Source organism: Nyctibius grandis, chromosome 2, assembly GCF_013368605.1.
Source record: "Nyctibius grandis isolate bNycGra1 chromosome 2, bNycGra1.pri, whole genome shotgun sequence".
Taxonomy (NCBI): Eukaryota; Metazoa; Chordata; class Aves; order Nyctibiiformes; family Nyctibiidae; genus Nyctibius; species Nyctibius grandis.
Window position 1 is genome coordinate 6,945,012 of NC_090659.1, and position 288,358 is coordinate 7,233,369.

General features: G+C 37.9%; 1 protein-coding gene across 1 annotated transcript; it reads right to left on the reverse strand.

Annotated features, from left to right (window-relative positions):
- Positions 1–5,737: 5,737 nt before the first annotated feature.
- Positions 5,738–135,886, reverse strand: CADM2 (cell adhesion molecule 2). The gene is made up of 8 exons (XM_068425160.1): positions 135,751–135,886; positions 133,140–133,277; positions 127,085–127,255; positions 104,474–104,564; positions 70,075–70,253; positions 50,338–50,457; positions 7,805–7,930; positions 5,738–6,224 (listed from the first exon to the last, which is right to left on the reverse strand). Exons 1-8 carry the CDS (start codon positions 135,788–135,790, stop codon positions 6,106–6,108), a joined length of 984 nt encoding a protein of 327 aa, XP_068281261.1. The 5' UTR covers positions 135,791–135,886; the 3' UTR covers positions 5,738–6,105.
- Between the last annotated feature and the right edge of the window lie 152,472 nt (positions 135,887–288,358).

The window sequence follows — 288,358 nt, forward strand, 5'->3', positions numbered from 1 at the left end:
CAGAGAATAAATAACTTAAGACACAGAACATGGAGGGCAGATCTACAGTAAACACAGAAGCCACGAAGAATTTTTTTTTTGCCATCTATTGAGAGGCTCTGGAAGCCCCTAGTACTGTAGAGTCATCATATTGGCTCCACGCCATCTTCCGTCTGGTTGGGAGTACATTAAACGTTGCTGAAGAAAGTGAACATGGCTTGGCAACAAGACGATTCCTAGATGCTGGAAGAATTCCCTTATGGGCTGCTGGAAGCACACAAAGCTTGGAGCATCCCGAGAACGTGGAGTGATACGGAAGTGTGCTGTTAAACCATGTTTGTACCCTTATTTCCTCCTGAGTTAAAACAAGTGCAGAGTGCTGGGTTAGATTAATCGATAGCAAGAAGGAACTGTGCTAGCTTCTGTTAATGCCAAGTGGACAGCTCCCGTTTGCTTTAGAGGTACTAGGTCCGGTCTGAAAAACCATGTAGGAAGTCCCACTCTTGATAAAGAGTTTCTACTCTGCTCTGTTGACATCAAAGGCTGCTCTATCCATTTAATTTTCTCATATTGTTTGCAATAGTCCTTCACTGTCCCCCACGCATTGAGTGTTTTTAACGTAAACGTGCCCTGGTAATATTATGTTTAAACAAGTAAGAGACATGTCAGAATATCTCAACAGTACTGGTATTGCATATTTAATTCAAAAGCTTGCATGTGCTTTTAAAAGTTTCTCTTCAAACCTGCACGCCTTACAGGAAAGAACTGCGTCGCAGTTGGATGGCACATCATTATCTAGTGCTGACTAAATATTGATGTGTTATAGCAGTTTATTTTTAAGCTGTTTGGGATGAATCCCCAGCCAGTGTAAATTGGCCCACATTTAAGGCAACAGAGTGAAGCTGATTTATACCAGCTGAGGCTGTGTCCTTATGCCCTGTTAAAAGCTCAAACTATCCCAAAATTAGTGAAGAACAGGGAAAGAATTATGAACCCAGGCAATATTTTTTTTCTATTTTTATCAGAAAAAAAAATTACAGTGATCTCATTTCAAGCCTACACCAAGGATTCAGTAGTATTTTAAAATGTATACAAATATCTCATAGCTAGTATTTAGACTAAGAGGTAGATGTCATATTCTACGAACAGTATAGTGTGGAATGATGCTAATGGCAGTTGCTAAATACATCTATTTGCCTCTTACACAGGACACAAAAGAGGGTTATAGCAATGGCAACCACAAAAAGGCTTACAATATTCTTTTCTTCTTTTGCTATTCTATGTTATCTGTCTTTCAGTGCATTCCTTCTGGAAGGGTGTGATGGAAAAGTGGTAAGAAGTAAAAAGATCAGTAATACAAAACTTGACGTTTACAAAATGTTAGCTTTATCATTAAAGGCATCCTCTGTACTTTGATGGAAGCACTTTGTACTTACAATTTAAGATTACCTGGTGTCACTGAGCAAGTAGTGGAAATTCCAGGTGAGGTGATTCAGCAAAATAGGGGTCAGAAGAATGCAGCTCGCTCTCTCTCTTTCTCTGTTGTTCATGCTAAAAATACCAGGGCATATGGCAGCATATTTCAGCATCTTAACATACTAGGCTCCCTTGAGGACAGAAAAAAAAAAGGAAACTTGTGCTGTTGAGCCAGAAATAGATTACAGAACAGTGTTGCCAGACATACAGAGTGCTGGCAGCAAAGCCATTAGCAGAGTCAGTGTCTTACTTTGCCTAAAGGTGTTTCAGTGATATTTAATGGGCCTCAAAGAAATGGAAAGCAAAGCTAGTGAGAATGAGGAGTGGTATAAGCAGTTTTATAAATTAGCTTTCATTGCGAGTAGAGGAATTACACATATTGCATTAGGACAACCACTGCTTGTATAGGTACCTTCCAGTTTTCCCTTGTGACTGTTAGGGGTCATCCCCCTGCTTGAAATAATCAAAATGCATATTATAATTACACGGTTTTCCAATATCCATACACAGCAAGTACAAGATACTTACATGTAAGTACACTGTATTTACCTATATTTTTGCATAGTTTTTAGTGTGTACTTTGTGCCACTTAATAAAAAGCATTACTCGTATCGTTGTTTCTTTTTCTCTATTAGACAGCTTATTCAATTAAAGTTGAAGTAGCTGGATTTTTGGTATGTTCATCACAAATTACCAGTTCCTAGGAGTGTAGAGATTAGACACTTGGAGGAGTCTGGATAAGCGGTGGGGAAAGCTGCAGTGTGAACATGAAGTTTTAAATCACCTCCTTAATTAAGAAATGCAATATCAGATTTATGGTGCTAATTTAACAAACTTACCTTTAATTTGAATGGAATTGTAAAGGTAAGAACTCCATTTTCCTTTTGGTAACACTTTACAATAAGTGGCACTAAATTACACTATAACTGCTATGTTACAGGGAATTACATGTAACTACACTGTAACTGTTGAAATAGCTACTGTACATGTGCGTACATGGTAACATCGGTGCTGTTACAATCATGAATTACATAATTACAGATGATTCTGTCCTTTCTTTTCATTGAAATAGTTATATATATATATAATACTGTAATGAAAATACACAAGATGTTAACTTTCATGTCTTATTTAGGAAAGTTGGTTTTCTTCATGTATTCCTTTATAGTGGGAGTCTCCGTGCAAGACGAACCATCCTTAAATAATGTGGAAACTTTTAAAGTGTTCTAGCTTAAATTCTGAGCCTCAAGTTAAACACCAGGTTCCTTAAACTGTTTCTTGGTTTGTCAGATGACACTAAAAGAGTGGGAAGATGCACCCCTTGTCTCCTGACGCACCACTTTCTTGTTCAAATCATGAGAATGTTTTTTAAGCATTAAAAAAAATTACAAAAAATCTACATCAAAAATTTTAAAAAAAAAATCAGCAACCGACACTGTAAACAGTACACTGGCAGAAACTAGCTACCTGGTCTTGAGAAAACTACTCTGCAAGTGCGTGTGGGAGAGGATGTCACACACATTTTAGCAAGGGCAGTTCCCATTCAGAGCCTCCATTTTACACGTTCACTGGATGCCTCACACCATAATCAAAGCGGTATTTCAGAATGGGATCTTGGACAAAGGGAACGGACGACTGGCTTTTAGCCTACTGAATGTCATTAGGGTTGAGCCATGGTTCTGCTTACAAAAAAGAGGGATGTCTCTTTACACCCAGTGTAGTAATTTAAACCCGTAAAGACCAGACAGGCCTACAAAAGTGCTATCCAGGCAGAATTCTTGGTGTGGGTTTTTTCACACTTGCCTTGCACAGATGCAAGTGACATCACCAGGTGCAAGATAATGGAAGATCAACTTTGTTAAAAAGGAGAACATGTGAGAAGTTTTAATTGAAAACCAATGAAATAACCTATTTTAACAGTACAATTTATAGCTCTTTTTGCAAAGTTTAAATGCTGTTTCTATGCCACTGGAGAAAATGGTTTGAAATGGTTACCCCAAGGGCAATCCTGCTTTTGAAGGTCCTACCTGAACTTGGTTGGGCAATGGTTCAACTAACAACCCTACTTATTGAAACAAGCTGGAGTTAGGAAGAATGAAAAAAGGCCTAAACACCATGATGGTGGGGAATTCCACTTGAGCAAATAAGGCCCTCGTCCAGGGAAGCACTTATTTTTAAGCATATGGATAGTGCCTTACAGTCCAATGGAACTTCTCCCATGCCTGAAGCTGATCACGTGCTTAAATGTTTAGTTGAACTGGGCCCCAGGTCCTGAAATAAAACCTTGTCATATGTGATACTGTATTGTAGCTAATGTAACCTACTGTTGTGACAAGAACCCATATTTTTGGTATAAAAGTGAATGACTTCCTTTGCCAGCCTCTTACATGTGTATGTTTTGAAAGACATGAATATCTTGTAAACCTATACTAGTTTTCAATGTGTCTAGTAGCACCTACCTGGTTCTCTCAAACTACCATATTATATTAACATATTATTGCATTTTTCCACAGATGGGTATGGAGTGAACTGTAAAAACAAGCATGCAACCACATCAATGCAGACTTATTTCTTTAAAATGTCATACCGTATATGATTTATTATGTTAACACTCAACCACATCATATTATTTATGTCTGTATATTTTGAAAAAAAGTGCTGCTTTGATTGACGTCACCCTTTTTTCTTAGAAATTAACAAGATAAATGTTTCAACAAAAACAATTAAAATACTCTAATATTGTCCTTAAAAGGTTTATACTTTTCTGATAAATAATCTGACACAGCACCTTTCTCTTCCATTTTACCATACTACATGATGTCATATTCCAAACTCTCCCTTCCCCACACAAAAATAAAATCCCAGGAGAAAGTCCTTTACAGCAGACCATCATGCTTTTAGGCTTCACAAGTACAGCAACCAGAGAGAAATACTCTTTTGTGCAAAACTTAGGAGCAAGACAAGCTCCGGCTAGACTAACTTGCGTTCTCCAGTGTAGAATCATTTCCAAGAGCTGTTATAGCAACCTTTTTATTTCATTGGAAGAGGAAATAAGCCGATGGGCTTACAGTGTTTTGTTGTCTTATTTAAGAGCATGTGATTTTTCAGCTGTCAACGACACAAAAAATTTCAGAAATAATCCAAACAGAGACTTTCACTGTGGAGCTTTTAGCATGGCAGGAATTCTCTATCATTCACGGTGACATAAGTTTGTACCTCACAAAATGCATAGACAGGAATTTAATATAAAGAATTAGTCCATTTACTGTATACACAAAACATATATCTTTTGTTTTAACACTTCTATTTTTTTCTTTTTTTTTTTTCTTTTTTCTTTTTTTTTTTTTGGCAAACCAACATAGAGAAGCAGCTCTCGAACTGCCAAATTAAAAATTGAGAATTTTAGCAACTCAATCATATTTTTTAAGGATAGTAGTCAAATGTGGTTGTAATTTAAAACCTGAGGCTGTGCACTGGTTGTTAGCTTAAAACTACCTTTCCATATAACATTGTGCTTCCATTGTATAACAAAGAAAAAAATTAACAAGAACTAGAAAAGTTTGCTGCTGAACAGTGCTAGGACATACAGACAAAAAATACTAATACATGTTATCTACTTAGAATATTGATTTGAGTCATATCTAAAGGGATATAATGGACATTAGAAAATGCTTACTTGTGACTGACTTAGCTACTGCCAAAAAAGTTAAATATGTATCAAATAATGTTTAATTGAATTTATTATATGCACTATATACAGATACTAAAATGCCTTGCAGTTGTGCCCCATGAACACTTCAGATTTGAGTAGGCAGGTGAGTTCATGTGAAGCAAATAAATTATTAACACAGAAATTACTCAGAAAGTTCTCTAATCTTTGCGATCCCAAAAAGCGGTAAAAGGGCAGCACAAATTTGTTTCAAATGAAGCACTATTATCTAACTTTGCAGAATCTGTATAGCTATTCAGCACGTTTTTACCACTGAAACATGGCACTGTTGTCAAGGTACCATTTAAAACATAACAAAACAAAGCAAAACAAAACAAAACATTCAATGGACCGATGATAGTTTTTTTCCATCAAATCCAAGCATACAACAAACTATACTAAAAAGATTTCAGTTTGTGTTTCCTAGGGCATATGCTTCAAAAACAAGTTGCTTTTTGAATTATAGATAGACATGTATAAAACATTCTTTGTAAACCTCTAATCTTAGACTTAACATTTTATGTAAGTAAATTAAGTCCTTACCTAATAGTATTTGTTATGAATATTGTTCTATGACATACTAGTAGGGACATGATAAAAGAAAACTGAAAAAGAAGAAAGCTGCATAACATTTAAAAATGTAGAGAACTCGGATTAAGATGATGATTAACATTGTTAAGGCTGTATATTCAAGCACTGTATGTTAAGAGAGCAGTGGATATGAATTTTAGGCAATAAGAAATGTCCTGCTTTATGCATGATACTGTAATTATAGAATGGTGATGTCAACAGCTGATTGTTGGCATAAACTGGCTACTTATAGCAGGTATGTGAGTTAACAAAGATAGCAGAAGATGGCAGAAATGAATTCTGAGAAATGATAGCCAGTTTTCTCCAGCAGTCAGCCTGATAAGTAAAACTCCAAGATTCTAGCTCTGCATCTAAATGAAATACTCTTTTTTCTCTTCTGCATTGACTTGGCTGCCTTCTGCATTGATAATGGCTGTGTCGGCGTCAGGTGCATCTTCAGCTCCTTTTGCTTCATTTGTTAAATACGTTCCTATAGGAATCAGTACAACAGAAAAAAAAAAAAAGAAAGATCAGGGTTTTTTAGCTTTATGCTGCATTATAGGAAGCGCATTTCTAACAATGCTCCAATTGCTTCATGAATGGACAAATATTTTTACAAAATTTTAGTATACATCATACAGGCATGCGCAACTTTCTCATTTGCCTAAGAAATATTTATAGTATTAAAACTGATAATGCACATACACAAATTCAACTCTGTCCACAATAAATGAAGGAAATATTTTAATAAAAATCCACTTTATCTAACTGCAGTAATACCCAATATATTTTGCAATTACAGAGAAAGTGATAAAATCTTGGTTATTTCAAGGAACAGCTACCCATAAAAACCAAACCAACTTTGAAGACTTAGATATTCACAAATGCTTCTTTTCTTAAAAAATGGCAACTGATTATTTTTATATTTCTATTTTTTCATTATCATATCTATACGTTAATTTTACAGAATTGTATCGAAGTAATTTCCAAGAATTACAAAATTGAGGTTGTTTTATTAACTGAACTCACTCATATTATACTATCACAGATATTTTTATGCTCAGGATATGAATAAAACAAATTGTGTACAATAGTCAACTTTCCCTTTGTGAAAAGCATTATTTATGTTGGCATAAGATGTATATGCGTTCATTCAGGGAAGTAAACCAAAAGAGACACCTTCACTGGCTCATTAAAAAAATCTTGGTTTTCCCCTGCACAGTCTAATCAAATTAAAAAGATGGTTTTATCAGCTTATGGATGCTAGCCATATGATTACCCCATCTAAAATAGGATTTAATGAGTTAATACCAACACTAATCCTCTCTTCACCTTTTTTTTTGTTTGATGGGGACAGGCAATCAACCGAGTTTTAACAGCTGGTCTACAAGCCATTCAGAGGTTAAATCTCCAGAAATGATTTTGGAATTAACTGGGACAAAATAGGATCATAGAGAAGCTTGTCAGAAGTCAGTGTCACTCCATTCCTGTTATTTCTAATGGCAGGGGAGGGGTGGGGGATTGAAAATGAAAGGAGTAGAATTCTTAAGGTGAAATCTCTGAATAAAGTAAAGCTTGGCCCAGGAATGAAACCCATATTCCAGTGGGATCATTGGTAAAAGAGTCACTGATCTGAAAACTCGCCACTGGCTTCTAATAATATCTTTTCAATACATAACTAAAATATTAGCACAATTTATCAAAATGAAAAATCTTGTCCCCTCAATGTATATATATATATTCTACTGAGTTGATATCCTAGTGAAAACTATGAGTTCATGTAACAAGTGTCTAGAGCTAAGGGCTAAACCAAAGGGGCAATCTTATCTCTCAGTCTCTCTAAATCACTGACTCATGATATGACCTTGGGCATGTAACCAGATGTCCTTTGCCTTAGCCAGTCCACTGGAAAACTGGGTAAAATTCAGGGACTTCACTCACTGGACTGTCAACTGAGTTTTCTTGTCCGAATTGTTTAGCAGATGGGGGAAGGCGAAAGGGAAGAGCACTCCCAGGTGAAATCATGCCTTCCTTCCAAAAGTGACTGAGCTTCCACTAAATCTGTCTTACCTTTATGTCTTGCCAGGTATCGACCAAGGAGAATTATAGAACATAACGTTACAAATACAACTACAGCCACTATTCCTCCTATAAGAGCGTGGTCAGGTCCAGTGTGTCCAGTGAAAGCATTTGGATCTAGAGGGAGAAACAAAAAGCAAAAGTGGTCCTACACAGACAAAAATTGACAGGAGAATTCACAACACCAAGTTTTATACCAATCATCCTGAAAATAGGGCATTTCCCTCTTTAATATTCAGCATGGTTATTCCCACTTTTACTACCAGTATCTTATCAACAACATAGTGTTGCTTGTATTCCCAGATTGTTAAAGCCCTGAGGACATCACAGTTATGAAAAATATTACCTTATTCTTCTTTGGCAGAGGTTATTAAATGGGCAAGGTTTCTGGTTTTGTCCTCGTCATTTTATAACTGAAAACCTGGCCATAGCTATTTATAGAAGGAAAAACAAGGAACTGAGAATTGGGGATCAGATAGCATCAGCAGAATAGTGTCTGCATAATACATAATTTATAGAACTGATTCTCAGTGGGGATCCCTTATATATTCTCTTCCTCTCATTCCTATCCTATTGCACCAGAAATAAAAAGGCAGATAAAGTGCAGCCGTGCCAAGATCCTCTGCACATGGCTGAGTCTGCATGAATTTGGTCAGATAAAGGTATCAGGCAACCTGAAAGATCATACATAATTCAGTCTCAAGCATCAGTTTGTGAATTTACTATGAATACTCGATTAACGTCCAACATGAGCAAGCTGTAATAGATATAACAATGTATTAGCAGGCTCATTTTACTAACTCTGTGTGGAGCACTAGGAATACTGCCATATTCAAGCTTTCTGTGATGGTCATTTGCCTGTTCTGTTGCCTGGTGCTTCACAAAAGTTGCAAATCACAGGAAACGGCACTACTTAGAGGTGAATAATTCTTTGGAGCTTTTGAACAATGAACAGTCACAGCAACCTGTGACTGTTGACCCACCTGAAATACGCAAAAGAAGGTAAAAATTCAGTCTAAGGATCATGGTAAGATTCCTATTTTAATGAAAATGCCTCTGGTACAAAGTAATAGTAATTCTCTCAAGATGCTAGTAACATGTACCGTATATTGCAATCAGTTTACTCGCACTGCTTGAAGGGCATTTCCCTTGTAGGAGCTGTTTATATTCTACAAATAGCTTGCAAACAACTTCTTTGCTTTGCAAAACAGAAAGGCAAGAAAAATATTTACACAGAAAAGAGGGCAAGTCTGTAAAGATGATAGAAGGGCCTCTGATAATGCCAAGGAGGTGTGATTCCATGATACCATAATCACATTCTGCTGACCAGGATCATTGTGTAATAGTAAGATGTACAGATATATGTACTTACACACAAGTGTAAATAAATAACTATAACGTTACTTAGATGAAATAAAAGAATTGTGTTTTCCCCTCCTTTCGTAAATGGTCAGGCATACTGAAACCACACTTTCAGGTTTGCTGTGGCACAGAGTGGTATGGCCACTGTTACAGATACAGTTCTGCTCTTAACAGTCACTGAACCCATCAGGCATGGCTTTGTCACTTATTGCTGGGTTTCTGAGCTCCCGCATATTTCTCTTCTGTCTGCTAAGAGGACTTTGGCAAAGCTGGCCACAGCACTTCTGGGGACATGATGGCAAATAGTAGGTATTGGCCTCAAAAAAAGCTAGAAACATCTTATGAAGTCAGCTGTACCTGCCCCCTTCCCTGTCTCCATGAACCTCCTGGCACGGTGCTACTGTTGGTGGCACTGCGCCGAGTACGCACCATCAGTCCAAGGGGACATTGGCACTATTTTGGTGATTAAAAAGGACACAGAGTTCTGTGTGCCAACAGCCTTGCAGGAAAAAGCAAGATGGTTGAAGCCTCGCTTCCCCAAAGCAAGAGCTTGGAGCATGCAGCCATCCTTTCCCACGCCTTGCAGAGGCTCTGTTTTCCGAGGGGAGTAAGGAGGAGGTGACTGCTCACTTGAGAAAATGGAAGGTGACAGCTTGCTGCAGGATTGTCAGCCTGCTTGAGCCATCTAGCAAATTCCTCCTTCTGTGGTGCCTGTAGCAACGTTGCTGTAAACCTTCTCCCAGCAGCAAAAAGGCAGCACCCATTTGGGCACTAAGGAACAGCAAAGTTCCTAAGGGCTGTGTGTGACCTGCAGGAGATGCTCTTCCCCAGCGCCGGGCCAGGAGCAGCATGAACATGCTTTCCCACTAAAAGCTAACTCCTGCTAGTATGCTAGCAGTAAAATTAAAGAATGAAAGGAGATATTTTAAGGGATAATATCCTTTCTGATGCAGAGTATAATCCAGAGAAGGGTTAGCATAGCACTTTATCTTTGAAAAGCTGATTGCAGTGTACAGCCTTAGCTCAATATCCAGATTCACAACGTATCATCTCCTCTGTGAGCTTTAATAAACATTATAGATAAAAATCTTCACAATATACTGAGATGAATACGCCTCTATGTTTTTATCCTCAGGTGATTTCCTATATATAGCTACTCACTCCTCCTCTGACATACCTGATGTGACTACATGAAGTGACCTAAAGCCAGCATAAGTATAAGGTTCCCACCTGTCAGTGTGGATTAATGAGATTCTACTGCTGCTATAGGTTGAAATTTTTAATTTTAAAATTAATTTCGGTGTTCATTGGAATGCATGGGTACTATTGTTTTTCTGCTATAATCTCTTAACCTTGGTATCAAAGCCAGATTGTATTGGTAAGTGCTGCTAGACAAGTTTATCCACAAAAAAACTTGTATATGACCAATTATCATTACATTACCAGTGAACAACTTATTTGTTAAAAAAGAAAAAAGGAAAGGAAGAAGAGGAAGGAAGAGATGGAAGGGAAGGAAATAAAGATCCTTAAAAGTGGTCAACATTTTCTTGAGCAACAAACATTTTTTCATCTCAAAATGAAAATCTGTACAACATAAACAATATTCTGAACAGGAAGTGCACCTCATAGAAATATTATCCTCATAGAAAAATAATGTTAGCATTAAATATAAATATGCTCTACATTATGCATACAAAGTAATGCACCATACTTTTGCCTTCCATGAAATGACCTAAGCCTCATGAGTGAATTATAGATCTGGGGCTATCTATCATATAAATAATTGCTATGTCAAAATGTGCCTGAACAGTACCTGATAGAAATACAGGGGTTTGGAAACTATGTCATTTTCTATTTTAGATTATTTATACAGTGAACATGTATAATTATCCAAGCGTCCTGGGCATTTGTATTAGCAACTCCTATTAAAGTTCCTGAAAGTGCTAAGTTTGTATTTGTGTGCTGACCACTCCACAGTTTGCTTTCAAAAAAATAGAACAGTATTCCGATTATTTTTAGATTCCCATTATAAGCTTCATGGGCTTTACCAGGTAAATCCTACCCAGCCACACACATAACTCCAGCAAATGAAATCTTGAGTATGCAACTGTGCAATATATACTTATAATCCATCTGTTTCCATTAAAAAAAAAATGGATTACTCTGTTCCTGTTTTAAATATAGACTGTTTTTTACTGCATGTACACAGGCAGCTACAGTAGTCATGGTCTGAAACAGTGAAATTATAATTTTGTAATCAGACTAGATCTTCTTCAAAGGTCAATTCTTTTTCTGTTTATTTTATCGTTTGATGAGACTAAGGAAATCTTATAGCAAGATAATGACACAAAAGCTCATAATTCTCTTTTGCTTGTTTTTGTCCTAAATTTAGGAAGCCTCTTCACAATACTGATTGCTGATGCTGTGAATTTGCACCCCTTTTCAATTCCTGGGATTTGCCTGTTTGTTCACAAACCTACAGAAATAACACACTTAAAATGACTAAGAGGAAATAAATGTATCATTCATTAAAAAATGAAACACATCATATAAATTTTAGACCTATTAAATAAGGAGACATGTGCTTTTCATGACTGGAACAGGTTGCCCAGATAAGTTGTGGCTGCCCCCTCCCTGGCAGTGTTCAAGGCCAGGTTGGATGGGGCTTTGAGCAACCTGATCTAGTGGAAAGGTGTCTCTGCCCGTGGCAGGGGTGTTGGACTAGACGATCTTTAAGGTCCCTTCCAACCCAAACCATTCTATGATTCTATGATTTTTATGACCTGCTGACAAAGTTTCAGTGTAGAATATTTTTACATGAATTCACACGTTAGTTAAGCAGAGAAATTTTCAAACAGTTTTTCATGCTTTTGCATAAAGTATATGTTAATTATTCATCTAATTTCATTTTCTTCCTGTGTAAGTTTCCTTCTTATTTATGCATAGTTGACTTGACTGAGCAGACTGCAGGAAAGGGTCAGATAACCCTTTGCTGAGCAAAGGGAGAACATGCACATTTGTGAGTGCTGAAATGGCATATTTTGGGGAATATACACTCAAGTAGCCCCCTTTATTGCAGAACTTTGTTAACGTTTATTTTTGGCTCAGGTGCTGAAATTTTAAAAATCACTCAGAGCATGAGATGTACCCAGGTTTGAGGCATCCAAAATAATAATTTGTTTCAACCATTTCTACTAAAATAAAAATTGGAAATAAAAGTCCAACTTTGCCGTGGAGCTTAAACAGCATTCACAAAGTGAAGGCGTATTAAGCAGATGTATTATTCATAAATTACTGTTCCTTAAGGCTGGGAAAAGAACAAGGATGTCCCATTTCTCATACGAGTACTGAAACCACCAGCCTACAGTCACTTTTACTGATTTCATGAATAATCAATTGTTGAAGCAAAGTAGAACTGCTCCAGCAAGGGATCCTGGGACATGGCTCTATGTTACAATTTATGTAGCAGAAAAATCTCTTCAAGTGACTCCTGCTTCTTTCCCCATATTCAGAGACTTGTTATCACCCTCGGTACAACTTGCCAATAGTTTATACTTGCAACTGTTGAAGGGCTTGGCTCAAAAATCAGATCAGTAAAGCAATGTGCATTTTAGGGTGGGGAAACCCAAAAAGCACAAAAATTAAAGAAATTGCTCTGTCATATTCGAAGGGCTGTCATACTGTTGCAGATGAGGGCAGGGTGAAAATGAGTGGTGGGAGCCAGTGAATGCTTCTGGAATAAATCTAGCAAGGAAGCACAAATCATGAGACATCTAAACCTGCACTACTTTTAAGTGCCTTAGCCAGAGGAGAGCAAACTGCAAAAATGATGGGAAGCAAGTAGTTTTGGGTTTTGTGAAGTCCATCAGTGAATGTAAGTTAAATTAGAAATATTACCGATCGAAATTTCTCTCCATTTCAGCTTAATGTCCTAAGGAGAGAGAGCTTGTGTGATCATGCTCTTTCAGTCTGTCCAAATTACTTAAGAACCATGGATCCATTACAATGAGTTTTAAGAGACAGTAAAGACCTCAAGATTATTGTATTCCTATAACTACCCTGAGAGGACAGATTGCTGCAGGAGCTCAGACCTTGTTAGATATCAGAGAACCTACAGGAAGGATGCCTTTAGAAAAACCCTAACGGAGACAAAAGCTTCAGTCAAAATCTGTGCCCAAGAATCAATTTTTCATTAGAGGTTTCCCTCCATTGCGAGTACTTTGGTGTCCAACACAGCACAGATCCTGTTTGAAGCTTTTCACATGGTTGGGTGGTATTTATAACATTTGAGCCCTTCCCACCTCACCTTTTTTCCTCTTTCCCCCATACCTTCTTTCTGCTTCTCTTCCTTCTTGTCTCATAACAAGTCAGCTCACATTGCAGTATTTGTGTAATTCGGTTAAAAAGGCAGTCAACCATGAGGCACAACCTCATTGGAAACCGGAGAAGATTTCTTTCTGCAGCTTATGGAACAAACTTGGGGTTTAAAATGTATTTAGTCTAATATAATTTGTCAGATTGAACCATAAAGTCCGTATAATTTTTAACTGTCCCACAAATGTAAGCTTTGGGGAAAAAAAAGCGCCCAAAACTAATAAAAACCCCAAAACTCAATGATTTGTCTAATACCAGTAGGAAAAAAGACCAAAATAGGAATTTACTGACATTATGGATAGGAGGTAGGACTGGAGTGACAGCTGACAAGGCATTTGCTTTAGGAAAAGCAGCGGCAGTAGTGGTGTCTGTGATAAGTAAGTAGAATTTACCCATTTTAGCACTTTAATTCAGGCACCCCAGAGTTCAATTTCCCTCACCTGGCCTGGAGTGCTGAAACAGGTACTTTTAATCTCATTTTGTAATATACTGTTAACCACTAAAACACATGTACGTGAAACTTGTGAAAGTATTGTTAAGGGGGAAAAGAAATTTTTTGCACATTCATTTAAATTGCAAAAAGTAGCTGCCCAAAGGGGCTGGTTGTGAAATTTGTTGAAAATGTGTTTTGTTATTAACCAGTTCTGAACTTAAAATATGTGACAAGCTTCTTTTTCCTTCTGTGCCTGAAGCAAAGAAGAACAAAACAGTGTACTAACATACAGCATATATAAACTGCTATTTTAATAGTAGAACACCACCAACTATAGAGAAGACAGGCAGAAAAAAGTTTACTTCTAAACCTTCAAAGGAATTGATAGCCTTTTCTTCCTGTGTTACCGCAATAGCACATTTGGCACATTTTGCCTTTAAGTGTTTTTTTTCACAGTACTGAACTATATATACATTCCTATTAAGAAGAGCCCACATCCCAGAAGGATAAAAGTCCCACACTAATGTTTCAGCAGCTGAACCTACAGGTCCTTTGAGGAGTTCATGTTGTTCCCGTGAATCTAAGATTTCTTTCAGTGGAGAGAAAAACCCAGATGTCTTCTGATGTGTATTTGTAAGTAGGTGGCCCTTGTCAAAGATAAATAAAAACATTACCCATACCTATTTATTTTGTAAATGTATTTTTTGCAATGCTAATAAGAGAGCTGTATATCTACAATGTTAAGATGGAAAGTTTAACGTATTTTTCAGGGTCCTTAGAGCCTCGTTCCAGATTTTGTGCCTTGTGTCATTGACACAGTTTTTTAAAGGTTTTTTTTTCTTTTCTTTTCTTTTTTTTTTTTTTTCCCTTAATGCTGCTTTAAAAGATCCAGCTTCCTGAAGGGAACAGTTCTTCTAATTAGAGCACATAAAAGATTTTTCTTATTGACAACATTATATTTTTGTCCATCAATAAACTCATTAACTGCTTCAGACTTTGCCTTAGGAAAAAAGAACTAAAATCTGTAAATTTTTGCCTTCATCCTATCTTCTGTAGGGGATAATTAAGTCAATTCACGGCTTGAAGAAATACTTGCGTCCTGTCCAGCTATAACTTCTGGCTACTGAAACAGGAGGCTGTAGGGAAAGAGACAACTGGCACAGATGACTAGAATTTCCCTCTTAAGTTTCTGTCCCTGAATGAGTCGTCTGTGGGCTGCAGCAACATGCAGGTTATGCCTTAACTCTGCTTCCAGCATTTTAACTCTCGTCATCTTGTGAAGTTCCAGAATGCTCATTGTAGAAAACAAAAGAAAGCAGATTGAAGTTTGGAAACCTCAGCCTATTAGATACTTAAAAAAAAAAGAAGAACCCATCCCTATCTAGAAAATCAAGATGCATGACTTCCTACTTTGTGAGAAAAAACACATTTCATAAGTGTCATCTTTCCTCTGATGACTTTCCATCAATAAATATAGGAGGATCCTTGCTCTTCTTGGTCTTCTTCATCAAAAAAAAGGACAGGCACCAGCTGGAGTAGGTGTGTGTGTGCACACAACTCCTTTTCCTGTCATCAGAAGTTAATTATCCATACAAACAATAAACCATTCTCTAACTAACACAGAGACTGCAGATACCAGTACACTCTTCTGCTCGCTTCCTTGTAGTACCTTATAGTTGTGGCTTTAGGTCACTTCCTACAGGCTTCGATCTGCTAGAGAGACTATGAGCATGATTGTGTAGGAAGGGAATGTGGAGCGTGTGCTCCACAGAGTTTTCTAAGCGTAGGCATCTATTGCTGCCTGCCATCACTGGGGTTGGGGTCAGGCACTCAGATGGTCTCTGGTAGTCTTATCTTTCACATACCATGAGAAAGCAACACATTATCACCACAATTACACATCATGAACTACGGTGAGACTGCTAAGAGAGTAATTGCTCAAAGCATTTAAGAAAGTTATTCTGCTAACCTTAAGGAATAGCCTTAGCTTAAGCCTACTAGAAAGTAGTAGAAATGTCTCCACTGTGACTTTTTTGCCACTTTGTTTTTATGCTACCTGTTCCACAAACTCCCTCTCAGATTGTTTCTCAAATCTAATCAGTACCACTGCAGAGCTCAAATAATAAATACTACCTCAAGTAAGCAGTGCAAGAAAGACATGCTTTCAGCTGAGAAATGGTATGAAACAAATGGAGACGTTCAGTGGAGTGTAGAGATAGAGACAATGCTGTTCCCAATGGCAGAAGCTAGGGAGGAGAAGGCTTTCTCATCAGTAAAGCAGACCCACAGACATAAAGTTGGCTGAGAACATGTATGGTTGTATATGGATCGGAGAGGCATGAACATATCCACAGTTGCACAGGGTACATTGTACTGAATATGTTCATGAGAGTTTTAAAACCAAGAAGGGCAGCTTTAATCTAATTGAAGAACAGCTCTAATTAAAACTTAGTCTGTGGTGGAAGAAAACCTATTGTTCAAATGAATTCTTTATGCTTGTCATACTCATTTTTTCTTACCAAATCAGATTAGAATAATTATAAGCTTATAATGACATCAAAACACCCCAGTAAACCAGCCACTTACAGCCAGAATCTGACACCTTATTCATGCTGAATAGCAATTTAATATGTCATGGGATTACTCAGTATGAGTAATTGTAACAGAATTTCTTCTTTGGCAGTTAATAGCATATTTTATCTGTCAATATCTAGACTAGCCAGGCATACTTGCGGTTAGGGTAACTGATCCAAAGGAGGCTGTTGACTGACCCAGATCACCTCAGAAACACAAATGTGAGAGACATTAGCAGAGAGAGTCTGTTGTAACACACAAAGTAACAGAAAAAAAGGAGTAAATTATTGATAGTAAGATGAGCACTCCTGTTAATATGTGAGGCATCTTTTATAGCTGTTTTAATCAGAGCATAAAATCTTATGTAAATTCTTTCGGACAATGGCAATATCCATTAGTGAAGTTTCTGTCCAAGCAATAAAACTACCTTCAATTTGTTTGAATTTTTGCCTGTGGTTTAATTGAATGCTATCAATTCTTTATGCCAACTCTGTACTAATGGAAACAACAATATTTTCCCCATTTAATAATGACATGCTTGATGGAATTCAATATCTTAACCAAATTCTCCTCTGGGAACATTAAGACACTGTTGTTTTCAGATGCCTTAAAGTTAAATATCACCCAGCTATTAGTAAGAGACTGTTTGCTCTTAATGCCATTGATTGGTGATGGATTTGCTAAGAATAAGGATGATCTTTGCTTTCCTAAAGGCTTTTTGTATCCATAAAAAAATAAAGCTACATAGTTTTTGCTTTATGGGCATGTTTTTTTTAACTCGACAGCATGCATTCGCTTCCAGCAGCACTCATGATCTCTACTGTCACCACCACCACTAGCTGCAACACATCCGGATTCTACCAAGGGGGTCACATCCACACCAGTTTGTAACTGACAGATTCATTTCCTACCTTCTCTTGAGACAGCAATGAGGACTGAAAAAATCAGAGGTCCACTGTAATTACTATGTATATTTCAGATTAAATAAATGTGATAAAAGCCTCCATCTGGCTGTTGATCAAACATGCAGAGGCAGGCTGATTTTCAGTGACATATTACAATATGTCGCTTGTAACAGTCCCTAATGCCATCCTGTAAATTACTTACATTTGGGATTACTTGACTACGCAGACAGGAATATTACTCACTGTTTAAGTGCTGCCTACTGGGAGTGTGGGAGATGTGGTCTAATCTTAAAGTTGTTAAGCAAGGCATTAAGAAATAATGGGGCCATGTTTATTTTACTAAATGTTGATTGTGCTTGCACTATTTGAAGATGGTAAACCCAATTTAATAGTAGCCTGAGCCTGTTCCTGATGTTGGAAAGCTGTAAAAAGTCTAACGCTGGGGAAATAAGCGGAACTGGTGTGCTGGAACAGTTCTTGAGGAGAACTTTAAAAATCAGAAAAGTCCTGCAAAATACGTCAATGGTTTCAAATTATACTCTATCTGCTGAAAAAAATGCAGGCCTCTCTCTGAATAGAAATTCAGAGATTCAAGGCCTTTCATTAAAGAAAAATCCCAACCAGCTACCCAAAAAAAACCCAATAGAAATTTCAAGGGACAAATAGAAAACGATGCTGCCGTTTCTCCATTTACTTTACACCTCTCCTTGCAGTGGTGGTTGCAATACATGGAAAGTCAAAAATTACTACATTACTGAAGGTCTTTTAAAAACCTTATGGTAAGAAAGAAAGGCTGTGTAAAAATGTGTGTGGGATATTCACAGAGCAACTAATTGTGGTTAGAAGGGCTGTTCTTATGATTTACAGCTCCTTGAGGTTTAAAACTCACAAAACAACAAAAATTTATTCAAAATTGAAAATACCAGAGCTTTTTTTTAAAAAAGACAAATCTCCTCCCCTAGCCAAACTATGGATATTTCTGGTCTACTGTATCACATTTGTACTTCTTGTTGAACGAATGTTCAATTCTGCCCAGAAAGTGTACTAGGATACTCTGTGTAAATCAAGGTGCTGCCCAGCAAGGAGAGCTTTGGCCCTTTAAATTCTTGTTGTAAAGCCCAGCAGAAAGCCTTTTTTGCTCTACAGCTCTTAGAAGGAGAACATCTTTGTACTGCAGTGGTTAAAATTGTTTTCCTTCTAGCCATTGGTCTGGAAAAAGTTCTTGGAAGTATTCATGAGCCTAGGAAACATCTCATGACATTTTTTGCTCTAGAAATATTCTGCTCATCTCCTATTTGATCACTCCAACAAGCAACTTTTCCTTCCTTTCCCTATTCAGTTCTTATTCTGTTTTAACTGCATGAGAATTTCCATATAATCCCTTCACCCTAAATTGCCTCATTAGCCTGCATCACTTGGCATCCACTCTTACTTAACCGAAGTGGTTCATTAAATGACATTTCCTCTTAAAAGGTCTCTAAAAACTTACTCCTCTCTTCAGCAAAGCATGAACGCAAAAGTGAAAGCAAAATAACATTTTCCAAACAAAGCTGGAATCAACACGACTCTTGCAAATGCCACTGCTGAACAACTTTTCTTTATCTCTTTCCTTCTTCCCTTCCTTCCTAATAAGTCTGTTCCCTTTACATTATAGCCATGTAAGGGACACGATGTTTCTCTCTGAAGTAGTCTGTGTGCTTAAACTGATTAAAAACAAAGATGCACTCCAAAAATGTGATTCTGATCATTATGACGTTCTGTTCGATGCAGAAGCTGTTGTTAGCCAGCAAAATTTTAGTTATGACTATCTCATTAACATCTATAACAATACCATTCTCAACATGAAGCTAGTAGATACTACATTTAGCTGAAAAACAGAGATTCTTTCTGAAAGGTTGAGCATGTGAAGCCAAATGTGGATATTTCAAGCTTTCTGGTGTTACAGCCCTTAATTAAGTAAAACAAGTAAGTATGCAACAAGTGGGACTCAAAATAAAATTAAGTGCTTTTGTTGAGTTGGAACTGGAGTCTTAGATTCCAGCTTCAGTTTACAAGACAGTGGCTACCAAGGGAGACACAGATAAACTAAAGAAGGAGCTAGGATTTCTCTAGCTGTGAGAAGCAGTGTTTTTAGCCTTCCTTGCTCTCTGGAAAGCTTTAGCAAGCTGCTCCTCCTCCTGCAGAGGTGAGATTCATGAATTCAGAGCCCACTGCGACAGCTTCTCTCTGACACCAGCATGTCTGGATCTGGTGCCAGAAGCAGCAGCAAGCCCGTGGCGCTGGGCAGTGCATAATCAGAGAGTCCCTCTCGCTGGTAGCAGCCTCTCATCAAAGCGCTGCTCTTGTCACCTGGGCCAAGGAGGCAGCATGTGGCCTGTTCCTGCAGAATCTATTTCAGTACTTAAGGTGGAAAGGCTTTTTTCACACCTTGCAGTCCAGCAAAATTATAAAAATGTACACGTGCTCTGCCTAGTGACTAGTGCCTAGTCTGCTCACAGCAACACGTAAGGCCTAGAGGTTGGTGAGGTGTCCCTCCAGGACACCATGCTGGTGACACCCCTTGAGAGGAAAGTTAGTTTTTCCAGGGATAAGCATGGAAAATCAGGTTTAAATCTTTGCCATGCAACAAATACCTGGATGTGCACTTCAGCAAAGTGTTTTCTTTATCTGTGCCTCAGTTCTCCTAAAATAAATTGAGACCATTGAACAATGAATGATCTTGACCCATAGAATGACTTATAGAACAATGAATGATTTTGAAATACCGTGGTAGTAGGAGCAGTAGGCAGGTACTTCACCTGTCCTGACAAACAATATTCTACATAATAGTACTTAAAAACATTTGAAATGGACTTTTGTGGGTTAAATTTTTACTAAGCTTTTGTTGGATATGTTTTTTGATCTTTGGATAAAAGGAAACTGAGCATCTATTATTGTGTTTGTATAATGAAGAAATTAATAGCTGGATGCCTTTATTTCCGAGAGATGAGACTGAACAAGGTAGCCTTACACAGCTAGATTACTAAAAGTAATTCACATCAGGTAACTGATGAAGATAAAAATAAAGATAAATATGGGAACAAGCCAGAAATAGGATGATTCTGCTTTTACGTTATGGAAACAAAGAGAGACATATTAGGGATGTTGTTAAACATTGTTAAACAGGTCAACATGAACCCTTGGCTTCATAAATAACCTTGAATTTAACAGGAAAAGTTGTTCCATTTTAATAATAGAATCATTGAAGATGTAGGTCAGCTGATACAAGAAGTAGCAGAGAAATAATGTTTTAAAAATGAACAGCTGCAGTCTCCTGGCTTCAGTTTTCTTTTTCTTCCCAGTAATGTCTACTTTCTCATAAGTGCTAATAATTTATGCATTACAATCAAACTTGGAAAATTATAATTAAAACTTCTTTATATTTAGTTACACTAACTTCCTAAAATCTCAGGGGAGCATTTAAAGGTTAGTTCCTTTATCTGTATGTTAATCAAATGCAACAATAGTTTGGAACTTTAAAATTACATGAAGCAAGCAAACCTGCATCTAGCTGTCAAAGTTTCAGTGAATGGTATTACAAGATAATCCTATCATTTTCGATGACAACTGAGCGACAAAAGCAATCACAAAAACCACAACAAAAGAGCCCTTAAATGTTACTGTTTTAAAATAATGTGTGTACAGGTACAGTGATTTCTCTTAATAACTGCAGTAACTGTTCAAGCACATGAACATGTTAGATATTTCAAGACACATTTGTGCCTTTCATTGCTGCCACAGGGTATAAGCGGTTAAATCTTCATGATACTATAAACTGGTATTGTTCCAAAAGTTACCATGGCTCTGCAAATATAAGCCATAATATAATATATTTCATATATGTTAAGCATGACAATCCTGGTGAATGACACACAAAAATAAAACAAAGCATCAAATTCATACCCTGCAGAGGTCAGCTGGTTAGTGGCTGCCCACATGCATAGACAGTAAGGGTCACCAAGGTGGTTGGGGGCTGGAGTGCATAATGGATGAGGAGATGTTGAGATAATTACTTTTTTTCAGTCTTAAGAAGAGAGAGCTAAGGGAGGAAACATTATTGCTATCTTCAGCTACTACATGGGAAGAAGAAGAGATGGTCGAACCAGACTGTTACTAGAGCTGCACAGAGATGACAGGCAATGGACACAAGCTGGAACATTGGAAATTCAAACCAGATATTAAGAAATTCTTTTTCACTCCAAGGATGGTCAAACGCTGGAACAGGTTACCCATAGATGCTGTGGGTTGTCCATCCTTGGACCTATATAAAATTCACCTGAATGAGGCCCTGAGCAACCTGATGTACGGTGGCCCTGCTTTCAGCTGGGCTTGGACCACATGATCTCCAGAGGTCCTTACAACTTATATTATTCTACAAGTCTAGGAAATGGGTCATAAGCTACCAAAATGAAGAATACATGAAAAAAATACATAAAGAGGTATTCCAGATTTCTGCATCTTAAACCGAACAGAGTTAACAATAAAACAGCATCCTGCAAATGGATGCTAAGATCCCACTATTGCTTTAAGATGTACTGTTCTTTCTGTGTTGTCTTACATTGTTGCCATCACCTCTATATCCATACTGTCAAAAATTGAACATGCTCTCCAATTACTTTTCTCCTACCTTCTAGTGATGGACACACTTGAATCAGGGAGCAGAAGTTCACATTAAACCTTAGAAATTATACTGCAGAAAGCAGCGGTATGTTGGCAGAGGAAAAGTTTATATGATATAAAGGGCCTTGTCTTCCTCTAATAATTTATTTTTTCTTGAAATAAGTTTTTTTTCCTTATCTCAAAAACAAGGTCACAGCAGCCATTCTGAAAAAAAAATTCCATACTAGATTATTTCAGATAACGTTTTACAAAACATTATACATAATAAGAATGTCAAAGATCAGCAAATTGTTCCAATGGACTTTCCATCAAATTATGTTTACAATTACTAAGAGGTTAGATTTGCAAAGAAATGAGCTGACATTTCAGCATTCTGTGGCAATTGCAGTTATTTTCAGTCTGAGGATTTCAGTTTTACGGCCAGCTTGATAAAACTATTCTGTTTTTTCTCAGGTATAGCTAGGTTTATTTATAGCAAGGTCAACTCATTTGAAATCTCTTGTATCTCTTTACTCACTAGAGAAATTGTCATGCAAGTAAAACTCTGGATGGTGGTGTTTGTAATAGCAGGGGGTAAGAACCAGCAACCACAGAAATTGCTTCTCTGCCTGTCAGACTTGATATTAAATGCACAAAACATTTTGTAGATAAAAATATACTGCAGCATATCTCCATGTAATAACAGTGAGCATGCACCTTTCAAAGTACACTGCATGCCCCAAACACGGCAGGGGCTCTGAAGGAACTACCACATGGAAGCCCTCATCTAACAATCTGGCAACTAAATGTATGGCCCAAATCTTCTGCACAAACCTGGGGAGATAAAATCCTGCTGCAAAAATTCTGATCTGAAATTTCACTCCATGCCCAAATTCTGTGGGAAAACATTCTGGAGTGCATCAGCCACCTCTCTTTTCCTCCTGCTCTCCCCAATCCCTCCCTCTTTGTTAATTTGACTTCAAGGAGAGGAAAATTTCTCAGCAAATCTGCTAATGATATAGTACCCCAACTATATTTAGGAGTGTGCTTCCATATAGTTTTCTGGGTGTCCTGCCTTCCACAGCTCTAGCACCACCCTTCTTCTATGTTACGTTTTCATGAAAGATGCCCACACAGCTTCCGCACAACTGTCATTTAAAACGACTTCCCCAGTGCCACAAGCATCTGCATGAATCCTGTTATTGCCTTGTTGTTACTTCCTGCTATTGCTTTGGAAATTAAGAAGTTTTTCTTGTCCCAAAAGTAGGTTCCATGAGACCTCTTGCATTTTTTTCTACTCAGTGTTACCGTGTACTCAGGATGAGATCCAAATGAGCATTTAAATATCTTTAATGAATCCTAGGTCAAATTTGAGCAACAAAGTCTTGAAGTGTGTTCACAAAAGCACGGCTTAAGCCGTGTAAAGGACAGTGAGACAAATGTGGCCCTGATGAACACATCCTTGGATAACTAACATGCTGTACTATGCATGCCTAAAGGCAGCACTGTTTTGGCTGAGCTGATCATCTGTGTACCTACCTGGCCCACAAAGTTGTTTTAAATTCACAAAGTAGGTGTCTGTAGCCCTAAGTTGCCTGAGGGCCCAATTGATTTGCTTTACCTGAATGTTAAATACACACTTGAAAACACTGAATTTAAATCAAATTGTACTAGCCACAGACAATTTTATTCAAGATGCAATATGAAGAGGAGCAGAATCGTTATGTCTCACTAGGGGTGTGGAGATTAACAGGGAATATTAAAATAAATACAAATCTGGCATGCATGAAAGAGGGTGAAACCCCCTGAAAATCATAAGGACATCACCACAACAAAATTACATGCCATGGCCATAACCACCTTCACACTATGAGAGAGAAATTAAGTAAAGTCACCAGAAGCCGACAGTCATGTTATCCGAGAGGTAAGGTTTTGTGACCTTAATTTAAGAAAACACCACTTTTGAATGGAACGGGCTTGGAGCATAGGTAAAGTGAACATATGAGTTATTGTACCCAAAGAACAGCTTGAAATGCCTAATTCAGCACTGAACTCCTCTTCTATAGCTGACTGCCTAACATCATGCACTATCAGATTGCCTCTTCTTCGGCCTTGTTCTCTGTTGACTAGGTATCCCTAGAAAGGCAAATTCCTCCTGGGCAAATAACTCAGAAGATGGATGCAGTGACACATCTCTTGTCTCTTCTCCTTTTCACACATGAGCAAGTGTATGCTGACTAACAACGGTATGATTTGGCCTTGGGCATGATCAAAATGTTCCAGCATTCCAGCGTTGCTTTTTTTACAGGATTTATTTTCTAGTTATTAAAAGAAAATCTGTAGAAGTTAAGAAGCACAGTTAAACATATATCACATTGTTTAGTGTTGCTTAAATTTGTTCTTCAAAACATCTGCTTTTCAAGATTTATTTACCTGTCTGGTGATAGTCAGCCAAATTACTGCAAGGCTTTTTTTGCCAGAAGAGATGTTTGCCATTTCAATGAACAGATGCAGGGAGAAGCAGTTGACTTGCCTTTTCCTGAAATATGCTAGAAACAAAACTTGCCCAAACAAAACAAATGCTTTGGTTTTCCATTAGGTCCATGAAGAACTACACCAGCCAAACCTTTAAACACATACTATCATGACTGAGCCTCTCATCAAAGGCTTCACCATGAATAGTTTAACATTGTGTATGCTTAATGCTTGCTTTACTTCAGTATCTTATTGATGCAGTCTTTCTCTCATTTGACTCAATGTACATTTCAAGCTTTTAAATATTTTAAACAACTTAAAACTACTGTTAGGGGTTGTTGGCTGACAGAGACGTTTCTCAGCCAATACAGACCACTTCTGGAACCTTTTTTTGTGTGCAGTATTGTCAAATACATAAGAATACAAAATACATAAGAATACTTAACACAAAGAATACAGAAACCATTCTGAAAAGCACTGAACATGTATTTATCTCATGCGCATATTTATGTCGTGGCCTGGCACGTATTTAAACACAGTATCATCAGGAAGACTTCTTGAACCAGATCTATAATCTTTAATGGAAGTTTGTCACACTATCTCAGAGCAGAGACCAAACTCACAGAATCAACCAAGTTGGATGAGACCTCTGGGATCATCGAGTCCAACCATTGCCCTGACACCACCCTGTCAACTAGACCATGGCACTAAGTGCCATGTCCAGGCTTTTCTTAAACACATCCAGAGATGGTGACTCCACCACCTCCCTGGGCAGACCATTCCAATGGCTAATGACCCCTTCCGAGAAGAAATTCTTCCTAATGTCCAACCTGAACCTCCCCTGGCGAAGCTTGAGGCTGTGTCCTCTTGTCCTATTGCTAGTTGTCTGGAAGAAGAGGTCGACTCCCACTTCACTACAACCTCCCTTCAGGTAGTTGTAGACTGCAATAAGGTCACCTCTGAGCCTCCTCTTCTCCAGGCTAAACAACCTCAGCTCCCTCAGCCGTTCCTCGGAGGTCAGACACTCCAGACCCTTCACCAGCTTGGTCGCCCTCCTCTGGACTCGCTCCAACACCTCAACATCTCTCTTGAAGTGCGGGGCCCAGAACTGGACACAGTACTCAAGGTGCGGCCTCACCAGTGCCGAGTACAGAGGGACGATCACTTCCCTAGACCGGCTGGCTACACTATTCCTAATAGAGGCCAGGATGCCATTGGCCTTCTTGGCCACCTGGGCACACTGCTGGCTCATGTTTAGCCGGCTGTCGATCAGCACCCCCAGGTCTCTTTCCGCCGGGCCGCTCTCTAACCACTCTTCCCCCAGCCTGTAGCGCTGCATGGGGTTGTTGTGGCCGAAGTGTAATTCAAGGAAGTATGTGCAGCCTGGTGGGAAAGAACAACCCCTTGTGCTGGTACACCCCCAGCAGCCGAGCCCAAGCCATAGAATTTCAGGAAGGATAATATTTATAATTTCAAATCACATATTTTGGCATAGTGCTTTTTTATGGACTGGTGGTTTTTTAGAGACCAAACAAGCTTTATAATCAGGTATTGCAGAAATCCTTGTTTAAAATGCTGACATGTGAAGGAAAACATTAAAAAACTAAACCCGCTTAGTCCATAGACTCACATACAGAAACGAATACTGAGGGAAGTGCTAGAGAAACTCTTAACTCTCAGTTCTCAGAATCTGACTTCAAATTATTCCACCTCCTCCTATGACAACAGTGATATGGATAGGATTACTTGAGGAGTAAAATACCACACAGTGTCAGAACTTCAGAGTTCAGTCCTTTAAAGAAGCAACAATGTGTATGGGATCCATGGCACATCGAAAGATCAACATCAAGGGGTTGCTTAAAGAAAACAAAATGAATGTTGTGAAACACTCCAACACTTTGAAATGTCTCATGTGCCTTTTGAGGAAATGTAAAAAAATGGTGTCTGTGATTGCTTTTCAGAGCTGACAACAGCATTTTGATATCAGATCTTCCTTTTTGAGGTAGAACCTGTGTGAAACAAGCAGCTGTGCATCAAAACCAAAATATTCTTCCAAAGAGCTACAAGAAAGACCTAAGTCATAAAAGGACTGATAATTATAACAGCACACATGTAATGAGCTCTGAGTGTAATTGATGGTGAGTTGAACTGTTCTTTCAAATAAAAAAATCAAACTTCATTTTCAACATGTTTAGGAAGAGTTATTCTAGTGCTAACATTTTAATAGTGTTTTTACACCTAAATTGTACAGGAACCTTTTATTCCCAGAACACCCTGAAAACCAGATGACTCATTTCAATAGGTTACGCCTTGTGAAACATTTTAAACAAACTTGAAAATCAATTACAATGAAAGAGATGTTATGCTGGTCGTGGAAATTTTGCAAAAAGCAAAGCCATGCTTTTCTTTACAGCATTATGTGCTTATTAACATCTTTGATACAAGAACAGAAGCAAAATATTTTAAGATACTTTTAAAGACACAGAAGAGACTGGAAAGACTGTGAAAGGGAGAAAAGAATCTGCCCTATGAACACAAACCTCTTTCCTTCCATTTTTCCCATTTAATTAAATTTTGTTCATAAACAATGTTGAGTCATAGAGATGCAGCCACGCTCTCTGATTTGTGGTACTTCCTGTGTGACAGAATGCTCTAAAATTCAGCAGAAGGAGTTACTGTGCCTGTGGATGAAACCAACCAGGACCAAGAAAAAGTACTGGATACATTTGTTCTCTCTATGTGGTAAGGATGGGAAAAGGAAAGGCAGATTTTCAGAGGTTCCTTGAAAGAATAATGAATTAAAACGAGTATGCCCTTCTCTTAGTTATTGCTGTTACTATAAGTAGCAGGAGTAGCAGTACCAGTTTTATGTTACATATGTATTTCTCTCTATCATTCAGGGAAATTAGAATTAGTGTTATGAACTGGTCTTGTGCTTGCTTCCTCCAAATGCTGTCTTTTTACACACCGTTTAAAAGAAACTATCAGGGATTCTTTAAATAGTGATAGGAAATAAGATACATCTTTCCTTGGATTGCACTGTTGCCCATTTCTATCCTTAAAGCATTGAAATACAGAAGCATACCAACAGAGAAATAAAATATATGCTTGTACATCCCTGTGCATCTTTGATTTTCTACATGAACACCACTAAAGGAGAGACTGAGCTTTAGGAGATGCTCCTGTTTCCTTGGTGTGCAACATGCAGCCCACTGGTGCACAGAACTGCTGGATCCCTTCCCCACACTTCGAGAGCTGCCTCCTCCCAGTAGGGAACCAGCTCCGAACTTTGCCCTTTTCATCAGTTTCATCAGTTAAAGCAGCAATGGCACAACCGAGCTCATGGGTTCTGCTTCATATTTTGCGTGTGTTCCGAAGTATTTAACGTTATCAAAAAGGGGGTGCAGACACATGAAATGACATCCCCTTTTGAGAAGAGTAAGGATGGGAATAGCTGCAATGGTGAAACTCAGCCGCTGTTAAGTCAGCAGGAAACTTCAACTAGCAAAACCAGCTTTCAAGCTAGAATACTAGCCAATGCTCTAATCACTGTGGTATGATTAGCAAAAAACAGATGGGCAAACTTTGCCCTTTTTTCCCTTTTCTTTCCCCAATTAGTTGGTTGCTCTGCTGTTGCTAAATTCCTTTTGCTTTAAAAGAATCTCATTTTCTGACCATTGAAGCAAAACTGAAGAAAAGAATTGAGAAAATGATGGGGCAACTAGGCAAGCAAAATCCTTGTAAATCCTACTTCTGAACTGCTTAATATTCTGAATCCCTACTTCAGGGAGATGAAAACCCTGCTGGTGTAGTCTGAGCTGCACTGATGTCTGAGCAGGAAGAGTTTATTGTAGATTTGGAAGCTTGACTTGTTAAAAAAAAGGAAAAAAAAGAGCGAGAAATTAAGATTCCTCTGTTATGCTGGGGTTTTCTACATCACAAGACTCACTGATAAACAGAAATATAAACAAACAGAAATTAGAAGCATTAGAAGTGGCCACAAACCGCTGAAGGTCTCCATTTAATTAGTATTCAAACTACCAGCAAACCATCTAGCTCATTTTGATTCATTATGAAACACTACTGGAGAAAGAGAAAAATAACATAATTCCTAATGATTAAGACTGCCATTATGTATATTTGTATAGGCATCAGATTCTTTTCAAGTTGCTGGGACCAAGCCAGGATTCCAATTTTTGCCTGAAGCAGGCAAGAGACTCTGCTGAAATGAAACTTTAACATCCCTATTGCAAACAAAAGTATGCCTTGAGAGTGTATGCTCAGTTCAATTGCCTGAATATACCCACAGGGGCAGAGTCTTCTCTGTATTGTCTAGTGGAATAGAAGCGCTGTTATATGTTCACTATATATTCTTTAACTTACTTCAATCATCTTATGTATTACTGCAGTTGTAGCACTGTATTAATCTGCGGTATCATTTTTTTTTTTCTTTAGCAAAAGAAGATCTAATTAGGGCATACGTAATGGATGGGCCAGGAATCAACTCTATACTGTCCTCACTCACCCACCCTAACTCCCTCAAACAATCCAACCCTGAATATTTCCTCACATATTCAATGTAACATGCACAATATCTCATACATGGAGTTACTAGGTTAGACTCATAGGGCTTGACACTGTAAGGTACTGTTATTCAACAGCCTTCACTGATGTGTAGCAGCAAGGAGCCTGCTCAGGCTATGGAAAAACAGCTCATTTGGATGAAAATGTCTACACAAATCATTAACTTCTACTTGACGCTTCTCTAGTTGTTTCCAGTTATTCTTCTCTCACTCATAAACGGGTGAGTATTGACAAAGGATAGTAAAATCCAGATGCTTTTAATTTTTCAGGGCTAAAAGTCACTGTTTCTGATTTATGACTGGATGTGAATTAACTGTGCTTTCTCCTGCCTATGTATCAGAGGGAGTAGGGTGGACTGACCAGGCTATGTATCCTCTTAGCAGCCAGACTTTCACAACCAGCATTTCAGTAAAAGTGGAAATTGAAAAAGGTACACTAGTAAGTGACAAGAACTGCAGCAGCTTCATTGCTGGCCTGCAGTGGGGGTACAGCTGGGGACCTAGAGAGCAGCATGCCTCTCCTTGTCTCTGAGGAAAGAACCAGAGCACAGCTTCAGCTGGGTGCCAGTTTCCAGTGCTTACTCTTTCAAGACAATAAGCTATAAGAGCTCTGTTGATGCACCTCAGGTCTGAACAGCATCACCTTCACTGTCTGATCTTCCCAGGCGTGCTCCTGACACGAAAATCAGCCTGAATTTTATGCATATCACCAGAACAAAAAAGGCCAATGAAAAGTCTCTAACTACATAGCTCTTTTTCCCAAAGGGAAAAAAAAAAAAAACCACCACAAAAGCCCACCATATTAATTATTTTCTTTAAGCCACTATATAAGATCCCCATTTTTACGGCTTCATTCATGGATTTTGTAACTTCTGAATACAGAAACCTGGGGATTTTTGGCAGGAAAGACAGTGCATATGTATAAATTATTGACAATGTGCTGCATGCTCATATAAATACACCCTCATTGGTACTACACTCAAATTTAGATTTGTGTAATGATCAGTAACTTACTCTGATTTTGTGAGAATTGTACCAAACGTTTTACCTTTGTTTGCTGCGGTAAATGAATTCTGATATGGCTAGCAGCATATTTACATGGTCTGTACATCAGTAGGGTTTTAACAGTAAATTATACTGCTAGAAGATTTAGTTTAACTACATTGGAATGAGGTAGAGGGTTATTACAGTTGTGATTTAATAATCTTGCAATTTTTACTATTTTTATCTGTGGTTATAAAATCTGAATTTGTATTACCCCTCTATATGCTTTATTTTCCCTATTCCTACCGTTATTATAACATATGGTCTTTAGGTTACCCCTGCTACTTTGGTTAATTGTGAAACTATTACTGCTATTACAACCTTGAGCCACCCATACAATATTTCTTTATGCATACATGGTATTTGAGACTTATAGATTTGTAGTAGTGTTATTGCCAATTAATTTGATAGTCATTTTACCACTGAACTCACACAGTAGTGGCCATGGAGAAACATTATTTTTTTCCCTTATAGCAGTGATAGTCACATTTGATGAGCATTCTCTGTGTTATGGTATCTTTTTTTTCTGATAAAGTAAATTAGATAGCAAATGCCTTTTTCATCTGTAATTTGTATTTGCATTATCGGGAAGGAGGAAAACTCGTAACTTGGTTTTTATGATTTTATAATTTCATTGAAACTGTGGGACTTGGCAATAAAGAGTCTAAATTTGTAATTCATTTTGTTAAGATGTGTTACATCACTATTATTTATGTCAATAATGGGGGAATTAAGATGCACTCTAAAGCATGTCTGTCTCCTTCATGACCATTAAACTTTTATCAGGCTTACTTACAAATAAAATCTTAAATTTAGCAGAAAAACTTGCAAATCTGTAACAGTAAAAGAAAACATACTTTATTGAAAAGTATCCTTCAGGAAAGCACAAAGTACTTTACTGTTATAAGTATATGCATAATAAGTTACCCATTTTATGCTTTCAGGGTTGAGGCCTAATTAAAATACACCGTGGCACCTTTAAAAAACTATTTTCAGTGACAGAGTTCCAGTATTTGCTGTTTTTCACAAGCCTTCAGACTCAGCCCTGTCTTGGTCTTTAAATTCTACACAGGTAGATAAATGTAACTTCGGGAAAATAATCTTTCAAAACATTACAGACTAGTTAAACAATCTAGCTTTACTAGTTTATAGCAAGACAGACTCCAATTGAAACTTTAACTGCTTTTTCTTTTTACCAGACAATGAGAGCAATGGTTTTGGTTTAGAGTTCCAAACAAACTAGGTCCTCAAATCACAGACACATTTTCCAGGTACAGCTAGAGCCACAGCGGGCAGGATGACAAAGATGTTCTCATGTTGCATGAAGACATTTCTCCAGCAGGCTTTGTTTCTCCCTGCTAAACCTCATTTTGCCAAAAAATGATAGGAAGCCTCTTCTAAAACTATCACAAGTCAATACAAATTTCTGAATGGCCAGTTCATGAGAAAAACAGGGACACAGTAGTTCTTGAAAATGTTGACAATTTATGTAATGATCACTGACTTAGTCTGGTTTCGTAAGATTTATATCAAATGATTTTTACCTATGTTTGGTGTGAACTCCGATATGGATAGCAGTATATTTACATTGTTTGTACATCAATAAGGTTTTAGTAGTAAATGACATTGTTAGAAGATTTAGTTTCACTCAATTGGATTAAGGTAGAGGGATATTACGGTTGTGATTTTTAGTATTTTTATCTGTGGTTATTAAACAAATATATTCAAATTTACTTTTCTTAACATTGCAACAAAAATAGCCTTGCAGTCTACAGTTATCTTAGTCAATAACCTAACAGTTATAAAGATCCATTTTGATTTAACAATTTTATTATTTTTAATAATAATAAAAGCTATGATTTGAGGTTGATATGTTTTAATTCATTTAAATCATGATCAATACGAGATTTGCAATTTTCTTCCTGTGCAGAAAAATCTTAACACACAGGAATGTCTGTACTAGATCAGAAAACACCACTATCTAGTCCAATTTTATATACAACCAGATGAAAACTGGAATACGTAAAGTTCCCCTTGCTCACTCACCCATTTTCTGACTTCAGAGTCTAGAAACTTTCTGCATTGGTGACTGTATTCACATCATTCACTTTTTAAATGACATTTCTGATTTAATTACCACCTCTCTTTCCACTTATCTCTTTTGCAAGCTGAAGAGTGCTAGTCTGTTTCATCTTAGCACAGACACAGTTTTCAAACACCAGCCATTCTTCTCAGATTTTTTTTTTTCTCATTTCTATCATATCTATCATATCTTTTTGATGCTGGAAAAACAGAACTTCATGCAGCATTTCCGATGCAGAGGTGCAGTATTAAGCATGTAAGCACCATAGGGTGCACTATTTAAGGTGCACCACAGATTTATGCAATGACACTGCGATGATTTCTATTTGGGTTTCTACTCCTCTCCTGCTGGTGCCTCCACCTCTCCCTGCACAGTGCAATCCAGCTCTCCCTCCTTTCTCTGCTTGGCAGTTGACCTTTCTCTCCTTAGCAAAGAGCAAGAGCGCTGTGGGGTCAAATGGCTGTGTCAATGACACAGTAGGGCCCTATGACTTGTTTCTTGGTAGTGAAATAATTAATACCACTTCAGATAACAAATTAAAGACTTTTGTGCTATTCACAGTCTTGAAATGTCTCAAGTTATTTTACAAGTGGCTCATGAAAATAGCACTGCTGGGCAGGAGAGGTAGGGGGGGATTATTCCCTTAGTATGTGAAGGAAAAATATGCATAATCTCTGGTAGACTTCTATAAATACTGACACTGAAAACTATGAAACTTTCATAATTTTACCATAAAAGTGATTTCAAAGGTTATGTGAATTCCCAGGTAATCATGTATTTTTGTTAAATACTCTGACTACATAAAAGATCTGTGAAATGGGAATGGGGACTGTTCAGCATATGAATACATAATTGTAATTTATTGTAAATTTCTGTCATACAAATAGAGCTGTGCTATTGCTGTCTAGTAGCAGTAATATGTAGTGTTATCTACTATGGTAATGCAGATTTTCAGATATATATTTTGAAAACAAGTAAAAATTTGAAGTACCATTACTTTTTCTCTCTTTGAAGCAGGTTCTGTGGACACTTCAGACGGAAATTGGGTCTTATCTTAATAGTCACACCTTATCAAAGTTGTGAAGTGTTATGTAAAATAAGCAAATAGAGTAAATGCTTGATAAGTGCATAACAATATAAATGCTTTAACCTTATCATGAAAATTATTTATCTATAATAACACAGACTGAGTGCCAAGAAAAAAGAACAAACCAAAAAACTCATTTTGTTCTACTTGTCTCAGTATGCAACAAATAAGTAGGAAAAAAAAAATCAAATTAAAGGAATATTTGGGCATAATTATGTTTCAGTGCATGTTACACAACCTTCCAAATAAACTTTCTTAAAAGAAGCTCAAAGAATGGGGTTTAGCCCTAATGTTAAACATGGTCCTATCCTCCCAGAGACACACATTCATTTGACTTAAAAAACAGATGTAACTTCCCTGATTTCCATGGGATTGCTTATAGAATCATAGAATGGTTTGGGTTGGAAGGGTCCTTAAAGATCATCTAGTTTCAACCCCCCCTGCCACAGGCAGGGACACCTTCCACTAGACCAGGTTGCTCAAAGCCCCATCCAACCTGGCCTTGAACACTGCCAGGGAGGGGGCAGCCACAACTTCTTTGGGTAACCTGTTCCAGTGTCTCACTATCCTCACAGTCAAGAATTTCTTCCTAATATCTAATCTAAATCTCCCCTCTTTCAGTTTAAAACCATTCCCCCTCATCCTGTCACTACTTGCCCTTGTAAAAAGTCCCTCTCCAGCTTTCCTCTAGGCCCCTTCAGGTGCTGGAAGGCTGCTAGAAGGTCTCCCTGGAGCCTTCTCTTCCCCAGGCTGAACAACCCCAACTCTCTCAGCCTGTCTTCATAGGAGAGGTGCTCCAGCCCTCTGATTATCTCCGTGGCCCTCCTCTGGACTAGCTCCAACAGCTCCATGTCCTTCTTATGTTGGGTGCCCCAGAGCTGGATGCACTACTGCAGATGGGGTCTCACAAGGGTGGAGTAGAGGGGCACAAAGTGTGCAGGTAAGCTTTTGCAGGATCTGGCTGGTATCTACAGCCTCATTAACGACATTTGTCCAGAAGATAAGAAATCACAGATCACAGGAAGGCACCTATCGAAGTGCTAATGTTAACAACATACTGCATGATTATATAGTCACAAACTAATTCAATTAACATGTAATTATAATGTATGTTTAATGTCATGTATAATTGATGAAAAGTTCTTAAGATTTCAGTACAGGCCTGACAAAAAGATACCATCTATAAAGTTTAAACTGAATAACACAGTGCTAGATGGCAGGCCCTGTTCTTTCTAACGCTTTTGCCCTACTATGTATGTAAGTAGCGCTTCCAATGCAGCACAGCTCTGCTGCTGATACATCATTTTGGTTTTGATTGCTGAAAGAATAGCTGCGGAATGCAGTCATGATTCATTCACATTCCTGCAACGCTTAGTCGTCATCATGTATTTTATGGCACTTATTGCCACAATCTTAAAAACCCCACTTTTTTCAGTGCTACATACTTCTATGTCTGTTTTTATCTGTATTTTTCTCTCACTACGATACAGTCAATGCAAAGACAGTAATTAATCCTAATGAAATGCCAGAGGATAAAACTGAGATCTTAAAATGTAAGATGTTGATGTAAAGAATAAATTTATTGACAAGGGTCAATTAATTTAAAATTAAACAAAGAACAGGCTTTTTTGACAGAAAAGAAAAAGCATCCACTCTCATGATAATCATCTTGGAAAATTCTAACACATTTACTACATTCACTAATAAATAAATCATCCACAGTTATTTTTGACCAAGATCTGAAGTTAGAAGTTAGGTTTTAGTTGATGTTCAGGACTAATAAAGCTGATTTTTGAAACTTTCAATTAACCAAGACTAACTGTGAGAACATTTGACTGCTATTTTCATTTCTGCCCTTTCCAGAAGACTTCCTTTTAGCATACTGTTAATATAGCAATATGGCTAAAATAACTGCACTTTTCCAACGTTAGTCTTTTGAACATAGTATAAATGATCATCTTCCAACCCTTACAAAGAAAATTAAAATAGCTTTTTGAAGCATTAAATAGCCATATATTAAAGGAATCCAGCAACAGGTGGGGAAACCTATGACTGTAACACTTCTAAACGTTTGCGTGTTGTTTTTAAAAATTACATTATATTCTTTCATAACTTGAATCCTTTGATTATAATTTATTTGGAAGGAAAGATGACCTAGATTTTCATGCGTGATATTAAATGTAAAACTTAGATCTTTTCAGGAACCTATCTCAGCTGGAGGTTTGTGAGTTCTAGTGCAACATCAGGTATCTGCTGTGGCTACCATTATACAAATCTTAATGATTAATTGCATAGAATAGAATAGAATAGAATAGAATAGAATAGAATAGAATAGAATAGAACAGAGTAGAAAAGAATAGTTGAGGTGGAAGGGACCTACAATGATCACCTAGTACAACCGCCTGACTGCTTCAGGGCTGACAAATAGTTAAAGCATGTTATTAAGGGCATTGTCCAAATGACTCTTAAACACTGACAGGCTTGGGGCATCAACAACCTCTCTGGGAGGCCTGTTCCAGTGTTTGACCACCCTCTCAGTAAAGAAACGCTTCCTAAAGTCAAGGCTGAACCTCCCCTGGCACAGCTTTGAACCATTCCCATGCATCCAATCACTGGATCCCAAGGAGAAGAGATCAGCACCTCCCTCTCCACTTCTCCTCCTCAGGAAGCTGTAGAGAGCAACGAGGTCACCCCTCAGCCTCCTTTTCTTCAAACTAGACAAATCCAGAGTCCTTAGCTGCCCCTCAGTTCGATGAATTAATGCCAATTCTAAGACGCTGAATGAACAGAGCAATTTAAATACGGGCATAACTAAAATACTTCCCCAAGTAAATTGCTTCCTTTTTAAAATCAGGTAATCAATAATAAAAGTGATATAAATAAACAAATAATAATAAAAAATGCAATAGAGAAATATAAGGCTGAAATAGACAACTGTAAATAATCAGTAGGGAACTTGGAGAGGCTACTATGCATGGAAGATTTTAATGAATATGAAGCTTCTCTCATTTCTCCAGCTTTGTTTCTCCTGTTGCCTTCCTCAGCCATCGGTTGGCCAAAGACAGACCCATTGCATTTTAGACACCTGTGATTTTAAACACTCATTAAAAGTTTACTCCAGGTTCTCCACTAAAGTTTGTGAAAGCCCAAAGAATTAGCAGCACCATTCTGTAGCCATCAAGTCAAAAGAGAGAGAAGGGTTTAAGTTACGTACAATCCTACAAAACCCTAATCAGATGATCCCCAAGGGAATGACGACTGTATTTTATATGATCTCTGTTTAAAGCACATGCTAGCTGTTAAGCATGTTTCATTTTCATTTACATTTAGATAAAAAATATGATTTAGGCTTGTGCTTGAATACAGAACGAAGCTGAAATGCTGCCATGCATCCACTATAGATTCAAAGAATTCTTCACAAAATGGTTTCATGTGTCAGGATTTTGAAAGTTGTTCAGACAGACTGGAAACTGGGACAGTATAAACAGGGTTAGTATGCTGTAACATAAGACAACTCAGATATATTTTCAACAGTAAAAAAAAAGTAAAAATAAAAAACCTGAAGGTATTTGAGCATCATTAACGTCCAAAACCCTAGAATCCGCTCATTGTGTTCTGTCTTCAGAACAGACAGTTTAACAGTTCATCACTTTTTTTTTTTATAAAACAGACACATTAGAAAATGCATTTTAGGCTGATCCATGTGTTGTTCTTATTATGAATATTATTTATTCTGTTAGTATACACAAGTGCACACAAGCATTGCCTATAAAACCAGGATAAAAAGTTTCCTGCCCTTGAACTTTCCTGATGTTCTTAATTTCTCCATAATACTGCAAATATACCAAGATCAAGATGTTTTACACTGCATACAACCCATCAATTTTATTGTGGTACTGAACGCAACCACACACTACTGTGAATTTCTCTTGTGTATGAATTATTTCCCTGACTGTTTATTTGGTTGAGAAGGATTTAGGATTATGTAAAAATCCTACAGTTCTCTCATATTTCATAATAAACATAGAGAAGCACATTCTGCAAGAGAAATCAAAACTAAAATCTATGAGTGTCATAGTAGCAATTTGCAGTAAATTTTTCCATGGAAATGATTTGGTCAGAATTAGTGGATACTATTCAAAAGCACCAGGAAGTAAAGAAGTCGACATTTCAATCACACAAAAACAATTAGCACACTTCCCCACAGTCATGCCACAATACAGGGACTAGGAATCTATAAAACCACTCATAAATTACTTGGCACAAGTTACTAACTCCAGAAATACTGGGAACAGATGCTTCAGAGACGAACTGGAGGGATAGGGCTCTGAAATTAAGCAACCTTTAAAAACTTAAATAACCCAGGCCTCCTATTGTTTTGTAGAACACACAGCTTATCTAAAAAAAAAAATTACAATCTGACATATGGATGTCCATGTACAATAGCAACCCACCACTCACACTAACAAAAATGCATTGTAGGGAATAAACAAGTTCAGGATTGATGACAGTAATTGCACCAAAGAATCTCAAAGTGTGCCCAAGAATGCAATTCAGCCCAGGAACAGAGTGAATTTCTGCACCGGAGACAGTAATTGAGTCAAACTCAAACCTAAACATTAAAAATGTTCCTCTCAGGTCTGTATTGAAAACTACACAAAAAAAAAAAAGTGGAAAGTTTTTATATATTAACTTTCTATAACGTTCCCTTTCTCTAATGAATTAATATAGTCATAAAAGCTAGCTTCTATCAAGTATGTCCAGGGACCTGGTCCAAAGTCAATGCTAAAGACTGATAAGGCACTTTGAATTCATTAAAAAGAAAGTTGTCTCTTCTCTGTAGGGTGCTGAATGCAGTTCATGACCTGATGTGTATATAGTAGAGACTTGTTAGCCATGAGAAAAGTAGTATATAAAATAAATAGAATGGCTTCCTTAAATTGTCAGACTTGGGGATTTGTCACTCTTGGGGATTTTTCTTTTTTTTTTTTTTTTTCAGTACCCTTAACATATTCCCATAAAGATTTATATTCTGGCCTTTGTTGACCAGGATCTTTGTCTCTTACCCTTTATGCTGGAAAAGGAAATTGTATATTAACGTAAATTGCTACTCCTGATACTTCTTTCCCTTGACTGATGGTTTTCTATTACAGGCTTGCAAGAATTTCAGGCTGGAAGGAAACTCAAGCATCTTGATTGAAAGGATTTGATACATTCTTTTCAAATTCATGCTATCTAAATCACAGCAGGATGACTTGTAATCAAAGTTTTTCAAAAAGAACATAAATTTGGGGAAAAGGAAAAGGCCATTCAGCCCATTGCAAGTCATCTTGGTTAACACAGTTCCTCCAGAATAGTATCTCCCTTCTTCTCTAATGACCCCAGCGCCTTCAATTCCAAACTTGGCTCAGTAGGCTATTGAAAAATTGTATTTCTCTTTGAGTGAAAAGTACTTCCTTGTGTTGGTTCTGAATTTCATTTTTTCAGTCACTTCCATTTGTGCTTTCCTATTCAGTCTTTTATACTCAGCCAAACAGTGAGTCAAGTGTTATTGAATAAGGTTTTTCACCCTGTATTTCTCAGACTAGATGAGTTTGTAATTCTCTCTTTTTCTCAATTTTTATGATGAAAAAAATGAACTCAGCTGTGATTAGGTACAGCCATTTACGATACCATACACTTCAAATCAGACTTCTCTTCCGCTTCTTTCCTCTAAGGCGTGTTTTAAGCTAATCTTTTAAAACATTGTTATTCTTTTTTTTTCACCTTTTTTCACAACAGCTTTGTTGACTCTGCTTTTCTGCACCCAATGTGATGGCCACACTGCAGCAAAATATTAGCCTTTAAAGATTTTTGGGTTAGAGTCTTGAAGTAATAGAACTACAGCAATGCTCTCTTTGTATTCTAGTCTCTTTCCCTCTCTTAGATGTAACAAGGAAACACATTTTAACCCTACTGTCAGAAGCACAATGCAGCTGAAACTCACACCACTGCCGCAGGAGGCCCTACACCTTCCATATTTTGGCACGGTGCGCTGAGATGTGCAAGGCACACGCTCGGCATTCTGCTCCAGAAACACACCTGTGTTGTGCTCTTACTCAACCCGTTCATCATTGTGTATACTGTGCATTGAAAACAACCCACATAAAGTACGACATCCCATATGGGGGCCCCAGGTGGGTCTGAGAGGAGACCCAGGCCAAGTACAAAGTCATACTGACGCTTCTGACGGCACCTGAGGGAGCTACTCCCGTGAAGTGCACACACAAGCCAGCCTCTCCAAGCACCATGGCATCCAGTTTTCTCCATGGCACGGTCTCCAAAATCAGCACAGAACAGACACTCACAATCACTAATGCAGCCAAAAAGGGGGATGGCTAGGCAATTGATTTCGATGCTTTGAAAAATGCTAAAATATTACCTTAAGAAAACCCTTTTTTGTATTCACTATCTGAATAACCTCACATGCAAAAATTAATAGGTCAGATTAAAGAATCTCCAAAGCCACTCTTTGTAGATTTTGCTGTTATTTTATTGTTCTAGGGAATGCTGTAGTATTTTGAGTTTTACCAAGGTCACCTTTCATCTGAAAACCTTAATATAATTAGTATCAATTCTGCATTTTGTGAGGCTCACACTGGAAGTTATTAACTGTATTTCAAGTGGAGTGTCAGAGAAACCAAGGGCAGAGAGAGTAATCTTTTCAGCTTCAAAGGCACAGTTGATGACTTTAGTTCACTGGTTAGTGAGAAAGACGTGCATTTTTTATTAAAGGTATTAACAATAAATTTGAAACTATAAGCATTTTTCTCCCTTTTTCTTTCCTTTCCTTATTTTTAGACCTTGTCAGCACTGTTTCAGTCTATTTTTTTTTAACATCCCACATGGCATTGGAACAGTTGCTTTAGTTGTCCTTGTTATTAACTGTAATCTTACTTAGTTGTATACTTCTGCTTTTAACAGTGAAGCACTTCATTAGCATCCTGACAGCACAGAACTTGCCAAAATCTGCCTTACACAGTAACATCAGAAAAACAGACCTTGGTTTTCACTGGTACTATCTTTAAACACCATAAATATCTCTCTAAATAAAATAAAACTATGTTAGTCTTGCGATTTGATATAAATACAGCAACAATGAAACATATTCAACAGAAATTATTTGCCTAATCTTTCTCATTGTTAAAAGAAAAGTATATTTCCCTTAAAACTCATAATTGAAGATATGTTTAACAACGCCTTTAAAAAAAAACAAATCAACCAAAAGTCTTAATAAGATCGTAAAGATCATAGATTAAATTCTTTCAAATGAAGTCCAACAATAACTTTTGAAGCATATTTACAGAGTCTTCTTTACAATAAATATTCACTTTTGAGAAGAAAATACATCTTGAATAAGAAGCCTTTTTACTGGAGAAAGGTTTAACAAGAACCAATGTATGGTTATCAACCTCAGAGAAATTTAACTGAGAAGCGAGGCTGAAGTTTGTAACAATGAGGACAGTTAACTGCCGAAGAGAAATAGCAAGGGAAATCATGGATTCTCCATTTCCTTAGGTCCTAAATTAAGTGTACATATGTTCTCGTGGATGCTTTTTAATAAAGTAAAGGCTTCTGTTCCTTATTATAAATCTGTGAGAGTGGAGTCTATAAAAGAATTTAGACTAACTGACCCAGTGGGTCCCTCTGGAATTAGCAGATCACAGATTTTATCTACGAATAACATGCTAAACTATATATAGTCCCACCGAAAAATTAAGGAGCTTATGTATATGTAAGGTATTACACAGAAGAAAGGATATTACAGCCTGTTGTCCTGTAGAAGAAATTCTTCACATATCTGCAGGTCATTCTCAAACTTATGGGGCACTGCAGGCAACACTGACAGTACACTAAAAATAGTCTGTCTGGAAAATCTAGATTCATCCAAACCTCAAAACTACCTGTCAGCTAGATGGAATAAACTCATTTAACCAATTTGCAAGCCAAACTGCTTGTAGAGTTGTAAATACTTCATCCCAAAAGTCTCTTGAAATCAGTGGAATTCTGGCTTTTAAAGTAGCAGGTATGAATATCTAAAAATTTTTTTAATTATTTTGAAAGTCACAAGATTATTAAGCATGACTGGAATATGAAGTAACCATGAATAATATAGGTTTAATGTCTTGTCTACATCTGAATGTTAAAAACGACTACACATTAACAAAATGTAGGAAATGTTATAACTAAGGTCACCACTCAACTAGAGGTCAGATGAAAATGGTCAGTATGGTTACAGTCTTCAGTACACACTGACTTTGGTGTCACACACTTTACATAGAGGTGGTGATACTGATTACTTCAGTCCTTCCCACATACTTTTTTGGAAGGCCTGTGTTTCCTTGCTAGTTACATGTGGAGGCTGGGCAGAAGGAGTGCTAAGACCCTACACTCTGTGGCACCTGAAGGAAAGTCCCAGGATAAATTCAGAACAAAGGACATTCTTCTCAGGTGTGTTTCCAGCAGAAGGGACTCTTAATTTGGAAAATCTCTCATACTGCTAGCTTGCAATAGAGACTGTTGGACTGCATAATTCATATGCAGTAGAAAAAATCTGGTGTGATCAGAGCTCAGGTTAGGAATGTTTGAATTCCTGATGCATTGCTGAAGCCTCTCTGGAGCTCAGCTATATAATGGAATCTTTATCAGACCATCAACTAATTGTGATACTTATCTGTACAGCGTTGCATTTTGGGTTAAGTGATAATCCATCAAGGCTGGAAATCTTTGTGTACTTTTTAAGTTGCATACTTCATTACTGCAAGCTGACAGCTGGATGGATTTGTTATCACTAGAAGTATTTGTTCCAGACACAAAGAGCAGGTTCCTAATATATGATATTATGATATTTCCTTTCCTTTCATGTATTCAGCATGCCTGTGTTGTAATCTATGTCTCGTTTATGATGTTAATTTACATGGCAAACTATTCAGAGTATGAAATCTATCTTTATTTGTTTCAGAATGCAATAGCCTCATTTCATGACTAATATGACCAAATAGCATATAATAATGACGACAGTCTTCATCTTACATCATAATAGCTGTTAAGCAGAGAAAGCTGCAATTTTCTAAACTGCATATTTCTTTGCTTTAGCTTGTGAAAGATAAAAATTGAAAAGCACAAGTACATTTCATGGCAATTGAGGTAACCAGCCAGCATGATGTGGGTCATATTGCCAGAATTTTTGTTTGTGGCCAGACTGCTTTAGTGCTGTGCCTGTTGACTTGAGAATTACTCTTGGATTGATATTACAACTGTAAAGCATCTTTTAAAAGTAGTTGAGAACTGGCAATTACACACAGAAACACTTTGTTTTGATTTTGGTCTGATCAAAATATGAACATCAGGATATTTCCATTTTTTTAGCATGTAGTGATAACAGAGTTTCACATTTAGTTTCACACTGCATGAAAAAGTACTTCCTTTCATAACCTCAATCTGATGCTAGTTACTGCCCTGTTGTCCTATTTCCTCCGAGCCACAGGAAGATATCTTCTGTGGATGCAAAAATATCCAAAATTCCTAGCCTTAATTTGAAAAAATATAGATTATTTTCATACTATGTTTGTACAACCTCTTGCTTGGAGCTAGCATGTTTTTTGGTCTGTGGTCATCATGCATGTGAGCATGTTTGTCATGATTCTGATTCTCTGTGGATATACTTAGAAATCTGTAGGAATGTAGCCAGTAAAGTAAGAAACTGCTTGACTGTGGGGGTTTTTGTCTTGTTTGTTTGGTTTGTTTTTTTGTGTGTTTTTTTTTTTGTTTTCTTTTTTTTGTTGTTGTTGTTGTTTTTTTTGTTTGTTTGGTTGGTTTTTTTTGTTTGCATTTTTTTTGGTTGGTTGCTACAACGAGATACCTTATACCATAAGGCTAAAGCATAAGAGGAAAACCTGAGGCCTCCTAATTTTAGTTTTTTTGCATCTATCAAATCTGTGTACATGATGGACTCCACTAACATTCTCAAAAGCCACTTTCATGATATTATAAGAAAGCTTTTCCTCGCTGTGCATCTATCAGACCTAGAACCGAGAGTTCTTTGAGTTAGAACAGATGCTACAATCTCCTGTTATCTTAATTTTGTGAGCTTTGAGAATTCGCAGCATTAATTGTACCACCAAACCTGACTAGTGGGATGAAACCCTAATTAAATGTTGCTTATTGAAATGAACAAATACTCTATTTTCCCTAAAATGGGCACTGTGGACTACTAAGCCTCTTGAAAATATACTTGTCAAACTTTAGAAACTCCAAGTCCTGTTCAACACATGACAAGCCAGAGAAGGCACAGGCACATGAGGATTGGGCAGGTAGACATTAGAAGAATAACGTCTTGAGAAAAAGCTGACAGAATAGACTTAAGCGTTAACATTATAGAGCTTTTTTTTTTGTATCTGTTTTAATCTTATTGATTTTCTCTCTTTCCAGAAACTCTACAAATTAGCAAGAGTCATGCAACTTAAACATCAAGTGAAACCAAGTGAGCTGTATATACCGAAGGACTCAGAAGAAACACTGAGGGATCAACAAAGCAGCAGACAGAACAAAAAACAATTCACCTTCCTTGCTCATGTTGGACAAAAGTATTCTGGATTCCCCTGTGCATGGCATAGTTCTTGTGCATCCTGTAAGTACCACAGAAGAGAGGAGCACAGGTCTGCCTAATCATTTTTTTTTTAAACTCTAGGCTCTAATTTCTTCATATTTCCATAAACATCATGTTTGAATCTCACCACAACAGGTATATTTTGATATAAAAAATTCAACTGTTTGATCCTAAAACAACTACTGTCAAATCTTGCCATCTTGCTCTCCTCTCTGGGTACATTGGTTCTCTGCTTTGGGTTTGTCCTCCCTGTTGCACAGAAGCCCAGGACTTGGCCCAAGGAGCCACATGCCTGCTTATGAGCTGAGGCCACATACAAACAGCTGTGGAGTTTTCCTTCCAATGTTGGAGCCCTTGGTAGCAGACAGCACATGGAAAAGAAGGCAGACAGTGTTACACTCCTGCATCTCTCCTCTGCACCTGTTAGCTAGTAGTGGACTTTGGGAAACTGGGTATCATTTATCTTCCTGGTCTTCTCTATTTAGCCCATACAAGTGCCAAGGAATGGAAGGGCACTTTCTATTCCTGGCTTCTCTATCAGCTGGTTGCAGATGCTGGCTAGGGAAGGTTTCCCAGCTACTACTCAGCTGTAGCTTGTGGATGCTTCACCTGGGTAATAGATAGCTCTGACCAGAGAAAGCCTTGGAGGTTTCAAGACTTAGGGAAAGAGGCTTGTAAAATAGGTTTGGGATTTCATCATGGTCTAACTTAGGTTTACCATGATTTATTAGCACACCTTCTAAACAGCTGGGAAACAAGGAAAATGAAAAACAAAGGTAATGAAAGAAGTCATTATAAAATCAAGAGATGGTAGTTCTTGCAAGATGGGTGCTAAAAGCTTACTTGAATGTCTGGTGGGAAAAAAATAATCTAAAGAACTGTTGGTTTGAACCTCAAATTGTTAGGCCTCCTGGGAAATCTGGAAGTTGGATAAGCCAGTAGGAGACTATTGTAAGAGAAGGGAAGACGAGAAAGAAGAAATAAAACCCAGAAAGTTGTAATTTTCTTACCTGGTTTGAGTAAAACCAGACACAAATTAGATTTTATGTTACTGCTACAGCTATAAAGTAGTATAAAAACCAACTAGCTTTTAGCATGCTGTCATACAAAACTGCTTTTAACATTAGACAATGATAATTTTATTTATGATCAGAATTGAATGCAAGTAAGCATACACAACTATATTAAAGATATAAGTCTACTCTTATCTCCCATGTCCCTCACATATTCTATACCTTTTCCTTGTTTTGTTTCTTTCTCTGTCAATATCTCAAAGTGCCAAGCTACATTAATCAGATTATGTGAAAGAAAATGAAATCAGAAGAAAAGGATTGGTAATGCTTAACATCTTTTTTGATACCAAAAACTGAGGACTACAAGTACTGTCCAAGTAGTTTCTGCATTTAAACTGCCTATAATGAAACAGGTATTCTAGTCTTTGTCTTCCCCCGCCCCCCTTCCCCATAGGCTTCAAGGTAAAAATGGGAGAAAAATGAAGTAATGTAATTTTTTAGCTAAGATGGTTGAAATTTATGCTATTAAATAGAAATATTCACTCTCAAGTTAAATTCACAATAGTTTACAAAATGATCACATCCTCAAACCCTTCCTTAATCCACTGTAAACTCTTCTTCTAAATTTAGCTCCACAGATATCCTTTAAGAAATTTTTCTTTTATAGCAGAGCCAAAAACAATAAAAGCAAAGTGGATTATAATAAAGCAGGGATTTCATTCATATATAAATGTCTACATTCATTGGCTGTGTGGTCACCCTGACTATTAAATAAGCTCTTGAACTTCATTGTGCAGCTGCCTGGGAGCTGCATCATATCTCTGCTATATGCAATGACTTTTGGAGATGTTTTTAGGCATTGCTATATAAAGCTTTGAACAGTCTGGCACAGTCATTATACAAGTGAGTCAGCTGAGACTGAATCACCCTGATACATGCAATTGAACAGAATGGATCCATCTTTTGTGTTTGGCACGCTCTTGCAATGTTACTTTTGTACCTATTTGGGGGGTGGTGGTGAGATTTCAGTCTTCAATAATAAGAATAAGTGAAAATTACCAAGTTTTATAACCTCTCTGACTTTGTTTTTCTTGACAGGAAAAGGATTTAAATGTAAAAAATCACAGGGGGTGTGTGTGGGGGTGATTAACATAATGCCAGCCTGTGGGATGGTTTTATGTACATTTGTGTGCACAAGCCTTTCTCCTCTGTGAATCCAGAAACACAGCTGTTCTGACTTGAGGTGGCTTCTCCTAGACTGTTAATCACACTCCCTCTCCACCTATAGGACTTTGAAGGATTGGCACAGAACCATCTAAATTAACTTTATGCTAACAAAGAATTTCTCCAAGGGACGCATCCCTTGTTTCACTACTAGGGGCAAATCCACAATCCTCTTGTGCCTGTTCTCAGTTGTAAAAGGGAACACTAGCACAGATCCACGCACAGCTTTCATAAATAACATTACATAAATCTGATATAAATGAAATTACTCATACAATGTATAATTATTCTTTCCAAGTCCTCTAGAATTATTTCTCATACACTTTATTCTCATTTTGTCATACATTCCTCATCATGGTTATTAGGCTTTAAGATACCCTTGACAAATATATAAAGGGCAATACCCTTCACTGGCATCAAATTGTGTTTAGATATTTCGAGTTAGTAGGTAATGCACCAGTAAAAGAATAATTAATTCCTGAAGGACTGAGCACAAAAGCGAGCATACGTTTGTCTGAGAAAGTGAAAAGTTTGACTAAACAGGACGTTTATGAATTATCATGCTGTCATCCAACTGGATCAGTAGCTTTTTTTCATGTTGTTTACTAAATACCACGTAAATTAAGACGGAGATGGGTCACACAGTTCCAGAATTAACTGATGATGGTTTGGAGAATTTTTTTCTCCATTAATACAGGCTTTTTGGTAATGATGAGGTACAATCATCATAATGTAAAATGCCTTAGATTTACCAGACTCTCTGGGCTCTTTATATGCTGTATCATACTTCTGTAAAGCCAGTTCTTGTGACTGGATGTGGAGGTGGAGTAACATATCCTCAAGGTGGACTATGTAAAAATCATGCAGAATAGAGGAATGTCTTGTAAAATTTACTTGAGGTGATTCAAAAGTATCAAGTCATAATTTTAGAACAGAATTAGTGAAATCCATCCAGCAAGACTATTATGTCAGCTATTGGAAATCCAGTTCAAAGATATTATTAATTAGTATGTACTACCCTATGACCTGCGGGCAAACTTCTGTTTAAGGCATGATCAAACAAGATCCAATAAAGTAAGATAAAGAGAAATGCTGCTTCCAATGTACCTGGAAGCCAAAACACAACAAAAAAAACCCTGTTTTGAAGGCTGAAAATATATGAATACCTTCTCAACTTTATGTCCTTATATACTCCTTCCTGTCAAAAAATCTTACTAGAATAAGAAGCAGAAGTGTCAAAGGAAAATATGTTTATATGGTACTTTTTCCTCAGCCAAAACCAGATACTACCAAAAAACTGATCCTCTCCAAAATGGCTCTTATGCAGCTTGTACCTCTGGTGTGTAGGTGCTCTGACAATCTAGATAGGGTTCAATCTAGTATTTCAGGATGGCAGAACTCTGCCTTCACAACATTCACTGTAAGTTTGTGAACATTATTTGTTTATGGGTCCAAGAAAGATAGGGGAGGAAGAGACCTAAGGAGAGCATCTTGTCTATTTCCCTCCTCCATGGGAATCAAGCATTTTTAAAGAAAACAAGGATGAAGGAAGTCGCAGAACTCCAATAGCTACATTGCGCCATGGCCTCCCATGCATTTAGAAATTTTCCCCACTAAATGCCTTTGCCACTAATTCAGTGGATTCATTTTCCCCATTGAACTTGCAAAATAACTTTTCCTCAGAGTCATACTGACTTCTCTTTTTTGAAAGCAAAACCAAACAAAATGGTGCCTCCAGCTTCCTTGCAGAGCATATCTTTAAACTTCCAGTCCTTGTTGTTCTTGGATCTGTCTCTATTTGTGGTCACCTTTCAGCATGACAACCCTGTTAGAAACAGCACTCCAGTTGTCATCCATTGCTGGGTAAAAACACCAATTACTTCAGCCTTGTAATAATAATTCAGGAATATGATAACTACATTATTTTTGTCTTTCATTTAATGTATTTCTAAAGCCTTTTGTTTTGTTAAATTTCTCACACCTTGCTAGTTGCAGTTACTTTGCATCTGGTTGTTTCTGATTTTATGCCTGGTTTCCTGTTTCTTCCACACTGATATACTCTATGACTTATGCTTTATAGTAATCTTCTCTTGCTTTCACATTTTTGTGGTTTTTGATTTCTTAGACTGTTAGATAGACAACTTCATTAGTCTATTATGTGTGTCCTATTTTTCCTCTGCATTGGAATAGACTGTCATTTTCCTTTCAATACAAGCTTTTCAAGAAACAGCCTTCCCACACGTCTTTGTTTCTTAGATTATGTGCCCAATAGACCACATCCACCAGTTCCTTGAGGTTGAAGTGGTCTCATCTTCTCAGCCATTTTTCTGCATTCACTTATTTTTCTGGGAAAAGTGAGTACTCATGTTTTAGTGATTAATAACCTTCATCTAGATTTCCTTCTTTCACTTTCTCTTAAAGCAGTATCTCTCTGTTACTCTAGCATCAAATTGCATGCATTCTCGTACATGTCAGAGCTGAAGCTTAGAAGAGGGTTCTCCTTTTCCAGATCTTTCTCTTGATGTCGGGCACACAAATGGTGAAAATAAACAATTCAGAGCAAAGGAAAATGAGGTCCTAAACCACACTTAGGAGGTAACAGAAAGCCTTAATAACATCAGTACACTAAATATACAATCACATCAGCGACATAGTTTAGTTATGACTACATAACAAGAAGAAAACAATTCATTAAGGACAGCAAACACCAACATGGTACACCAAGCACTTTGTCCTTCCAGTATCCGAGCCTTCAGAAAGCTGGGAAGCTTCTGTTCCTTGACTCAAAACACTCTTTTATAAAGACATGATCATTCCTGTCATTCTGTTCCTTTTCAGGAAATGTTCCTCTTGCAACTACTCAGACCTGTGAGCACTGGCCTGTTTTCCATGGTCTATCCTTTTTTTTTTCTGGAGGGAATGGACTCCTATAACACTCTTTTTCACTAAAACAATATTTTTTTTTCACACTGTAAGTAACGTTAAAGCTTAAAAATGTAATTTCAGGTTTGATGTCACTTTATTACTTGATGGCCACAATATTAAAATACCAATGCCCTATGGAGGAAGAAGCTGGGTGATCTGATACTATCACAATCTTTATACAATGGACTTGCATTTAGCCCAGCTTGTTCTTGCAAGTTAGGCAGGTCACTACAACTGACTCATAACAATGCTTCCAGAAAGAAAAGATTTCGTAACTCTGTCTTAACTTTCCTGGGATAATTATACCTCATCATGTGAATACTTGCCGTGTGCTAAGTGAATATTATTTCCTCTCTCCTTGCACAATGAAAGCCTTCAACAGACCACACAGGAACCTTCTGCCATTTCTCTCACCATGAGAGACTATTAGCTACCCAGAAGATGATAATGTGCGAAACCTTAAACACACATCTTCAACGTCTTGAACAGTTATCATCTGATCAGTCACTGAATACAACAGTAAAATTAAGCTTTATATTTTGCTCATAACAAAGCAAACCATTACTGGAAACATTTAAAAAGCTGATAGAGACAAGAATGAAACAGGATGCGGGGCGGGGAGAGGAGAGAGACATTTCAGCTCATTTACTCCAGTTCTGGTAAGATAAAGACACCCCTAAGTTAGGAATACCTTAAATTGTAAAAGATTAACAAGGGTGATGTAATGCGATGCCTCTTTGTTACCAAGGAAGATTGCATCAACAGTAAGTCCAATGCCGAGACACCTATCTTGTTTTAAACATTAGCACCCAAAATAACTCGTCTTAAAAGGTCATGTTTATTTAAAAATAGCTTGCTTGCATTTTACATTAAAGTTAATTTACTAACCTTAAAAAAATTAAATGCAAATGTATACAAATAATTTAAGCATCCTGTCAAAGTTCACATACACACTGCTAGAGGAATGAAAATATTCAAGGTCATACGAAATCTTTCTTAACCATGTAGCATCCTGTGGATTATTCTATTAAATATATACATTGAACTAAAGTGTTTGAACCCTCTCTTTAGCAATTTCTATCCTTCTTAAATATCAAACCTATAATTTCCTATTTATAACGTGTTTTTCAGGCCATAACAAAGAAGTATACTGTACCTCTGGTGCTGATGGCTGTTGCCGATGTGGTTGTGCTGGTTGTTAAGGCTACAGTGGTTGTGACAGTTGCAGTGGTAAGGGAGGGGATGACAGTAGTGGGAAGCAAAGTGTTGAAAACATCTGGTGAGTGGAAAAAAAAATATAAAATAAAATCATATCATGCAAACAAAGGAGAAGCATAATAGTGGTTTAATTTGTAAATACAAGTATGTCGAAATGACTAAATTAAAACATGATTAACATAAATTATTACAGGTACACCAGAGTACCTTTAAATTCTTGACATTATATCACTCTCAATTTTTATAGTCAATCTAGAATACAGAATTTAAAACACTGTTAAAATGACCAAGTTTCAACAGATCTGGAGAGTGACTGTTTAAGTGACAAGAATCCATTTCTTCACTGAGCCATTTTAAATGTCTCATATAGTAGAAACCATACAGGGATGAAACATGCTGTGTCAGAGTGGGAGATGAAAAAAACAACACCATCATGCTAAAATAAACACACACATGTTAACGAGAAATGGCTACATGTTAAACACCCACTTTCAGACAGACTCAATGGAAGGAAAAAGGGGAGAAAATGCTACTAACTATAAGAGTCGCTTTTTTCCGGATTGCTTTTCTTCTTCCCACACATTTGTTTAAGACACAGTTGTCTGCTAAGATCCAGAGCAGAGTATCAAAATCTTTACCCTAATTAGCAGGCACAGTCATCTTTCAGTCATCCTTAACACTTAAAATTTATTGTTAATACACACATCAGTATTCCTCTAAAACAGCTTAGAATTAAAAATCAGGAATGCTAATAAAATTACTATGAAAAACCCTGTGTATACAAGTCAGAAAAAATGCATAGCCCTAATGACAGCACCCTACAAAACCCTTCTGCTTTTGATCAAGTAAGTGCGGTATGCCAGGCTTGGGTATGCCGCTGCTTCACTGCAGAGGAACTAACAATGTCTGTTGCAAAATGCTCCAGTACAGAGCAGCACAAAACCAGATGTACAGATAGAAAATACTTTGATTACACTGCCAAAAGCAATAAGGACCAGTATCACTTTGCTTATAAGGTGATTGCGGGTTTTAAAGAATAAACAAACAAAAGCCCTGAAGAGAACTAGAGAAAAGCACTTCCGTGAGGACATAAAAAGCATCTGACATTTTTCAGATTATTTATACTGGAGGTTTAAAGGGAAAGGACTAGCTTCTCAGCAGTTGATGGTGAGTAACCCATTCCACACTGATTTCAGTGAAAATATTTCTGAAGGGTGCTATTCAATGCAATAAAAGAGTAAAAACCTGACCCATGACCTGTCTTCCCTTGCTGTGGAAGAAATGCAATTGGTCTCTGAGTACCATCAATTCTGACTGAAATCAATGGAAGCTGAAGTAGCTCAGAGCTTTACAGTTTTGGGCCCTACAGAACACATTTCAGACACAGGGTCCTTGAGTTCACTATGGCATAATTACTCTCTTAAGACTTCAAATTAGCGTGCTTACCTTATTTTCATACTGGATGACAGATTATTTTGCCACTTTAAAACTCTCCTTGTCAATTAACATCTGTGAGTCACCTACAATTTTCTGTATTCCTCTGATTTTGATAAACACCAGCACTATTCTCTCTGGAATCTATACTTGGGGGATTTACTAGTTTCGAAGCCATCAGAAAATGGCATGAGATCCCTCTTTCATCTGTTGTACACTGATATTTATCTGTTTCTCAGTACAAAGTATTCCCAAGCCAGAAAAATTAAACCAGCCTTTTAAAAAACCCCACAGTGTAGCCATGTTAATCACCAGGAAAAATGGTAACATTGCCTAGAGTGTGAGTACCACAATAATTAAACAGAGCTAAGTATAACAAGCATTAGAAATAAATTAACATGTTAAAAAGATACATGTCACGTGTACTGATCTATGCAATTGCTTCTCATAAAGGGAAACTCCCTCCCTGATAAGTATCTGCTAAAAATGAAATCAAACAAAAAAACCCACCTAATTCAGAAGGAGAGCAAAGCCTTGTTTATTAGGAAAGCTTTACAAATCAGTCTTGTATGTAAAACCTAATTAGTGTGACTTACAGTTCCATTAATTATCTTTCTTAAATATGCCATTTATTTAAGACTATGCAATGGCAAGTGAACTGAAACTGGCAAATACAGTTATGGTTTTATGACAGTGCTTTCCATTCTGTGAACACACTGTCTACCTATTTTACCACATAATAGCTTAAATGAGTCACTGGTGAATTTAGAAGTTCATTGCTTTCTTGTTTCTCTTCTGAATGAAGTATTTCCAACAAGATTTCTTATTTTAAAGAAAGGCTACCTAGGAAACAGACTAGTTAACAAGAACTAGAATATATCAGTGTTTTAATACAGGTGTGATAGATTAATCTTTTCTGATCAGACCAAGAATAATGAAAACTTGTGCAGAAATTAGTTTCCTGATCAAAGTCACAAACTCTGACGCCAAACATCCAAATGGCAGCTTGTCAGAAACCTCAAAGAAAAACATATGTTCTCAAAGGAAAGGTACATGCAAGCAATAGCATTGGCTTTGTTTCTTTCTTAGCAGAGTAAGGCGAAATTCACCACACAAATGACTGCCATTGGTCTGATTTGCTCACAGCATTACAGTTACCTGCTCTCAAAGACTACAGTACAAGATAGCAACCAGAATCAGCAGCCTGAAGAGCACTGCATTGTCCAAGCAACGAAATCTAAGTCTGCTCTGGACTCTAGAAATGCCTGGTTCATACCTGCTTAGGTTCAAGGCTCTGCCCAGTAGAATCGCTTCTTTAATGACATAAGAGTGTGCAACAGGAATGTACGTGTAAAGTAACAGAATAGCTCACAGCTCTCCAGACAACACATTTTGGAATGCTTGGACCATATCCCATCCTTAAACCCTGTTTTGGACAGCCCAAACCCAAGTATAGGCATTCTGAAAAGCACCCGAGCCCCACATTCAAGAGACTTACGTGTACGGGGCCCCTGGTCCTACTGAGTCTGGCAGAAAGGCTCTTTATCAGTTCTTCCAATAAGATTTACGGATTCTCATGAAAACTTTACTTGTCTTTGCCTTGAATATGCTTTTGCATAATATGCAGAATATGCACTTCAGAAAAAAGTAAGGTGCAGTGCCCTTCATTCTCTCATCGTGCATTGTAGGTGTAGGAGGTAAGCAGGTTTGGTAGTTCCCAAAACCAGACAGACTACAAGTATAAACTGATACTCAACAGCAGCGGCTTCTGTTTAAGGCATATGGATCACTGTGTTTCAAAGAGGGTGTGCTGTTTCATTTGCATGCCAGGAAAGGGAATTACAATTTGACCTGTTTCTAGTCCTGTAGGACTTTTTGATCATTGTTTTTACTGCAGGGCACACCTATCATATACTACTGGTGAGGCACACGTTATGTTACCCAGACCTCCCCATTGGCAGTTGCTCAGAAACACACTACCAAAGGGACTATGTGGATTTGTCCTCTTGAGCGCTCTGTCAGGAAGGATCTTAACAGAATGGATTTGCAGATTTCTGCCCAAGAAACCCGTGTTGGAGTAAAACTTAATTCCATTTTCTGGCCTTGCAATTTCTGAATCCAGTTGTACACAATATGCAGCTGAACAAAATTCTTGTTTATGACTCTCGTGCCACTAAATACCGAGGATCATTATGACCAAGAGACCTTGTAGAGTGGAACTTGATTTAATTCAAGTAGGCATACGCAAATCAACGCACCAGATTGTTGTTTCAATAATACTAAGGTATTAATCTTTAGCCTCCTATGAAGCAGAAAATAGCTATATTTTGCAGATGGGGAACTAAAGAAGATAGAAAAGCCATGCTCAGAGATCTAGAAGTCAAGCAATAATTGTCACCATTAATTTTGAAACCTCACTCCTAAAATTAATGTTTGTTGACAGACAGATATTCAGTCAAAAATTCAATAATGTATTTAACTTGATATTCATTTCGTCACCTTGCTACCTCTGAAATACAAACAATTCACAGAGAACTAATTGTTTCCATGAAAGTTGTTGGAAATAGAAAAGGGGTTAGACTCCATGCCAATGGGAGTTATTGACTCCAGTCTCAACTCTTTTTCACGTATGTTCCCACAGGTTATACAGGTAAGATCTGAACTGGATTTTCAATGAAAGAGACAGGCTCCTAATCTCTCTCTAGTGGCACAGGGGGTTTGAGCTGAGCCGCAAATGCTCAGCCAAGAACCCTCTTTTCAGCAAGGACCTGATGTAATGTCACAGTTCAGTGGATGCAGAGAAAAGTATGAGGAAGGTTTTAGAAAGGCATTCTTCATGGCCACTACTTTCTGTTAGCATGCCATCAAGCTACATGAGCACTGGCAAGGTGAAGGCAGACAGCAGGTAATCTGATGGCTGATTGCGAGCAGACAGTGGAAAAAGGAGGAGCATGCAACGCTTGGCTTGGTCTGGAGGCTGCTCTTTAGCAGAGGCACAGATGTAGTCTGTTTATGAGTGGCAGAATAGTGTTGTACAAGATCGTCTCAAAACACTGTCAAGCCCTGCTTGATCAAAATTTCCTATTCGCCTCTCCTTCTTTCTTGAATTGATGCCGCATCCTTCTTACTAAGGCAGAAGACATCCATCCATTTAAGTGCAGGGAGCCTGGACAATTTACTCTCACTGCCAATTTGGCCCTAAGCATTTTTACTCTCCATTTCCACAGAAATGAGAAATGGTTCTGTTTGGTTTAGCAGGCTTATGTGAAAGATAGATCTGACCTATTGAAAATATTTGACTTGTTTGGTAAAAACACAACCGATATTCTGAAATGACTGAGCACAATTCAGACAACAATAGCTGAAGTTGATAAAAATGTAAAGGCTTTTGTTTCAAGCTTGACAAAGGCTGACAGAAAAATTAAAGGACAAAGTGATAATGATGGATGGCCCTTGCTGTATTTTGACTGAGAATGAAAGAAATTTTAAGTGGTAAACCGAACTGAGTGATGACCTACCTGGGAAACAATCTCGCTCCTCTGTGCAAAATTTAATCAGTCTCTGGTATGTAGTACTAAATAATTTAGCAAGGTTTTAAATTCAAAGGGAGCTGCATTTAGCTTTGCTCCGAGAAAACAGGATTGAACAAAAGGATCATTCAGCTTGAATATCATGTGCCACTAGCTCCTAAGCACTTAGACTGAATGATCATGAAGGCTCACGGACATGAGGTCAAGGGGTTCTTTTTACTAATTGATTCAGATTTACGAAACTCTGAAATGGCAATTATGTGCTTGACATTTTTGCTAGCAAATCAGATGTCATTAAAAAATATCCAAACTCTTTTAACAAAAGCTCCATGTAGATGTAGATCCCTAGTTAAAACCATTAGAGACTTCCGGTGGATGAATTCATAATGCTAGACGTAGAGCTGGGCTAAAATGGCTAGGCAGCTTTGAAAGAAAAGAAAATAAATTCACATAGTCCCATGATTCTAAGACGTTTCATGGACCTGTAGATGATTTTAAATATTAGAAGATGTGGGACAGATCATTAAAGTTTGATGAAACATAGTTTGGTTGCACAGTCAGGACAGAGATTAAAAAAAATCAAATGTTAAGAGATACTAGGATTTTGATCTCATTGCTCTTTTTTTCTGAAGTTAGGAACTGGGAAGAACAATTCTCTTGTAGAAAGTTTGATAGTTTGGTGGGGCTTTTTTTTCCTATTTCTAAAGCAATAGGTTTCAGTAGCAAATGAAGGAGGACAAAGTATTACAAAATTACAGCAAAAAAAAGACAATGTGTCCTTCTGCTTTCAAAGAGCCAAGCAAAAAATTTGGTATCTACACATCCCTGGCCCAAATTCTATCCTGAGAAAGTTAAGACTGGAAAGAACAAAGCCCATTTCAATATTAGTACTTAGTATTCTCAGCATGGTGTCATCCCAAATCACTTAAAAGTTAATGCTTTAAAATGAGGACCTGATATCACACCATGGCTCATTTTACAACACATGCTCTGACCAGAACTGCTTATGACAAAATAAAAAATGTGATGAATATGAAAAAACAAGGTGTAGTAGCAAGTTATTTCTGATTATGCCATCTCATTTGACATTGAAATATGGAGAAAAAGTTAACTGCCTTTAATTGCCTTGAAACAACTCCTCTATTGAACATTTCATTTATTTTGTGCACCAGAGTGACAGCAGGACTCACAAAGACTATGGGTGTGTGAAAGGCTGATTTTCCACCAGTAAAGCCAGGTCAAGCTCAGGACAAGTATGTGAGCTGTCAGAAAACAAGGAGCTGTGTCTCTCAGGCATGTGACAGGAAAGAAGCAATGGGAAAGAAGTGCCTCCATGTGGTAGGAAGGACATGGTAAGGGAGGATAAGTTCTCAGGGCTGAGAGCAGTAACCAGCTCTGTGACTTCCCTCTGCCCCCTCCAGGGTGCAGCTGCCCAGGCTCAGACCAGCTCTCACGCAGTGCTGTGGGGCCCTGGGTCAGGCGGCTGGGGAGGCATATTTAGACAAAACCCACCTCTACCACCCTCCGTGGGGACTCTGACAAGCAGAGCATGCTGAGCAGAGGCAGCCACCACCCTTCCTCTTGAACCTCTCCCCTTGCACAGAAAAGAATTTGGGATTTAGTGGGCACTGGGTCTATGCGTTTTATAATGCTCATGAGTACTTGCTAAAATTCAGAGTAGCAGTAAACACTCAAACAAAGGCATTTTTCATTTTTTTTTCCGGCTAGAAAAACATGACCTTTCTCCACAGCACAGATGTTGTCACAAATATGGCTTTGACACCTGGAGACTAGAGTAGTCTGTTGCACACACAGTTGGTGGAGTTGCACATAGGGACCACAGGAAACCCGAATCAAGTATTTCACAGGAAAGCAGCTAACATGAACATTTAAGTATTGCACTAGTGGTTGATAACTTTCAAAATGCAGGATTTGACCTTTGAAGCCTTTAGTGCTTACTTTAGGGATCATTTTGCTCCCCACACCACTCTGCTGAATCTGTGATCAGCAAAAGCACTCTAGCTGCAGCTCCCTTGAAACACAACGGTAAGTTTGCAATGAAGGCCCTGAGATGCTGGAACACGCTCGCATTTCACTGTCCATCAGACTAATTGTTTGTCACCAGTCCAGCCATTTAAAAAGCTCACTATTCTTTCTCTCAGTGAAGCAGAAGAATAAAAGGTGACATAATGTGGTATCTCACAATACATTTACCTATTGCTGTTTAGGTTTGGTGGGGCAGATTATATGTATTGCAACATTTGTACTGGAGTAAACAAATAGGTTGTAAAGTGATATTTCTTAATTTCTAATTGTGCTAAAAACAGGTAACATAAAGAGAACACAAAAGGATAAAACTGATAATAACTTGTCCTCATACTTAGATATTGAGGATTACATTAGTACAAGGAAAACCAAAATTCTCAAATAGGCAAATTCTTTAATACTGAAGAATCTGTTTTCAAGTGCTCTAAGTTTTACTTTATTAATTGTTACTAGCGTAAGATGTACCTCTAAGGACAAATCAAAACAAGTATTCAACAGAAAGATTAATATTCCAAGTTCTGGAGTTACCTGAATACAAAACATACTTCAGATTACTCCAAAAGTATACCGTAAGATCTATTTTTTCCCAAAGTTATGAGAAGTTTTGCTAGTAGTTTAAAGGAGCCCCTTCCCACTTAATAGTAGTAATATAAATAAATTCTATTGCTTTATTTAAAGGAGTCATTCCATCTTGGATAAAAGCCCATCTTTCTAATTAAGGTTGTTACAAATACTGCACTGAGCAAATCACTGAAGCTTATGCAACTTGTCTGAAAGAAATTAAGTAAAATTTGCAGAGCATGCAATAGGCTTAGACAAAGAATTTTGTAAGTCAACATTTTAAATAAAAAGGTAAAGTTTTAGAGCATTGTTTGAGACTGCAGTCTCAAATGAAGTAGCTTTACTTATAAAAAGGCATCTATACATTTCCTGATTTTGTTCACAACTCAACATTAACAAATATATACACAGCAAAGAATGGATCTCTGCCTTGAGGTTCTGTAAGATCATTAGTTAGACAGTATAGACCAAATATTAGGGAAAAGGAAGTAGCATTATTCCCATTTCAAGGCTGGGGAAATGAACACAGAAGTCTTATGTGAAATGTCTTATACTTTACAGACGTCTCAGCCTGACAGGGGAGTTCAGAACAGATCTCCCAATTCCATTTTAACCCTCTAATAATAAACCAAAACAATCAAAATGATATTTAAAAAAGCAGTTGTCCTTATACCTGAAGTGCCAATTTCACCACGTTCAAGACAAAATGTTACCACAAAAGTCACCAAACATCTTGTATGAATAAAGCCAGCACGATCTGCCCCAGAAGCACAGCATTCTATCATTGTTAATATAGTGTTCTACGCCCATTGCCACTGTTCAAAAACCACATTAAGGCTGTGATGTTCATTTTTATTCTTTTTAAGTAAACAGACAAGCCATATTTCCTTGTTTCTCCAAGCCATAAAATAGGAGTATTGGAAATTAAATGAAATAAAGTACCAGCAGCCAGCCCTTGAAAACTTATAAGGAAAAGCTAATGTACAATACAAATTCAGACACCAGCAGCCTCGAACAAAGATGACAGCTTTCTCAGAATGACACTTGACTCTTTCTGGGCAAAAAAAAATTCAAAAAGCTCAGCCAGCACTGCACTAGGAAGAAGAAAGAGGCCAAGGAGAATTTTCTAAAATTTCCCTATTAAGGAGACAAGTGTTGAAACTAAATGGAGGTAAACAGATTGCTGATCTCTATTTTATTATGGTTGCTACTTTCATTTCTCTGAGAAATTCAGGACAAATCACTGAAATTGCTTAAACAACCCAAAGCTCACTGCAATAATTTTAAGGTTAGTAAAAAGAGATAATAGAGAATGTTATTTATTTTAAGTCACTTTATTTCAAAATAAAATCAAAGGAGTCCAACACCGATCTGAAATGCTTTATCACAGTGGGATAGCTGTATCCCATTGAAAATCACCTTGGGCAAGTTGATGGCATCTTTGCAACCTAAACCATAGTTTATTGCAGTTCTTTGCACTGTCTTTGACTACTACACTTAATTCTCACATTCTTATCACCATAGTACATTACCTGAGAAACCAAGGCCCTGTCTTTTCTAGCTGTCAATCTTTTAAGCTCTGTCTTTTCTTGCTTAAAAGAGTTCTGCACATGTAGTTGAATTCCTCTCATGGCTCTTTGGGTTTGTATAACACACTACTATGAATCATGAGACACATGCAATATAGTCAAGACTTAATTTTATTAAAATTATCCAGCTTCCCTTCAGGCAGGCAGATATTTGGTACCTTTAACCACTAAGCCATCAAATAGGACAGTTCACCAATGGAATATTGTGGTATTTGTTACAGAGAATGCTTGGTCATATCTGCTGATTTATTTTAACCAAAATAATATACAAAGCAGTGCAAAGAGATTTCAGTTCCTGCTTGTGAATGATGAAAGCCATCCAGAGCTCTCCTCAATCAAACAGCAAACTAGCACTTCAGCGTATCAGTCTCCTTCAACTCCTCTCTGCCTTCTACCAATCAAGGATTAGGAAACCCACAGAAAATATAAAACACAGAAACCACAGAGGAAAAACAAATCCACTAGTGCAATGACCCACACCAATATCTAAAGAATAAAAGTTTACACACTCCTACAGTTTTACCCTGCCAAATTTTTTTCTGTCCTTCCTCCTCTCCTTTGGTTCGTTTTTTTCTTCACTTGCCATAAGGATTAATATGGGTAGTTTCAACTGAAAGATATACCCTCCTCAGGCATGAGGTTACCAAGCAAAAGCAATTTTTTTCTTCAAGGGTGTATCTGGGGAGTAAACAAGCCGTGTGGATACCAGTGAAGGAAAAGCAAAGAAAGTGCATGTCAGAGTATGAAGTAGATAAAGAAAAAAAAAAAAGAAATAAAAACTTTAATTCTTCTGTCTTCAGGCCTTCTAACAAAAGAAAAGTAATCCTGACTGAAAATTGCTTGGACCACTCTTGTCACAAATGTCACATCACCTTACACCATCACATGAACTCCATCAGTCATAGCGGATATCTGGAGACCTGTTCACAGGCACCTGCTGGGTAAGTTTCTTCAAAAGGGGTTACAGCTTTTTTTTTTCTAGTGAGGTAATCACAGCCTGGTGAAAGAAGTCAGGGTGTTGTGGGAGTTCCCCATATGGCACCAGCCGTTCCAAACAACTTCATCAACTTTGGTAGATCCATACTCATACTTGGTACCAATGGTTTTTGTGTTTGTTTTTTTTTTTTTCTCCCTGCAACCTGAGAATGGTTTTGAGGTATACCCTTATTGTCCTCCTGGCTAGTTTTTGCTGACTGTTCCCCTTTCCATGGGAGTCATACACAAAGATCGATGCAATGAGCTTTCTTGAAAGCTGTGAAAACATTTGTGAATCCTTGACACAAAATCCAAGCAATTCACAGTAACAAGACAGAGGAAAATTCAGTGCAGAAAGGCTATGATATGATTTGGCAATAAGAAATGTGACTTTAATTATAAAGTAAAGAGAATTTTATTGTATAGGGTCAAGAATTCAAGCAGTAAGAGCTAGAAAAAACAGTTTGTGATTGCAACTTAGAGGTTTCCCTTTTGGAGGAGGGGCTAAAGACGCTTTGGGTCCCATCACAAATTTAGACTGAACCTACGCTGTGAAGAAAGATGTTATGAAGATTTTTAAATTTTGTTCATGGAAATATCAAATTTTTGTCAGTTTGATCTGTTTTTTAGTTGGAAGAATACTGAAAACAAGGGGGAGAAAAACCTTATTTGCTGTAAGTAAAATACTAATAGAATACTATAAGAAATATTTTATTGAATATTTTTTCCTTTATACAATACAGAAATGTAGGCCAAGATAAGCTCCATAAAAAGTTCACAAGTCATTAATTATTAAAATTACAAATAGCAAAACCAGAATAATCAGAACTAATAATTATTAACATCAAATTATGGGTGTTAGAAATATTAATGGTTTGAGATGAACAAATTCCTAAGTGTCTGCTTCCCTCTATGCTTATCTTCACATGTGATCAGAGACCTCAGATACATAACTTCCTAAAACCCTTTAAGAAAGATGTGTTATTTTTACAGATGTGTTCCATACCCCTCTCAGACTCAGGATGCTGTTTGCAGTCTCCCCAAGGCATTTATATCTATTTCCATTTGCTCAGAACTAATGATTTGTGCTACCTTCCCAAGGTTTGTAATCTCAGTCAGAGCAAAACATGGTACTGATGTATCACCAGGCTAGCATCTCCAGTTGACATTTTAAGCAATATCACTACGTAGCATATCATTTTCCTTTCTTGAATTGAGTGAAAAACCGAGCAATGTATTCTCAAGAGAAAGGTAAGTTACAGAAAGAAGCACCATGAGAAAGACTGAGAGAGGACACCCTTATCTACATTCCATATAGCACCTAATGGTGTAGGAAAGTTTTCAATTTAGAAAATTACTAATTGACTTTAAAAGTTTCTTTATGGTTGGGGTTTTGTGAATAATAAATGATCTAAATGGAAACAGAAGATCATTAGCAACTGTTAGACTATAACTTTGTCATCAGTCTCAAGTGAAATAATTCTGTTGACGGTTATATTTTCTTCATGAAGATTGCATATGATGTTCACAGACATGGTAATTTTACAGTCTGATCCCTCAACCAAAAAAGCTCGATTGAAGTAAAGTTCAAGAATGCTAGAGGTATCAGCAATAGCAAAGCTTGAAGTTCAGAAAAATTAGAGAGCAAGCTGTTCTACTACAGCAAATCAGAGTGATTTGCAAATCAACAGCACTATTTTAGAAATATACATCACCTAATATCAGGTAAAACAGTTCTTTTCAAAAGAGCAACAGCAATATATCTAGTATATCTAATTCAAGAAGTACTTTACTGCAGATGCTCTACCCAAATACAAGCATCCGAAATATTAACTCTATGCAATTATTGTGTATGGAGAAAAAATACTCATTATAATTCAAAACCAACACGAAATCTTTTCCTTTTCAGAAATCACACACGGAATCCAAATCAAGAACTATCACATTAGCCAATTATTTATGTCCATAGAAAATTAAATATTTTCAAATGTTCTATGTTATTAAAGACATTATCCAAATCTACAGGTTTTTAGAATAAGTACAACTTCTATTCAAATAGGAATGAGCTATACGTGTTAGAATATGTTGTTAAAGATTGGATCTGGAGAGAGTTTTTGCTGCATCCATTCAGGAGGAAAAAGAAAAAAAAAAGTAAAACTGGGACAAATTCAGATTTAATTCAACTGAAATGCTCTGAATTCAATAATTTCAATGAGTAATCCAGTATGGGAAAATAAATAATTAAGATCTTACATATGTTATCTAACAAATTCACTTTATTTTAAAAGTTTGCTTTCATAAAAAATAGTATTATAATGTAAAAATATAGAATGGTCAAACAGATTCCCCAAAAGTGTTAATGTGGTTTGTAATGTTATTTTCTTGACCTTTCCAAGATAATTTTGAGCTTATCTGAAAAAAAAATTGCATCTTATTTTTCTGAAGTCATCATAAATGAAGAAATATCAGTTCAAACAGCTCAACTATAGACCCCACTATTCAAGTATTTATCAACAAAAAGCAATTTCAAAGTAGCTGCCTTGCAAGTGTTCAGGGATAATAGCTGGACAATTCATCCATAAAATTAAGCCAACAATTCCACCAAAAGTTTCTTGACAAACTTCTAATACCTCAAAATGTCAGCTAAACATTATTCTTCTTTAGTCCAATAACAAAAGCTATATTACACAATGATTTCTTAATTCATCTGATTGTGCAGCATTCATCTGCATTGTGCTTTAAGGTCTGGGCCACCTCTTTTATCACAATCGAGAGTCTTCTTGAGAAAAGATTTAATACTTTAATGTCACTTTAGAACGTTGATGTATACACAAAATGAAAATATTTCAACACAATTTGAAGGGCTGTGCTTTGCAAAATAACACATGAATGACATTCTCTGTGTGTTTACCTTTAAAACAGGGTTATAATGGGGTCGTTACTTAGGCCTGCCACAGTGAAACCTCACTCCTCCACACCTCAGTGTTTGCAAGAAAACCATCCAGCTGTTGTGGATTTCAAAAGATATGAAGATGAAAAAAAGAGGATCCCTTCCTGGATAAACAAACCTCTTTGTTTGTTTTTGTGTCTCTGTGTGCCTGTGTGCCTGCGTGCGTGTGTGTCTGCATGCATGCATGCATAGCGGTGAAGGGAAAGGCAGAAACAGGAAAAAAAAGAGATGGTTTGGGGGGTAGGAAGGCTTTTGAGAAGGGCAAAGTCCTCAAGAGTATTCTTTTATTTATTTATTTTTCAGCTGAAAGCTCAGGCTCCTGTGTCTGTGAGTTGTCTTCTGTACTTTTTTACGTTATTTTTACTTTTTATACGATGACAATAGGAGAGATGTTTCACCTCTGTTTTAAGGACCCAAAACTGAGACACCCTCTTTCTTTTAATTCAAACAAGGATATATAAAAAAAAAAAAATCTCAAAACTAAACAGCGCAGGTATTCACATGCACAGAATTTCAAATGAAGTCCTAAGCAGTCTTCTGAGCTTCATATTCTTGATATGCCTTCATTGCTGTAAGGGCAAGTTGTTTTTTTTACTAAAAACGCCCTTTATTGTAGCTGTACATGCTATTATTGTTCCATCACACCACAGGTCTGCTCAATTCTTTTTTCCCAAAGCCCAAGCTTTGTTCAGTCAAAGAGTAGTAATTTCCCATAGGCAAGGAAAGTCTCTTCTCTGAGATGTGTCTGTAAATGAGATGTTTCAACTCAGAAACTACAAATGAGGAAACGTTAGAAATTGTCCAGCTACCTCAATGTCTAGAGTCTTAACACAAAAATGGAGGGCAACTAGATTACTGATGAGCATGCCACTCCACACAGATTCTGCTTCCTTTCCATCCGTCCCTTCAGTGAATATTTTTAATGTGTTTTTTTGAGATATGTTTATGAGTATAAGGTGTCCAAAAACAGCGCACAAGATTTATCAGAGGCCTGTAGTGAAAATATTTGCAAACCAGGACATCTATTGCCTATCCGATAAGCTCAGTTTCCAAAGAAAACAGAAAAAAATCTCACCTCCTCAGTTTTACTTCAAATTACTATTCTACTCAGCTTTTATTTTCATAGAGTGAGAGACGTGCACAAGTGAGTTATGGAAATAAAGGAAGGAGATGAGCCCCTGTGAGAACACCACAAGAGAAATGAAACATAATAAAAATGTGATAGTGGGCAAATGAACAGACAAAGATAAAGATAACGGAGTTGGTTTCATTTCAGATGTGTTTTGGATTCCACAGAGTTTCTACTCATTTAAAAAGAAACTTGTATAGAAGTAAAAGTGCACATTGCTAGAATTATGGGTGGTCACAGAAGGTGATCTTCTATAAATGTATTTGGAAGCAGGAGTTAATAAACTAATATGTCTGGTGCAAATTTGGCATAGTGCTGTTCCAGATATGGAGAACAGAGATGTACTACTAGATCAAAAATGAAGAAAAGGGTGAAAAAAAGACCATGAAAGAAGAAGAGTGGATACAAGGGACAGGAATCCAGGAAATGCAGAATTTAAGATCATAATTAGTGAGAAATTGAGAGTGAGGTGGAAATACTTGAAAATCTATTGAAGGGAAGCAGCATGAAAATAAACATGCTTTTAACTGCAATGCAGCTATCAGACTGGAAAATGGCAAAATGAAGGTGGAAATGAGAACATTATAGAGAAAACAACTGCGTGACTTAGAAGATGATAGAAGCCACTGGCATAAGTGGGAGAATTTATAACAGGAGTTGTACTGGGGATTTGAAGGAAACTATGGCAGCGATGGTAAGAGGAATGAGACAATGCCATCAGAATGCAAACGTGAACACCCATCACAGAGAGATTTTCCATACTTACAGCACAAACAGCAAGAGGCCAAATTGATTGGAAAGTTGGGAAGTGAAGAGATAAAGCAGCAAGCTTAAACAAACAAAAGAGAATACTTTTCCCTCAGAGCACATAATTCACGTCAGAAACTTGTTGCCACAGGTTATTGTGAAAGCTAAGATGATAAATGTTTTCAAATGGGACTGGACAAGCAGGTAGAAGATAAATACATTATAGCCCAAAGAAAAGGTGCAGTGGGACCTTTGGTCTTACACATTGTAGGAGATCTTCTGTTTGAAAGTACATTTCAAAATATTAAGGAGGATGTAACTCAGTCTTTTATTTGCCTTTATTTGCAAAAAACAGCTTGTCCAAGAAATAAATGTAAAATAATTGATAGGCTGAAGCCAAGGGAATATGTTATGCTGCTTTTTATTCTCCAGAGATACTGAGTTACTGGCTCAATATCTTTCTACTGTATGTCTAATTGTAAGAACTGTCTTGACCATCCACAGGTGCTGATTCACGTTAATTTCCTTATTGCTTTGATAGATAATTGATACACAACACACTATAGCTCTGAATATTTCAATTAATTGAATGCGTGTCTTTAGATTGGCAAATCAGGTATTTCACCATGGTACTTTATTTCAAATAGGTCTGCAAATTATCAAATGCTGCTGTTTCCATTAAGAAGATTTCCCAATGATGTGGACTTTTGCCACCCACTCAATATGATGTTGAACTAAGTCTTCAGCAGTGACATCCAGAGGTTATGAACTACTGCTACATACATAACAGCCGTGTCTTCAGTTTGATGATGATGGACCACTTCCTTCCTCAACTCCAGCTAAATCAATGCAGTTATTACCTAAGCTTTGCAAGTAGAATCAATGTTTTTGGGTTGAGCATCATGAGTTTGACAGTTACCTCTGTTTACTGATGATTAATGACTAGTATTTGGACAAAGGTAAACAAAAGTTCTTAATAAATTGGAAGAGAGTGAAAATTGCCTGGGGCCCATTACCAAAGAAAGGGTGCAATATATCTAGCCAGAATGTGCACTTCTAAAGCACTAAGCTCGCCAATTAGAATACAGAAATGACAACAGCTACAGACATTAAAGCTTGTGGCTTTGTTACTGCATGAGACAAATGTTTGAACAAACTACATGTCTTGTCTTTGTACTGCTGCCTATAAACTCTGACTTTGTGCCCACCTTCCTGCTTCACAAAGTGTTTTCTGGACATTTATTATTAATAATAGAAGTTAAGAAAAATGAAAGTAGCAGCTGTATTGATTCAGCAAAGCAGCATGAGCAAAGCCCATGCCTTTTACCTGATTCAAATAAATTCAATTTCTCTGAAGTCTGATTTCTTTAATTACACTACAAATCTAAAAAGACCTTTTATGTTATTAGATACTAATTATATTAGACAGATTTCCATTCATCTGCTTATAGCAATATTTATTTCCACTGTCATCACTTAACATCAAAACAGTATTAACTCATCATCATTTACAGTGACAAAAATACCACTTTTCCATATAATTTTGTGTCTAGGTTGGTCCAGTTAAAGGAATGAGACACTCTTTGTTTGGTTTGTACAATTAATATATATAAATACTTTATTTACCCTTAATCTCTAATTATGATAAACTATATCTTCCATTTTTAGGCAAGCTTCTCCCTATCCTAAAGCTGTCTAAATCTCTTTTGAGTTAGGAAGATAACTTCTGAAATTGAGAGAATTAGTAGACTGAGTCCCACAGAGCGGGGGATTTCATAGGGGAAAAAAGGAATAGAAGCCAGATGAAACTTTGACAACCTTAATAAACAGAAAGACAGAGAATCTGTTGAAGTGAAAAAAGGAAGAAGTCTAGAGGAAATCACAGTATGGATAAGAAAAGAAAAGCTCGGAATCAGGTTACCCTCCCCTGCCTCTGCAGGGGATACGTTCCATTCATGTCCCCTGCCTTCTCATACAAGCTCACCTGGAAAAACTGAATCAGCCATAGTATCTCTCTAAACTTGGACATGTGATTATCATTCTTTCTCTCCATCACTGCAACTCCTCTGAGCTTGAGAGTTTCCTAGAAAAACTATTAGTTTTTTAACAACCATGGAGATGGACTTCCAGAGGCTCCATTAAGGCAGTGGCTACTGGCACTCAGTGCACTTAGGCCTTATTACAGATCTGGTAGGTCACTTTTCAGAGACCTTACTTCCTTGACCCGCAATTTAAAAGGAATCTCTTGTGAAGAGATTCTCTCCTCATGCAGATTCTTCCCCTCTCCTCTCCCACATCTTTGTGAACATACCTCCCCTTATGTTAAATCTGGCATGTAATTGTATTAGAAACCTAACATTCAAGGTAAGAAGGTATGCTTCTTACCTTGAATGATATGATAAATCAGCTCTAACAAAGGGGGACAAAAAAAATTACATCAACATATAAGGCACAGAGGAAGGAATGAGAAATCAAAGGATGCTCCCAGATATATTTAGAAAGATATAGGAAAAAAATACATCCTCTATTAAATGGAAGCATGCATCTCAGAAAATGATAAAAAGTAGATTTGCTAGCCCTGAGAGAGAGAAAGAGAGAGAGAATATTGTATAATTTTGGGAGGATTATGTTTCACTAGAGACATAGTGACTGTAATGAACTAAAGAAGGGGTAAGACAGTGCCTAAATTGATCTATACAACTGATTGTACTACACTTCATAAGATAATTGTGTCAGTCTCTGTTTAAAATAAACTTAACAACTCTGAAACACAGTAAGTTGTTAAGCACTAAACATCATCACTTACTCTGTCACACTGCTCTCATTGTCTCAGAAACCTCAAAAGCAGCTGATATTTACCTTCTCTAGTTCTAACACTGGAATTGCAGAAATGTAATTAGGAAAACTCTGGTACTCATAACAGAAAAGGTCAGCAGTGTGCAGGCTAAACCTGATAACATGCCTAATATGCTGCCAAACATAACAGAATGCCTTCCTGATAATGAATGATTTTACAGACTGCCATGAAGTTGTTGCAAGATAATCAGATCAACAGGGGGCATGCCACTATGCTAAACACACGTAGGAGATTGTGAAATATTCTTTGACAGAGGTATATTGCAAAGTCACCACCAACGGAAAAATCTACCATTATAAAAGGCCACGTTTTCAGAAATAATCAGATAAATAAATTGGGCAGAAAACAGAAACGACAGAAATTTCAACCTTTGGTAAGCGCAGAAGCCATGAGATCAGCAAAGGCAGTGCACTCCGTGCCTGCAGCCAACAACCAATACACCACCACCTCTGGTATGTACAAAACAGTTTTCCTTTTTCTTGTAGTCATCAATGTAAGCAGAGGTTAGAGGTTTTAGTTTTTCTGTTTGTCTTTAATACAGAAATACTTACACAGCAGTACAGGCTCTGTGTTCCTCACGCAAAGACCTCCTCCTTACTTGTGCCACTAATCCTACATAAACTAATAGTGAACTTTAAGAAAAATGAAAAGTAATCTAAGGGGTTCTTTTGATAAATGACATTTAATCAACAGCACCAAAAAATACCTCATTACTGAAAGCTGAAAGTAGCACTTATTAAAAGTTTTCTGCCAAATACCTAAAGGCGGGTTAAACCTTTAGTGAAAAATGTTTTTGAGAGCTTGCAAACACCACGGAAACGTATATTTGTTATACCTGAATTCATCATGAGCAAACAAAATCTATACAGTTCCCATGTCTATTTACAGACTATAATTTATATTAGATTGTTTCATTTTATTTTGTCATTTTTATAAGAACTTGCATTTTTTAAAAAAATAGAGGAAAAAAAATTACCATCACGAACTACAGTGGACCTTTCACCTCCGTATTCACTTAGGTTAAAATTCAAATTACAGAACACATAATTTTCCAGGAACTGTCACATACATATCTGTCATAAGAGAACATTATGTTTCGAGACTGCTAGATCCATATTGCAAAGTTGTATTAAAGTCAAATGTAACTCTGTATTATAGTTTCTCCTGTACCTGAGTTATATCAGTCTTTCATGATTAATGTAAAAGCCTGCTATTCTTTTCATGTGACACATATTGTTGCCTAATTAATTAAGGAAAACAAATCAATTGTAATTTAACGTGAACCTTCCTATTTTTCCAATTTTATTAGAAGTAACATGAATTTAGGACATGACATATTTTTGAGGATTGACTGTAATGATAGGCCAGATGATGATCAGCTAACTTGTATAAGCTGAGTTTTCTCAGTAGCAGGCTATAACCTGTGTGAAGAAAAGTATCTGATCTCCCATCTTTGGTGGTTTATAAAAAACAAAAATAAAAACCTCAAACACCCATCTGTCTGATATTTCCATACTTCCCTTCATACACCCTTTTGTAACCAGCTTTATCTGAACAGCGCATGCCTGAGGCAAGTATTTATAAAACAGTACTGACATACTACAAAACAGGTGCTTACTTTGCAAAAAGTTCATCACATAAGCGAATATATTTTGTTTAAACTGTATGAAGGGAGGCATGCCAATAAAAGGAAGCAAACATACTCCCCAATACTAAATGATAGCATCAATAAAAGTGCAATTATACTTCCAGCTTTTTCTTGCTATTCTTTTGGTAATGATCATAAGCAACTGATTGTATTTTCTTGAAATGCTACATATGCATAACGCGCCAAGAAACTAACGAGAACACACTCACCATGTACTATCAGGACATATTCTGTGCTGTTTCGGCCAATAGGATTTTTTGCTTCACATCGGTATGTGCCATTGTCTGTTTTGTTTAGGAAACTGATGCTTAGAACCCTGCCGTTGACAACCATTCGCTCTGGGTCTGGTAGTTCTCCACCGTCCTTTGTCCACAGTACTGGCTCTGGCCTGTTGGATCCAAAGCAATGCATTTAATCAGATACATGAAGCGTGTATACGCAACATATACATCAGAAACAATAGCATCAGAAAGTTATGAACAGTGACTTGCCATCAAAGAATATTCAATGATCATTTGAGTTACTGGATATAATGAACTGTTACTATCCTGGATGGGAACTACTAAAGAAAATGAAAGAACAAGCAGGGAAAAGAAGAGAAACAAAGAAGGAAACAGAACGGAATTGGAGCAGGCCAAGATCTTCCACAAATTAAAAACAAGTGCTTGTGAGGTTTCAGGGCCCGCAGTTCATCAAGATGCTTGGCAACTTAGTGAAAACGGCTTTCCGTTTGTGTGATGAGCAATATGGTTCTGTGTGGCTGACAGGCATCGGAAATCATGCAAGCAGGCTGAGGTAGATGTAAGTGGTTTGTAAAAGGTTTCTAAAATTATTTAGGCTATTCACATTCACAAGTGCACTTGCACGCGCTGAGTGTTTTTCCTGAACCAGGCATATCAGTCTCAAAGTAGCACATCTTACACACAATCTAAATTTGTTTCTGTTGCTGCATTGTGTCACAGCCCATCTGTTTTTCCACCCTTTCTGCATCCTTCCCTCAAATAATTGCTTGTTACGCATGTTATCACAAGCAATATAAGATTTGACTTAAAATCCTGGATTTCTTTCTTTTGTGAAACCTTTCCTCTTGTGCCTCATGAACTTGCATCAAACAGGCCAAAGGCAAAGCACTGACAGCGATAACACCCTAGGCAGGCTAGGGACACTGCAGAGGAGGGAACTGACTGTCTTGCAGATTCACATATACCTTCCCACTGGGAAGTGATACCTTAACTCTTTCCTAAAGACTCTCTAGACGCTCCACAGTTCATGACATTTGCCTAACAGACAGCAGGAGGTATTTATTGCTGGTATGCAGTCTTTACTTACATGTAACAAGATCTACTTTCAAATTTACGTGAGGGAAATCACCAAAAACACAGGTCCGTGACTGGAAATGAAAAGTTGGTTTACTGAATCCTGACTATCTCACAAACAGAAAGACCATCTCAAGTCCTTAGATACTAGTCGCTAAAGCAGGATTCACTGCTACATTACTTGTATCTGGTCGCTTTGTACATTATAACCCAAATATCAATCCCTTTCTTTTGGGTACGCTACTTAAGTATTTGAAGTTAGAAGCAGTTCTAGATTTGCACATTTAATTAATAGGAGAATGTTACGTTATATTTCCCTATTTAAGTATGTAGTTCTATGACTAAGAAAGAAAACAAAACATAAAACAATGTTATAAAATCAGCAGATGCCAACCTAGTCGCTGGTCTTACTCAAGACTAGCGTGTTCAAAGAAGGCTACATGTCCAAAGAAGGGCAACGAAGCTGGTGAAGGGTCTAGAGCACAAGGCTTATGAGGAGCAGCTGAGGGAACTGGGGTTGTTTAGCCTGGAGAAAAGGAAGCTGAGGGGAGACCTTATTGCTGTCTACAACTACCTGAAAGGAGGTTGTAGTGAGGCAGGTGTTGGTCTCTTCTCCCAAGTAACAAGTGATAGGATAAGAGGAAACGGTCTCAAGTTGTGCCAGGGGAGGTTTAGCTTGGATACCAGGAAAAATTTCTTCACCGAAAGGGTTGTCAAGCATTGGAACAGGCTGCCCAGGGAAGTGGTGGAGTCACCATCCCTGGAGGTATTTAAGATGTGTGGATGTGGTGCTTAGGGACATGGTTTAGTGGTGGACTTGGCAATGCTAGGTTAACGGTTGGACTCAATGATCTTAAAGGTCCTTTCTAGCCTAAACAATTCTATGATTCTGTAAGAAACAATTTCATTAATTTAAGCAGGTGTTTAAAGCTTATTAAATATAATGAGTATTAAGAATAAGAATTAAACCTAAATACCTATGGAGAGACATTTTACCAAAATGTGGCCTCATTCACAGAAAAATAGTCCTAATGACTGCAATGACATGATTTTTCTTTTAAGTTAGGCAAGACATGTAAACAAAGTGAATTTTTCTGAAATGCACTTACTGCTATATAACTTATATTACTTTTTAAAAGTAAAAATACTATATGATTTTCTTGAAAAATAGCAGATTTATGCACATTTTAGTAATATTTGGATGATACCATGTCAACTCATCGTTGAATTAGTTACCTAGACTGGCTATTAACTGAAGTTATAATTTTTTTAGAAAACCGTGCTCAGGGAATATAACAAGATTCACATAATTTTAAGCCAAGGATTAAGAACTCTTAGTGTAATGGGCTGTATTTATATCTTGCTGTAAATATGTCGTAATAGTCTTCCTATGTGTACTTTCAGGAATTGGTGTCTAAATACAGGACACAGAATATACACAGTTCCTTTCTGCTTAATGCAAGCAAGGAATCTAATGTCCACGGTGTTGCAGAAACATTGCCCCACAGAGTTCACAACATTAGAGTGCAATTTGCTTTGATATGTTAAGGAGGATTTGTTCAATTTTCTAGCAAACTCCTCATTGTTTCCCATTTACCAGCTTACTGTGAATCTGTAATCCCAGGAGTGGAAACTCTGAAACACTTTGGCTACAATGTGCACCATTGCCTTCATAAATGGCGTGTTAAAGCAACTTCTGTGCAGTGGCAATTTATGGAACTTACGTTTTAAATTGAAATCAGACGGCATATCCTAGGGGAAAACCCATAGGATAACAAATAACTATGAAATGGAGCTTTAGGTATAAATTATTCAGGGAGCTTTGTCACATCGTAACATACCAACTCTAGTCTTATACAGAGTGCTTAGCTATGGCTACAAAATGATGATGGCAGAAAAATCACGGCTTAGAGAGAGGCAGGTCTACATACTCCGGGTGTTGGGGAAGCTGCTGATTAATAGTTAATATTAAGCCATCCTGTGCTGACTTAGTGGCAGCAGCAGAGCAATTCCTGGGCAGACAGCCCATGGCCAATACATCATGGTGGCCGAGCACAGCTCTCACTCCATCTCACCACTCTCAGGGAAGATGGTGCCTAAAGCAGCAATTCTGTCAGAGCCATAAAATGAAATTTTGCCTGCACTGCTGGGAAGGTTTGAGACACTCTGGTCTAAACAATTCATTAGTTAGGCAGAAGTGAGCTAAGAACATGAGACGCGCTCATGCACCCAGGCCAGCATGCTGCTGTGGTCAGTGACAAGGGGAGCATCTGTTTAAGGAAAGCATGTGAGTGCAGCCATTTTCTGTGGTCCATCCCCCTGTACTCTGCCAGAATCCACAATCGTTCTATTGGGGATGGTGGAGGGCACATCTCTTGTTCTTTTTTTTGTATCTACTTAGTATTTAGACCTGTTGCCTATGAATATCTCTAATAACTTTTTGAATCTGCTTATATTGTCCCAATCCAGCCTCCTGTGGCAATGAATGCTGGAAGTTCCCTACCTGCTGCGCAAAAACGTATTTACTTTAATCTGTCTTACACTGATCTCCTAGCAGTGGCAATGAATATTGCAGGACATGGTAAGTAACACTTCTGCATATTATAACCTTGTTATAAGTTATGATAGCCTTGTACTTAGTAGGCCTCTCTCTCTCCCTCTTTCTCCATTTGAATTTGATACCTTCTGAAATTATTGGCAGGGGAAAAAAAGAAAAAAATCACAAGAAAAAAGGGTAAAGGAACAGTAAATTTAGAACATATTGGCTATTCCTTGATAATTGCTTTAGTACCTTCATTGTCCAAAGCACAAAATGCAGCTGAAACACTGATGGGGAAGCTTGCTTTCTGTGACACAAGGCACAGAGAACTGTGAATTCCCCACAGTTTATCCTGCTGAAACACGTTCATGGGTGCAGATCCAGACAGAAATTCTTTCTCTTACCCAACATTTTGAAAGGGTTCTGGCTCAGCTGGGGGATCTTTAGGTTTGACATTCTAAAACATCCAGCAAATATGTACACTCCTAATATTGCACATTTTTCTCCATTGCATACATCTCCATTATTGCAGAATTTCAGCTTTTCTTCACATATTAAAGAGTTGCCATAATGCTATTACTGTGTGGACTGGAACAAACAGGGCATCTTTGTGCCTTGCATTTGTGCTTACTTCAAGTTGAATCACACTTACCAGTTTAATCCCCATTTTTCTCAGACAACTCTGAAAACATCTTTCTTGGAGCAAAACAGCTATGAAATCGGAATGAGCATTGTGGCCACTAATGCAATTGCACCTTATTACCTTCACACATTTCATGGCACAAACAAGCTCACTGACCTGCTCTGTCCTAACAGGAGCATGCAGCCTGCTGGTATCAATGCAGTCACCCAAAGAACAAGTCTGTCCTCCTTTTTTTTCCCCATCTGGAAGAGAGATGCTTTCCTATATCCCTGGTTTAATCCTTCCCAAGTGGATGCGGTTAAGTGGAAATGAGCTGTGCTACCACTGAGGCCCTTCATTGGGTTGAGGAAGGTAGCAGAGCAGAAGCACCAAGATGCTGCTTTTTTCCCCAAAACACAGCTCTGCTGCTGGCTTACCTATGCTAAATGCTCCCAGTGTGATACCTTTTAAAATAAAACCAAACAAATTAAGCACACTGTACTGAAGAAATTCTTTCAAAGACAGTGCTCAACTGTGACAGCTCATGCTATTTCTTTGGGTAGTATGTATTGCTTTTACTGATATGGCTTTGCACACAGCTGCCCACAGTGGAGCTATCAGGACAGCATTAAACTGAAAGAAGCCAGAGATACTAATCACAAGCATACTAAAAATCCTTAATTATGACAAATGACTTCTCTGCCAGCCCCCCGAAAGAAATTTGAACTCTATACTCTCTCTGAAGAAATGCTAAATGGGTTTAAACTTTGGTATAATATATGTTCAACCCCAGTAGAAAGGCCCAGAAGCTTTCAGTAACTGACTTGTAAAAGGGAACTGGTTTTTGCTGTAAAGAAAAGATTTTGTTAACTCTCTTCATGTTACCTTTAAAACTTGACATAAAAAGCAACAGAATTTGGTATTCTTTCCCAGACAAACTGCAATGGGACTGCAATGAGGGTATGAAAAAAAAGGTATCATGTTCCAAGATGATTCATGCTTTATACTCTGGAACTGGAGTTTTCTTGCAAGTAACTTAACAAAGAATTTGTAAATAAAGTGAAACTATTTTCTAATCCTGAGGGTAAAACACCTTTTCTTCCAAAATAAGTTGGTGAGAAAGCTAAGGGTGAGCTGGAATGTGTTGAAAAAAAAATGTTTTAAAAACCACAGTCAGATTTGATGAGAAAAGAACACTTAGGCACAGACTTACCTTTTCAACAAGTGTTTATGTAATGTGAAAGTCAACAGTTTAAGTCCACATTAATATTTTTTATAATCTAGGCTTTTAAAAGTTACACAGTAGTATTTTAAAACAAGTTTGTTAATTTTCCATCCCCTTCTCTAACCTTAACCAAAGGACTGCGACATTTCAGTGCTTTCCTATAATCCTCCTTTCTAGCAAGATCTTTATATCTAACCATTATATTTATCTTAACTTAGCCTTCATTTAAAAATGATACATAGATCTATTGTATCACCTCTTCTTTCTGAGCAAAGTGAATTTAAGCAATGCAATCCATTCTCACTTGGAAGTTCTTGGCTGTGTTCATTTTTGTTGCCCTTTTCTGATTTTTCTGTACAGAAAGGTCATGTACAAATTGTTCTTCACTGAGACCTTAGTAAACAACACTCAGATAACTTACTGGCCCATAATACTAGCAAAGGATAACCTTTTAATTTCCATAAGATCACACTCAAAAAACCCCCAAAACAACAACAACAACAACAAAAACAGTGCCAGCTTTTTACATACTCAGTCTCACTGAGGATATTAACATCCCTCTGGGTATCTAAGCATCCTGTCAAAATTTTGTAGCCCATGTGGATAAAAATAAGAAAGATGGAAGAATGATTTGCAGAACACTAACAAGACAAGTAAATTCATTATTTTGAGTATGGCCCACTTGAACAATGCCTTTTACTTCTCCAAACAGGGGCACGCTTGTGAAGTCCATGAAAACATAATCTAGTGAAAATGCTCAAATGAGTAATGGAAAAGGTATCACCACATTTACCAGAGTATTTTTTGTTAAAATCCTGGTGCAATGTTAAAAGTCATCTAAGGGAATGATTGCTTCCTTAACTTGAAACTTCTAGCGTTTCTCTGTGTTGAGAATCTGGATTTTTAGCTTTATCAGTTAATCATCCAGTCGAAAGTTTAAATCCTGAGGGGACTTCTTGTTTATATAAAGTCTCTGTCTGATGAGTCATATTGGGATGAGCTGGTTTTGGAGCATTTCGTCTATCAAAAACATCAATATCCACAGTCACTAGCCTTTCATAAAAGGCTTGGATAGGTGGTTTTTATTTTATGAGGTAAGAACTCTCTGTGATTTTGTAGTTCTGCAAAGCTTGAGTAACCTTCAGAGAGTGTTTTTCTCCCCAGAAGAATTAGTCAAGAATATCCTAAGTACCTTTTATGAAGTTCTATTTTTTTTTAAGAAGGGAGCTTTGAACACCTGAATTGACTATTGTATTTGTCCACACTTTTCTCTTTTAAGCATCTCAACAGACATAACATAGCCTAAGAATATTTATGACGCCCTATACCAATGTTTTTAAAATGGTTAAGAATTAAGTTACCAACATATGTTAAAAATGAGGTGGCAATGTAATATAGATTTCTACTTTTTATATCATAAAAATCTGACAGGAATTCACAGCTATAAAGACAACAGGAACAACAAGAAATGCTGATGACCATTGCAGTGTATTATGCCTTTGGAAAAGTTGCTTAAATGATAAACTTAAAGAGGCAACAGAAATCTCAAACAGTGTTAGTATTCACCATTTACAGGGAAAAAAAAAAAAAGAGAACACCAAAAAATAGGGAAAAAAAAGATAGTAGAAAAGGGAAGAAAACAAACAAAACAAAACACCCCAACTCTTCATCCCTTATCTCCTGTCCTAGATACAGATAAAGCCTTTCTTTTGTCCATCACAAATGCACTTGGCTCACAGGCCTCCCTGCCTGTAGCTTGTTTTGGATAAGTCAGGCAGTCCTCTCACCTTCAGACCGGCTCACTGGATTACAGATGCTAGCCATGCTGATATGATAGACCAAATTTGCAGCCAAAAGCCCTTATCCCTCTGCAGCCTGTGACAGTAACTGATTAAAGTAACTCAAGAAGAGTCTTTTCAAAGCAAAGGTATTTATTCTTTTACCCAAAGATACAAAGTATAGGTTGCTAAGATGTAAAAGAGAAATTTTTCATATTTCCCCCTATCTACACCCTAATCTTTTCTTACAACCATTTTTAAGGTTCCTTTCAGTCCAGTTAATATCCACCTTTGCCTGTAAGAACCTGACTATTTTCTTTCTGCCATAATTCTCTTTCCTTCTGTATTTCCCTCTCATCAGGCTGATAACACACCCGCCTTCATCCTTTAGTATCTTCAGAGTCAGAGACTCCCTCTGACCTAAGGCTTTCAGCCCTTAACACAGATGTGTAATGCTGCTGGTCTCTGTCTGGATAGCTTTTTCCCAGTTGATCACTAACCCATTATAATGTTAACTTTTTTGCAACTATTTAACTGTAGTTTTTCCCTTTGCCTTTTGTGCATGTCTTGTGTATTCCCCCCCACCTTAAATATTTCCTTTTTGCTAGTTATTCTCAAGAAGGCAAGGCAATATCAAACAAATATCCTGAAATGTGCATAATCCATATATACACAACACTGGAACAGGCTGCCCAGAGAGGTTGTGGAGTCTCCTTCTCTGGAGACATTCAAAACCCGCCTGGACGCGTTCCTGTGTGATATGGTCTAGGTAATCCTGCTCCGGCAGGGGGATTGGACTAGATGATCTTTCGAGGTCCCTTCCAATCCCTAACATTCTGTGATTCTGTGATTCTGTATATATGTATGTATATATGAAGTTTCTTACCTAATTCCAGTGTTATTCACAGTCTTGCCAAAGAAGTATAAAAAACCTGCTGTGAATAACATTTTGGAGATTGGATTTCTCAAAGTCATGAGATAGATCAATGAGAGAACTTATGTGAAATCAGAAGTTACCTTATCAGTGAATTACATCAGAAATATCCCTTGTGTTCTACTATTGTAAGCAGCAGGGAAGCTAGGGATGGACAAAAATATTGCCTCAAATAAAAAAAAAACAATTTTGTGAGAGAGATGCCATAGGGATGCAGTCTAAAATTTGATTTAAATAAACTCAAAATTCATTGCCACATGAAGGCAGATGTGGTGGAGGAGTCCCCTAAGCTTGTTCATGAAGTACCATCCTCCCTAAAGGTAAGTTTAATGTGGGAGGAAAAAGAGGACACTAAACGGGTGTGCTCACTGCTGTGGGTGATCCACTGTCTTCCCACGATCCACGTTAGAAGTGAAAAAAATAGTTGAGGGAATTGTAATTCATTATCAATAGTGACTGTGTGTGTGCTGGAGAAGCAGTGCTTTGTCAGGGTTAGTTTGGTTGTGCCAGTATTGCCAGCCCTTCAGCTTTGAAAGAAATGCAAAATCAGGGAGCTCACAAATGTGCAATATGGCTGATGGGTCAATGTCAGAAAAAGCTTTATCGTGATATTGTGCAATACACCAAAACTGAGGCCAGGTCAGCAGATCTTCTCAATAGTGGATTACATAGGAACCCATCACTGTAGTATGTGATAACATAGTTACTTATTTAAGTGATTTCTTATGCCCCCAATATCAGAGCATGCAAACAGCCAACTTAGAATTAATGCAGAAACATGAAATGAAACTGTGCACAGTTGGTGGCTAACGCCATTTGTTGCCCCAAGTACCACTATCTATTCAGTCAGGAAAACACTTACGTAAAAATGCAACTTTTAAAAAACTGTTCTTCTTATAAAGATTTCTAAGAAAATACTATAATCATTCAGGTGACATGTTTTATTTTGCCAGTTTCAACAGTGCTGCTTGTAAAGCTATTAATTTCTTTTAAGGCTTTTATCTGAACATCTTATCTGCTCTCCTCTTCTCTATCAGAAGGAATCTCCTTTTTGACTTAGAGTTATCAAACTCACCTTGCAGCGAAATTACCATTGCATGCTATAAAAATAACATGCTAACCTTTTACAAACGTCACCTGTCTTTAAAGAATGGAGACAAACTGTTTTGCGTTACGTTCTTCAGTAAGTTCTGAAGGAGACTTCTGTTAAACGTTCCTCTATGGGGTCATAATAAACTAGAAAAAAATAAAAGTCATTCTAAGCAAGACTGTCCTCTTGATCTGGAAGAGAAATATGGTCTATTTTGTATTTTTCAACTTCATTGATAATCTCCCCTCTGTCCAGTTTCCCTCCTCTCCTATTAGAAGCTACTCAGTATGAGGTTAGGCTTGACTGCCAAATGAGCAAGAAAGAAGACAGTTCTAGCTGCAGAGTTCCTACTTCCCTTACAGGCCCCTATTACTTAGGCCAACACCATTAGCAGATGTACCAGCAAATCCTGATCTACCTTTCCGTTGTGACAAAGAGATAAATCTTGTTCTAATAACGGAAGGTTTGCAGAGACGCTCAGAAAGTCAGCTTTTCTAGTTGATATTAATAACTTCAAATCCATATATCAATTTATTTGCTGAATTGTACCCTATAAATTGAAAATCTTATATTGTTTTTTCTGATTAACATGAGAAGCCCTATTATCTTTAATTTACATAAGAACTGGAAACCTTTTTGCAAAGTTCATAGCCTCTACAAATCACATGGATATCCTGCAGAGTGAACAAATTCAGATTTCATGTCTTAAAGAGGCTGATTACTCTTAAATGGAAATTAACTACTGAACTATTGACAAAAGGTCTTACCTGTGTGACAGTGTGTAAAAATAGATCAGGATTGACAAGCATCTGCCATTGCTTAAGGCTTACAGTTCATGCTGTCTATTTAAACTATTCAGTCTGTGTTTTTAAGTAATCTATTTTTTACTTTTTTTTCTATCTTTCAGCAATTTTAATTTCTGCAAAATATTTTCCTTTGAACATGCCATATTGAGAAACTGTTCCAAAAGGTATTGCACCATATAGTATGCTTTATTTCCTGAGTCTAGAACTTCCACGCCACGACAGCTCAGATTATACATTAAAATATGAAAATGCATTAAAGTCCTAGCCTTCCAAATCTATTATACATTCTGGAGTGAAGACTTTTCTGATTTATATGAACAATAACATTTTGTCCATTGATCAGTGAATTACTCCGTCCATGTTTGAATCAAGAATTAATCCAGTAGTACCATAATGACTTGAGAGCACTGAAATGAGCAAACACTGAGTGTGACTATATAAACATTTTTTTAAAAAAGGAATATTAAATTTTCACTCAACATACTTTTTGTTAGTACTTAACAGACCATACGCAGAGTACTTTCTGTTCTTAAAGTATTAAACTCAAATTATATTTAACCCCACTTTGAGGATCAATATCACTAAGAACAAAAGTCCTTTGGTTTCTATGATAGTTGCCTGCTTCAGCCACCATTTTTGTAGTAATGCAAAAATGTAATACTTTATATCATTCCAATACATAAAACATATTTTCTAATAGCAAGTTCTAGAGAAGGCAAATCTATGAAGTATTCTAAATATCCGATCTTTTCAATCTAGTGTAGGTTCAGACATCTGTGTTTCAGGATAAGCTGTAGCAAAATATTTTTAACTCTCATGGACGTGCAAATGTATTTCAGTTTTTATAGCTGTTTTAAGAATGTTTAATTGCTTACTGATTGCCAGTCTTATTTTGGTGCAATGAAATCTCTGAATGATTTCAGACTTCGTTTCCAAGTTTTCCCTTTAAAACAAGAAAATAAATACAAATAATATTCTTCTAAGACACTCTATTTTTATTACTTGTATGTAAAAAAGAATTTAAAAGTACTTATATTTTTATTCTTTTGACGAACAATACTCTTGTGTTTGAGTTTCATCATAAGACCTCAGAAATCCTTTATTCATTCTGGTTCCACTTTTAAACCAATTTATTGTGGTACTGAATATTTCCCCAACTATATATCTAGTACTCTTCCAAGCCTGATGCTTTCTCTATAGGCATACTTTTGTTTTTTATCCAAAATTATTTTCAAGTTTTTCTTTTATTTTTGAGATCTGAACTCTTCAGATGACTTGTAAAATTTCCTACAGTCTTTAAGTGGTTTATTGTTGTTATTATTATTGGTACCCAACTAATTTGCTAATTTCTCTAATGGAACTTCTTAATCAGATTAAGTGGTAGATTTTACGGCTAATTTTCTTCAAGAAATTAAAATCTCATTGTCTTTACTAATAGATTTTTTTTCTTCCTTTTTTCCCCTTGATATTTAAAACTGATGACAATTTTCCTTACACTTACTAGGCCCTGCAAATATTTTGATGTGGCTGTACTTGCGGGTTGAGCTCTTAAATTCAAAATTGCGTTCTTTCTGAAGAGTCAGACTAATACCATAGAAATGGTTGCACTTTGCATTAGATGTGTGTATGATGTATATATCCCATATGTACACAATTTTTAGGAGGAGGCTGCCGGTTTCTGTTCTACAGCAACTTTTCTTCACACACTGACGGGACACTGCCAGTAGGCTTTTTAGGCCGGTCTTAAAAAGAAAAGAAGAAAAAAGAAAAAGGGGAAAAAAAATGTGTTGCAGATCTGTGTCTCTCTTGCACTGGAGCTGTGCGCTCCATCTTGCATATATACAAATGTTCACAGTGAAGAAAGAAGAGAAGAATCTTGTGCTTATACCTTTCACCTTCTCGATACAAATTAAGATTAAAAACATTGCATGCTTTCTAAGTGGCTGTTCATTTTCTCCACCCTTTTTCTTGGGCATCTGCCTCTGCTACTTCCTCAGTCAGAAAGTAGGAGCACTGCAGATACGCTAACTTTGATGGGCTTTCATAGCAGAGAACAGTAAGTGCCTTCAGCTACATGGTCTGTATAGTGCCCGTTCCACAACCTCACCTTCTGCTATTCCATTTTGCCCAGATCTCTCCCACATTTGTCATATACTCCATCTCCTTTCAAACTTCCAATGTCTCATTTCATCCCCCCTCCAATTCTTTGCTTTTGAATCTGACCAACTTCCCAAACAACAGATTGGACATTTCTACTCCTTTATACTTTCTTGAGTCTTCAGATGTTTCTGCACCAGGCAGGCAATTACTTCCATGAAAGACAAAATTTGCTGAACTAGTTTATTTCTGCCTTCCATCAGTTGTGAATGTATAAACACAACATGGAGGAGGGAGAAAGAAGCTGCCATATTTCCAAACTTTCAAGGCCAGACCGTCACTGAGGACTGAAGAATAGAGGCACACTGATGCATACCATAAACAAAAAAGATAAACCTCTTTTAAATACACCATTAGAAGGTCAGGGAATACGCACTGACTTCATTTTTTTCAGATTTATTCTGAAAGAGACCTGGATATTTTAATGCATTTTTAGTACTTCAAATCAAAATGCCTAGTATTTTAGAACATTTTTAGTAGCCAGCTATTAACCATACTTTTTTACATGTATTTTCAAGTCTGAGGCTCAAAACATCTTAAGTTCAAAGAAAACACTATGACCTCAACAGGTTATGAACAGCTTTCATAAAAAGTACACTTTAAAATCTTCTGTCTGTAGAAAACAATAGTATGTATGGCTATACTGTTCATTTTGTGTTGCCAGTTTATAAATAATTTATATTTCTTTTAAATTTTAACCAGGAGAAAAAAGTCCTCCACAGAAGCGCAACATCTCTTTCAAAAAGATTCCTGAGGCTAAAAAGGCAGAAGGAGAGGTGTAAGCCAGTACAGAAGCAGGAAAGAAAAAAAAAATACATTAAAAAATCTTATGTCATAAATCCTGCCTTACCTTCTGGCGAATGGAGGCCTTGCAGAAGTGACCACCACTATCAGTTAACTGACACTAGGTCAAGGACAAAGTACTAGGTAATACTTCGTAGGGAATACCTGTGGGTAGGCCTGGACTTGACCACAGATTAGATAAGGTGTTTTCCAATTTCTATAAAGTAGCAAAGATGCTGCTTTTGTATCAGAAGTCTTGTACTGAAGGCCTGATATGGACAGATTGCACAACAACGAGGTGTTCAGGTGGATGCACAATGTATTATCTGCCATGCAGTTGTTTAACAGCTCTCACAGGCATAAGGTATCTCTAACGACATATCGATAATCAAGGGCAAGTGACATTCTTGCTTTTAGGAGATCGTGCAAGAAAGTGAAGAGGGAGAGACCTTCTCCATAAGGTGCATCTCCCTGACTGCTGCAGGCAGAAGGGGAAGGCAGACTTGGTGAAGCCGTCACCCCACCCGGAGAATGGAAAGTCAGCAGGGCCTGAGCTTCAGACTGATGGCCAGGTAATCTCAAACAGGGAAAGAAGGGAGGTCCACTCAGGGCTACAGTGACATTATTCCACTCAGGGGAACGGGTAAAAGATGAAGCAGAGAAACAATGATGCTCTGAAAGCTTCTTTTAAATTCTGGAGCTGGAAGTACTCTGGATCAGTACTGGAGCATGTCGGTAAGATATGCCCTTCCCCTGTTCTGCCTAGGATTGGTGCCATATGTTGATGTGCAAACTAGAAAGACAAATCCCTTTCTCTTCAGCCTCACAAGCTAAGACTTACACTCAGATAAGAGCTGGGGGGGGGAGAAGGGGGAAGGAGAAGAGAAACTATATACAGATAAGTGAATATAAAGAATAATTGTCACACCTTGCTTAAATATTTTATTGCTGTTCCTAGGGGCTTTTTCTTTTCTGTCAGAGTACAGGTGAGATGATAAATAGCACGTAAGAATTTCATTCATATGAAAAAACATTGACTAAACATAGAAATCTTAATGGCCTGGCTTCACTATAATTCCAGTTCTATAGGTTTCTAATTATGTAGTCTGTGTACAAACATTTAAATCTTTGGGCTTCATATACTGCTATCAATCAATCAATCAGTCAATCAGGTTGGAAGAGACCTCTGGGATTATCGAGTCCAACCATTGCCCTGACACCACCATGTCAACTAGACCATGGCACTAAGTGCCATGTCCAGGCTTTTCTTAAACACCTCCAGAGATGGTGACTCTACCACCTCCCTGGGTAGCCCCTTCCAATGGCTAATGACCCTTTCTGAGAAGAAATTCTTCCTAATGTCCAATCTGAACCTCCCCTGAGAAGCTTGAGGCTATGTCCTCTTGTCCTATCACTAGTTGCCTGGGAGAACAGGCCGACTCCCACTTCACTACAACCTCCCTTCAGGTAGTTGTAGACTGCAATAAGGTCACCTCTGAGCCTCCTCTTCTCCAGGCTAAACACCACCAGCTCCCTCAGCCGTTCCTCGTAGGTCCGACCCTCCAGACCCTTCACCAGCTTGGTCGCCCTCCTCTGGACTCGCTCCAACACCTCAACATCTTTCTGGAAGTGCGGGGCCCAAAACTGGACACAGGATTCAAGGTGCGGCCTCACCAGTGCCAAGTACTGAAGGACGATCACTCCCCTAGACCGGCTGATTACACTATTCCTAATAGAGGTCAGGATGCCATTGGCCTTCTTGGCCACCTGGGCACACTGCCGGCTCATGTTTAGCCGGCTGTCGATCAGCACCCCCAGGTCTCTTTCCGCCGGGCCGCTTTCTAACCACTCTTCCCCCAGCCTGTAGCGCTGCATGGGGTTGTTGTGGTCAAAGTGTAAGACCCGGCACTTGTTCTTGTTGAACCTCATGCCGTTGGTCTCGGCCCGTCTATCTAACCTGTCCAGATCCCTCTGTAGGGCCTTCCTACCCTCCAGCAGATCAACACTCCCACCCAGCTTTGTGTCATCTGCAAATTTGCTGAGGGTGCACTCAATCCCTACGTCTAGATCATCTATAAAGATATCGAACAGCACCGGCCACAGAACTGAGTCCTGGGGAACACCGCTAGTGACCAGCAGTCAGTTGGACTTTGCCCCCTTCACCACCACTCTCTGGGCTCGGCCATCCAGCCAGTTTTCAACCCATCGAAGAGTCCACCCATCGAAGCCCTGGGCAGCCAGTTTGTCTAGGAGGGTGCTGTGGGAGACAGTGTCGAATGCCTTACTGAAGTCTAGATAGACTACATCCACAGCCCTGCCCTCATCTACTAAGTGGGTCACTTTGTCATAGAAGGAGATCAGGTTGGTCAAGCAGGACCTGTCTTTCATGAATCCATGCTGGCTGGCCCCGATGCCTCCATTGTCCTGCATGTGCCGTGTAATGGCACTCAGGATGACCTGTTCCATCACCTTGCCTGGCACCGAGGTCAGTCTGACTGCTATTTACATCTTGTTGATTCCTTCTTAAACTTTAAGAGCTATTGAGAAATTAGTAGACTATTCTTTTTCATCAGCTGTAAGTAAAGCATGACTATAAGAACAAAGGATGACAGAAACTGCAGTGGATTAAATGAACAATATCTGAAAAAATGTATTTCAAAGACATGCAAATGTCAGCAGTATTAAGATAATATAGTGCTCAAGTGGATGCATCAGAATGGCTGCTGAAAATTACTGGGATTAACCAGGAACTATGCTCCTAGTGTTAATGAAGTACTGCTGGGAATAGGAAAGCAGCAGCAAAGCATAATGATAGGATGTGCACACCTTAGTTACTACGTATTTCACAGAACAGAGGAAAATAACACCTTCTCAACTGGCATGTCTTCAGATCCATTTATAACATTGTGTTTTTTCATACAAGTTTACAAGTATACTGCATCCGCAGCCAGGGCAACAAGAGCTGGGGAAAATACTGATTTATCAGAAATAACAGAAAAATAGCAGAAAGAGCTCCACCACCACTTATTTTAAATGTTTCACATTTTCATTATTATAGGATTAAAAAATATACATTTTCTGAAACTAGCTTGCCTTACATAGGCTATGCTGAAGTGACACATAGAGATAATGGTGGAGACTGCAAGAAAGAGGAAACAGGAGGTAACTACTGTCACACCATATTTTTTGTTCCCTTTTCTCTTTTTCTTTAATCCACATTTTGTCTGTTGTTGACATCGCCACTGCCAGTTGAGGCCCGAAGGGTGTATCAAGGTATTAGTGAGCAAAGACTATTATAAGCTTTTTTTTTTCCTTTGATGAGTCAGGACTTTAGACTGCTTAGATATTTCAGGCTGAGACACTGATGGATATTCACATGCCTAACTTGCACTGTTTTCAGTAAGAGCTGTGTCCCAATGCTCATAAGACACTCTGTCTCTGTTATTACAATAAGCTGAGAAATCCCATCTAAGAAACACCAGCTGCATTTTTTGAGCTAAGGTCCAATGCTTGCTGGCACAAGAATCAAAGAGGAAAATGAAGAGTGGCTGATTCACTTCCACTTTTTCCATTAAGTAAACAGTTGAAAATCTCATTCATAGTTACTTGTTTGTCCAAATGCTACTTGTTTAAAGTCATTTGCTGTTGATGTAAGGCACAGTCAAGGAGAAGCCTCATTAAACTAAAATTCCTTCATGTACTTGAGGTGCAGTGACAAAACCCAGAGAGCTGGTAAAAGCACCAGTGCTGCAACTTGAATGACAAGTAAGGACTATACAAAGTCTTCAGTATCAACCCTCATTAACCAAGGTATGCACTTCTTGACTTTCAATGCATGTAAGAACATCATGAAGTTTGGGAGATGTAGCAGAACATCCTCTTTTCACCAGACAAGATACCTTTAATAACTAGCCATAACAATGACATTTCTAAGATCTTTAGTGGAATCACGGGTTCTTCTCAACAAGTAACCAAATGTTTGTTGATATTTATAACAGTTATAGGAGCGCCAAAAGAATGGAAATACACCACAAAATTTTTGTACCTCAGTTATATTTTTTCACCAGTGTCAAAAAAGATGATGCTGAAGCACACTGTATTAGGTTATAATAAATAATAAAATTCTTTATGCCTTCAAGATCAAAAAATGAAATCTTAATAACAATACACTGAGAACTTATGGTTATTTATATTTCAGAGCTAAGTGCTATACCGTGGTCTGTGTCAATTTCTTTTACAACTAAAAATAACTTATGAAACAGTAATATAATAAGGGGAAAAAGGAGACAAACATTATTTACTTACAGGAGTTTGCTTTTCTTCTCCCAAATGTATCATTATCTCCAGACAGAGGGGAGTGTTTTAGTTCACACAAACTTCTCTCACACAGAAAATTATTCATTAGTACCTTCATGGTAATAATTTTAGCACTGTAAAGGAGATATCCTCAAGCTCTCAATGGGATCCAGCTCCATTAGCATCTAGTCCTAGCAAGCCACAACAGTCTTTGTTCAATGCTTAACAGCACAGAAACAGCTGTACTGGATCAGACTAGAAGGTCAGCTAGCCCAGTGCCTTATTTCCAACGCCAGGGACAAGCAGATACCTAGGGAACAGGCCAAGCACAGACGCTGCCTCCCCAAGCACTCCTCCAACCTACAACTATCTCAGGCACTTTTGACACCGAGCACAGTTTAAAAATATTCTGTAAACCTTAAGGATTTTCCTCTCCATGAACTTATGCGGTTATCCCTTGAATTACCACGAATTTTTACTATCTGCCATATCCATTGACAACAATTTCCTGAAGTTTACCAGTCATTGTATGAAAAATGACCTCCTTGCTTTGCGACAAAACTGGTTCTTACTAGCTTAACTTGCCCTTAAACATTTCTATTTGAAGAGAGAATGAACCAACAGTCCCTAACAACTCTCTCTTTGCCATTTACAGCTTTGGAAACGTTTGTAATATTTCCCCTCTATATCAAATAGGCCACCACAAGGCGTATTTTCTGCGCCCTTGAAGGAACTCCAATATGTTTATAAGACAGGATTTTCCCTCTGCAAAGGGGATTCCCCCCAGAAAGTTTGTTTTTATTCAGATGTCTGCTAATTCTAGTCGTTTTTTATAGTTTTTATGATTTGTGAAGCCTAGATGTCAGTTCTACCAACTTGCACATTCTGGGATGTCTCATGAAGCCCTCTTGTCCCAAGTTAGCAAGGTGGTTTTAAGCATGAAGCTTCCTGTCCCTGTTCATAATTCATCAATCTCATCCTTGAATTCCCTTTGAATGCTAAGGTGAAACCATCTGGTCCTGCTTGCTTGTTACTGCTTGTTTTGCCCATTTGTTCCACAACCCCCTCCAATTTCCATTTAAGAAAATCTTGCTGGTGAGCACCTCAGAAAAAAAGGGAATCGATCTGTAATAATACCGTTTCTTCCACAATAAATATGGATGTACCAAATTCATCTGGCTTCCCCTTATACCTTGGATCCTCAGTTGGTCCTAGAAACATACTGACATACTTCCTGATGTATTTCAAGAAAGAATAACTCTTACTTTCAATTCCCTTTGCTAGTTGCTCCTCATATGTATTTTTTTTCCTTTTTTTTTGGTGGTTTGGCTTATTACATTTTCACATTTATTTTATTTTTCTGCCAAAATCTAAGGATCTTCTCTTTCCTTTGAAAAACAACTTCAGCTTTTCAAATTATGGCTTCGTCATTTTTATTACTTTGCTTTCTCTTCTGTTTCTCCTTCTCAAAAGTGTTTCTTCTAGGTGATTTAGAACCCTGTGGTTCTAAATTATTTTTTTAATTTTTTCTAACATAGTCCTCAGGCTACCTGGAAAGATTTAATTCTGTTAACTGCCCCTTTTAGCTTCTTTTTAACAAGATACTTAGTTTTTATGTAGCTCCCCTTTTTGATGTTGATTACCATATAATTGTCTAGACTTCATTTTTTGCCTTTAGGTGCAAACTGCAAGTAAATCCATTTTAAAGAATGAGCTGGACATAGATGGTTGCTGAGAGCTCCCTCAGTCACTCCCCAGGACAAACCAAATCCATTTGGAGCATTCTAGAAATTTTATGTATGAGGTAAGAAGATAGTCTAGGGATATTTGAGAGCAACAGAAAGTAAAAAAAAACAATCAAACAAACAAAATCAAAATTAAATAGCAATAACAAGTAGAAATACTGACATGTCTCCCACAGAATCACGGAATCAATCAGGTTGGAAGAGACGTCTGCGATCATCGAGTCCAACCATTGCCCTGACACCACCATGTCAACTAGACCATGGCACTAAGTGCCATGTCCAGGCTTTTTTTAAACACATCCAGAGACGGTGACTCTACCACCTCCCTGGGCAGCCCATTCCAATGTCTAATGACCCTTTCTGGGGAAAAAGAAAGAGAGCATTTTGCCCTCCCCTGGTGAAGCTTAAGGCTGTGTCCTCTTGTCCTATCACTAGTTGCCTGGGAGAAGAGGCCGACTCCCACTTCACTACAACCTCCCTTCAGGTAGTTGTAGACTGCAATAAGGTCACCTCGGAGCCTCCTCTTCTACAGGCTAAACAACCTCAGCTCCCTCAGCCATTCCTCGTAGGTCAGACCTTCCAGACCCTTCAGCAGCTTGGTCGCCCTCCTCTGGACTCGCTCCAACACCTCAACATCTTTCTTGAAGTGCGGGGCTTCAAGAAATGAAGTGCGGGGCTTCATTTCCCACTTACCTCCCTCCTACCACCCCTCGAGAAGCCACACTCCCCCGTACCCTGTCAGCTTGCCCAGCTCTGGGGTGAGCCCTGCTGCGCACTTACCAGCTGCGGCTGGATCTCCTGCTCCTACCGTGGGGATATCACAGTTCACCCACAAGCACTCCTTAATCCTTGCTAACATGTTTATAATTTCATCTTAAAAGTGACCAATACAGTGTTTCTGAGCAGTAATAAAACAAAACAACAAAACACGTATGTATCTACAGAAACCCGCCACGTGTTTTAAGAAGTGGATCCATACCGTAAATCCATACGGAAATCTTGTGCACACGTGTGCCTGGGCAGCCACCCTCATCAAGGATTTAGCCGCCCGTCCCCAAGCTCCCTGAGATGCTGTATGGGGCACAGGTGCCCAGGGCTGGCAGGGGCTGCAGGGGCCTGTGTGAGGAGCGTCCGGGGTTGCCCCATGCCGGACACAGTCGGTTCCAGCTGGCTCCAACCCACCCACCGCAGGGCACGGCTGGGCCCCGCAGCCACCATGGCGGCGCCTGGGGGAGAGTCTGTGTGAGAAAGGGCAAAACAGTGCCTGGTGGTGAGGGGAAAAGTGTGAGAAACAGCCCTGGGAGCATCGAGGTGATGGGAAGAGTGTGAGGAGATGGAGTGGGAGGGAGTTGTTATGGACTGACCACAGTCCCCATTCCCCATCCGCTGGAGGGGTAAGACAGAGGAGCTGGGAATGAAGGAGCAAAGGTGAGCCTGGCAGAAAGGTGTGGGGTGGGGAAAGGTGTTTTCATTTTTTTGACTTTGTTTCTCACCATCCAACTCTATTTTAACTGGCAATAAATTAAATTAATGTTCCCTGAGCTGAGTCTGTTTTGCCCGTGACACTAACTGGTAGGTGATCTCCCTGTCCTTACCTTGATCCACTTTCCGTTGAGGAGGGTGAGCACGAGAGTCGCCAGGTGGGTGTCTGGCAGCCAGCCATGGTCAACCCACCACAGATGGGCATGTGGCAACTCCCATTAAGCACGGAAGGAGATGCACAGGAGAAAGTTACAGGGTCCTTTACGAAGTAGTAGCCATTTTTTCTGTTTTCCAATATATGAATCTTGTTTGTACTATTTTGATAATGAATAACCTGTGCTGTTCTTCCTGTGTACAAGACTGTTCCCTCAAGCCTCTGCTGCGTGATGCACAAAACCAGGTATGCATACAGCTCAGCACACACACCTGTGATGAAATTTTCTATTCAGAGCCCCACCAGCCGAAACCCAGTAGACTCACCACTGTCTCCCAGCTAGCTCATTCCCTGATTGGGTTATCCACCATTAAGAGCCCTGGCGTGGCTGCTCAGCCATTCAGCTGCTTATAGCAGGTTCTTAAATGAGGGACTAACCTAGCAACCAGCTATAGCAGCTTCTTGGCAGTTCTCTTCTCCTTGCGCTTCTGCATCCTTCCAACCTGCTGCTTTTGCTCTCCTGTGCAAGACTACAAATCATAGACTCAGTCTTTCCTCAGGTCTTATAAGTTTTGGAAGCAGTTTACAGTGGTACTTTAAATACTAAGCCTTGAACCTGGAAACTTCATTTTAATTAGCCAAACTTAGGTCTGAGAAGTCTCTGAGATTTTCTTCGCAATAGAAAGACAGACTATCTAAAATGAACAATGAATAATTTGTAATTCACACTAATAATAAATGGTGATTTATTACCATTCTGTGATTCTGTGGTGTTAATTTATTAGTTCTCTTACCTGTTTCCTGCCATGCCTGTCAGAACCACAATCCCACTTACCTTGTCATCTCCATTTGTTCTGGGGCTATGCTCACACACCAAACAGTAGTGTTAAGCTTACATTTTCACACCTGAAAAGGTTGTTTGGATATTTTTTCAACCTTTGTTTTCCAGCCCTTAGCAGGTGGCTTAATTGGTTGGGCTTCTGCCACAAAGTTCTTTGTGTGGAGAGATATGCAGGCACTTCCATCCATACAAATACCATATATTTTGTAAATATACCACCCATTTGGCATATTTGTCAAAATATATGTCAGAATAGTATGCTCTCAGAGCAACTGAGAACAACTGTATCAAGTGATTTTTCCCAGCAATAATTCCAAAAGTATGCCAACAGACCCGACTGTATTGTTATCCTCCCATACACACTCCATTCATACCCCCTTTTAAAATTTGCACACTGACTGAGAATTTATCATTCTGGAGAAGGATAATCAGGCAGAAGGTTACATTTGAGTTTGTTGATTAAACCCTTTCTTCCAGTGTTCATTTTCTGCACCTCATTTGCACATTAATCGTACTTGAGCCTCAACTTTGCAATGACTGGTGAACAGGCCAATACCTACACCTCCATAGCGATTCAGTGATTTCAAAAAAAGGTTACACACTGAGCTTGAGTTCTGCACACCAAGAGCTTGAGATCATAATAAATGTACAGAATTGATGGATAATAGACCGAGTCACAGAAACCTGCTTCTCCCTGTTTTGGGTGATTTAAGAACAGGAAAAAAAAATTCAGTAATTGTAATTTAAGAAAAAATATACCTAACATAGTCCCAGAAAGCTAGGGAAGGGTGAAAAATAAAAGTCATTTTTGTATTGAAAATAATGAACAGAAAAAGGTAAAGTAACAGTGGAGAAAGGAACATTACAAGCTATTCTCAGTAGGGGAAAAAGCAGTAATTCCAAAATCAGTGTCCAACTTCATAAAGAGAGATTATGTCTTCAGAACGGGAGATGACAGTTTTTGAATGAAAGGACACCAAATACAAAGAAGAAATTAAAAAAAAATAAGAAATCCTAATTTGATTTTAAGGTGCCCTCCTTATGCTGTTCTTTAAATGCACACTTCTTTTCCTTTAGAAGGATGGTGTTTTACCCTGCTGGCTTACAGCATGTACATGTTCTCAGGGTAGTATGATGCTATAAATGTGGGGCAAAAATGCAGATATGCAATGAGCTGGTGTTCTCCATGACACGGGGTGTTCCAGATCGCATCTGCTATACAGGGAACAAATTTTGTTTCTGTAATTGTAACAGAGCAAATACTATGAGCATCATTTACACTGAAGGAGTTATACTAATGTGTCTTCTTGTGTTCTACTGGTAATGGTTGATTCAAGACTGTTCTCATTTTACCTGTAAGTGGAGCTAATCCCTTATCTCAGCTAATTCCCTTTTAGAAACTGAAGTATCTAAAACACTGAGCATCATACCCTCTCCCAAAACTTTTTTTTCTCATGTTTTAATCTATAGTCCAGTACTCAATTAGAATTACCCGCGCCGTATTTCAATTTTATCTATTATTCTATTCCATAGGCCTTTTTTATTTCAGAATGTGTTCCCACCTGAAAGCAAGGAAAAGAATTATTTTGAAAGGCATAGACATGCAAAATGGATTTAATAAGCACTAAAAATGCTGCATTTAGTTGTTTTTCACACTGTACTTTCTGCACCATTTTATGTGTAAACACTGCAGAAAAGGGACACTTAAAAAAGAGGAAAAGCAATTATTGAATTGAGCTCATTAGGCAATGTGATCATTTTACAGAACACTAAAGGGGAAGTTCTTAAGCACTGTAGGAGGCTTTATTGTAAAGTGTAATTTTCAGACAGGCACTATTGCCCCCACCTGTTTCTTTTTGTCTCACACTTTTTATAGCACCAATTTCCCTACTCCCTGCAAAATACTGGGGGAAAAAAAAAAGAGCATAGAAGGTCCCAGCTGCAAAAGAAGATACAACCTCCCAGACATCCAGGATGTTTAACACAAACTGAAATTTAATCTATTAAACATACATGCTGTATCTCAGCAAAAATGTTACCTGCTTTTTAATATGTTATCTACTACATCACGGCATAATTCCACAGTGGAGGTGTAATGTCAATGAAATATTGGTGTGGAAGGCTACAAGTGGAAAATTTACATAATCCTTTAAAATAATTGGCTTTCTCTTGCAAACACAAACTACCTATCCAGAAAGTTTACCTAGGCAGATTTTTTCTACAATTCATATGACATACTTTATAAGATTTTAGAACATTTTACTGCAAATGAGCACTCATTCAACATTGCATATAACAGATGCCTACTAAATGAAGGCAGGAGATACCATTAGGATGAACTCCTTCAAAATGACAATAATTTAAAAATTGGTCAACTATCCAAAGAAATTAATCACAGCAACAATGGCAAAGTACTGCCAAATGTTGCCAAGTTTGGTTTCAATAGAGAATTGGGCTGGCATCAGTGACTATTAACTAGAATTGTTTTAAAAATAAACTGGGCATAGAATTTGGATACTGAAAAGGTTCACCATTATTAACAGTTATGTATATTCCAATCTACAAAACTGCTGTCACATGCTATCTGATCAGTCTGTGTTGCACACGATATATTTTCTCTTTACCTTCCTGACGGAAAGAGCTTGAAATGTAGTGTTAAGTACTGATAAAGCTTTCTTTATATATACACTGCTGCCTACATGGGTGGAGAATCTAGATGCTTAACTTACAAGCCTAGCTGATGATAAGAAATTTCTGTGTGGCTGACAATTAACCATGAGATACAGAGTGATTAACATTAGCCAACATGGGTTATATTCCATCAGATCAAGTTAACAGTAGGTTGTTTTTGAGTTAACAATCACCTACTCAAACATAATCACTTCCTCTTGGAGAAACGGAAGTTCACACTTCTCCAAACAGAAAAGAATATACAGAGAGAGCCTAAACAGGATAAAGATACAAAGATGAAAAAGCACTGTTTAAAAATATAAAAAGAAGAAACTTTTCAAGAAACTAGAACAAGGCGAAAGAGACAGACAGGACAGAGATATCTACTGTATTTGTAGGAGACAGGCTCTGATTACTGAACAAGCCAAATTCAAAGACAACTTGGAATGGACAGAGCGAGGCAAAAGACAAAAATAGGAGAGCCTGAGCTACTCCGAGAGCTGTGCCCCAGTGACAATGAACACAGGGCTGAGAACTGTGAGAATGGGTTCTTACCTTTGCCCAAGTCTACACCCACAGATACAATACTTTATCCTATATACATGAGCATTTATTTGAGAATATATTTACAGAATCTTGCCCAAAGCTGTGTGTGACATGTGTCCCTGGAAACTTAAGTGTAAACTCAGAGTGCTCAGAAAGTATAAATCTGATAAAAAAAAAGATACTTCACTGTGCTCGTTTTGGCTGGGATAGAATTAATTTTCTTCATAGCTGCTATGGGGCTATGTTTTGGATTTGTGCTGGAAACAGTGTTGATAATGCAGAGACATTTTCATTACTGCTGAGCAGTGCTTACACAGAGTCAAGGCCTTTTCTGTTCCTCACACCACCCCACCAGCGAGTGGGCTGAGGGTGCACAAGAAGCTGGGAGAGGACACAGCTGGGACAGCTGACCCCAACTGACCAAAGGGATATTCCCTACCAGATGATGTCATGCTCAGCATATAATGCTGGGGGAAGAAGAAGGAAGGGGGGGACATTCAGAGTGATGGCGTTTGTCTTCCCAAGCAGCCATTACACGTGATGGAGCCCGGCTTTCCTGGAGATGACTGAACACCTGCCTGCTGATGGGAAGTAGTGAATGAATTCCTTGTTCTGTTTTGCTTGCATGTGCGGCTTTTGCTTTACCTATTAAACTGTCTTTATCTCAACCCATGAGTTTTCTCAGTTTTACCCTTCTGGTTCTCTCCCCCATCCTACTGGGTGGGGAGTGAGCAAGTGGCTGTGTGGTGCCTAGTTGCCATCTAGGGTTAAACCACGACTTTCAGTTACTGAGAGGTGTTAGAGGTCATGCTAGTTCGGGGATCAAGGTGAAGCACACCAGGGAGACTCCCACTTTGTTAAAGGCATAGCAGCTATGACAAAATTCAAAACCATCTGCCTTTCTGCTACCTCAAAGATGTCCAGATCTAAACATAAAACAGTGGAACTCCAGAACTTTCCTTCCTTCTTTTCACCTACTTGATTTCAGTCGTAGCTGGTCCTTTCCAGAGAAACCTGGAAATAGACTTTTAGAATTCAGGATTTCTTATGAACAAATATGTACGAAGCTTAAGAAAGAAACAGTTTGATACCACATTCGTATTTTGCTAGTATAATATTTCATCCTGGATATGGACAAATTCATCCAGTTTTCCAAATTGTTAGTATTTATTGATACTGCTTGAGCATCCAGCTTGGGCTATGGATTCATTCTGCAAGGTGATTTATAAACACAGAAACATGCATGCTTTTCCAGATTCATTATGATAATTCATCCAGGCAGCGTTGATACTAGCATTCATTTCTAGGCTGCTAGGTATTCATGGCACAATCCAGACAGCATTCTGCAGTGAATAAAATTTATGCAGGAAATGAGATAATTTCTTACAGAACCTCCACCCCACCTGCTAGAGAAGCTGGGAAGCGTTATCATGTCAAAGTGGGAAAGAAAGAAGTGTACATGGACAAAAAGCTGGCCTTTAGACTAATGGTTCAGAATCTAAACCTGATATTATGATGTAGTTTCAAAGCAATATTGGCAAACTACTTACACCAAAATGTTAACTGCTGACTGTCAAGTGGGTTTCCGCAATTTTCTCTGCTAGTTTCTGATTTCAGACTCTTGAGCATAGATTTGTAGATGTGCTAAGAACTCAGTGTTGCAATTCAAACCAATGACGAGCTATCTTCTGAGTGTGATGCTATGTCACGTCAAATACTCTTGGGAAAATGAGGACTGTGTTCAATGGTAGACATAAAATATACATGATCTATTTCTCAACTTTGATCTTAGGATTTTTTTCTGCTTCAGTTCCCAGCTGTAAATTTGAGGCAACTGAATACTCTAACTGTCCACGATGAAAATAAACATTTAAATATTTGCCAAGTTTTCAGATACTAGGGGGAAGAAACATATAAACATCTATGAAGAAATTATTTTAATTCTGTGTTCTGAGGGCATGCATCATGCCCTGAGTCATACAGATCATTCATCGCTACCATTCATAATTACTATTCCACTGAAGGAGTCAGGAATCCTCTTCAAAGGCTATATTCCACACATAATGCCACAGTTTTCAGGAAGCAAAGAATTATGATGTTTCTCATTGTACAATGAAAATCAGGAAATCCAAATGTTTCCCTTCTAGCATTTCTCAAAATACCTTCCTTAGGTTCAGAGGTCTTTCCACTTTGGATTACTTTGAACTAAGGTAACTATTCAGAGGAAGGAAGAGATTTTCTACTCTTTTCTTTATAATACATTTTATCCTTGAGCCTGTGACAAAACAATTCATGAAATAAATGTTCCTATAATTTTCTAACTGCCAAACGTGAAAACTCTGAAGAAATTACAGGATCTGTAGATGAAGAACACAGTATATGTTGTCTACCTTGACTTTAGCAAGTCTTTGGTCACCCTCTGTGATGTATCCAGGCTTTGTATCCAGGCTGGGATGTTACTGTTGTCCCTGATGTGTGTACTACTCAACGGGTGAAAAACTGGCTGAACCATTGATTGGGTTGCAGGGACACTCTACCTAGTGGTTGGTTACAAGCAGACTTCTTCAGGAGTCTATCCTGGGTCCCGTCCTGTTTAATTGTTTAATATCAGAGACCTGGCTGAGGCAGTGGAATGTGCTCTCATTAAGTTGGTTGCTCACACCAAACTTTGGCTGTACTTAGCATACTTGAGGGGAAGGCCACTATTCAAAGAGGTCCCCACAGGCTGGAGGAAGGGGCCAAGAGGTCACTCATGGGAGGGAGGGAAATTCAGCAAGGACAGATGCAAAATCCGACACCTAAGCCGAGAAGGACCCGGGGGTCTTGGCTGGCAGTAGGCTAAACATGAGCCAGCAGTCCAGGCTCCACCGCTTTAAGGTGACTGAATCCTAATTAACTCCCTTCACTAAGTTTCCTCTTTTCACCTAGAGCCCTGTCAGGTCCTAAAATGAAATAGCCACTCGCTGGGTTCACTGACAGAATGGTGTTGTATATTCCTCTGTTATCATTAGTATTTGTTTCCATCAGCCTTTGCAAAATGTTTGTCTCACTTAAGGGAATCTTCTTTAAAGAGATACTAGAAAAGACAGAACTTTCTGTGCTGATACCATACACATATCTTTGTGCATGGTATCAGATTCCATACAGAAACATATAGTTTACAATAGCTTTATAGTCCAAGCTTGATTATTTGGTGTGCCCTCATTAAGTGATCAATTTTTCTGATATTAAAATGTTTATTTGACTATACTTTATATTACTGGGTACATATAATGCTAGTGTTTATTACTAATTAATTGTGCTTTTCTCTATAACTTTTTCATGCCTTTATGAATAATGTTATTCCAATGAAGGATACATATATGAATGTTCTCCTGAAATAAAAATCTCCCCTATTATTTCAAACAAGGCCAAATATTCACTTTACATTAGTCAACCAACTATACTATGATTCCCTTGAGCTGCATGGAATGGAAAGACATTTCTCTAAAGCACACAGGAGACAGCCAACTCTCTCTTTGTTTCCTGTGCCCTAATTATTCCATTATATTTTGACATCCTTTCTGCTGGAATGACACTGACTTAAAAAAACCCCATATTTCATGCATGCTTTGGTGAGAGTGCTGACTAGGAATATTAAATACTGATCTTTTTTTTCATTATGGGGGAGTTTTTGAGTTCACTTTTGGGTCAGTTTTGAGTCACTAGACTACATTGTTAATACATAACAGTGTGTAGAAGCTAGAACTTGCAATAAGAAAACATCGGCTTTTAAAATCTTTTGTAAGCACAGATGCCTGTAAATGATCATTTTGTTCTTTGGTTTTTATTTTTTTACAGCTGTCTTGTTTATTTCAAAATATTCAAAATATTGTCAGGTAATATGACTTCAGAAAAGTCTAAACTATGCATATGAGTTCATAAAAAGGATGTCTATGATTTCTGAAGCTTAATTACATTTTCCTCTTTGTAAAATAAACAAAGCATTGGTAAAACTATATTATGCTAAAAAGGAAATAAATTAAAAAGAGCCACTGACACTTTACAGACATATTAGGCAAGTTCATTTACTAAAATGTCATAGCCTGACAACTGCCCAGGGATCCAGCCAAAAATATTGAAAAAGACAAAATAACTCTAAGGACTGAAAAGGCAAGAGATTAGCTTCAATTTGGTTTGAAACTATACAATAGTATCTCCAAAAGAGGGATGCTATTGAACAGTGATGTCAGCTACAGGGTGTCTTGACCTAAGTTATGCAGAGAAATAGCTAAATACTTTTTTACCTACGATTTAAAAAACCCCCTGGATGTCAATATTATTAAAATTGCCAATAGGGTGAACAAACCAGCAACTGAGTCTTGCAAAAGAAAAGACTAAGCTGACACAAACACACCTACTAGAAGTTTTCCAAAAGAAAACTCTTTGATTTGGTCTACCAACTGGGCATCGATCAACCGGAAAACAATCCTCACAAATGCTATCTCAAGTTCCCTCAAAATATTACAGATAATAGGGTATGTTTCTATAGCGGGTTATGTTTATAAGGTCTATTTAAAAACAATCTCTGTGGCAAACTGATGAATATATTTCCTCTTTTTTTCCTTTCCACCAACAGAAAATTTTAATTGAAAATGTCGTATCTTTATGCATACAATATTCCAAACACCAGCCTTCCACTATTGTTTATAAGTGGTGCCCTAAGTGCTACACAAACTGGATCAGAACATCATCAAATCCAGAGGTCTATATCCATAAGTGTAACTTGATTTTTTTTAGAGAATACTCAAGATTTGACTCATGATCCTAGAGGCAATAAATTTAGCCAGAATTATATAAGGAAGCAAGAGGCAATGTATGAGGAAGCCTTTCGTTAGGCAATGTATGAGGAAGCCTCCTCCCCTCATCATCTTACCACTCCCATTCTGACTCAACACTGTGCTCAGTATGTCATCCCACCACGTGGGATTGGTGTCATGACACATGTCCCATCAGAGCCCTTAGGGGCAAACCCAAGGACTGATGGCTCTTGCAGTAACCTCCCCACCACCTCTCAGGCAGCCTACGGCTGCTTGAAGCTGCACCAGCCACCACACGTCCTCTAGAGGAAACTGTGGAAGAGTCTATAAAGAGTGTGACACTTCATTAATCCCCTACATGGCCTGCCTCTGCAAAACCATCACAGAACAGGCAAGAAACCTGGCCTGCTCTTTTTATTGGTATTATCACACTTCTATGGCAGCAATATGGTGCTTACCCAGAAGAACAGCTCCTGCCTCCAAAGTAATTCCCCTAATAGCAATAAGCACAGGGTGATGACCAGAGTCAGAGCTATCATCCTCACAGAGATGAGCAGAGAGATAAAACAGCACAGTTACAGGATTTGTGCATCCCATCTTACACCTTGTCACGTTGCCTCACTGGGTCATTCAAATGGCTCACCCACATTTCCGTCTTCCTCTCCACTCCCTTCCCCGCCCCCCCCCCCCCAACTTCTCTTCTCCCCCTTAGCCCACTTTTAGGACTCCTGTTCCAACATTGTTATCTCTGCACCAAGACCACAACTGTGAGGTGACATGAACCCATTCATAGCAACTAGCAACCTCAGAGCCTGGGATAATTCCAGCCCACCTCACACATTCCGACAATTAATGCTACACAAATCCAAGTGTCTGAGGCCATTTTTTCGCTTGTTCAAAGTCATGGCCATCAACTGGTCAAGCCAAATCTTATACCCTAAACTAAGAAACCTTAGCAGGGCCTTAGTTCTCCATTTGTAACACCTACTAAACAGTTGTTCCTCATCTCTGCTACATCTCTGGAGGATGCTGTTTCAGCAGAAGATGCAGAGGGCAGTTGATTTCCCAGAAGTGCTGGTCTGAGCAAGGCTTCCCTCCCATTCCCTGCTGCAAGACAGTAAGATAGGTAGGGCTTTTCCTCAGGACTGTGTTGTAGATTTGAAACACAGTATCTGGGTATCCATGCTGCATAGGGTTTGAGGGACAGAATTCTTGCAAGGAGGGGTTTGGTGATGAGATGTAAGATGGGGTAAGTACATTCTAGCTTTAGCCTCATTCTGCTTTTCCTTTTTGGGAAAGAATTACTCTGCAGCAGCTATTAGTATCATGAATGTCACCACAGCCACAGCCTGGCTTCATTCTTTCTCCATTTTCATTTCAAATGTCACTTTTAAGCTTGTGAAAATAGCTCTGGGATACAAGAGAAATGTGTCTATAAGTAAGTGTTCATTTACTGGTATGATTCACTGCTGCCTACAGGAAATAGGAGAGACTGTTGTAACTGTGACATAAAGTTGACAGTGTATAGAAATTAACCCATGGTGTGTAAATGGCTATGAAGGACCATGGTTGGCTCTGAGCTCTCTGTGAAGCCCGCAGTTCATCACTTATCTTGTGACACTGACATATTTGGGCTCTGTGAACCTCTCCAATTTCTCTCTCTTTACAAGCCAGAAGGCAATCATAACGTAGGTTGGGAGCATGACATTACTGTTCCTCATGCTAAGCAACTGCAAACTGCTCCCAGAAGGATGCCTATTTATTACCGGCTCTGTGCCACGAAAGACTGACCTAATGAAGTAATATGGAGCAGCTGATGTTGGCAGTTCTTGTGGCATGGACAATTAGAGGTTCATTTATTGGCAAAATATTTGTGCTCCAAAGGTTACCACATACAGGTGCCCTGCCTTCATAATTCCGTGGTATGGAGTTTTTATTTGGCTGCCCTTCCAAAACCACATGTAAGGTTTGCATTTGAATCCATTAAGGATGCAACTGAGTTTTATTTTTAGAAATAAATAAATCAGTAAACACCTCAATTGAAGCTCCCTTTTAATTATTATGTTTTAACTAGTGTCGCCTAATGGTAACATATGGAGTAGATCTACAGTATTATGTGTACCAAATAGAAAATACTGTGTATGTCAGGCTAAAACATACCACTTTTACAGTTTTTTATTGCCTTCAGAAATGACTAACAAATACAGGGGTCTAGAGGAAATTGTAATATCTGAAAGGATTAATTGCCTCTTTTTTTAACAGAGTCTAGTATGTCTGGCATGTGAAAAAAAATGTTAGCCCATTTTCAATGAAGATTATGAAAATGTGGTTATAAGCTGTAGACAAAGAGTGAGATGCATCAGACCAAAATTAAACATAGATACAAAATTTGATATAAATGTCTATGTTTAGACATCTATATTTGGTATCCCAAAATACAGAGGTAGATATCTACCTCTGTAGGGAGGTTCAGGTTGGACATTAGGAAGAATTTCTTCTCAGAAAGGGTTATTAGACATTGGAACAGGCTGCCCAGGGAGGTGGTGGAGTCACCATCTCTGGATGTGTTTAAGAAAAGACTGGACATGGCACTTAGTGCCATGGTCTAGTCGACAGGGTGGTGTCAGGGCAACGGTTGGACTTGATGATCCCAGAGGTCTCTTCCAGCCTGGTTGATTCTGTGATTCTGTGATATCTGACTGAACTGTCTAAACTCCACTAGATAGTGAAGAGAACGTAGCAGAGGTATGATCTAGTCTGGCTCTTTCTTCTGTCATAGTCTAATGTAGAGCAGACCTGTCATGTCATAATAGTGCCTAAATCTCTCCACTGAATGCAAAGGGAAGCCCAAGTGAACAGCTCAGATGTAAATATCTATTGTGCAGATGTTTAAAGACAGCTGGAATGATTCCCATACACTCAGAAACTGAAAAGCATCATGCCTCCTTGTTGTAATACTGTGAGGCAGGTGAAATCATTGGAGGACTAGAACCCCTAGCTGGTATTACACACCGGTTCCTCCTTCCTCCCCACATACTGATTACATCTGTCTGTCAAATCATCCTTCTGTCTGTCTCACAAAACTAAAAAGAACAAAAAGAAGAAATCAACCCATAACCTCCAAATTTTCTTATTATTTAAAGACTCCAAATCTGAAGGGCCGAACTGTCCCTCCCCCAACCAAACAACAGGTAATTAAAAATATAAAAATACATAATGACTGCTTTACTTCTAATCTTTATCCCTACAGTGAATGTTAGATGAATAGTGAAAATCAAGCACCTGGGGCTAGGATGCCCGAAGTCTATATGCCAAAGACAGTACTTGGCATGTAGCTGTCATCTGTTAAGTCATGAGGAAAACACTGGGATAGGGAAAATCCTAAGTATCACTTAGCCAACAGCACACTTGGGGCAATCAGGGCTGATCTCTTTCCTAAAATTAAGCACTTGCACATCTTCTGCTGAATTTAAAAATAATGGGGAAACAGACTGTGTACCTCGTGATACCTCGGGCAATGGATAATTCCTTCTCCTTAAAGTATATTATAAAAGCACGAGACGGCTTGCAACTGATTTTTGTGAGTCACCTACAGTAGTTATCTATCTCAGAAACACGTATCACTTCAGAAGTACATAGGTACACAGAAGACCAATTGCATTGAGCGCCACGTAAGACTAATTGGAGAGACCCTCAGCGTTCTGGTCTCAAGCAGGGTAGAAGCATGATCTAGATGCTGAGTTGCTCAGCCCAGACAAGATTTGGATGGAGGAGTTGCTTTAAAATGATACAGGCGTATAATATAAAAAAAGAAAAGTACGTACGGAGTTTAAATGATGCCAGACTAAACTCAGAAGAGCTTTTCAAAATAGAAATTTTGGACTTAAATGCTTGGCTTGACCTAAATCTGATTTCAGATTCCTACATTAAGCAATTCCATAAAGTCACTGAAGTTACACCAGGGAGAAATTCAGCCCAAAGTGACATGACTTTTGGCATGTAATTTGCACCTTTTCTAGAACTAAAGCATTATTGCACTATCAATCATTTTCGTGACCATTCTAAAGTTGTGTATCACCACTCCATATAACACTACACATTAATCTTTTGAGCAGAAGGTCAATATCTAAGAAACCTGATTCATATTAACTTAATATTAAGCAACTGGATTATTTATGTATCTTTATGGGTAAATATATCACTACTTATCTGAGTAGATACTGTTTTAAAGAGTGAAGTCTATTTAAACAGTAGATTCTGTGCAAGAGTTAATCTGCAGATCTCTGTAGATCTGCCTTTAAAAAATATTGATGACAGAGATGTTAATTTCCAAGTAAAACAATTTATATTCTTAAAGCAGGCTACATCTTTTCAAATTCTGGTTGAAACAGGCAGCCAACTTGCACATATCATTAAACTTCAAATTCCCCTGTAACTGACAGCCAAAGCATCCAGAAAGTTCAATATATTTTCTCTGAGGCTAGTTGATGCAGGAAGATTTTCATGAGACGTTTTCTCTTCTATCATCAGTTCAATGATGTAAACAGTGACTGATTAAGCCTGCACTCCTTTCAGGTTGATATATCCGACTGAAAAAAAAAAACCCTCACAGCTGGAATTCTTTCTGAAAACTAAAATAGATGACAAAGTAAAAGACCAATCCTCTATAGACACTTAATGAAGACAGGCTTCAAGGGGTTTTCTATACCAGAGATTACTTTACACCCCAGGACAAGACAAAAAGAGCAAATTTCTGCAGCTGAAGATTGCAATCACAGCAGAATACGGAAAATAACAAAAACATATTACTTTTTAAATCACTTACACTGGTTTTCCTTTGGATTCACAAGTCAAAGTTATAGATTGTCCTTCTTCAGGCCATGAATTGGAAGAAATGATTTTAACTAAAGGTGTATCTAGGAAGAAAAAAAATAGACATCTTGTTGATATACACAAAAAAGATTTATTATCTAAGAGTACATTCTTCTTTATTTACAAAAGATTATACCATAGATTTAATTTACACTTGGAGATGCTTTTATATGGAGCCTTGTGCAATTTCCATTGTCTTGAGGAAGGCAATAAAAATGACCAATGGAACTAAACCAGTAACTTTTTATATCCCAAGGAAATGCAGATAGAAAGCACGTGTATACTCAGAGGAAATAACTTCTTTCTTTCTGTATTCAATGCAAATACTCCATACGACTGTTCCAAAGTCTGATATCTAACAACAAAATATATACTGAGGATGAATAACAAGTACTCTGTGCAATTGTTTCTTTGTCTATTTATAGGTTGTTGAGATGGAATGCTGCTATTAGAGGAATGAATACAATAATATACATTTGAATAAGAACACTTTTATTGTTGCAGAAGCTTGAAACTCATAAGAAGAAAGCTACAATGGGCATTCAGATAAAATGTCGTTACAGGCATTTTACAGGATATTATTTCTGAAAGGCAATAATGCTGCCCCTAAACCAGAACACTCTTTTTTTAAAAAACAAAATTTACAAAGAGAATGTTTTAAATATCTGCAAAAAGCATTATATAAAAGTCTGTAATCTGTCCTAAAAAATTAAAAATATTATTCCTATACATTGGAATTAACTTTATAGCTTTAATTGAAAAAAGATACACAATACAGCTACTGTGAATTCATGCAGAGTAAAACATTTGCAGTAGATATTTAACTTTTAAAAAATTTTGCCAGCTGGCTTGCAAGGATATATTCTCACAATCAAAATATTTCGCATGAGTTAGAGGGGTACCTCTTATAAGGAAAAAAAGATCATAAAGAAAGAAACATCTCTATAGAAAACAGTTTTTTCCTTAGGAAAATTAAAAGAGCTCATAGTCATAGTGAGAAAAATTTTTAGACTTTACAGGAAAATATAAATTCTTGTTTCTTCCACAGCTTCCTAACACAAAACACACATCCTCATCTATGGTACAAGAAATACTTTAACCTGCAAATCTAGGGTATCTAAGTTTTGTCTCATCCAATTTGCAATTCCTATTTTCATTAGCAGTGAGGTAGCAGTGACACCACAGATATCCTATTATCAAGCAAATGTGAGAGAGTATGACAATATGACCCTACAAAATCAAATGGAAAAAAATGATATGCTCTAACAATATAATTTCTTATTGAGATGCTAATAGTCCTGTTGAACACTAAATGGCATATAAACACGTAAAGATGTGGGAAGCATTTTTCTAAATTTGATTTTTATTTCTGGCATATCATAATGTATCAGCATGGCACAAGACAAGAAAGGGGGAAGGCTTAGTGTAGACTTGCCATAATTCCACTGAAAGCACTGTCAGCATCATTTAGCTTTCAGTGCAGGTGCACTAACCTTACACCAGTAGCAAATCTGTTCCACAAGCTCATATTTTTAAGGACTCTGCAAACAGGTGACTAATCCTTTGGAGGTCATGCTGGCATTTGCTTCATTTTTAGCACTGACCTCAAGTGCCTTAATAAATCAGGGCATCAAGTACTTCTGTGATTTCAGTGGTGCTATTGAAGACGAAGAAATTACTCTCTTGACTATACATTGAACCAGAGGAACAAATTAGTATCAGATAGGAAGATATGAAGAACTTTCCAAGGGAGGAAGACAAGTAAGGCAATGAGATCAAGAGGTTTCCAGAGGAATATGAAAAAGAGCTAAACTTTGATGGAAGTAATCATGATAGCCATAGGTGAAGAAAAATTAAAGGCCCATCTAGGTAGCATTACTGGCTTAAATATTTAAGAAATTATCAGTATTTTATGCATTACTGTAAACGAACCACACAAAATAGGAGAGAGGACTGCAGACAATTAAGCTTTCATTTTCATGGATCAATGCAGTGCTGTTTTCCCCAACTTGAAGTTCCCATTCCTACTTTATTTAATGCCCCAGACAGCTCTCTCTTCTCCATGCACTTCTAAACAGAGCTTACTAACACAGAGTAAGGAAGGTCTTATGTTTCACCCTAATGTACAATAAGTAGGGTAGGAAATATATTCCCTTGTGGTTTTCCCTACTAATCGACTTATACAGTAACTACTGCAGGGATTAATCAAATATATAGGTTTTAGGGAAGCTTATAATTGTCAATTTTTGTATTTTATTAACAAACCTTTTTCAAAAACTAGTTGGTATTCTATTTTGGCTGCTTCATTCTCAGTGTTATTGTTTCCACTTTATTTTCACGCTATGCTTGATTTCTCTCCAGAATTAAAGTGTACACTTACAAGGGGAAAACTTTTAAGACAAACTTGTTCTCCACTTTCACATGCACATCAATATTTAAAATGAGAAGAAATCTTTAGAATAATTGCATCAAAACTAACCTAAATATGCTACTTTAACAAAGATAATAAAACCTTCCTGACTGATATGTTTCCACAACACAAAATGCTGTACAAAATACTACCTTCTGCTAGGACTGTTTGTTTTAGAAGAATTTGGCGAGTATAAATGTACTCTACCAATACTGTGAGCTTTAAACTGTCACACTCAGAAGTACTAATCATAACAACTGGAACATCACTTAATCTCCAGCAAATAACACCACCACTAGAAATCAAAGTCTAAAGAAAGAAAAACATATCAAGAACAGTAACACAGTAAGAAAGGTTGGTTTATTTTCAGATATGCTCATCAGCTTGTTATAAGTAATGCAGATATGTCAAAAAAAATCTCTACTTTTGCAAACAAAAGGAGAAGGAACAAAGGTTTTATTGTGGGTCAGATCTTCTGTTACTCCTCCTCTGAAGTCAGTAGAAGTATATCAATTCACACCAGTTAAACTTAGCAGAACTTTAATAATTTGAATCTTTTTTAAGGATTTGGCCCAGTAATTTCATGGTAATAAAATATTGTAGATCAGTATTTCAAGTAGAATTCTTACGAACAAGGGACTGGTGACTAAAATTTCCTTACAATACCTGCAAATACACCCTTATCCTGAGCTCTAAGGACATTAAATATTCCAAAAAGAATAAGCATTGGGAAAATCCAATTTAAAAACAAAACACAGTGGTTTATGTGAGTGTAGGTAATACAGCAAGCCTTCACAGTAAAACACACTGGTTTCAATACCCAGTGACTTATTTATTTACATGCATCTCCAACAGAGTGAGAGCTGTTTGGCCCTCCAGTCTTTAGCTTGAGTAATGAGGTACTTATGAGCAGCAATTGATTGCTAGCACCAATCTGAGCTGAGATTCAAACATGTTTTTATACACATAGCAAGACACCTTCTACTCCCCATGTGCCAAGAATCTGCCTTTTTGCTGGAAATAACAGCTTAGCAGCAGTTATAGATAAGAACTATGGCATGGGGTCTTTTTTATATATCCTTTCCTGTTTCAGCAGACCAAGGGTAAAAGTTCCACTGAGTGATTCTATTTCATCCGTCTTTCTAGGATTTGGGTACATCTCATTGCACAAAACCAGGGAAGCCATTTCCAAGCTTTGGGAAGATTTATCTATTTTTGTTCAGGCAATATAACCTTTATCAGCAACATACAAAAACAGTGAATGAATGTGGAAAATTTATTTCAGTTTACACTAGTAATGAACGTTATCTGATATACGAAGAAATTAAACACTTCAGCACACGATTTTTGCTGTACTTTTAGCAATAACAATGGCAACATTAATACCTTGTGGAACTGCTTTACTGATTGATTTAATCTCTTTGAAGCTATTTCAAAATAAAGGTGGTTCTTATCAGTCACCAGACCTTTGCTGTTAATCAGATCTTCAATGCTAAAAGTTTTGGGTTTTTTTTTAAATGTACTTGCTGTTTTTACATTGCTTGAAGTAAGAAAGATTTCATTATGTATTTATATTATTTTATCGCCAAGCCCTCATAAAGTTACACACAGGATTAAATTTCTTCATGTAAATTTCTTCACATGAATTTCCTCATATAAAGTAATAACATGGAAGCTGCTGGAAGATTCCCATATGATAAGTTATGTTAAACTATATGTGTAAACCCTTGACAATCACAGTGTAAAAGCAGAAACCGAATTCAAAAAAGGAAACAAATTTGCTTAAGATCATAAAGCAGGTCACCAACAGAATCAGAAAATAAATCTCTACTAGCTTCTTCTTAGTGCCAAGATAGTAAAAAAGTAATTTGGCCTCTTTTTCCTATGTAACTTCAGAAGTCCTTGGTCCCTTCAGTCCTTAACGTGCTGGATTACCAGAGCTTCTGTGGATACCTTTTCATGGAACTCCCAGCTACTGGTTGAGTAACTAAATCAAAGTATGACCCCTATGCATCCTAGGGCATTAATCAGCAAAAGGTGTGTGGGAATAACCAGAATTCAGAAGAAAAATCATTTTGTGAGACAAAAGGATAACATTATGATGATGTTATGATAGCATCATGTTATCTTATCAGATAATCTCTCCCTAATGTAATCATCTTCAATTAATGTAATGACAATCCTAGAAAAAGAAAATAAGACCACCTCTTTTCTTGGGCAGATATTAGGAGTACATGCATTTTGTTGAGACTTTTAAGAAATTACTATTGGAAGTAGTAGACTGTTCACAAGAAGAAATGTTAGTGATCTCATAGTCATTAGAATTCAAATAGTGCTGGAAATGCTCCTATTCAAAGATGCATGCATCAGTCTTTTCCAGAGAATGGATATATTTATATACATGTTTAGCTGTAATATAAACAATACTTGCCACTAGAGTTCTCTGCACATTTTGTTAAAAGGAAAATCTCTATGTTGCTCAAATCTTAGCCTTTGTTGGGCTTCCAGTGAAAGGAGGATTAACAGAAAAAGTCCTAGTTGTTCTCCTCTGCAGTAACTTAGAAAGAAATGTTGTCTCAGATGTAGAGATTCAAGTCAAGCTTCCTAATTTTCAAGTTCTCTGCTGAATTATAGATATTTTTAAAAAAATAAATGCAATAACTTACTATGAAATTTAAACTCAGCACCCCAAATATCTTCCAATGTGGCTAAAGTTTCAGGAAGCAGAACGGAATAAGAACACCTCCTTCTTTCCATTTCCAGAGATAGCGTTATTAATCTCTGAAGAAGGGTCCTGTACTTCAGCATTCCACATTTTAGAGGCCTGCTACACCCCCAAGTCTTAGGAAGCCATTTCTATATTCCCTCACTTATAGGTAATTTGATTTTTATAAGAAGTGGTAATCAGCCCACCCAAACTGGTTCTTTAGACAAGTTATCAGAGCCCATGTAGTGATTTATGAGAAAAAGAGGTTCCTTACTCCACTGAGTACTAAAGTATTCACACTAAGTAGATCAGATCCAGCAAAATACTTATTTTACAGTAATTCAGTGATTAGAACATTCAACCCTTCGGAGTCTGTATATTAAGCATTTGGTCGGGTTCCAGGAGTGCAAGGACTTGTGTGCTGACCTCCCATGCAATTGCAGAGGTCTACCAGGTATTCTAAGGTTTCCCTTCCACTCAGGTTTTGAACTAGGATTTCACTTTGAATCTGAAAAAGCTTTTTTTTCGTACCTATGTCCTAGTTTGGATAAATCAGGATTTTCTGACACATTAAAAAAGAACAGCTACTAGAAAATTCTTAACCCGTTCCACATTATGAATTAAAATTCCACAAGTAACTCAGTACTGTGCAAATTGTCCCTATTTACATTCAGAGCTAACATAATATGGAATACACCATTCATCTTACTTACATTTAAAAAGGGTTTCTAAAGCCAGATTAGGATATTCATAAAAAGAAAATGCCATAAAACTTTAATATTTCCTACACATTTCCTAGGACGCTTAATTGAAACTTCTGTCAGTGCTTAGCATCCAGTGTCTTTGGTACATCCATTCTTGAGCTTTACATGTAAAAATGTTACTGAAATGTTTTCAAAGGCCTTTGAGCTGGTGCCCTCAGAGTATCCTTCTTACTTGTCAAAGATGGCAACACTTTTAATGTTTAAACCATTTTAAACATTTAAAAAAAATTAAAAATCACTAAATGTAACCACAATACCAGAAGCAGATATTAGATATTTTACTAATACCAGTCCAAATTTAAGAAGACGTTTTCCAAGCTGGTAACGGATATATATTCATCTAGGGCATTTTTGTTTGCACGTTATTATTTCATATGAAGTGCAGTGTCCCTTCAAGTCCTTGGGTTTTTAAACGTGTTTATTGCATGAAGTCTGCTACTCTTACTTCTCAAAGTAAAATGGCATACCAAAAGATGTAGGTTCTACTAAATTTCAATGACAACCTCCTGTAGTATTATCCATTCATGGTTTTGCATGCTACACAGTGATTTTGCAAAATGTTTGGATCTTCTCTTTGTACCTGCCCACCATGTTTTTGACATGATCAAAGTAGTTCAATAATAAATATAAAACAAGTTATTTGCTGTTTAAGTAACAATCAATATATAGAGTACTATTGGTCTCAACTTATAGTTTTGAGAAGGTTGGTTCACATCATTCTAAGGAAATGGACGACAGTGTCAAGAAGAAATCACATTTCTCTTGGCTTCCACTGTTGTCCCTTCATCAGAGAATGTATTTTTTCTGGTCTGTAGGATATAAAAGATCTGGCACAGAAAAAATGTCCCATTTGGTGACAGTGACATATAAGGTTCAATGTATATAAGGTGTATAGAGAAAGATTAATCTCTTTAATTATTTTAGTTTATGAGTCTTTGAGGTTCAGAAAGAAAAATCCATTGGTGAGATTCTTTCCTCTATGCATGGCACACATCAGTGTGATATATGTAGTCTAAATCTCTCTTCCTTAAAACATGAAGGATTCTGTGCTTTTTTTATTCTTCACAACGTCCCACTTAGTCTTCCAAGTTCAAACTAGCACCAAAAGAGCTAGACCTAGTGAAAATGTTAGAAAGAAAGGGAGGCACAGCTGTCCAAATATGTTTCCCTGTTGTGAATAAAAATGTACACCTCTATACGATATAATATTAGAACAAACATTATTAAACCTCCAAAACAACGCCCTCCCATCTGACTAATTTCCATGCAATCAAATTGTCAGGTGCCTATTTCAAAATCAGGGCAAACACAATCCTGTCCCTAATCATGTTCTAAATAATTGAAAATAGCTCATTAACATCATTTGACCTTAGGCCTCCACTGGAATACTTTGATTCTGATGCATGTTTTCTTTGAAGGTGATTCTCTCTGTAGTTTATGTTATGAACATCTTTTCACCTGCAGTAAGAAGCTGAGTTTGTTGTAATGAAGTCTGTGATCCTTGTTGGACTTACTGTTTGAGCGCAAATTATGCTAACAGTAATAGGAAAGACACCAATACAGGGAAGGATAAATACATCATTTGCTGGGTTTATCAGAGGAAGCGAGTGCTCATAATACATCAGGATGTGCTACAAGTGTTATTCAAATCCCTCCTTCTAAAAACATTGATGTTGCCTTCTTATTTAATCTTTTAGGATGATGACTAGATGTTTTTAATTACCCTTTGTGACTATAAGTTTTCTTCTATACACAATGATTTAAAAAGCCTTAAAAGTACTGCTAGAAAGAAAAGGCTTTGTTTACCAATGTAATTCTGCATTGGACCCAATAAGATGAAATATGCTGTTGGACCCATTCAGGAAGAGAGCTATGCTTGTATTACAGACCAATTCTTCCCACTGTGATCAGTGAGCTTCCCATGAAGGCCAGGTTTTACATTCATGGACCCTACGGAACAAGGAACATGTTTTATTAACTACTCACCAGTTTGGAAAACACTCACTCCAGCTCCAGGCAGCCCACAGACCAAAGTACACAGGTCCTACCTATGGTATAACATCCCTGTCATGGCTGACAGATCATTTGGCAGCGTCACTGGAATGAGGTTTCTCTCCTTCTCTAGAGGAAGTTTTGTTGGGATTTCTAGGAATAACAAGAGGATTCTCATCTTCTCAGCAAGCAGGTTGTGCCTTGTTGCAATATATGAAATTCTGCTTTGGTTGGTTGGTGAGGCTCACTGCACTCTTGCCTTGCCATAACCTGCTGCATTATTTCTAACAAGAGTCCCAAGAGCAAGGGATCATAATATTACTATCCTCAGGTGAACAGGTAGGTTTCTCTCACTGAGGGTTATTGTTTCAAGCTGTCTGCAGTTTGAAATTTAGCCAGCAATTTTCACTGCCCAGGAAAGCTCACAAATTTTCCTTCGTCACCAAAAGAGATAAAAATGTATCAGCCCCTACCTTCCTGCTGGTGCCCACTGACTGTTCCCAGACCACTCTAAGTTCTGACATAATCATTTAACTGTGTGCAGCAGCATCTCCTGCCTGGATCTATAATACTCAGGTTTACTCTGCCATTTTTAATTAATTTATTTACCTTGTGGTTTAATTTTTTTCACACAATAACCATTTCCTGTTTGTACCAAAGTCCAAATTAGTATGATTAATTCATTACAATACACTTTTCTTCTTACAGGTTTAGCTAAATTATGAGCTACCAACAGCATGTCTTTACTCCATAGCTTTATTTTACAAACACAAACCTTCTGAATATTTAAAAGCTTCCATAAACTTCTCTGATATTTTATTGTGGCAGTGAACAACAACAGTTCTGGTGCTATCATTTTAAAAAATGTTATAAAAATCTAACAGTCCAATAATAAAAGATTATTGCTACCCGGTAATAAATGACTGCCAGATGATAAGATTTTTAAAGTATTTCCTGGAAGACTAATTCATTTATTTTCTGGTTTTGCCTGTTTTTTCAAAAAGCATTTTTGTGAAATCTATTTATGTCACAGCCTTCTACATTTTTCATCATGCTTTTTCTCTCTTATTTCCTTGGAATTTTTCCACCATTTCCAGATGCAAAGATAAAATAAGCAGGTACCTCTGAAAATGATGATGTGTCTACTTTCCAGATTAATTAGCACTGCAGTAAGAATAGGACAGTTTAAGGTATTTTTTTTTTTCCAGAAACCATAAGAAGATCATAATTTTCATACACGGATAGCAATTACAAAACTCTTTGAATTCCTACACAATTTTATTCTTATTTCTAAAAAACCTAAGTAATTAAGATTAGGGAAAAAAAGAGTTTTAAAGTAAATTCCAAGGACAAATCACTCTAGCATGTACAAAAATAAACATCAAATTACATATCCCAAATGACATCTGAAAGAAGAGAGAGGAGTACTCTAATCAGCTCTGTGAAAGTGCTCACCATTTTTAATAGCTTTTACACTTACCAGCTGCGTGCATCCCACAGCTGTGAATCAGCACTCCCCAAAATTGGGCTTCTTTTGTAAATGACAACTAGCATGGCTTCTGCCTGTGCCCTGTTGCTTTGAATAAGTATTGCAAAGCAAGGCTGCATTGGTAAACTTCATCAAATTACCCTGGGAGATACGGTAATTTTGATGCTCTGCCTCAGCATATAACAAATGACTCATTGCTCAAGCAGATGAGAGAACAACTCAGTATTATGTATCTGATAAATTATTTTATTAGTAGTATTTGTGGATGAGACAATCTAGATCAAATGATTGTGTCATGGCAATGGTATTTCATTTCAACAAATGTATTCAATGGTACTGTAAAGTCAAGCTTTATAATATTTTTTAAATACTTAGCTTTGATTAAAGAGAATATTTGGTACCATATCCACATGCATATTCCTGTATCTTCTTTTTACACCCCTTAGAAACTACTTTACAGTCAAGTAGGACCAGAAACAGCATATAGTCCCTTTGTTATGTGAGATTTTTTGATGACTATTATGTCATCCTTTATCTCTTCTCTTTTAATTTAGTTTAAAACGATGTTTGTTCAAGAAAAATTAATAACAGTTTGTAACTGAATTCAAGCACCAACCTTGAAGGAAACCCTTTCGGTTACTAACTCTGTGAACACTGATTATCTGGTACTTTGTTAAAAATATTCATAGTATTTGTTTCAACATCTCACCTGTCAGTCATACCAGACTCCTTCACCACAATTGCTAAAAAGAAAAAAAGTAATTAAAATGTGAAAGTACATAATGTGTGGCTTGGGGTTTTGGGAAGGTGAAAAGAAGAGGGAGGTACACTACCAAAGCTCCACAGTTCCTCTCTGCTCTGTTTAAAATGTGTTAAAACCTTACCCTTCCTTTGTCATGTAACACGTTCATTGATCATCCTTACCTGCTTTGTGCTTGGTCTTAAAACTGGCAGAGATAAATGCCAGCATAGCATCGGATATATCAGTAGGCCCTACTGAATTAAGTGGTAGACAGAGTGGCACTGTCACCACAGTTCTAAATGTGTGTCACTTAGTTAGCACCAGGTACAGCTATTCCCCTCTACATGCTTTTGCAGAATGGGTCACCGGTTTCTTAGTTATCCATTAACTCCCATACACACATGAATGATACGGTAGAAATAATATTTTCTTTGGCAACTTAGTTCTGTTTTCTTCAGTGAATGCAAGCAATGAAGCTTAGTTTATAACTTTTATCTTGCTTAATTATTTCTATCATGCCATTTCTTCAGACTAAACAATCTCCATTTTGCCAGTCTCTGCAGATATGTAAACCTCTCTGTTCCATTTAACGGCTCTGTTGCCTTTCGCTGTGCTCTCTCCAACTTATTTATATTTCATCTCATTTTTGCCATGTCACCTAAGAGGAGTAAAGAAGAAAAGCAGGAGAAAAAAAAAAAGCCTTCTGCCTAAATCACATATGTTATCAAGAAATACCTAACTCTGAGTCAGCGCATGACCTTTCAATGTAACTTAGTCTTCTGCATTCTCAGTTTCTTTTGCTTGAGGCCTTCAGTTTTCTGTTATGTCTGACTTAGATTTTCTTGAATATGGCTCGAGAATTGCAGCACATCCAAAACTGTTGAAGGAGTAAATAAGAGCTCTGGATGCTCAGCATACCCAAATGCCCCTTCAAGCCTTTCTCTGACATTCATATCAGATATTGGACACTATAAAAGTTTAATCTATATAAAAATAACTGAGCAGTAGTATCAGAGCATGAAAATTCAACTATATATATACCACACCCTCCAAACTGTCTCACCCGCTTGCTAGTCTTAAGTTTTGGAAATAAACAGCCCCCCAAACTGTTCTAAAGGGAAGGCCTGGAACAGCTCTGTCATCCTGTCCTCAGGTTGACTGGCTGAAGGTGAACAGAGTTGTAACCTCGGGTGTGAGCTATACAGATTCTGCAATTTTCAGTCGCCTTCCAAGATGATCCCATTTGAAATAACAAGTCTAGGCTAGGAAAAAATGAAAAAGTTATTTTAAGCATATTTTCGAAGGCAGCATGGAGCTTAATGGATCCAGATGTACCAGAAAAATTCTTGCTCCAATTGGGACCTGATGTGGATCTTCTCAGACACTGGACTGTCATTCAGTCACTCAGTCTTTATTGTCCTGTTAGTGCTACTCAATATAAAGTAGTTATAACAGGTATATTTAAAAACTTGCTTTCTAGTTTTTCTGTAAATTCAACTTTCCACTACATATCTCTAACATAAATCATCTAATATATTCACATTATACCCATGTAGGCATTTGTCTCATCAAATACAATGCAGAGAAATTATTTTTTTAATCCCTTTTATAGTAACTGAGTGTTACTTAGATTAGGAGCTTCAAAAATCAGTCAGTCAGTCAGTCTTGGGGATACTGCTGCTGTGCTGTCTATAATAGATCATTATTTCTAGAACCTACCTCCTTATGTAGAGAAAGGAAATCAGCTGCACTGCCTTTTTTACACCATTACACTAGTTTTCTCGTCTTTTCAGGTAGGTGAACTAACTTGTTCTCTTTCTTACGTCCACCTAAGAATATCCTCCAGTGGCTTGACTGACACACTGTGGGGATTTCTACAGATGACAACGGCACGTGGCCAGTTGTGACCAAATTAGCTACGCGACCTGAAAAGCCTACAGTGAGCTCTGTAAGGTTCTGTCCCCAGCCTCCTCTCCAGAAAGAACACAGTTGTTAGCTCACCAGTGTTCATTGATTTGGAAACGTCACCACACTGACCGAAGCTAGCATCTCCACACGGCAAAGCGCTGTGAAGTTCAAACATGCATTTAGGACAGGTTCAGGGATGACCTCCCTGTACTCCGTTTACCAGGCAGCCATGCCCTCTGTCTTTTCAGTCCTTTTACCACAGGCTGTCTCTCTCCTATGCCTAAACGCTTACTCCTGAAATGGAATTATATTTATTTTATGTTTATTTCCTAAACATCCTACTTTTAATATTATTATATGTTCCCTCCTAAACTTCCTTGACACCTTCTTGAGCCCTCTCTTAAACACACAACAAGCAAACGGAATAACCTACCCACACCATATTTTAAAGTTTCTATGCAGAACATATAAGCCATTCTGTGGATTCTCCTACAAACGATTTTAAAGATAAATAAATTATATTATATTATATTATATTATATTATATTATATTATATTATATTATATTAGATTAGATTATATTTCACTTATAAACCATATTTGAACACAAACCACCAGATGGGAAAGGGCAGGATTGTACATTAACCCTTTGAACCATATATCCCCTTTGAAAGATGAAAGTTTGGCAGTAAATGGACCCACAAGTTTCTGAATTATTTTGCATTTAAATAATGGATTTCTTATTTTCATCCATCATTAACCTAATTGATCTCATTTAAACATGCAAATTGTGGCACTGAACTTTCATGTTCTCAGATATCATTCTTTACTGTCTACAGTAACTATCTGGTATGTTTCATTTCTTTCAAGTGTTCAGTAACGTGAAAAGCTTAAACAAGATAATTTTACTTATTAACATGGTGTTTACATAATTATTGAGTTAATAATTAAATAGAATAACTTCTTATTTACTTTTCATTCAATATGAAGAGGTGCACATGCACTGAAGTTGTATCTTTTAATTTACATTCTTATTATTATTCTATTTAACTGCATCTTACACTGGTAAATATGGAAATATCCCCCCTGTAATGGAGACAGAATGGAAAGCTGGTCACCAAAATATTGAAATAACATTGAGATATATTTATTGTCCATATTAACATTCACACTGTGATTCAGGGACTAAAAAAAAAACCAAACAACTGTTTGGTTAAAACACCAGAACAGTATGTCAACACGGGCGAGTCTTGGGCGGAAACCTGAATGTGTATAAAGGGTAAACTTATCTCACAATATCACAGGGAGTCAGCTGGAAGATCTTGAAATTCTCTCATTCTCAAAGTCACAGCAGTCCAGCAGAACATCTTCATTGAAAGAGAAAAGCAGGAACATCACTCAGACAGTTGACCTCTAAAGGATGGGAGCATCAGTCGCAAGAGACGGTACCTCTCTGTCAGACTCGGGTAGCCATTTAAGAAAACATCTAGCCTTTTCTCCCGAGCTTCTAAAGGATTTAAACAGCTGGCAGATTTTCACTGAAGTGAGGGAAATCCCTGCTTGCTTAGGCTTACAGAGATTGGCTATGATCAGAGAGGGAGGTTGTGTGAGAGACCAAGGTCCTGTCTGCACATCACACAGAAAACACAGCCCTATTGCTTTTTAAGCAGGAACAAAAAGTGGCTTTAATCAATAAGACCATCTAAGTTGTGCGATGAAGGCTGGACAGAGAAACCCACTTGAAAAGCTGAGATTTGAGAACCAGAGGTCCAGGCCTCCTGTTCTGTGGAGACGGAGTACATCCTGAAAACAGTATTGCTATAAGCCAAGCCCAGGTGATCAAGATGCTGGGTAGTATCTTACACTAACCAGCTACTACCCTCCATTAACTCAGGATGGGAAGTATACTTCATTGCTAAGGATAAAGGACACATGTAAAAAAGATCCCTGGCACAGGCCAGTGCTGGAGCAAAACCCAGCACTCTTTGGCATCCGAAGCAAAGAGATTGTTCTTACAGCACCCCCAGTCCTGACAAATCACTCAAAAAAAAAAAATTCTTCTAGGTTTCCCTCTTGTGGCCTATTATTCATACCTGGCTTTTTCAGGTGTGCTTAGTGGAAGGACTGATAAGAGATGACAGTCTGATAATGACATAATGACTTCCAAAAGGTTGGATCTAGGTAGCAATACCATGATGACAGCAGACTGCTTCCTCAAATAAAGAACACATATCCTAAATTTGTCTCATTCCCAGAGTTGAGTCTAAGAACCCTGAAGAATAAAGCATTAAAGCCAACAAAAGCATTAGGAGTATATTTGTTTGGAACAAACCAATTCTGTTTCCTCAAAGGCAAATTTTGTTTGTCTTCTGTTACGAACAGTATGCAATAGGATGGACCATGCCAGAGAATGTGATGCTGCATCTGTGCCATCCTGTTCCTCCTGAAAGAAGGCTTAAGCTCGAGATATTGGCTACCTTCCACAAATTCCACAGGTCTCTGAGGTGTCACAGTTCCCAAACACTCAAATTATTCTAAGATAAAATGGATATAGCAAGAGAGCAAATTGTGCTAATTTGGAATAGAGAACTGCAAAGCCCTGGATGTGCAAACCTCAAGTGAATTCTTTCTTTCATGGCCCTAGAGAATTATATCCTTGGAAAATCCAGGTCTTTTCACTGTATCAGAATTTATAGAAGAATTGTGTGCTTAAGCTTATTGACTGAAGATATAGTTAGACAAACAATTTCTCTCATGGCAAAGCCAAAATAAGTTTGAGTTCTTACAAACACCCCAGATATTTTCACTCCTGACTCAATATTCAGTCTATCTGTATTTATTTGATCTGGCTCAATATTTTGGGGGCCTGTTAAAAAATAAATGAAAAATTGGAAGACTGTGACACCTCACTATCCTAGTTAGTAAACTATTTACTGACTCTGGGGATGCATCTCTTGTCAGATTGTCCATACAAAGATTGAGGCAGTGTATAATCATGCCAAATATTCCCAGATTTTACTTTTAGACAGTGTATCTTTGAGGGCGTCACATAGCATAATGAAGAGATGGTCATAAGCAAACAGAATGACCAACAATGCTGTTGACTGATCAGAAACAACAAAAAAAAAGATCAGCATCAGTGAAGGAAATTTCTTCTAACTCTCATATTTTCCTCACTTTGGAAAAACACGTTCTCTGCCTAGACAGTACAAGATACTTCCAAAAAAGGGAAATGTACCTTTGTTCCTAAAGCACAGGTACCACTTAACTCCTGGGGAGTTTTGGGAGACACACCTCAAGTAAAAAAAAAAAAGTAATAATAATAATAATGAAAAGAAATAATCCTGAGGCCAAGGAAAAAGGGAGATAACTTATGCCAAAGTGCAAGAGCAAAAAAGTTCTTCAAGCACAAAGCTGGGAAAAAGAATTGAAGTAAGTAAAAAGAGAGCAGCACACTAAAAGAAAATTAAAATCTTATGTCTTAGTTGAACAGCTTCAAAAAGACAAATGTTCTGCCTCAGCCACACAGCTGCAAGAAAATGAAGGTGTGACACATATTTTACCCATTTACAGTACAGAAGGACCATATGTAGGCAACAGGGAAAACTGTCCCTCCCCCCTCATACTTTATCATACCTAAGAAGTGTCCAATTCTGTCTGCTTTTTTATAGGCACACATCTGCCCTTTCTGAGCTACAAAAAGAGAGCAAGTCCATGGCTGAGACAGTCACCCTGAACAGCCACCTAGGATATTTAAAATGTAACTAAGTCATTAGAATTAAACATTAAGATTTAAGAAAGATTTTTTTTTTTCTCTAAATACTGTTCTGGTGTGCAACTGTAAGAGTTTTAGGCATTCTCTGTAGACAAAAGGTCTAACAGTCAACTATGCACGACCCTTTTCTTGCCTTTTTTTATAATGCCTTATTTCACATAGTACTATATGAATGTATATTATATATATGTATATTTCATATCTTGTATTTTCACATATTCTCTCACACACATATATATACACACTATATTTCATATATTTTCACTCGCTTTTGTTCAGAATGTATAATTGTAGAAGCTGTGTTCCAACAAAAACTTAAAACCAGCCAAGTTAAAATATTGGGCTAAACCCTCTCAGTGAGCATCAGGTAATGTAGCTCTTTGATAAAACTACTCTGCTTTACACCAGCAGAAATTCTAACCCCATCCTGTTGTCAGAGAAGCCTCCATTTGTTAATACATCAGAAATCACCAGTGTATGCTGTCAGGCACATACACACACACACAATTTTCTACATGGCTGCACAAGTGCATTGCTGATTTGCTTATCTGTAGTCTGCTGCATTCGAGGCATTTTGTTTACTTCATTCTAAATCAATAAGTTTATTTCCCGGACAATAGCCAACATTCTCTTGGAATAGCGGCCTAATTTTGAAGTCAAGTTCGGACATTCATTGCAAAAGAATCTAACACCAACACACAAAGAAAGAAAGAGCCTATTACACAAACATCGTTTGAACAGCCTGTAGAAGCAAGTTAGCTGGTGGCTACAGACTTGTCAGACTGACAATTCACTGCACATCTGTGTCTGCCAATATAGAATTTACTCAAAATTGCCTCTCTAGACACTTCTTTACATAACACATATTTAGCTTATTAGTGCTGTCACTGGGAGTGTGGTCAGCTTTGGAGCAAAAGCTAAGTCCGTTAGCACGGATCACTGAACACTGGAACAGGCTGCCCAGAGAGGTTGTGGAGTCTCCTTCTCTGGAGACATTCAAAACCCGCCTGGACGCGTTCCTGTGTGATATGGTCTAGGCAATCCTGCCCCGGCAGGGGGATTGGACTAGATGATCTTTCGAGGTCCCTTCCAATCCCTAACATTCTGTGATTCTGTGATTCTGTGATATCACAGCTGCCATTTTAGAATCACGATGATTAGGTTTGAAGTTCAAATGATTTGATTTCACTTTAAAGCTTCAAAAGCAGCCTCTGGGGCAGACTTCCACAATTAATTTTTACTGAGGTCTGCTGCGTGATTTACTGTAGTCAGAGAATCTTCACTAAGGTAAGGTAATTACCACTGGGTAATTTTATGGCACTCTGTTCAGTAGGAAGCAACATGTTGGCTGGCTTCTGCTCAGGTAAGACCTGGAGGAAAGTGAAGATGCTGCTTCTGGGAAACAACATGTTTCTGAGACACTGAAGTGGGATGAGCAGAATTCACTCACTTCCCAGATGTGGACTAGAAGTTGTGCTTTCCCTCAAAATGTCTTTTCAGGAGTGTGCATGAGGACTTACAGTATACAAGCTCGTAAGTATCGTACTGAGAAGCTTTCAAAATTGAAGTACTGTACCTGTGACTTTAATGCAGGAACAAAGAATGCATTCTTGGTTTAGTTTGAATGCAGAAGTAAACAATGAAATGAAATATCCCTTTGAGATTTGTATTTATCACTTACAAGAAGCACTTCCTAATAAGCAGTGGCAGCTGGGCTGACAAGCAAACTTCAGAGTAGAGCCACGGGGGATACAAGTCTATTTTACGTTTACTGTTGACAGTAAGGGTCAGAGGAAAAATAAACTCAGCAAGCAGTGTCATGCTCCCACAAAAACCTCTGCTGGCCAAGCAGAAACTAAATTACAGCCAAACCTTTCAGCACAACAGAAAGACTTGGGCAATTGGGCTGCCCTACAGTGCACAAAGCACAACATACATACAAACAGGATTAAGCAAAATTGAGACATAACATAAATTAGTGACAAATAAAGCTCAAAAGTCTGGAGGAGCCAATTATCCCATAGTCTGGAGTGGAGTGGAGTAGAGTATGCTTACCCCAACAGCATCCCTATTATTTTAATATTTGACGTCTGCAAAATTAATCTGGAAAGCCCTGTGAAAACAAGGACTGATCATGGTCTCCTTCAAGATATCCTTCTTTTGGTCAAGCTATAATAGGTAATCTCTACTTCTGGCCCTAATCACTAAAAAAAAAAAGAAAAGAGCATCAGAAGGACTCAGACATTATTTCTATTACATACACATATATATTAAAAGAAAATAAAAACTTTTTTTATCTTGAAAGTTTAGTCCTCAGCTTCATTTCATGTACTGTAATACAACTGGGGAAAGCTGATTTGATTGCTCTATCACACTAATAAAAACTAAGATTTGTGTAAGGGAAAGAAGAGGGAATAAAGTATGTTCCATATCGATATTGCTGCTGATGGCATTATTGGTTTTCGTTTTGTTAAGTTTACTTCCTATTGAAGCTGATGACAAAAGCAGCTGTGTGGACTCATAAGGACTTCTATCTACATCTCTCCATGGACTCATTATAAATATCTGTTGCATATAGTCTCATCATCTAGGACAGATTTAATTTTATTCTGTCTTTCACTAGGCATAAACAAAAATCTGTCATTCCAACCATGGTGTTGCTTTCCTTTTTCTCTACCTATCATCCACTGGATGCAAGCACAATCCTGTAATTCCTACTGTTGCTTTCCTTTTCTTTGCTTTTTTCCTTTTGATGAAGCCACAAATGTTTTGCCTATTGTCAGGGGCTAGCTGCCTGAAAAAAAGCAGACTTTTTTTACTTTCAAGTGTAATTAGACAGGACAGAAATGGCTAGACAATTTACTATTGCCCTTTTTTAATAACCTATGATGATACACTAATTATTTGTAAGGAACGTCCATGTACCACAGATAAAATCTGTCAGATTTTAGGAAGGTGTTTAAAAACCAAGTGCAGTTCTACTGAGTGATGCCCAATCATTGTGCATCTGTTCTCTCCCAAACTAATGCTCATTTGTGCTTTTCTGTTTGACCATTTTAAGGTACTTGTTTATCATTCTCCCATAGCTCTCTGCTCACCTGAAATAGCCCTGGGACATTCAGAACAAGTGGCCTATGGAGCAATGCCACACCACTTGGTTGTGATTTTGGAGCTTACAGTACATCAGATTAACAAATTCTCCTGACTTTTCTCATGAGGTCCCATAATTCATCTGTTTTGTCAGTACTATTCCTGAACTGCTATCAGGTAGCATTGAGGATATATTGGGTCAGCTCACACTGGGTCCTGTGAGCATGCCTCTCATTAATAGAAATAGGATGTCTCATATGTTTGAAGTCTTACAGATTGATGGACAAAAGCCAGCAGCTTCCAGTGACTGTAGTAATACCCACAATGATGGTGAGCAATACAAGGAGAATAAAATCAAAGGGCCCAGTTCCAGTGCTATGTACTCCATGCAGAGTCTTTAGGATTGCTCTGGTAAATCATCCTTCTCTTTTTCCTTCCTCCTCTCTGCTGAACCACATCATTAGTTCCCTGAATCTCCTTTGCTTCTTACAAAGTTTCCTTTAGAAACTTGCCCAGTGTAAGACTTCTGAGTGTGTTGATCATGGAGATGTAGGTGGTAAGGAAAAGGACAATAATAGCCTGTTGTTAGTCTCCTTGTCACCAGTAATAAAATGCTGCTTTCTCCATGGTTTTAAATGGTATTTCCATCCTCTCTTCTAAACTTGAGCTTCTTTTGGCACATTTCTCACTAATCTTTCCATGTATAATGACTCTATACTAGTGCTGGAGAGTATTTAATTGATTGGTGGAAAATTAATGGAGCAAGCAGGAATGAAGCAAGATAATAATTACTTGTGCTTGTGGCTTTTGATAAGTTGGCAGTCTGGAGGGGGCACAGCTAAATAAAGCACATTAGTAATTGTAAATGCCCTGTGCAGTTTGTCCTTGATAGAGAACTTCAGTGAACCTGCAGAAGTGAGAGAAGGGTCTTGTTCAAAACATGAAGGAACAGGCACAGAGGAAGATGCACTCTGCTGCTATTTAGCAAGGTAGCATCTTGCTACAGAGGGTGCAAAAGGGAAGGAAACAACAAATATTCACGAAGCTTTATATACGAGAGGCCACAGAAAGGCTTCTTTGCCTTATGATCTTATGATGCTCGTGCAAACCAGAAACCTGACTTTACCCTTAACCACATCACACTGCAGCCACGGTGACTCAGTTTCAACCTTGTATGGCTGTTCTGTTTATGTACTGTTCCATTCAATTTGGTTCACCTCCTGTAGTGCCAACATCTTGAGCAGGGCACTGAAGGAAGAGCAAGCAATTTGGAAGTGAAGGCACGGGCCAATTCAGTGGCTGATGGTTGTGGGATTTAGAATTCAAGGAAATAAAGCTGTTAAGGATTCATATCTCCAGTACAGATGTCATTTGAACACGTTAGGGGAGGCAGGTGTTTAATAGTCATTTGGTGAAGAAAGGCTTTGATCTGATTCAATAAAATGATGGGTAGAATGTTTCAGAAAACAGTTATTTTCAGTACATATTACTTGTGGATGCTAATCCACATCCTCCTAATTTTCAGACATCTTTTCAGATGGCACGTTTAGCAATGCTGTCAGCTTCTATGCATGGCGTGCTTTTGCCATTACTGCATTTTACGTGTGTTAAGAGTCTTAGATGCTTATAGAAATATCCCTGTCTAGAAAAAAGATATATATGCCAGCAGTCCTTGACGTGGTATCTCCAGAACTAGTTGCAGTTACTGGAAGCTTGTCTGCTTCATGGACAAGCTTGTCTGCTTTATAATAGGGCCTAAGGTAGGTCCTTTGATTACACCTACCCTAGAAACAGATCCATGAAAGGTCTCTCCCCTTCACTTGGTCTGACAATATTTTGCAGACACCTGTTTTTGCTAGCTGGTGATCAAAAGTACAGGTGTTCTGCAGAAATCCAAATAGCTGTATCGTGAAGAATGAGTGGTGTTCCTCAGGTGTTGGTATTGGGACTGGTGCTGTTTAACATCTTTGTCGGCAACATGGACAGTGGGATTGAGTGCGCCCTCAGCAAGTTTGCCGATGATACTGAGCTGTGTGGTGCGGTTGACACACTGGAGGGGAGGGATGCCATCCAGAAGGACCTTGACAGGCTTGAGAGCTGGGCCCGTGTGAACAGCAGGAAGTTTAACAAGGCCAAGTGCAAGGTCCTGCATGTGGGTCAGGGTAATCCCAAGGATAAATACAGGCTGGGTGGAGAACGGATTGAGAGCAGCCCTGAGGAGAAGTACTTGGGGGTGATGGCTGATGAGAAGCTCAACATGAGCCGGCAATGTGTGCTTGCTGCCCAGAAAGCCAACTGTATCCTGAGCTGCGTCAAAAGAAGCGTGGCCAGCAGGTCCAGGGAGGTGATTCCCCTCCCTCTACTCTGCTCTCACAAGACCCACCCAGAGTAGTGCATTCAGCTCTGGGGACCCCAACATAAGAAGGAGAGGGACCTGTTGGAGCGAGTCCAGAGGAGGGCCACAAAGATGATGAGAGGGCTGGAGCACCTCTCCTATGAAGACAGGCTGAGAGAGTAGGGGTTGTTCAGCCTGGAGAAGAGAAGGCTCTGGGGAGACCTTCTAGCAGCCTTCCAGTACCTGAAGGGGGCCTACAGGAAAGCAGGAGAGGGACTTTTTACAAGGCCAAGTAGTGATAGGACGAGGGATAATGTTTTAAACTGAAAGAGGGTAGATTTAGATTAGATTTTAGGAAGAAATTCTTTACTGTGAGGGTGGTGAGACACTGGCACAGGTTGCCCAGAGAAGCTGTGGATGCCCCCTCCCTGTCAGTGTTCAAGGCCAAGTTGGATGGGGCTTTGAGCAACCTGGTCTAGTGGAAGGTGTCCCTGCTCACAGCAGGGGGGTTCAAACTAGATGATCTTTAAGATTTCTTCCAACCCAAACCATTTGATGATTCTATGATTCTATAAAGCAAGCGAATACCAAAATGTCATCTGATGGTAAAAAGGCATTCTCCTGAGTGTTTCACAGTTTGTAAGTAAAAAAAAAAGCGGACTCAAAGGACAACATGATATCAGTGTAGGGCACACAGATACATAGGTAGGTTCATTCAACTTTGAAACAATGCACTGTGGAAGAGATCAAGTTTCCAGAAATCCTATTTGAAAAAATACGTCAATATATAGAGATATGAAACAACTGAAGCCTGGATTATCTAGAGTAACATCCTGTATAGGTAAGGTCTAAAAATAAATTCTAAAGGGTTTTTCCTCCTGGTCTTGCGTTATTAACAGCATTACAGAGAGTTTCATTAGCAGGACTCAAAGTTATCGAGGCAGTCTGCTGTGAACTTTGCTTCTTCACACCCTAGTTTCAAGTTTCTAGATACTTCCAAGGAAAACTGTGAACCACTATGATCTTGATTTTTAAGAACTCTTTCAAATTGCTACAATGATAAACAAAAAAGACAAATGCATTTCCTCTCCACCGTTTCTCAAAGCAAACCAGGAACTCAGTCCCATAGTGTTTTCACTCGTAAAGCTCTCATTAGACTTTTTAGAGTTACTCCTGTAAAAAAAAAAAATCAAAAAACCTAATCACCCAAACAAATACAAACCGAAGAATTTGCTAAAAGAAAGATGTTATCTATCCGCAGAATACCAGGGATTTTTATGATTTTCTCACAGTAGAAACTCTGAAACAAAACAAAACTATAAAAGCAAGCATGTATAACACGTATTACTTACAGTGTATTTCTAGAACCTGCATTGCTATCTGAGGTGTAGAGTTTAGGGACTCATGATCTACTCTGCAACTTACAACTGCACCATCATCATTGCGATCTGCGAGGAAATCCAGTGTGCTGCTGACTGTGAATGTTTTACGATTTGCATCTTCTTCTTTTAAATATTTAACCTCTGAAAGAAAAAATAAACAAACAATTTTCTCTCCAATATTTTTAGGAAAATTAGTTACGCATTAGACAGCTAAATTATCTATCGTAATTTTTAAAAACACATCTTTCATATCTGTATTGATGTCTTTAAAACAAAAGTAATTAGACTGTACTTATTCCTCAATTTTCTACGATTGTCAAGAGCAGGAGATATATATTGAAAAAGAAAATTTCAAAATTGGTTACATGATACTGCACTCAAACGGAAATTTCTTTCATCATTCTCTCTTATATGTTTACGTCCAAATTTGACATAAACTTTCCCTGAAGTTCATTAGAAAAATGTGGTCTCCTCCCACCCTCACTCCCCTTAAGTAGTCACAGTATCACTAAATATTACATTTTCCAAGTCCATGCTTATAATCTTTCATAGTAATGCAATATGCGGATATTACTGAAGCCATGTGAACTAAGGGTTTTGTGCATGTAGTCTCATTAATTATGTGCTTACTTTATTCATGGCTTATTCTGTTGTTTGGCTAGAATTATGCTAATTTACGAATTAAACTAAACCAAAGTATAGATACCAATGGTGATGAACAACTGTCATAGTATTTACTGGAATCTACAGACAAGTCCCAAGAAGACTGGAAATAAAATTACTTCCAAGAGACCTTCCACTCACTGCTTTATATTGTGCTAAATTGGCCTACTGCTTTTGTGTAAATTCCATTAAAAATTTCTCTTGACAGTTTTCAGCCCAGATACTAGAGTGCGGGGAGCCTACAGCTATGCTTAAGAAGTGTTCAACTCAGCTCAAGGTTAAGCTTCAAATTCAGAAGGTTTTGTTGTAGGGCATACATGTTAGATCAGAAGTGAAGATCCAAAAGACTGAGTATCTATTTTTAAAAGTTTTAATGGATTAACTGCAACATGACATCTTCTTACACATACTTTAGAATTGTTTTACTTGGTTCCCAACTACTTATAATACTTACTGATTTTAATTTATTTCAGTAAAATAGTAAGCTCGTTATATTAATTTGCTACAAGGAAAGCTTTAAAAGATGTATATAAATACATAAATACATATATTAAATTACACTGAGATTGCATATGTCCTCTGTGTCCTAAAAAAAAGGAAAAAATTAGAGGTTTCAGCTTCACAATTTATACTAAATCCCACCGGAGAAGAAGATGACCTAAATAAAATTTCCATTAAATGTCAGTTTTAGAAAGTAAATCTTAAATGGCTTAAGCTACATCTTTTTAGATTAAAAATACTTCTGAAATCAAAAAGGTGGTCTTTTTTGTTGTCTCCAGATAGAAGGAGACAGTACATATTTATACAATTTCCATCTTTCCCTAAGAAATAATTATTTCTTGCATACAAGCATTTTTCTGCCTGTTTGTTAGTTGCTAAGCTTTAAGAGATTTCACTTTCTGCCATGGTGACTATTAATATTTAGGGATCAGTAGGTGAGTGAAATATTGACCAGGGCTAAAGCAAAGTTATTATAATCAAACAACAAATGTCTTCACTAATATTTAAAGCAAACACATGAGATTTTGTTCCCAGAGTTAGGTCTCCAAATTTAATAATAAGCACCTATATAGACAGCCTTCTGCTTACAAGTAATGTACCCATCCCTTTGCTTATTGACTTCAGGCGGAGGACAGACAGCTCCTGAAAACATCAACAACTTTAATTTCAGTGGGAGGTTGTGGATGCTTAATCCTTTAGAAAAACAAAAGCAGTTAATTTCCTAAACGGATGTTTAGAAGCCTTTCCCTAGACATCCATTGTTTGGAAGAGTTCAACTCTCTGTAAAAAGGATGGTGATACTATTCTATAAACTGTTGACATCCTCATCAACAGAAATACTTCGCTTGTCCTCATTATCAGCTGTATCTTCTTAGATGTTTCTTCATAGCAAAATGAAGGTGTGATTGCAATATATGCTAACTGAATGCAAGCCCACCTGTATGTAAAGAGCAGTGGAGATCAGGTACTGGGTATGTTACCATCTGCTAGCATTCAGAATATTTACCCAGGGTTTTTACAGAATTTTAAAATATGTCTGTTGTAGTCTATCCTTTCATTTATTTTCTTGCTACTCCTCTCTCTCTCCTAAATGCTCCCTTGAGAAAAGGTTAAAAAAGAAAAAAGATCCATTACAGAGGCACTTTCTATGGAAATCACTAGAATGAAACAGGCTGGGGGATGACTAGATGGAAAGTAGCTTTATAGAGGAGGAACTGGGGGTCTTGAGAACAGATTGAACATTAGTGAAGAGAATGCCTTTACAGGGCTGAAAGCTAAAAACGACTGCCGTGCACCAATAGCATAGCCAGCAAGTCAAGGGAAGTGACTTCTCCTCTATTCAGTGCTTATGTGGCTGCATCTAGAGTACCAGGCCCAGTTTTGGGCTTTCCAGTATGAGAAAGATGTTGACAAACCCAAGTGGTTTCAGTCAAAAGCCATAGAGATGGTCAGTGGCTGGAGCATAAAATGTACAAGGAGAGCTTAAAACAGCTGGGTTTGTTCAGCCTGAGGAAGAAAACACAAAAACCAGATCAAGCTGCTGTCTTCAAGTACCTAATGCATGGTCACAGAGAAGAAAAAGTCAGAGTCCTCTTGGAGGCGTAAAGCAAAAGTCGAGGGGCAATGAACACAAGTTACACTAAGCCAGACTCTGATTATGTATCATGAAATATCTACATATAATAAAAATTGTCCACAATAAGGGCTTTAAAATACTGAAACATCTACCCCAGACAGACTATGGAATCTCTCTTTGGAGATTTTTCAAAATTGAATTGGAGACCTTTAGCAACCTGATCTAACCTTTGAACAGAGTTTGGGCCATATGACCTCTGAGGGTCAGCTCTGGGCTCACTTCTATGACTCTATCAGATAGGTGCACATATAGATATGCCCATATTAACTAATACTAGTTTATTTCTCATAAGTATAGATGTTTGACAGTGAAAGTAAGAAATGATAGAATGTCTATCATAGATTGTTCACTGTCAAATATTTATAAAAGCACATACATATAACATCCATATAGAAACATTAATCTTTTAAAAAGACAGTTTTGCTGTTTTTACAAGGCAAATATATTTTTTTTTTACCTTTAAAATTAAGTTCTGCCATGAAATGGCCTTATCGAAAGATATTTTGTCTTCTTTCTAGAGGTTTATCGAGACAAAATGTTCACTGCCTCTCTGACTGCTTTGCATATACTAAATATACATAAACTAATTCAAAACATACATAAACTAATTCAGATCTTAATCTGTTGCAACAAAATGAACTGACATTATTTATTTCTGAAGCCCAGTTTTGCTAGGGAAAAAAAAAGAAAATCCATTAAAAAATATTACTGAAACCTCAAAATAATTTTTTACATAATATTGTTGAAATAGCATGTAACATTTTTTTTTGAAAAATAGATAACTTTTTACGAAAATGTATTTAGTTTCTACCATATTTTTGCTTTTAATAATCTTCTAGAAATGTCACCAGGATGCTAAACTGCAGATTGCTTTGTTAATTTGGTGCATATATAAGAAACAGAACACTAAAGTAAAAGGTATGGTACTCGGTGCTTCACATTCAGTCTCTTTCATTACTAACACTTACTCTATCAAATAGTATTCCTTTACCAGATGATGATCCCTTTTTTGAGTAATAGGAACGGAGCTACAATTTTAGAATGGCTTTTTCCCCTTTGGTGCCACTCTGAACTCCATGCATCATTTATATTCTTTTGCACCATGTATAATACACTGCAACACAATTGGATTTACTGGTGCTAGACAGACGAACTCCTAACCTTTAATGTCAGCTGCATTAGCATGTAATTTCATATCTATTTTCTCAGATTTATCATTTCACCTTTTACAGTGCACAAAGCTAATGTAACTTCTGCTGATGCCACTGCAAACTGGTTAGGTTATTTTATTTCTAACCTTTGTGAAATGGCAATGTGCTCTTCAGAGGACCTAGAAAACTAAACTGAAATGAATGTGCTCAGTACTTTCCTCTCATTTTTTTTTCCTTTACTGTTCTTTTTCACACATCTTTGTTCCTTCCCCACCCCCTTTTTTAAAAAAGCATGCCTTTAGGAACTGTTGTGAAGATCAAGTTAGTTAAAGAGTCAAATAACCAAATTGCTTGCTTGGCTTCAACTACATATCAGCTGAAAGAAAGGCAAAGTTACTACACCAGATTTTAAAAACCAATTTTTAAAATAACATAATTTCAGATGTGTTGCCTTGCTGTTAGGCCAACTGTACCAGTGGTTCTCTTAAAGTATTGATGTTAGTTAGAGTGATTTTCAGTCTTTTCATGTCTTGAATATATATATTCATCCTGTCATCTTTTCTGGATGACAGAATCTATGCTGTGCCATGTGTATTAGCTGTGCTGCTAAAGTCTCCTCCTTAATTACATTTCATGAGGTGCTACTTTTCTTTCAGCAGTCTCCTCAGATTTCCCAGTGGCTGAATGGTATTCTGTTTCCTCATTTTCTGTCCTTGTTACAAGTGTTCAAACACATTTCAAATGATTCCGGCCTAAAATTTCTGTCTCCTTCAACACTAACCTGATTTTCATCAGAAATTTAAAGATGCTTCTAGAATGGATGGGGTTCCTTGGACAACCAACTGCAACCTCCTTTATTGACCAATTTTGTATCACAGCTCTGGTTGTGTACATTGAACTGTGGTAGAGAATAGTAAACGAAGATTAACAGATTCTGTAATTAATGCTGTAACTTTGCTTGAGGCAGTTTATTGAGCTAACGAAATCCACAATGTCAGACAAATATGAGACAAAGTGGATAAAAGTTGGTTTTGGTTTTTTTTTTTAAAAAAAAAAGCTACACAGAAAAGGTGGATTTGAATCATTTACTGATCTGGTCGTATAGGAGAATGAATAGAGGTGATGTGAATAAATACCAATATCTTATTCTTTTTATTCATATACTCTGTAACGGCCACCTCAGTGGGCTGTCATAGACATGACTAAGCCTTCTGTTACAGGAATCTCTCTCCACCCACTCAGCAAAAAGGATTTTAAACTATCTCATAGTTTATGAGAATACAGACTAGAAAACTAAGTTTTAAGTAAAGTACATAGAAAGTGAAAGAGAAGACAGAAAATAAATAAATAGCTTTTATATGCAACTCTTTCCTATCTCATTGCATCCTCAAAGGCAAATCTTTGCTTTCAGCATTGGCTTTAGTCACCTGATGACTTTTCAGTTACAGCAGACTTTGTCCAACTCCCCCCAGTCCCTGTGAAGTTCTCCTCATCCTTTGGAGCCTATCTTCTCCCTGCTCCACACCACACACTCTCAGCATCCTTGCCTTAGCTCCAGGTTCCCAGTTTCCCAACTGAGACTCCTTCAGTTGCTACATCCCGACTCTTCCTCACCAGAGCAGTCTCCGTAGCTCCCCTAATGGAAGTGCAATCTCCTTTCTCCTCCAGACAGTTCTGCCTCACCCGGTCACTTTACTTAGAGGAGTGTAACATAAAACTGTCATTGACCAAATCAGACACATGTCACATTAGAAAGGCAAACAGAAATGAAAATGGAAAGTATCTGGGGTAAGTGGTATGGCTGTGATAACAATAATGCATAAAACGTTACTCTACGAAGCATCACAGTTGAGTTTATTATGTTGAACAGAGTTCAGAGAAATTAAAAACATCAGTTTTTACCATTTGAAATGACCACTTCAATAATTTACAATCAATTCCTTATCTATGTGCTATCACTGATTCATTTAACGATTAAATACGAGAAACTACAAACACGAATTAAAATATATAATTCTAAATAATGTATAGTTCTGACAATTGGACCAAATTACATCAAAGTCCTTTTAAATACCTTTAACTTCTTTGTCATTCTTGAACCATCTGATATCAGCTGCTGGTTTACTACCAGATGTCTTGCAAGTTAGCTGCATCCTCTCTCCCTCCATAACTGGTGACGTAAATCCAGTAATTTGTGGCTTCTCGGGAACACCTAACAAGCAAACAAGCAAAATGTCTCTGATAGTGTCAGCTGCTGCCATGAATATATGAACAACTTAAAGTTCACTTCTTCATATGCTCTAAATTCTGGAAGTAGAATAATTAGTTCCTTGCCTTCTATCAAAATTGAATGTCAGTGAATCCTGTTTCCTGTTGCAAATAAACTGTCAATCTCAACTGTAATTGATTCTAAAGAATTAAAGAAAACAGAAATTATCTAGTTTTCTAAGGGAAACAGACTGTATTTTAAAAACTGTTATCTATGTATATTCTGCATGCAGGTCTAGTCTGGCTTGCTGTTATAAGGTTTAAACTGGTCTGCACAGCAAGCAGGATGACAAAGAGTATTAGAAGTACAGCTGTGAAAATAAAATGTAACTGGCAACAAAAAGGTGAACTGACCTAAGTTCAGAACAGACGTTTAAGCATGAATTATGAAGGTTTTAATACAAAATCCTGGGAAACGGGAGGATGAAAATAAATGCAGGAGTTACTTTATCTTCAGAGAACACATAACCAAAAAAACAACAGGTATAATCACAATTCCATTGGCTGTGGAGAATTATTCAGCTGAATCCAAGTTCTTCGGAGGAGGTTGTATGATCATGACATACTATATACATAATATTACATTTGGAAATAGTTGTTTTTCAATGAACCATGGAAGCTTTTAAAAAGCATTCTGAAGAGAATTGTGAAAAATTTGATCACTACTTGTATAAATCCATCTGACTTCTGAAAACACAAGAATAACTTATTTTAAAGAGATAGTGATGACCGTAATTTTAAAAATCCCTGAAAATGTTACTGTTATAACTTGCATCTGCAGCAGTTTGATGCATTCATATTTGTTGCTAGATAAAGGGATCATTCACAGCAATTGATCCTGCGCCCTGTATTTCACAATTTGGTTTGTTTACATCTCTTTTCCAAAATGACAGATTATGTACATAAAAACGAAGCAGCAGTACCTATCACATAGTACATTTCTGCAATAAATCTACTCCTCTCTTTCAGGACAGAAAATGCTGTCTACTATAATACCTTGACACTTAAATCTTCTAATCCATAACAGAGCAGTAAATCAAGAGACTATTAGCACATAAAAGGATAGTTTATCTGATTAAAAGAGGTAATACATTTCAATAGAAAATATCCCCTTCTCAGATAGGAAGTGTTCTTTGAGTTTAAAATGCTACTCTGAAATAGAAAGTTACAAATATAAATGAAAAAAGGCATCTTAAACCTTGCAGCTTGCTTTCTTGGAAAGTAAGTAGCTGATGTTAGGAAAATTGCATTAAACTCTCCCCCAGAATGAAGGTAAAACTAAAAGGATTGTGAAAGATCAAGATACCTTGGTTAATAAATATTGGCTAGATGTTTTTTTGTCTTTGTAGCACCTTTCTATGTCTTTCTGCCATTTAAAAGGTTGAACTGGTCTACTCATCTATTGTTTAGATCATGAGATGCCTCTCTACAGAAAAGATTAACCGTAGGTAGTTGTTATTCCAGAATATTCTGCTTTGAGTGGGTATTTTTTGTCCTTAATGGCAAACTTGTGAAGATTTTAGTAAAAGTCTCACACAGACTGAAAGGGAGTTGTATTTCATATCCTATGCATAAAACCAATTCCCTGTCTGGTTTAATGTGAATATTACTGGCACAGAGAACGTCTTACATTAGTCCAGTTAAATTCAACTGTCTGCCTGTCTACATATAAAAATAAAACAAAATGAAAGAAAGAGTCAAGTTCAGGGACAGAAAAAGGAGAAAAGAGTAAAAATCAGTCTCTAAAATCATATAACCTCTTAGGTACGCAGGTGTGTTTCAATGAACTATAGCAATCTTGGCTGATTGGGCTACTGACATTCATAGAATCATATAAAGCTTCGAGCAGAAACTTTATTTCCTGGGCATCTCTCGAAATCTATTGCTTTTCTATGTGTATCTATAACCTTTGGGGAAAACAGCAGAGCATTTAGAGGATAAAGCATAAAAGCAGCAGCAAACCCAGTGAAAATATGCACTTTATAGACAAAAAAAAGAAAGCAGAATGAGCCTAGAAAATGCACAGCTAGGGAAAAATGATAAAGCTCTAAAGCTCATTTTTATTTCATGCTTTCTGATTTCTTCCCCTTTGCCCTATACAATACATTGTTAGGAGATGAACACATACACCTTCTTTTCACTTCTAATGCTTGGGATGTAGAGGTTATGTCCATTTTATGGAGCACTTATACCGTGGTATTCGTGTGCTCCCTAATTCATTATCCTGCCACAGAGCAAATAGTAAGAGGCATGTTATTTTTCAGCGGAGCAATATGAAACAGTAAGCTTCAGTGAAACAAGATCAGACATTTACATGTATCTTCTGCCAAGCTTTAGAAAAGTTCATTCTTATCATAATTTGCCAAAGGCTGAGAAGTTTAACACTTGCTTCTTTATGCTCAGTTATTTATACTTACCGAGAACAGTAAGAAAAGCCTTTGAAGTTTTGACAGGCATCGTAAATAAAGAGCAAGTGTACTGCCCTTCATCTGACAGAGACACATCACTGACACTGATACTCAGTTCATGCCACGAAGCTCGGACCAGCTCAATTCTGTTGTCCCTTAGAGCTGAAAAACAAAAATTCATGTTATAAGGTAAGAAACAGAACATTAACAAAGCGTGGTATGTTACACGAGAGGCTCTACAAAGTAGCCTAGTGAAATCACATCCTAGAATACAGGGATAGTTTGTTTTCTCTATGAAGTAAAGTACAAGAGTTCACCAAGCTTCCGAATAATGTACTGAGTGACTTGTACTGTATATAAACTTAGAAACTAAGGGACCTCAGTTACCCTTTGATCTTCCTCTGAAAAAAACAACATTGACTGATTTCTGCCCCTAACAGCTTTGTTCAGTGCCTTAAATAACTCCTTCCTAAACCCACTTTTTTTTCCATGTATTTACAAATGTGGATGAATATTGAGAATCCTGTTTCATCTACTGCCAAACTATATTTTCAATTAAGGACTCTAACGTTGTGTAGCTTGCCTATAGATTTTTCTCATGTCCATTACTACTCATATTGAACTGGAATATCAGATTTCTTGAACGCTGTAAGTATATTTCTTATTATGAATATATTGAAAGTTCCACTTCCACATGCATATGTAATACATTTAAAGATTTTAGGTAATTAAGTATAGTGGCTTTACTTTTTTGATTCTGACTAAAAATCTGATCTTCTATCAGAAAATCCTTCCTAACAAAATTTTGTTTGCACGAAACCGCTGAGGGAAGAGCAGTGGGTAGATTTACTTAAATTCAAAATGTCACCATAGCGAACAGTTTCAGATTTTAAATATTTTAAAGCCTATATTTAGATTAACTAAATCTATATTTAGATTTAGTTTTCTATTTAAAGGCAGTCAAAACATTCCCAGACATTAAATTTCTCTAAGAGTAAAGCTGTTTTGGGAATCTACATATATTAATCGAGTCTTTCCACAGCATAGAAATACTAGTATCAGAAGTAAGTAAACACCATAATTCTCCTAAGCGAACGATACAAAAGCCTGTATAACCCAGAAAGTTTTGCTGTATACCTCTAGATTCAAATCTTTGACCTGGCAGTATTTGAATCTTCAATCAGACTATTTTTATAGTAAGCCGCTGAGAGTCAAAAGTAAAATGGGACTATTATAATTACAGGGAGAGCTACGCTTTGATTTGTGAGAAGAATCAAGATGTTCAAGTCCCTAATGCTGTTCTCGTTCACCTCCTTCTAAAGTCCCCAAAGGTTCCTATATTTGGTTCTCCTAACATTTATATTTTCCAATTATAAAAATGAGCTTTACCGCAATTCTTTTGCTACTAAATCTAGATGTTTCTGCCCCATTGCAAGGCCCTCCAAGTGCCGTCAATACAGGAAGATTTACACTGAAATAAGCAGCTACAATGAAGATTCAGCAAAAATGTCACTTGAATTGTTGTCTTCTAAGGCTACCATTCAGGTTCCTTTACAGCAATCTAAAGCTGAATTTATTGGTTATTTCAGAGTAGGCCAGATAAAGCTTGACTTCAGCTCTGCGGGGTCTGATGACTGAAAGGTGACAGCTTAAGCAGACCTAACATATAAGCATGCCATGAGCTGCTCCAAGGCACATCAAAGTGACTGAGATTGTGTATAATGGACACATTCCAAACATAACTGAGACATCTTCTGGCCAGTCACAGCAAGAAATAAATAATTATGTAATATATAATACAAAATACATAGAATGATGGAAAATAGATGCAACATTAAAGCAAAGAAGCAAAAAAAACCAAAAGCCACAAAAAAGCCACAAAATGAAAAGCTATGTATAGACCAATATGCTGACATAACAGCCAAGGAAAACAAGCTCCAGAAAACAAAAAGCACATAGAAGCAAGCTTCTACCAACCCAGAACAGCAGGCAAAGCTGATGACTGTGGCTCTACTAGCCAAAAAGTCCTCTCAACAGTGAAGCCGTTGCTATCTTTGAGGAAGTAGGTGGAGACTCAGAATTCATTTCTCAGCTTTTCAGTTCTAGTCAGATGCAAACTGAGCAGACATAAGGATGGTAGTTTATTTTACATTATTGACTGTTCAAAAAAAATTATTTTTAAAACTACTCGATCCTTCCAAATGGTTTGATTACCACCACATCCATGTATGTAATTTGGAGAACAACATAGGAAATACAGAAGAACCCCAACAATAAAACCCTCAGCACCCTATAATTTGAAAGTGGTGATTTTCGCCTCCCCTTAATGAGAAATTATTTAAACAACAATGCAGTATATCATCCTACATCATATTTTGTTATAATTTTCAATTGCTGCTGCCTCATGATAAAGATTTATGTAGCTGTTGAAATATTTTCCTATAGATGGGACAGTGTGCAGCATTTCATGCACTAAAAGGAACTGTAATGAATTCCACCAGAGCACACATGGTCTACAGATGATGCCATAGCACACCATTTCGATCCTACTGGTAGAGAAAAAACCAATTCAAATACAAACGACCTGTATCAACTACTTTCCTACTGCTCCCCTCTCTCATCTCCTCCCCTCCACACCTTTTTTAACCTTTGTACAACATAGAAACCTCACTCAATTTTCTGGAAAACTGGTAAAAACAACCACTGATCAAGAGCTAAGATGAGATATCCTATGTTTCAGCCTGGAGTGATTTTTGATTGAAAGAACAGAAAGAAAGAGTTTTCTAATGGAAATACCAACATAGAGCCTTTGCAAAAAACAGTGCAAATAGCACCAACATAATACTCCTTTGCAGGAAACTTGTTTGTCAGAAGCATTTTTATAAGTTCTAAGTCTAAATGCAATTAATTATCTGTGCCATCAATTTCAAACCTAAACATCCGTAGGCTTTCCTGTCTACGCAGATCTGAGAGCAAACCAATGAGAAAACTCTACTGCTAGTGCTTAGCCAAGGCTAGCACTTAGGTGGAGTCTTTTTAGAATCTTATTTTCAAACTTTGTTCCTACATCTATGTCTATATCCTTATCTATATCTGTTTAGAAAGACACCAGTTTCTCCTATGACATTGATAGCTGTGATGGATGCCAGAACTGTTTTTTTTTTTTCCATTTTCTGCATTAGGTATATTTTGCTAGAAGGGTGAAGTTGGATCAGAGAAAAAGTTTCTGCCTAACTGTCTAGTCCTGGCTCCTGCACCCTGGTCAGGAGGAACCCTCTGGGAGCAAATGAACAGTCTGTGGCACTGGAGAAGCCAGGAGTACCTCTAGCCAGCTAGCAATCTCCAGGCATGAGAATGAGTGCAGCAGGGGTCTTGTGCATGGCAGAGATTAAACCCTTGCCAAGCCCGGCTGATGGAGCAAAGAAGCCCATGGAACCTGAACAGAAGACAGATACTGAAAGGTAAGCAACTGGTAAGCAAAAGGCTGAAGAAGAAGACATATTCCTGAAGGAGCTAGTGGATGGGAAGGAGATTTATTTACAGTAGTCTGTATTTTATCGCTTTCAGCAGATCTGAATTCTACTTGTTTAAAGAGGGATCTCATCTAGTTTATTACTCTCTATTTAAAGAACATGAGCTTCAAAAGCTTTCTGTAAGCTTTTTGATTGCTCTTTCTTTGAAGTGAGAATTGCCCCCAATGGGGCAATTTTGCCACAAGGTTCAAGCCAACTCAGGGCTCTACCATATTAGTTTAAATAAAGCACCATAAAGCAAAACATAAAATGTTCTCTCTTATTTAATTCACAGCTGAAAACAAAAAGTAGAACATGTATGGAGACATGCTGCATGAATTTGGAGTTTGGTACACACTACTGAACAGATTTCCTATATACTGGAGTGTCCATGCATTATTCAATACAAACGGCAGTAAATAATTCTAGCTTCCCACAAAAGCTAACAGGAAACACCAGGCTTCTCTTTAAAGTGTCTCATACTAAAATACAGCTGCTGCGTTGTACTCAGGTGACAGCACTTATTCCTCCACTTTTTAAGAAGGTTATACTGCTTATATATGGTGAATACTACTTATTCGTTGTATTGTGCTAGTGACTAGACAGTCTAGGTGAGCACAGGAAAGAAAGCTTTGTCCTTAAAGACTCTACAAACTCCATCCTCACTTGACTTGCATGGTTTCCTAGCCTTGCTCCTATCTCTGCCTGATCTTTCAGAACATTCTCTGGAAGCTCTTCCTTTTTTCTGTTTCGTTTTGTTAGAAGCCCCTTTTTGGCCTCTTCCTGGGGATTTTCACCTACATTCCTGAATCATTACCTTATCAACAGTTTGCATATCTACATTTTTGCATGATACAGTGATGCTAGAAAAAGGGTAAATGAGCAGAATATGTATTTGACTTCTGGGAAATACACCTATGCTAAAACAGTAACAAGGAATATCACCACTGATGTCTCCTTCCTGGATTCTTATGTTGCTAGCACTTATAAAAAATATAAAATGCAACAAGAAATATAATTGCATAGTAAATTCCAATATGCCCTAAGTACATTATTTCAGTTTTCTGTAATTCCCAGGCACATATGTTGTAGTTAATTTGCAAGGTATGAAATAATTACGCATAAAATACTTGTTCCTAAGCAGACACACTTCATTTATTTTACCTGTCATTCTCTTTTTCTGTGGAAAAGGTTTCCTTTCAGAATGTTTTCTGGCACAGGAACAAACAACCTTGATAATTTGCATAGTTTAGATTATTATGAGTAAAAGATACAGTCATGTATTTCGGCTGCATTAATTAGCAATTTTTGAGACTGATGACCATTGCAATAAACTGGTCTTGTTCACAATCACAAAAAGCTGTACTTCATTTTTTTTGCAGAAAATAATATAATGATCACATCCAGTCACGTAGTGAAATCTTGCAATAGGAATTATATCAAAGAGAGAAAAGAAACTTAGAAATTCACAGTGCCACGGAAAAACAATCCACATTTCATACTGGGGGGGAAAGGCAGTTGGATCTGTTACGATGTAGTAGCCACAGAGCAGCATCTCTAATCTTCTTTCTGTAAAATGACTACACCTTACTAGCATTTGGTGTCATATATTTGAAGAATGAGTGAAAAACAGACAACAAAACCCTCAAATCCTCCAGAGTAATTTGCAGATATTTTGATAATACTAACTTGACATATGCTGCCATCCTGGGATTCACTCAACAAAATTTTCTTCCTTATGTTAGAGTTGTTCCCTCTGTCATGGGAATAACATAACCATTAGTTGGAAACAGAAAGATTTCTGATACTCTACAGGTCATGCTAAACTCCCAGAAATTTAATACTTATGAAACTGAAACAATCCCTCCGCTTCTCAGATTCCAACTTTCTGAATGCAGTACCGTCATCAAATCTGAAACAAATTTCAAGGGCTTTATAGCACTTTATGCTCCAGCTTGCAATCTAATAAGAAAAGACTAGATTGTTTTCAGCTGAGAAATACTGCTGAAATAACTGGATTAGCTTATTTAGAGATCAACATTCAACAGCAAGCTGCTTTCTCCTTTTGATATTCGTCAGATTTTTTGCACGCTGGGTAATGCATGTGTCAAGGAGTACAGGAAACTCCCTTCGTTAGAGGAGGTGCTGACAGCCTCACTAACAAGAGGCATCTTCTCTGTGCTTGGGTACCGCCTTGAAAAGGCCGAAGAACCGGGGACCCAGAACCTGTCTGTACAATGTTATCTATTATATATCAGGGTGGGCTGTATTGAAAGAACAGCCTCGATGCTTATGAGGAAAATCCAAACAGCAAGGTAACTTCTTTAGTGACACAACAACAGTTCTTCATTTACTGCAATCCAGATACAACGAAAACATTTTAAGGCGACTTACAACTTATGATCTTGAACACATCTGCTAAGTGAGGTTTCTCCAGCTGTTGCCAACTGACAAAAGAAGGCCAGGATGTTTATATGCCCTTCATGAATGGAATAAATATGGTAAAGCCTTCCTGCATGCCAGATTTTCTGCACTGAGCTACATTTTCTCTCACAATCATTTTCTGTATTGTCTTCAGTTTCTCTCTTTTGCAAAAAAAAAGAACTTGCCTTCTAGGGTGTGCAATACCTATTTCTGGTATTAAAGAGACTTATGTTCTGCTTGTCTTTTGAGCATCATAAGGGTGACATTTATTGTCTTAGAAGGTCTGAGGGCTGCCTCGGTTTCAAATACGAAATTTCAGCTTCAAATCCTTCCAAAACATACAGGTGTTGAACTATGAAGATGATTCATTGTTTTATTGTGTTGGAACAATAAAACCATACCTCCAAAAAATAAAACAAAATCACATTAGTCAGGACGAAATATTGTCCTACAAAGTCTGCTCATCTGGTTCCTTCTGCAATGGGGAATTACAAGATATCCTATTATACTAATGCAACTGGATGTGTGCCACAGCACGGTAGCCTAGAAAATCTTTAGAATCATGCTTCTCAAATATGCAGCAGCAAGAATTAAAATTGCAAAATTATCTGGCAAGGTTAGAGATGGACAGAATTAAAATTAATGAGATTCAACAGATAAAAGTAATTGGTAGAAATGATAATCTTATATATCAAGTTGGAGACTGATATTTTGAAAGCAGTAATGCAGGAAAGAAGACCTGAGGATTACAGAGGAAATTATTACCTATATGTTCAAATGCAGCACCACTCTAAAAAGATGAATCTTATTCTGGGTTGTACTGATACTGGCAATTATGGTAAAAGGAAAAAATAATGCTACAATATTCCAAAACTGCATACATCATACTGTGTCATATATTGTAAATTACAGATAGAAACAGGCTCTCAGTTGGGAAGGTAATTTCTGTAGGTCTACCAATGAATACTACTGCATAAGTAATACTATGAAAATGAAAATAATACAACGGAGACCTGTAATAACAGTCCACACCTACCTAAGAAAATACTAATAGAAGTTAGAAAAATAATTTATTTTTCTACAATTTTGAGGGTAATACTGAATACAAAAACCAGTATGTTTCAGGCTAAACGAGAGTTCATTGTAAGTGAGAAATATCAGATAATGACATTATTGAAGCAGAAGGAATAAATAAACACTAATCCTCTTGCAAATTAAAGCAAAGGTACACAGATTTCCAAGTTTGTTCTTCTGTGAAGACCAGACCAGGCACTGTCTCATGCTACTGATGTTGATATTAATCATTGTGTTAATAGTACTTAAATGATTGCTGACCAAGGCAGAGTTAAGCCTGTTTAGGTATTAAAAACTGTCTAGCCAAACAGCGTAGAACTCTACCAAGACAGTCTATGTATTTTAAAGAACAACCCTTAGAGCACACTCACTTTTTCCTCTTCACAGGACTGCCCTTTACAGTCACTGCTGGTGACCCTCATGTGCTAGCCTTAGTCAGCTTTGGATGCAAGGAATCCTAAAGGGTAGGGAACATAGAACAACTCGGACAAATATTACACACAGCACCACTGGAAATCCAGTTTCTCCTCAAACCTGCCCGTGTGCAGTATGTTTTTCATATGTGTCTGCAGCTGACCATGTCTTAAGGAAGCTGCAGAACTGAATTACACCTGCATTTCTCTAACCTTGTAGATGGTGGCTTACAGTTCTGCTCATCACTAGCTAAACTTAATGATCCCACCATACTGAAAATGTTTTTAGTGGCAGGAGTGGGTAATACTCATGGTAGAGTCAAGTTTATGGTATTGCTTCATATTTCTTGGAATGTCAGTGTCTTCTAATTTCTAAAGAGTGCGGTCCTGTTCAAACATATTCTCTCAGCAGTATTTTGAGAGACTTTCTTACTTATTAATGATCTAAGAGAGATCTCTCTCTAAGTGAGAACAACTATAAGATGCCCCTGTTCTTTCTGCACTTCTTGGTCATTCATGTAGATACATAAACTAACATCATTCTTCCTGTAGCAGATGGCTACATTTGCTAGACATGTAGTAGGAATACTCCTTCATCCTAACTATATTAAGAAGACGCCCCACACTCCTGCTGCAGTCAGTGGAGCAAGAAGAGAGCTTCCTCTGGAGGACAATTAAGAACAGGTCTCTGACTTGAAAATATTACAGAATTTGAATAAAACAACAAAGAAATCAACAATTGATGAGTGTATCTGCAATCAGTCTAGAAATTGATTCCAGTACCAATGTAGAGTGAAATACTAATGTACACGTCAATACTGAAAATATTAGTGGTGTTAATGATGACTCGCAGATCTCATTACTGAGGGAATTCAAATATGGAACAAAGTATCAGGAGAGATCCGAGATGAGTCTAGGGCAATTCCAGAGAGGATTCTCAGAAAGCTCTTCAGTGGTTTTAACATCTTTTATGATAGAGTCCTTTAAAATTTTATGATGTCTCTCATATAACCTAGCAGCAGACAATCTGACTCTGAACCACAAGTACACAAATGCTTCCTCTTTTGCGAGATTTGTCTCAGTTTTCCAGATGCAGGTGTGCTGTGCAGGAAACTATTAGGGAGAAACGGTGATGGAAACAGACAATTAAGGGACTGGAGCATCTCTCATACAAGGAGAGGCTGAGAGACTTGGGATTGTTTAGCACGAAGAAGCAGCAAATCATGAACTTAATCCAAACTCAAAAGAAAAATTTGGCAGCAGAACTTTCTAGACCTCTAATTTTCTGAAAAACCTGCTCTAACTGGACATAATTGGAGAAGAAAGTTGGACTAGGTGACCTCCAGAGGTTCTTTCCAATGTGAAACATTCTGTGATCTTGCGATTCTAGATGTTTTTGGGGTAAAGAATCTGCATATAACAAAATTCAGGAATATCACCTATCCTGAAACACCAAAAAAAAAAACCTTTGGTAGATGTTCACAAAGATTAATCTTCTTTAGCTTTTCCTAAGTGATTTTCTCCCTCATGTATGCTTTGGATCTGAGTCCCTCAGAAGAGGCTGCCTGTCTCTCCCCTTTATAGTCAACAGAAAAAAAAAAAGAGACTGAAACAGAAAAATTAGCTTTTCTAGGTTACACCTAGTTTGTGCCAAGATGCTTCTTGTACAGCTATATTCCAAGAATGTGGTGACCTCACAAGTGCATCAATGTAATATTTGGAGTCCAGAGGGGTGGCCAGACATATTCACCAAGTACTATGGAATACCATTTGGAAAAATAAAACAAATATTTGACATACAACAGCATACTAAGTACTGATAGCTGAACTGAATAAAAACTTTTTTATGAATAAATGCATTATTTAACAAACAGTAGATACTGACAGTAATACATGCTTGGAACCATGCTACCATTGGTAGCATTTATCCCCAATATCTGACATTTTTGGGGCCATTCACATTCAACAGATATATTTGAGTATACCAGAAGAAACTTGTCTTTGCTTAACATATACATCTAGACAAAAACCAGCTGAATGCACCTTGGCTTTTTCATTTAAATATTTATTGCAGGCATTTTCTTTTTTAAGACTTGGGGAAAAATATTCTTCTCGTCGTTACTTTCCACACTTCAAATTGTAGCAGTAAGTAGAGGATTGAAGACATTAATTTGAAAAGCAAATACATAGAGCAACTACCATTTACAGCTACACAGCTAGAGAATGCTACTTACCCTTCACACTTGCAACAGATTATTAATAATATTGGTTCTCATAGCGCACTTTTCTTAACTGGTATAGTCTGAAGACTCACTAAGAAACTGCCACAACTAACCTGTCTTCAGTTTATTACTTTTGAAGGATAGATTTGTATATCATGATTGTCATATGAAAGGAAACATTGAATATTTAAAAATTGCAAGGAGTTGTTCCAATGTTGACTGCTTTTTAGTGGCTATTTTTAATAGACTGTAAATCACTTAAGTATTGGAGATACAGTCTAAGAAGAATTTCTGAATCTACTGTGTACTACTGAATTGTATATAATGAATCGAGTGACTTCCAACTCTGTTTCACAAGGTGGCTGAGACATGGCACAAGCAAAGGAGGTATTTGGCCTTCAGGGCAGTGAATGTTACTGTACTCTTTCTTGGGCTTGTTGACAAAGTGCCCGTCAAAGGACATTAATTGCACATTTGGATGATAATATGTTCATAGCATCAGATGTAATAAAGTGTTTCAGTAACAATCTGCAACACTGAATACATGAATGTTTTTGGTATCTAAGTTATAATATCCCATTTTTAATTATACTGTGTCCTTGATTCCTCCTTCTCTCTCCTCTCTTCACTTCAGAGCTGATTCACTTAAATCCTTTTTACCTAGCATTCAACTACTACTTCTCCAGGCACAAAATTTAAGTCCTCTATTTTAAAAAGTATTTCTAAAAACAAACCTGTTGCCCATACACCTGAGTCTCCTTTCCCATCCTACTCAACTCCTGGTAGACACAACTGTTCTGGAAAAATTGCAGTTATCAAACCCACTTCCTCTGGTACATAGTGATAGTATAACACTACCACTTTCACTAAAAGCTGCGTTTTTTCTTCTGTTTTCCATTTTGCTTGCAAACTCTGTTTGCCAAGTTTGATGTTTTCCTCAGATCCTCCTCTTGCCCTTCCTTAATCAGGGTGTTTCCAAATTCTTGAACCAAAACTTACTAAATTAAATTTTATATTTGATTTCTTCGCCCTATAACAGCCTTTACTATACTCAATACAAGTTTATCATCCAACAGAAAATATTTGTCCTGCCTCACTGATCCCTTCCTTTTGTCATTCTTTATTCCTCTTACTCTTACTTTTCCTTCTTTTTCTTTGAAATCTTTCCTGACTGCATACATATGTGGGTGTCTCCAGTCCTTGGAATGAGCTGTCTTTGACTCCACTTGTTCCTCCATCTAGTCTCTTCCTCATCTCCCCATCAATCTTTAATTGATAAAAAAACCTGTTGGCATCCCTCTTACTAATACTTTTTCCATTTTCTGTGGTAAATAATTTTGTTTCCTCTGTATGACAGATAATTTCTCTACAAGAATGAGGCTGCTAAAATAAATTAGAAAAAAAGAATGGGCTAAAGCAATTGCATATGAAATATACATTGGGGATACTGATTAGCAACTCTTTAAAAGGGAAGAATACATAAAATTAATTTATTTCTTTATATTTCCAAATATAAACTCCAAAGTACACTTTATCTAAGTGCAAAAATGTAACAACTGCAAATTTAAGTTACTTTACACCTTTCAGTATCCTGAGCTGTATTAGGAAGAACGTTGCCAGCAGGTCCAAGGAGATGATCCTTCCCCTCTGATCAGCACTGATGGGGCACACCTGAAGTACTGTGTTCAGTTCTGGGCTCAGCCAGTACAAGAGAGACAGGTACATGCTGGAGTGAGTACAACAAAGGGCCGCAAAGGAGATTAAAGGACTGGAACGTCTGTCATATAAGGAGAGTCTGAGTGCTGGGACTGTTCACCCTGGCGAAGAGAAGTCTTAGGGGATCTCATCAATGTTTATAAATACCTGATGAGGGAAGTAGAGAAGACGCAGCCAAGCACTTCTCAGTAGTACACACTGACAGGCCAAGAGGCAATGGACACAAATTGAAATGCAGGAAATTTAACTTAAGTATAGAAAAAAGTATTTTACTGTGAGGGTGGTCAGATACCTGCACAGGTTGCCCAGAGAGGCTGTACAGTCTCCATCCTTGGAGACATTCAAAACATGACTGGACACAGTCTGGGGCAAACTGCTCTGGATGACCCAGCTTGAGCAGGGCAGTTGGACTACATGATCTCCAGCGGTCCCTTCCAACCTCAGCTATTCTATGACTCTCTGATTCATACAGCTTTTACCTATGTTATAATACTACAGAAAAATAAAACCAAAAACAGTTTTCAAGCATTTCTCTCCTCCTTTTTGGTTTTTAAATTGTTTTCTTAAAATTAATAACTGATATCCTGAATAGCACTCTGCCAAACTGTACTGAAGACAACTGTTTGAGGACTATCCATCCATAGAGGTGAGACTTAACTGATATTGTTAAAATGGTGACTGATTAATGTGATCTCCTCTGGAGAGTGCTGTGCTGAGTAGGCCCTCCCTTGAACACGTCTTTTCCCAGAACAACAAAGAATTTAAAAACCTTTGATTACATCAGTGAAAATGTTTCCAGTTAGAACAGAAAGGGAGGAGCTGAAGAGAAAGGAGCCTGACAGATGTTCTCAGTGAGTACATATGGATGAGCTCTCACGTGCTCCAGGATCATGTTCTAGGTGGTTGTGATCTGTTCTCAGCTGTTTTTGTTACTTGTAGGATCCCTCAAGCTTGAGCCCCCAAGAAAACTTTTGCATCAACACTGAATTATAGCATCATGGTCAGAAAAAATAACAACAACAAGAGAGTCTTGGAAGCTCTGGCAACTTAGATCCTCAGGGTCATTGAAAAGCCCCAAAAATTACCTCTGTACCTAGGGTTAATTTCCTCATTGAGAAAGGATGTTACTGATAGCTAGAAATTTAAAATGTTTCCTTCTCAATCAGCAATCCCATGGTGTTATCAGGATTCAGCTAGACTCAAAGAAATCTATTTAAAATAATCCCTAGTAGACAAAAAAATTACTTCTATAATCCAGTTATTAAAGGTGCAGTCATGAAGTACCTTCAAATGTTGACTTACTGAATATGCTTTTGAACCCTCTACGCTTGATAGACAAGAATCATACTGGATTACTTTATTTCCAAGAAGTCCATTTTGAGAGCAGAAAAAAAAAAGTCAAGTCATACAGCAGTTATTAATCCTCAAGTAAAAATCTGAATTAAAAAGACAAAAAAACAAACGATAATTTTGTAGAAAAATGCTCAGAGCTGATACTTTCTCCAGTGTTTCCTAAATTTGAAACTTTCTTTGCAGATTTAATTTTCTCTAGTTGAATCCTGGAAAGTATCACAGAATCAACTAGGTTGGAAGAGATCTCTGGGATCATCGAGTCCAACCTTTGACCTAACACCACTGTGTCAACTAGACCATGGCACTAAGTGCCATGTCCAGTCTTTTCTTAAACACATCCAGAGATGGTGACTCCACCATGTCCCTGGGCAGCCCATTCCAATGTCTAATGACCCTTTCTGAAATCACCGAATAGTGATATATTAAAACAAAATAAAACAATCCCCCACCACTGCCACCAAAAGAAAAAAGAAAAAAAAAAGAACGATCAAACAGTTCTACCACATAAAACTACAATCCTATCAATTTAAGAATAGCAGCGGATTTCATTTTACAGCCAGGCGGAGGAGGGTAATCAGAGCTATATGGATTAACATTAACTCAAAGGCACTGTAAAGTTCTGTAGGAGATCGTAGGGAAGCTCCTACTGTAAAATCTAGATCATGAGCTTTACACCCATAATGCAACCAGGTTGATCTCCAGGGGACAAAGACAAAACAAAATCCTCATACACAAATCTGTCTTCCTAATTCTACCAACAGACATAAAACATTAAGTGGATTAAAGCCAAAAAAGGGCAAAAAAAGCCTTTGTCTCCCTCAATAAGACTTTAGAGGACAAAGTTCCTTGGAGACTGCCTACATTCAGAGAAAGGGGAAGGAGGAGAAAAGACTGTGGAACTACTTGAGGATCTGGCCCCAGTGTGTCTACCTAGATCCAAGTCAGACAGCTGCAGATGAACCTAGATGAAAAATTACTGACTGCGACAGACAAAGTAGGATGGGAATGATGATTACACTGCTCTGCAATGTGAATTGCTGTAGCCAAAGTGATGTCCTGAATTATTCTATGAATGCAGTCGCTGATCATCCATTTTAAAATTAAAGATATATTGTTCCCTGTGAAAATGAAATCAAAGACTTGACTCTGATCTCCCCCATTATGGAGCAAATCAGATAATGTAAATCAAGTGTCATCTTGTAAGGTGATCTCTACTGGAATAAATTTGGCAGCTGAGACAGACATGTCAAAAAGCCACTACAACAATACCTAGGAAGCTCACTGGCACTCTGCACCATTATTTGGTTTCTGATATTTCTGTCAATTCATTAAGGAACAGTACCTAGCTCTAGTTGTGGGTGAACTTACTACATAAAACTATAGCAAACATCAGAAACATGAATCCCTGTGCCTAAAGAAAACCTTAGGGCATTGCTGAAATCCTTCAATTATGCAATGACAAGTACCTAGCTGAGTTGCTGAGCTCAAGTCTCCTAGGACATACAAATAGCTAAGGGCAACTGCCTGAACTCTCCTGGCTCACTTAACTGCATAGGGGGGAGATCCTGTGTCTGCATGCAGGCAATTCACAAACAAGGTGGTCCTCCACTTATTTTACCCATGCGCTCACCCACTAGACATCCTCAGAGTTACTTGCTATATCTCCTCTTGCACAAGAAGTGGAGGCAAACTGTGATTCTCCAAAACCTGCTTATTCATTGTCATCCCCAAACTTCTGGTTAGAGAGCCCTGCTCAGAAGGGGCAGACCCCAGAATTTCCAATTCACTTGATCATCTGCACACCCTCGTCACTGGACTTTTGGGCATTTGCCATTAGAAATCTTCTTTGAAACTGTCCTACTTTGTATAAATACATACTATACACATATAAATATAAATATATATTAATTGAAGCAAACACTGGAACAATGTTTTCCCATGTTTCCCACCCACTAGTTAATCTTTTTTTCTGCTGCTTAGTGTGAATATTTGCAGTGGAATAGCTTCAGTAAGTGAAGGCGTGAGCAAAGCCCATTACGAAAGTACAGTGGCCAGATGGTCAGGACATTCTCTGAGAAGGACGCTAGACCAAAGGTCTTACTACTGGTTTGTATTAGAGTCCGTGGCAGTTAAAAAACTTGTCCTTTCCTTACGCAACCCACTAGCAATGACTGCTCTAACTACCTGCTACCAGCTAGACCAAGTAGCTTCTTCTCTGTCCTTCCTTTTGTGTCTTTGTTTCAGTGTGAGGAAGATCTGACCTGGTTTAAATGCCATCTTTTAGAGAGAAGTGGAGAATCTCAAGAAGCACAAAATACCTCTCTTTAGCCTGAAGTTGCTTGTCCAGGCTCTATTGCCCCTCATTAGGATCTCCTAATGGTCAGCTTACATATCTTCTGCTTCAGCTTGCTGTCTTTGGAGAACTCCACTCTTAAATTGTCTTGCTCTCTCTAGACATTTCTTAGAAAGCTTGAACATGTAACTTGCAGCAGACATTTCTCATAGGTACATGTGCCTTTTTGTGGAACCAGTTTACTGCTTCCCTAGTGAGGAAAAATTGTAGTTTTCATTAAACGATCATGTGTTAAGAAGTCACTAACAAAAGCCAAGTGTTGACTCTTCAACTTCCCACCACACCAACTTGACTATTTTCAAAAGCCAAACACCGAGTAAGATTCTCTTTTATTTCATCATATATTATATTATATAATTGAAGTTAGGTACTGGGCACCAGGTTATCAATGCACTGTGCCAAAGTCTATATAGATTCCCGAAGAGAGGTGCACTTAATGAACTTACCTAAACAAAGGTTTTTTTCAAACGTCTCCGAGTTCTTGTTACTTGTAGTAGTAATGCAATTGATGTTTGAATATATGAGGTATGAAGAGTTCTGTATAGACTAGAACTGATCGAGTGAGGAAGATGTTTATTTTTCTAACTTCTATTTTGGTGTACAGGGAAAAAGGGTGACATTTCAATGGTTGAAGTTAAAGATAACTCTCAGTCTGAAAAATGGATTCTAGTAAAATGAACAATATACAATCTATACAGTATATGTACCAACTTAGAGGAAAAAATGAGGAAAACAATCGTTAAGACGAACAGCAGACTAAACTAAACCTGACAGGCCTGAGTGATGACATAACACCCTCTTAGTCTGTGGTGGTGACACAAAAATGCCAGAGGACACAAAACTGTCAGTCTTGTTGTTTATCTTCTATCTAAGACTAATAAAAGGAGGTTGGTGATTGACAGAACAGACACGGGCACGGTCCGAGGCATACAGTTTGCACTCTGAAAAACATATTGATGGTTTTAGGGGAGGCTTATTTGTTATTGCCTTTTTCTGCATTACCTTTATGATCTTTCACAAACTTTTGATATAACTTTTTTAAAGCTATTATTGCTTTTTAAAATTAATGATTATTAGTTATAATTGCTGATATTGCAGTGCCCTAGTAATTTATTAACAGTATCAGCTTCTGGATAAGTGTCCAACTTAGTTAAAAACAAAACTAGGTTTTGCATAAACTCTTAGGTACTATAATGGAACATTATCAAACATTTCTATTTTTAACCGTCTCAGAAAACAAAGCCTAAATGCATCCTGCTACATCAGCTCCTAACTACTAAAAATGGAAAATGACACATGCCTCTATAGAGCACAACACTGAAGCAGCACCATTTAATTTTAGCACATAAATCTTGTAAGGCAGGTAAAACTACGAAGAGAGAGAACAAGGAACAGTGTATACAGTGAAGCGTTGCTGAAAACAAGTGATTTATTTGGTTATTGCCCCAATTACTCTGTAGTAAACAGGTGGTAGAAAATACTCTGAAATGAATCAAGTATCTTTCAGAGTTCTGCAGAATAATTCAATGGGGAAGTCTGTGTTATCAAAAACACAGGAGACAGCATTTTCAAAATCTTCCCCTAAATAAATGTGTGTGTGCATGTGAGGATGCAGTGCCAGTAGAACTCCAATTATTCTGCCTTATTACTCAAGAACCTCATACAATTGAAGAAGGAACCCTACAGAGCCACACTGTCTTGCAATTCACTCCTTTCAGTGGAGGGGCTGCACAGGCCTGTGTAGCAAGGTACATCTTTTAAGGATTCTAAGAGATATCTTTTCTTCTAAAAGCAAATACACGACAATAAGAAGGGCATCTGGTCCCTGATTCACTCTTCCTCTTGTACGGAAACTAACGCTGAGCGGCACAACACTGAGAAGCAATATGTGTTTCCCACTGAGGCCAGCCTGCTCCCCTGCAAAGCACTGGATGTATGGCTGAGAAACACATGATCTGCTTCTGCTTTGGATCCTGGTGTGTTGTTTGACACCATCTGGAGTCACTTTAGCCCACTGAGCCTATGATTTCTAACCCCACACAGTGACAGTGACTTTTCCTTCCAACTAACACTCACTGTAAAATGTTATTAGGGGAAAGGCAAGGTACCTGAGAAAGGCGGAGCTTTCAGTTCTCATTCCAGACTGGACTTGGAAACATTCCTTTTATTGACACAGAAATATAAATTAGCTGAGTTTTAACAGTTTTATTCATCTCTCAGTCGGCAGCAGCAACAGGGACAGGAAGAAGGTCTTTTGCTGGAACAGCTGAACTGAACGGGCATTTCACTACGCTTTTAAGTCCCACCTCTGTATGTCCACGTGTTTGCTACCATGGCATTTGAGACAGAAGTTTCAATTCTGAACTCCTCACTGACTAGAAATCAGTGCAACTTCCCCTCCCCTACTTCAGTGATTTTGACTGATGACAAATATATTTTCCAAGTTTCAACAAATCATTTTGCTTTAAAGCTGAGCTTTGTCAGTATATTTAACACTGGCCAGTGTAGGCACAATGATTCCTAACGTGAAGGATAATCAGAAAACTCCCCTCTCTTTCCTGTATTACAACTGCATTACAATGCAGTTATATATATTATAATGAGACGTGTCAGTGTGCACCACTGTGCTACAGGCATATTATTCCAGCTTTGAAGTTATTTCTCTCTGGCATTACGTCTCCGTACCTGAATCTCCCCAAAGCTCAGAAATGCACACCCTATCATGTCTTATTACTTCAGTAATGTAGAAAACCTGTCTAGTCAGTGAACTTAGCAGCAGGTGACTCTTCCTTCATCCCCTTGCCCTGCACTCCACTCACATGTTTCCAGTGATAACAGAGTATTTTATTGTTATTTCAGGTGCAGGGATCTGACAATGTTTCAGCCATCTTGTCTTCCTTGGGGCAGGATAAGAGTAAAATATATGAATGAAATACACGAGTGGAATAGAGGGGTTTTGTATTTGCTGAAGCGTGCATTAGCTGAACTGCCTCTCCCTATTGCAGTATAGCTGTTAGCCTCCTTAAAGAGATCAGTACCTTTTATGAGCCTAGAAATTTTATATAGAAATCATTACATTTTAATACGAAAATCTGCCCTTATTTTGTCTCCATTTTGGTTCAGAAAATATGGACTTCTTGCTATTGTTAATAGTATAATAAAAATAATCTGATAAAATTATATCATTTCAGTATGATATATTTAAAGCGGTAACATGATACTTTTACTGTCATCTAAATATACAGCCACAATACCATGTCGTTACTCCTCTCTCCTTGCCACACTCTGTAGTGTGACTTAGCAACAATTAAATGGAGGCATTTAAACAAATTTATGTTTTCAAGGGCAGCCTAAAAACATTGCAAGACAGCCTGAAAGCACTATGTTCTTTACACCCTGATGTCAGCCTCCTGTCAAAGTAGCTTTATTCTGACTACGAAAGAATGTGATCTTGACCAAAATAACAATGAAGGGAAGCACTCGGAACTGCTCAGATGTAATTCCTGCTCTAACACGTTCCTCGTTGTAAACAGATTCTCAGATGACATTGGATCAATTAAGTTTCTACCTCAAAATTTTAAGTGCTTTGCTAAAGTAACATCCTTACATCTTTACGATAGTAAAAATGGAAATGATACTCATACAGCCACATGCAACACCCTGAATCAAACACTGGTACGGGGAAGAGAATAGCTCTTAGCTGGACTAAAAGACTTTGAGAAAAATGAGACATGAACAAAACGCCTAGGAGGCAGGAATCATAGATGCTTATCTCAGAATTTATACCAGTCTGTTCTTAGTCTTTGATAAACCAGGTAAACCTTTTACCTTACACTTCTATTTCAGAAATGCAGATGATACAGAGCTAGCAGCACAGAGATACTGAGTTCAATAACATATAAGGCATTCAGAGGAAAAAGCTAAAGAACGTAACTTCTCATATTCAGGAAAACAAGTGATATTCCTAATTCAATTCTTAAAACTACAGTATCATTAATAACATCCTACATTTTAAATCAAATAAATTAGCAATACCAGACTCTAAGTAGAAAAAAAAATATAGCATTGCAACCATCTCAGAGATCTACATCTTATTTCCTCACAGGTCAAAACCACAGAATCACAGAATCAGCTAGGTTGGAAGAGATCTCTGGGATCATCGAGTCCAACCTTTGACCTAACACCACTGTGTCAACTAGACCATGGCACTAAGTGCCACGTCCAGTCTTGTCTTAAACACCTCCAGAGATGGTGACTCCACCACCTCCCTGGGCAGCCCATTCCAATGCCTAATAACCCTTTCTGTGAAGAAATTTTTCCTAATGTCTAACTTGAACCTCCCCTGGCAAAGCTTGAGGCTATGTCCTCTAGTCCTGTCGCTAGTTGCCTGGGAGAAGAGGCTGACCCCCACCCCGTTACGACCTCCTTTCAGGTAGTTGTAGAGAGTGATAAGGTCTCCCCTCAGCCTCCTTTTCTTCAGGTTAAACAATCCCAGTTCCCCTAGCTGCTCCTTATAGGACATACCCTCTAGACCCTTCACCAGCTTGGTCGCCCTCCTCTGGACTCGCTCCAACACCTCAATGTCTTTCTTGAAGTGCGGGGCCCAGAACTTGACACAGGATTCAAGGCACGGCCTCACCAGTGCAGAGTACAGGGGGACAATTACTTCCCTAGTCCTGCTGGCCACACTATTCCTGATACAAGCCAGGATGCTGTTGGCCTTCTTGGCCACCTGGGCACACTGCTGGCTCATGTTCAGCCGGCTGTCCACCAATACCCCCAATTGAAAGATGGAAGACAAAATATAATTTAGCATATTTTAAGGATTAGCAAATCTCTAGTTTTTCTAATCAAAGTTAGGAGTAGTTTCCACAGCCCACAGTTCCTTGGGGAAAATCTAGACACCCATATTCCACTTTTCAGTGGTCCGTGCCTGAACATAGGTATATACTGCAACTGCCACAGATTTGCGTGGTGGTGTGAAACCTGAGCAACCCAGCTGCACTCTGTGGACCAGATCCTCTGCTCCTCAGCCATAACAGCAACATCTCATATACGTACAGTCCTAGAGAAGAGCTTGCTTCTCAGTTTGGGCATACTTGGCACATGAAATCCCCAACATGATGAAATGGTGGTGACTCTGAAGGCACATCTCCTGAGAAGCAGTTTATCACTGGAGACTTTCTCGTCTTGCCAAAGCATGTACCATCTCATGATCCCCTATGGATACACATGGAGGACACTAACTGCAAACGCAGAATCTCACTGAACCTAGTTGAATGCTTTTGTATGAGGCTGGACTAAAAAGAAAGATAGACTGTGCTGTATCTAGAAGGTAAGTGGAAACAGGGTATAATACGCAATGAACATGTGCTTCTATGCACAAATCTACTTCTTGGTAGTCACTGCTCAAATTAATGACCTTCTGAATAGTCTCAAAGTAAAGCTCACAAAGCATACGTTATAATAAGGAATAGCAGTGTAGTCACCACAAAAGGTAATTCTGCAGTAGACAATGTAGTACCACAACAGCAATATCAGACCTCGCATGCATCTAATGGCATAGTGCGGAGGTATATGAAACGAGTCCAGCTGCATTAGCTGGGCTCAGCAGTGGTAATGTAAGCACAGTTATGTGGCTATACCACTCTGGTGACCTGTGCTGGTATTTCTGCACAGTACTTTGCTTGGCTGCACGTCTCAGTCAGTATCTTTGCCTACTGACTGAGATACAGATATTTTTCAAGACTTCTTGCTAGGTTTTTGTTTCCCTAACATAGCAGTGCTGAAATTGACTGTGGAAAATTTCCACGTTTTTCCTATCTACTGAGTTGAACCTGATTTTATTGGCACATTGATTGTTGTAAAAAAACCTCACAAAGCAGAGAACTGTTTTATTCTTGTAATTAATAAGGTGTAACCTTCATGTTAAGGAAACCTGTTATACTTCAGACACTGTACTATGCCATTACAAAGTGGATAATAATCATTTGTCCAGCAGGACTAGCAAGAGTGCATCAGAATTCACACTAACCATTTACAGGACCATTGATTACCTAAATATTTGATCAGCCTGTATCATTCATCTATTGCAATATTTATTCTAGATTTAAGTAGTTTTCCTGTGCTCATTATCTCTGCCTATCTTATTGGGAGTTGTAGTTCTTCAAATAAGTTTTTATAGCATAGAATAAAAAGTGTCTCTTAAGTCTAAAAATGGAAAAATAGAACAGAAATTATTTTCTATTTTTCATTGCAAAGTGATGTTTTCGCTAATCAGACTACAAGAATCAATGCACCATAAAAGATTGTTTGGCACAGAGAATATACATCACAGATAAACTTAACTACTTTTCAAAGGGGAAAGAAAACTGTTCTGTGAAATAGCAGACAGGTCTCATATTGACCTGACATGAGCAGACAGAGCTGACTGCTACTATTCTGTAGCTCAGACACGGCTGTGTTTTACAAAACTTCTGCCAGGCATAGGCAAGTTACCTGCCATAACAATTCTAGAATTAGTGCTGTGTTCACAGCTGTCTTTTTACTCTGCACTATTAGATCTGGTGGAAGAGTGGGATCAGTGAGAGTCCTCTAAAACTGACACTAGAGATTTACAGTGAAACACTTTTTCAGTCAAGACCGTATCTGTCACTATTATTCACACCGAGAAACATCTTAATTGGCAGAAAGCCCCGCTGCAATCAATTACGAGCCAAATCCTGCCTGTGGTAGCCTTTGGTCCAAGCGTGTCACAGTTTGGCTCAGAGGGACACCTTCACTCACCTCCTGCTCCAAAGAGGAGCAAACATATTCTCAAGGACTTGCAGCGGATCCCTGGTCATATGAGCACCATGGCAGGTAGCTTTATGTATAATGGCACCATATTAATGAGTTGTAATTAGATTAATTGATGGACAAAGAATTTGCAAGATCTACCCACTTTGTATCTAAGATGGGGACCCATGTGATGAAATTTGCAGGGCTACTGAGGCAGACAATGCATGCTTAGGAGAGAAAACTGATAGTAAACATGACATTATCTTCCGAACTGTAAGGTATGGTAGACATGTAATCTCTCAGATGAGTATACAAATACATAAAAAACCCTTAAGTACTTGTATGCATACTCAAAACAACTTGTTTTCTTGAAGTAAATATCATGACTCCCATAGTCCACGTTAAGTATTGGTAGCACTGATTTTGTAAAAAATATTCTTCAAAACACATCTCAGAGGTATATGAGACTATATTACTTTCACGGAATAGGAAGTTAGGACATAAAATCCTTCATCAATAATCTTAGTGTAGTCCTCTTCTATTTCAATCCATTTATGCTGCTCAAAAGCTTTTGAGCTACTTTCTCCTTGAATAATGACGCTGCTGCTTTTACTTAGCTCTTTGTGGCTTGCACACCATTTCAGATTTGATAAATCAAGCCCTAAAAATCTTATGATTATTTCTGTTATTTCAAGATTCCTTTCTGCATACTGTTTTCCTGTCTTATGTTTTCATTCTCTTTTTCTTTCTTATGTCACTGTACTTCATAAATGCACTTTGTTTTACTAGTCTGTTTTTCATTCTGTCTCTTTATTATATTCTACTTCTTTTATTTCTTTTGTTTTCCCTTTATCTTCTTTCATGTCTCCATATTGTTATAGTACGCTGAAGTACACAGTAGGAGTGAAGCTACCATGCATTCTAAGGAGGATGTCTGAATTTAGAGGGGGAAGGAATCAGCCCTAATCTAGGTTCAGTTCCCTTTTTTTTTTCTGAAGTAACAAGGTAATTACTCAATTGTGCTTCCAGAATCTAATTATATTGAGTATTATTTCATTAGCCTTCTCTTTTTACTAATCATTAGAAGGTTTGTAAACTCTTGTACGGTTGTACCCACAGAATGATGGCCATGGTTTACACGTTCTCTTAAATAAATTGTAAACTGCTATTTGAACAGGCACATTAAGAGATAAGACAACATGAAGGGAACTAAATAGCAAATTACTCCGTATGCTTTCCGAGACACCTGCATTAAATATTAAATACATTTGAAGAATGTATAACCTAGCATATCTCAGCTCCCCTGTCTCTTTCTCCTCATACTTTCACATGCTCTTTTTCCCTTTATTTCCATACTTATATTGAAAATCCAAATTAATGAAAATCCAAATTAATGAAAACACTCTTTAACAACCAACCAACCAGCTGGAATTTAAAGTCCGTAGTTTCAGACGTTAATCAAATCTCTTCTTGCATGACATAGCGATGGCACAGCAAGGGAAGATGGCCTGCTCCATGCAAGAGCATGTAACTGGTAGGCCTGTGCTAATGCTGAATTTCCTCTTTAAGGAGCTTTAGATACTGTTACTTAAAAAACTCGTTTCCTAAAACCACTTCATTTTCAAAATTTGCAAAAGCCAACAACTACCTATTTGGCAACTAGAACAGGAGTAAATCATTGCGTGGCAGGTATTTTAATGAACCTTTTCTTGCTCCTGTTTTCCTCTTGCCCTTCCTTCCCCTTCTAAACATATTTCTGTTCTAAGCTGTCCATTTTGTACAGGTACAAAATTTGTGTACATGGAACTGACCTCACGTAGACATGAAAAGAAGATTGAGTGGCAAGTAATTCAGTTATCTCTGGCTGTGATTTCATATTATTAGATAAAGTAGGAGGGTTTTTGTTCTATTTTTTTTAATAACACAATCTCAGAGGCACAATTCTACAATCCATATTTAATCTAGCAAATAATGAAAAAATTGGTTTATTAATCAGTTTACAGAACCATTTGTTTTTATTTTTTGACTACAGTTTCTCAACTATCATCTGTTTTCCTAATGATAATGATTCTGTTAATGCTATGAATCTATAGTTCCGAGTGAAAAATAACTGTGGGAGGCAAAATCCCAGTTCTCTCTTATATTTAACTTTTTTTTTTTCAGTCTTTTTTAAGTTACTCTCAAAACCTTATGAGAACTGACAAGTTTGCTATTTCTCATGGTACTTACTCTAGTAATCTAATTAGTTCTTCCTGTTCAGTGATTGTTATGCAATTATATTATGTCATAAAAAGAGCATGTTCTGTCAAATTGTTCTTTTTGTTTCTTCATGAAGTTTTAGTACATTAAAAAATAGACAAAAAGTATTCTCTCTAACAAAGCCATAAACAAACCCCAGCATCCTTTTTTGTATTTATAAAACTCTTATTAACAAATGAGACCTTCAATTTACTGGAACATATTGAGTATATGAAAATAAAATCTTGCATCATAACACACTATCTTTGAAATATTCTGCACCAGTCATATCAGATTGTTCTTATTGACTCAATCAGGCATAATTTAATCAGAAATAAATTAGACTTCCTCTATTAGAGTAAAAATAAACACTTGATTCATATTAATTCCCTTAAAATATTTGCTTGTATCCACAGTCATATAAGGATTAAGTGATGCATTTTCAGCTGATCCTTTGGTCTGTTTTCCTAAGTCCACAACATACAGAATCACAGAATGTTAGGGATTGGAAGGGACCTCGAAAGATCATCTAGTCCAATCCCCCAATACAATCTAGTCCAATACAAGACATTATGTGTGAAAATGGATGCTTTTTGGCTGATAACACAGAGGTTGTATGACCAGCTGAAATGACCAGCTGACAATGTCTCTCTCACTTTGACTATATCTGTACCTATATGTCAGTTCTTTGTTTTAGCTAACCACAGCTAAAATGAGGACCACTTTCGTGGACGAATTACATCTTTAGCCTACATAAGAATAGAAGTTTTCATAAAAGCAAAGTGAGTTTGACAACAGAATAGCTCCTGTACAAAAATGGCAGATGATGCTTTGTGAGTAACTTTCAAAATTAAACTGAATAGAATTCTAGGAAACCATCCAAAAAAAGAACAATCTTGAACCATACAGGAGGTACCTTCAGTGAAGAAAGAGATTAATTATCTTTTATCTGAATATCAAAATGTTAAACTTGTGTAGCCAAAGCCTTCAGTCTCACCAAGCCTGTCTGATGATGGCATATGTTTTTGCCTTTGTCTAGCCTCAGCTTATGCCACAGTTTGTCTAAGACCATAAAAGAAAATTATTCAATATGCTACACCTTTTCCTTGTGCCTAAGGCTCTTAAAGTAAGACATCGCCAGACTAACAGTATAATCCATGAGAATAAGGTGGGGTTGAGAATCAATACTTAGTCATTCCCTCAGATGAAACGTGTAGCTGCCTGAGGTCATACAGAATATGGTCACAGCAATCTGCATCAGACTCCAGGATGGGCTATTACAAGCATCTATTAAACAAACGCAGGCATGAGGGGCAGCCTCAGATGTGATTAAAGAATCACAGAACACCGAATGAACTGCTGTCCTCTAAAGTCCTTTTGTGAAGAAACAGCCTTGATTCATTCTATGTCAACAAAAACTGTCAAATGAACGACACACTTGGGCATCGAGCATTCACGCTTCACATTGCCAAATGAAAGAAGAAGATGAAAAAGTCCATCTCGATACATTAAATTCTTTCCCTAATGGTTTATATAGTGATAAGTATTAGGTATCAAGCAGATGGGAGAATTGAAATAGAGGTGACATTTGATGCATATGTTAGCATCTCCTCATTCTCTTGTATGAAGTGCTCCACAAGGTGGGAAGAGAAAGAATTAATTCTTTTCATTTTCCCTAAATGTAATTTCTATGTGAGAAATACCCTTTTGTACAAGTACTCTAAATGAACAGCTTATTTGCTGGGGAAGACCATGATGGTTGTGATGAAGAAGCTCACAGTCACTTTCATAGCTTCCCTTTAGCATGTAATTTGGATGTTTGGTCCTTATCTCAAAACCTTTTCCTAGGTATGGTCCAAGGTCCAGGGATACATAACACACCACTGATGCAAAATCTTCAGGAGACTTGCTACTGTTGTCTCCCACAAGCTGTATAACCTCACTGTTTTACTGCACTGAGAATTACAAAGTATGGACATGTGACTTTTATGTATTTATAAATATCCTAGCTCCTATTCTTCCCATTAGCAACTGTGACAAGGAAAAAATGTGAGTATATGCACTCATCATTTTCTCCTTAGCCTTTACAAAAATGAGAATAACTTCTGCAGATAGTTTTCTAAAATAAATAAAAGACACATGCTCCTTTATACGGCTTTGTTTCACACGGATTAGGAGAGCTCACCAGCTAAGCTGTTTATCAATTAGAATTTCAGCTGGCTGCCATTTAATGGCTTATTTCTCCAAGGCAATGAGAAGGCCATTTTACACAAATACTTTCTACCTCAGGTGCTCTCTCATACAGAGCCCCATTCTCATTCAATGTACATATCAATCAATATATCTCTATTTCCCTACGGAAGGTGAGTGAGAAGTGAGGGCAGTGGTATTTTACATGCATGGCATCCAGTAAATCCTTAATATCTTTCTTAGTTTAACTACTGCTGCAAAGTGCCTTACCTGTTCTTTGGAAGAGGGCCTGAATGTATAGCTCCTGTCTTTGTAGCTCCAGGCAGGCAGGAACACCTGGATAATGTCACAAGGATTGTGCCTGCTATTGAATGGAGGGGGCTAGCAGCCTTTTAATCTTGAAGATGACAGTCAAAGAGATTGTAGAGACACAATATAAAGGGATATTTTTTACTTATTCTCGTGCATCACAGAGGTTGCCACGTTTTCTAACTGACGCCAGCTATTCTAAAATTACGCTTCAAAGATTTGCAACATAAATTTTAAAAGGAGTTTAAAGAGGCACCAGTATCATGCAGATTTAGAATAAATTTGCAGTTGGTGTACTCGGAAAATCCTAATCCAGATTACTACAACACATACTATGCTGCCTCATGCTCCAAGTGGAGAATACATTGCCAAGACTGCACATAACTGTTTGGGGATCTCCTTGGCTGTTTGCTAATCTCCAGACAGGAGATAAGATGTAGTTTTGAGCCACACAGCTCCAAGTTGCTAGGGTTGCAGATATCTTTCCACGCAAGGCTGGGATAAGCAGAAATGCTTGAGCTGGAAACTGCTCAGTGCAGAACAGACAAAACGGAAGGGAAAATGCTTTCCGTGCCTGGCTTTTAATTCTTCAGTTGTCCTTGCCTTTGACCAAAACTGCTAACTTTCAGAATGTGCTCCAACAGCCCCTGTTTGCACAGGACGTGGTGCCACAGGAGCTGGTGTCTTCATTTTGGCAATGCTCATTTACTTGTTATTTTTCACTCTCCTGCTAATCAGTGTTGTGGGGATTTTTGAAAAAGCAGACAAAAGGGTTAAGATATATGCAGAGCTGTCTTTGAAAAGGAGGATTTTGCATTTGAGATTAATACTGGACTGTTTGAGTATTTATTAAGAATGTAGAATATCTGAATCTATCTAGAGTTTAACTGGAAATCTTTTCTGTAAAACTGCAACTGTATCTAAGTTTTGGATACCCAGATGTTAGAAGCACACAATTTCTGTACAAAGGATAAATCAGGGTGCAGTGTACTAAAATAAGAGGAGGGACTAATATAAAACATTCTTATTTTATCAGTATTTAGAAGCAAAAATTTCCATGAATACAATGTCTGCTGCTTTTTAAAATCTCAATGAGTCACGCAGGTTTTATTGACGCATAACATAAAATTTTTTAAAGTCCTTACAAAAATTAAAGTCATTGTTCCTGAGTGCTTCAAGGGCTAGTATTTTCAAATGAGGTACATTAGTGCCATTCCTACAATGGAAAGAATGAAGTTTTGGAAAAGCCTATGGAATAGTCTTCATTTTTAATCTCAGTCAGCTGGGAAGCAGGTGTTTTGACAGCTATTTAATGGCAGAGGATAAGGTCCAAGCCAGCTGTGTCAGTCTTCCTAGGCACAGCATGCAAACATTTACTCATATGGATGATATCTTGTTATCACTGTAAGAACATGAAAATGGGCACATAAACTTGAAATATTAAAGTTCTAGAAAAAAACCCTACCCAAAGATGATAACTGAGTCACAAAATCCTTCATAGCCCCAGGGCAATAGTCTTATGTCACTGTAGCATAGATTTGCTTAATTCAGTGCATATTAATCTTGAAAGCGAGAACAGTCAACACATCTATGATAAAGTAACCTAATAAAAGTGGAAAAAACTATAAACAACATTCAGTAAAGCTAAGCAATATTAGAACAACAAATTCAAATTTGAGTAGTAAACTTCTCAAATATCCTCTGTGAGTTATATTACTTTCTTGTATCTACTTTAGTAAGCTTTAGTAACAAATCTTAAGGACATGCATATCGTAAGAAAAGAAAATGGTCCAATTAATTATGATGCTTTTATTCACTTAAAATATTAATGAATGTAAAAATATTATTTTGTTTATATGACTTATTGGAAAATTACAACAGTGACTCATTCATTAGACAAGAAAAGCTTTATTATCTCAACTGTTGGTAGAAAATGTGAATGAGTGTTCTGTAAGGGAAACAGATAAGAGGCAAAGATGAATTTTCTTTCAATAGTTTTTCTTAAAAAAAAAAAGATTGAATTCAGAGGGAAAAGTGCATAAACTTCAGTATATTCTATCCTTATTTGAGCTGACAACAGAGGGAAATTCAAAATTCAAGAGCTGTAATTGAAAAAGGGCCAGGACTTTATAAGCTAAGTTCTCAGGACTAGAGTATTAACGTATAATCCTATTGAGTTTTGTGGATACAGCTTCCCCTGCAACTACCTGATGCGTCTGTCCAAAGAATTATTTTAAAATTAGAATTTAACCATAAATTTTTGAAGTACCTACAGGGTCATTTGAGGCTCTTCCTTTTCTATAAACATCAACTCTTGGTTTTATAAAATACATTAAAAATATTGACACTACTTAAGTTATTAAAATGAATACACCATACAATACATGAATGCATAGTATATATTTTTAATATAAAATGATTTAAAGACAATCTCTAATATGACCTGTATGGTTCACTTAATAACTGGTGTTGTCAATACAGGGACTTTAAAATGGCAATGAAACATAAGACAATAAGGGTTTTCGCATTCAGATGACTGTTTTCCATGGCAGAAGAGGAAAAGATTGCGATGAAATAGTTCGCGAGCTCAGGAAAAGACTGGAAGTGAGTACTGCAGTGTGGTGTAAAACTTAAGCGATACTCTGACTTCTTAATTCCAATCAACTTCCAAATTCGAGACAGTTTGTTATCTACCAGCCTTGGACAGGTGAAAGAACAAACTACTGTGTGATACCCTTTCATTTTATGAAGGGTTGACAGAATGAAAAATGGCAGCAAGAATATCAGTAAAGAAAACAAAATCTGAACACTACTACTGAGCATCAGAGTAGACTGCAAATATGACAATAATCTGGATATTTAAAATGTAGCCTAAGGCATAAACCTACATGAATTTTTCGTTATCACATATTTAAAGGTAATCAAATGTTACTGTCAATCAGTTTAAGAATATTGTAAAGTTGAGTTAAAAAGACAGGTAAGCCTCTCTAAACCACTTAGGAAAGAAACCTCTTCCTGTGATTAACACTTCTAGAGACAGAAAGCCTTGTTACTTGTAGCTTTTTCTTGCGGAGTTTAACAAGGTCACAATCTACTTACAGCAGCAGCTGGTAGGACATTTCTCCTTTTAACAGTTTCTGTTTTAATTATCACTGCTATCAGAGATGGTAAATGTCATTGTGGAAGCACATAAAATAACATACAACGAAAAAAAAGAAAAAGAAATACTGAAAAGGACCCACAGATAAGAATGAACTGGGTAGGTTTATCAGAAGTTTAATAAACTTTTTTTTGTAGTTGAAAATGTTGGGGATTATTTTATGCATACTGCATTCTAGCACTTCCAACCAGCCCATGTTACTCTTCAAGCCAAAACCAAGACCACGATCCCCTTTAAGGACTTGATTCATTTGAAATAAGAGTAGTAGAAGCAATTCCTCTAGGTCCTGCTAACATTTAGTAGGAGGACCAAATATTGAAAATGTGGAAGAAAAGAACTTTTAAAAAAAAATCCTGCTCTACTTCATTTTGTTTTCAGTGACAGACATTGCTATTGTCGTCCATGCTGATGAAGCAAACTTAACTAAGCATGAATGCTGCTGCTTCCCGGTTTTGGCTGCCCCATGTATCCAAACCTTCTCGTTTCCTTTATCTTGTTCAAAGTCCTCTTAGAAGTCAAATCTGCAAAATTTCTTACCAGATGAAAGAGAGGATTTGTCAACATAAGAAGGAAACACACAACACATATTTGAGTTTACTGAACTGTCATCTCCTACAGACTAACTTTCTAGCGATCCCATGAATGAATCCCATAAACAGCAGCTGAAAATACCAGGTGTTTGTGTCAGCACAGAACTGTGACATTTTGGAAGTTACTGAAGTTTAATCAGTTCCTGACCATGGACATAACTAAATTATACCGGATCAAACTCATCCATGAAACACTGGGGAGTATGAGCATTTACCCATTTCCTTTACACTCTGCACCCCTGAGCACACAGCTAACAGCTAACACATACTGGTTCAGAGGAAGGATACCACCAGAGCTTTTTAAATTTTTTTTTTCTTTTTCTTTTTTCTTTTAACAAGGAGCACCTCTGCAGCATTGATGTTTGGTGAAAGTTTAAGAACTAGAAGTAATCACAGATTGCAGCCCTGAAAATCTGAACTGCAAAAACTGGCCTGAGGCTGGCAATTGCTGCTACCACAGTTTTGGCTGAATGAGCTATCATTTGACCCTAAAGCACCTGTCCAGCCGAAACACATCAAAGAATGGATGACAACAGCTACTTCAGCAGTATTTGCAGAGACAAGAACACATCAAGAGTCAATAATGAAAGTAATAAAAAAGGCTAAACTTTCCATTACAAATAAAAACCAAGAAAACCTTTCTGATCCTGTTTGTACAAGAAATGTGTATAATGACAAGGCTTAGAAGTGGAGGGGGAAAAATAAACTCCACACATTATGACTGGTCAAAGTAAAAACAGAAGCCACTATAACCCTCAGAAACTGCCTTCAGGAAAATAAGCACATCTTTGATTTTGTAAATACTTTTGCCACTGTATTTACAGTTTCTTTAAGTATTTGTTATCTCAAGTTATCATCCATCTCAAAAACAGGCTGGCAAAAAACTAGAAAACCAACTAGTAAAGAGCTCTTTCAAAAGCATATTTGAAATTATATAATAAGCATTACTCAGTCTCCTCCTGCCTTTTATCATTAACTAATGATGAGTTGTTGGAATTGAGTACTCTGTGCAAAGCTTCATATGGAAGCCTTTAAACTTAGTGTTGGTCAAACAATATGAAAATTTTAGAATTACAAGTACCATAAAGCTTGGGTTCTAAGTTATGGGTTTGTATTTCAGGGATCACAATTTTCAGTGTTTGTGAAGAATGTTATTTTATTTAGTTTTATCTGAGCAGTGTTTTAATTGTACTGGATACTGAGGAAACAAAACGATGTCTCTACACTATATTTTAAAGCAACGCTTAGACTGCTATATATTTTAGAGTATCACTCATTATAGTCCTACCTTACTTGTCAGACAAGATTGCAGTCTGATTCCTCTGATATGTTGCTAGATTCTACAATATTAATCAATTAACAAGAGTGGCAAAAAAGACATGTCAAATAGGGCTAACTATGTCCAAGCTTATCCACCTACTGCTGCTGCCACTGGAAGAGGAACCACAGTTGCATGGACCCTGAAGAAAATGGTCCTCTGACATCAATTGCTTCAGGTGCTACCTACCTTCTTTTTTTATACTTGTACTCACTGCAATTGTTAACAACTACGCCATACATCCGTACCGCAATCTAAAGGTAGGTCTTAGCTTGCACTGCAATCCAGTTTTATTTAACCTTCAACATAACTGGCCCCAAGCAGAAAGCTTTGGATGAATCCTAGAGAAGGAAGGAAGCAGCAGCTTGCTATCACTCTGTCCCTTAGCACAAGGACTACGCGTTCCATACAGGCATACAGCTGTAAGAGGGTAGGCAGGCAGGCTTTGGGTTTGCCTTAGATTTTAGGAACACTCCCACATGTTAACTAGTGGGGGATGCTAAGGCGGACACTGACTGAGGACTGAGTGGGTGCTCCACAATCTAGACATGCCTTAGTGCTGGCTACCAAATACGTGGAACACTCTAGATTTCATTTGCTATCTTGTCTGTACTGCACTGAGCTGCTTCGATGTAAGTTGAAGGTCAAGACAACTACTTGTACTCTTGAACCAATTATTCCTGAAACTCTAAATATATTTGCCCAAAGTAGAACACTAGATCAAAGAATTTTGTATCTGCATGTACAACTTTCAAGTAATACAAACAAGAAAATTCCTTAGCCCACTGCTTTTCCACTTGTTACTCTGTTTGGTTTTTGGGGAAAACACCACAAATAATAATCTCCAATTATAAAATATACACCTTGAGTATTCAGCTACTGCTTTATTTGTTTCCATCAAACAGCGGTTTATCCCATAACCTAGTTTCTTTGCATGTGACCTGCAAATTTCTTCTTGCCTTGGGAAAATATTTTCTTATAGCCAAATTTACAGTGCCTTTGGAAAAAGGAACATTGGTACAATATGTATATAAAGAAGAAAAATCTCTGAGATACAAGCAGCTGTGACCTTTAACATACATTGCAAACTCACAGGAAGCACTGCAATTAATAACCTTCATCAAACTGTTGCATTAAAATTGCTACAAATTATTTACTCAGTTTCATTAACAAAAGAGAATTTGTGCAACACAGCCAAAATACGCTCTGAGAAAAAGACAGCATGCTGTGTCTGGTCACAGGGCCAATGAGCCCATTTAACAAGGAAGGGGAAAAAATTAGAAAGTAAGTGAAAAGTGTAGTGACTGAGCCTGGAAATCTTACTGATGGCAAGTGATGACATTTCAAAAAAGCTGTGATAGAGAAACCGTCATTAAGCAATGCCTATGTGGCATCATGACACATTAGGAGCTGGCAACCTGGAATTAGAATTCTGAGAAGGATCTTTCAACACAAAGTACACCATGCTCTTTATTTTTCTTATTTTTTACTCTGTTATTTACAGATTTATTGTCAATTTTTTCCTCCAGCTACTTGTCAGCTAACTCTGGAAGAAACTACACTGCTATCAAGCACCGTGGAGGTCACTCCCACACATCTGATTACCTCCTCACTTCATTCATAGTAGTGTTGCTAGACATATACTGAAAGCTACTGTGAACAATCCGTTCATTTCTAAGACAGACGTCTTGCAAAATGCTCTTGGACTCTGGAAGCTACAACAAGCTAAATAAATATTATGCTAATAGTATGACTTCCAGAATAGCAGTTCTACGCTTTAAATATTGGGTCTTAGGAAAAGGTAGTTATTGTTCAGAATAAATCAGCAATCTGAAACATTGGCAATAATTTTACATGTGGTGCTGCTAAGGGAAAGACTATGATGGAAACTCATAAATTCACAAGAAAAAAAGGTTACTTGTAAAGTCTTGTATGTGGAATAAAGAATGTATCTTTTCTGACTCCAGCTACAGAAACTCTGAAAGAACCTTGATAGAGAAGCAAACCAATATTATTCAATTTGCTACAGGTTATCCAATAGACCACACACTTTCCACTTGAATAAAGCAAAGCGGCCTCAAAGCCCACTGCTAGGAAAATAACAATTACTACTTGCTCTGGCTGTTACAGAAATACCTAAAAACACATCTTTAATTTAGGGTCACAAAAGAGAAAGAGACCCTGCCCTCAAAGGTGTAATAAGTATATAAGGCAAAGAAGAGATGGGAGAAGGGAGAACTTAGATCCTCCAAGCCACAGGCGGCATACAGAAGCTGAGAAAGATTGATGGTCATATTTCCAAAAGTGCCTATTTGCCAAAACAAAAACCACACCTGAAGACTGTCTCCTTAGACATCCAGAGAGGTAAGGGTTCCTAAATGGCTGTCTAATCAACCACCCATGTGTTTATGCTGAAAAACCACAAAAGCTTATGAAAAACCGTGAACGTTCATTCTCTCTGGACCACAAATTTATGAGGAACAAGATGCAAGAGCACTTGTTACTGAAAACAGACCATATACTTTTTCTTAAAGAAGTGATCAAAGCCCTCACAAGCTTTTGCCTGATAGTCAAGGATCTTATGTGAGAAATTAAAAATGCCCATTTGGAGTCTTTTAGACTGAAGATGACATTGAATATTAATTCATTGAGGTAAGTTTCTTTTTTTAATGCTGGTTTAATGTGTGAATGAAGGAAATGTTACGGCTAAGCACCATTGCCCTCATTAAAACAAAAAATGGGTGAGACATGAGTACCTCTTGTAATAATCTTGCTTGTTCATGAGAGACAGAGACTGGTTACTCAGAAAACTTAAACCTGGCTTTGGATACTGGTAGGGCTTAACTGCTCTAGCTGAGGTACCTCAGGAAATGAACAGGAGTAGAAACCTACCCATCTTGTGAGCTTTTCAGTAAAAAAGGTGTGCCCCTACTCAATTCTAGACATCTAAAATTCACTAAATGCTATTTTATGGTCTTGCTTGTCTCTCTTAAACATTTAACTTGCTTATCTGTCTCTCCTCTCTCAGTACCCAGGTATTTTTGAAAATGATACTCCATCTTATTTACCAAAGGTTATGTAAGAAGCCTTTGACTGAAAGAGAAATTAAAACCACATTTCACAAATCCCAACCCAGTGTCTTAAGTATAAAATTATTTTTCTGTAATTTCTGGTTTCCCCTGAGGCAGTTTCTACCCTCACAGTATCTTACTGAGAAGTCATTCTGCTACTGAAAACTAAGGTCCTTGAAAGTAAATGAAGATGATATCTTTTCCTGTCCTGCAGTGTTCTTTTAGATGCTCTTCTGAGCAACTTTGAAGCCATCTATGTTCCTTCTTCGTTCCTCCGTTGTTTTCCCAGATATGGCTTCTGCCTCCTTTGTCTCTTTGAAATCCCCACCTTCTACAGAGAGAAGTAGCATACTGAAATCTCATCTCTTGATGTTATTAAAGGACCTTTCTGACACTCATTGCTCCAAATCTTGAGTCCTACAGAAATCTTCAGTGAAACTATGCAAAAGTGAAGAGAGTAACAAGGACTACAGAGACTTCCAGATGATGCCAGAATTGAGATTAAACTGACATCTTTCCATCATACAATGGGTTAAACGGAGTTTGGAAAGAACCAAACTTTACTTATAAATTAGTAAGTCAAGAAAGCTCAAGAATGCCAAGAATCTAATTCCAAGTCTATGCATTTGAACTGAAGTTACTTAGGACTAGATCATTAGGGTGGGAACTGGTGGTTCTCATGAAGTGTCCTATCACTCTCCCCACAGAACGTGCCCTTCCAAAAGCACATGATTATACCTAAAGAATAATGGTGTGGGCCTATCACTTTCACAAGCTAGCTAAGCAGTTCACTTGTATATTACCCTACCAGGGAAAGAGACTTTCATTTTGATGGCATGGCTTTTGTTCTGAGTTGCTTAGAAGAAATATTGCATTTAAAGTTTGCAGCATGTCTTTGTTTAGATCAGAATTGAAGAATTCTGCTCCTGATGTACTGTAAAAATGCGCTGTAAATTGCATCATTATGCAAAGCCCATTGGTGACCTTTCTATCATGCTGCACTTTCATTAGCGTATCCTGGTGAGACAGGAGCACTCTCACAGTTCTGGAAAGAGACGGGTTCAATGATCAGAGGTTCTATAATCTCCTTTAATCATCAACATCAGAATCAGTGACTCACAGGTATATTCAGAGGAAGAAGCTGTGGGGGAGTTCCTTTCAAAAGAGCAAGCAAAATAGAATAAGCAAAGCACAAAACTAATTAAACTTGATGCAACAAAAAACTAAAGCATTTTTGATGCAATTTATTAAGGAGAAAAAGCTGTGAAATTAACAGCAATCAAAAACTAATTAAAGTTGATGCAATAGGAGCAGCCAAAGAATGCCTGATAACATTTATTGAACCAAAGAAACATGGCTGTCAAGTTAAAAGAAATCAACCAAACTCTGTTTTTGAATAGTAACGCAAAGATAATTATTCTCCGGGTGACACTTACAGAATAAGATTCAAGTCATTACCTCAAAAGACAAAAGGACTGACATGCTATGTTTAACTGCCTGTGAAAAAAAGGGTCTTAATACAGAAACTTTATAAGTAATTCCTAGGTCTTGCATAAAAATATGACTCATGAATCAAAAATAATGCACTATTATTGTTATATCAGTTACTTCTATAAACTAATATTTGACATTTAGGAGAATACCTTGTCTAACAGGGTACTTACAAGCCAGAGACTCCTGGTGTTTTTATCGTAGCTTTGAAACTCCTTGCCTCAGCGCCTTGGGCAAGCAATTAACATCTAGGAGTGCGTTTGTTTTAGGATTAGGATGCAAAACTCAATTCCTGATGTCAAGCACCATTTAAAGTATGGCCAACTGCCAGAAATTCTTTTCTTATAGAAAGTCTTGGTGGTAAATAGTGAAGTGGGTCTGTCTGCAGTGAGCCTAAGGCACTTGTATTTCCCCTATATAGTTGTACATCTTTTATATCATGGTCTCAGCTTTATAGAAATCATTCAGACAAAAACAGATGTTCACAAGGGGTATAATGAAAATGAACATATAAGTACTTTTTGTCAAAAGATTCTAGAACATGTTAAAACCTTACTGTTTAACTAAAAATCTGTCTTGTAACTCCTGTAGGAAAGGTCACAGTCAGGGTCCCAGTTAGGTGAATCTCATCCAAAATGTTCAACTTCCAGCATCTTAGTTCTGGAATAATGGTTTAAAACCAATTCGGGAAATTCTTCCCAGTCAGTCTCCTACCATCATCCTACTAAATCACCATCACAAGGCTTTCCATTCATGCACTGAACAAATAAAAGTCTATCTTATAAAACACGATACCATAGCCAAACGTAGCACAGATCCCAAGCAAACTATCAGATTTGTTTTGTTATTTTAATCTCGCAAAGACAATCTCCTTAGCTGAGAAGTAAAGTTTTACATAATTCATTTTACTGCTTTTCAGTTTCACTTCTCATTCTAATAAAAAACCCTACCTGTTTCTGGTGTACAGTACATCAAAAAATGGCTACTGAAGCCCCTTATTTAATTCCAAAGAGCTGCAATCTGGTATTACTGACATGCATAAGGAAGATTTCCATGTCACATTACTCCACTTCTTCATAAACCGGGCATTGTTTTTAAGCATAAAACAGTAAGTTAGTCTGTTTAATGGTGTTGATTTTCTTCTTTACTGCATTTTTACCCCCAAGGAATTTTTAGCAGTGGGAGAGATCCTCACTACTCGCACAATCTTTCAGCTCTACTTCCTTTTTTATAAAAATGCTCACACTTAGATGGTCAAAATACCCATTTTACTTGCAGAGATAGTTTACATCATTAAAATGGACATTTAAGGAATCATTTTTCCCTAGTCTGTTCAGAAATTTTGTGAATGAAAGTTTTCTTCTTCATTTTGTCTTCTTCATAGCAAGTCAAGATTTTAAACTCCTTTTTACCTTGGGATGAAACACTGGCTTGCAGTGAGCACTTGCTTGTGTTCACTTCAACAGCAGATCAATAAAGTTTCAGTTGAGCTCCAGTAAAGAGAGCATTTTCATGTTTGCGTATGATAGACTTCTGCAGCCTGGTGCAGAACTTCATTACACCTAGAATCATGGGGCTAAATTAAATCCTTACATAAGCAAGTTAACGTTACTGAAGTGGACAGAGTGGGATCTGCTACACCAGGTTATGATTTTGCCTGCTACAGACAAAACCTGTCTATTAGGCAACTGTTGGTATGTTATTTATCCTTAGGAGTGAGCCTGAAGTTCAACCTATTATAATTTTATTTCTTGAACACAGAGAAAGTTTTTAAGGTGCTAGCTATTAATGATGTTTTAGTTAGTTGTTCAGCAAAGAGCTACTGAAACCTGAACTCCCAAGAAGTTATACCCATCTCTTTTATACCACAGTAATTAATTTGTCCCTGTTACAAAAATTCTCAGCTTCCTTCTCCATCCTTTCCCGTTGAGTAACAAACAAATGGGACTTACCCTCCTGGTCTGGAGCTTTACATGAGTTGACTAGCTGCCTCATTCTCCTATCTCAGCTGCCTGGTCAGTCTCTGCCTCTTTGAGTGAGAAGAACAAAATTCTACCTGCCTTTCTTGCAGTAGCAGAATCAATTTAGATCACTTTTTTCTACTCCTAATACCCATGAATTTATACATATTTGATACTCACATTTTCTGTGAAATAAGTTGGAACTGGACAACAGATTTAAATATTAATGAGGGAGCATTTGAAAAAAAGAACATGAGTTAACTGATGGTGCAATCATATATGCTACCATTCACTAGGAATACTGGCTAAAAAATTTTTTTCTTCCACAATTTCAGATTAAATAAATAACTTACAAAATTCCAGAATAAGCCTGAAAAACCCACACTGACAGTACACACCTTAAAGGAACACAACTTGAAAATACCTGCTCATTTTGAACCACTGCCGAAGGGAAAACCTTTGAAGATCCTCAGATCGTATTGTTGCCAGTACCACATAAATTACACCAATCCAATTTCTATTACCCTCTATTTCAGGCCTATTAAATCTTTACTAATAGGTCTCCTTCATGTCATGCCCGTAATGTGAGATGGAAGCCCCTTTTTATCATAAGTTAAACGGTGGTAATGGGGGGATGGCTGGGTGACATACTGCTCTCAGACAAGGAGAGTAATTTCCACATTTTAAAATAAGAAATTAATCCTTACTGCCTCTATTACATCTTGAAGGATGATTCTGATCTACTGCGCCTTAATCAGTTTGACATTAAAAAATAAACCTGTTTATTGGTGGTAGTTAAAAGATAGAAGAAGAGATAGGAACTTACTACAAAATATGACTGCCTGAATATCTTTCTTCAAAATTATTACAAAGCACATAGACCGAATGACATTTTCGTATCGCTGCCATTTGCTGTTTTCTTTTGCTACTCTCTCCCATGTTTGAGAACATAAACATAGATGTAGGCTATCTGACTGTCTTAGGAGAAAGTGGAAGATTCTGTCACAATCTGAAAGAGATAATCTATATTAATAGGGGTGTGATTTTTTCAGCAAAATGGGTTTATTACTGACTAGTGTGAAAACCATCCTCTCGGATGATTGTTTCTGTCTACTGATAGATAGTATACGGAACACTTAACTTACTTCATTACAAATGGACAATATCATTGCCAGCACATTTTGTTAAACACAGATGAACTGCACCTCTTAAATTCTTCAGCAGCAAAGCTGACGTTTTTTGGACAGTAAATCCTCTCATTTTTGAAAAAGAAATGATATACACTTTAGGACACATCGATCTGGAGGATATGTCCAAGCTCATCCAGGCTTAAAAAATCTGGGAAACAGCACAAGCTGACCTGAGTTGCATTAGCTTTTCTGAATTCCTCTATAGGCTCTCAAAAGAAGTGGTTCAAACATAACATGATAGGAAAGCCTTTATGACTGTCATTGGGTGCCTCGGCATTGTGTGTTGATGTGGCACTGCATCATCTTGGGGTGATGAACTCCAGCTCAAGTAGCAGAGACAGAACAGAAAGAAATATGTTCAGAATGAACTCTTCTTACATCACCTTAACTGGAATACAGTCAGACAGAGAATACTGTGAGTAATGAAGCAAGGATGTAGTTTGCAAGACTGGGTAAAATACGTCTTTCTGCTTAGCACACTTTCATCTATAAATGGGTGAAAGTATGTACCTCCTTGGTAATGCCAATACTCAAACCAAGCTGGATTTTGAAAATCTAACATTACAGAAGTGAGCTATTTTACACAAAGCCACAACATGTTTTATATCATAGTTTTAATTTCCTCAGAGGTTAGAAGAGTTCAGCAAAAGAGCAGGGCATCAAAACAAAGATACATCTTGTTTTTCTTCCCTCCTATTTTAGAGCACAGATGTGACCAAGGTTCTAATTTTTAATGAGCAAGGAAAGAAATAGTTAAAAGGCTTGCAAACTGTACCTTTCCTTGTCCCCACTGGTGCTGCTATCTTTCTGAAAATAAGCAGAAAAAACCTCAAGACGCCACACTGAAGAAGCAGTAGCCATCTTTTCTGCTACTGTTTCTACGAGGAACAAATCCCACCAGAAAATGACACAAAGGGAAACTGACATGATCCGGCTATACTACTGTCAGACCTTTTCACAACACAAAGTAATGCTATTTAGCAACACATTACCTTGTAATGCTGTCCCTTCACTATCTGCAGACAGGCATTCACAGGTGTGCCCTAGCCCTCAACAGATCTGTGATGGAGCAGGGAACTGAGCTTGCAGCTCTCAAACCCCTCAGCTTCATCTCCCCTCCGTGAGAACTTGATGTTGCTCTGATCACAGAATCAATCAGGTTGGAAGAGACCTCTGGGATCATCGAGTCCAACCATTGCCCTGACACCACCATGTCAACTAGACCATGGCACTAAGTGCCATGTCCAGTCTTGTCTTAAACACATCCAGAGATGGTGACTCCACCACCTCCCTGGGCAGCCCCTTCCAATGTCTAATGACCCTTTCTGAGAAGAAATGCTTCCTAATGTCCAACCTGAACCTCCCCTGGCGAAGCCTGAGGCTGTGTCCTCTTGTCCTATCACTAGTTGCCTGGGAGAAGAGGCCGACTCCCACTTCACTACAACCTCCCTTCAGGTAGTTGTACACTGCAATAAGGTCACCTCTGAGCCTCCTCTTCTCCAATGATCGTAAGGTTGACGCTTGCGAGAAAGAGCCATTCTAAGAAACAGGTTGTTCTGGTGCTGTTTTGCTCTGTGGTGCCACAGTTCATGCCTTGTTCCTATTTCCTGAGGGACTGAAATTCAGAGTTTTAGGTCAACTCTTACACATATGAACCTGATTGTTGAAGTGGACCTTTGCACTGCTCCAGCATACCACACCTGTCATGAGCGTGTGAAGTAAGGGGATAAAACCAAAACCTACATTAAATTTTGTTTTTAATTCGAAGCCAGTGAATAGAGCTGAAAAAATCAATGATGCTTTATCAGTAAACTGTGCAGATGGACTACTGTGTTCTAAACAAAACTAGTAAAAAAACACGTTAACAAAAGCATATTATTCATTGAAAAAGAAACTAATTAAGTGATGTAGTGATGCCTCATTTTCCACTTTCTAATTTAAAAGGAAAATTAATTGTATTGATAGTATGGAAATGGAGTATTTTCATTTTAGAACAAGTTTCCATTTCATATATAAAAAGCTGAACTGAAATAAACATTTAAAATGAAAAAAAAAGTTTTTCGTTTATGCCAGGCAACTTTTCCCTGAAACTTAAAAAAAAAAAATTCAAGTTTGATACTTGATGTTGCATTTTGAAAAGAAGAATATTAAAATGGTGCTATTGCTTTCAAAATAGCAAGTCCAGATCTCACTCCAGTTAAGTTCGGAAGTAGGATAGGTGTAAAAAAAGAAAAGGATTTCCTTACTAACTCTCAACAGCTTCAGTAAAGCAGCTTGCAGATCATGAATACATAGATATGCTTGAAAGACAAACAAAGGCAAGATGTCTGGATGACTAAGGATGCCTGTTACAGAAGGTGGTAGTCTGGTACTTTTTTTCCAAATACTTTTTGTTCTTCGCTGTGAAAGATGTTTCCTTTTCACAGTCTTTTACGGACGTTAATTCAGATACTTTTCCTCTGCAGGGTGCAAGACCAAGCAGGCATCATTCACCTGAAGCTCTGATACTTTGTTTATAACATAACATGTATATAACTGGTGAACAACAAATTTACCTGCAAAATGCGAACAGAGGATCCTCGGCAGCTACGAGGAACTGGAACCCATGAAGTTTCTCAAATGCTTTACTAAGAACTAGTGAACAGAGGCCGACACAGGTATTCTAATGAGAACACCACAGACTGAGCTCGGCCTGTTGACTCAGAGGAGCAGCAGGCTGCCTGATTTCAAGGCTCCTACTTGCCTCAGCTCTAAGGTGATCCTTCCAGTTGAGTGAAAGAACTATTTCAGTATGAAACTGGACCCTGTGACAAACAAAGAAGGAATGAGCCTCCCCTTCCACGGGTACCCCCCATTCCCATGCTAACAGAAGCTCATCCACAAGGAGACAGTCATACAAAATGCAAAAAGCTGACCAGGCAGCATCTAAGCGCTGTGTATTGTGAGAAAGAAAATTATAAGCATTTTTTTTTCAATGTTATTATGGGGAAACTGAAGCCTTCAGCAGGTCAGAAAAATACCGCATTCACAACCCTGGCTTATCTGCACAGGGAGAAAATTCCATATATGTGAGTCAGTTGCTAAGAAAGCTCTGACTAATGCAGACACAAGTCTGACTTTTTAAGTTGACATTTCTACTTTTCCAGTGGATCAGAACTGTCAGGAGAGTTCCCCAGGCAGACCAGAGGACGGAAGAGGAGAGTTATTCTGTAGCAGTCTAAGAGTTGTGGTGTAGAGTACTTTGATGTAATTAGCAATGGCGGTTTAGGAAACAGCCTTGGACTCTACTCCCAGCACTAGCAATTACCACTCCCATAATAGACTCAGAACAAAGGAACAGAATCAGAAGTAAACCAGCTGCAAATATTCCTATACGGGCAAAGAGCAAATTCCCTTCTGCTGCTGCTTTCACAATGCCTTTAACTAACATCTGGCAGTGGGGCAGGACAGACAACTGGAGACAGGAACATTTAAAGTGTTGCTACTAGACTTGCCAAGAGCTCAGCTGTCAGAGTCCTTACACTGTCTTCATGCCTCTCTTGGTTTTCTCACAAGATGTGACTATGATAAACATTTATTCTTCAAAAATTAAAAATGATCAAAAACGTCTTTTATCAAGTACATCAGCGGAACATACTGTGCAACTGTAGAGCACCAAAAGAGGGATTAAACAAAATTTTGCTAGGTGTCTGGAGAAAAAAAGTCTCTAAAGATAGCGTTTGGCATGGGTTAATCACCTCTTTCATTAAAGAAAGGAATACACACTGAGAACATCTTTCTGCCATCTGATTAAGCCACGAGCCAATACAATTGTAAATCTTCCAGAAATTCCCCATGGTTCAACTCAACAGAGGCAATTCTTTATTTCTCAGACCCTGTCCCTCATTTTCAGATAATCATTGCATTAATTGTGCACAAAAACTTTCTATCATGCTGTTAGAAGAAATGGAATGTGACTGTTCTGTGATTCTCCTTAGCAACCTTTGACAATTAATAGGCTGAATTATTCATACATATTTTTAATATAACAACAATTTTAAAGTTTGCTCACCACTCAATTGCTCAAACAGCACGCAAACCCAAAACTGTTTGATTTTAGCACAAGCAGTGCAACTGCTCATTTTCTGCTGGTTTAGTGGCTGATACGGCTTGTTCTATCTGTAACTGATGTAAAAACGATTCAAGGGTACTATCCTATCCCCACAATCACATGTTATGAATTGCCTTGCAAGTCATTGGAATTTTTTCTTCCTTTGAATAAGGCAGATTTTAAGTCTCATCTACACTTATTTGTATTATTTACAAGTATTAAAAGTACTAGTTCTATGCAATACTTACCCATATTACATATAGTTTCATGCAAGTCCGATCAAGTTTGGCATATTCCTTCAACATGGTTCAATTCAGACAGGTTTTTTTCCTTTGTGTTAGTAAAGCAGAATAACCATGATATTAAACCAGAAATTATGGGATTTGCACTGAGACACATAATAATTTAATTTGAGATGGGAAAAATACAGATGACACCTGCTTCATTTTTAGGCTGCAAAACTGACTAAAAAATCTGAAGGATATCAGAAGGGAAAATATGACCTGTATGAAGTAACATAAATAAAGGTGTGCTAGGATTGTACATTGTGATGCACATTTCATAAACCAAGCTTTTGTTCACCAGTGTAAACTGAATCACCACCAGATAATCTGTATGGGAAGAATGATCTAGTAACACGGCATTATATTTTTTCCTCTAAATGTTATTTTAGATAATGAGAAATTCTATTTAAGTTGGTTTTGCTTTCATTTAACATACATTTGAGCTGTCAGTGTGGTTGCATGGTATTATTCTCTTAGGCTGCTACTAGATAATATAGCTACAGGTAGAAATAAAGTAATAATAGCTTGTGACAGGTTACATTTAAAATGTTTGATCAGACTGATCAACGGGCTTTTGCTTCAAAAGCTAAGTTGAGGTTCAAGGAAGGAAAAGATAATGGTTGTTCCAACAGTTTGTCCATATCTCACCAAACTGGAAGGCATTTGGGATGCAGTCCCAGTCTTAATACAGCTGCCACATGCAAAAAATGCTTTTTTGCTTCTCAGACTCCATGATGGAAATTCACATCCGTCTTTTTCTTTGCTGTTAGAGTCTATACACTTAACTTACATCTTAGTTTTATATTAAATTTCAGGAGCTTTATTTTTGTTCCCAGTCTTGTAATTATTTTATATTCTTTAAGCAGTGTTCTGAAAACCTATTAATATTTGACAATTAATATATAGATAACTAATTATCAGGCAGTTACTGTAGATTAGCTGTTACAGGCGTGGTTTTTAATTTTTTTTTTAACATCTGTTAACATGACTTGAACTCTCTGTGTGCTACGTTTGTTTCGTTTTTTTCTTCTCCATTTACACAATTGCCTTTTGGTTTTTGTGTTTCCTCAAGCTCCTTTTACCCAGAGTACATACCTCTGAAAGTAATCTCATTCAGGTTGATTCAGTTCTCGTTTCTGTTCAATTTAAAGTTATTTTCTTTGGCTCACAGCAGAACATCACACCGTCTCTCACTGAGTTATTGAGGATTTTCACCCCATATCAGCAGCTCATCAGCAATTACTTTTCTGCACACAGATCCTTAAAGATCCAGGACATGATGATTTGTTACGGTTTCTGTGCTGAAACAATCATGAAGGCAAGCTCCTTAAACAGGTTTCTACCAGAAAGGGAGTGGAGAGACAAGCACTTCTAATAATTGTAGATCCTTTACTTCCACCCTGAAAATTGAAGATAGTAATATTTTTAGGTCCAGGCACTATGAAAGTGTACATTTGCTGCCTTCATTTAAATCTTTGGATATATTAAAATCCTTAGCTTGATTGACCTTAATACTGCTGTTCTCCTATAAAACAATCATCTAGCTTTTGGATTGGCTTAATGACATCTGATGTTAGATCTGGTAAAATTTGTCTTTAATTTGTTTCCCACTGTCAATGAAAATTTAAATAAGGTATTCTATTTTTGGTGATATAACGATATTTGTATTCACATGATAAGGTCTGACTATAATATACAAGAGGTATTAAAATTTCAGTTAGTTTTAGTACGCATCTATTACAAATTTGTTTCAGTATATTATACATATTTTTAATAATGTGTTTGTTTTGATTTGTTTTTTTTACAAGAGGCTCTTCATCCTAAACAAAATTAGGATTTCCCATTTTATTCCTCTACATCACATGGTGTCAGTCAACAAGGGCTTATTTTTTTAGAGTGACTATTTAAAAGAAAAATGGCATTCTGCTTTACTGTAGTCTAAACATTAAGAAGTCCAATATTTTACCATTATGTCTTCTTGTGGTATACAGAGCAGGTGAAAGTGAGACTTTAGTAGTATCTTCTCCATTTCTAGGCTAAAGAAAAGCAAATCCATGCTACCAGTGAAAAAAGACCCAAGCTATCTTCACCCTCACTAAGCGTGAAAATAGAAGTAAATGAAAGCGTGCCACAGAGACAGTCACACTCACTGTATGCCAGTTAGCTCTAACTCAGAGAGAATTTATCTCCCTTAGCCATCAAACTCTTAAACTCTGCTAATACAACACTGTGGGCACTTGCCATCTTGGATTACAGGTAGCTTTGGGACTTCTCTACCATATTTGACTGAGCAATGTGGAGATGCTCACACAATCTGGCAAGCCTCCACCTCCTCAGAGAAGCTGTAATTTCAGAAGGCAGAGGGCTGAAGTCCACAGGTACAAGTATGTTATCAAACGGGCTTCTGGGGCAGGTTTGGAATCCAGTTGTCTCAGGTCTAGTTAATCCAGACCGGGAATTCTGTATCATGCTGATAGAAGAGGCTTTTCTTATTCCTTTACTATTTCCCTACATAGCAGTCACTGTCCTTCAGTCATATCCTCTGGAGTTATTTTTCAACCAGTTGGGTAATTCTCTAAAAATATGTTGTTGAATCACTCTTCTGGACTACATTTCTCCTTGACCTGCTGTGTTTTTATTCCTCCAGCATTTGCTGACTGACAGTTAATCTCCACATTAAAGCTTCTAAAAGGAGCTGGAATGGCAGTGACTGTACCACCTGCTGCTAGTCCAGGGCTGCTGTGATTATACTGCATTCATTTTCAGTTTCTGTTTCAAAGTCAGCTTTTGATTTGATTGTTTCCAGTATCACTAGCCAGTGTGTTGTGGAACCTGAGATTTTAAATGTGTTCAGCTACATTCATGTTTATAAGCCATGCTAAAAAGGTTCTTCTTTTCAGTCAACCTAATTTTCGTGGAGAAACCTTGTGGAAGCTGGACAGACCTGCCAGCAACGTCTTAGCTAGCTTAAGTGCTAGCTCAGATGTCTCTTCATGGCACTGCACTGCGCCATGCAGATACTGTCATGTTTTCAGGGGTTTCTGTCTTGTCATCCAGATGCAAAGTCATGACTGTACTTGTGGTTTGGATTTTTTTCTTATTTCTATATGCAATATATCACATCTTTCTGTCCTGGGAATATGAATGTTCTGTGATTGTCTATCTCATTTAATTATAAATATTTTTATGCCTTTATCCTAAAGCATTGTCCATTTCTTTAAATCTGATATGCCATTTCTAAATATTTGCACTTCAACTTTTTCCATTGCAGCTGTTTTCCTTTTAGAAGCATACTTTTCAGCAGTCCTGCAAATACCAGCTATTCTTTGCAAAGTTAAGTTTTCTTGGATCTAACTCTCACTTGTATGACACAACATTCAGGTTCTGGTCTGTCTAGTAATTCCCTTATCCCTATGACTCTACTGTACTGAGTACCCTGTGATATAACAATCAGCACTCTTGCCTGTCACCTAGTTTCTTCAAAAAGATAACCTTCACTTTCCCTAAGGAACACTGTTCACCGTGTTCCCGATTAAAAACAAAATGTCTTTTTCTGCCTACCTTCATGTTCCTTATGATGTACAACGTTGAGCTCTACTGCTCCTGGATCTACCGCCTACCATCGTGAGCATATTCTGCCACTTGCCCTTCTCTGCACTCAAATTGCTCCTCGCTATGATTTGCCCTAAGAGCTGTCTGAAAGAAAATGGGTTCAGAATTTAATGTAATAGGTCCATTTTATTCTGAAACCCCAAGAAGTTCTGCTCATGCACGCAAACAACTAGTGCAGGGAGGTCAGGTATGAAAAAATTTCTTTCCACCTTTTTTTTTTGAACCTTGCTTCCAAACCCCCCCCAAAGATTTCACACTCCTTAGAAAACTCTTTGCCATTTAAAACAAAAATAGCCACCAGCCTGAGTATCATGAAACTTCATAGCACAGTAATCTTAGCAGTGTCATCACAACTAGTTTCACTTCATCATATTCCAATGTATCAGCTTCGTTCTCCATTTAGCTTGAACACTGGCAAACTTAATTTCTGCATGTACCCACACTTCAGCACAACATAATGCAAACTCCTACACTTTCTAACCATCTCCACAATATGCTCATTTATTCCCTTAATACTGCTAAGAAATGAAAAAACAAATGCTGTAAGTGGGAGCAGTTCTACTAATCTATTACAATGAAATAATATTCTAATGCATTGCAATACATTTTTAAAATGTAATTTTCATATTCATGCAGACAATAACTGTCAAGATATTTTAACAGACTCCTGCTCACTTTTATCACGTTTTCTTTTTTTAAGATGCATGAGCACAAGCATTCTGGCTTTCCAAAGTAGTAACCTGTTTTTGAAACCTTGTTTTTTAAGGATCAAGTGAGACACTTCTTGATCTGAAAAGCTCTAAGACAACTTCTTTTATCCCTCTGAGCACTAAGGAATTAGCATCTAAAATCATTTAAGCTCATTCCCTACTCATGGCTCACAGGTAAGGTGTACTGGGTCAGTATGGAATTAATTTTCTTCATAGCAGCCCATATGGTGCTGTGTTTTGGATTCATGACCAAAACGGTGTTGACAAAACACCAGTGCATTGGCTATTGCTGAGCAGTGCTTGCACAGTGTCAAGGCCTTCTCTGTTTCTCACTCTGCACACCCAGTGAGTAGGCTGGGGGCACACAAGAAGTTGAGAGGAAATACATTTGGGACAGCTGACCCCAACTGATCAAAGGGATATTCCACACGCAGTGCTCAGCAATAAAAATTGGGAGTTGTTTTCCCAAAGTAGGGATTGCTCAGGGACTGCCTGGGCACCAGTCTGCTGGTGGGAGGTGGTGAGTGATTGCCTTTGCATCACTTATTTTTTTTTCTTTCTTTTTTTTTTTTCACTTATTAAACTGTCTTAACCTCAATCCGTGAGTTTTTCTTGGTTTTGTCCTTCTGATTCTCTGCCCCACTCCACCGCAGGGGAATTAGTGAGCATAAGAACCCATTAGTAAGAAACAAAATTGCAGCTGAAAGACAACCCACGTTATCTATCCCTATGTGTCATACCATGGACCTCAAGGAAAGATAAGAGCTGGCCAGACAGCTACTGATAGTCTTGTAACATAATTGTGAAATCAACAGATCTGACAGACATAAAAAATTAAACTTAACTACAGATCTTGGAAGATCTATTCTAAAAGATCTTCATGGAAAGCTCTCTGTGAAAACCATATTTCTATCTATCTTCTACATTTTTTTCTTTAAATGCTAGAAACCTCTCAAATATTATAAGGCATTTACAAGCTATTGCTCTTCAGCTCAGGGGGAAAAAAAGAAAGAAAAGAAAATCTTGTCCCTTTGTATATCTTCCTCCCAAACTTTCCATCTGTAAAGTCATACTTCAATATTTGTCTGTATAGTTTTCTTGCATTTTTTCCCATTGCTTTTCATGCTATGTCATAGGTTTGCTACAAGGTATTATCTCATTGAAAGGGTCTATTAAACTCTAAGTAACAGTGAATCTCTAATTCATATGTGCACCCTAGGATGGAGTTAAGCTTGGTCATCATCTACTGTCTGATACCACTTCCACTCAGTTATGTAACAGGAAACAGAGCGTGTGAAGGTGGAGACATAAGTCCATTCATCATTGCTACCCGATTTCACATTACCTAAATGCTAATGCTCTCAGTCCTCCCAATAACACAGCCTGTCTGCCTCCCCATCTGCATAACTAATCTAAAGCATGTATTTCCTACTTTCTACTGCAAAAAGGAACATTATTTTCTTCGCTTCTCTGACTTCCGTTTTGTACAAGCCTATTCCTTCTGTCTGAAGATTGTTTGTCTGCATGTATACCTACATCTTAAACTCAACTGCTTACTAGAATCATTAAATGTCCTACAGGAAGGAAGTTCACCGTTTCCCCCCCAGTCAGAAATATTCTCAAATGATTTTTGCAACTCACAAGTGCCTCTGCTTGTTTATGTAGATTAGAATCTGAGGCCGATCACCCCAGAGTGGTGTAAACTGGGTTTATACTTAAATACACTTACATATCTGGAGTCTGGCTTCCACAAAACAAGTCAAAGGGTAAATACAGCTAACTAGGAAGGAGTTGTATGTCTACAACATCAGAGAGACAGGATTTTCATGCCTGAAAGTGCCAGCCTTTTGTATGACAATTCTATCACCATTTAGTTTTGCGAGTGTTACAGTAAGTATTAAAGTTCTCTGCACTAATGACTCCTCCTAAACTGGCATATGTGACACTGTAATTAAAATCCCATACCTTGTCCAATATCTTTATATTGAGAAAGAAAAAGGTTAGAAGTTGTTTTCATGGAGTTGATAGTACAGCCAGGTATGCCAAAATGCACAACGTTTGGATAAGAGACACATCCCATCTCTAAACTTACCCGCAAGTTCTAACGTAATAAAGTGCCACCCCCGAGAGGGAGCAAATGCAGACCTTATGGGCAGCTGCTATACCCAAACATGTTTCCACCAGCTCACCTGAGGCATCATGCCTATCAGGGAAGCTCTCGGGAGCTTTGCAACTACAGTGCCCTCTCATAACCCTTGCCTAGTGCACCAGTATCTTTGGAAGCTTTCAAGATGATAGGAAGTTACATAAATGCCAAGTACTCTTACATGTAAAAAATAAAAGGTCATCTAAAGAAACACATTCTGCTGCTGAGGGATGAATAATCCTGAGGTTGGAATATGCTTTCTAATTTTTTAGTAAGACATGAAAGTGCTACTACTTGATGAAAGCACAAGGGACACACGTACCCATCTGTGATTAGCATCAGGCACACGTCTCATCAAAATCTGGCATGTCAGTTTGTGGCAAACTTAACATGTGTGAAGTCCACACAGCACTTGTTTTACTATCAACAGACCTGCAAACTTCCCTGTTAAGGTGCAGAGCAGGTATTTTACACTTGCAGTTGTCTGACTGAGCAAAACTGTGAGGTTTGTATACACCAGGTACCGTTTCTCTTCCTTTTTACATCCTGATTGCACATTTTTATATTGACGAGATTAAATACCTTTGACATCAACAGCCATTGTTGTTGTACACGTCTCCTCTATAACTCAATATCCTGCTCCATATTTATCTCTATTCCCTACCAAAAGGGAATATGAGGAGACAGCTGCTATAGCAAGCTGAATGAAGGTTCTTTTCAGTCTTCTCTTTATCAACCATCTCTGTGTTTCCATGCTACACCCTTTTTGTTATACATCTGCATTCATGTTTATGTCTCTCTGTGTTCACTGCCCACTCGAAATCCTTAAGAATTACCATCAATGAAGATAAAATAAAATAACCTATATTCATTTTAAATCATATCTGCCAGCTCTACATTGTTGCACATTGTGCTTCTACCAAAGGCAGCTATATTATTATAGGTACTTGGGTGCATAAAGTGATACGGAGGTTTCTATGGCAATTATTCATTTTAATTGAAAATTGTGTAGGGAAAAATTCGTTTCATGTGCAGCATTCAATTTGCATTTGTTTCTAAAGAATCTGAACTTGCTCAGCGTGATCTGTGAATTCATATTTTCCAGGAAGACACAATCTTTAAAATTCTCTCTGGGGGGTGGGAAACCGAGCGGGGTCTTGGTAAGGTTGTTAAGCCTATTAAAATTTAAGACCATTTATCCATTTATGCAACTAGACTATCTATGTTTTACTATTAGGTAAAGATTTTATGCTTAAAACGAAAGAGGAAGAGTTAAAAATCAAACTGATACACAATGTCCTTGAAGCTACAAGGAGGAACAACGTGGAGGAACAAGGTAGAAGAACCAGAAAAAAAGAAGTACCAGAAAGGACAACAGAGAGACAGCATGCTGAAGGAGACAGGTCAGCAATAAGACCAAATCCACAAGAGCAAAGATTTGTATTTTCACATATTTTAGCTACTGTGTGTTAAAATAATAAAGAAGACAAAGTTAGTTCCAGCTTTAATATATTTTAGAGTGTCAAAATAAGAGTCGGAGGGAAGAAACTGTTTTACCTTGCTTAGCTAACAAAATAAGGCTATAACTTATTTTCCCATAGGAAAATAGGATTTATTCCTCCTCCAATTCCCATCATCATAATGAGTCACACACATTTTAGGCCTAAATTTACAACAAAACCCAAATCAACTACTTCAAGTGATGAGGACCTGGAAACAACCTCTGAACCGTGCTTTCATATTCACTAAATTTATAGCATTGCCTTTCCTGAAACATAACTCTGCTCATTTTCTATCTCTAACATTGTAAGACTATATAGGCTAGGTGCCAAAAATGTCTCAAGTTAAAAATAGTCCTTGTCTCCTTCATAAATATTAAATAAATATTAAATTGCTGGCAGGGTGAGAGAGGAAGTGTTCTTTACCAGCCACAAAATCCTCCTAACTGAGCAAAATCTGTAGTTAAAAACACATGGCCATGGCAGTATGTGAGGAGAACCAGAAGAATAATTCTAACAATGTAGTTTTGGTATTAGTGCATTTGGCTCACTGCATTGCCATGCTTATTTAGAATATCTAAAACAGAAAAAGGAAGAAAGTGACTCCTAACTTCAATGTCAACAACTGCATCGCAGTGCAGAAGAAAGCAAAATGACATGAACATGCTTTTCAGAACATATGACATCCGTTTTGAATAAAATTGAGACTACTAATAAACCCTTTGTTGAAAGGCATGGGATGGGGAAGCGGACATTCCCTCCATCTGACCAGTGACTTTTTTCCTGGTCCATGTCAAGTTCTATTTTGGTCAGAAAATGTTTCTGCAAGACAGAGGAACCAACTTGCTCGAGAAAGAAGTGTGAACATGTCCCACCAAGGACAATCTAGCGGTGGAGGGCTTTTTCCTGCATGGACAATTTGCTCTGTTTTTGGCACCTGTTCTGCCATATGCTGACAGCTGTCATCTCCCTCATCTTCTGTTGCAGTTAGGACTCTCTTTTGATATTTACCTGACTTCCTTCGTTTTACTACCTGATTCTTTCATAATTATTATAATATAGAGCAATCAATAGAAAGGTTTCCTGATTTTTTTTTTTTTATGCTTCCAGACATAAGAGAAATATACTGTCATTCCTATGTGTGTCATTCTTAGGAGGACATATACAGAAAATAACTTACTGAAGGGAAATAAAGTCAAAGGCATGCAAATTTGATGTAGTTCTGAACATGGTAACAACCACAGTTGCTCAGCCCTGATGGATATAAAGGCTACTGGTAGTGCTCCTCTTCTAAAGTTCCGTTTCCTGCGCATAACTTAATCCTGCACCATTGTGTACCCTACACCTACTCAACAGTTTTCAGGAATTATCAGGATTTCAGAATCACAGCTATTAAACAGCAATTTTCATGGTGCTGAAGGAAGGAGTAAGATCTGAAGATTGTTTTTGGCTAACATTAAGAGACAGGTTTGAAAAGACTGTCGCTGAGGCACTGCTTTCACTAAATTAAATGTAATGACTGGATCTAGTAGAAAGCTGCTTTTTATAGCCAAATTGTATGCCTGGCTGGGAGAAGTGGGAAAGGGGGTGGGGTTGGGGGGAAGAGGGAGTCTTTACAGTTGCGCTTGCCATAATTTACTGAGAAAACCACCAAGATATCAGAGCCATAAATATCTCTTCTCATTTTGGCTCAATAACGCAAGCAGCAAAAGCATGTAAAGGAAACCTCTTTCTTACTGATAACACATATGTATACACACAGAAAAAATTGCCAACGAAAGCTGTAACTTCATTTCCAGAAATGGCAGAATGTTTTCCATGTAAGACTTGGATGCACTGCTCACTCCCATCAGTATACTCAAGCCTGGAAATGTCACGCAAAATGCAAAGCTTTGCCAATGTAAGAAGGACTAAATATCTCTGATTGAAGGACCTAAAGTTTTTCTTGACCATACCAAGACATTTTCCGGTCTAACAGATGCACAGTAATCCCTCCATAAAGTAAAGAGTGTGGTCCTTTAAATTTACACACTTCAGCTCCTCACATTTTCTGTGGGGAATATAAATTGCTTCTAAGTACTTACTATGCTGCACACCGTTCAAATTCTGTTGCTTCAATTCATTATATTAAAAAGTAATACAAACTTCAATTATTCATTGTAAAAGTACAGATTTAGCTAAAGTACACAGAAAATTCAATTCACACCAAAATGGCTACAAATTTCAAATTAATCTATTTGCAGTCCTCCCACGTCCTTCTCAACATCCTTTAAAATGTCACTTATTTTATAAAAGGTACAGATTTTGAGAGTATTGATGTGCTCTAGCAACAGACAAGTTCTCTCTGCTTTTAGTTTTGCAGACATTATTTACCCATCCCAAATCACTAATGATTATAGCTAAAGGGCTCCATATGAGTAAAGGTTACAGGACCAGAGCTACAGCTCCAAAGTTTGCACCTTATAAACCTCTCATCTTCAATCCTACATTCAAAAGGTACTTAGAATTTCAAAGAAATTGCAAATCAAATGATTAAACACTACAGGAAATTATATAAAAGTGAAAGGAACCACTTCAACACCATAAGGAGATTCTATTCAGCTATTATATTAATAGCAAAAAAGCATATTTTGATTGTATCTTCTACAGGTATAAAATGACAGGTTTTAGACTCTGCTTTTATTGAAGTGCATAGATCCACACAGCACTTTCAGTCCTGCAAGGTGTTTTAAAGTCTTGTTTTAAATTCAGCACAGCATTTGGACAGCACTTCTTTAATTTTAAGCAGAGGAGTAACTGCACTTGTTAAAATATGTTCTAGAGTATGTAGCACCTTTCAGAATAAATTCAAGCAGTAGAATTAAGTATAAAATACTGTTGAACCTCTGTACCACTGAAATCAACACCAAAGCTTTTGCATTTTTGAAGCCAAGTGATGAATGTATTCCTTAAAAATTCAGTTTTAATTTCTTTATGGAATCTAATGTAATCTTTATGTTAACATTCTATTATGTAAATTGTAATGCTTTTTCATTTCAGATTAAGATAAACGTCTTAAAAATATATCTTACTGCAGTGATAATGCCCTTCTTTTTGTAAAGAATGGACATTTTCCTGTCTTTTTTCCCCTCTAATTTAACTAAAATTAAAAAAATCTGTGCATGGTATAATTGGAAAAATCAGGGCACTAAACCCAAACATTTTTATTAGCTGTTACAGTAAGAAAACCTACCACAGCAACCACATATTGCACTAACAACTAAACGAAACTACAGTCCACTTGAACAGCGTTTTCCAAATTAGGTTGCAATAAGAATTTCAAATATTCTTTTCCTTTAATAATAACATACAATTTTATACACAAGAGAGTACTTCAGTGAACCAACCTCCAAAAAAGATTATATAATAATTATAGCTGAAAACATACATTCATAGCAAATATTTTCACTTAAATATTAAAGGGAAATGGTTTCAAACTTATCTTTCTTTGAAAAAAATGATGCGGAATCATGAGTTCACAAAACAATTTACCTTTCTTGTCGTCAAAGTACAGTGTCTGTTGAGCTGGATTTGACCACTGGAGGGAGGTGTTATCATTTTGATCGACCCTGCAGGTCAAATTTGCTGTTCCCCCTTCAACGACCGTGACGTTCTGTGTAAGTGGAAACTGCCCTTGGCTGCCTGAGAAGGGAGGGAAGGGATGGAGAAGGGAAGAGAGAAAGAGAAAAAAAGAAAGGATTTAAGTTGTAGAACTGTATTTATTGCAGCAACTTCCCACAGATTACAGAGTCTGAATTCAGTGTGATCTATTCTGAGCAAAGAAAGGTTGTCCAATAAATTGAAAAAACATGTACTTGCAATATATTCTCTGTATCCAAGAAACAGATTAATTAAGAAACAAGGAATGTTTTTCCCCTCTTTCCCCCCTGTCCTCTATAAGCCATACTAATTCATTCCAAAGAAATACTCTGAAATTTTATCTCAGAAATACCCATACATCCAGGATATGCCTCTGCATAGGGCTCACGTGCTACATACCTACACAGATAATATAGTTAAATGGCCATGGAAAACATCACTGAATGTGTAACATAAAAATCTGCATATGATTTTTAAAATAGAGGGACAGTGCAGCCTTGACTCCCTGTTTCTTTTTAAGCTTTTTAAAGAACTCTCAGGACGACGTTTTTCCTGCCAGGTTTAGAAAGTTGTTGGAGAGCAAATGTAGTGTGAATCTAATATTCAATGCCTCCTCTGTTGAGGGAATATAACCTGACCTCATATGAAAATGGAAGTGATGATGTAGTAGGTCTCTCTCACATCTGTGATTCTATCCCAGAGCATTATGAATCACATTTAAGCACCTGCTGAAAAGTCACTGGGAAGATTTCCAAATACCTCTACACAAAACAGAGCAGTATCACACAGGTTCTTGAATCACAAGTGTTTTCAATGGCATAGTTAGACTGAAATGTTTATGCATTGTGAGAATAGCACACACCTTGTCAAACAGCACAACACGTTCTGACAAAGAGTATCGCAACAAGGGAGCACAGTAAAAACGTGGCAGTCATTTTTAACATGGGTGGGAAAGAAAAGTTCTTCAATAATAAGCAAGACATGCCATTATCGGGAGATATATTAATTTATTCAAGGATACAATGCAAAAGAAAGACAATCCAATAGTCTAAATCAAATGTATGCTCCTTCCTTCTCCTCCTTTTATACAGATTCTATTAATACAAGCAGCACTCAAGGGTAGGTAGAGATGCCAGCATAAGAAGTATAATACCAAGACTGACACTCAAGTGGGATGTGTCAGAAGTGAAAAACCTCTCCACAGTCCTACAGGAGAGAACAAGCTCATAGACATGTCATAAGTAGATCAAGATAATTATATATACAATATCCACTAATTATACCAATGCAGAATCACAAATCTGACATAAAACCTTCACAGAAACATCCTGTTTTAGTGGCCCATACTAGAGCTGTTCTCAGCTAAGCTAAACTGAGGCGTGCCTTCCATACAAAAGGCATGATAATATCGAAGTCTATTATCTAGTATATAGGTTTCCAGATGACCAGAGTAAAGAATTACTAAATAAGGGATTAATAACTGAACTTCTATTTGACCTGCTGATACTGCAATAAATGTAATTCTAGCCAGGTTTTGATAGCTGTCCATTTCCCTATTTAAAATGATTTTAATGGCCTTAGGCCCAGCACATAAGCATCTACGGCACTGAAACCATTAGCATTTAGGTAGTCTAACACTCTCCACAAATACTGTGCAAAAAAATTATTCTACTGCCTAAACATTTACAGCCTGAAAAAATTAATAAATTATCAGCAGTGCTAAGGAAAGGTCATCTCAATAAATGAAATTACACTAAATCTTTTATTTAAACAAAAACACTTACTTGTCTTGGTTTAAAAAAACAAATAAATAAAAGGATTGCCATCAAAATGCCAAATCTGAATAGCTGGTATAATTTTTGTATAAATATCAACCTCCTGTAGATGTCTAAAGATCAAAATTTACTATGTTCTGATATTTACTATAAGAGGGTATTTACTATTAACAGGATAATGGATATAGTAAATAAAAAACACAGAATATTGAAAACACCACGGCTAATTCAAATGCTGCAAACAGTAAGTGCCAAAATTCTCATGACATCCTCTGTATCTGACACTTCATTAATCAAACCCTGCTTCTTGAAAACCACATGTTGAAAAATACTTGATGAGTGAAAAATCATAAACAAGGATGGAAAAAAAAAGAAAAGAGAAAAGATTTGTCATTTCCTTCCATTTCTCCTCTTTCAATTCCAATGTGTCAAGGAACCTCAAGATATGCTGCTGTAACGATTTAGGAGCCTACTAACATGATTTGGGAGATGTCCCCTGGATAACCCTATGTTCTCTTTCTGATACTACAGTTCTTATCATGCAGGTGACAGTGTATATGAAGTCTATCATTTGCTAATGATTGACAAGTCACAGACTTGTTTGACTAGGACAGTGGTTAGTAGGCAAAGTTTTCTGATCAGCCATTTAAATGGAAACTGTAGATGCCAAGATCAGAAGAACTTTCTTGTCTCTGGCCACTCTACTGCATGCTGATGTTTTGGAAGTGAGAATAGATCTAGCATATAAAAGTGAAACTAAAGCATTCATCCTATCCCTTACCAATACAGAAGCTGTGTGGATCTGGAGAAGATGCACATAGCTTCATAGGAAGCTTGGAGAGGAGAAAGAGGCACGGAGAAAACAAGACGTTTAATCTGGAAACTAGCCCAAGTGGAAAGAAAGGAGCCTGTGTGGAACGGAGAAAAACAGACAAAACAAACCCAAAAGAATGGATACTGCACACCTCTTAATGAGACCAAAATTATTAGTAAGTGATGGGAAAACTAAGACAAAGAAATATTTATGAGATTTACTTTACGGTTTGTATCAGCATCTAACTTCGGTTATTGAAGCAGGAGGTTTGCGGCTGGAAGGACTGCAGAAGGTTGTAAAAGCCTATACCAGATAGATGTATACTACAGAAAGCGTCAACATCGTGCCATTTAACACAGCATTGTAAGGTCCGAGAAGTGTTCTTATGCTGCTGAGCTTCATCTGGTCCTGGGAAAACTGACAGTAGTTTGTGGGAGAGGCCTCATTTCTGTTAAATAGGTAGGCAGCATGTGTCCAGGGAGCACGCCAGTAAAGCTGCCAGCCTATGCAAGCGCTCAGTGGCATGACGACCCCAGGCCATCGGTGACGCAGACAAGGTGTTCTCAGCCGGTTCTAGGTACCACCGTTGAGCTGTGGGGGCAGAGGCTCCCACTGCAGCACAGCGACCTGTGGCTCGAGACCACCGACTGGAATCACATCATCATTCTCTGAGGTACCTGCTTTAGAAAACACCCTTACGCCTGGGATAACTTAACCACCATTGCAAAAAAAACATTCATACTCCCAGCATTGAGTATGCTGGTTGTGATCCATGTGAACAATCCCATTAGATCAAGAATGCTTGGTGATGAGCCTTTAATAAGAAGGTAAGCCTAAAGACCCTGCCATCATCATCATTTCAACAACTGGATGCTACCACTGTGGTTCTCTAGTATGAATGGTTCTTAATATAGTTATTAAACTCCCATTGCTTAATTTCTTCCTTAACTCTGGGAGCAGAGATTGAACAAGACAATGTCCTCTAACAAAAGCATTCTTCCTTGACTTAAGAAGTCTAGTAATGGAAAACTTAGTGGCACCTTCGGCAACTTGTTTCAGAGAGCAATGGTCATCATTGTTTAAACAAGAAAACAGGATTTTATTCCTAGTCTGAATTTGTCTCACTGTAGCACATAGCATCCACTGGCTCTTGTTATATCTTTTTCCTTGTTCTGAAGAGCCCTCTATTATCAAATTTCTCTTTCTTTTGTAGGTACTTAGAGACTGTGATCATATCACCCATTAACCTTCTCTCTGATAATCTAAATAAATTGAGCTCGTAAGTCTTCCTGTAGAAATCCTATTTTTCTAATCCTTTAATTAGTCTGTGTCTCTTCTCTGTGCCCTCTTCAATTTCTCATCTTTTTTCTGAAGTCTGTAGCCCAGACCAGGAAACCCCACTGCAGCAGTCACAGAAGGGAAAAATACAAGGTGATGCCGCTTCGCTATCAGCACTTCATATTCTTGTTTCCACATCTAAATGAGTCCCCTTGGCCACCGGGTCAGATGAGGACCCAAGTTTGACTGACGGTCTACCATGATGCGAGTGTCTTTCCTCAGAAATCGCTCCAAAGACAACCTCCCATTCCATTTCACAGAATCACAGAATCAATCAGGTTGAAAGAGACCTCTGGGATCATCAAGTCCAACCGTTGCCCTGACACCACCCTGTCAACTAGACCATGGCACTAAGTGCCATGTCCAGTCTTTTCTTAAACACATCCAGAGACGGTGACTCCACCACCTCCCTCGGCAGCCCATTCCAATGTCTAATAACCCCTTCTGAGAAGAAATTCTTCCTAATGCCCAACCTGAACCTCCTCTGGCGAAGCTTGAGGCTATGTCCTCTTGTCCTATCGCTAGTTGCCTGGAAGAAGAGGCCGACTCCCACTCCACTACAACCTCCCTTCAGGTAGTTGTAGACTGCACTAAGGTCACCTCTGAGCCTCCTCTTCTTCAGGCTAAACAACCTCAGCTCCCTCAGCCGTACGACCTCCTCCTGTAGCTCTTAGATGTACATCCCTGTGTTTCACTGCACTGAAACACATGTTTCTCTGACCCCAGTGACCTGTGCTCTTCATTATTTCATATGTCCACAGTCTTTGTGGCATCTGCAAACACTGCTGGCAACAATTGTGACTCTGAAGGTGTTTCTAAAAAACAACTCTGAAAACATCTAAATAGTACAGTACCAACCACTTTTGCCTGTGCAGACAAACGCACAGAAACACCGACTGTTCAATGGTCAGTTCTTATTTGTCATTACACTTGCACCCTATTTCTTCAAACAGCTTTAATCTGCTTAATGCTTGTAAGGTTGTTTTAAATAAATTTTGGTTGTTACTCAAGTCAAAGGCCTTACAGCAACCAAAAGATTTTAAAGATTACAGCTACCTTTTCTAGACATAACTAATTTAAGAAGTAATGAAAATATTGAATTGGTCAAACATTCATTTATAAATATATTCAAAAACATATTGAAAATAAATTCATTCGTAATGAAGATCTGTTTTAAAACAGAGCATAATAAAAGTTTTTATTAAGGCAGAAAACTTAAGTACAAAGAAATGTTCATGTTTCCTTTTATGGCGGTGATGTCAGTGAGACATAACCCCACGAAACTAACTGAAACCTCAGATTTCAAGGTCTGAGATTTTGAGAGTATTTGAAAAGTATTCCTAAATCTACCATTAACTTCTCACATGACTTCAGGCAATCCATTTAATCTATGCTTTGCTAACCAATCTACATAAAAGAAATAATGATGCTTATTCAACTTGTAAAAAGATTTGGCTCAAAAAGGATTTAAAAAAAATTTTTTTTTTCATTTTTTATACATGTTTCCACTTCCTCTCATCTGATTTCAGCCCATACTGCTGCTGATATGAGACAGAGAAGCGTACTTATGGGGAACAAGGGCTTGAAACAGTGATAAAATAGACTTCCTAATGCTTCCATTTGAGTTTATGGATGAAAATTTTTATTACTTTGTTGCATATATTGTTCAAATCACACGTATCTTCTGGTTTGTGCATATATACTGTTAAACAACACTTCTATACTCATACTGCAAATGATTTGAGATAATTTCTATTCTCCCCATCTAAACATAGCTTCCTTCTTCAGGTATAATCCCTCGTAATAAACAAGTTAATTTTAAAAACATAAATGTCTTTATTTGTGGATTTTTTTTTTTTTTGTATTTGATGCACAAATTTTGCACAACATCTAGAGGTAAAACAAAAAAGACAGTGGTTTTCCAAGAATTTTAAGACGACTTACAGATTTTAGTAATGAATCCAAGCCTACCTAAATCTCTTTAATTTCTGAATTGGACTAACCAATGTCACAAATACAAAAATTTTTGCTTTGTAAATTTATCTCATTGAAAGACAAAAGTGGTGATAGAAACTGCACTCATCCTAATAGCAAATGATACCGAACTAAATTGTTCTTTAGTCCAGCAAAACTCCTACATGGTCAGTATACATGAGCAGAAAGGAACAAAGAATGTAGCTTATGATTTAATAATAATTAACTATATGTTAAATTTCAATATCCAGTGGAAAAACTCTAAGCACTTCCCGCACTGCTCATGAGTGTATTAAGCGCTTTCCAGGTACATCACCTTTTAGTCTGCATTGTGGTAGCTGAACAAACCAAGATGCTTTATTCACCTCTCACGAGATGGCCCCTCCATTCCCGGAACAACTTGGTAGCCCTTCTCTTCCTTGAACACAAGCAGCCAGGATGCTACTCTCCACTCCAGAAATCTTAGTAGTACATTATACACTAGCACTAGTAATTCCTTACCTCAGGTTGCAGGTATGGAAAAGACATCCAAATTTGTTACTTGTAGTAAGGGCAGATATTGAGACTTGCTTTAGTAGATGGACCAGGAGAAAAACTATCATATGGAATTACATGATGATGACGGGACACTGGGCTTGCAAAGGCCAGGGCTTTCTTGAAAGTACACAGCCACATGCACTCCAGGCTTTTGCTGCCTGTCAGCTTTTAGAGAACGCAGAAAAAAGCATTAGGTTGATCAGCATCAGGAATATGGGAGTATAACCCTTCAGCTATATGTTTAGCTGAAGAAATAGAAGGCAGGAGTGTAAGATGGGGGGGAGGGGGGTAAGATGCGTCAGGGGAGGGGGGTGAAAGTTATATTTTTCACATGAATTTTAATTTGCACCAAAGAGAAATCCCCCCTCAAATGCTACTTAGTAAGTATTAAAGGGCCATTTTATTTTTATAAACATATAGAAAATGCAGAACATGTAAATAATAAGTAATCTTCTGAACACAGCTTTTTAGGTAAGTTCAGTGCAATTTACTTCCTACTTTACTATTAACTAAGATGATTGACAGGTATGATCGAGATAACGAATGTGACTCAGATTATCACCGTTCTACAGACAGGGCTGCCCACCCAGCTTGCTTGCTTCCTTCACAAGAAATGGTTGGCAATGACGCTTCTAACCTCCACTGTCAGGTCAGGTTAATCAGACACATATACAGCCACTGCAGTATACACAATTACATTCTGTTCCACAATCAAACCTTGAGGCAAGTAAAACAATTTTACTGTCTCTCTGGAGTATACTAATAAAGAAAGAATGAAAAAAAAAAAAGTACTGATGGCCCACATTGCAATTTCCTTGTATCTGAAAAGGCAGCAGGAAGTTTCACTGGAAAACACTACAAGGTTACGCAAAAATAAATTATAATAAGCAATGAAGCTACCGCAAAAAGAAGGTGGCATCTAGATATCACTGTCACCACGCTGTACCCCAGTCCCTCTGCTCATTTTAGGAAGCTTCGTTGCAAAATTATTTCAGCTATTTTGCCTAGATGGAGCTATAGTTAAGAATATTCTATCACAGGTTGTTTTTGTGATGCTTTGTGGAGGACCAATACTGCACTCCAGTAGAACTGACAGGCTCATATCTCATTAGCCACAAGCTGTTTTCACTCAAGAAAGGCTTTTTTTTTTTTCACCCAGAAATTATGGCTGAACTGCTTTTACAGATTTTAAAACTGATTTTTATCTCAGTATGTGACAAGACTATGCAGAATAATTATCATTATTTTGTCCAGTTTGGAAACATTCGTCTTGTGAGTTCATCTCATGTTTATTTGTTTATGTTTGTTTGTTGGGGTTTTTTTGTACTTTTTGCAATTAAAATGAAAGCTCTTTAATGAGTTCAACACTTCCATTTGATGCTTAGGTTATATATTCTAATCAATTTACCAGGCTAATCATAAACGTGACTTGGTGGCTGCAAGCACCGAGAAAATACAATCCTCTCTTTGCTTTTGTTTCTGCGGAGGTTTGTTTTTATAGGAAACAGTTACATTATAAATTAAGGGAGTTTCACAGTATCAGTGCAGCAAGCTTTGCCTACTCAGGTCACTGTACATCAGAAAGCTATAAAAAGAAATGGGTGTGGAAAGAGAGGAGGGACTGGACAAGAGGTGACAGCAGTGAGTTTGCAATCTTGTGGCACACCAGCGCACCTTCTCCTGTGAGCCTGGCTGCCCAGCATCCCTAGGAAGTTTATCAGCATATGCAAGGGGAAGAATAAAGCCTATAGTTCTCTTCATTCTCACACAGAAAGCCTATAGCAGAGATTTATCCTTTACAGTCTTGCGTAGAACTACAAGGCAACGGGATTTGTATTTGACACCTTTATAGCATGATGTCAGCCAAGACCAGAGCCCATTAAAAATGCCAGACTGTATGAGAGGAAATAAAGAAAATAAATCTTGAGCAATTATTTTTCAAATCAGTCAGATTTTTTAATATTGGCTTGAATACACCAGGTTGTAAAAGAATAAAAATTACAGAGTAAATATTTGGGTAAGGAGACAAGCAACTTACTACTTTAAATAGCAGCTTGCATCTGTAGGGAGAATACATTAATTTTCGCCTTCTTTCTTAGCAAAGGAACTAAAAGAAACAAAAGCCAGTATGATGAAATATCTAAATATACTGAATCAGTTTCCTGGCTTTCTTTCTTAATTTATATATGAAATAATGCAAACATCTCTCCAAGGAGATGAAGTGTTATTAGCTTGTCTTTATCTAATTTAAAGAAAAATGATACTGTGAATTGCATTTCAGCAGGCATAAACTGAGGTCTGCATTACTGTGCAACTAGTGTTTTCTGTAACGTTTAAATAGGAATGAATCCCCTTCTCTATTTTTTTCAGCACGGGTACTGTATAGAAGGTTAGTGTCCTGGAAATTTTGAAGGAGGAAACTACAAAAGAAATTGTTGGTCCTACTATTTTACTATTCTGTAAGGCATTCGACACTGTCTCCCACAGCATCCTCCTAGACAAACTGGCTGCCCGGGGCTTGGATGGGTGGACTCTTCGATGGGTTAAAAACTGGCTGGATGGCCGAACCCAGAGAGTGGTGGTGAATGGGGCAAAGCCCAACTGGCGGACGGTCACTAGCGGTGTTCCCCAGGGCTCAGTTCTGGGGCCGGTGCTGTTCAATATCTTTATAGATGATCTAGACGTAGGGATTGAGTGCACCCCCAGTCAATCTGCAGATGACACCAAGCTGGGTGGGAGAGTCGATCTGCTGGAGGGCAGGAAGGCCCTACAGAGGGATCTGGACAGGTTGGATAGATGGGCCGAGACCAACAGCATGAGGTTCAACAAGAACAAGTGCCGGGTCTTACACTTGGGCCACAACAACCCCATGCAGCGCTACAGGCTGGGGGAAGAGTGGTTAGAAAGCGGCCTGGCGGAAAGAGACCTGGGGGTGCTGATCGACAGCCGGCTAAACATGAGCCAGCAGTGTGCCCAGGTGGCCAAGAAGGCCAATGGCATCCTGGCCTCTATTAGGAATAGTGTAGCCAGCCGGTCTGGGGAAGTGATCGTCCCTCTGTACTCGGCACTGGTGAGGCCGCACCTTGAATACTGTGTCCAGTGCTGGGCCCCGCACTTCAAGAAAGATGTTGAGGTGTTGGAGTGAGTCCAGAGGAGGGCGACCAAGCTGGTGAAGGATCTGGAGGGTCTGACCTACGAGGAACGGCTGAGGGAGCTGGGGTTGTTTAGCCTGGAGAAGAGGAGGCTCAGAGGTGACCTTATTGCAGTCTACAACTACCTGAAGGGAGGTTGTAGTGAAGTGGGAGTCGGCCTCTTCTCCCAGGCAACTAGCAATAGGACAAGAGGACACAGCCTCAAGCTTCGCCAGGGGAGGTTCAGGTTGGACATTAGGAAGAATTTCTTCTCAGAAAGGGTCATCAGACGTTGGAATGGGCTGCCCAGGGAGGTGGTGGAGTCACCATCTCTGGATGTGTTTAAGAAAAGCCTGGACATGGCACTTAGTGCCATGGTCTAGTTGACAGGGTGGTGTCAGGGCAACGGTTGGACTCGATGATCCCTGAGGTCTCTTCCAACCTGATTGATTCTGTGATTCTGTGATTTCATTTCTAAGATCAGCCTTAAGAGCATGGTAAAATGTTGACTACAGATTAAAGAAGACAGTTTAACTCTTGGTACATAACCACCTGCTTTGTTTGATTCTTAAAGACAAGACGACAATGTAGCCTGCATGCTGAACTGTATTCATACAGCATTTTTAAAGAAAGAGAAATTTGTCTGAGCATAATTTGATACACACAGAGTCTCTGACTGGGTCGATTGGCCTTTCCTAACTTGCTGTCTTAAATGGCAATAATTTAATCCCATATCTGGATAGCACATACTTTTTAGAGTTGATGCCCAGAGAGAATGTCCTTTAAATCATTTGCTCACTGAAGAAACATTGTTTAAAAAAGAAATAAAACAAAGAAAAAAACCTGTGTGCTCTGGTAACTATTGCATGCTCCAATAACAAAACCACTTGCAGAGAAAAACGGAGTTAATGAGAACACTGCAGAAACTTACTACAGAATAACAGAGTTTTAAGAGAGAGAGAAGAAATAACTCAGAAAATAACTGTTATTCCCAAACTGTGCATTCAAGGTCACTGGGCTTTTTAAAATGTTTAAGCAATTACTAAAATAATCTGGAGGACAAGAGCACACGGGCACAGATGCTGATTTCAGACTAAAGAATTTATATCAGTAATAATGGAGAAAGAGGAAGCCTTTGTTCCTTCCTTCACTCCCTGTATTTCAGGTGTGTGTTTCTACAACAGCAGCTAACTCAAGATATAATTGATGCAGACTATATTTTAGTGAAGGACATTGTAGATATAAATTTCAGCAAATTACATATTGAAGTACAATTATTCCATAAAGATAAACAGGAAAAAGTGTGAGAGAGACAATGGAATAAAAAGTAGGCACAAACAGTGCTATTTCTTAGGAACGTCACATAAATGACTATTTTTTACTCTTTTCAGACTACCACCATGGTATTATTTGCTTGTGAATGGAGAAGAGTATCCAGTGATTTTATTTTTTTATGTATTATGAAAGGGGAAAAAGGCATTCCCCTCCACCACTCTAAATTCCCGATGGAAGCTACAAACCCAAAAATAATTAAATTGAACTTCATCTTCCCACAACTGTGGTAAGAGACTGCTGAATTTTCTGTCTCTCATAAGCACAAATATGGTTTAGAGCTTTCTGTCGCTTTTTCGCTTTAAAGTGCTATTCTCAATTCTTTGTGCCTCAACACTGTAAAGCCCCTTTTCTCTCAAAGTAGGAAGGTACCCAATTCTAACATGAAGAATAAGGAACTGGGCAATTTCATTTCTTTGAGGATCTGGGCCTCATTGTCATCACGTTTCCATTCCTAATCTGTAAAATGAGAATAATGGCATTTTCTTACTTCATGTCAGTGCTGCAAGAAGAAAATGTACAAAAAATTTACACAAAATCCAGATAATAGGGTAGTGGAAGAAATATATAAAGCTATGTTGGAGGCAAATATACATACGCTTACAACTCTATCAAATCTACCTCTTGCTACAGAGTTAGAACATACCATTTGCTTTCTTCTCCCCCAAATCTAAGCATTTCATCAAACTGACTGGTATTTCTTGCAGTTAATAGAGCCAAAAAAAAAAAAAGTACAGCTGATCACCTCTCATAAAAGTCAGTCTAGAACCTCCATTGGTTTAAGTCAGTATCAGGTACTATCAACTTCACATTAGTTATGTACTTAGCCATTTGTGCTACTGAAAGTACTTTCTATCACAATTTATTACTTTTCTGTTCAATCTTATCCTCTGAGTAACAAATGAAATGAAGTTCTGGACACGTCATTTTAAAACAAAATTAAAGAGCTGTAAACAAGCGACTTACCCGACTTTTAAGGACTGATCAGCAACACACCACACAGGGGGTTCTGGGAGGTGCACAAGCAGGCAGTATAGTTCAGGGCTTTGACTTTGTCTTTGCATGAGTGTGTGCTACTGCTTAGAGGCAGGTTTAGGACAAAAGTGACTTAGTGATAGAACTGAAGACAGGGCTCTGAGCTTTTCAAAAATTGAAGAATATTTAGGGAATTTAAGGAAAAAGCAAAATTCATATTTGGAAATGTAAAACATGCCAACATAAACAAGGCAAGATCATAAGCTAATGATGATTTTTCTACAGTGAGTAATGAAACTAACATAGATAAGAAATTTAACTTATAAAATGTATTTCCAATAGACATATACATGACACTCAAGCAACATTAGGCCATCTCAAAAAAAGTGACGTTTGCAGAGAACAGAGGGAAGCTTCTATCTCTCCCAATGTAGGCCTTCCCCAAGAAAACATCATACAGGTAAAACAGTAGCCAGTCAGCCTATACTGCTTGTATTTGCTATGTCACAGTTTCATATTTTAGTTCAGCATCAGGAGTAGTTAATACAATCAGCTGTCCAGACTGGTATCTTAATACTGTAATTTGGGGGCCTCAAAAATTGACTACCACACTGCAACATGCAACCTGGAGGCAGCGCTCTGCCTGAATACTGCTTTCTGTCTTCTGGTTAATTGCTTACCTGCAATGAATAATCAGTTAAAGGTATAAAACACTCTGCTTTGGATACCCCTCTCTTTAACTGTGGAAAGTCGCCACAGAATAAGAGCCAGGTAAAAGGAATAATCAGCAATTCCAAGTAAAAGATCTGGCTCTTAGTTACGTGCTCACGAATCTGAACAGTTTACCCAAATGGCTGCAAAAGGAAGAGAAGAACTTAACACGGCTGATTTTTCTAAGATGACTGTAACAACCAGCGTTGTCCACACCCAGCATCTCATCAGTGAGCTGGCAATTCTGTAGTATGTGTGTCAAAAAGATTTTGACATCAATATCATTCTGATGGACAATAGGAAAACTATCTGAGCCTAAACATCATGGGAAGACTTACACCTATATTGTCTATGTAAAAGTAAAGCATGCAGCTACACATGCTGTCTGACTTACACTGACTTCTTTATATATCACATCAAACAACGATCATGCAGATGTTTAGCAATGATAAAATATAATTTAACATATACTGTCAGTGTAATTTGAACACAATGTATTAATACAAATGATCCATTAGCAAGTACTTCTAACAGTCCTAAAAGTGACCGCAATGAAAGGCAATCTAAAGCACACAATTTTCACACATTTTCCATCCTTTCTCCATGTGATAACCCATTGCAAACCACAGATGTTTGCAACTATGATGGCATGACCTAGCCATTTACCCTCTTAAAGTCCACTGCACTCCAACAAGTGCAAAAAAACCCAACCAACCAATAAAAAAAAGAAATCAAAAAAGAACACAAGTGTTCTGATGCACTCCAGCCTGGCACAGCACGGTACAGCTTTGGAGAAATGGTCACAAGGCTTGAGTGAATATTTTGCATGAGAGATTTTCTTTCTAGTTCTGTACACTCAAAATATCCAGAAAATGCTGATAAGCATCCAAAAAGCTTACGTTTATCTGAACGTATTGCAAACTGTGACTGCTCTTTAAAGTGCACGATTAACGTAAGTTCTTTTTACTTAAACAAACACAAAACCAAGAATTACTTTAAATGAGACCAATGTGGGTCTGTAGATATATATTTTAATACTCTCAACAACAAATCTTTTCAGTATCTAGAAAGGAAACACTGGGAAAAGTGCCCTGAAGTAATGCTCAAAGTTTACAGCAATACTCTAATAATCTTATTTCTAGCATGCTCCATCCAGAAGGAGATTCACAGGTAAATAAGTGGGGTAGGGAAGAATATGAAATTATCAACTATCATTCTGCAACAATTATAAATGAGGAATCTAATCTTTCACAAATAAGGAATTACTAGAAAGATGACACAGACCTTCAAGAATGTCCTGAAAGTTAATTATTACAGGCTCACAAGAGCACTTTATCTTTCTAGAATGCCATTTGAAAGGTTGGTAACCAAGACAAGCAAATGTCTGTCTCTCCCTTACCAACAAGAACATTTGAAATGCAAACAATTAAAAAATGAGAAAACTACAGTCATATTCAGAGATGTACACAAGAAGACAAAATCACTCGCCCAATCCTAGACTGAGGTATCAGCCTGGAGCAAGTGTTCTGAAAAGTGTTGCACAGGTATTTGGACTCTTTAGGATTACTGTGAAGATTCAGCCCATGTAGGATAATGCAGGCTTTGGGGTGTTTTTTTTTTGTTTCTTTGCAGTTTTTTTTTTTGAGTTTTTTTGGTTTTTTTTTTAATAGGAAGGGAAGAAAGCTAGGTTGCCACATCATTTTGTATAAGCTGTTCTTCCAGAACTGAGAACTACAAATACTCACATACAGAGCTTCAATATGGAGCACATGAAAAACAACAGCAGTAGATGAATCCTTTCCACAGACTTCCTAAATCAGATCCACAGGTCTTCTCCTTAATCCTGTGTTTCATCTTTTCTGTGAATTAAGAATTTGTGTAGGCTATTAAGTGTTAACAGCTGTCACTAGCTGATCAAACTGCACACCGGACCATTGCAACTGTTCCTGGATTCTACATGCTAAACTCGTGTTACTTGTGTTTCCATACAACTTGGTAGTGCCCAGCATTGTCTCAGGTGAGTGTCTATCCACAGGCTGCATGTATCACTCCTTCATTTAAGCCAGATATTCTACTGATCTGCTTGCAGAGCCTGTCCTGACCTCATAGATACTTCAGCAGCCTAATCATAGCCTTTCCCACAGCACTACCCTGGTAAAATCTTGACTTGGCATAAGATGGAGATATATGAAAGCATATGACATTAATATTGTGTGAAGATATTTTGGAAAATAGTAAATTTTTTATGAAAAAGTAATGCTTAGGGAAGACTGAAATTACTAGAAACTCAGAAATAATTGAGAAAATAATTTTGGCTAAAGGAAAAGTACAGATGGACTAAAAACATTAGAAATACTATTTTTTTTTTTGCAAAGTGTTAAAAGCAAAACATTTTTGTTCAGAAAAGTCAAAATACTTTGGTTTTCATTTTTCTAAATTAAACATTCCAGTGAAAAGAGAATTACACAACCAAGAAAAAATGCATTGAAACCAGTAGATCTGGTTCAGTTTTTTTCTCCTCATTTTGCCACAGTCCCTTTCATCATTTCCTCCCATCTCTGAAACATTTCAAATCTATTAGCAAAAAGGCTCTCTCTGAATTTCCAGCTATTGAGTCATCATAAAAGAAAACATTCTTGCACCTTTCCAGAAATAGTTTTCCTTCTTTCTTAATCCTTAAAATAGATAATGGAGTTTGAAATCCAACATGCAGGTAACCCATCTGGCAACATTATTTTTGTCTGTTTATCTATGTTCTCTGTTCAATCTCTCTCTCCATCTGAGCAGAACACAATCAAGGTTTAAAATCCTTCCACTTCTAGCTTTGTCTTGCCACTTTCTGAAATTTCATCCAAGAGAAATGTTCAAAGACAGCAGAAGATGCAGTTATACCAGTCAGCTCCAAGTGGTGCTGTTCTTTGAACGTCTGTAACCTCAAAGAGTACTCAGGAACCCCCAGACTGCACCATCACTGAACTGCTGAGCCTTATTTACAAACACCCCTGCCAAAAGCTCGCTCACCACTTTAAACCTTCTGTGTTTAAACAGAAGCTGGATTTTTTTCTCTGTAACAAACAGCTGAGCAAAAGTGAGAACAAAAACTGTTCTAGGTTTGCCTTACTACATGCCCACACACTAGCTTTTATTCCTGTTAAAATATAGAAGTAAATGCATATCTTGTACATGCTTACACATACATACACAAACAGGAGGGGGGATGAAGAACGGTGATACAGCCATCAATAAAAATCCATTTTTTTCTGTGAATTTAACTTCTTGCTACTTCAGATTGTATATTTTAATTACAATAGAATAGTGTATCTAAACACTGATCTCACTGCCTCAGGGTTGGAAACAAATCTGAACAAGAATTACCTGTTGTTGCACTGGTACGTTAAATAAATCCTTCCTACCTGGACTTCAACACTTCCACTAACCTGTACAGTCTGATTCAGATCATATGCAATCCTCAAAGGTAAGTGAAGAAAAAGCAAAGGTAGAAAAATCAGATTTTGATCAGAGACACTATATATGGTGTTACACTTATCTGTTGTGATTACCAGAGTTTTTCAGTGAAATACTCTGCAGTTGCAAATAGTCTCAAATAAAATATCCGAGTGGTAAATGGAGATCAATATCAAGAAGTTAGATAGATGAGTTCTCTCAATGTACAGAATATGGAAAAATTAAACAAATATAACAATAACAAATATATTTCCTGAAAAAACTATTGTGAAGGGGTGTGTGCGTGCTAAAAAGCAGCACTGTCTTAAAGGTGGGAAATATTGTGCCTGCAGATGGTTTTGAACTGAAAAGGCACTCCCTTACTGACTTTTTCTTGATCAATACATAGACACATCCCAGCCAACTGGAAACATTCCCTGAAAAAAGCAGTTCTGATTCTCACAGAGCAAAAGCTTCAATGATTAATAAAAGGTTTTCCACTTGTGATCATCTGTATATTCACAAAGTATTTCACCCGTTATGTCAATATTTACTTTCTTTGATGTTTGACTCTTTTTGTAGTACAGAGGAGACTTCTGAAACACAGCTTGGCTTAAGCAAAGGAAAGTTCCAATATGAAACAACAGTTTCAAAACTGACTTTGTATTTGATTTTTTCCCTCTTTCAGTTTACATGATAAAACAACACCAGGAATTCCAACCACAGAATGATCGCTGTATACGGTTCTAGTAGCCCTTCTAAGCCTAAGTGGCACCAAACTATAAGCAATTATGAACAACAAAATTACTTAGGCCAGACCACACTCTCAGGCACCAGAATCTAGGCTTGAACTAAAGAAATGAAAGGCAGTTTACGCCAAATGAGGATGTATATTCTTTATCCTCTACCCTCACTGCTTCAACACTTGCTCTTTTTCTCTGTTGTGAGTCCTAACACAGAATGGCCGATTCCCTTCCAAACAACCATCTACAGACTATTTGTATTTCAGAAAGACAGAGGAGGCTTCTTCTGGTCCTGAAGCCAGAGGAGGCTTCTGAGTAAAGGGAATATTTTCTCAGGTGACTTCTTTTTGTCAAATTTCATCTGTGAAGCTAGGTGACTTGCTCCTATTAGCAGATATTAGAAGATCAGAATTGCATCCCGCTATTCTTTCATGTACATGTTCCCTAATGAGCCTTGCACACGGATCAGTTGTAGATGTGGCTCTAATTTTGTGCAATTTAGATATCACTTTATAGAATACTACTTAAGACACTGGTGTACTTTGAAATAAAATCACTTACTCTGCTGGCTTTCTTTTTCCCTCCCTATGGTCTATGAAATATCTATTGATATGGCAGTGCTGATCTGCAGCAGCTCTCCCTGCTGACTCAGACCAGCAGGCTGCTCATGAATCTAGCAGATGTTTCAGTTGTCTAGGCCAATGGAAACCTTATGGACCCTTTTTTCTTCATCTCCTCCCAGGAGCAAATGTTAGTACAGCAGATATCTGGATGTGTGCCATGTAGCAACAGAGACAGGAAAAAGCTGCTGTGGCTTCGCTAAGCATGGTGCTGTATGCTGATTGTATTTTTTCCAGTCCTCATTAAGAGAGTTATTTACAAATGCCACACTCCTCATATACAGCCAAACATTAAATCAGTTGTGTTTAAGATTATCTCTAGACTTCCCCTGTTGTGTTATTGATCCTTGGATTATTAAACAGATGAGAATCAGAAAAATACATTCCTGTATTATACTTTTTTTTCCCCTACCAATACAAATTTAGAAGTGCCTAAATGCAGTGCAAATTGCATTTAACATCATGTCCCTAATAGATTGTATAGACTACCTTAAGAAAACTGTTAAGGGGATTTAGGTACATGAACAATTTCTAGTTCTTAAATTTAATTTAAAATACATTAATTAAAAGAAAACTATATGCCTGAATTATCTAGCTGCCCTCAGGAACAGCTATACAGAAAATATTTTTTTTGTTATCACTTGACCTTGCTTTCACAGTAGATGGAAGGAACAGCCTCTTATACAAAATCTCTTAAGTTTTTATTCTAGAGCCTGTTTCTTTTATTGTGACCTTTGGATCCCTTTTATTTGTGAGAATGTAACACGGAGCCTGTCATTTCCAGTAGTCTATGAATAAAAAGTTTCAACCCAAATATCATATTTGTCTGAAATTCTTGTCCTTACTCTTCTTGAAGGTAGTAAGTTGGTGTAACAAAATGAATCAGTAGAAAAACATTTTCCAAATTTCTTCACTTTATGCATTCATGACATATATTTTTAGAAACAGGCATTTGTTAATCCTCTCATGAGCCAGTTAAATTTTGACTCCTCAGAAAGCGCCCAAAGGGACAGGACGGGTGTATCTGTGTGAAGCCAATGGCAGAACTAGGAGCTGAGAACTGACTTCCGAATTTCTGCAAGAGGCAGTAAAGTGTTACTGTTGGGTTCAATGTCACCTTGACCAAAACCTTTGTCTTTTTTTAACTAAAAAAGCCCATTATATGTCAACAGGCCAGCAGAATAACTTTACTGATCAATTATTTTCAATTAGAAAAACTGCCTATTTCTTTGGAAGTAATTCCAACTTCTCAACAGGGAGTCAACGATGAGGGATGACATCCCACAACAGGGATGCCAATGCAACAATGCAAATTTTCTCTCTTCCTTAAAATCATATTTTGGTATGTCCTCTTGCCCAAAGAATCCCTTATGGATGTGGAATGAGATTCATAGTTTAATTTGATTTTTTGCTTTTCAAATGAAGTTAATTTATCATCTCCCTATAAACACTGTGATATTTTTACAGCTAAGTTCTATTTAAAAATTTCTTAATTTTTATATTAAAAAAAAAGGTAATCTTAAGGAGCTACAATAGCTTTAGTATAGAAAAGTTTTATTTTAATTTAAAAGTGAATTTTAGAACATGCAAAACACAAGGGCTCTCTGCAATAACAATTTTTTTAAAATCCACTGAAACGTAAGAAATCAGCAAGTATATTGATATGTGCATTAAAGTAATTTTCTAGATCAGCGAATCCATGTCAGTAATAGTTGGCTAGATTTCCTACTTGCCTGTAAGAATATTTTAGTTGAAGCCTTTTCTTTTATGATTTACTGAATTATTCTAAAGGTTATTTGGTACCTCGCAAAATGTTGACTTGAATGAGCTGCTTCCAGCCAACAGAGAACACCACTCGTTCTGCGCAGCGTTGATGAAATGTTCGTTTGTGCCAAATTTCACAGAATCACAGCATCAACCAAGTTGGAAGAGACCTCTGGGATCATCGAGTCCAACCATTGCCCTGACACCACCATGTCAACTAGACCATGGCACTAAGTGCCATGTCCAGTCTTTTCTTAAACACATCCAGAGATGGTGACTCCACCACCTCCCTGGGCAGCCCCTTCCAATGTCTAATGACCCTTGCTGAGAATAAATTCTTCCTAATGTCCAACCTGAACCTCCCCTGGCGAAGCTTGAGGCTGTGCCCTCTTGTCCTATCAGTAGTTGCCTGGAAGAAGAGGCCGACTCCCACTTCACTACAACCTCCCTTCAGGTAGTTGTAGACTGCAATAAGGTCACCTCTGAGCCTTCTCTTCTCCAGGCTAAACAACTCCAGCTCCCTCAGCTGTTCCTCGTAGGTCAGACCCTCAAGGAAAGGACATACGGGGCAAGCACAGGTGTGCCATTTCCTGACTCACCCTAAAGGATGAACCATTTGAAAAGCTAACAAAAATGCTACTATTCAATTAGGAAATACAAAGAAAAGGAGAATTTCTCAATTGTATCTATTATTGTACAGCTGTCAGCTTAGCAGCCTCGCAATTTGTGAGCTGCACAATCGCATGCAACATTTATGTGATTCTTCTTGCAGTCGGCTTTACCGGGTGTTTGTTAATTACATTCGTATTGAGTGTTGATGGCTTTTAGTCATAAGAAGAAAAGGCAAACAGAGCAAGTGTGAATTAAAATGACTTAAAATATACTACAAATTCATTTTTGAAAATATAGGGGCTTGCCCACACTTTGGAAAAAAGAGTAAACTCTCACTTAGTAAAGAGTTCATTACGTGGCAGAGGACAATATCTGATAAAATTCACAAAACTGATTTATCAGCTTCAATATAGAGTGTTTTTTTTTCTTAAATCTCAGCTGTTACCACAACTAGTCTAGACAGACTCACACCTAGATTAGAGAAATATAAATGCCAAAGACCACATCTGCATTTCAGGGGAGGGGAGGAGGAGACACAATGACTAACATCTGTTGCACAAACAGAGACAACTAGACGTTTTCTGGACAGCAGAGTACGTTTCTCAGGTGAAGAAATGAAAGAGCAATATACTGAATTAATGCATGTCAACGTGAAGTAATGTAAGGTAAACGTGAGCTTTTGAACTTTTGATTTTTAAAGTAAGTTTTTAAAATGCAGTGCATACAACCGACACTTGGGTTTAGGTCCTCAGAACAAGCATAATCATTTTAGCAACTTTTAATCACAGTATGTTCTATATCTGAGTAAAATAAGTCCATTTTTTCTAGCTGGTCTGTGTTGTTTTTTTTTTTAAACCTAAGAAAAACACAACATGAATATTTCTAAATCTTGTTGCCTGCTTACATTCAACTGATTTTTTTCTTTCTGTTTGCACAAACCACCTCTTTCTTGGCATTCATCCACTTGGCAATCAAAATCCGTACCTGAAACACTATATATGAGTGGAAGGTAAGAGGAGAACTGATCTCCCTCACCAAGTGCCTTTGTCTTGAATATCAAGACTTCTGTATTCCCAAGACTGTGCACTTGTTTATGTACACTGACAAAACAAACAAGCAAGTGCTTAGAAGACAATGTGTTTTATTAATTGTTACTGCAAATTTTATACCCACACATACCTACGCGCTTGCTGCACAGACTCCTTTGATTGTAGCCACTGTAGAGTAGCTGGTTTTGTTCTGAAGTAGTTAGCCAAGAATATAAAGATTTGAAAATTATTTCATTCGGGAAGGGAAGCTGATGACATAGTGGGGATTTTCTGTGATGAAGTCATAGCAGTTTAAAAAGAGCACATAAAGTTCTATGTCTCTGAGCACAGAGCACATGAAACAATGCAAAAGGTGACTTTGCCCATGATTCAAATCTTTTCTCAGTCAATACTCAGCCTCAAGGCATCTGTCACACTTAGATATTTTTTTTTTTTTATTATTTTTTTTCAGTCTGTAGTCCAATGCTCAGTGCTTTCTCTTCAAAACAGGCTGTGGGAAGTAGCTAACTGCTACAGTACCAAGTCCTACAAGGGCTCATTTATGCTGTTTCTCCATTTCTGACCTAGAGCAAGCATAGCTATCTCCACACTACGCCCCAATTCGCAGTGTAACCATCAGTTCTACTGTTCTTCATGAGCTTCTTTCACAGAACCACAAACACAAAATCATGTCAACTAAATGATTCAGGTAAACTAAATGGTATCACCAGTGTGTATCTTCCATGTCTGCCCTTTGGGCCAGGCAGTTGTAGGGTAGAGATCACTGTCCTTTTCAACATCATTATATCGCTTTTTTAAAGGTAGTTTAAGTTCAATAGTTATGGATCCGCATTTCAAGAAGATACAGCAAAATACATAACAATATCTTTCTAAACCCTTAGCGAAAAACTAGGTCTTTTATAGGCTTGTACCTCCTCATATTACAAGTGCTGTTTTACTCCCTTTTGGATGTTGCTCCTTCTGCTCGACTCTAAGAAGTAAGAATGATAGTAATGAAGACATCTTGAGCATCATGCATTGTATAAAAAGCCTGAGTGAGTTCTCCTGAGCACCATGGAATTACAGTCTATTACATGCACTTATAAATCTTTCTTATAGCATTTGTTGGACTTTCCATTCTTCCGTTCTCCCAGAATAATATCCACCGATGAAAACAGATTTATCAACACAGTAACGCCAATATGAGTCGAAAGTCAGGAGAAACGTAGCCTACTGTAAAATAATTCACTTCTAAAAAAATCAGGAGCATAAAAGAGGATTTGATCTTCTCAATTAATTTGATCCATAATTAAATAATGTCTAATTTAGATATTCTTCCATTTACAATTTATACTTTCTGCCATCAAGTTGCCTCGAAGCTTTTTGTCAAGCATCCTTCTCATATACAACAGACTTGGATCAGTAAGTCTATCTTACTCTTTCACTGGCAGCACACTCTAGATCTCTGCTGCTTTTCTCTAGATGCTTATTTCTCTTGCCAAGTTCTGCCTACTTCACCCTGTGTGCTGCTGCACCGCTTCAACTGTCAGCCTGTAAAGACCTTGAACTGAACGTATGAAATGATCCAGTTTAAACAGTCCCAGGCTGAGAAGAACTTCTCTAAGATCAACTTGTAAGAGAGAAAACCGGTATCAAATCACAATCCTGTGATTTCCTGAGTGCAAGAGAAATTTGGATGCAAACAGATACAGACAGCAAATATGTGCTGAGTAACTATGCAATACGGTTATAAAAGATGACTCAAAACCCAGCTGGAGAGTTCTCTTACTTAACGTTACACTAAACTCACTTACAGAAACAACTCACATTTCACAAAGGAACAACATTTCACAAAGGAAGTTTACATCTTTAAAAGACCAAGAATAATTGGTTGGCTTCTACCAAAACATAATTGTGCCCCATGTTTTTAGCAGAACAAAACAAGGAGACTGTTACAGTTTCCAAACAAGATGCTGTTACAGTGTCTGTTCCACTGAAAGACTCTATCATTATTTACACTGCTTCTGGGCAATTCTTTTGAAATAATAAATTCACTATAGCTAGCACATCTCATTCCTCACGCATGGAAACTTTCCTTTCTAGGACTATATACAGGTCCTCAGAAGATGCCCTCTGTAAAATCAGCTTTTAGTGGCTTTGCTTTAGGGCAGCAGGGGAAAAAAACAAAACAAAACCAAACCAGACCTTGCTTACATTTTCAGCAAGAACTGCTTATATGCAGCTGTTGTAGACATGCAGTGGCTCATAAAGAGAATTTTTTTTTATTTGTCTAATCTTTATAACAGGCAGAACAGCTTCATCCAAATATACCATCAAGAAAAAAATGTTTAAAATAAATGAATCTACTCCAAGAGAGGATGAGTTTTTCCATTTTTTATGCAAAGCTATGTGGAAAAATGTATATAATCCAGCGATTCCAGCTTCAATAAAAAAGAAAACAGACGCTACACTAAACAACATGAGACTTGTCACAGGACAGCAGGAGACAGCTCTCTTCTTCATACACAAATAAGAATGTGAAAGAAACAATTATATGTTGCACTGCTGCTGCATTCTGATTCTTTCGTTCCAAAAGCCACACTGAATCCATTAAGTTGCTGCTACAAGAGCAGGAAAAGCTTGAAAGATCTATGCCAGTCTGTATTTGAGAACTGGTACAGCAATACAGGGAACTCACTTGCTGCTGTTGACTGCTCTAACTACTACTGTTACAGATACTGTTGCTTGAGGCTTCCTATACAGAAGGACAACATCCCAGGGAAGAAAGAAAAAAGAAAAAAAAGAAAAAAATCAACAAAACCAGCAACCTCCCTCACCCCCCAAAGCAGTATCACATTTGTATATGGGAAGCTCTGTTCCAAAAGACTGGAACAAAATGTACAGCAAACCCAGCGCCTGCAGAAAGCCCTCCGAGCCTGTGCAGTGTAGCCCCTCTGTTCACACACAGCTGATGCAAGGCTTCTGGAAAATGCTTAATCTGCTGCCTGGGAACAGGTCCTGCACACGCTTACTGTGCATGAATGGCAGGTCTGTTGGGCCTCCTCCTGGCTCTGAAGAGAGATGTGTAGCCTGGCCTTCAAGAAACGCTGCGCTGCACAGCCTTAAGTGAAGCTTAAGTGAAGGTGTGTGGGGGTAGGATATTTCTTTTTTGCTGCCTAGAACACAGTAGGAAAAAATTGTCCAACATGAATAAATGTCAATACACTTATTATTGCAAAAGATAGATTAAATCAAATTTTTGCTCCCAAATTACAGAAGCCATAGACATCTAATGAAAGATATCACAACATCTTAAGAGCTATAGTGAAAAAGTTACAATGAGAAGCTAAGACTCTTCCCCTCCCCTCACTACTGCAATCAACATTTGCTAGCTCTGGCAGCCAAGAAAGTTAGCCAGGAAAGTAAACCTTTTATTTCTTCTCCCTTATATGCTTACAGATGACTCAACAGTATCAAAAGTATTAAAACACCAAATGGAGGTAAGAAGTCGAAGGCAATCTTTCTAGTACTCATACAGCTGCCCACTGTGCTTGTGCTATCAAAAATGAGATAGAAAAGCTGCATCTACCCTCTAAGCAAGCACACTACTAATAAGCCAGAAAAAGCTTTGCTGGTGTGCGATCATCCACAGATTAATGACTACAGAAGATAAGTCAAAGAGATGGCAAAAGAGTTAGTTCTACCCCATTTTCCATCTCGCATTTATGGTGTATATATAGGCTTGAGTTATTATCATTAAAAAATATTCAGGATATCACATGACCAAAACCCCCCAACATTTTGAACGTTAAAGCATAAGAGCAGAAATGCAGGAGGGACTAAAATGATATGATGTATTGCAAACAACACCACAGAAATTGAATCTGATGCAGTGAGAGTCAGAAGGCTGGTACAGCGGGCAGAAGAAAGGAGCAACTGAACTGGACTGCAGACAGAGAGAATATTTACATCGTTGCTTTGGGCAGACTAGTTGCAGATGAGTGAAACACCGGGAAGCTGGAGAGAAAAAGATTATGATAAGATGTTTGAACAGCAACGAGCAATTTTTAATCGATCTTTAATATGCCTAATTTGACATGTATAAAAGAGACCTACTTTCTAAAGGGCAGATCCTAGTGTTTGCTGAAAAACTGACAACCACTAGCCAATTCTAAAAGTTCTTGCTGAAATAGTTTGGGTGTGAACAAGGCTTGTAAAAAACAAAGAATGATAGTAGGTTGAAGTACAATGACAACTGGAAATAAATAATAAAAAAAAGGAAACAATACAGAGAAAATTGGATAAACAGGGAGAAAGGTGAAAGACCAAACTCCATCAGAACATGGTGGTATGGTAGCCCTGAGTCATTTCACAGAAATGCGTCAATTCTGATGACGTTCTGTTTAGAGAAAAAAACCCCAAACTTTACAGTCTTTGAAATGCCAGAGAGGAATATTGTGAATTTTCATTTAAAAATGCATTTTAGATTGTTATTTTGTTTTAAAATATTGTCTTTTATATTTGATGCTGTTTAAATTCACATATTGTAGAGAGAATGCTGAACAAACTAAAGACAAGGTATAAAAGAAAACATTTAAGTTTTAGCAAACTGAAAAATTTTAAACTGACTTTTTTTTTTACCCTGATACCTTATTGAATTTGAAAGATGGAATGTTTTTTTGTCTAATATGGATTATTTTAATGTGGAACTTTCTCACAAAACAAAACCAGACATTTCAGTAAGTTCCAACATTGTTCATTTACATTCATACATGGTCTCTAGCTTCATCACAGCATTAAAAGAGGGATTCACAAAACACAAAGTCTATCTACATTTTGTTCCTACAGGTCACAAGAAATAACAGTAAATTCTTTAAGGAGAAATATAGAATAGACTATACTAAGGTTTCTAAACCAATTTTCATTCTACTTCAAGTTGGGTGTGGAGGGAATTGGCTAATAAAAAGTCTTACATACAAAATCCATTACAGGAAGGCTCATTTCCCCAAAAGTGGGTCAGCATCAATTTCAACCTTGTTAACGGGATGTGAAAATGAAGACTGTTGAAACAAGCAATGCAGGAAAGAGATTTTATAGTCTTTGTTTTGTACCCAACCTCTAAGTTTAACAAACAAATTTTAAGGGATCAAAGCTAGCCTATTATGAAGCATAAAACTACCTCTGCTGAAAACCATAAATTATGTATGGAGCAGGCATATTTACTAGTGCTGCTAGTAATGCAGAACATCTCTGAATGAGCACTGACTGCTGAATGTCTCATGTTCTTTTATGATGAATTATGCAGGAAGTTCCAACACCACAACTATGCTAAGGTGCTAGAGTTCATGTACGTGAGCGTTTGTGAGTCATTCGACAAGCAGGAAACAAAAATATTACCTTTTTCCTTTTGCTCATGTCCAACGTTTTGTGAAGAGTAATTGCCACTAACACAAAAATGGATATATTGAAAAACATCAGATAAAATTATTCTCTTCTTCACCTCCCTCCCCAACCCCCCCTTTTTTTTCTTCTCTCTTCCCCCGCCTCCCATGTCTCCCTTCTTCAAGTGATGCAGCTGCACAAAACTTTGAAGCACTGATTGGAGTGATGCACCAAATTCCATGAACAGAAACGGCATTTGAGAATATAACAACCAGCATGTCAATTTGAGCATTTCCTCCATCAGGAACAGTTATTTCTCAAAAAAAGCTTTTGCTTCCAAAAAAAAGGATGATTTCAGAACAGGTTCATTTATATTCAAGATTCAGAATTTAAAGTACTAGTGAAGTGTGGGGAATGTCTATATGGCCCAATGAGGCACAACACATCACCGCTTCCCCCCTCCAAGGTAGTAACATCCAGAAGCCATCTGTTACACTTCTATCAATATGCCCAGATTGCTTTGATGCATAGCTATGCCCTAGCAGTATTATTTGTGATTTGAGACTTAAGTTAGTATTTCTTTCTGGTAGCGTCACTGAACTCCACACGTTGGTGCGTGTGCAGGGATTTTTAGTAGACGGAACCAAAGCCAAAGCAGAAAAACAAGTGTAGGTTTTCACATCCAAATCTGGAGCACATAAGGAGACAGCAGTCTGCTGTGGAGAAATATATGAAGGACAAAGTAGTAGTCATCAGGCTTGTTCCAGAAGACTGGGAACAAGAGATTAGCCTAAAACCCCCATCCATACAGTCATCATGAGCCGACTGTTTACCTGATACATGTGTGGATAGGCCACATGTGGCTGTGAGCAGTTTACCATTTCCTAAAATGGAATGACAAAAATCTGTAGGCAAGCTATCAGATCCAGTTAAAAATATAGTGAAATACACTTCATATGCAACTTGTCTTAATATAGTATGGCAGGGACATACAAAGTGCTACTAAACAATGTAATTTTCCCCAAAAATACTTAAAGTCGTTCTGATTCCAACTAAAATATGAAAGTATTTTTCAGTCCTTGTGCTACTTGCAGAATCCAAAGTCTTTTTTATTTATTTAGACCTATATAGAAGTAAAAATATATAATTATTTTCCTCTCTCTTTTTACATTGAAGACAGTGGTTTAGCACACTGCATTTTTTTCAAACATCTCATTTAAAGTGAGTGGTTTAATTTTCAGATCTTCAGGGAAAAATATCCATCTTGGGCTGAAAACTTATCTGTCTCATTTCAGCAGAGAGGATTCATTTTTTCCTCTTTAAAAAAGTTATAAACTTTATCTTGAAGTCTTTGAAGATGAAATGTATTTTCCCCACGCTCCTAACTTCAGGAAAGGCCTAGAGATTTAACAGGAAACTAGGTCGTTAGAGTCCCCAATACTTTCTTTGACATAGCTAAATGACATCTCTTCTGGAATCCAAATGTCATTTTTGCCCTTTATTCTTAGAAAAATAGATGTCAATCCCCACTAGAAAACACTGCGATCATTACCTTTTGATAGAAAATTTAAATCAATGGGAAATAAAATAAGTTTGAGGTGCTGCTTCTCTACAGCTCCTGTTTCAGATCAACTTTCTAGGCTTCCTGAGCTGCCCAAGCCTCTCTCAGCTGGGCAGTCTCTTCTTCTGATCAAGAATTAATCTAGAGGTATACAAGGCAGCGTCCGTGCATTTTGGAGGTCAGCTAATGGAGTTCAGGATTGGAAAAATTCCCCTTCATTTCACACTGGTTTACAGAGAAAGCAAATATAGCATTTTAGCGAACTTTCATGCTACAGTCTGACTTCACATCATAATGCATTCAACAGCAACAGAAAGCATAACGAATACATTACCATACTGTAGATAAGTGAACAGCAATGGGCGATACACAAAGCTCAACGGGTTTTAAGATTAAATGGCTTATTCCAATCATAAGTGACACTAGTTGTGAAAGCCTCGTCTCTTCCTTTCATTGGCATCCTCCTGACACCAGCCCAGATCTCTCACTGCTCCAGCACAGCGTTCCTCTTCTAAGAATCACCACCTCCCCTCACCACATTTTAAGCATTGCTTTAAATTTTACAAATTGACTGGTGTTTTGTGTTTTTCTATTATGCTCCCCCAGGGTACACAACTTATGTCTAATAGAAGCTCGCATCACACACTCAAGGGAACAAAGCAGAGAGAAATAATTTGCCATGAACAGCCCAGCAAGTACCATTACAGAGACCTCTATAGCCTCAAGGCCTTAATAATTGAATGAAAGAAGTGACAGAACAACACTGAAAATAGAGGGGGAAAAAAACCAATCTAAGGCCTGGCTGGGAGGCCAGCGGATGGCCTACCAGGAAAAAATCTGAAATTCAAATCAGTACAGAAGCTGGAAGATCTGAGCACTAGAAATACAGTTTAGTTTAATTGATATGTAAAATCTGTGTTAGCATTTAATTCAAAATCCTCTCCCAAGTATTTCAGGGGTATTTCAAGTTCCTTCTTCTCATTACCTTTCACACATGCCCCAAGTCTATCAAACTCTTGCTGTCTTGCCTTGTTTTCTCTAACAGCTTTCAACTCCCAACTCCAGTGTAGAGAAGTGAAACACTGGCACACAAGCTTTGACCAGACTCCACGGAAGGGGCCAGGACAACCTCCTCTTTACTTCCAGCAGCACAGAACAGAGTACTTACAAACAAGTGAACAAGATCCACACAGTCACATGCACTTGTCTTCTGTATAACGAGGCTCCTGCTAATGAAAATGCAGGGAAGTCCTTAAAATGCCTCCTCTTGTAAGTTCTCTCTTAATGTTGATCTATTCTACATTCCAGTGCTGAGCTACTAACCTTCTAGAAACCAATACCTTCATCTCAACCCAAGAAGCTAAGGAAATAAAGCCAGTAGCCTCTCAAAGAAATATGCTTCGACATTAGCCCAGCCGATGTAAAGATCACACTGGAATTTCAATGACCCATGTCAAGTGTGGTACTGTGGAAGTGTTCAAGTGCTCTGCTTTGCTAAAAACAAAACCTCTTCCCAGCTTTGATTGCGGCAAGCCCAGCTCTTATCTCACCTTCAAGGAGACTGTGAAATAAGATTGAAGAGAATCCCAAGCAGCATGAAGCCCTTTGGTCAAGGAGATGTGGGGATTCAGTATTCCCTTGGCCAAGCAGTTCAACGGTTTCAGCTGGCTCAGCTTTTTAACAGCTTCCCATGATCACATCTGTGGGGTTTCAAACACTGGAACTTTAATGCAGTGAAAAGGCTTTGGGAGATCTCTGTTTTTAGAGCTTTTATTTTTCACTCTGGACTTTACACACTGAGCTGTCTCCACAGAAGAATAAGTTCGTTCTATCAATGTGCAGGATGTCTTTTAATGCTCTGTACGTCACTGAAATTTATTAATACAGGTAAAAAGTGATATCAAGTTGAATGTAGGGACTCACTTTGCTGGGCCAACTTAGTTTTGTTGCAAATGTCTTCTGCACTACAACCCCCTTATTTCTTTCTGCATTTTACCTTCAACTCCAATTGCAACATAGTGGTGATCAGCTGGAAAGGAGAAAGGTATCTGGAGTCTTGACCCTGGCACCCATAAGACCTAGCCACCCATGTGCCCAGTGCCATGATGCATACCACAGTTTTTTTCTCCAGGATCTTCTTAAATATCTTTAAATAAAAATGTAAATACTTGTAAAATAATCTTTCTTCAGATCTAGTGACTGACTGGACGTTTACCTTGCTAAATTAAAAACAAAAGTTAAAACATCACATATGGTATCTGTATCATTTTTTTCCAAGACACGACTTCCTATTTGCATTCACCTTTCTCCTTAATACCTTTCATGTTACATTAATGCCAACTTCTATTAAAAGAAAGAAACTAGTTACACACGTTAAACAAATAGTAATTAAAATCCTCTCAGATCAGGTGACAGGCTGAAATCTGAAGGTTTTCTTTTCTTTCCTCTTTTTTGTTTTATGTGCTTCTCAGATACCTGTACATTCCTGAAATTTCACTTGTGGTCTTTTCCATCTAGAAGCACAGACTTTTAGTGGAAACATTCTTCAAGGTAATCTGGCTGCATCTACCTTTATACTTACAGTGATTTTTTTTTTAATCACTCGTATTTTCCTGTTTTTTCCCCCTTGTCATCTATTCTTTTCAAATACAGAAACAAAAGAGAGAAATGAGATTCAAGCACACAAATACATCTCAACAGAGAATAAATATTTTAAAATGTTTAAGGATACACCTTTTTTAAAAAAAATATGGAACAAATTTGATTCTTCTCAAGATTGCATGGAGATTAAAAAAAAGAGAGAGAGAAATTATACCACAATTTTACATGTTGCATGGAAAACAAGAAGATACAGAATCTGTTTTCCTAGGAAGAAATGTGAGAAATTAGAAAAGAAATATCAAACTAGAGAAATTCTGAGACATTAAAAGAAAATCTGTTAAATGGTTAGCTATTAAATTGGAGACGCCGCCTCCAACTGTGACAAAAAGTAGTGGGATAAAACTGGGAAAAGACTTGAGAGAGATTTCCATAAATTCATTTAGCATAAGAGAGACCAAGGAAGAAAAGAAAGTGAGAAAAAAGAGTACAGTTTAGAGGCATGCTTTGAGTGCTTAATTCAAGTGCAGATTTCTCGGAAAGAGCATACTGTGCTTATCTCACAGCCAGTCTATAAAGCTGACTACTAAATGACAGGGATTGCAATTGTCACTAACAATGCCAATTTTGACAAGAAACTGCAATAATACATCATTTTATGAGGCACAAATGTTTGTTGCAATAAATAGATGCTGCAACCTTGGGCTAACAAGGCAAAATGTTTGAGGGTCATCGGAGGGAGGAAAAGACTGATGAATTCTGCTGCTGCTGTCTGATCAAGTGCTGAGATACGCCCAAATGTATGAGCTGATTTTCTTCAGTGAGCTAAGAAAAAAAAAAAAACCAAGCAAAAAAACCCTACCTTAAACTACCTTGGCAACAAACTCTTTCATTGCATGGCTATTTGGAAAGCACATCTTCTGACCATGAGGCTTCTTTATACCAAATACCAAGTAAGTTCAGATCATCTTGCCAATTCAATCATGCCAATTCAAAGACACTCAAACTACTTTTTGAGCCTCCGTTAGTACTCCAACACTAAGTCACTAAGCTAATTATTATGAGGCATTTCAAAATTATTCTGTGTTGTCCCCAAATTGGCCTGGTTTTATTTGAAAAAGAAACAATCAATCTCCCTCAGGATTCCCATCCCTCCACCTTTTTTTTCATGCAGATAAATTCACCGGCATTTTCCAAAATACTGGAAGCAATATGCAAGAAAGCCTATGACCCAAAGACCCTGACAGATGTATGAGTATAAAAGTTGGCTCAGAATCAAGGAAGCCATTTATTTCTTAGAGATACAGTACAATAACTAAGATATTTCAGATATTTACATTGACTTTACCTCCAACTTTAAATACACAGGTGGACTCACTGACTTTAGGAGAATTACAGGCCTGACTTTAAGCACACAAGTAAATATTTACAGCATAATGTTTCAAATATATAATCCATACAAGCCTGATGCTTCACTTCTCTACATGAGAAAGTTGTAAAACCTTCTTCGAATGAAATTCTCTGCACAGTGTAGACAACTGCAGTGCCTTACAGAAGGAATTAGAGGTTTGCTCTAGCTGAAGAAGTTTGAGGCCGAGAACAGCTGAAACATACCTTTGACATAAACACTGACAAACTAGTATTAAATGCAGTCTTGTCATAGTTAAAAACAAACTTCTCTCTTTTCATATGTAACTTGGTTTATGTTCCTGTAATGCAATAACACTTACAGCAGAGATAAACAACTTTTCCGATTTATAACACTTTCTACTGAGTAACATCAAGGTATGTGAAAAGTTATTCAATTTCCCTCCTGACAGTCTTAAACAATGAGGAAAAAGATACAGCTCTCCTAAGATTACCAAATGTATTTTAGCATCTAACAGTCAACATTCTGCATTACAAAAATTACTTTTCAAAACTTTATTATAGCTAACAGCCATACCTCTCTGCACCCCTCCCCATGAAACCTCAAGTCTCTCAAAAGCCCAAATCCTACATCTTTCTCTGCCACCTTTGTCAGTTCCCTAACAAATCTCTTACAGTACTTCTGCCTTCATCTCCACCATCCTACCCCCATCAACCAACTCACCCCTCAAGCTGCGATTAATCCAATCTGTCATGTCTTACACTGACCCATACCTACTTTCTAAGTCTGCCCTATTCCTGCATCACTGTCATGCAAACAGCACCTGTCTCTGTACTCCAGATCCTCTTTGGAATCCACAGCCTTCACACCCAGAACCTGGTGTTCATCTATAAGCCTTGCCTTCTGGCTTGCGTAGTTTTCTGTAAAGGCTTAGAGCAAGGACCTTTTTTGGGACTTCGCTGTCCATGAAGCATATTAGGCATGATCTGCTGGCTGGATACTCTTGGCATCAGGGCCTTGAGGCAGAAGAAAGGCTATCACACTGTGCTGGAGACAGGACACAAAAAGATCTCCCTAGAAGGTATTCGCCCATCGCCACTATGGGCCACTTCCTTCCCACGGTGCCACTTAATACTCTGCTCCCTGCTTCAGTTACGTGGCTTTGCCTCTTGTTAGTATTGGATAAAATGAGTGAAGGCACAAGGGTGCAGAGATCACTGAATGTCATCCAGGGTGCTAGGAAGTCACCTATAGCTCAGAACTGCTGTTTGGACACCCATTCATCCACAAAACTATTTTCCATTTAGGAATCTACATAAATGTAGGGACATGTACAACTCAACTAAAAATATATCTATAAATAAATAAATGTATATATAATGGCATTACTATTATTAACACATTAACATGACTAACATATCAAAAGATTTGGAGACCTTACAGACAGTGAAGATTGGCAATAGCACGATCCTTTTTTCGGACAAATTAATCTTCTGTTTAATTCCCATTTCACCTGAGACATTGAATCCTATTAATGGGGAAAGGAATGTTCTGCCTATTCATAAATGCATGCACTTACAGAGAAGCAATTCAGAATCCTGACCTATACATTTTTGGTCAATAAAATAGCTTGTAAAATCTGGAGAATTATATCAAAAGCACATGAACTCCGTGCTCTTGTTTCTAACAGGACAGTATTCTTGCATTACTTCAGAAGGAACCAGTGGCATATCCCTATATAATCGTCTGTTTTCTTTTTTTTTTCCTATGCTTACCCTTTGAGCACTTTTATATTTACATACTGTTAGTAGAAATTAACACACTGTTAAATATAACAAACAATCATGATGAAAGAATAGAAGGAAAAAATCCACAAAACCAAAAGGAAACCAAAAATACCTGCAAAGATTGAGAAATCTAGGTCATAAATCTTCCTGTTCTTTGTAAAGGAAATACAGAGGAGAAGCAAGGAATATAACAAAGACAGCCAACAGCAGTAAATCCCTCCAGGACCAGACAAATTAAAATAAAATTTTGAACACTTTCACTGGAAACATAACTCTTCCTCAAAGGACAGACTGCCTTGAAACAGTTTTCTATTATTTAGGCTGAGCTGCTCAACAGGAAGCATCTCAGACTAAGAAATGAAGAGAGATGATTGGGAGATTTTGTGTAATCTCCAAATGTTGGTTTAGTACATAGAAGGAGGGCAGCAAGGACATCACAGTAAATTCAGATTTATCACTGTAGCAATCTATACAGAAAAAAACAGTCCTAAAGCTGGATATTAAGAGCATTCACATGCATGACACATGTGAAAATATGGCCCTAATGCAATTAGTGATAAGATAAGAAACAAGCAAAGTATTTGCATGTTAATGCAAGGAATATGGACAGCAAAATTCAGGAACTGTAGACAAGTGCCTTCTGTTACAGGAAGGAGAGAAGTCAGACAGAATAGCAATCATGGTTACAATACCACAAGACCATGAATTTTTCATGAAAGGTAAAGTTAGCTGGGTCCTAGTAGCAACTAGATGAAAAAAAAAAAAAAGAGATGGCAGAAAAGATTTTTGTTTGGGTCAAATTCATTTTGAGGAAGCTGGTAGGTGGGATTTTATTGGGAATTATTCAATTATTCTAGTTTCTTAGAACTAGATTTGGTTGTGTAGCAGACAGACCTTTTTGACAATGCTAAAGAAATCAACCCGACTACAAATTTTGCTGCCATGAGATAATTCTCAGAAAGCACATGGTGCTAACAATGGCAAGACCTCTTAGTAAGAGTATGCTCAGGAGACTCGCTAAAACCAACAGTGGTGTCGATCAAGGTGTTCCTAAAGCAATGCTCTTTATTCCCAGTTTCATCCTGTACGTATTGTATTCAACACAAAAATGGAGGAAAAAAAGCACTAATGACTCTAGCCAGAAACTGCATTTAACATCTCTCATAATGTGATACATAAGGTTTCATAATTTTTTTTAATGAAGGCTGATAAGATTATTGTAAATCGACAGACTTTCAGAGGTGGGAAGAAGGATATTCCCAGTACCCTCAGGAGTGCTAAATACTGTTCCCGTAGCAAATCTAAGGAAATATTTTTTTATCAGAAAGAAACAAATAAGACTTTGGCATTCTAGCTTGAAACCACCCAGAGGACATGCCAATAGCTTTCACTCTTGGCCTCTTTTCTGCCCCGAGCATGTGGAAGTCATCTTAAAGATAGTCTAAGCAGGGGAAACCCTATGTCAAGATCATACCAGACTCCTGTATCACCTATGAGAGAGACAGACACAGAAGCCAGGTAAAGCAGTCAGTGTGTTTGTATACACACTTTCTGTTACATACCGTGTATCTCAATACTATATTACTTTTTGTCCTTTCACAATTTTGTTCCATAAATGCAAAAATTGTGTTTTTAAGTGAATATACCCATTTACCCATAATCTTGCATTCTAATAAGCTAAGTGATCTGACAAACAAGGCATTATTCTCTCCTGGTCACTGAAGCACTGGAACAGGTGTTGAGGTCCCCATGACACTACACCAAGTTATTGACAGGGTAACAAGTTCTGACCTTACAGGAGAAGTAAGTCTGGTTGTGAGTGATATATTTAAAGAGGAAAAATCATTCCATGGCTGTCACAGATCACTGTGAAAACTCTGCAAAAGGGAGCATGCCTGAATCCCAAGAATTCCCAAGGGAAAGTTTTGTAACGCAAAACAATGCTATGAATGCTTGAAAAAAAAACAAAGAAAAATATATATAATCATTTTAAAGGCCATCACTGATGCACTGATGAACTAAAGAGTGTGCCTAACAAGCATACTCTTTATAAACCACACAAGTAACAAATTATGGAATAGGATTTATGATATATGTAGCAGGTTGGAAGACTATGGAAGATACACATAAGGCACTTGTGGAATTATATGCAAAAAGGTGCAAAACCCAGGAAATGTCCAAGAAAGACCTTTAAAGATACATTGCTTGGCCAAATATAATACCGCTGGATACATAGCACAAGAATTACTATAGGTACTTAGCATATAAATAAAGGAAGAAGCCAACTACAAAGTGAATGAAAAATGACCAGCAGGAAACTATAATAATAAGAAGGATGCATAAAACCACCCATCAGGAAAATATTTTATATGAAGTACAGCTGTAATTTAGATTAGACATAACTTGTATTTTTTTGAATCCCACTGCTTGCTGCTTTATCACCACTAAACAGCATTACACTTGCTAAATATCAGTTTTCTTGACTGAAAAACCCTAGCTAATAAATCCACCATCAAGTCATCTTGTGCAGATTGGCAAGGACAAGTGAATTTGTTCTCTGGAAATGATCAGGAAGAAGTGAAAGAAGGGATCAGAAACTCTGGCATAGTCAACTGAGACCAGCAAATTAATATGAAGTTAAGAAACATAGATAGTCAAGTCTAATTTGATTGCTGGCAGACAATAGAAATTTAGTAGCTTAATCTTTACCTAAATGTGTTAGAATGAGATCCCATAAACACAACATGTAAATTAGGCAGATACCAGCACAGGAAATGTGGGAAACATGAAGAACTTGCTTATGGGACATGATGTTGGGCTGGAGCTGAAAGGAAGAAGAGACTTGAGAGAAGTTATTAATGCTTGGGCTTTTTTCAACGACTCCTTTTCATTCTTCCTTTTTTGTATTAATAATAATTTTATTAACAGATAGCATGAGCAAGTCAATGACAAAATCTTTAAAGGTATCATTCATACAGAAGAGGACAGGTACATCTCACAGAAAGTGCTGGACAACTTTTAGGAATGCAGTAATAGAAATGAGAAAAAAATATTGTACTTGGGGATTAATAATTGAAACTTCAGCTATACACCAGAATCTCATCAGCTGAGAACAACTGAGCAGGAAGAAGACACATTTTCTAGTTTATCACTGGATGACTATGAACTACCAATATGAAGCAGCTTGAAAGAAAGCAGTCATAAGACAAGCCAAGTTGAAGTATTTCCTGTAGATGTAGGAAGTCTTGATAGAAAAGACAGGGTGAACCCCAGGAAAACACTGCAGACTCATTCTGCTCATTTCTTTCAACAGCAGCCAGTTCACACCGTGACACACTGGAAAAGTATAATGTAGCCCAGGCCATCCCGGAAAGAGAACAGACTGAAAAATATCTGGCTGTCTACCAAAATGAAGACTAAAAGAAGACATGATAATTACCTGTGTATTACTCACGGAGATAAAAAATGAGGAGGAAGATGTTGTTCAGTTTACAATTAAAGATAATCTTGACATAAGAAAAAGTTATGTGAATAAGCTGCTTCTAGAAATTAGAAGAGTGTGCCTGACAATTGCAAGGGAAGGGTTCACAGCTTCCCTAATCAGAAACCTAGCTGAGGAGGAAAGCAAACCTAAACCAAACCAACCAAAAAAAAAAATCCAAAAAACAACCATACAACCAAAAAACCCAGCTTTTGAGAATGCATATATGGAGGAGGTAATGCGTGATGCCTATAGAAAGAGACTGGACTTGATGATGAAGAATATCTGTTATAGTTGTCCATGTTCCTGAATACCATGCACAATTTGCTTTTAAAAAGCAGCCAAAGGGTTAGAATACTGTACCTCAGAAAGTCAATCCAATTCATGTCCTTTGGAAAATATGTAACATTCTTCAGTTAAGACTGACAAGTTTCCAGGTAAAATCTCTGATATGACATCTTATTTTAAGGAATTGTCATGGGAAATAATGCTTTGCTCTTCACAGAAGTACTAAAGAAAGTAAAATTTATTTTTAAAAAGGTAAAGTTATTAAAATAGTTGTCACTAACCTACACAAATGACTGAATATATTTTGAAAGACATTTAGATCAAATCAAGATGGTAGCTGAATACAGGAGTAGGAATAATAGGAGATTACGAAACTGCCTCCTGTGTTACTGGGACACACCAGAAGGAGGAAAAAAACCCCCAAAGCCCCAAAAAAACAAAGCAAAGCGAAGCAGGAGGGAAGGACCAGGAAAACATGCAATATTGGTCAGCAGGCAAGGTGGATACGACTGTACAGCACATTACCTTGCAAACACTGAGATCATCAGGGGTGGAAGCTGTCTGAAAGTAAATGGAAGGCATTTGTTGGCAGAGCACATTTTGAGTGCGTTTCCCTGATGCTGGAACTTGCTTCCTAGCTCGTGTCCCAGAAACCAGAGATTTGTAACCTCTCAAGAGTGCTAAAAGGCCCACTTTTTCTCCTAAGCTTCTGGAGAGAGAAAAAGTGAAAGATCAGAGGAATTTTATTATGTCTGCTCTGGAGAAGCATTTATTTTACTAGTCTGCCTCCTGGGGAACATTTATTGTTGGAGTGGGATGGGCATTCCATTACAATAATCATTACAAAAATTAAATTCTGTAAGAGAAGACCAGCCACGGGAGGAAAGCCTATTCATCCTATTCATTTCTGTACATAACATTATCTGAAAAGAATGTTGAATTATTAGCCCATTAGTTTTATACACTTGTAAATTCCTAAAATGCAAACGGACATCAATGCAGGGATTGATATTCTGCCTTCATCTCTGAGCTGCTACTTGGGAAGCATTAGCTGATACACTTTACATTTCCAGAAATCAGTGACAAATAAATACAGTAAGTACTATTCCCCAAAACAAATGAAAACAAATACTTCTGAAGGAAAACTAAGGAAGAAACAAAGGGATTGCAGATGACAGACATCTTGAATCTAGAAAGTATGGCATGAAAAGCAAGAATTTCTACCTTGAGAAACTTATGGTTATGTACAATTGCTTCTAAATCAAACTACAATAGATCCTTTAAGTACTTCTGATGCACTACATGCAATATGTATTATGTAGGCACATAGAAATAATAATTAGTAGAAAAAACACATGAATAGAAAAGCCACCCCTCACAAATTAAAAAGGGTTGTAGTACTCTCAGCAAAAGTTAAATGAAAAGCGAGCCTGTGGGAGACCAGTTGGATGCATTGTACCGTGCACAGGTACTGATACAAATCAGGAATCTATAGTCTTGCCTTTGCTCACACAATCTACACTAGCACAGTTAGGAAAGCCAGAACTTGGCAAACTGACAGTGACTTCTAACAGAAGCTGTAAGACCCATGGGGACCTGCAAAGTCTAAGTAGAACCTCTATTGCCAGCTGCTGCAAAGGGATTTGTATCCATCACGCACGATTCCTCTCCTCTGCCCTCTTTCCAGTGTTTCACTCCCTTCAGCTTCACTTAATTTTATTTTGAACTCCTTAATTCTCTTGCTCATTTCCCTTTCAAGGACTTTTGTCAAGTTACAGTATTTTAAATATTTTTATTGTATTTTATAAACCACACAATAAACACAGAAGGTTGTTAGGTTGGAATCATGACTTTTAGTTTGTTATTAGCTCTTCAGGGAGCCCATGCACAGCATGCTGATGTCACAGATGAAAGATCCAACATTTACAGTGTTTTTTCTTTACTACTAAATCTTTTATCAGTTTCAGAGATATTGTCATTATAAGTGTTCACCATGAAAAAAAAAAATCATTTATTTATTATCATTACAGTATTTAGCTTCTGGACCTGGTTTCATAGAATCAGACTCCTAAAAAGGAATCCTAAGATTTTCTTTCCTTGGGTACTGCTACTGACATACTTCCAGCTACAGCAGTCTCTGAAAAAGAGGAACACTTGTTCATCTGTTTAGCTTTCTAAGAGCCAGCAACAGTTTTCAAAACATAAATTACTTAGATTCCTGCTGAAATTTGCACTTATTGGCAATAGGCCAAATAGAGTTCTGGTTATTTTACTTGAGCTGAGAAGCTGCATGAAGGCAGTAAGATGTTGCTAGCTAGCAGATGAAATTCACTCATCAGCTTAATGGAAAAGGAGTTGGGTGTTCTGCAGTCAGGTGAGTAGTGAGTGAAGATTTTAATTCAGAAACAACAACCTAAGGTGCATGGTAAGTGAACACTGCATATTTCTCTCCTTCATCTCTAACGATCCACCAGATCTTGTGGTCAATAGATCTACATGAATAATCCCAGGATTGTTTCTAATGAGACCAGCTTTTTAAGGTAGTTGTGTACGAACAGCACAAAAATCCCTACACAGTACTCTGCTGAAGTGTTTTCCATTACCTCTCCTTTATATGTAGTCCACAGTCTAGTTAAAATGTGAGGAAGCCCTTGAAGTTATCAGCCCTTAAAAGAATCCCAGAGTAATACAGAACATAATGCTTACTTACAAAGAACTTCTAGAGATCCTCTATAGAACAATGGTAGCACACACAGAAAAGTCTCAACCTCCTTTCTTCTGTTTCTATGCCTGAACCAAGAAACCAAGCTAGTACTGATATAAAGCACCAAACTTTAACAGCAATAGTGAATCCTCAGCCATTTAAACACCATGTATTTCACTGACAACTGTCCAAAGTAAAACAAATTCTCTGAAGATCTGATCTCACACAGAGATTTAAGAACCACAGGATCAACCAGGTTGGAAGAGACCTCAGGGATCATCGAGTCCAACCATTGCCCTGACACCACCATGTCAACTAGACCATGGCACTAAGTGCCATGTCCAGTCTTTTCTTAAACACATCCAGAGATGGTGACTCCACCACCTCCCTGGGCAGCCCCTTCCAATGTCTAATAACCCTTTCTGAAAAGAAATGCTTCCTAATGTCTAACCTGAACCTCCCCTGGCGAAGCTTGAGGCTGTGTCCTCTTGTCCTATCGCTAGTTGCTTGGGAGAAGAGGCCGACTCCCACTTCACTACGACCTCCCTTCAGGTAATTGTAGACTGCAATAAGGTCACCTCTGAGCCTCCTCTTCTCCAGGCTAAACAACCCCAGCTCCCTCAGCCGTTCCTCGTAGGTCAGACCCTCCAGACCCTTCACCAGCTTGGTCGCCCTTCTCTGGACTCGCTCCAACACCTCAACATCTTTCTTGAAGTGCAGGGCCCAGAACTGGACACAGGATTCACAGTGCGGCCTCACCAGTGCCGAGTACAGAGGGACGATCACTTCCCTAGACCGGCTGGCTACACTATTCCTAATAGAGGCCAGGATGCCATTGGCCTTCTTGGCCACCTGGGCACACTGCTGGCTCATGTTTAGCCGGCTGTCGATCAGCACTCCCAGGTCTCTTTCCGCCGGGCCGCTTTCTAACCACTCTTCCCGCAGCCTGTAGAGCTGCAGGGGGTTGTTGTGGCCCAAGTGTAAGACCCGGCGCTTGTTCTTGTTGAACCTCATGCCGTTGGTCTCGGCCCATCTATCCAACCTGTCCAGATCCCTCTGTAGGTCCTTCCTACCCTCCAGCAGATCAACACTCCCACCCAGCTTGGTGTCATCTGCAAATTTGCTGAGGGTGCACTCAATCCCTACGTCTAGATCATCTATAAAGATATTGAACAGCAAAGAAGCAGATCTTTAGAACTGAGCTAATATGGAGAATCAGTGTAAGTCCCATGTTTTCAAAAGATCATTTGAGAAAAAAAATTATTTCCTTCTATTTAAAAGCACTCTTCTCTCCACTTCCTTTGGTTAAAAAAGCATACTGGAACAAAGCCAAGCCTGAAAGAAAAGCCTATGCTTTAAAAAGTGTCTCTAACTATCAACACAGAAGTAAAATCAGTGATCATGGGTTTGCTGTAACCCGTATACCAACTGTATAATTTCTCCAGTCTTCACGTATATTATCAAATTCCTTTTCTCTGTCAGAACTTTTGTCTCAATAGAAGTTGAAGAATTTAGACATGTGGGACAAAGAGAAGTCCACAGCCTGTTTCAGAGCAGCAGCTCCACCCAACTGCCAGATATCAGGAGATCATGCCCACCAATTTCACAACACGTATAAAATATGATGAACACATCTTAGTTACTCACTATAGCCTTCTTATTGTGCCTAAATTAAAAGCCTAGACTCTGAAGCAAAGTGTTTTGTCTGGCTGGAATCTGAAAACCGATTTCATTGGGCCAGTATACAGCAATATGTGTCTGTGTATCACATGTTCAAGATACTTTCGTATTTGAAATGCAATGCACTGCCTATGAAAATTCATTGCAGATAGCCATAAAGGCTCAATGCTCCATACCACGGCCAGATTTACAACAGTACAGCCATTCAGACAGCAAATAAAGCAACTCAATTTCCAGCAGAGTTCTATTCAAGTATGGCAAGCTCGCCTAATATACTGCTTTTGAGTCTAGTCCCAAATACTTAACAATCAAACAAGGGCAGACAAATTTTAAAAAAGCAATCAGAATTCGTATTAACCATGGGGAGGGAAGAGTCGCCTGTCTGAAAGTTGGGGAATAAGAACTGACAAAATGCTTTAGTTGATGGTAACCAGGTTCACCGCAAAAGGGAACATCCTCCCTAGAGTCCCTCTCCCATAACTGTGTTACACTTCACAAGAATGAAAACAAACATTATCTTACTCCATCTCAAACTCTTCTACACTTGTTATTAAACTATCTAGTCAATAAATGACTGACACGTTGGCTCAGTGTAGATGTCTCTCAAACGAAAAGGACATGTAACAGCAATAGGATGCCCCTACCCATCTCTTTTCAGTGAGGATTTGTGCTTTCCTTTGCTATTTCTGTGTTGCTAGAGCTGCTTTATTCCATGGTTGCCTACGATTTTAGTGAACATGTTACATTACCAAAACTATTAACAGTTGCTTTGTTTACAGCTATTCTGGAAAACATACCAAAATAAAATGTATTAAAAGAAGTAAAGAGGATATACAGGCTTGTTTAACTGCTGTTTCCAGTGCTGCTAACATAATCCCTCAGTCTAAGAAAGGAAAAGCTCATTCGTGTTTTGGCAGTCTCCTTGGTATGTAGCAGAACTTGGGACCTTGAATGGCAGAAGAATTCTGGCTGGAACTACAACGGTGAGCATTTGGACTGTGTACACACAGCATTATGTGGAAATCTCAGCTGTCTCAATATTAGAAAGATCTTACAGATGCTAAGGCTGAGTATTGCCCAAATACAATTGCAAAGGGTAAAGTGCAGTCAGCAACTTTGTTAAGAACTACTATCATCATTACGATTCCAGCTTTCTCCCTCTGAGGATCAGCTAGAGTTTGTAAGGAAAAATATAGCAACATATTTCACGAATCTTCTAAAAAACCCCTCAGAACTCTGGCATCTGCTTTCTCTTCCAAATCTCTTTTGACAAATGGCATGTATATTATACTGAAGTAGATATTTTTGATTTTTTGAGAGTCTAATGTAGTTATAATGTATTTTTGTGTTGTAATTATAATGTTTACAGTTGGACTTGATGATCTTAAAGGTCTTTTCCAACTTAAATGATTCTATGATTCTATGTTATCTGAAGGAAAACTGAAACTGTGAAATAACCTATTATCTTGATCTAATGTGAACTTTTGCTTTTAGGAGGATTTAAAAAAAATCCCAACAACAAAACCCAACACATTTTTATATTTAGAGACCAACCATTAAATTGAAAATTCCATATTCTTTTGAGCAAAATAGAACAAGAACTGAAGAAACACAGTAAGAATTGCCTACCTAAATTCATTTCTCAAATACCTGCTCCTGTATACGTGTCGACAGCAAAAGCGTGCAAGAAGGAGCAATATGTTTCACGTATGCCTTCACAGTCCTTCTGTACTCTTAACATGGTAATTTTAAAACCTTTAATTTTTTCTTCTTCTGTGTACTCTCTTCACAGAAAAGCATCAAATTTTGTTCTTCATCACCACTTTCCTCCCCATCAGAACCGCCGAATATGAGAAAACTCTGGCCTTAAGTGCCATGAGAAATCAGAGAGGAAAACCATGGCAGACCTAGGAAGGAGATCCAGACCTTTCAGACTCCCAGGTTTAACCATTGGACACGATTTAATCAGCAGAGAAAAGCACTGGACCTCAGAGGTTACGTATTGGAAGCAGTGACTAAACTACAGGGGAGGGAATACTGAAGAGACAGTAAAGGAATGGTTATTAAGGCTTCACTAGCTTTGTTGTTCTCCCCCCAAAAGTACAATCATTTATAAATACCAAAGGTGCTTTTATTACCTTAAAGTGATGTACGAAAATTCTACCTTTAGAAGATGAAACTATATTTTGAATAAAAATATCAGAAGAAGATTTTACAAAGAAGAGCTCTTTTATTTCAACAGCACTAGAATATCTGAAAAATTTAAATCAGGCTTCAGATCATGCTATGCTGCTACAACATCCTTGGCAAGTTTTTTGTAATGACCTTGTATTAAAGGTGGAATCTGTCAGGTTTTCATTTCTACGTGTCTCAGTGGTGAAAGCTTGTAACCATAAATAAACGCTCTTTCAAACTGCTGTGAGTTATGGTGTTTCCCTAGGCTCTATATTGGATTCACACTTTCAACATCTACAAACTTCTGCTAGTTTGTGGGTTTTTGCCATAATGCTGCAGTGTGTCATTTTTATGCAGATGATACCCTGATTTATCTATCCCTCAACAAAGAAAGATAGTGAAGATAATGCAAATAAGACAGATAGCACTATTTGGGACTCCTTTGTGTACATTTATTTCATCCTGTTCCTAACATGGACAGCTGCTGTGTTACTTGCTTGATTTCAGGATAATTTTACCTTGAACAAGAAATATGTGTGGCTAAAGAAAGGATCGAAACTTTAGGTCTTCCATACAGTGAATTCTGGTCAACACAATTTATTCTGGTTTCTCTGGTTTTCAGTCAAAACAATGGGATGAATTAAATCTATTATTTACCAATATAATAAATACTTATGCAGAGCAATGCAATAAACTTTATCATACGCTGTAAGAAAATCAAAGGGATGGTTGGGTAGAACATGATTATTGATGAAGTCACGAAGAACATGACTATCTGGTGAAGTCTCGAGAAACAAACTGATTCCTAACTAAAAGATAATATGAGTCATTGCTCAACTACCCAGGCAATAACAGAGTATATTTGTACAACAGTCTTCACATGGTCCCTCCTGACTTAAACATCAAATAAGCTGATGCCTTTTTCATTGACATAATGAGAACAAACAAAATAAATCGAGTGAATAAAGTCCAGAGTGATCTTTGCCTCTTGGATAAGAAGCATTTAGACAGTGTTTCAACTGCTATGATGATTTATATTAGAGATTAAGATGTATGCTTTAAGTAGCATTGTTAAAGGTAAATTTAATCTTATGTTTCTGAAGGAAAATCAGTCTCCTCTTTTAAAAGCAAAGCAGAAACAACATACCTCTGCATTTGTAGAAGAGACGACTGAAGGAAGAAAGTGCTTTTCAATGGAACTCAAAAATAATGACAATTTCTTTGGGACAGAGATACAATACAAGTCAAGAAAAAGACGCATCTCAAAAATCCCATGGATATCCAACAGGGTACAGAAAATAGTACTGTTAATATCAAACTTGTGAGGAAAGTGAAACAGAGTTAAAGACATTTACATTACTTAGAAGTGTAGTATTAAGTTAGAAAAAAATTGAAGGTATCCCCCCATCAATAGGACATCCCTTAGGACCCACAGAAGAACAGCTTTTACAACAGTTTTGGAGAGAGAATATAGCATCATTTATATATAGATTGAGTGGGTAGTACAGTAGTAATTCATTATGAGAAGCAGTAGGACTATGATATGAATGTTATTTCTCCCCGAGAAAATTAAAAATAGAACTTCATACATAGCTAAAATGGGGAAAAGGAGCATGGCAGAAACAGCTACCAATCCACCACGCTTTTATATAGATTGGATAGTAGAAATCCTGCAGTATTAAGGCAGTTACATCTTCCCCTCTGCAAAAAGTCTTTTCTTGGGACTTTTCTTGGGAATTTCACCATTTCTAATCTGCGGGTCTCAGGAGCCTTAGCAACAGGAAGGTATGTTGTATTTCTCAACAGGCAGACCATAAGAGGTCTTTCTGGAGGACTTGCTTTCTCCTCCTGCAACAGCAGCTGGCTTTCATAATCTCCTTTTTTTTGTAGGAAGTTGTAATATTCATCCACACCATACCCAATACCAAAAAAACCCTATCAGAAATTCCTATTTAAATTTTGAAGGGTTATAAAGCCAAGTGTCTAACTGCATGAGGTTAGTGGGGCAGCTCTGGAAATAACTTTTTAATAGCAGCTGACACGGAGTGTATCAGACAAGTGAAAATGTGGAGCACAGAACTCCATTCCTCAACTAATTACTTCTGAATGAAGACACTTGGCCTCTCTTTCACCTGCTGAGTGAAAATTGACACATCATTAGCAGCTCTGATATAAGACCACTGAGCCTGGAAACCATTGTTAACTGCTGCCAGAAGGTATCTGCCACAACATTGTCACCAAAAAGTCACAATAGCCCTTCTTAAGAGGTCAAGAGGTCTTCAGACTGGTGCTTTGATAAAGAAAATGCTCATTTATAGAGCTCAAGTTGAACAAATGTCATCTGGTGCATGAAGGAAGAGTCCTTAAAATATTCATGCACTGAAAAAACTCTAGTCAGTCTGAGATTTTCAGGTGGCATCTTTGGTTCCTGCTTCATCAAATTCAGTGCTATGAATGACCATTTTCATGTTTAATTTTACCCCTTACTCTTTCTAGTCTTCTGAACTAGACTTCTTGGAAATGTCACAAGTATTCCATGCAGAACATGAGTGTCCTGTGGCATCATCTGCTCAAGGTAGTCCAAAGCAAGATCCTTCCTTCTACGCAAAGTCCAAGTCTTTACACTTTCTGGAGACTGCAAAAAAATTTCATGCAGTTTCTTCTAGGTAACAGAAAGTATAAAAAAAAGAAATAAGAAAACCATGGTAAAATAAAAGCAATTATAGTGCAAATCTAAGCTGGAGCTGTGGAATCTCTGACCCTTGAGATACTTCAGTTTGATTGGCAGGCTCTGAGCAACCAGATCTAAGTGGGCCTTACCTGCATGGTGGCTAGGTCCAGATGACCTGCAGTCCAGGTGACCTTCCAACCTAAATTGATTCTAAGTGCCACAAAGTAAGGGTAAACTAGAGAGTTCAACAGCTGCTTTACACCACTGAATACAAACAGCCTTCAACAAAGTCTGAGAAAATACTTAAGAAAAGAGCACTGAATGCAATGTTTGAAAACAAGGGTTTTAATGTTCTGCTTATAGACAATCCCACAAGGAGAGGGAAGGAAGTTGGAGACCAGCAGGAGTTTTCTCATGGTAACAAAGTGCAAACAAAATTTCAAGACAATGGTCCCATAGAATATCACATACTAATGTGTTTTGGAATCCTCAGATCTCAGGGCAGGCATGAACATTAACTTCACCTTGCTGAAAATGGCAGTACAAACTCCAAACTTTCAGAAAGGAAAGATGAAGATGCATGGATGGGAGCATAGGTGTAAGAGTGCTGGATTTCAGGGAGATAAATGCCAAAAGAGAAACTCCTGCAGCAAAGCATATCCTCAGTTGTGAGCTGCCGTTTCCAATGTCATATTATACAACTGCTTACCAGTTAAGTGTAATACATCAAGAGGAGGAACAGATCCTTCTTTACTCCTTAGACAGAGCAATGTGAAAAGTAGTCCAAGTGGACACCAGTGACGAGTGGTATTCCTCGGGGGTCGGTATTGGGATCAGTCCTGTTTAACTTCTTTGTCGGCAACAAGGACAGTGGGATTGAGTGCGCCCTCAGCAAGTTTGCCGACGACACCAAGCTGTGTGGCGCAGTCAACATGCTAGAGGGAAGGGATGCCATCCAGAGGGACCTTGACAGGCTTGAGAGCTGGGCCTGTGCAAACAGCAGGAAGTTCAACAAGGCCAAGTGCAAGGTCCTGCATGTGGGTCAGGGCAATCCCAAGCACAAATACAGGCTGGGCGGAGAATGGATTGAGAGCAGCCCTGAGGAGAAGGACTTGGGGGTGATGGTTGATGAGAAGCTCAACATGATCCGGCAATGTGTGCTTGCAGTCCAGAAGGCCAGTTGTATCCTGGACTGCATCGAAAGCAGCGTGACCAGCAGGTCGAGGGAGGTGATTCTGCCCCTCTACTCTGCTCTTGTGAGACCCCACCTGCAGAACTGCGTTCAGCTTTGGGGCCCCCAACATAAGAAGGACATGCAGCTGTTGGAACGAGTCCAGAGGAGGGCCATGAAGATGATCAGAGGGCTGGAGCACCTCTCCTGTGAAGACAGGCTGAGAGAGTGTGGGCTCTTCAGCCTGAGAAGAGAAGGCTCTGGGGAGACCATGAAACAGCCTTCCAGTACCTGAAGGGGGCCTACAGGAAAGCTGGAGAGGGACTTTTTACAAGGGCATGTAGTGAAAGGACGAGGGGGAACAGTTTTAAACTGAGAGAGGGTAGATTTAGATTAGATCTTAGGAAGAAATTCTTTACTGTGAGGGTGGTGAGACACTGGAACAGGTTATCCAGAGAAGTTGTGGATGCCCCTCTCTGGCAGTGTTTAAGGCCGGGCTGGATGAGGCTTTGAGCAACCTGGTCTAGTGGAAAGGTGTCCCTGCCTGTGGCAGGGGCGTTGGAACGAGATGATCTTTAAGGTCCCTTCCATCTGAAACCATTCTATGATTCTATGATCAGCTACTTTATGTCTTTCACCACAGGCGACTACAAGATGGGTCCTATGTTTTTGGTAAAAGACAGAACTATTGCAGGAGTGAATTCCTTGTGGATACTGGGTACCTTCATCAAAGGGCTGTTCAGCACCAAAGGAAAAGCTGATGACTTCTTCAAGGCACTGTGCAACTGAGCAAGAGAACTCCAGAGATAAAACACAGCTACAGAGTATGAGATTTTCTCTTATCGCAGTGTCAAACGCAGTTTACTACATACAGTTTCAACTGTTTATTCAACATTCATGCGCACTTGTGAAACAAGGGTGTGTTAATGTCCACAGATGAGTGGGGCTCATGAGTGCTTCTGACTCATTTTATAATTCCTGTGCCTCCAGGGCAGTTTCTATTTGAATGGAAATATATGGGTACATGAAGTAATCACTAAATACCAATGAGATTATGCTTATTTGTGCTGAAAGTTTTCTTCCATGGATGTGTTTTGGTTTTTTTTTTGGTTTTGTGGTTTTTTTTTTTTCCGTTGATTATGAAGGCCTTAAACTCTTGAACACTATTGCACAACATCACAGCCAAGTACATGACAGTACAGAAAAGAGTAAAGCAAACTTCATCGCATGCATAGGCAAATATGTTAATTTGACTTTATCCACTCCCCTCACTCATGACATCCAATGCATGCCAAGCTTCAGAGAAAAGATTTTATAAAAAGCCATGCAAGGGTTTAAAAAAACCTGAGTTGTATTTTAATTATTGATTTAAATATTCTAATACATAAACACCATTAGCTGGCTGTTATATATATTTGATCTTAACAAACACTGAATAAGAGAGTTCTCAGCTTCTGAACTATATGCAACCAACCATAAATATTTGCCTTAAAATCTGATGTTTAATTACCAAACAACTCAACTTTATCTGCCAGAAATGTTAGATAAATTTTAGTACAATATATCTTTTCAGGGTTTTCTATGAAAATATATTTTCATATATATACACACACATACATATGTATATATACACATGTGTGCATACATTTATAGGCATATGAAAGTAAAAATACACCCTTCGGGTTACATTTGCTACATCACTGCTTTGTTGAAATTCAGGAAATGGTTTAAGGCACAACTGACCTTCCATGATTAGTTCTGACAGGTTTACTTCTTCGTCACACTGAGTTGTGACAATCACCTTGCTGCTCTGAAGTCATAAATCTCTGAAGAGATAATAGTATGCCTCTACATACATTGGCATGCTATCAGAAACAGGGATCATTTTATACCAGTGTGAAAAGATGGGGGATGCTTAGCAGACACTTATGTTCATTGATCTCTCTTCAGATATTTATGATTATGTCTAGAGATAAAAAATATAAATTACATTTACATATTTATGAGCATTTTATGTACTATCTTCATTTTGACTAAAATGCCATCAATATCCCTACATTACTATAATGCAAGTCAAAAATCTAACTACAATGCACTTGGTTTTATCGTTTTCCTAAAAATTTCCTAAATTACAACAATTAACTAAATGCAGTATGAGTAGTGCTGACTGATAAACAATGAAAATGGTCTGCACTTAGTGGCAATCACAAAATTGTAAAAAACTAATCTATTATACTATAAGATCTAAAAATATCTTTCTTGGTTTAGAGAAGCAGGAAAAGCCTTGTAAGAAAATATGAGGGCTGCAGAACCATGCAATGGAAATTGAAGAGTGCAGGCAGAAACTCACCTCTGGCTTTGCTCTTTGTAGCAGCCACTGGAAGCAAGGAAAAGATTGCACAAGAAGAAGAGAACAAAGATAGATTAGACAGAAGTTTGAGCAAGTAAGAATACAGAGAAACTTTATCACTATCGATCCAAAGCTAACAAACACCATTTCTAGGATTATTTGACCCATTTATTTGAGACACTACGGTTCTATGAGATAGTTCAGATCTATGATTCTGTCAGAAGACCTGTGTTGAGAATTTCGAAAATATATCACAAAACACACTTAAAAAGCATGGCAAGGAGCGCAGAAAAATCACAGACCATTAATCACAAGTAGGTGAGAGCTTACGTACACACATTTGTGAATTCTAAAACTTACAGCACAATTTACTTTGCCCAAAGTACATTCTGAAGTACCCAAATCTTACGTCATTCCCTTGCTCCTATTTCTTGAAACGTCATTCTCTTGTGAAGCTGACGCAAGCAAATACCAGTTAAACTGCAGGTACTCCAATTATTTATAACCTATGTTATATGATCATTGTTTTTCTTCACTGAAGTCTATATATTCAGATTGTTCTTGCACCCTAATGGAGCATGCAAAGCCAAAAGAGCAGACAATATTTTAACAAACAGTGATCAGTGTTCAAACTCAGAGAAAAAAAGGCAGACAAGGGCCAGACAATACAGCCTTCCTTGAGGCTCCTGAAGCAACACAGTTTAATGCTATTAGGGTCACAAAAACAATGATAGGAGCTTAAAATGTTCCACTGACATCTGCCCTATTGACAAAATCAACAGAATTGTTGTTGTTGTGACCAAAATAGAAAAAAAAAGGAGAAAGACCAAATCGCCTTTCTGCTCTCTTCGCTTATCTTGTTCACACCTAAAGGTTTTAAGTTGTGGGGTTTTTGTTTGGTTGGTTTTTTACTTCCTTTATTTTTTGTCTGGTCTGGTGTCTCACCAATCAGTCTTTACAAAGACAAGTAAGGAGGAGCATGGCAGTGAAGGCCAAGTTGCCATATATGAAGAAATTGTTGAAAAGATTAAACTTTTAACTTTATGAATGCATCCAAAAATGTCAATTCTCTAGGGTAGTTTGTTTTTTTTTTTTAATTTCTTCACTGATCCCTCCTCCACTTCCAGATGCACCATTCTGCATTGCTGTCATTCCCCCGGCAGTGAAAACAAAATAAAAAAGGCAGTCCCATGATGTCTGAAATCAGCATTACTCCATGGAACATCTCTGCTTTGGGGAGATACAACAACTGCAGATGCCTCTGCAGAGCTCTTTCCATAAGGGTATTTAACAAGACATATTCACCTGTAAAACAGACAGTAAATCTTGCACGCACTAAAAATCGCTTGCATAGTAAACAAAATTAATGGTGCCATTCTAATTTTATAATAAGTGAACAGTTTCTCCTTCATGCAAATATAAGTTGATAACGGATGTATTGAGTTCATCAACGTGTTCATTTTCTTATGCTTCCCCTTCTTTTTCAGTCATGAGAATTAGATCTACATAAACCCATTATCACTTCGAGCCAGAATAATCATTCAAACTTAACAAAGATCTGGAGGAAACACCCCCCTTCCTGTTAATTTAAAAGCAACAGGAGACTTTATAATCACATTAATCATTCAGAATAAAAAGATATATATATATGTGTGTACATAGATATAAAAATATGTATATGAAAAATTATATATGTACTTTAATTGTTCAGAATAAATATATATACACATATATGCATATGCAAACTATATATAATCTATGTGTATGGGTACATATATACATGTATATTAATCTATCAGCATGGTTACATATATATATGCATATTAAAATAATCCAACCATTCTATGATTAGACAGCTTTATTTTGAAACATGAGCACTAGATAGAGAATTATTACCTATCATGTATCAGTAAATAAAGAAAAGATATAAAGGAGGTTGTACATTATAATTGGAAGTAGGACAGGTTACCAAGCTTGTTAGACCAATTATAACTCTCTGCAAATCCGCTAATAGAGAACTAGATGACAGTAACCTTCTTAAAAATGTCATGTTCAATACTTGTAAGTTTTTCCACTGACAGCATGGTCCAATTACAAGTCAATTCGTAAAGTTCAAACTGCACAACAGCCAAATTAGCTGAAAATGGTCTTTCAAAATATAATTCTGCCTACTGAAGGGAACTAGGGAACTGTTTCCATCAATGACCCATCTTTTTGATACCTAGCATGAGGGAAAATTCCCTTTCACTATTATCATTGAGGTTGGCATTTCTTTTTCCAAAGGTGAAAGAATTTTTTTCTCTTCCCTCTTTACTCTCCTCATCACTCTGTGTAGAGAAGAAAATTTTCAACCTATATCCAATATGTCTGAAAATTCTTATCCACCTCTTACTACATGAAAAGTCATAGGAGACAAGCATAGATAAATGTTTCAAATGAGCATCAAGACTGAAATTTAGCAGAGGGAGGCTGATCTCTTGGTAAGAGCACTGGATATGGGATAACTCAGCTCTTTATGCCGCTGAAGTCAGTGACAAAGACCCGTGGGTTTCAACAAATACAGTCAAAGTGTCTACATTCGCTTTATGTCTTCAGCAAATCAGTTGATTTCTCTGCATTTCACATCACACATTCTCTTTTTCCCTGCCTTGACTTCCTTGCTTGCTGACTAAAGAGACGAGGTCTTCAAGGCAGTGAGTCTCCTATTTCTCAGAGTAGTATACTTCTAGGATACTGATTTGAAACTTCTGCAATACAACTAAAGTGGATTAGGAATGGACAGTAATAATTTATGGGTACAATGTAACCTGAAACCTGGAATTTACTGTATTTGGCTGGCACTTACTTTATTTGGCTAAATTAACAAGCCAGTCAGGAAATGAATGACTTCTGGTATTTCCCATGGTCAGAGATTTCTTTGAAAACCAGAACACATTTATACAGGGGCATTTTCCTTTAGTTACTCTGCCTTGTCTTTCTTAGGAAATTGATTTTGGATAGGGAGGCGTACTACAGAGAAGCGAGAACAGTGACCTTTGTTGGAATTTAAGGAAGATTTAAAAAACCAGAGAAGAAAGACAATGAGGGAAGAAAGACCATGTTCTCAAAAGTCAGGCTGAAAGGCACAACAGAGCTACTAGAATTCTAGGTAAGAGTGAGAAGAAAAAATCTCTTCTATTAATCCTTAGTTCTATCAAGATTAAACAATATTTTATTTTCTGAAGGCTCTTCTGGTCACAGCATATGCAAAACAGAAGGGTTGGCTACTAGGGAAAGGTCCAGGAGTGAGGGGATCACAGATAAGCAAGAAGTCAAGATCAGAGATCTCAGGGGAGTCCACTCTGACATATGAGGAAAGGGGAGGAAAATTGTGTCAAGTCCTGAATCATGACAGGTAATTTTCATAGAACAAAGGTTTTCCGGGCATTTTTAAATCAGAAAAACATTTCTGCTGTAGCTCTGCTGCTGAAACTTTTTTTTTTTTTAAAAATCATTGCCTGAATATAAAAAGCTGGATTCAAATTTCAAAAACCCTAATATACCCTTGCTCTCAAATAGCAATAATATATTGTGCTTTGTATTTCTGATATATCTTTCTGACTTCTTGCTTTTTGTATGCCAACAGTTGTTAAATTACATTCTTTGATAAATGATGGCTACAAGTTGTTCAATATTTTCTCCACATTCAGCTGTCTCTATGCTGTTCAATTTTGTGGACATTTTTAGACAGATTTGATATAGCATTTATTTTATTTTTCTCTTATATGTGATTTATTATTCAATTTGGGGTTTTGTCTTTTGTCTTTGGAAAAAACCCACATCCTTCCAATTACTTCAATAGCTCAATAAAAAAGGGAAAAGGTATTTCCCCCAGACGTCCAGCTTACCTAATCTTTTATTTCAGAAAATAAGGAGAAAGAAAAAAGAAAAAGTGAAAGGTTTGAGGTCAGTGTCTTGTTCTCATTTCACCTATTACATGTACTAAGAACGCAGCTAGAGGAAAAAACAGTACAATACCTAAATGCTATAATGACTAAATAGCTAAATGACTAAAAGAGACAAGATGAAAGTCACACTCATAAAGCACATTGCATTGATTTTTCTTCTGAATACCGTAACGTACAGTTCCAGCAAATCTAGACGTCCTCTCATCTTCAATAAACAATTAAGATATCAACAGTCTATAGGATGGACGTATTTATTCATCTGTATTTTTACTCCAGTCTTAAAACCTTTTGTGATCATGGAATACTAAAAATTATCAGAGAAGCAGCATACATAAAAACCCCAAACAAACCAACCCCCCACAAACACCCCCAACATATAATGCAGATTTCCAGTTTTCAAAAGAAAAGGAGTTATTTTTACACAACTTCAATTTAGAATTTTCTTTTTAATTTGATGATGATGATAATGACAACTGCATTTTTTTCCTTTGGATAAATTGATGGATTATCAGTGGTCATTTAGGTCACTTAAACGCCAGCTCTGATTCTCTGACTGGAAAAGCTCCTCTGTGTGAGAGAAGGCTTAGCAGGATCATTTTCTCCAGAGAATAATGCAAGTTATTAGGGTCTCACAGACTAAGAGACCTATTCAAAGCAAAGATACCAGTGTGTGCTGTAATGCAACATACTTCACTGCCTCCTTTTCAACAACAGCATTTTCAAAAAGCCACTGAAGGACAAAGAAACCACCATCATCATCTGAAATTCTTAGTGGGATTTTGAGTGTCCTGCATTGCTGCCTAGTCTTGAAATGGCCAACAGATGACAGAGTAACATGGGACCTTGGGAGTTCTTTTAGATTAGGATACAGTTTAAAAAACCTAGATACAGCCTCATGGCTAAATTAGTTTACTTCTGATTTTGTGACCTCTTATTTGATTGCCTTTATTGAAATGCCTTTGCATTTTATAGTGAATATTCTTTTTTATACATAAGTTCTGCACAGTCATCTCACGGAGATTTCTAAAATATCAGTTCATAGAATCACAGAATCGTTTGGGTTGGAAGGGACCTTAAAGATCACCTAGTTCCAACCCCCCTGCCATGGGCAGGGACACCTTTTTACTAGATCAGGTTGCTCAAAGACCCATCCAACCTGGCCTTGAACACTGCCAGGGAGGGGGCACCCACAACGTCTCTGGGCAACCTGTTCCAGTTAGTGGCATTTGCAGATATAATCAGAATGCATATGTTCCTAGATAAGTCTTAATCTCTTTATTTGTATAACCATTAAAGATCTGTATAATCATGCATATGTAGTTATATGGAATTCAGACATGTGACCTTCTCTTATTTATTCTATCTTTGCATCATTCTATCCACAACACAAGTTTCTAAGACTACATCAGGTAGTTTCCCTCAGAAAGAGATACATTTTGCTTACTAAATTCATTGGTTGATCTTCGAAAAAACAGTAACTATTTTGGTTCTGATAATTTAATACATTTTTTTCCCTTTGAAAAACTACAAATGAACTGGTATGCAAAAAAAGTATGTAATTTTGCAGTGACAAAAAAAAATGATTAATTTCTTTTATGTCAACCATAACATTAAATGTGTATAAAATATAATATATATTGTATATATACTATATAATATGCATCTATATAGTTATTTGTAATCATTTTTCCTCTTAGGACATAAAATGTTCTTCAGGATACAATTTAAATGGAGACAAAAACGTAAATTTGGAAGGGTCATGAAAAGGTCAACTCCTCCATTCTCTGAGTTTGAAGCAGCATGAATTATCTTTGGATCTCTCCTAACAGATTGCCTAACATATTGTTAAAACCTTTGGTGACAGGGTCTCCAAAAGCTCTCCAGGTAGACTGTTTTAGTGCACAGTTGTCCTCTCAATGGCAAATTGTTTTCCTGACGTATAATCTAACCACCATATGTAGGAGACTAGCCCAATTACTTAACCCTTCTCATACCTTCCATGAGTATAAATAACAACAGAACACATACCTCTTTAATATAACCCTTTGCATATTGGAAGACTTGTTGTTTTTCTTCTGTGCCTAAACAATGACGTTCTTCCACTGTCTTAATATATGGTTTCCAATATCCTCTTTATTGTCTTTCCTTGTTTTTCCTGGATTTTCTACAATTTATCTACTCTGATCTAAAATCAGGGAAGATACTCAGCTGAGGTGGCACTAGTACAAAGCAGAATAATTACTTACTAAGCCTTCCACCTAGCTCGTTGGCTGTGCACTCCAAAACAGCACTTGGCTCTAATGGAACAGCATCACATCGTGTTCAAGCCCACAATGACCCATTAGTCTTCCTCTCCATATTGTTGTACATCTACCTATTGACCATTTTGATTTCACATATTTACTGTATCCTTTCTGAATACAGGACTTCACCCTTGGCTTTAGAAGATTCTGTTGCTTTAAAGTTACTTCCCCCATTTATTAAGGTCATCTTGAATACTAATACACCCCTCCAATTCCATGAATAAATTCTAACACGACTGTTAATCTATAAAGTACAAACCTATCTCAAAGCTATATACACATTATTTTTGTACATCTGCTTCTCTACTGAAGAATACAATAATTCTTGACAGCAGTAGCAGACATTCAAATCCAAGATTAACAAGATCATAAAGGACTTCAGTTGCGTTCCACGTGTCTACATTCAGCCTGTAATTGGCAAAAAACCCCAAAACCCACAAATAAGCAACTTGTTGTTAAACAAAACAAAACTGATCCATCTTACCTAATGTCCCTCCTACACACAGAATAAAGTCTGTAGGCAAGCCAGATATAAATTACGTAAGCTAATGAGCAGACCCAAATGGCAAAACACTACTACATACTACTGCATCTAGCAAACTCATGAACTGACCATACATCCTGGGCAACGACAGTCAACTGTTCTGTTACTAAATGACAAATAGAAAATCAAAACAGCAGCTGCCGAATGTTTACTGTGCTCCGTGAGAAACAGATGCAGCAACTCTAGACACCATTACATTATATTTTACTTGGTGAAACTTTGAAAGGCAATGTGACGAAGGAGCACAGGTTCCAGTGTTTTGGTTTTCCCCCCACCCTATCGCTCTAGAATTCAATGCCAGGTGATGACAGACTATTTTCCGGTGTTCAGAATCTTTCCTTTCCAATCCATTAGAACATAGATTTGTAAAATAATAATTACTGAACCCAGATAGCGAGAAGCAATCCATATACTGGAATGGAAAAGCTAAAATGACTGTAAGCATCTTTCAAACTTACTAATATGCTGCTAAACACATTAAATATTTTAAAATTGTGACTAGATTATCACATGCAATGACTTTTATTATGCAATACTAATCACAAAATATTGAAGAACATGCAGCTCCATTTTCTTTCTGAAAAGTAGACTATAAATATAGTAATTTTGTTCTCAATACTCATTATAACTAGCATGATGGAGATCAGTAGAAGCATCTTATAACCTAAACATCACTAGAGTTCAGGATTCCAGCTGTAGCCGATTCACATTAGCAGCTGGAAACACATAACATAGTATATTACTGAATAGGGAAACTAGAAGATGAGTATAATCATGCCCTAAAGGCTCCTCTTAAAGGCATCCAGATGACACAATTTGCCTGTCCCAAAATGACAACTTTATGCATGTTATAATACAGCTCAACGTGTAACTTTGTCCTGGTTTGGCCTAAAACAGACTAATTTTCCTTTCGGTGATTTTTACTCTCAGCTAAGTCTCTTCTAAGTAACTGCACTTTCTGAAACTAACTGCATGTTTAGCAGACAGTGGCTGCTTCTAGGACTGATAACGCTCGAAGTTTGTAGTTATCGCTGAGGCACTGGTAGGGATGTTACGCAGCAGGGCTCTTGCTGTACTTATTCCTAGAGAAACCAAGGTCACTGCTAAATTCCTCACAGCCATAGGAGGGTCTCACCTCCAGGGAGGAGCAGACAGGGCAGGTGACCCAAAATTGACCAACGAAGGTATTCCATCCCATACAAGTCATTCTCGGTATAACGCGGGGGGATCACGAGGGTCTCACCCCCTTCTGCTATGGCTGGTGTCGAAAAAGGACTCTGTTCTTTTTCCTGCTGTCCCCGATCCCAGTCCGTGCATCCCTGAATCCAGTTCCTGTCTGTTGCTGGGCCCAGCCTGGGCCTTCCCGGAGCCTGCCCTGCAGTGCCGGTGGTGATGTGACCGACATGGGGGGAAGCTCGATCTCGGTTTTGTATATATTTGTATATATTTAATTATTTCCATTATTATTATTACACTCTTTTTCATTATTATAGTTCATTGAAACTGTTTTAACTGTCCAACCTATAAGTCTCTCTCCCTTTTCTCTTTCCCTTCCCCTTTGGGGCTGGGGGAGGAGGGTTAATAGAGAGCATCTGCCACCGGTTTAATAGCCGGCCCAGCCTTAAACCATGACAAACTTCTACAAGCAATGCAAGTTCCAAGTAAGCAATTTCATCATAAGCTGGGTTTACATAAAACACCACACAAATTTCATTTGCAAATAAATAACATATTTTGTGAACAAAGAGTAAATACAATTTTTGTATTTATCAAGGTAACAGGATGTTTTAAGAAGTATGTATAAAAACAACTCCAAAGTAGTAGAATGAAGAATTACCCAAGGCTGTAAGTGTGGTTATGTCAGGCAGAGATACAAGTACTCAGTTCTGCTCTCAGATCTCTTTTACAGTTATTTCAACACTTAAACCAAACATTTGAAAAGCTTTGATATTCATTCAGCACCTCAGACAAACTATCAAAATTGTTCATCGTGCAAAACGTGGGTACCCAGATACTCTCCCCACTTCTGTGTTTATGTCAGGTCTCCAGAAAGAGTAGAAAGGAAAAGATCCTACTTTGATACGCTTAGCAAACTACTTAGGCACGAACTGGCTGTCATCACGTAACTGTGACTGGGCACAAGCAGCTGTAACCAGTGCGCTTATATTTCTTCTCACATCTGCAGATCAATGCATGTAAAAAACCTCGAACTATACCTTGTCCATTTTGCTCAACTCAAGAGCAACCTGTGACATTCATGTCTCACGTTAGGTTTTTGGATTTTTTTTCTTTTTTATCTATATGCTGTCCTACATTATTACAAGTAGACATTTTCTGAGTCTATTATGCTTATTTATATTATTTTCCACTCACAGTCCACAGCTCTGATAACCCACTAAGCTTTAAAGTGTTCTTGTATTTGAAAGTAAGCCCTTCTACAACCATCACGAAATCAGAAACATTATAATCAAGAGCAAGGAGTTCAGTAGGCAGACAAACAGCTAGAGTTCTCCTTACGTTACCTCTACATACAGTTAATTGATCTACTGTAAAGCCTAAGAAGGTTTTGAAAAGGCACCTGGCTTTTATTGCATGGTTACTTTCCCTATTTATTTTTTTTTAATATCACAGGCCATGGGATCTCTGTATAAAAAGTGTTACATCACGCCCATTATAGATCATCTGTATGAAATGCTTTCTTAATAAAGTTTAAGTACGTATTAAGGGCCACTGGGACAGCAATTGAAGTACATGGAAGAAAGCACATATATTAGAGGACAGAGAACTAAAACCTTGAACAGAAAAAAACCCATTTTTTTTAATTCCCCAAATATTATCAATTTAGACTTTTCCTGCATGTGGGTCGGGGCAATCCCAAGCACAAACACAGGCTGGGTGAAGAATGGATTGAGAGCAGCCCTGAAGAGAAGGACTTGGGGGTGATGGTTGATGAGAAGCTCAACATGAGACGGCAATGTGTGCTTGCAGCCCAGAAGGCCAATTGTATCCTGGACTGCGTTGAAAGCAGCGTGGCCAGCAGGTCCAGGGAGGTGATTCTGCCCCGTTACTCTGCTCTCATGAGACCCCACCTGGAGTACTGTGTTCAGCTCTGGGGTCCCCAACATAAGAAGGACATGGAGCTGTTGGAACGAGTCCAGAGGAGGGCCACGAAGATGATCAGAGGGCTGGAGCACCTCTCCTATGAAGAGAGGCTGAGAGAGTTGGGGCTCTTCAGCCTGGAGAAGAGAAGGCTCTGGGGAGACCTTCTAGCAGCCTTCCAGTACCTGAAGGAGCTACAGGAAAGCTGGAGAGGGACTTTTTACAAGGGCATGTAGTGATAGGACGAGGGGTTATGGTTTTAAACTGAAAGAGGGGAGATTTAGATGAGATATTAGGAAGAAATTCTTTCCTGTGAGGGTGGTGAGACACTGGAACAGGTTGCCCAGAGAAGTTGTGGCTGCCCCTCCTTGGAAGTATTCAAGGCCAGGTTGGATGAGGCTTTGAGCAACCTGGTCTAGAGGAAGGTGTCCCTGCCTGTGTCAGGTGCGTTGGAACGAGATGATCTTTAAGGTCCCTTCCAACTGAAACTATTATACAACTATATATACTACTCCTGAAAATAGCTATTTCTATGTGATGATAATTATTTAGCAAAATCTATTTTAACTAAAAATGGATCATATTCTTATACGTATTAAAAATATACATTCATTTCTGAATTTTTCATTTATCAAAGTAAATTGAAAACATTTAAACTTACCTATACATAGATAGATATATGTGTAAAGAGATATAATTTATCTCTTTATGCTAAAAGTGGTGAAGATGTAATAGTAAATCAACCCTGGTGTTCTGTTAAGACCCGTAAAGAAGAAAATAAAACTTATGCCAAAGTAGTACTAACCACACGGAAAAAACTCAGTTTCAAACACATACTTACTCATTCTCAGAAACAAGGTAGGAAGATACATTGCTTTCCATATGAACTATTTATTGCATCTGTACCCAGTTTGGATGATGGGGAACTTAAGGTGAATCTTTCAACTTGATCATATTGCTATTAGTAAAGTAATATTGAAAAAGAACTCTTGCATTTTTTTCATGTTATTTACTGTCATTTTTTTCTATGTTCTTCTGACAGTTCAAAAACCACAGGTAAACTGTAAGAAAAAAATAACTAAGACTGCATACTATACCTAAATTACAGTCAAATACTTGAACTTTTATCATCTGCTATTCATAATCATACCAAAAATAAGGCTGACTACTATCTTTTTCTTTATATTTGGCTTTACAAAAAAGGACTCCACTTCAGTGTTGGAAATAGAAAAGACTCATTGCCACTCCATTTTGTCAGCCAATATCCAATTTGATGCTTACGAGCGCTGTTAATGTGAAAAGTTGCCTTGGCGAGACTTATTGAGCAAGACTTATTTTTGTAGCTTGGGCGAGACATGTAAATCAGAAATTATTTTTATAAGGATTCACTGTCCAGAGATAAATTTCTTCCTTTGACCTCACATCATCTTTCGTTGCATGTTTGAAATTTTACCTGACTATATGCATTAAAATCACAATCGACTAGTCATACTAAAAAAATTTTCATTTCCTGTATATAGTTCTAATGTCCTTCTATGGTTTTAAATGTATATGTGTTGAATATACAAACTAATGCAGTAAAAGTTGTCAGCTATTCTACAACTTTCCCATAGTTATGAGAGTTATGAGAACTACAGCTAAAAATTCACAAATTCAAACAATTCACAATTCCATACATAAGACTTTACACCCACCTCCCATCCCCCACCCTCTTCTTGTATAAAGAAATACAAGCTGATAGTTCGCTACTAGGAAGAGACTGGAGGAATGAATACGCAGAATCTACAAGCATATGCATGAATATTCAGAATTTGACAACTCATAAAAGAGTCATTAGATTTTTCTAGCAGAAAAGATAGTAATATTAAATTCAGAATTTAAAACATTGTTAAAGAAGCTTAAAAAAATAAAAAGTTTAGAAGATGCAATTGTTCCCAAAATGATACTCTTAATATTGATCTGAGCCCCGATTTGCTTTGATCTGAGCATTAAAAATATTTCTATTCCTCCTTTAATTATATTGCCACTGTACTGAAATTGTTTGTAGGCAAGACTCATTTAAGAGTTGAGCTGAGTTTACAGCAGCTATCAGTAGTCCTGACTCTCCACATCACCCTCAGGTTACTACATGCAATAACATGCCTGAAGTGTTGGAATATAAAAAGCTGGAAGCACCGTCTGTGAGTGAATATGTAACCTGGATGCTTTTTGCAGCAAGGAAAAGTTATTTTAAAGCTCTGCTTAGGTGGTCGGCAATTAACACTAAAAAATTACATTGAAATTTAAACTTTCTCCAGCTTGCATTTCATCTGAGTTAGTTTCAAAAGTGGTGGCTCACAGCTTGCTAGTGTAACAAGAACATCCATAGACTGCTGGCATGAGCTGTTGATATGCTTGTCACAGCTTTGTTCTGTACTGGGGCCTTTCATCATGTGCCCTTCACTCATGGTCTTTTAGATATACATGTTGGCCATACCTCCAAAACAGACCAGATGCATTTCATGAACTGCTCAGTTCTGTCTCTGAGTCATCAAAATTAGGATTTATTAGAGAACATCTTTACCAGGGTGTGTGTACACAGTCAGCAGAGTCAGGATATGCACCTGGCAACGGACACACTAATAATGGTACATGGTCCACGGTCGAGAAAGCACCAAATTAGAGCTTCTGAATGACTGCTAGAAATAACTGAAGTTAAAACCAACATTCTGCAAGTTCTACCGCTTTGGTGGAATCAAAAAGAAAAGACTGAAGCATCACAGCTTGTTCAGCCTGGAGAAGGGAAGGCTCTGGGGAGACCTTCTAGCAGCCTTCCAGTACCTGAAGGAGCTACAGGAAAGCTGGAGAGGGACTTTTTACAAGGGCATGTAGTGATAGGATGAGGGGTAACAGTTTTAAACTGAAAGAGGGTAGATTTAGATTAGATCTTAGGAATAAATTCTTTACTGTGAGGGTGGTGAGACACTGGAACAGGTTGCCCAGAGAAGTTGTGGATGCCCCTCCCTGGACGTGTTCAAGGTCAGGCTGGATGGGGCTTTGAGCAACCTGGTCTAGTGGAAGGTGTCTCTGCCCATGGCAGGGGGGTTGGAACTAGATGATCTTTAAGGTCCCTTCCAACCCAAACCATACTGTGATTTTATGATTGCAGCTTGCAGACAGCACAGGATCTTTAAAAACTGAGTCATTCCACTTGAAAATGAAAAGACTGAAGCATTGGGGCTTGTAGGTAGAACAGGATCTTTGAAAACTGAGTCTAGGAGATGTAGCAAGTTAATGTATTAAGATGAATTAAAAATGATAGATGACAAAAGAAAAAGCTCTTCAAAGTCAACAAGAAAAACTAAAAACCAGGCAGGTAAAAAAGAGAAAACCAGAAAGAAAAGGAAAAAAAGCCAAGGTCAAGTGAAAAGAAGGGGCGAAGATTAAATTCAAAGATCCAGATCAGAAAGCTCAGAGAACCAAATGTGTATGAGACATACTATAACAGAAATCTCAAAATTTTGAATTCCAGTCATCTGTATTTTCAGCATTTAATATTGAAAAAGTATTTCTAAAGTGTTAAGAGATATAGTATATAATGAGATAGACTAAGACTCTACAATAACTGTAAATGGATGCTTAGCATCACAACATGACAGGGGAGTTTTCATATCTTATTAATAATTACTTCCTTACTACCATTACAATGGTCTCTGCCTGTGCTCCTTCCTCCTAATAGTGGCACAAGGTTGTTACCTTGCTCACCTTAAAAAACAAAAAACTTTTCTTGTATATAGCAAATAAGCATATTTCTCACGCTTCTCATTTCTCATATTTCTTTTTCCTTTCACATCAGTGAAAATGCTCCCAGAATGTATACCTATTTATATATATTACATGTGTATATTATATATTTAACATTATATATTAGATATTGTGTACATATTATTTTAATATATTCTTTTATATGACCATATTCTATGTTATATAAACTTATTCATTCAATATCCATAGCTTTATATAGCACCCATTATTATATTCTATAAAAGAATATATAGAGCAATATATGCATGATACATATACACGAATAAAATACTACATAGTATAGAAAAGTGTGTGTGCGTACACACATGTTACTGTCTGTAAGGTATAACGCGTGTTGGTACATTTGAACAACGACTGAAATCAAGTTAGAAATGTGCACAGTAACTTGAAAAATGGAAGATGAGAACACTTGCATAGAATACTTCTGAGAACCTTTCGAACAATTTTATTTTAGGAAATTAAAGAAACTAAGTATAGTCAAAGTGACCGTTTACATGGAATGATGCCATTCTGGAGGTAATCCTCTTATTTATGACTTCTGAAGTAAAATATTCTTACTACATACTGTAACACATTTTTCATTACACAATGAAAGAAGTGTTATAGCAAAGAAATGATTTGTGAACCCCGTACATTTCTGAATTGTACAACAACTGCATGTTGAGGTTTTATAGTATTTTGATTCATAATGTGAGTTTTATAACATCCTAGAAGAACATATACCAGACAAATAATTACCCAAGGTATTCCTCAGTAATGCAAACTGAAAGCCTTCTTAAAAAAAAAAAAAAAAAAAAAAACAAAAAAAAAAAAAAAAAAAGGAAAAAAACCCCAAACACTAAACTAGCCCACAAGGCAGACAAACAAGTTACTATTGGGTATTTCTAACTCATCCCTTGACATCTCTGCAAACAGGCATCTTCTAGACAACATTATTGGTCTGGATGATCGGGTAGTGAGGTGGATTGTAAACTGGCTGAAGGAAAGAAGCCAGAGAGTAGTGGTCAGCGGGACAGAGTCCAGTTGGAGGTCTGTGTCTAGCGGAGTCCCGCAAGGGTCGGTTCTGGGACCAGTTCTATTCAATATATTCATTAATGACTTGGATGAGGGATTAGAGTGCGCTGTCAGCAAGTTCGCTGATGACACAAAACTGGGAGGAGTGGCTGAGATGCCGGAAGGCTGCGCAGCCATTCAGAGAGACCTGGACAGGCTGGAGAGTTGGGCGGGGAGAAATTTAATGAAATATAACAAGGGCAAGTGTAGAGTCCTGCATCTGGGCAAGAACAACCCCATGTACCTGTACAAGTTGGGGACAGAGCTGTTGGAGACCAGCGTAGGGGAAAGGGACCTGGGGGTCCTAGTGGACAACAGGATGACCATGAGCCAGCAGTGTGCCCTTGTGGCCAAGAAGGCCAATGGCATCCTGGGGTGTATTAGAAGGGGTGTGGTCAGCAGGTCGAGAGAGGTTCTCCTCCCCCTCTACTCTGCCCTGGTGAGGCCGCATCTGGAGTATTGTGTCCAGTTCTGGGCCCCTCAGTTCAAGAAGGACAGGGAACTGCTAGAGAGAGTCCAGCGCAGAGCCACGAAGATGATTAAGGGAGTGGAACATCTCCCTTATGACGAGAGGCTGAGGGAGCTGGGTCTCTTTAGCTTAGAGAAGAGGAGACTGAGGGGTGACCTCATTAATGTTTATAAATATGTAAAGGGCAAGTGTCAAGAGGATGGAGCCAGGCTCTTCTCAGTGACATCCCTTGACAGGACAAGGGGCAATGGGTGCAAGCTGGAGCACAGGAGGTTCCACTTAAATTTGAGGAAAAACTTCTTTACTGTAAGGGTGACTGAACACTGGAACAGGCTGCCCAGAGAGGTTGTGGAGTCTCCTTCTCTGGAGACATTCAAAACCCGCCTGGACGCGTTCCTGTGTGATATGGTCTAGGCAATCCTGCCCCGGCAGGGGGATTGGACTAGATGATCTTTCGAGGTCCCTTCCAATCCCTAACATTCTGTGATTCTGTGATTCTGTGATTCTGTGATTATTACACAAATACAATGAGCTAAACAAGCACACAAAACCTCTTTATAGCTGAATAGTGTTTATATCTTGTGCTTAGCTTCAACAATTGCTGGAAATAGAGGAAACATTTTGAAATGTCACTCATTTGTAGCAAAAATATCATACAATAAAGGATTACTGAGCAAAAGAACGCAAAAGGGAGGGTGATGTTGCTATTTTTTTTTTTGCTGTCGGAGCACAGCCAGAAGAGATTTCTAGTTTGGTGAATGAGCAGCAGAACAAACTCCACGTGCTCTGCGAGATTCAACCAGGTCCCTAGCAGCTAACTGGGTAGCGCACCAAATTATACCGAAATGCTCTTCCCTCGCCCACCTCTTGGAGAATGCCAAAGCAGACTAACAACAGTCATCCCCATTCTTTTCCTAGGAAACCAAAGAAACCTTTCAGGGCCATTCCCGAGAAGTTTGTACATGCTCTTCTTTCATATTCCGTGCAGCTCTTGCAGTTTAGAAGTTTGCACATGCAGTCAGTCACAGCCTAAATAGAAACTGGCAACATGACTATGACTACTCCTCCTTAAAAATCTCATAAGCCTTCTCTTCAAAGAGATTTATGAATAATGGGAACTAAATAATTCATGGCACTGCAGATGCCAGTCCAAATAGCCCCTTCCTTTTTAAGGTTTCAGTTTGTAGATGTGTGATCAAAAGCCTTCATCAGTCATGATAGTGGCATTTGTACTCAGTCCAAACAAACCGTATTTGCATCTAAATGTTTTTCATTGAAACGAGAGATATAATATGCAAGCCAAGTTCCAACTAAAAGGCGTTTTATGCTATTTAAATTCAGTCAAATTAAAGGCTGAATGCAACCTAAAAGGTCTACTCTCAGAACATTAATTTGACACATCACAAATAAGACGCATTTTTTTTGTTAAAGTACCTCAGCACTTGTCTGAAAATTTTACACAGCATCTTAACAGTGTTGCCTTTTGAGGAGTAATAGAGAAAAGTCCTGTATATAAAGTAATGAAGTAAACAGAAACTTAACGTGCTGCCACCAGTTCAAAGATTTCACTTACTTGTACACATTTACACGAAAACAAATATGTAAAAGTAGTTGCTCTGTGAAGGCAACACTAACCTGGAAGAACTTGCTACCACATTTTTGAGCAAATAGATACGCATCTCGTACATCAAATTCTCACCCTGTTTTGTTAATCCTGTTTATTAGTAAGGTGAGGATCATTGTTTGCCATGTCCATTGCTCAGCTTTACATTTAAAGTACCACAAGCAGTCCCTCAAAAAATAACGAAGTGAAGAAACCAGGTCATAAAGATCTCAATTATTAAATGTGGAAGAAGTCACAGGAATTTCACCTCGGCAAGAGAAAAAGCCGTAGGATCACATTAAAATTCTTCTTCTTGCCAAGGGGAAATAAATAAAACTCTCATAAATTGAGGTTAACACTGATTTTAAAAAGACTGTTAAGAGCCTAAAATGCCCTTTTCTTATTAACCTTAGTGGGGATAAACAAGATAATTCTTTTTAATTCTCAGGGGGGTTTTACTGTAAACCCCTTACTTTTTTTTTTTTTTTTTTTTTTTTTAGAAAGTCTTCCTATTATATTTAGCAATGACACGAGCTGGTGAAAGAAGGAAATTAGATATTATGTATGACCCCATACTGAAGCATGTCACAGGTCAATCTTTTCATTTGAAGTACAACTGGGTTTTTCATTTTGTGTGTGTTTTTTTGTTAATAAAAATATATATCAGTTTACTTTGCAGAAAACAGAACCCCATGTATTAGTTATCCAAAATATCTTATATTGAGGTCTTAAATTTGAAGTCCTTAAATTTAATTTAGCAATTAGTATATGCACCAGACATGAGGTACACTATGACAATCCCAGTGACGTTTATATTCATTCATATACAATCTATTTAAATATTTAGAGAATGCATGCTGTTAAGGTACCACTAATTTTGACATGGAAAGAATTTACACGAATAAAAGTTAATAAAAAGAAGAGGAACGTACTCTAGAAAGCAACGCTACTCCACAGCATGAAGCTACAGACTTCTCAGGAAAACAACAGGGAATGGCTTGTGGCAGACTAGCACAACACAGCACCAACGCTGTGAACGCTAATGAGTAAAGCCAAGGAGTAACGCTGGAGCATCGTATATTGGAAGATGACACTGATGAGGGCAGATGCAGAAAAATGATTATCAACTTCAGACCCCTAGAGCAGCGTGAATGAAATCACATCCTTGTGTTCTGGGAAATAAAACAGGCAACTTGGACAGAAATAAAGACAGCCTTTAATTATCTAAAAGTAAATTGGGAGCAGCCCATGATAATTCAGAAGTGGCGTTATTATAGAACACAATGCAGAGTTAATTCTGAAATCAGTTTGTTCAAAAACATCAACAGCTGGGTTTAATAATAGACACAATGAATCAGAAATGAAGAAAAGCTTGAGACAGAAGATTATTGAGTAATTCCAATCATATTATTAGATTTAAAACTAAACAATGGCAAAGAACCTGTAATGTCAGAATTATTTAAATAAAGGAAAACAATAATTTAGATTGATGAACTGTAAGACTACCAAAAAATGAACTTTTACAACATTGTTTTGTCTAGTTGTGTTTCAGAGATGTTTGGTTATGCTTTTATCATGGCAAAAGGTAACTTTCCCATTCCCTTATTATTTTTAAAATAAAATAAACGCTGTCTTGACACAAGAGCAAAATACCATTTGAATGAAAAAGAAATGTTCTAACATTAAAAAAGGTTTTAATTACACAGTGCTACATTCTGATATTTCTATTCATATTCAGTAAGATCTCCTTCTGCAAATTCTCTCATTGTTTTTATAATTCCCTTGGCATATGATGCTTAAATTCCACTACATTTGGGAAAGCATGGGAAGAGCACAATCAGACTATCAGATGATTAAAGCCAGTACCACTGGCAAAGCAAAAATAGCGGCTGACTGCAAGTTTAGTTACAATGATTGGATATTTTATTAACAAAATTATAAAGTTGAACTTTGTACAACACATTCTGAAATTTCACATATAAAAAGTAAATATGCAAAGCAAATATCTTGTCCTGCAGACAACAGAAATGAACACTTAAGTTTTTTGGTTTGTTTGGTTTGTTTTTTTAAGGGAGGAGAATAAGGCTGTGTTGTTTGGGCAAATCTCAGCAACCTTTTATCTTTGTAGTTGCTAACCAGTAACCTTTCCAGCTATAATTATACTTTTAAAAATATTTTCCTGTACATATAGTTTAGCTTTTGATTATCGTCTTGGTTGAATTGGTAAGTGATGTATTCTCATATACACAGTTATTTTAGTACTGATTTCTAGTAAGAATGAAAGCAGCTCTAGGATGAAAAGAAGAGCATTGAACAGATGGCGGTTCATGGTACAGTACTGTGATGCACACAAACTTTTGTTCAAGATGACCACTTTATTTTATTCCATCTTTGTTCTCTGTCCTCCTTCCACTCACAATGGAAGCACGCATGCAGAAAGAGAGACTACCATGGTATTTTCTTTGGTTAACCATTATTTTCACAGAATCACAGAATCAATCAGGTTGGAAAAGACCTCTGGGATCATCGAGTCCAACCATTGCCCTGACACCACCATGGCAACTAGACCATGGCACTAAGTGCCATGTCCAGTCTTTTCTTAAACACATCCAGAGATGGTGACTCCACCACCTCCCTGGGCAGCCCATTCCAATGTCTAATAACCCTTTCTGAAAAGAAATGCTTCCTAATGTCCAACCTGAACCTCTCCTGGTGACACTTGAGGCTGTGTCCTCTTGTCCTATCGCTAGTTGCCTGGGAGAAGAGGCCGACTCCCACTCCACTACAACCTCCCTTCAGGTAGTTGTAGACTGCGATAAGGTCACCTCTGAGCCTCCTCTTCTCCAGGCTAAACAACCCCAGCTCCCTCAGCCATTCCTCATAGGTCATACCCTCCAGACCCTTCACCAGCTTGGTCGTCCTCCTCTGGACTCGCTCCAACACCTCAACATCTTTCTTGGAGTGCGGGGCCCACAACTGGACACAGGATTCAAGGTGCGGCCTCACCAGTGCCGAGTACAGAGGGACGATCACTTCCCTAGACCGGCTGGCTACACTATTCCTAATAGAGGCCAGGATGCCATTGGCCTTCTTGGCCACCTGGGCACACTGCTGGCTCATGTTTAGCCGGCTGTCGATCAGCACCCCCAGGTCTCTTTCCGCCGGGCCGCTTTCTAACCACTCTTCCCCCAGCCTGTAGCACTGCATGGGGCTGTTGTGGCCGAACTGTAAGACCCGGCACTTGTTCTTGTTGAACCTCATGCCGTTGGTCTCGGCCCATCTATCTAATCTGTCCAGATTTGTGGTTTAGACTCAGTTCTCTTTGTGGATCTACTTACAACCTACATTCCATCACTGTATGTAACTATAACTGTTTTATACTTCACTCTCATAAAAAGCCCCACTGCCTTCCCCTCACAACTTTAATCTGAAAATATTATATAACACGTATTACAGTTAATATCATGAATACTGAATAGCTATCAGATATAATCTACACCTTGTTTCATAAATAAATACTAACATGAGAAAAATAAATAAAAACAGTGCACAACTTGAAACTTTCAGCATCTGCAAACAGGAGATATTTAAGATAATTTTAATTAACTCAGTGAAATTGCTAAATTTGACTGAAGTTTAAAGTTTTAGCTTCAGCATAACATACTTCAGACAGATCACAAATATACTATCAGTATTAGAGCTACTTTAGACAGATCATAAGATTACTAACATTTATAGGCTTATTACATATTTAATTTTGGACTGAAGTGGTCCAAAAGAAGGCAAAGGGCTGCGTGGTATGGAAGGAGGAAACTCACTTAATGTATGCAATCAGCCAATTAATTTATCGACTGGGAAAAAGTATAATAAAATAATGAAGGGCATAGTGAAAACTGTCCAATTTCTTTTGAACTTTATTCTGAGTGCGAAAAATCTGCTTCTATGAAATGATACTAAACTTTCAACTGCAAAAAAAGAGCCACTTTTCTAAGGCAATGTTTAACTAATTTATGGAGTTACTGCTGTGAAAGTTCATTGAGACAAATATCAAAGCTGCTTTTTAAAAGGGCTGGATAATTTTCTGATGATAAACAACACTGGCAGCTTTGTAAGCAAAGACAATGATGTAAGAGTAATTAAATCTCATGCTTCAGGGTCTAAGTAGAATCCGTCTACCCCAAGTACAGTATGAACTATTAACAACATTTTCTTCATCCTATAAATACTTCAATAAACTAAAACTTTAGAAAACATGAATAAAAGCCATTGATCCTGCAAAAACAATAAAAGGGAGGAAATTTCAGCTTCTACTGAAAAGGTGTTAATAATTTTTGCTATTTTATATTTTTTTGCGTATATATGAAAATAGGTGCCAAAAAGTGATCAAGATGTAAATCTATTTGACATTATTTTTATTTGATAAAACCCTGAAGTTCTCCTTCAATTCTTTATAACCTTTCCGGTAGAAGCAGTTTAGCAATGTTGCTTAAAACCACTAGGGCCTATAAATATACCTTCCCACAAACAGCAAACACCACTACTAAAGGAAACGGTGAGTAAAATAACATTAAGCCAAGTAGGTAAAGTACAGGATAATGTCATATTTCTTGATGAAAATTTTGCATACTTCGCAATAGCTTAACTCCGAGGACAGTCTGCAAAGCTCTGCAACCAAAAGGCAGCTCACCTACACCTGCAATCCAGGTGGCCACGTTATGGATTCTTTCCGCACGCCACTGCTAAGGCACTCATAATTAAGGAATCGAAGCCGAAAATCCCTGTCTAACGAGGTGTCACTGGAATTTGTCAGTGAGGCTGCTGCGAAGGGGCACGCTGCTGCTGCTGCTGCTTTCTTTCCAATTACTGCAAAGAGCTATCAGGAGAAGCCGAGCCGCACTGCCTGCTGCCCCGGCTCATTTTCAGAGCAAGGGCACACGCTCCCTCAAACCCTCACGCTCTTCTGCTCTCGCAAACAAGTGACAGCAGCAACTCTGAGTACAAACAGGTTGCAGAACCCCTATAACAAGGATCTGAGTAAATGCATTTCAAGTTAGATTCAATATTCTCCTGTGCCCCCAGGCTTTCAGGAGATGCCATCTGCAGCTGCATCTGTATAACGTGCCTTCCTGAGTTACGCTGTCCCCAGTTTCTGTACTTGATGAACACAAGTTATATCTATATTCAGAGTTCACATAGAAAAAATAAAATAAACTGCTTCTTCCTGCGACAATTTTCAACTCAGCTACATAAACAAAAGTAGAAAACTAGCTGTTGAGAGCTTTTCTGAAAGAATTCCCTCTGTTTTTCACTCCTGAATTAAAACTTGTTATCTGCAACGAAAAAAACCAACCTCCCTCTTACTGTTAACAGCTTTGTGTTATTAATGATAGACGTAGTTAAAATAGGTTAACAGTTATCCTATTCATTTAGGTTTAAGAGGGATCTTCAGAATTAGTAACAGGTGCATGATTATAGAAGACAGTTTTCAACAGATACCCAGATTCAGAGCTTTGTTCACTCCATTTACCTGACTGCAATTTATGAGCTTGGTCAAAGCATTTTCTGTTATATCAGCTGATTATTTAATTTTATTTTAGGAATTTTAAGTGATTTTTTTTTTTTTAATGCCGAAGGAAAACATGCAGACACTTATTTTTAGTGTCTAAATTTAGTATACCTCTAACAACAGCTTTACAACTGAACATGTTTTGACCAGGGGTTTGGACCAGATGACCTCCAGAGGTCTATCCTAATCTAAACTGTTCTATGACTCTGATTAAGGTCCTGTTACAATGTAGGACAATTTGTAGGTAGAGGTAAAATCTTTTAATAAATCAGTTGGTAGGCATGGAAAAAGTGACATGAATTTACGACAGAACAAAGACTAGGAAATAAAAGTGGATTAGTAAAGTGGGGGTAGCTCAGAGTTTCCACTCTTGCTGTTCCAAAGGCTGAAAGGGCTGTAAAAAAAATTACTAGTGTGCAGTCAGCACAGTGTGGTAGAATATCCAGGCTGCTCTGTGGCTCAGCAGAAAACACTGGCATCCGTCCATTTTCACCTCAGCTTTATAACCCTTGTTAAAATCTGAGCACTATTTCTCTCTTGCACTAAGTGGGATGGCAGACATGTCAGCTTCAAGCCTGGCACCATAACACACAGGGCTAGGAAGTTGCTCACTGGCTAAGAGCATTAGAGCCATCACTGCTGGCAGCTATAGCCTGGTTTCCTTTAATAAACTGTACATATATGCTGCCATGGAATCCTTTGAAGAGTGAGGAACTAGTCATCCCAGGCAATCATCACCTCAGAAACATCATTATCATGGTCTGCTCTTGCAGCAGACAGAAAACCTTCTCCATGAGGTTAGTGAAACACTGGAACAGGGTGCCAGGGAAACTGAGGAATCTCAGTTTCTTGGAGACACTCGAAACTTGTTCAGTTAAGGCCCCTAGTAACCCCATCTAACTTCAGAATTGTGAGTGCTTTGCTCAGGGGGTTGATCACATGACCTCTAGAGGACCCTTCCAGGCTGTTACTCCATCATTAGATCCATCAAGAATCACTAATGTTACATGCAATAATCTCATCTTCAAGTCTGCACTCCAAAATTCCAGCTTTATCTTAGGTATTTTATAAGAAATGATATGTTGGGTATGATGAAAGACTAAATGGACTTCTGATCACAGTAGAAAAAGAATGTTTTATCTTACCATATAATTACTGTTCTTCTAATATTTACTGATTGCCCTGATTCTTGAATCACATAGAGGAAAAAAACTTAAAGTCATCCCTGAATTAAATTAGGAATTAAAGATATTATTTTTGATAGAATTAAGATTTGAATTGGCATGGGACCTCAAGTGGGGCTGGGTACAAAAGGAATATTTTTTTTTTCCTCTGGTTGTAAATTAAGAATTTTTGTAAGAAGAAACCTTTAATCTTGCATTCCAAACAGGTTATTAGACAAATTATACACAATAGGAGACACTTTGAGTACGTTAGAGAGAAATAAGAACAGTTTTTACTCCATAAAGTTGTAAATATGTTCTCTTTAGTTAGAATTTTAAAATTACTTATTTATTTTACACAATATTGTAAACTAGTTTATGTTAAGTGTGATTTACAGGTACCAAGCAAACACTAAGGCATCCCAAACTCAGGAGTCTGGCAATCTTAAAAAACAAGAAACTAGAAGAGTCTTGCAGTGCCCTCACCACCAAACTTTTCCTCAGAGTACCGAAGTATAAAAGGGTGCTAAGAAGCCAGTTTGGGTTTTGGTAATGGAAGAGTCTGCTAGAAAGATGGTCAGACTTAGCCAGGAAGTTTGACTAATGGTCAAATTTAGCCAGGAAAGTTCTACTGCATATAGAGGCCTGAAACAGTTACGGTCCATGATGCAGTAAACAACAAACAAAGAAAACATCAAAAAACTTTACCTACTTCCCCTGCTTTAACAGTGAAAACTCTTATCATACTTTCACCAGAGAAAGTACTCTCCACTGTTTCAAACGCTGGCTTAATCCAGCCACACTATCTCAGATACACACAGAGACCAGTCTTCTCATTCCAGACCAAGACTAGCAGCAAAAGTCCAGAACACAAGATTACTTAACAGTGCCTTTTATTAGCAATTTTGTAGGATGTTATTATGCTCATCATCAAATGCTTCTGTAATATATATAATACAGACTACTCAATTATTTTAATGTTGCTGTCAATATATTAGCAAATATTCATCAATGTACTTGATTTCCATAGCCACTTACAAGGTGCACAGTATCCAACATGTCATGAATTCTCTCCCTTTTGCTCCACTCCTGTCTAAAAATACAACCTTCCACCATAGTGCCAATTCATGTTCTCTCTCTCTAATAAATAACATTCAAGTTACAGACCTTCAGGGCTGCAAACTGTATATTGCATCATGTCACATGTTAGATTGCAGGTACTAAGACTGTGTTTGTCTTTCCATGTAACTGCAACTAAAAAAAAGTTACATTTTTAAAGGAATTTATAAGAGCAAGTACAACAAGATCAATATTTTACATTTGAGGTTATTAAATTTCTACTAAAGATCCTATTCATCAAAGACATCTACACATGTATTCTTCCCATTTTTAATCTCTTAAGGCACGCACGACATTATACAAGTCAGAAAATCAAAGAAAAATATCCCTGCAAATAGTTATGTGTGGCAGTTCAACACTGATATTGATTAAGCACCTCGAATATATTGGAACTTGACAGAAAAGTCTCCTGACCCTGGGAATCAATGCAAGATGAATCTGCTTAAGACTTTTTTTCACAGACTGGGGAACTGCAGTGTTGGGTGCAAAGACAGGTTTTCAGCTCTACCATGGGGAGGGAGTGCTGCCATGTGCATCACAAAGCAGCTGGCCGACCAGCACTGAGCACACCCTGACACGTCTTCACAGTTCTGCTTCATGCTTCTCCTGCTTCTTATGCATCCTCATGTAACGCGAATCACAGAATCACAGAATGTTAGGGATTGGAAGGGACCTCGAAAGATCATAGTCCAAAAAAAAAAAGATCTAGTCCAATCCCCCTGCCGGAGCAGGATTACCTAGATCATATCACACAGGAAGGCGTCCAGGCGGGTTTTGAATGTCTCCAGAGAAGGAGACTCCACAACTCTGGCTGCTGTGGAGCGAGGTGCTGGGTTTGGGCCCTTTCAGGTCAGCAGTATGGCAAGGCAGGGAAAGGGGAGTGTTGCGTGATTATGCTGCTCAAACAGTCACCTCGCTGAGACGTCTGATTTAAAAAAAAAATGGTGTCTTAATCAGTGGAAAAGCAGAGGGAGTCCAGAGCATTTAGGTTAGGCTTCCTCTCTGACTTGTCCTTTAGAGAAACCTGTCTCTCCCTCTATTATTTATTATGGAATCTCTTAAAACTGGTGCTTATGGGTAGGTAACGCAGATATTTCCCTGCACATACTTGTGTTGTTGAATTAAAGATGTTTTTTTAAAGACTGAAGACTCTACCATTCGATAACAGTTTATAGGAATGAAGAAAGAGAAAACTTACAAAAGAGGTTGTGGCTTAGTATCAGTACTACTGAAAATCTGCCTGTACAAAACATGCATGCGTGCAGCTTAAGGGGTTAGTTAAACCAGGCTGCAACTTTTTAATCATCTATAGAGCAGCAACAAATGGCTGGATTGTATATTGGAATTTAGATGATCACTTCCATGAGCAGAACAGCAGATGGTAAGAGTCTTACTATGGTTACAGACCTTACTGGATCGAGCATTATACAAACCCTGGAACACACATTCCTTGTCCTGAGAACTGTCAAGCTGATGCACAAGAGAACCAAGTCAGCAAGAAAGTTGCATAGGCCTTTAGCATGTGTTGTATGGCTTTGCAAGAAAGGAGGAGAATGCATGCCTGGGATAATGAGAAAGGTATTTCTGAGAACAGGAGGAGTGGATGACAGCAGAGGAATGCTACAAAGCAAAGCAGGAGAAGAACAAAGGCAGAGGGAAGAAGAACAAAAGGAAGGAGAAAATAAGCGCGATAAATAAGGCCGAGGCTATTCTAGTAAAAAGATTAGAATGAAAAAATAAAAAACTCAATAGTATTTCGACTCAATAGTGACAAAACAAATGAGAGAAAAAAAACCCTCCATTAAATACTTGACTCAAGTTAGAGAGAACAATGTCTGGAAGCTCCCTTCACGCTGAAACGGCTATCCCCCTACCCATGATTATAAAAAGGGTGAGACTGACTCAAGAGAGACTTAAAGTCTTTTCTTTATTCTTCTTGGGAAGACAAGGGTGAGGAGAGTAGAAAACAGGGGTCAGAATAATATGAAATAAATCTCTACACAGTTTTCACTTAGCTTCCTGACAATGTCTTCAACTCTTATCAGAGGAAGCGAGGGCAATATCAAAGCATGAAAATACCAATCATCTGTTCAAATATGACCTTTTCTGTGTGCTATTGCAGTGGTTTGGACATATTGTACAAATTAACTTAAAGAACAGGGGTCATGATATTCTTGAAACTTCTGAGAAATTGTGTAAACATAATGAATATAAGTGTAAGTGGTGGTGATTTTCATATTTTATAAATTAGTTTTCACCTGACCAGTGTGTTATAGTCTAAAAATAACCATAGCTAGCATGTATTTGGTTAGTTAGGCTGTTACTACAAAATTATGAAAAGCAACAGATACTAGTTCAGCTCTGACATTAATGTGTCATTGCTTTACTGAATTCTTACGCAGCTCTTCATGCACTATTTCTCCTTCTTTCTTCCTCCCACCCCAGAAAGACGAATGTTGAGTAGAAACTGGGGAAAACTCAGGAAACAAGTGTATATTTTACCTCTGTAGATGTTCTGTCTTAGATAACAAATTGTTTCCTGTAGGAGCAATTTAATCAGCTATTATTTCAAAAATAGTATTTTATTATATTATTATATTATATTTATTATGTTATTTCCTAGCGAATATAACTATGCAATAAACACCATAAGTAAGGACACTAAAAGGAGAGACTAGCAGGAACAATGTTTAGATTTACTGGGAAACAGGCAAATGACTAACCACCATCACCTCTTTGGGAGAGGAAAGGAGAGAGGCCAGTAGAGTCTTCCACTGGAAACACAACTGCATCAACACATCCAAGCTGTGCTCATCAGCAGGAAAAAAAAACAACTCAGGAAGAATACTCTCATTTTCTGCTCATTTAAAAATATTCTGTTTGAGAAAACTAGAAGTGTTTTGTTTCAATGAGTTGCATTTAAATTTTGTAATTTTACTTAATGTGCAACTCATTTTTATACCTCCACATAATGAATTTATTTTTAAAAAAGGTACATGATTCTGTATTACAAATAAAACTTTTCGGTTGCTCAAAATTACAGTTTTGGGCAAAGTGGGAGTAGTTTTCATCCCATACAAGTTGCTTTTTCTAATGTGATTTTTATTCTTAATTTAGAGAAAAACCTGTTTTCAGAAAGGTTTAAAAAAAAGCAAGGGGAGGAGGGAAGGGTATTGTTCCAGTTCAACTAAAACTGATGGGATTTTCCTGAGATAAACCTTCACAGTTGTTTTGCTGTACTAAAAATGTTTACATCACTTGGAAGCTTTAAGGAATATCCACATAATGACTGGAAACCATGTGAACAGACTATTATGGAATGTCACGGAGTCAAAATTAACAGTGTTGACGAGAGCAACGTTCGCCTCCCAATGGCACAGCAACTTGTACTTAGTGGCACTCGTGTAGCCCCCTGTCAGGTTGAGGCAGAGGGAGCAAGTAGCACCTCCTTATAAAGGTCTACACAGATGTACCCTTAGACTAGATAGAAGTCACTAGTTCCAGGATTAAGAACTGTTAAATATAAGCACGCCTCCATTTTGTTGGCCATACTTTCCTGTACCGCACAGCTAGCCCAGAGGTTAAAAATCAGTACATGCATGGATAAACCTTAAGACTTTTTTGAAGTAGCACATAATGCAATAGGAAAAAAACCCACGACCACAACCACTCGTTCTAGAAATACACAGCACTTCATATGTATTTTTTATTTAAACATTTATTCTATCAAAAAACAGTAAGCCAACAAAGCCCAGGATTATCAAACAGCTCTCCCTTTCCTTCAGCTGCTTTGTAAGGGTTTGTCAGCTTGTGATTGTATACTCACTCCTCTTTGGACTCCTGCTTGTATTATTTAATTTTTCTGCTGGCCTGTAGATAACAAATCTGTTGTCAGCCTGTCTGTGTATGTCCATCAGATATGCACAGGGAATAAAATGGTTACAAAAGGAGACAAAAGGCTATTCCTTTACTCCTGCCTGAGAAAAATCCGATTCACCAGAATCTGCAGCCAGCTCTACCTCTTACAGTGGCAGCAGGTTGAAGAATGCTTTCTATTTACAAATATTACGCGTAGCATAGAGGGACAGACATTGCATGATAGATGTCTCTAACTGTACGGTCTTTAAAATAAGCCATTGCACTTCGAAAAACATAATTTACAGATGCTGATATTTTAATCATCCACAAGTAGGAAAATAAAACGTATGTATAGAAAAAAAACAGTCTATGAAACTAAAAATATCAAAAACTCCCCTTGATTATTTTGCATTTGGTTAAAGAACATCCTCTTCAATGACTGCTTTGCAAAGCACACGAGATGAAGTCATCTGAAATCTCTTCTGTATAAAGAAGAGCAGATTACCACACTTAGTGAAATCCATTGAACCTCCCGTGACTAAAACTCCAACATATTAATTAAATATCACTAGAACTTTACAGGTGGAAGCTTCTCTCACTTCACCATTCAGCACTTAGCTGTCAAGATTAAAGCAAAAGCTCACATAAATATGCTTGCAGGGACACTCAGCTTTGTGCTCTTCTATTAGTTTATTTGCCAGATTAATCAGTATTTGTAATTCACTTCTGACACTTGCATGAACACAAAATGCTGTAATAACACTGACCATGATTAATATTTCTTCATGTGTACTTGCTATTAATGCAATTATTTACTACACACTTTCATGAAAAACACTATTTAATGTATGAACAGCTCTAAATGATTTCCATATGCAGTGGTAATTATGTATGATATTATGAAGAATTATTTAATACCTGCACTTAGCCAACTCACTTTTGTAAGATAATACTCAATGCAAGGTGCAAAAGAAGACACGCTGAATTTGTTAACTACATTGTTAACTAATTTGTTACCTACAATAACAAAGATATTAGTTAAGAAAAAAAGAATATTCAAAGCTGTTTTTAATCTGAGGAAAACAGCACATATTCACACACACTCTCGTTGACAAATATCTAACAAATAACAGGTACAAGTAAGTGGCATAAATTAAGGGCCACTCACAAAGGCACTAACAAGTTATCTACTCAGAAAAAGAAATCCATCACAGGACTAGTAATTCTCAGACTCTGAAGGTTTGGAATTTCAAGTAATTCTTACTTCCTTAAAAGCGTGTGATCTAGAATACATCTTCACCACTCGTAAGGGAGCAAACAAGGATATATTTCTATTTCAATAAATAGGGGAAATGTTATTATCCTCAGAATAACTATAGTCAGCAGTATTTATGAAACCATCTTTTAGGCTGGAGAGAATACCAAGGCTTTTCATGAAAGAAAGAAAAAGGAATTAATTGAGTAGCTATCATCACAGTAAGTACAAAATTCCATCATTTCCTTATATATCCTTTTCTGAAAGAGCGCAGAGGTCCAATTTCAGCAGAAAAACATAGAAACATGTTATAAGATGCACACTATTGAGAAGCAACATGAGGAAAGAAATAAAAACCACTGGAGTGCAGGAACCATCAACCTTAAAACAGTAGCAGGAACATCAGCAAAGCACAATGTTAGTCAGAGAGGTTGTCTCCTGACATAGGAGAAGCAGTCAGCAGCAATTCCCTCAAGCAGGAAAACCATTTGCTGCTGTCATCTGCAAGGCATGGGACCTAGTTGTCCCACTGTGCCACAAAAGCAAACCAAAGACCAAAGGACTGGCTGAGAACATAGAATCACAGACAACTTGAGACTGGTAAGGATCAGGCAAAGTTAAAACACTTTAGATACCATCTAAAGCTGTCTCTTCATTTATGTGTTTGGGCACTAGATAGTAGGGCATGAGATAGAAAGGACTCAAGGCTGAGTCCTTAACAGAGGAACTCCTTGAGAAGAGACAGAAAATATTAAAGGCTTATCCTCCACAGAAAACAACAAACTGATCAAGGAAAATTTTCTTTGCTGAAACTGTCATAATCTATCATGTCATACAGATGACCTGACAATTCACATTTATATAAAAAGATGTAAACAGTTTAGCTGCTTTGTTATAAGCATTGCAAAGACAAGCTTGGAGGAGTTTGATATTTTTTTTTTTTCCCCTCCCTTGCTAGATTATGGTAGTCTCAGCCCTACTGATACTAAATTCCATGCTGTCTGTTGAGTAGAATGGCCTTAGAGTTGGATCAAAAACACACATTAGACTTTATGGCTCTCACATTAAGTCTTCCCAGATGTGCTCAGCAGAGAATATCACAGATCACAAAATGGGGAATGAGTGACAAGGCACCAAGTTCAGATCAATCACTCTCTGCCTAAATCTTCAGTCTCGCTCAGGTCTGCTGAAATCTGTGCTCAGCTACACTGGGCGTTTCCACCACTGGGAAGTTTGTGGGTGTCCAACAATGATCCCACCATGCAATTAGGGGGAAACCTCTGTTGCCCAGATTTAAGTAGCTGTCTGGATTCTTAAATGACATTTTGGCTTTATTCCAATATCTCCTAAGAAGGAATAAAAGAATTTTCAAAAAGTTTGTCTGTTCCTCTAGTCCTTTGTTCCAAACTGATTTTCAGTGTATTAAATATGAAAAATAGTTGCTCTGCATCACTGAAAATAGGACACTGAGAATTTAGACAGGAAATTTTATGGGTCTTATGAAAGGCATGATATTAATCAACATAATGATGACATTTATTCAAAAAAATGACCATAATACAATGCAAATGTGTTAGCCACCCTAACAAGTAAGATGAAGGACACCACCGAATAACCAAAGATATGCTTTGTTCTTAAATATGATTGCAGCATCAACTGTTCTCAAGAGACAAATGGCCAGATTTTCCAGATTCTGACACTATGAACAACTTTTATACACAGTGTCTGAAAAATGGGTGTGGTGGGTTGACCCCAACCACCACTTAAGCCCCCACCCAGTCGCTCACTCACTCTTCCCCAGTGGGACAGGGGAGACAAAAGGAAGGGCAAAAGCAAGAAAAAAAATGTAAGTTGAGATAAAGAAAGTTTAATAAGTAGGAAGAAAAAAAAGCAACAAAAAAACCCCAAAAAACCTCCTAGTGAATCAAAGACAAGTGAAGAAAAATGCAAATCAAAAAAAAACCCCAAGTGGTGCAAGCGGCAATCACTGACCACCTCCCACCAGCAGACTGATGCCCAGGTACCCTCTGAGCAATGGCTACCTTGGAAAAACTCCCCCCCTCCTCCTAGTGTTATTGCTGAGCATGACACTACATGGTATGGAATATCTCTTTGGTCAATTCAGGTCAGCTGTTTGTGGAGGGGCAAAGTGAGGTCCAGAGAAGGCCTCGATGCTGTGCAAACACTGCTCAGCAGTAGTCAATACACAGGTGTGTTATCAACACTGTTTTGGTCACAAATCTAAGACACAGCACCATAGAGGCTGCTATGAAGAAAACTCCATTACAACCAGAGCCAGTACAAGGGGTTAAAGACCCTACCTATATTCAAACAATAAATCTTTTGTCAGGAAAAAAGTGAAATCAACTATGACTACCTAAACGTGATAAAATACCAGAGCCTTAACAGCTAGGCACCAGTAAAACGTCTCTAATAATAAAATGACAGCAAGTAAATTAACAGCTTGGCAAGAGATTTCATTGGGTAAAATTTACCAAGGGAACAGGCTATGGTAGGAGGACCTTTCTACTGTAGAACAGATAATAAGTAATCTCTCATAGTTCCAACTTCAAAAATTCTGAAAGTGGAAACCAGTGTGCATTTTCTGGAATGTTTACTACAGTAAAATTAGGGGAAAATCCAAACTTATCCATTACTGGAAATGAGGTGAATGATAATGGTATACAAATCAAAAGTAACAAATCAAATTATTTGTTGACTTTGATCTTACTCAGACAGTGCAAAGAGAAGGAAGATGAGAATATAATAGAAATTTAAGGCAGGAGTAGATTACTTCACAAGTTAGTCACTATTGTATAAATCCCATACTAGTAAGAAATATGAGATGGTGATGGCTTAATTGCATAATATTTTTATTCACATTTGATGTTTGAATATGATTTCCATGAAGTCAGAGATTGAAGATACAGGAGTCCAAGATCACTTTGTCATCTTGCAAAACCAGTGCACTGTGCTAAGTGAAAAGCCATCTGATCAATAGCAAGAGAAGATAACAGTCTGCTCCATAAAGAGTGTTTGGCTCAGAACACAAGTTCTACTGTTTGCTTTGCCACCCAGTCACACGAGGAAATCAGAAAGAATGACCTTTTTCAAATGGCAATATCTACACTCTGCTTGAAACACACCTTAATACAGAAACTTCTCTTTCCCTTAAGGGAAATGCCTCCTTTCAGGTGTATGAAATCAGATTAATAATCTTAATAAATTCTAATCTTAATCTCATAGTTAGGATGCCTATTTCTTTATCCGGTATGTCACATAATTTTGCTTCTGATTGCAGCTCCTTACTCAACTCTTCCCCTTATCCTCTGCTTAAGAGATTCCATTATTCTCTTCTACCTTTTCTTTGATGCTATCTATTTGTGCCTACAACAGTACTCCTGCCCCTTGGCACCACCTAGCTACACAGCCCTTTAAACCTTTCATTAAACCAAACCTTTATGAGACCTACCAAAGAATTACATAATGTCTCTTTCAGCAACTGATACCTTTCATACCTTCCTGGTCACCAAAAATTTTTGTTGCTATTGATTCTTCTTCTAGTACCAGGTCAGACAAAAAAAGAGAGACACTTCTCCACTTGTACTTCTGGTACATCAACAGCAGCAACAAGCCAGCAGTTGCAACAGCTTGCATAGAATTTCACTGTGTATAAAATATATTACAGGTTTATAATTAATCAAAAGGTGATATTAAATGGCTTCTGGCAAGGGATCCTTACATACAGTATATATTTTTTTTTTTCTGAAGGAGACCCTAGATTCAAAGCAGATTTTAATAATACTGTAAAGTCTTTGACAACTATTTGCACAGAATAACCACAGGATTTAACAAAGATTGTAATATTATTGTATGCTATGAATTATCTGGATTTTTCCTCAGTAAACTGACTACTGATGTAAGAGCTCAAGTCACTTGGTAGTTCATTCTGTAATACATTCCTGAGAACACCAGCATCATCATGACCTAAATAAGTTTGCATAACAAATTTAAAAAAAAAAATTTCTACAGGGTGTTACAAAAAGATTTTTGAGAAAAAAAACCCCACAGTTAACCACTGATATTCTCAGAGTCCTAGTCAAGGAAATTTGAACTCTAATTTGCACTGGCATCTATGGTAGATACCAGGAAACCCAATTACCTTTCAAGACATAAAATCCCTCTCCACCAAAGACCCAATTTGATGGCTCTTTCTTTTCACACTGCATTAGTTCATGCTATAACAGGGTTTTGCTAACAGCCATAAGAACTCTGGGTCCAAAAACATCAGGTGGACTTGTTAGAGCAGCTACAGAAAAGCCTGCTTTTTCTCTCTGACATCAAAATCAACAGGCATCAGATTGCTCTGAGTAAGCTTGACATTCCTGCTCAGGCATCCAAAGCAGACTTTTCAATAAAAAATACACTGATTGCGGATACCCTCAGGAAAAAAATATTTATGAATGACAGGCAGCCGACTGCTGAAAACATATCGCGCTCTCTCTCTCATCTATATACAAACACTTCAGAAGCCAGAGAGAAGCTATAAAACCTGGTTTGGTTATTAAGTTCCTGTTTTCTTCTGAAAACTAACTCCTCATGTCAAGCATAAAATAACAAGCAGCATATCTTTTTTGCTTCTTGCTCTACGGTAGCCAGCATATGAAGTCCTGGCCAGGCTTGGGCTGAGGGGGACACACACTATCGCCACCTGCTACCTGCCCACTAAACAAAGGGCATGTTTTGCATTCTTCGGTGGCCTTGTTGTTCTGAAATCCAATAAACCTTGAATACTGTGTCCAGTTCTGGGCCCCGCACTTCGAGAAAGATGTTGAGGTGTTGGAGCGAGTCCAGAAGAGGGTGACCAAGCTGGTGAAAGGTCTGGAGGGTCTGACCTATGAGGAACGGCTGAGGGAGCTGGGGTTGTTCAGCCTGGAGAAGAGGAGGCTCAGAAGTGACCTTATTGCAGTCTACAACTACCTGAAGGGAGGTTGTAGTGAAGTGGGAGTCGGCCTCTTCTCCCAGGCAACTAGCGACAGGACAAGAGGACACAGCCTCAAGCTTCACCAGAGGAGGTTCAGGTTGGACATTAGGAAGAATTTCTTCTCAGAAAGGGTTATTAGACATTGGAAGGGGCTGCCCAGGGAGGTGGTGGAGTCACCATCTCTGGAGGTGTTTAAGAAAAGACTGGACATGGCACTTAGTGCCATGGTCTAGTTGACAGGGTGGGGTCAGGGCAACGGTTGGACTCGATGATCCCAGAGGGCTCTTCCAACCTGATTGATTCTGTGATTCTGTGAAATGCATCTCAGAAGTATTATGTTTATAATAAAATTATTTGAAATTTATACTCAGAACTAAACAAGGACTTTCAGAGTAAACATTTTTATTATTTGAAAGTTTCCATAGCTAGTACGAACTTTCACTAACTGAAATGGGAATATTTAGCTGTAACACTTTCAGAGTAAAATACATTTTAATGAACCCCCAGAGGCATGAATCATAGCTCTTCTCTTTGTTTTTCTCCTCTAAGTCAGAGAAAATAATTTTCTTGGAGCAGATCCATTTTGCCCAATGACAGAAGAAAATGTAACTATGGGCAAAGGATTCAGGCAAATATTCAGCCTCCCTCTTAACCGCAGTGATTTGCTGTTTCACTGCACTGACAGCAGTGGTTCAGGTCTCCATCCACCACCAGTGGAACAGCACTTGCCGTGCTCAGGCTTGGGGCATTCAGCAATGGTCCATAGGTGAGATTGCCCTCCCTACGTTAAGGGAATGAAACTGCAAAAGGCATTTAAATTAATTTTATGAGGTATCTTAATCACACTGTGCTTATTATTGATAAAAAATAGGGGGTTCACTGATGGAAGGAAAAACTGACATTTCTAGCTCTAGTAAGAAACAACTGGACATCATCAGAAAATTATAACTTGCCCCAAGACAGCATTAGATTATGTGCTAATTTTCATGCTCACGTATCAAACTTGATTTGCAAATGGAGGAACAAATTAAAAAAAAAAACAACTATAAAACCAGGACTCTTGGTGACCTGACAATATGATAATGATGACCCTAAACTGCTGAAAGAGTTGGAGAGCAAAACACCGCATTTGAAAAAGGGCAAGGTTCTTAGTAGGCATAGTGTCTCAGAAAGAGTTTTCGACTATTTTATAGGAATAATTGAAAACTCACAAAGATTTACAATTAATGTATTAAGTCAAACGATTACTTTAACACCAGCAAATCTGCCCCAGCAACTCTGATGTAAAATTGTCTGCTGTCAAAATCTCAGGTAAACAACCCCAGATGCAGGTATCTTATGTGAAAAAGCATTCTCAGTTCTAAAAGCAGCAGTTTAAGAAGAACGGGGCTTACATAATGCCAACTGTTCTGGAGTGGTGAGAAATATTTATCATAATCAAATTTGATAAAATCATACCTGTTGCCTTCTCTGACAAGTGTTTTGGACACATTAACACAAGTTATTCAATTAAGTGTATATTAAAAAAATCAGTCACTGTCATATTTCAAAGTACTTTTTGCTGACGTAAAAACTATGGACATTTTACATTTATTCATTATTTTAGCTTTGTCTTCTAAAATTCTCACTTTTTAGTATCTGAGGTATTCTGGGTCAGAATGCTGAAACATTCACGTTTATGAGGAAAGTCTTAGACCTGAAAAGCTGTTATTTTTCTGTACAGTCTTTGTCTTTTGAATGCGACAGACTTTTTACACATCCAGTATGCTACATACATATATATGTTGCCCTACTATAAAGACTAGCAGTTACTAGATTTTAAGAGCTTTCAGAATAGTGGCTGGTAAATTCATTGCTGGGCCCTCATGGAATACTTCATAAAACAAATTCTAGAGTTCATTATTATTGAGGGTTTTTGTCTGAACAAAGTCCATTAAAAAAAAGGTGTTTTGATCTGTTGTTTTTCTATTCTTTTTTTAACGTTTGTTTGAAGTTTGCTCGATTTTATTTAAAACATATTAGATATTACATAGACTAATGCATAAATTGGCAAAGCTTTGTGAAATTGAATTTTAAAAGGTTATTTAAAACACTTTAACAGGAAAACAAGCAAGTTTCTTATTGGTCATAGGTTTCTCAGCACAGAAAAGCATACTGCAGTGCCCCATTAGCAATGGCTGCTCCAATATGAATCCTCTGGATCATCTCATGGAGCAGCACACTGTTGCACAACTTAAAAATGTTTCCATCCCTTTTACTCTGAACCCCACTACAACTATGTAAAGCCCAAGGAAGCTCACCTGTACTCCATCAGAGCTTTTCTAAAGCCATTTGCATCATTTTCTTTATTGCATAAACATAAGCTCGCTTCATTTCCACAGGCCTCTTGTCCTATCCTGCTCTCTACCTCAATGTTAAGACATCTATTTCTAGTTCTCAGCCTAGGCTGGAAGCCTCCAAAGCCCCTTTAACGGAGAAGTCAATTCTACAAGCTAGCAAACCTAGGGTTAGTCTTCTTGACACAGCCCCTTAAAATTCACCTTCCTCATGCTGTCAGAATTCCAACAAAGGCTGTTACAACACAAACTACAGCCCACTGTGCCAGCCAGCATCATGACACCATCTTAATTCATTCTATTTCTGTTTAATTCTGGTTTTTTTTGCTTTATAGTTAGCTTTTCTGTTCTTGTAAGACATGGAACTTCTTTTACCTCTGTATTTATAGATCAAGTAGTACAACATGGCCTTATCGCTTATGCAGTGAATGAATGAAAAATAGTAATGTAAATGAATTCTAATTAAAAATGTGGCTTATGTGATTATACCTTTTTTAAATCTCAATAAAAGATACAGCTAGTCTGGGAAACAGCTAAAGCATGACTTACATTTTAGAACCACATTTTAAAAAAGAAAAACTTTATCAAAATTTTAGATACATCTGTATGAGAAAGAGGGAAGAGGTTTTTTTAAAATCAACTTTATTCTGTATCAAAGTGATTATTTAGCATTTTCATTTAAAAGCTATGTCTACCTGACAATGTACTCAACAGTTAATGTTTATGCTCATACAAAAACTTTCTATCCCAAGAAAAAACTTTCTTCATAACACGTTTTATATTCTGGTCTCTTGATTATTTAGACATTCAGCATCCATAAACAAGTAGTTTATCCATCAGATTAGCTATGTGATACCGAAATTAATGGACCCCTGAGAAAGATTCTTCACAATAAAATAATAAAAAAATGAGAGAGTTGATTAGTATGCCTATACTTGGCTTAAAGCAAAGAAGACAAATTGTGCAAGAACACAAATGTCTCTTAAGGCCTCAGATTCTGCAATCATAAGGATAAAAGTAACGTTGTATATCTTTGGTAACTTTGCTGCTTCATAAAGTACTGCTCATTAAGATACAAGCTTATGTCTAATACCAGTGACAAAGGCATTATTTCAAATACGGTAACTGAAAAGAAATGAAACTAGCACAGAAGCTTAAAATAGTAAAGGACAAATCGTTTCATAATCCATTGTCAAAATACTCCTTCACAATATATCAAGCCACAATTTTCAGTTGGCAATGCTACCCCCTTTTATATGTCTAATTATATACAGCGATACAAAAACATGTCTATCTTTAGCCAAGCTACTTCTCAAGTCACAGTCATTTAAAAACAGCAAACATGCCAAGACCTTGAAACCCGCTCACCCTTGCAGCTTGTCCTAACTCTGCAGCCCCGTGCTTTCTACACCAAACAGGACATGGCTTTGCTTTCAAAAGGTCCCCTTACGGATTCTTTGCACTTTTCCGTGGATTTGCTGCTAGAATTTATAACTAGCACTTCAAGACTTTTCTCCCCCTCGTCTGTGCTGGTTTAACTTCTTTATGATGGCAGATAATTGTTTTGGCCTTAGGCAAGGAATGTGCTCTCTGCTTGGGAAAGATGGCTGCATAGCATCTTTATAAAGGAGCCAAATGAGGAAAAATGAGATAGGTGCAGAATATTACATTTCTTTATCTTATCAATTACTGAAGAAAGAATTTTGTATTTAATATGGTAAGAATACTAATAGGAGGTCAGAATATAACACTAGGCTCTTTGTATTAATGGTGATAAGAGTCATGAAGAACAACAATTCAAATTAAACATTGTTTAATGAACACGATAGCAAGACTATGATGGAACAAAAACTACAGAAAACAAGCATTGCTATTAAAAGAATAAAAGAAAACAGAAATTAATCTGAGTACTTGAAAAACTGAGGGAAGTCCATCTTCTGTAGAATCTATATCCACTTCTTTATTGAACCATAAATATATCTCATTTTTACTGTAACGAGTATAATCTGAGATGGTACAGCAAGAAAGAAGTTTATAACACATAATGTGCATCTGTACTTAAATGGTATTATTCATTAACAGGGACAATAATCAAATTGATTCTCAAAGTTCTGTGTATCTGAAATGGCAGGCTCAAAGATTTTTTCAACAGAAGCAAAGACATATCAGATCATTTCCCATTTAGATGTAACCAAGAGAACAGAAGAAGCAGATGCTTAAAACCTTCTTTCACAAATGAAACTGAAGGTGGATTTTTAGAAGGATGAGGGGTAGAGGTGGGGGGCCTCTGTACATGACCCAGAATTGTACACTTCTTTATTTTGCTTCCTGCTTCTCTTTGTAATATTATATCAATAATTATCAGATAAGCTGGAATATTTTTCTTCCTGTGTTGAACACAGGATGAGGAAGAGAAAATGCTGATCAGAAAGTTAACATGTAGAAATAAAAATTCCCTAAAAGACTTAGAGCACTGAAAAAGAAACAGAGGCAAAGATATTCCTTTTCATCACCTTAAGCAGTTCTGTCATCACAGATATAATTCTTTTTCCTATTTCCCGTAAAAGTCTGCACCTCCCATGGACAGCAAATATTGTTACAGGAATAACTGGGGGAAATCTCTCCCCTGATATCAGTGTTTTCATTCTGTAGTGGAAGCCCCAAAACCTAAGCTTTACCATGGTATGTTAGGACACACACAGTCTTTAAGTTTCCTCTATTTGGATTACTTGCTGTTCCTTTTTTTGCTCCATTCACTCAATATTAGAGCTCTTAAAGTTACTAAAGAAAAAAATCCATTTGAATTCACTCATAGTCACAGCTCTACCACAGATTTTCAAATATATTTCCCAGTTTGTTAAAGAGTACTTATAAATAATGAACCTCATGAAAACGCTACTTAAAAATTCATAGTATTGTCAAATGTTTTAAACAGATGAGGCTGCTCTTAAATCTCTCTTAAGTGCTTAAAAGCCTGCCCTTTTTGCTGTATGTTTTCTATGCTTTTAAAGCGGAAGTTTTTAAATCTAAAAGATGGAGGCTTGATTTTACAGGAGAATAGAGCCCAAATTAGTTACTGTTAACACCAGCCCTTCTTCCAACATCCTTTCTGAACCTTTTCCTGTAGAGGCAGACTCAGAAATACCACACTGGCAGCCGCTGAGGAAGAAAACATGAGTTAGCCTTGGAGATCTCTGCTGGCAGCTGACAGCTTGATCTATTTCCCACTAGTGTTAAGAGTACAATATGGCAGCAACAAAACAAAAAATTCCAAAATGTGGCTTTGCTGACATCTCATACTTTATATTCAGTTTGGAAATTAGGATTTTTTCCAAAGAAATTTGGTTAGCAAGTTTCAGACTGATACTTAAACAAGTATCTCTGGTTTAGCTCTTGAGAAAGAGACAAAGATGCACAGAACTAATACAGTGCAAAATTCAGATATCTTCTCAATCTCATATATCAGAACTATAATATGCCTAGAGTATTTTAATTAGAAGAGTTTACATGGTTTTCATTAATTCCTGAATGACTACATGGTAGCTCTTGTATTTAATAAAGGTATGCAACGAAATCCAAGTGGCTGACATACAAACCTCCAGAGTAAGTACTAACCTGAGGCTGGCAAGCATCTTCTCTTCTGCTTTGGTTGAATGACCTTTTACTTGACCTACAAGCATGAGTATCGCTAAAGAATATCAATGAGAAGTGCAAGTAGCCAACTCTTTACTCCACAGGTTCCCTGGACAGTGGCTGGCATAGAAGGTAATGTTAAAAACAAACTTTAGGCTTTTCTTTCAGGATATCTGCACTTGTTCTTCCTAAAAAATTGACACTTATCCCCTTCTGCCTTACCTCCCCCTTCCCACTAGGCCTTCTCTTTTGAAGTTAATCTCTTCTAAAACTACTGCACAGAGAAACAAAATATTGACATGGCTGCCTGATTGCCGTGGAATTACTCCGCAGAGGAGAATTCTGAATTAACATGCAACATCATTTTAGCTCTAACATTTTGTGGTTCAGTCACTAGACCTTGCAGTTTATTGCGCCGGTGAACTGCATTTGCTTCTGCCAGAAAATAACCTTCTACTTAAGGCACCTGAGGTTGGGAAAAAATTATCCTCAAACAGATTTCATTAATTCAGGCAAGAGAAAGTTAATATCCCATGACACAACTGATTTGTTTGTAGGGGTGTTAAATGCATCATTTCCCTAATAAACTGAACCACTAGAGGGATGTGTAGAAGTTGGTGTTCCTTCCCTCAACTCATAAAAAAGCAGCAGTGTCTGCCAGGTGAACTCTGAGGAAAAGTACTGAATGGATCACACACTGACAAGCATTTCTAAGAGAGGTAAATAGATTTATATACTTATCTTGATCATAGAAAGAATTCTGTTTGAATGCTTTTGAGTTGTCTCTTTTCCAGGATCCAGAAGCATCCCAAATACATATTCACTGATTTACTGTAATGTAATAGTGCTTTTATTGTGCCCTCAAAGGAAAAAGCCTATTCTACCGATGCGTTACCCACAGCACAGCTTGAGCATCCAGACTTAAGAACCCGAGTCCCTGCATTTCCATGTTTATGGGTATCACTTTAGCAATAATGGTTTTCGATTTGTTGATCTTCATGAAGTTCCAACTTATCATCTAATCAATATTAAAAAGAAAACAAAACCAGCCATCTGAATAGCACAGATATATGACATTACTCATTTAGCTTTTAAAAAATATAGTCTTCTGGAATGGATATAAGTGATAATATTTGAAGAAAAGAATACACACTTATCTGCCTTAGTGCAAGGAGAGACGTGCCCTCTCACTTTCACGTACTCCACAGTAAAACAGATTACGGTCTTATGCCAAAAAGCCTTCAATTTAAGAAATGTGTCCCACCCTACATGCCACAGATCAACTCACTTCTGAACTGTCCTTGCTGTCTAAGAGGGGTTTGAAAGCCTGCAAAGATTTCAAAGGTTCCCAAACTCCTCCTATCTGTACCTTAAATTCTGTGACACCTGGCTCTTTTAGCCTCCCAGTACGGAAGGCCAAACATATCTGTCAGAAACAAACAAACAAAAAACCCAGAAACCAAAAACCTCCCAGACTTTATACTTCCACGTTGCTTTCCAAAACCACCGTCCTTAGTCCTTTTGATTTAAACAGCACATTCTCATGATGGGAAGATCACAGTCCTTCAGAAAGCTGAATAAATATAAGACAAAAGCTAAATATTTTTGACATGTCAAGATATATTTGAAACATATCATTAAGCAAGAAAATTGCCTAATAGATCACCATAAATTTTAACACTGTCACTCAGAAAAATCTCTGCATACATCGGCAAGGGAAATATCAAGCTGTCTTTTCTAGGGAAATATGGATGTAAAAACAACCAGCCCTCCTACAGTCTTCTGCAGTCTCCTTTGTTCTCTACTGAGTAAACAAGCAAACAAGACTCCTAGATTTTACTGAACAACAGCTGAAATACAAATCTAGTTGCCTAGCCAACTCTCACACAGTTTAAACAAGTATGTTTCACTGTAAATGCCTGGGAAGACCAAAATCTTGTGCCCTCACATGTTCTTACATCACCTCTCAGAGGAATACAGGATTGGTCTCAAAGAAACTGGAGACATCATTTGTACCAAAGAATTGTGTAGTACATAAGATTGGACTTAGAAATTGTTAGGGTTCAGAGACTGGAACGGGCATGTTACTTCAAAGTCAATGAAGTTATGGATAAAAGTCTCTTAAGTTCCACATGTTCAGACTCCTGGACAAATGTGCACGATAATAATCTGTAAATTTTTAGGGAGCTGTTGCTTAAAAGTGCAACAGAAAGCCAGATGCGTAGAAGACCAAGTAAAAAGATTAGAAACATTCCCACTAATTCCAGTTTAGCCAGTGCTTCACAGATGCTTGACATGGAATTTTTGCATTCCTTGTGAGACAGTCACGGTCAGCAATTTACTTCCACCAACATCACCAGATGTATCACTGGCAGCAACATCAGATGTTCAACTCTAACTGTGAAAAAAGGAGGCTCTCCTCAAGTGTGTCATAGAATCACAGAACCGTTTTGGTTGGAAAGGACCGTTAAGATCAGGTTCCAACTCTTAACCTAATACTACCAAGTCCACTACTAAACCATATCCCTAAGCACCACATCTACTCATCTTTTAAATACCTCCAGGGATGGTGACTCCACCACTTCCCTGGGCAGACTGTTCCAATGACTGATAACCCTTTCGGTGAAGAAATGTTTCCTGATATCCAATCTAAACCTCCTCTGGCGCAGCTTGAGGCCATTTCCTCTCGTCCAATCGCTTGTTACCTGGGAGAAGAGACTAACACCCTCATCGCTACAACCTCCTTTTGGGTAGATGTAGGCAGAAATAAGGTCTCTCCTGAGTCTCCTTTTCTCCAGACTAAACGACCCCAGTTCCCTCAGCCACTCTTCATAAGACTTGTTCTCCAGACCCTTCACCAGCTTCGCTGCCCTTCTCTGGACTCTCTCCAGCACCTCAATGTCTTTCTTGTAGTGCGGGGCCCAGAACTGGACACAGTATTCAAGGTGCAGCCTCACCAGTGCCAAGTACAGAGGGACGATCACTTCCCTAGTCCTGCTGGCCACACTGTTTCTGATACAAGCCAGGATGCTGTTGGCCTTCTTGGACACCTGGGCACACTGCTGGCTCATATTCAGCCAGCCACCGATCAAAACCCCCAAGTCCTTTTCCACCAGGCAGCTTTCCAGCCACTCTTCCCCAAGCCTTTGGCGGTGCATGGGGTTGTTGTATCCCAAGCGCAGGACCCGACGCTTAGCCTTGTTGAACCTCATGCAGTTGGCCTTGGCCCATCGATCCAACCTGTCGAGATCCCTCTGCAGATCCTTCCTACCATCAAGCAGATCAACACTCCCACCCAACTTGGTGTTGTCTGCATACTTGCTGAGGGTGCACTCGATCCCCTCGTCCAGGTCATTGATAATGATATTAAAGAGAACTGGCCCCAATACTGAGCCCTGGGGGACACCACTTGTGACTGGCTGCCAACTGGATTTAACTCCATTCACCACAACTCTTTGGGCCCGGCCATACAGCCATTTTTTTACCCACCTAAGTGTACGCCCATCCAAGCCATGAGCAGTCGGTTTCTCCAGGAGAATGCTGTGGGAGACTGTGTCAAAGGCTTTACTAAAGTCCAGGTAGACAACAACCACAGCCTTTCCCTCACCCACTAAATGGGTCATCTTGTCATAGAAGGAGATCAGGTTAGTCAAGCAGGACCTGCCTTTCATAAACCCATGCTGACTGGCCCTGATCGCCTGGTTGTCCTATATGTGTCCCATGACAGCACTCAAGATGATCTGCTCCATAATCTTCCCTGGCACCGAGGTCAGGCTGACAGGCCTGTAGTTTCCCGGATCCTCCTTCCGGCCTTTCTTGTAGATGGGTGTCACATTTGCTAATTTCCAGTCACCTGGGACCTCCCCAGTTAGCCAGGACTCCTGATAAATGATGGAAACTGGCTTGGTGAGCACTTCCGCCAGCTCCCTCAGTACCCTTGGATGGATCCCATCCAGTCCCATAGACTTGTGCACGTCTAAGTGGCATAGCAGGTCTCTAACCATTTCCTCTTGGATTATGGGGACTTTGCTCTGCTCCCTGTCCCTGTCCTTCAGCACACGAGTCTGGGTACCTGGAGAACAACTCGCCTTACTACTAAAGGCTGAGGCAAAGAAGGCATTAAGCACCTCAACCTTTCCTCATCCTTTGTCACCATGTTACCTCCCACATCCAGTAAAGGATGGAGATTCTCCTTGGCCCTCCTCTTGCAGCCAATGTATTTGTAGAAACATTTTTTATTGCCTTTTACGGCAGTGGCCGCATTAACCTCTAGCTGGGCTTTGGCTCTCCTAATTTTTTCCCTGCAAAACGTTCTTTAGTGGGCCAGTGTCATCCCAATACTGAGAGCTCCACAGACAGTGCTGATACCATGTCCAGATGCATAGGAACTCTATGACTGCTCAGGTGCCAGCTAGCACCCCTCACAGTGCATGGGCATTTTAACCCTGTATCATTTTGCTCAAATGTTGGGAAGAATTTTGCATCGCACTGGTATTTCAGCCAAAATTCATAAGGTATTGTACAGCTACTTCCACTTCTGCGACAGTTTGGTCGGGGAAGTACCAGCAGCCTGGCTGCTCTGTGAATTCCTTTTGGCCATTTAAAGCACTTCCATTACAATGCCCAAATCATTCACCCTCTTTGAAGGCTCTCAGCTTACAGTAAGGTTCATAAAATAGCGATGATCCAGGAGAAATACAGCTGTGATTTCCATTAGGTTCTTCAGCTATAAAATAATATGGAAGGAGTTACTTCACCCAGGTCCAGATCACACCACTGTGAGAACTCAAGACTATCAGCACAGAACCACCTCACGTCCAGTGGGATGACAAGGATCATAATAAACAGTCTCTTGTGAAATAAAGAAGACATGATAGGACATTTTGCAGCAATAGTCTAATAGCCAGTTCACTTGGCCTGTGGGCACCCAGGACAACCATAGCCTCAGCATGAGAATCACAGAACTGGTTTTGTTGGAAAGGACCTTTAAGCTCATCAAGCCCAACCGTTAAACTAGCACTGCCAAGTCCACCACTAAACCATGCCCCTAAGTACCACATCTAGAAATACCTCCAGGAATGGTGACTCAACCACTGCCCTGGCAGCTTGTTCCAATGCTTGATAACCCTTTCAGTGAAGAATTTTTTCCTAATATCCAATCTAAACCTCCTCTGATACAACTCAAGGCTGTTTCCTCTCGTCCTATCACTTGTTACCTGGGAGAAGAGACTGACCCTGCCTTGCGACAACCACCTTTCAGGTAGTTGTAGAGAGTGATAAGGTCTTTCCAATTACTTCCTAATGATCCTCTCTGATGAAGATGTGTATGTTAAGGTCAGGTGTGGAAGGGTAAGCATCATAGTACAGAGGGGAGGTGGAGCAAATGAAAGGAGTATGGCATGAGGGAAGCTAAATCCAGGCTCATGAGGTGTAAGATACAGGAGGCGAGTTTAATGGAGAATACAGCCATATGAGTTGCTGTTTTAGTCTTCAAACCTGGCACACCATGTACAGCTATCATCTTATTCAAAAGAACTGGAAATTTTTACTTGTCATCCTAAGTAGATTCTACTTAACTGAACCAAGTGATTTTGGTATCTCATGATTGCGGAGACTAGACAGATGCTGGTATCCACATGTTGAACATTTTGTTTTAAAAATATGTATTTATACGTACTTTATAAACACTAGCCTATAAAGATGATCTTGCATCTAATCTTACTTTAGCTGTATTTGTCCTCCCTTTCACCTAGATGACAATCAAAAGAATAAATTTATGAACAGTACTGCAAACCAATACATATTTTGAAAGGGGCGAATTATTTAGCTTGAGTCATAACACAGTTGCCCATGAACAGTGTTTGACAGAATTCTATGATCCCCAGGGCAGCAATCCAACTTTTAATACTGCCATGCTACCAAAGCCATAAATATTTTTCTGACAGTGTCAGGTTTAACATTCAGCATTGCTATAATTTCTGCCCTAATCCATGAACAGTTTAAAGGATTTGTGGTCTCTTAATATCTCATCTGCTGCAATTACAGTTGTTTTAATGTGCTACGTCTGTTTCTACAATACAGTAGGGTTCTTGTTCTTCAGAAAAAAAAAAAAAAAAACAACAAAACACCTAATGTACTTTGAATTGCAAATCAAAACTACTACATTAATGAAGTAAATAATAATTACAAGACTCAGCTGCTCCAACAGAAGAGGACAATGAAAACTTGCAAAAAATAGTCCAGCTCCATGATTTTTTTCAATAACCACTATTTATCTGACAGACCACTACACTACTACAACCTGTGTAAGAATAATGGCAACTAAACAGGAAGAAACACGTCAGACCAACAAGCTTAATTGAAAGTGAGGAGATGGAAAAATGTAATTAACTTTGTCATTTACCTTAATTGTACTAGTGGAGTACAAGTTATGATCTTCACTAAAATTTGAAGCACAAGAACATGAAATCGCTGAAAGAAAAACCACTTCTTAATGCTTCTTAATTATGGCAACACACAGC

Bases quoted from the DNA above. Each gene is read 5' to 3' on its own strand.
- CADM2 (XM_068425160.1), bottom strand. From the start codon at position 135,790: ATGCCTGTCAAAACTTCAAAGGCTTTTCTTACTGTTCTCG. The intron at 104,565-127,084 runs GTAAGTAATACG...TTTTCTTCCTAG, and splicing joins GCAGGTTCTAGAAATACACT to ATACACCTTTAGTTAAAATC. The intron at 7,931-50,337 runs GTACAGTATACT...TTCTCCCTCTAG, and splicing joins AACAGCCATCAGCACCAGAG to ATCCAAATGCTTTCACTGGA.